The following is a 288,358-nucleotide window of genomic DNA, read 5'->3' as shown; positions in this document are numbered from 1 at the left end:
ATTGGGACTTAGTTAAATCAGCAAGTCACCACGCAAGCCTACACAGCTGTATGGCCTTCCTGTGTCTTCAAATATTTTAATCTTGGGTGGAGTGTGGGATCCCAGGTGCCCCAATAACTGAGTCTTGGGAAAAACTGAACATTAATAAAACATATAAATAAAATAAAAGTTCATTACACTCCCAAAGTGGAAATAAACATCTCTATTCACATGACTAGGAAAAAAAAGAGAAACCTAAACTCTTCACCCATCAGCAATCAAAATACAAACAATAAAACATAAACATGGGGGTTTGAGTGTTATTGGGAGGTTTGAAATGTTTCTGGGAAAGGAAAATAAAATTCCTTTTTTAATGCGAGTATCGAGAACGCTAAATTCAACTTGGAGAATATTTCAGCTTGCCCTTTGATGTTGAAAGTAATGCAGAGATTTTTAAAGCAAATAGACTGTACATAAGCTTTCATTTTTCACTAACTAGGTCACTTCTGAAAAAGCTCAATGTTAGAGTGGAAGAGATCAAATAAAGATAAGGAAGAGCTGTGTGATGTGCAAACAGTTCAAATAAACCTCAAGTTTTCACAAACAACCTTCTGAGCAAATAAAAAGCAATATTAAATAATCCTTCCTTGGCGCATTTTTATTTATTTTTTAATTGCTCATCATTTCATGTAATTCTCATACTTCCACACTGATGAGCAATCAAAAATGTACCTAAGTGAGTATAGGGATTTATAATACCCCTTTATAAAAGTCACAGCCTTTAAACATGGCACACCATGTATATATGGCATCACCCCTGACTCTGGAAGACAAGTTTAACATTTGTATCACAATGACCATAATGAGCCAGTGGACTGAAGCAGCTCTGCAAGCCTTGGAGTCAGTTGGCTCTATTCCAGTGGTTTGATCCCGCTCCTGCTGAAATCAATGGCAAAAAAAATCCATTGACTTCTATAGGACCTAAGTGTCTACAATTCATCCCCATTGAATTTTCAGTGGCTTGCTCAGAGCTCAGGTTCCAAGTCCTGCCTTGCATGAGGCTGTTAGAAGAAATAGGGAGGAGCCCATGAATTGTCTCTGCATGGGACTCACTCATTCTTGTTGAATGTACTTGATATTGGCTGATTTGCTCGCTATTGTACAGGCAGGAAATGCTTTCTTCCTTGCCTGCAGTCTATTTCAGAATAAAGTGTTAATTTTATTGAGGAATGTTTTGTAACAGCAGATCAGCATCCGACAGTGATGGAGCCATTCTTATTGAATGGCTTTGCTGTTAAGCAGCCAACACACATTTAATGACTTCTCTCTCAGCTAACAGAAAGCCAGACCACTGGACAAAATGACTGTCTAGAGGCAATCAGCCAGGTCAAAGCAGAGAGGATTTTTATATCCTTGTTCTGAAAAGCATCCAGTCCCCTAGCCATTCCTGCCATTGTGAGCCTCCAAGATTCCTTGCCCCAAAGACACACAGGACAAAATTAGCAGCAAGCTTAATGCCAAATTAATTGCCTTAAAACTAATGCCAAAGAGTTAGTGAATGGGAAATGAAGGCTAAAAAAAGACTTGGAAGCCTACTACCAGTTAAATGTTGAAATATATAAAGTGGTTAGAGAATCCACTCAAAAAGTGGTCAACCCAGCTTTGATGATCATACCCTGGGGGAGAGGGTTCAAATCCTTACCCAACACCAAAATGCTCCAACCACCAGATTATAAATTACAGGCACTCCTGAACCCTCCTGTGGAAGCTGTATCCAGCTGAGTGTTATAGCTACAAAAGGCTACAAAATCAGTATCTCTCTCATGAGCTGTATTTCTGACCTCATGATTCTTGCACTGCATCCTGCATAATAGTGCCTCATCTGCTCCAGCCCATAACCTAGTGGTTAGTGCTTAATGTAGTACATGACCAGCAGTCTTGACGGCAAGTTAGATGCATTTCCCGTTTTTCTCATGCTATAGAAAAAATAGGCAACAGGGAGGTAGAAACTGCAGGCCTGCTAGGCCCTTCTGCAGCCACAAAGCCTGCAAACTGTCAAGGAGATATGTGCAGGGGGAGTCTTGGTTCTGGGCCCCTGTACCTCTGGCTGCTAACAAGCAAAACTCGTGCCAAGGGTACTTGTGTGACTATGTCTGTCTTGGGGCACAGGGGGGTGAAAAAAACTACTGCAGGCCCTGCAGTGGCCACAAAGCCTGCCAGCTGTCAAGCATCTAGGCGCAGGGGGGTTCTGGGGCCCTGCACCTCTGGCTGCAGCTAGGCAAAACTTGTGACATGGGTGCTTATGCAGTTGTGTCTGTCTTGGGGCACAGGGGGGTGATAACAACTGCAGGCCTGGCTACCAGGCCCTACTGCCACCACAGAGCCTGCCAGCTGTCAAGAAGATGGGTGCAGGGGGAGTCTTGGTTCTGGGGCCCTGCACCTCTGGCCACAGGCAGGCAAAACTCATGACATGGGTGGGTGACACTGTGTGTGTGTTCAGGTGCACTCTTCCTGGCACTAGGATTTCTGCACAACACGGCAGTGTGCCCCACTGAGGTCTCCTCCTCCCCTACAGCCTTAGTCCATTCCACAACTTTAAACAGCAGCAGTGTTAGAAATGGAGTATTGTTAGAAATGCACAGCTTGCATCTTGCACCCGATAAGAAAGAAACACTGCCAAGGACTTTTTTCCTTGCCCAGCCTTGCCACAGCTTTTCTTATACTAAATCGCAGACTCTCCCCTAGCTTCTCCCTAGCCTTTCTCATGCAGATTACAGAAGCTGGAATTCAACTGACTGTGTGCTTGAAAGTGGGGGGGTGTTAAACTCTTGGTGACCTATAGTAGTCTCTGAGCATGCTTAATTAGCTGATGCATATTTACCTCTCCGCCCTGCATACTTAAGTAGTTAATTATAATATACATGCGATGTACGTAGTGATGTAACCACATGTATGCTTGTATGAAACGGAAGTGAGCTGTAAGAGTTCCTGTTTCTGCACACGTGCCCAGGAGGAAAAAGATAAATACAGCCTGCAAAATTCCTTGGTGGGTTCAGAGTAATCTGAGTTTTTGACTCTGCTCTGACCCTATTTGCAAATACACCTTTTGTGCCATCTAATGAGTGTGTGTCTGTGATTTTGGTGGCCTCCAGAGAAATGAACCGCTTTTAAGCATCAGCAGGTAAAATAACTTGGGTGACTCAGCACCAGTAGCACCAGCAGCAGCTTCTTGGGTAGCCAGACTGAACTGTCAGGCCCTTCTTTCCTCTCAAGTAGGAGCACCTAGTTAGGAGCACCTACTGCATGTTTGTTAGGTGCGCCCTCACTGTGTGTGTGCGTGTGTGTGTGTGTAATCAGGTGCACACTTCCTGGAGCTGGGCCCTCTGCACAACATGGCAGTGTGCACCAGTCCTTCTCCCCTACAGCCTCAGCCCAGTCCAACACTTTAAACGGCGGCAGATAAGACAATCTAGTGTCTTTTTAGTAGGGCAACTGTATAAGTAGATAAATGTATTTTAAGAAGCTTTTGGGTTGAAAAACCCTTTATCAGCCTGAGGAAGCACCTGTAGTTGGTGTGTCTGCTGGTCCTGGATGAAAGGAACAGTAAAGAAGCCAGAGGAACACAATGAAGGCAAGAAAGCCAGTCAGTGAAAATAGAAATGGAGGCGTCAGGAGATGAGGGACAAGCTGGGTTGTGGAGGGAGAGGGATGTAGCTGCGCAGGTAAAAGTGCAGAGGTACCTGGGGAATCAGATGTCCAGCAGGTTGCAATGTGTCAGAATTCCACGGTGTATAATGAGTTAATGAGTTTCTGTACCTACTACCTAGGAGGCTGATGAAGTGCAGTTCATAGACCTAGCTTTTAAAAGTGGTTTGTAAATTCAAACAGGCACCTAACCTTACCACCAGAACTGAAGCCAACTTCATACAACTCAAAACCCAAAATCTGTTAACTATCTCCAGTACCCCCACAAACTGCACGCTAGACTCTATCAAAGACAACAGTACCCAACAACCTGTGGGGGCACATTCCTCAACAAAAGAACATTCTGCCTCCAGTCTCTTAGGCCTGATCCTGAGAGAGAACAATTTAGAAACCACTTTTCACAGCCGGGCCTATGAACTTTACTTCATCAGCCTCCTATGTACAAAAAATCATGGACTCAATATAGATTAGACAGTGGAATTCTGGCACATGGTGACCTGCCAGACATCTGACTCCCCAGGTACCTCTGCACTTTTACCTGCCCTACTACATCCCCATCCCCCACACCACCCCAGCCCATCCCTTACCCCTGATTCCTCCATTTCCATTTTCACTGACTGGCTTTCTTACCTGCATTGTGTGCCAGGCCAGCCTCTGGCTTCTTTACTATTCCTTCCATCCAAGACCAGGAGACACACCAACTGCAGGTACTTCCTCAACCTGACAAAGCATTTTCAACACAAAAGCTGGCATCCCAGGTAGCCTCTCAACTCTACTGCAACCAGCAAGCCTCAGGCCTCTCAAAGACGTGACAGGTCTGGGCTTTCCCCAGCCAGAACTCTGTGTGTATGTGTGCATTAGCTGGAGATTATGGTGCCTCCTACCTGCCTTTCACCAGGAGATTGTTCATCCTGGCATTTACAAGACTGCTGTGCCACCAGCAGTCCCACCAGGTCTCCCTACCCTGGCAAGGTGCAGTTTTAGTGGTCATGCCCAGGACCTGGGGCCTCCTCCTTCCCCATAGCCCCAGCCCATACCTCCAAGTTCATCCTGGCTGGTGATGCAGTGAGTGCCCCCTCCAGCTGAGAGTGGGGCATTAACTGTTTTTTTAAAAAAATGAAGAAAGGAAATGGGTGCAGATGGAGTGAGGAAGGTGGCACTCAGTGTGTCTGCAGATGGAGCTTGGGGAAGCTTAGCAGTGGGAGGTTCACTTTTAGGAACACCAGCCGCTCCACCAAAGCAGGATCCAAGCAGGTGCAGTGGGGTGTCGCAACATATGCAGCCATGCTGAACACCATCTTGCTTGGAACACTGGTTGCTGGACAGGACAAGTGTTGCCAGGCAACCGTGGCCAGATCCTGCCACATCTGGCTGTGGCTGGCCCAGTAGGCAAAGGGGTCACAGTCCAGTGGCTACGTATCTTCTGTGAGAGAGGTAGCCACAAAAGCCTCAGCGCTACCTGCCCAAGGCTGGGGTCTGGATGCTGGCTTATCCCCCTCCTCAGCAGGCTGAGGCACAACAGCAGGAGGAGCTGCCTCAGCTGAGCCACTTGCCTGAGCCTCCACAACCTCAAACTCCTCCAAGGTGCTGCTTCCTGGAGAAGGAGACCTAGGTCTGGGGGAACTTTGAGGGGCATGGAGCACAAACTCTGATTCCTCCCTGGTCCCCAGAATCGCTTGAGCCAGGATGCTCAGATCCCCTGGTTCCAGCTCCTCCTCTGGCAGTGGAAGGCTCACGCTGGGAGATAACATTGGGGTGGAGGAGACAGTGATTCTGCTGCTGGTGCCTATTTCTGGAGTTGGGGGGGTTGTGCAGGTTTAGGAACCTCAGGTATTTCTCCCACCTCCTTGCTTCCACTGGCAGCAGAAGCCTTATGGCTTCTTGGGAAGAGAATTGTTGTGTTGTGGGGGGCGGGGGGGGAACTTGCACCTCTAGCTCTCCCCCTACCACCTCTAGCCCCTCTCCCCACTGCTAGAAAACCTGGTACCTGCCTTTCCAGCACACCTTATATTAATGTTTCCTGTGCTAGAAAAGGTGTGTGTGTTGTGTTCTTCTTTGATCTGGTCTTGGTCTGAATCCAAATGTGTGGTGGGCTGTCAGTGACTAGTTCTTTGGTTGTGTGATTTGTTTCCTCTGTAAGACTGTGGTCTGATTGATTATTGATTATTAATATATGGTGTGTTGTGTTCTTCTTTGATCTGGTCTGAATTACACACACACATACATTTGGTGACAGTTTATGATGGTAGATTTGTGATTTGAATACAAAATTATTTTCTGTGAACGTTAAAAATATTTTTGAACACCCATGAAGGGAGATGATCTCTAATCTGAACCTAGGCTAGAGTTGAACAAGATTTGAACATGCTGGATTTGGCCAAAGGATCTATGTTTTAACAACACAAACATCATACAATATCACTGTCCTTCAAAACTGACTGTAATCTATCCTCTTCCATATTCACCAGAGAAGTGCATTCCAAAAATAATTTCTTCCTGTATTGACAGCATAATTAAATGACATCAAAACTGTTTTTGAGTGCCTCTTTATTATAAGAATGTGGAATTGGTGAATAGCAGCTGATCTTTATTACCAAGAGGAGATGGATAAACATTTCAGTTAACCTACAAGCTATCCATTCACAGTAGCCCTTAGTGGCATTATGAATTTACAGAAATATCATTTGGTCTGGACTACTCAAAATGCAAATGAGGCTTTAAGATCAAACTGTAAACAAAAGCAGATCAACTCTCCTCAGGACTGAAGTTAATTTTTCCATTAGCATTAGAATTTTAAGAAAAAGGAAAAAGAATGAATAAGCAGCTATCTCATAATTTAAACCTGGTAGGCAGGGGACATGGCACACCCCAGTAGCAGGACACACGTGGCTTTAGCCACTCCTGGGGCAGCAGGGCTCAAAGCACAGCATGGAGCAGCAGCAACCACCTCCACCCCACACAGATCAGTGGGGCACATGGCCCAAGGCCTCCACTTGTCCTACAGCCCAGTCCGGCTGGGGCCCCACTCACCCCAGCACCTGCTCCTGCCTGTGCCCTACTCCCTCCCTCACTGCTGGGGCCTCAATCTGTCCCCCCCAGCAGTGAGGGAGGGAGTGGGGCAGGGGCAGGGGCAGGTACAGGCACTGCACAGCCCAGGTGGGGTATGGGACAGAGCCGCAAACAGCTCATCCAGGAGGTGGGGGGGGTGGCAGCTTCCACTGCTGCATACACCCCAGGAGGACATGGGGCAGGGTGTGCCTCCAATCTGCACATGGGGCGAGGGTGAGCTCGCACTGTGGGCTGGGGCTAGGGCTGTGCCAGGCTCTTCCTGGAAGTGGGGGGTGGGTTGGGCTGTACTGTGCTCAGGGTGGGTGGTGGTGGTGCTGAGAGGGGAAGTGGGAGGGCTATGGAAAATTTTGGGCTGGTTGAAAGCCCCTCTCCCAGCACCACCACCGCCCACCCTGGGCACAGCCCAGCCGAGCCCCTCCCTGGAAAGAGCCTGACACAGCCCTGGCCCCAGCCCACAGCAGCAGCTCCCCCTCACTCCATGCACAGATCCAGGGGCACATGCCCCCCATGCCCTCCTGAGGTGCATGTAAAAGCAGGGACTGCCTCTCACCCATGGCCCACTCGCAGCTCTGTCCTACACCCTGCCCCGGCTCCCTCCCTCCCTCACAGTTCCAGGAACATCCCTCCCCACCCCCGCTACAGACTTCAGGGTAGTCTGCATTCAGTGACCATCCACAAAAAAATTGGATCCAGTGTCTTACATAATACTGCAGAGGATCCAACTGCAAATTTAACAGGCTAAACAGTAGTGCCTTCAAACACTCCTCTAAACGATTGCCTCATGAACCATTGGGCTTGCAGCCTCCACACAGAACTGCAGGTTAGCTAATTAGTGCTACTGAGGGACTGCCATTAGCCTGCCTCCCCATAGTAATTATACTAGCCACCAGGCTATGCAGATGTGGCCCCATGCTTCCAGTTTAGAAAATCAATGCAGAACGGTGCAGCATGTTTGAGGGTGCTGCTGGCAGGCATGGCAGGTTCACAATCCTGGTGTTAGGCATTCTAATAAATGGCTTTATAGATAGCTATGCATGCCACAGAATAGAATCCTTATCCCAAGGCAGGTTCCCTGTGCAGTGCATTTAGAGTTAAATACAGAAATAGAATCTGATGTCACAATGCTCCAATCCCTGAATTAAGTGCACAGGGAGAGTTAAACATCTCAGAATGAGTTCTACAATAGAGTTGTGGGCAAGAGTAATAAGGAAACCTCAAGAATGGTGGTTTGCATCTAATTTAATCCTACTCATGGACCAAAGGGTCTTACTTGGGTGGTAAATATACATTTTCCATTGCATGGGATTGATGATCTAGCACCCATTCCTGAAGGTAGATGTTAGCCATAGCGTAACTAGGGATGGGCACCAGCCCCAGGCACCAATTTAGAGCAGGCACCAAAATGGCAACCCCTTAAAAGCCCATACATGGGGAAGTAATTGAATGGTACCCATGCCTTTCCACATGTTCTTCTGCCCCCACTCTCAGGCATCTCTGTCAAAGGTGCCAGCATTCCTAATTAATACTTCTAGGTTTCAGAGACCCTTTTTCCAAAAAAAACCCAAAAAAAAACAAGCAAAGATCACTTTGGTAAAACAGCCCTGTTCCTAGAGAACTGCAGTAAGATGTGGGAACCCTAGGTGCTTCTGTACAGGTCAAACTTTAAGGCTTCTCAGGGTCAGAACTGCAGCTCCTCAGGAATTTAAGCACCTCCAGGGTGGAACAGCAGCTAAACAGAGTCTTCAGGGTCACAGCATAGGACTTTGGTGCCCAAACTCTGCCTACACCTGTTTCAAAGTTACGCTTAATTGCTAGCTGCTCTCCCAGTTAAGTTACAGACCTCTGTACACACCTTCCAATACATGGACCCATTTGTCCTTGCACTAGGAGTTCATGTAAGGAACTATAGAGGTAATATGGCCATTGCATTTTTTATGATGCTGCATGTGAATCATTTTTGTATGTCCTTAAAAATGGTTGTTGTTAATTTCAGTCAATTATTTTACTTTGTTTCCCAAATGTTTAGATAGGAGTGATTTTTCTTCTTTGCTGGAAAGCAAAATAGAAATATCACTGCAATGTTTCAAAAGCATATGTCATTCTGTTTCAAATAATTTTTCTCATAACCTAAGTTTAGTCTGAGTTTTGTAACAATAATGGTGTATTAAGGCATGCATCAAATGTGAATGCCTGAAATGTGAAGATAAACTCTGCTTTGTTATACCAGCAGGCATCTGCTTAATAATGTTTCCTCTACATCGGTGTTCATAGTCTACTTTTTTAACTATCAGAAGCACAGCAGGTTTGTCTAATTAAAGTGATAATGTTTGCAGAATGAGCACCTGCTGCAAAATACAGGAAACAGAGATGAGGCATTAATGTTACCGGTGGTAAAGTTTTTCTAGTGACAGCATTTTATGCCATTCATTCTGCTACTATTGTAGTAAATGAGTTGTATTTCTAAAATCAACAAATTACAAAGCTTCCATGTGCAAACTGTACATTTAATGAAATGCTTAATACTGGTGAAATAGAAGGCCAGATTAGTCAGGATGAATAGTACCTTCATCTCTAATTGGTGAAAAGGAGTAAATATGAGTGAGGATCAAATTCTACAAACAATTATGCATATGTGCAATTTTGCTATCACTGTTTTCAGTAGTACTGGGATTGTGAAGTTGAGCATTTGCTGGCAGGATTGGATATTTAATGTACTGCTCAAGGTGAGTAAAGATGCTAACACTCTGATCCTAAACTATCAGATTTCTGGATCTAGTGCTGGGCCTGGCTTTAATTCAGAAAGTTACAGTGGAAAACTGACACTTTCCTGTTTATGAATTATGTTAACCTTATAAAGTATGAAACATCACTAAGTTTTGTAAATTTGCTATCTGTCACCACGCAAGGTGGCAAGGGGGCTTAGTGCCCCATGCAAAGGTTGGACCCCACCACAAATGGCCTCAGCCCATAGGAGAAGTTAGCCTGGGAAGGGCTGGTGATGGGTGCAACTTCCTGGCAGGCACCGGATCTGTGGCAGCTGAAAAGTATGTCTGTGTGATAAAAGTCCTTGCTGAAGGCTCTATGAAGATTAGACCAAGTGTTTTTTTGTATTTGTTTAGATATTAAGCTATAAGTTGTTGCTAAAAGCCTAATTATAGTTTAAGATGTAGTCAGGCCTTGTATAAAGTAAGGCCTAGTAAATTTAGCAAAGCCTAGAAGTAGTAAGGCCCTGTGGCACAGTTAAAATTACCTTATCAAAGGAATACAAGGCTTGTACTGCTATTGGTCAGTCTAAGGACAGTTGAAGAAAAAGGAATCTAAGTGGTTGTACGTTATCAGTGTCTTTCAGAAGCTATAAATTAGCTGAAATATTTGGAAACCATCCAGAAGGAAGATGTAGCTCTGTGAAAAGGAATAGTTAGCTGTTGCCTGGATCAGTGGGCCTGTGGACTTCGAGGAGCCCAAGAACTGCATTCCAGGGTCCTTCCCGGCACCCCTCAGACAGCACTGCTCGGGGACACCTGACCTCGCTGAACTTTGTGGAAAGAGAAGCTTGCTGTGTATCAGGCATCAGAGGGACTGCTGGTAAGTTGCTGACACAAATTGCTTTTGTCTATCATTGTTTGTCTTCTTACTACATGTAGTTGTGTTTTTTTTAAGTCAATAAATCTTTCTTACCTTTCTACCCCTGACCACACTCTCAATCTAAACCCTCAGCAAGTGGCTGGGACAGACTCCAGCCCTGCTCTCAGATCCAGTTGGGAGGAATAAAGCCCTGGTTCAGGCTCCTCCCCTTTCCCCCCTCCCCTGGGGGACTGGGCTGCTGTCAGCTAGTGGTCCAGTGCTGTGCTGGAGGGGTGGGTTTCATAGTTTCATAGTTTCTAGGGTCGGAAGGGACCTGAGTAGATCATCTAGTCCGAGCCCCTGCCATGGCAGGAAAGATTACTGGGGTCAAACGACCCCAGCAAGTTGTTCATCTGACCTCCTCTTAAAAACCCCCACTTCGCTTGGAAGTTGGTTCCAGATCCTAGCCACCCTGACCATGAAGTAGCGCCTCCTGATATCTAGCCTAAATCTACCTTCTGCCAGCTTGTGGCCGTTATTCCTGGTCACTCCTGGCAGTGCTCGGGGGAACAGGGACTTCCCCAGTGCCTGTTGATCCCCTGTGACTAGTTTGTAACAGGCAACTAGATCCCCCCTCAGCCTTCTCTTGTGGAGGCTGAACAGGTTCAGGTCCCGTAGCCTCTCCTCGTAGGACCTGCCCTGCTGCCCCCCGATCATGTGACTGGCCCTCCTCTGGACCCTCTCCATGTTGTCCGCATCAGTCTGGAAGTGCAGCACCCAGAACTGGACGCAGTACTCCAGCTGCAGCCTGACCAGTGCTGCATAGAGGGGAAGGATCGCCTCCTTGGATCTGCTTGAGATGCCTTCCTGACTGCTTCCCCACACTGCCGGCCCATGTTCATCTTGGAGTCAATGATGACTCCAAGATCCTTTTCCGCCTCTGTACTGACAAGAAGGGAGTTCCCCAACCTGTAGGTATGGTGCCGGTTGTTCTTCCCCAGGTGCATCACTTTGCACTTGTCGGTGTTGAAACCCATCCTATTCTCATCCGCCCACCCTTGTAACCTGTCTAGGTCCAATTGTAGCCTATTCCTTCCTTCTAGCGTGCCCACATCCCCTCACATCTTAGTGTCATCAGCAAATTTGAACAGGGTGCTTTTTACCCCCTTGTTCTAGTCACTGATGAAGATGTTGAATAGTGTGGGCCTGAGGACCGAGCCCGGCGGAACCCCACTGCCCACATCCGTCCAGGTCGAAAATGACCCATCCACCACCACTCTCTGGGTGCGGCCCTCCAGCCAGTTGGCGACCCAATTGACTGTGTGGGTGTCGACACCACAGTCCCCCAGTTTTTTAATGAGAACAGGGTGAGAGAGTATCAAAGACCTTCCAAAAGTCCAGGAAGACTATGTCCACTGCTACCCCTGCATCTAATGATTTGGTGATCTAATCATAGAAGGCCACCAGGTTGGTCTGACAGGACCTGCCACTAATGAACCCATGTTGGTTGCCCCTAAGCATGAAATCCCCTGCTGGCCCCTCGTGGATGTGTGCCAGAATAATTTTCTCGAACAGCTTGCCTAGTATCGAGGTAAGACTAACTGGCCTATAGTTTCCCAGGTCCTCCTGCTTACCCTTTTTAATGATGGGAACTACGTTGGCCCTCTTCTGGTCCTCTGGCACCACACCAGAGCACCATGAGTGCTCGTAAAGCCGTGCCAGGGGTCCTGCAATGACCTCAGCCAATTCCTTTAGTATTCTAGGGTGGAGATCATCTGGACCAGCTGACTTGAATATGTCCAGTCCCTCCAGAAACTCCCTAACTAGTTCCTCACTAACCCTTGGCCTAGGTGTGCCTCCCCTGGGGCCTGAGGGGGGCCCAGTGGAGGGGGGTGGCTGTTCCAGTCCCTGCTTAGGAAGATGGAGGCAAAGAAATTGTTAAACATGTTGGCTTTGTAGTCTGGTGTGACGACCAAATTTCATAACGTGTCCTGCAGAGACCCCACATTACCCGGAACCTTCTTTTTACCCCCTATGTATTTAAAGAAGGACTTATTATTGTCCTTAATCCAGAAAGCTAGTCCCAGTTCCATCTCTGCCTTGGCCTTCCTGACTGCCGCCCTACATCCCCGAGCAACTGCAGTATAGTCATCCCTGGTGATGTCCACTCCTTTCCATTGGGTATACATCTCTCTTTTAGCTAGGAGACATTCCCGGATGCTTTTGGTGAGCCATGGGGGCTTATGTGCCCTCCTGTTCCCTTTGATCTGTTTTGGGATTACCTCCTTTTGAGCTTGGAGGATCGTCTCCTTAAGGAGCGACCACTCTCCTTGGACACCTGGCTCCCCTCCCCTCTGGGACCTCAGTGCTTCCCTGACTATTCGCCTTAGCTCATTGAAGTTTGCCCTCCTGAAATCTAGGGCTGCTGCCTTGCTGCAGGCCTTTGCCACCTTGCGCTGGACGGTGAATTCCACCTTCCTCAGTCAGCCCGGATGCTGAGGATGGAGTGTGGCTGTGGGAATTGTCCAGCTCTCAGCTCTCTATGGTGGCCAGCAGACTGGGAAGCATGCTGCAGCGCCCCTCACTTATCGGTCACTGCAGGGGTCTGGCTGCTCTTCTTGTTTGAAAAGCGAACATCAGTTCATTTACTTATTGGCTCAATCTACACAGTTTAGAGAAATCTGCCAAGATTGAATTGACTCAGCCTCAGGTTTTTTGACTGTCTGTAGTTAGCCCTCAAGACCCATCAATGAGCTGTAGTAGAGGTCAACCTCAAATGGAGGGATTGCCACCACCAATCACCAAATTGGCAACTGGTTTAAGCCACCAGATAAGGACTGGAGAAATACGTTTTGTTCCTGACTCTGTCACAAACTTTGTAGGGCATCTTGAGCAAGTCTCAAACTAAGTGCCTCAAATTCCTTATCTGCAAAGAAAGGATACCTACCTTCCCTTCTTCCACTCTTCATTTGTTGTGTGTCTTGAGTTTGTAAACACTACAAAAGTAGTCTGTAAACTGTCAAAGGACTGAGAGTTACTATATGTAAATGCAGAACCTAGCACAAAAAGGCCCTGATCTCTGCTGGGGACTAAAAGCACGATTTTAATACAAATAATTGAGCAATTGTGTACAGTCACAAGCAGGATTAATACTGATCTTTTATATAAAGAAGTCTGAGAGATACTGCTATCAAATTTCCTGCAGTTTATACTTTTCTCTTCACTTCATTTTTTCTTAGAAAGCCTAGAAAATGGTACTTTATTGCGTTAATGTTTAGTTAATGAAATAAAATATGCTGTTGCCCACACAGTTCATGCTATCACAGGAAACAAAAGTATGTTGTGAAGGGCGCAGTGCAAACACTTGAACTTGAAGGCTTTTTTATTGTTCGGTTAGAGTTGATATTGTATGTTCCATAAAAGTCAAAAGCTATAAATAAAAGATGTATTAAAAAAAGGCAAAATCCCTCCTAAGCTCTGAACTGCCAGCTGTAGCTTTTGTTCGTTTTCTTTCCCTTATGTGGGCTTGGAAGGCAGAGTTAAGATGTTTTCAGTTTTATCCTTCTGGAGGGAAATCAAGGAATGCTGATGGAAGTGGGAGGAATACACAGATAAAACAGAAAGTATAGGGAAATATTACTTCTCCGTTTTCTCCAAAATTAGCTATTCCTTTTCCACGAAGGCCTAGATAAATCCTTCTTCACAAAAAATATATGAAATAGAAGTAGAAGGAACACTGAAAGGGATAGAGAAGGGTGGTGTTATGGTTACAGTATAAGCCTGAGATTTAAGAAGCCTGAATTCAAATCCTTGCTCTGTCATACACTTTCTGTGTGGTTTTGGGTAAGTCACTTGGTCTCTTGATGTTTCTTTTGTAAAAAGAACCTCTTCTGTAAAAGAAGAATGTCTATTGTGAAGATAAATATATTAAAAGGTGTCCAGATGTTACAGTAACAAAAGTCATTTCAGTACATGAGGCATATGGGGAAATTCCCCTTAATTTCCCTTTAATCACAGTAGGATGGAGAAGTATTTCCCTTGGCATCTCTCTCTGCTACCATATAAAACATGATGACCCTGTGCAGCAGACAACACTATTGTCTTTTTGCATGTCCCCATTTAGTCACCATCACATGAGGTGCGATGGCAAAGGATTCAGAGCCTCCATGTTGTCCTTTCCACCAGGCATGACATTCAATCCTGCTCTATGGAAAGCTCTCCCCAGGGTGACGGCAGGGCATCTCACAGATGGAAAAAACCTGAAGATCTGTTCTCTAGTGGCTAATTAACCTGCTGATTTTTCATTTGCTACAGTTTAAACTCACACTTGTATCTCTGTCAACCACTTCTGGATTACAAAAAGAGGAGCAGGTAAAACCACAAAGATTGGCTTTTAAGTTGCTTTCATTGTACCGTTAAATAGTGCCTTCATTTTTGGGTGGTAATTACTTGTTCTTACACTTGTGTCTGGAAATTCCATTGTGCTAGCTACTTTGAAAATACTGACAAAAGACCCTGCCTGCCCCAGAGAGTCTGCAATCTTGATCCATGACAAGAAGAACCACATGACTTCATAGAAAAGCAGATGGTGAAAGGACAATGGGAGAACAATAGAAGAGCATGTCAAGTACATAGCAACAAAAGACTTGTCTCTCTACCTGCCTGGAATTCTATTTATCTCTTTGTAATGTAATAGACTTGATTTATTTAAATGCTGTGGATAATGCTTTGCAAAATGCAAGTTATCCTATTGTACATTTTTGCAAATGTGAAATGTCAGAAAATGATAGCGTGTCCAGCCGGGGCAGTGTGAAGAGCAGCATACTCATTGAGACTGCCTGATGCAGGCCAACTGCCTAACGCTCACTTCCTGTTGGGTATATGGAGGGTTTCCTTTGAGGGAGATCCCTCTTTACTTTCCTGCCATGACTTGATTGTGAAACGAAAACACTAGGGAAGGAGGCTCCAACAAGTGGTACCTCTCCCTCAGGGAGGCTCTCCTTAAGCATATTTCTTAGGGATCTTCCTTCCCTTCACCTGTTCTACGCGCCAACCAGATTTTACCAAAATGATGCATAATAACACCAACTGGTGCAACCACTGTCCGCGTACCAGTGACCCATACAATTAGGACTGTGCGAAGCTTTGGAGGGTTGGGATTTTAATCTGTGACCTCCACCAGGGTGTGGAGTTATACACAGGCAGTGTCAGGGTCTCTTGCGGGGGAATGGCCAGAGATAGTAGTGAGCACCCCATTTTTTCACAAGTCACATTTATCCTTCCTTCTCAGGGAGCCTATAGCCATGCTTCACCTCCCAGAGAGCGAAAGAGCTCCCACTGTCGCTCATCGGGACGATGCTGTATTGGGTTAATGAAAAGGCATTGTCCTGGCAGAATCATAGCACTGATTTGCTTTAGGAATCCCACTGGTATGAAAGGATGAGGATAAGCGGTAGAGACTTGCAGATACAGCCTCCTTCTGGTTGTATTAAAGTGGGTACCATTCCACCATGCCTCTTTGTAAGTAGGATTCACAAACCATGTAATAACTTTGTTCCAACCTATAATGCGCTCTCCAACCTGGTGGGCCTCACACCACCGCTGGAGAGTGCAATCAGCCATAGGAATGGGAGGGGGCAGATTCTCCCATAAACGCAGTGACTCGAGAGGCTGAACAGATGCAGAACACACTATTGGGATCACAAACTCAGGGGTGTTGAGCTCAACAGGGTTCCCTTCAGGAAGTTTGTAACAACAAATTCCCAATAAGCAGAGCTACAACAATCACCTCCCTTCCCACAGTCAGCCATTCCAGCCTTCAGATAGGGAATGAACCCAAGATAATAACTGGTGCCACAGGTGAACTGACAGTTGCCACCTTGCCAGTCAATTATCCTGTTTCTTGTACTCAGAGACCAGGACTTCACTTGCTCCAGGGTGGCGGGTTTCTTCCAGTATGGATACTGCAGCTGGACCACATGAAGGCCATCTAAGCGCGTTTCTGGGGGATGCTCTTCAGGGTCAGGCCACTCCTTGAAGTCTTCAGGAACAAGGTCATTAATATCTGGGTAATAAGTAGGATGGTAGACATGACCTACCCAGGAAACACAATAAGGCGTTAATAAAAAGATTACATTCATAACAGTCCACAACTTCATAATGCCAGTCGATTCAGACTGCTGACAGAACAGGACTCATCTTCAGTGGTAGGCTCAATTAGGAATGGTTATGGCTGTACTTGTGGACAGATCCAATCTGTAGGAACAAGACAACAAGGAGCTTGGCTCCCGTTAGGTGAATTTGACTTAAATACCCACCATGTATTATGCATACTTCTGGCTAATAATGTCCCCTCCCATTTATCTTCCTGAAGATGTTTCACTACTACCCGACCTCCTGCCTGGAGCTTTCCCGGGTCACCACCCCTAGGTCGCTCTACTGCCGGCTCGCAGGGACCACCTAATCCAAAGGCTTGCTGCATGGGGCTACCTCCCAGACGGGGTCAGTTACTGGCCCAATTGATAGCTCGATCCAGGTGCAAGTCCCAATCTTTAAGAGCCGGGCCAGTGGCCGACCGCAAATTGCATTTGAGAATGCCATTGGTTCGCTTTACCAAACCGTTAGACTGTGAATGGTATGGGATGTGATAGGTCCATAACATGCTATGTTTGGCAGTCCAGTCATACACGAGATGGTTGCAGAAGTGAGGGCCATTATTACTCTGTATTTCTATACGTGGTGGATACACAGCAAGAAAAGTTTCCAGTGTTGCACAAGTGTACTGGGCTGTAGCTCTCGCTGGGGCGCAGGCAAACGTCATTCCTGTGACAACTTCTACAGCTACAAACATGTACTGTCGCTTTCAGGAAGTTTGAGGGACAGGGCCTATGGAATCACATTGCCATACCTGCCATGCTACTTTTCCTTCGCGTAATGACAACGGGACAGTCAGGCAGGGTTCTAGTTGCATTTTTATCTCACAGCAAGGGATGCATGCGTTGACTATTTTTTGTGCCTCTTCCTTAGTTAGATGAATGCCCCAAAATGTGGCCAGGTGGACAGTTCCATCACGCCCAGGGTGCCCGTGTTGTTGATGTAGCCATTCTGCGGCTCATTCCCCAGGTGTACAGTGGGAGGAGGAATTGGGTAACAATGCACCAGCCGCTTTATTTTTTTCTTCAACATACAAGGTTTCAGTGCTCTCCTCTCTTGTTAGCTGATCAACTTGCCTATTCTACTTTGCCTCCGGGCCTTCCCTGCTTTATTTCCATGTGCTGCACTCACATGTCGGATGTGCAGAGGATGCTTATCTTGGGCTAACTCCCATAAGGCTTTCCACTCTTAGTGGCTCCAAATGTCTTGTCCTCACCTTTTAAAATTCTCTTTATGCCACAGGGGTAGCCATTTAGTACATCCTTCTATTACCATCCAGGAGTCACTATAAATACAGATGGGTCTTTTAGGACGTGGACCTTCTGTTAATTCACACACACTCATGCTGAGCACTGCTTGGAGCTCAGCATACTGCACGCTTTTTCCAAGGCCTTGTGATACTACTTGCTTGCCATCTCAAATCCTCAAGGCAGCTGCTCTCCAGGCACGACCTTGAGTGGACCCATCTGTGAACCAGACTTCAACATCAGCTGAGGTCTCCATTTCAGGAGAGAAAGGAGGTGCTTCTTTGATGGGTGAAGGTTCACTGCAGCTAGTTTGATCAGGATAAATATTAATTGTACTTTCTGTGACTCTTTCGACTAATGCAGAATGCAGGGTGTCCCTTTGGGGTTACTCGTTGGACTTGGCTCAGAACGTAATAAATCCACTTTTGGACCATGGTGTCTTGGGCTCTCCCCCCAGATGGTAGCTGGAGGTCTGACAGAGCCATTCTGAGAATAGGTATCAGAGTAGTGATAACTGTGGGCAATTCTCCTCTCAGTGTTTCTGTGGCTTCCAGGGTTGCTGCTGCTGCACACAACATCTGTTCTAAGAGAGTGTACCTGGCTTCTGCCCCTCTCCAGCCTCAGCTCCAGAATCCAAGGGGTTTTCCTTCTGCTTCCGAGGACTTCTTCTGCCACAGGCTCCAGTGTGGTCCTCCTTCCGAGACGCCTACATGGAGCCAAAGCTCTCCTTCTGGATGTTGTGCTGCCAGGCAGGCATGAACAGTTATTGCTTCTCTAAAGGCTTTTAAAGCATATTTATGCTCAGGACCCCATTCCCATTTAGTTCTCTTCTTACATAGAAGAGCTAATACACTAAACTCAGGAACATGCACACGCCAAAAATTGAGTGGTTCCAATTGGGCTTGCAGATCTTTCACATTAGTGGGAGTTGGGGTCTCCACTGTATTTCTCAGCTCCTCAGTTGGTATTGTGGGCCCCCCATTTTGCCAATCTATTCTTAGAAATTCACACTGCAGCCCTACCTTTTGAATTTTTTGTTCAGACAGTGTGAATCCAAAGGTAAGCACTTTTTCTTGTAATGATTCAAAGGCTGTGGTGGCAGCCTCTCTGTCTTGACTGCCTACCATGACGTCATGTATATATTGCCACATGCGTACCTCAGGGTACTTTTCTTAAACTTCATGAACTATTGTAGCTAAAATCCCATGAGCCAGGGTGGGACTATGTATCCATTCCTGGGGCAATACAGTGTAGGTATATTGCTGCCCCATCCACGTGAAAGCAAATACTGGCCAATGGCTCTCCTGGATGGGAATAGCAGAAAACATGTCTTTGATATCAACAGATCCCATCCACACAGGTCCATAACACCGGATGCTCTCTGTCAAGGCTGGTAGTGATGGGACAGCAGCTGTTAAGGGGTCAGTATTAGCATTCAAAGCTTGAAAGTCAATAGTCAGCCGCCACCCTCCATTTGGCTTGCGCACTGGCCACACTGGATTGTTATATGGAGAGTGGGTTCAGATAATAGTCCCATCTTCCAACTGCTGGCTTATGATACAATGGATAGGTTGGGTGGCCTTGGGGGAAGTTCAAGACTGCAATCTGTGTACTCCTTTCATGGGAGGCAGGGTTAGTGGTATCATGCTACATCGAGTTACAGCTGTTATAGCTGTTTCTTGGTAAGGCACTGCGCACCCAAACTAGTTCTCTTGTTCAAGGGCAAACCGCTGCCCTCTTAGTACATTAAGTCCCAGTAAGCTTGGTCCCCCTTTAAGTATTACTGCTGCCGCTGCTACCTTAGAGCCATTAGGTAACATGAAGTTTGCTCGGACCAGATGCCCTGATCGTTTGGTGCCTCTGGCTCCAATTACTTGATAAGGGGTTCCTTTCTCCCCCTTCCAATCTGTGTAATCTAAAATGCAAATCTGGGCACCGGTGTCTAATAGCATATCAACTGACTTTTTACTTTTACCTAACTGAATCTGTACAGGTATCCAAATTAAGGGGCCAATATTAACTTTAGATACCAGTCCCTGGCTGGCTACTGCCCCCATTGTGGCCCCTCTCTTTGGGGGTTGGGCCGGCCAGACTCCCTAGGCCATGTGATTAGGCAGGGTAGAGGCTGGTGGCCCCACAGGTGCCTGGGACAATGTTGACAGTTCTGCCCTCAGGGCAGAAAATCCCTTCAGTGACCCTGCTGGTGGCGCTGATGGCTCTGCTTTTGGGCTTGCTTTTTCACTGCAGTGTTTAGACCATAGCCCTCGCAAAAAATTGGTGGGCATTCCATCAATTTGCACTTTATTAAAACTGGCAGCTAACAAGTCCTTCCACAATTTTGCTCGCAGGGTCTTGGGCCAGACTTCTCCAGCTTTTTCCAACAATTTGGAATCAAGGGGTTTGTCAGCTATAACAGCTGTAACTTGATGTAGCATTATACCACTAACCCTTCCTCCCATGAAAGGAGCACACAGATCCCAGTCTTGAACTCCCCCCCGAGGCCGCCCAACCTATCCAGTGTATCATAAGCCAGCAGTTGGAAGAGGGTTTAGTTTGAGAGTGTGGTCAGGGGTAGAAAAGTAGGAAAGATTTATTGACTTAAAAAAAACACACCTACGCATAGTAACAAGACAGATGATAACAAACAAAAGCAATTCGCGTCGGCAACTTATCTGCAGCCCCTCTGATGTCTGACATATAGCAAGCTTCTCTCTCCACAAAGTTCAGTGAGGTCAGATGTCCCCAAGCAATGCTGTCTGAAGGGTGCCAGAAAAGACCCTAAAATGCAATTCTTGAACTCCTTGAGGTCCACAGGCCCACTGACCCAGGCAACAGCTAACTAATTCTTTTCACAGAGTTGCATCTTCCTTCTGAATAATTTCCAAATATTTCAGCTATTTTATAGCTTCTAAAAGACACTAATAACGTACAACCACTTAGATTCCTTTTTCTTCAACTGTCCTTAGACTGACCAAAAGCAGTACAAGCTTTGCATTTCTTTGATAAGGTAATTTTAACTGTGCCACAGTGCCTTACTACCTCTAGGCTTTGCTAAATTTACTAGGCCTTACTTTATACAAGGCCTGACTACATCTTAAACTATAATTAGGCTTTTAGCAACAACTTATAGCTTAATATCTAAACAAATACAAAAAAACACTTGGTCTAATCTTCATAGAGCCTTCAGCAAGGACTTTTATCACACAGACATACTTTTCAGCTGCCACAGGAGTCCTCCAGCTACACTCCCTCCTCTCCAGACTGACCAAGAGGGCATGGTTGGAAGACTCCAGTCCTGCTCCTGGCTCCCAGCTCCAGCCACAGTATGGGTTTCTTCCCACTCAGCCTCCTCATCTGGTTGAGGATGGGGTATGGCTGAGGGACTCCAGGCCCGCTCCTGGATCCTGCCTCCTGGGGTAGAGCCAAGCCCTTACTTCCTCTCCTCTCCCCCTGAGCCAGGCTGCACCTGGCTGGGGATCTGGTGCTGGGCCAGAGGGTTGTGTTTTCTCCTCCCACTCCCTCCTCAGCCAGCCAAAGGAGTGAAAAGGCTCTGGCTCTAGAGGTGTGGGGCAGACCTTGCTCTGTTGAAGCAGACAGCACAGCCCAGGGCTGCAAAGCATCCTGGGATGCTGGGGGATTGTGAGTTAATTTGAACTGGGCAGGGATCTGGGACAGAAGCTGCATAAACCAGTTTGACCTAATCAGTTAAGTCTGATATTACATCCAACCATGTTTATCCTAAATCAGGTTGAGCCGTTTTGAAAGTGGTTTAAGTGCAACAAATTTCCATTCTGTTACAAGTTTAAACCTGTTTCTAATCACTTAAAATGGTTAATGTGTAACTTCTGTCCCTAGCCAAAGTGACTTAAGCGTCCAGCTCTTGAGCCACAAATCCATCCACAGAAGCTGCAGGTCTTTCCACAGGGTCAGGCTGAGATTTCTATCTTTTTCTTTCATCTGCTCAAGATTTGCAATGAATACCATTGTTTTTTATGATCTGCATGAAGTGTTGTAAGTCATCAGCTAATGGGTAACCATAGACAAGGATGACAAATAAAGCACCTTGAAGAGATGGGCTGTCTTAAAAGCTGAATCCTCAGTCATGGAACCACAGCCCTAGAGGCAGCTCTAAGGTAAGTCACAACCACACACACAGCTGGCAAGGCACTATGGCTGCATCCAGATGAGTGAGTAAAGCAGTTTGAGATGCCACAAGAGGCATGCTAGAAACACAAAAAATGTTCCCTACACTGCATGTTTGCAGTGCAGACTCTAAATTTGATACCAAAAAATCCCAGTATATTAAAAAAAAAAAAAAGCTAGAAAAAAGCAGTGCAGGGCATGCTCCAGGAGATCCCTGAGGCAACCATAGGCTGGTTTCTCTAAGAGATGCTTTGGCACCTGGGCATATTGTCTCTATGGCTGCCCCATGCCCCTGCTGATCTAGTGTACTGCCTAAGCATGCTGGGGCAAATCGGAGCAGACCAAGGCTCAGTCCTGGATAGGCACTAAGACATACTGCCATTTAGCCTGCCTCCCCATATTAATTATACTAGCCACAGGGCTATGCAGGGTGGGGAAGATTGTGGAAGTGGAGGGGGCTTTGGGGAGACTGCATGGGGGGGTGGGTCCCCCCTTTGCCCCTGTACAGTGCACAGCCCCCTCCTACAGCAGCAGCTGTTGGGGCACTCATGGCCCCCTATTGGCAGAGACCCCTAGCAGCTGCATATGGAACTGGCCTGACAGCTGATGTGCACCCTCATACAAGACCAAGCCATTCTTACTGTCACCCAGGATCCCAGCATGACATGCAAGACCTGTGAACCCTTCAGCTGAGCTTGCTCCTGCCTCCATGTGCCCTGTGCACCACTGGGCCAGGCCAGCTCCATGGAGGCAGGACCCAGCCCAGCCTGAGGGCTCATGGCTTCTGCATGCAGTGCCAGGAACCACGGGTGACAGCAAGAGCAGCCTGGTCTTTTTTGAGGGCATGAGTCAGTAGCATGACCAGTGCCATGTGCAGCTGCCAGGTCTGAGCTGGCCAACAATGGGCCATGAGCAGGCCTGGTGGCCATTGCTTCTACTGTGGGGAGGCTGTGCGCTATGTGAGGGCAGACAGGGATCCCACCCTTCCCAAGCAGTCCCCCCACCCCCACAGTCCTTCCACACCCACAAAACTCCCCACAATCCACTCACAAACCCCCCTACAATCCACCCACACACCCCCATACCTCCACACAAGCCCCACACCCACACAAACCCTACATCCACCCACAAACTCTCCCACACCCTTTCCCCCTCAAACCACACCCCCCCCCACAAATCTCAAACCCTGTGTGTCCAGCTGCCAGATGGGATGGGACTTGCTGATGGGAGCTACAGCTGCAGGGGAAACTGCCACATTGCAGCCCTGCCCCATGTTTACACCAGTGCCAGGACATGCAACCCCAGTCTGGTGAGGCTCCTGATCCCAGGAACCACTTGGGGGGTGCAATGGGCTGGGGGAGGGGTGGAGATGGCAGTGGGGGAGGTGAGAAAGGGGAGTGCTCCAGGTGAAAGAGGCACCAAAGCCAAGTTTAGAGCCCTCCCCGCCCCCCTAGAACAGCCTGTGCAGGGGGGACCCAGGGGTCCATCCCAGAAGGGAAGGAGCTTGCCTAGCCCAGTCACTGAGCCCCAGTCGAGGGCTTCCCAGGAATGGCATGGGGATTGCTGGGGCCAGGGCCAGGGCCAGGACTCAGGCACAGGGAGCAGAACAGCAAGGGCTGGCACTGCTAAGCATCACAAAGCAGCTGGTGGGACAGCTGCAGCTGGACTCACGTCCTGGTGTTGAGACAGAGCTGCATCCAGAAGGGAGCTGGTGGGGGCACACAGGGGCTGCAGGTCAGAAGTGAAGGGCACTGGTGGGGCTGTGGGTTGGAAGTGAAGGACAAAAGCAGGGGTAGGGCACCAGCATATAAGAGCTGCTCAGCATCCCTCATCCCAGTGAGTGAAGGGGATAGGGGCAGCTCTCATTTTTCTATGATAAAAAAACCAAAAGCAAACGCCAAGAGTATAGATATTTAGCATTCATTTTATTATGATGATAGAGGCACTAGTAGGCTTCCAAATTGCTTTATAATTGTAAATATATCAATAAAACATTGCCCAGCTGATCTCTCTATATATAGTGGCATTTCATTTTAATCACAGAAGAACATGGATTTTGGGTATTTTAATGAGATAATTTGGGTTTTTTAATCAAAGAATTTGCAGTTTGTAAACAGGAACACCAGGATCCCTGCTAATGAGGCAAGTGGCAGGGACTGGGCAGAGGTGCCTGCCCAGGACCAGCACCGGAGACCCAGCTAAAGGGTAAGTGGCTGGCCTGGCCATTTGGGGCCAAGAGGACAGCCTTTGACCGTTCAAAGTGGGCCGCTTCATTGAGCACATCTTGTGGGCGATAGCTGCCCAGATGGCAACATGGGGGCATCAGGGGATATGACAGCAGCCCCAAAGGCCAAGTGTGCAGCCATGGCACACTGGCAGCTGGCCCAAAGGTGCAGGTGGCTCTACTGCACTGCCCATACCACAGCACAGGTAGCCATGAAATCCACACCTGAGTCTGGCAGGTGTGCAGATATGGCATCGCAGGTCCAAGGGAGCAGATCCTGTCGTCAAGCAGTTTCCCCACTGCCAGACTGCTGCAGTAGGTAGAGGGTGCAGAGGCCACTCTAGCTTAGGGCTGCTTCAGCAGTCCATCTGGCAAGAGGAAAACAACAATCAACACAGAGAATCTTGCTGTAACAAAAATACTGTTCTGTAGTTTTGCTTGGAATCTCTGCAGGAATCAAATCAGTGTTTGAGAATCAAGTAGTGCCCCATCAAAATGATTGTGCTAAACGAGACAAACATAGTGGATTTAATGAAATAACACCTGTCAGGTAGTCTGGAAGCATTTGCCCCTCAGCTAGAGGTGTATTACATTTACAAGAGGAATTTACCTTTTAACCCACTTGTATATGACCTCCACCCATTTCTTCAACTCCATTCTCCCTCTCCCTTTAGAGGAAGGCACCATTTCCCTGTAAGTGAAGATCCCCTTGTATGTGAGAGCCCCATGGTTTGAAGCTCTTGGAGTTAGACAGCTTGCCCTAAACATCTTGGTGAAAAAGAGGGGAAATGGCTAAGAGCTGAATCATAAGAAATCCAGAAATCTAGATAGAAAGCAGCTTTGTAGTGGAAGGAGTTCTCTGACACCTTGCTAATGAACAGTGGAAAGTATGGCTATATCCAATCCATTTGCATATTCTTCCTATTCAAAATTCCCTTAAGTGCCACTACGGAAACTCACCAGAAATTGTATAAATGCCTAATTGCAAGAATGAGACATGGGAATACAGGAGGGGTTTGGGGAACACAGGTTTGCATTCCTAGTGACAATGACTAATATCTCAGGGACTGTTGAGCCCATTGAGTCCCCTGCACTGGAGAATTTACATAAAAAACAGATTTGTGGTGATGAATTGTTCTTTGTTGAATTGGAAAATGGTAGTTACCAAGCTGAGCAAATTCTAGGAGCGCAGTAGCCACAACAGATGCTGTATTTTTCATGGGAGAAAGCCTTTTGACCCAGGGTCCTACAAACATTCAAACCCATTGTCTTGCTCCAAGTACTTGTGCAGTATACTGGTAAAACCTCCTTACAGAGGTCCCCCTGGGATACCCAAGTATAAGTTAATCAGAGTACATTCTAGGAACAAGTTGTGCACTCTTCCTGGCCACCTACTAGCTGAGGAACAGCAATACATCTTGGAAGACCCATGTCCCTCCTGCTTTAATCAGAGACAAAACCCAGAACAATTAGTACCACCTCAAATGAGACATGTTTATAGCTTGTGTGACAAAGCTATATTGTGGAGCTTCCATGTGAGCCCAGTCAGCACTTCTCCTAGAGGCTGAAGGCACATCTACCCAAGTGCCTGGACTCTAGGACAGTGCTGACTATGACACCAAGCTATTGCTGAAGCTAGCAGACAGGTAAAGTGACAAGTGCCATGCTGAGGAGGATAGTCACTTACTAAATGTCTGCCCCATCAGATGAGAACTGGGTTAGTGGATCATTATTAAAGGTACTGTGGGATGAGTATTTATTTTTTATTCATTTAGGGACAGAGCCAAAGGAGGAATTAGGCAGACTTCAGACTCCAAGTTCAAAACTGCAATCCAGAAGCTGCTGTTTAACCATTATACCATCTTATACTAACAAAACCATTAGTATAAGAGTTAAGTTTCTCCTACCATTGTGGAAACTAATCAACACACTGCTAAGAATCCTAGTGAACTCTGGCTGCTATTAATTGATTTGCCTAATTGGTTATGGTCTCACATTTAAGAATAGCTCTCAAAGTTACCCAGTGGAGTTTCATCTGTGAAGCAGCATGATCTTTCACACTTCTAACTGGTTCCTATCTTCTTGGGTGGGTCCTGACCTCTTTCTATTACCTTTGGCTGATAGCCAATGGTGTTGTCCTGCTTTTGGACTGCCCATACCCTGGTCCTAACACTTCCCATGTTCAGATCTCATCCTTTGCCACTAGGCTGGAATGCTGACAAATAAGACTTGGATACCTTTCTTCACTGTTGCCCCACTTCAACCAAGTTTATAGCCTTTTCACCAAGGGAAAAAGTCCACCGGTGGAAGAGACTATTTTGAAAAATAGCTGTGTGTTTGGTGATGTTGTACATATTTTGCACTCAAGCTTAATTTTTTTTTTAATAATATTTGGCTGATAAAAAAGTCAGAGACATTACTTTCTGTCTGACCCTCAAAAATGGAAACTCAAGCTATATGAGCCCAGGCCTTGGTGCTACCAAAGACATCTCTCAAAAGGCTTATATGTGATATTGAAGAACGAATTATGTGTAGAAAACCTTGCAAATTACATATTATGAGTAAAGATCTACTTAATTTGTGGTTATCACATAAAACCACAAAAAACAGTGTTGTTCACAGTCTCCAGGATATACCACATTGGCTGCAAAAGGCAACCCAAAAAAAACCCAGCTTATTATTCATATAATACAGTTTTAGAAAGTCTCAGTGCTTACTGGAATACAAAGACAATGTGACAATCACTGGAGCCATAGATCACATTATTGAGAATTACTGGGCACATCTACCAGTATACCTTAATGCACAGTGGACAGTTCTACTACAGGTTAGCACATCACAGCAAAAAACTGTGCAAATGCACTAATGTGCAGTAGAATTCATCTACCATGATTAAGCATCACAAAAAAGTTTGCCTTTTCTACTGCACATTAGCACAGCTACTGCACCTTTATCTAGTACCTCATATTAGAGGTACTAAACTTAAGGTGCAGTAGCAAAGGCGCGTTAATGAACATGTAGACATGCACTCTATCTGCAAGTGACATAGACTAAGTTAAGGCACCAGTCAGTGAAGTGAAAATGCTTCAGTGCCATATTTTAAGAAACTGGATGCAATACTACTGTCTGAAGATGAGTAAAAAGAAATTTATTTTCTGTGGAATTTGCTATTAAATAATATGGTACATGCCTTTCCCCCAGTCAGCAGCAAGAGGCAGGGCCTCCAGAAATACTGGCAAAATCAGTTCTTCATGTCATGACCAAGCTGCAAAAATTGCTTTGTCTCACTACAAATTTAGACCCCCTAATTATGGATTCAAGATATGCCTAAGCTTGGAAATAATGCTATGCCACTTCTAGTTTGTTAACACAACTACATTTAATGTTTTGCAAAGCAAAGCTGACACTTATATGGCCTTTACCACTTAGCACCCAAGCACTTCAAATATTAATGAGGCTGGCCTCACACCAGTCTAGTGGGGATAAGATTATTCCAATTTGTGTCTGGGAAACTCAAGCATATAAGTTTTGTCTATTTGCCTTTGGTTGTACCAGAAGCCCATTATGCTCAGGTTTCCAAAAGTCTAGGGCAAAGTTTTCAAGAGTGCTTGGGGGCACATTTTTTAACTTGTAGTGAGTTACTTGCAAAATAGGATTTAAGGACCAGATTTTAGGTACCTAAAGATGGATGCAGATAGGTGCCAGGTTTGTAAAAGTATACAGGCACCCCAAAAGTAATACTTCAGACACTTTTTGAAGCTATAATCCTTAATCCACTTCCATAACTAATCTTTCCCCTAGACCAGCAGTCCCCAAGAGATAGTTTACCATTTCCTATAGCACCAAACCACAGTATCTGAAGAAGTTAAAAATAAACCTGACAGGGAAAGCAAAGTATGTGGTCATCTACAGTATACAACCTGCTTGACATTGTTGCTCATGGGTCATAGAGTATTACAAAAAGGGAAAAATCAGAGGTAACTGTGGCAGCCACTTTAAGGGGCCAAAATGCAGCAGCCGGCAGGTGCCTGAAGAGGGCAGCCATTTTAGATTCAGGGCTGCCCATTTAAACAGGGCAGTTCTGATGCTGGGGGCCAGGCAACAACATCGCCTGGCCAGAAGGGCTGCTGATATCACCTGGAGGTAAAGGGAGGAGCTATAAGGGAAGGATAGGAGGCTACTGGTCCTGGGTATGACCTAAAATTGCACCCAGATGGGAGTGTGTGGCCTGGTGGGACAGGAGCCCCCAGGAAATGCCAGGCCAGTTACCACCCAGGGCTCGGTCCTTGGGCCCACGCTGTTCAATTTCTTTATCAGCGATTTGGACGACGGGGTGAAAAGCAACCTGTTTAAATTCACTGATGATACCAAAATTTGGGGTGAGATGAGCACACTAGTAGGGAGGGAAAGACTGAAGCAAGACCTGGATAGGTTGCAGGGGTGGGCTAACAAAAACAAGATGCATTTCAATACTGACAAGTGCAGGGTGCTGCACTGGGCAGTAGTAACCAGCAGCACACTTATAAGATGGGAAACTCCCTTCTTGAGAGCACGGAGGCAGAAAGGGATCTTGGAGTAATTATTGACTCCAAGATGAACATGGGCCGACAATGTGAGGTCCCGGTTGGCAGGGCTAACCAGACCTTGTCGTGCATCCACAGGTTCATCTCAAGCAGGGCCAAGAAGGTGATCCTTCCCCTCTACGCAACACTGGTCAGGCCACAGCTGGAGTACTGCATCCAGTTCTGTGTGCCCCACTTCAGGAGGGATGTGGACAACATTGAGAGGGTCCAGAGGAGGTCCACCCACATGATCCGAGGACAGCAGGGCACAACCTACAATGAGAGACTGCAGGACCTGAACCTGTTCAGCCTTCACAAGAGAAGGCTGAGGGGGGACCTGGTGATTGTCTATAAACTCACTAGGGGGGACCAGAAGGGTTTGGGAGAGACCTTGTTTCCCCTAGCGCCCCCTGGCATAATGAGGAATAACGGCCATAAGTTGTTGGAGAGTAGGCTTAGATTAGACATCCGTAAGAACTACTTCACAGTCAGGGCGGGTAGGATCTGGAACCAACTTCCAAGGGAAGTGGTGCTAGCTCCTACCCTGGGGGTCTTTAAGAGGAGGCTTGATGCCTACCTGGCTGGAATCATTTCAGCCCAGTTTTTTTCTCCTGCCCAGGAAGGGGGTCAGACTTGAAGATCTACAAGGTCCCTTCTGACCCTGCTTCTATGATTCTATGAACCCCTTGCCCCCACAACTGAGTGGGTTACCCCTTTGTTAGAGGGTCAGGAAGGTGGACTCCATGAAGAAGAGTAAGGACCATTGACTCAGGGCCTGTCTGGACTTCCCCTGACTGGCCCATGCTGGGGCCAGGACCGGAATGGTCGAAGGGCCGGGGTTCACCGCAAGGAATGCCCAAGAGCTGCACGCTTGGGGTTCTGACTCGCCTGGAGGTGGGCCAGGGCTAGTAGCTGAAGGTCCCAGTGGGGGATCACACCCGAAGGGGAAGCAGCTCAGGGGGCTATCTTGCCCGGTATGATGGCAGAAGAGTCTGCCTGAGGGGAGGAATGGAGCCGCAGATAGCGTCCCCTGGCATCAGTGCATGAAATGGGCAGCCTCCCGCTTTTTAACATCTATTACATAATTAACAATAAGGCATGGCAGGCAAGAATGCGGGTGGTTGGCCAGGAACAGGTGGGCAGGCCGCTGGGAAAGCGGCCCCGAGCAGGCCCCCTGTTACAGTAACCCAACTAGAATTTATAGCTGAAGTTTGTCAAGTGTTTTATAAAGCATTAAAGTTTTCCAGCCCATTAAACTGTATCTTCATTATCACTATTTAAAAATAGCAGTAAGTCAAGTACTACTGACTAAGTTCTCACTCAAAGTTCTAAGAACCGTTTTCTCACTCCACTTGTATAATGTTTAAAGTTGGTTCGTATAAAGATAAATATGCGCTGTCAAACCTAAACACTTTTAATCTCTTTCAAGGAAAATAGGCATTCCTGAAATTAGTGTGATACTTCACTGTATCAAGCATATAGCAGCTGGGCCCACCAAAGAATCTATAAGCTACAGTACATGAACAGATGTCATTCTGCTAAGTGTGTCAGCAGCAGTGAGGCAAGTGTGTGTTGAAAATGTGAGAATATTTTTGGTAGGTAGAACAGGGAGACAGATGGTACTCCTGGATGTGTGAATAAAGATTATATAGATTATTATTATTATATAGCATAAAGGTCTTGACAGACAAATAAGAAAAGATCCCTGCAATGAGAAGGTTGCAGTCTAAATGAATCACTCTAAAAAGTCTACTAAAATGAGCAATAAGCATAATGCATACATGACTGTTGATCAGCAAATATTCCTGTCCCATCTCCAGGAAACAGCAGGGACGAACGGAAATTACTTCAAATGGCTTGGCTCCTTCTTAGATGGAAACATGAGGGTCCCTATGGGTAACTATTCCGTTCCCCTCCTAAGCCCTCTCATGCAGAATCCCAGGGTCTCAGCCAAAATAATGCTATTAAGAAGAAACAAAGCATGGGAAATCTCAGCCAAAAAAGATTCAATTTCAGAAAGGAGGGTGTGAGAAAGTGGAAGTTATAATGGAAGCCTCTTTGGAACGTTTCCTTTGTTCTTGCAAGTGAGGAAAAATTATGCAAACAGCAGGGTAAAATAATTTGATACTCCGCAAAAAAGCGTCTTCTCAAACATATGCAAACATTCAGATCTGTGTCATCAAGAGGTAAAGAGCTTGATTTCTCTTTGGCAATAAAACCTCCCATCATTACAGCATTTCTGTTGGACCCCTAAACCCTACCCAACTGTGATGCTCTCCTTATTCCTCTGCATAGAACAGACAGTTAAGAGCATATTTCTCAAATGTGCTGTTTCCCTTTTTGCTGTAATTACTGTAAGAACCATGACTACATCAATGCAAATACTCAATGGCCCTTGCCAAAAAGGGGATTGAAATGGGCAGGCTGCAGGTGTGTAACATAGAGCAAGCATTGAACCTATCAGCTCAGCAGTTCAGACACAGCCCCTCCCACAGTCTTTTAGCATCATGGGAATTCCTGTTTGTGTAGACAGCTTTTCAACCAGGCAAGGCAAAATTGTAACAGCATCCTCCTCTAGAGAAGCCCCCTGCTGAAAGGAGTATGCCATATGGGATGAAGCTTGTGGCCATTCAGCAGCCCAGGGCATTCTGCCCTCCTTCTTTTCCTCGTACCTATGCCTCTGTATGTCTCTAACAATGGGTCCTTTCCCATCTCTCTTTACCACTTGTGGCAGAGGCTAAACATGTGCTCTGTAATATTGTGAGGTAAGAGCAATCTCTGTACACCCCCATGCAGGAATCATGACTGTTACACCTTCAGACCAAGGGCCAGCCATGAAAGGTAGAGTTTTTGTCTGTTGTCTCCAGACAATGAACAAGACTCTCAACTGTTATAAGTCAGTACAGCTCTGCTCACTTCAGTGAAGCTATGCTAATTCGTGCCAGTTGTTTTTTGGGTCTCTCTGTGCCCACTTAAAATGTCTTTTATGCACCAGCTGTCAGATCCTTTTAGCTTCCTGAAATGTGCTCTTTCACTGGCTTCTTCTGATGTCAGGTGTTCCTGTAACAGAGAGAAGCAGCCAAATACCAACACTGCAAGAAAAAAAATGGGTCTAAATTCCAAGATCTGACATGTTACCTTTTGAAATGCCTAAACAGTAAGTTAGGAAAATGCTTCACTGATCTTGATATGTGGGAAATTCAGGTCTTGAAAGAGCCATTGTCCTTCTAAATATGTGAAGTTACTTCCAAGTACACATTAGATCCATGCCATTTTTATGTGCTGGCTGTTTGTTCTTCCCCCTATCCGTCTGTCCCACAGGAATTAAGCAGCAGTGCTGGGAAAAGGAAATGAACTCATTTAGGTGGAGGGAGAGGAAGATAATTCCAGAGCCCTGCATACTGTACATGTAATATACAGTGTATGAAAACAGCTGTCAACCATTAAAACTGGTGGGTTGTGTACTGGCATGGCTTCTGGAACGGATTAACAGAGGGTGGAGATTCAGAAAGTGCCATACTGCATGGAGCCAGTAACAGTCGTTTTACAAAATCTCCCATAAAAAATATTAGTGGTGTCAGCTACAGTTGGCTTTAGCTTTAAACTCTGAGCAGAAAACAACTCAGTTTGGATCTTCTTTTCAGTTTATGCCTTTGCAAGTGTTGCATAATGTGCATGTTTCCTGAAAGTGTTTGGATAGTTAGAGAGAGAGAGAGAGAAAATTAGTTCGCCATATCAGTCTGAAGTGAGGCAGACGGCAGGGTAGATTTTTACCTTATAGATGAACTAAACCCTCTGCTTTTGTAAGCAGTGGCTTGCTTCAAGAAATGCTATGAAGACAGTCCCTGCTTTCCAGTAAAAATAAGGGCATGCAATAAATCCACACATCTAAACTATGGGACTAACCCCACAAAATTTCCACTGACTTTCTGAAAAACAGGAGAAGAATTACTATCTGTTTTGTTGCCCCTACAATCTCCTTAAACATATTTAAATATCCTATGAGATTTAATAAACAAACCTATCTGAAGAGACCATAAGAATAGAACAATAGTGAGTCTTATTCATAGCAAGGTAGTGTAGGCTAGGGAACAGATATGGACCTTCACCACAAGGTGGGCACTTGGAGCTGGAAGATATCAGACACAGAATGATTCAGTATCCCATTTACAGGTACTCCTGAGCTGAATATGGCCATGTGATTGTAGTAGGCTACGAAAATTTGAGGAAGGGTTTTGAAACCACTCATGTCTTACTAAGTGACAGTAGCAGTTTCGCAGTTTACTTTGCAGTGTTCAATGTGGGCTAAGGACAGACATTCAAAAAGTCTAACCTGCCTAGATTGAACCAATTTGCAAGTGAATAGACATTCAGGAAAGGAAGGCAGATACCTGCAGTGGCTGAGGCCAGGAGCCCGGGTGGCACTAGAGCATGCCCTTAGCTGCAGAGAAGCTGTGCTGTGGGGCCCACGGCCAGCTCCTGCCCCAGCTGTAGCCTCAAGCGAACTGGCCAGGGCAGGGGTTTAATTCCCCCTTCCTGTCCCACTGGCATGGACCTGAGCCAGGGTCCACCTGAAGTTCCCCCCTCGCTGCTGCAGCATGTTGGCCAGATGTTGGCCAGCATGGCCCCCTGAGGCAGAGGGGGTAGGGAGGGAGTTTATTCCCCACTCTACTCTCTCTGCCCCCGGGGGCCTGCAGCCGGGGTCTGCCAGCCCCAACCACTGCTGCCACTGATTGCTCCCTGCATGGGGTTAGTGACGAGATAAGCCCCCTCCCTGCCTCCTTCACCAGAGGCCAGAGGGAGGTGGGAAATAACCCCCCTCCATACCCACTTGCCTAAGGGGGCTATGCTGGCTGGCCTCTGGCTGCACCCCTGCCCCTGCCACTGGAGTAGCAAATGTGAGGGGGGCAGCAGCCCCTGTCATAGTGATCTGGGAGCAGAAGCCTCTTCTTAGCAGGGAGCTGCACTGCAGGTGGGGAGGTGACACAAACAGAGCTGCCACAGACTGCACAGGTGGAAGCTTTAGCTCCATGGTTTCTGCCCAGCACTGGCTTCAGCTCTGGCTGCTTTCCACCTGCCCCACTTCCGTCCCTTCCCTCCCATCTCCCGCCCCCCTCTCGCTGCCCTGCAGGGGATGCTCATCACGCTGGGCAGGCATAAAGCAGCCAGAGCTTGACACAGGGGCTTCCACCCACCCACCCAGAGCTACACAGTGGGACAGGAGCATGAGCCGCAGCTGGAAACGAGAGGAGCAAAACAGCCCTATGGAGGCCAACCAGCATGCACCTCCCTCGCCTCCAACAGCTACTCCCCTTCCTGTCCCTGATGTCGCCATATCAGTCTGAAGTGAGGCAGAAGGCAGGGTAGATTTTTACCTTATAAATGAAGTAAAGCCTCAGCTTTTGTAAGCAGTGGCTTGCTTCAAGAAATGCTATGAAGACAGTCCCTGCTTTCCAATAAAAAAAAAAAGTCATGCAATAAATCCACAGAGCTAAACCATGGGCCTAATCCCACAAAATTTCCACTCACTTTCTTAAAAGCAGGAGAAGAACTGCTATCTGTTTTGTTGCCCTAAAATCTCCTTAAACCTGTTTAAATATCCTATGATATTTAATAAACAAACCTGTCTGGGGGAACCATAAGAACAGAACAGTGTGAGTACTAGACATAGCAAGATAGGCCAGGGAACAGATATGGACCAGCATATCTGGCATGGTCCATATCTACTAGCAGCAAAGAGTGGGGATGGGTTGCTTCAGCCTTCAGCATAGCGCTCGGCTCCAGCTCTGGCTGCCTTCCTCCACTCACTGAGCATGATGAGCAGCCCCTGCAGGTAGAGCAGGTGGAAAGCAGCTGGAGCTGGAGCCAGATCTCCATGCTCTGAGCAGAAGCCCCATGGGCTATAGCTACCCCCACCCCTCACCGCCCAGAGCAGTGCATCAGGAGCAGGAGGGGAGTAGCTGCTGGAGGCGAGGGGCAGCTGGTGACTGGGCTCAGCAGAGCTGTTCCACTTCTCTCACCTCCAGCTGAGGTTCCTGCTCCTGCCCATCCTGCAGTGTCACTCCACTTGGGTGGAAGCTTTAGCCTGGTGGCTTCTGCCCAGTGCCTGGGGCTCTGGCTCAAGCTCTGGCTACTTTCTGCCCACTCCGCCCACCCAGTGCAATAAGCAGCCCCTATGGGGGCGGTAGATGGAAAGCAGCCAGAATTGGAGCCAGAGCTCCATGTGCTAAGCAGAAGCCACAGAGCTAAACCTTCCACACATTCACCCAGAGCCACGCGGTGGGAGCAGCAGCAGCTGGAGATGAGGGAGGCAGAAGAGCCCAGATGGCCCTGGCCACTGCACAGCTTGTGGTGTGGCTGCAGCCAGTGGGTGCTGCACAAGGCAGGGGTGCAACAGGGGCTGTGATCCCTTGCTTTGGGCTGCTGCCAGGCTCCGGGCCCACTGGCACCTCCAAGCCAGCCAAGGCAGCTTGCTGCTTGGCCAGCCACTGCCCATGTCCTCCAGCCCAAGCCCAGGGCCCAGCCCCCATGACACAGCCTGGGCTGGCCCTTGTGCATCCACCCTCAGCAGTGCTGGTAGACTGACTCAACTCATCCCCACAGCCCCGGCCCTGCAGCTGCAGGCTTGGCAGGTGGATGGTGGTGCCATGGCAGCTGGTACTGGCCATGCCCCTGCCCCTGCCCCTGCCCATGCCCCTGCCCCTGGAGAGGGGTGGGGAGTGAATGCCTGATGAGCTGCTACACCCTGGCCAGGCAGACCTCAGCTGTGGTCCTCTGGTGGAAGAGGGGAGGGGGGAAATAAACTCCTTCCCTGCTCTCTTCTCCTCAGGGGGCCATGTCAGCTGACATCTGGCCATGACCCCACCTAGAGAACAGAGCGGTGGAGCCAGCCCTGCTATGCTGCTATGCTATAACTTAAACCAGGAAGGGGTCTGGGACAGAATTTGCATAATCTGGTTTGATCCAAATCAGTTCAATCTGATACTATGTTCAACCAGGTTTATCTTAAATCAATTTTGGCCCTTTTGAAACTGGTTTATGTGTGCTGAACTTATGTTCTGTAACAGGTTTAAACCAGTTTCTGATTACTTAAACTGGTTTATGTATAACTTCTGTCCCTAGCCTACAGGACAGTTTAAGAGATTTCTATCTATAAGGTTCAGCTTGGTCCCCACCTCCCCTTCCCCCCCACAAGGGCATAGAATATTTTTTGTTTCTATTTTAAATACAAGTGGCACATGACTGAATTCTATACACAGCATCACGGTTTGAAACTACTGTAGGAACAGTGAGTGAAAGCAGTGATTTATGTTCAAGAAGAACTTCTTTATGTGAAATACCTGCATGAAATGGGTAAAGGACAACACTCTCCCAGATTTTACATGGGATCCATAGTTCCCTCTCAACTGCTTTTATATTATATTTTATTTCAGGGCTTGCTGTAGAATACTCAGTAGCTAAAAAGTAGAATTATAAAACAATATGCAAATGAACCAGTTTGCATATATTCTCTCTGTGTCCACTTCAATACTTCAGCCTTCTTGGTTAAAATACAATTAACTAGTCTTTCCAGGATCACACTGAATCATGGTGAAAAGGCAGTCAAAGCTTATACTACTGTTGTCAATACTCTTACTTGCAGTTTTAGGGCAAAGATATTTCAAGTTCAAAGGCTCAGCCTCTTTCTTGAGCACTAAATGTTATCATTTCTCATGTAAATTAAATGCCATGAAAACTAATTAGTGTTTCGAGCCATATTTCAATATGTTCACATTTCACTGCCATGCCACATTTGTTATATGTAGCCCTCTGAAATAGTGTATCGGAAATAGCCTTTTTCCAGCAGTAGGGTAATTCCCAGGTCCATTGAATCCAGTCTTTTTTCATTTGGATTTTGTTCCTAAGTAGTCATGAGTAAATGTACCGGCTTGGTCAGTATCAGAACTAAGAGGGTAGTACTGAGGAACTCGCCTAAATTCAGAATTCCTACTTATGCTGGCAGTGATTGTCTTAAGATTTCAAACAAGAATCTTGATATTGATTTTTTAGCGTGGTCAGTTCCTCCTCCTTTACTACAGCCAAGATGCACAGTGCATTATAATTTGTAGTTAGCAATATACTAAACTTTCATCTGCAAGAGTTAATTGAGATGGGCCAGAATGTTAAAACCGTACTCCTATATAACATGTAGATTGTCATAGCAACTAAGAGCTTACAAACAGATTACATATCTCTTAGTACAATGAAACCCAAACATAGTTTAATGATCTAAAGAAACATTATGTTTGTTTGATTTATTGTGGGATGCTAATGGACTAACTTTGAGGGGAATAATGTACTGCTATTATGCTCACGACTTGGGCAACACTGACAGTGTCAGCAGGGAAAAAACAGTCAGATAAGGTAGATCTTAGAAAGGGGAAGCTTCTAGATTTAGATGGAGCATAGATGTGCGGGGCTAAGGAGAGAGCCAAGTGAAAGAAGCAACCAAGATTACAGGCGTAAGAGAAAGGAAGAAGGGTTGTGTTGTTCACCATGGTAGGTTGAGGGGGACATAAGGAAGGATCTAGGGCTAGTTTTTGGCCACGTTAATTTTCAGATAATGACTGATATCCATAAGACTCTGAAAGACAGAGAAAGATTTTAGTTTGGACAGGAGGAGGTGGGTCAGAAGAAAGGTGTATTTGCAAGTAATCACCATTCAGAAGCTAGGCAAGGACACACTAGCAGAGATCACCCAAGGATAGGATGTAGAAGGAAGAGAAGGAAGTCAGGAATGGAGCCCCCACTAATAAGAGATAAAAGATGGGAGGAAAACTCAGGTACCTAAATCAGCTTGTAAGTGACAAATTAAAAGCATACCTGGTAGAGGGTGGTGTCACAAGAATCATGAGCCAAGATATGACAGAATATCAAGAAGAACAGTCAGTGTTTGATATGCACTGGGTCCAGGAAGAGGAGGCTGGACTATCAGCTTTGAAATTTGGCCAGAAATTATTAGAGAGCTTGACTACAGTCAATTAGAGTGGATCACCGGTGTCAAAAAAGGTTGCTCTCATCCAATAAGAGCCAAGGATATAAAATACCAGGCCCACAGGAATTGTTTCTGTTTTCCTGCAACCCCAACAGGGAAAGAGAAAATTTGACTTGTTCACCTGATGGGCTTCATGAACAATCAATTTTTTTTCATTCAAATCAAGTCTTAATAAGAAAATTCTGTAGTCAGGTATAATGTTGGGTACTCTAGTTACTACAGATTTGCAGCCACCATGGATGCAGCAGTCTCAAAGGGAAAAAAATGTAAAAATTTACTGTTTCATCCAATATGAGCATTCCACTTATCCTAACAAGCTCTGGAGCTGTAGAAACAACATAGCAAAAGATTACTGCAGTGGGAAATGATATAAATCTTCCCCCAGGTTTTTTGTGCTTGTCAACGAGGTAACAAGAAATGTAGAAAAAATAGGAGCTTGAAGAATGCATTTGCAGCTCTAGGTAAGAATAAGCCTTAATGATGGGGTGTGAAAAATTTTCTGGCAGCTAGCAGTAATTTACTGAGTTTGGAAACTAGTTGTAGTCACTGAATAGGGTGACTTATTTTCATAGAAACCACAGTGGGAATTGAGTCACAGTTTTAAGAGGGCTTATTCTTGTTGCAGCAAAGCAGGTTTAGACAGGACAGTATTTTAAGCCATTAATGTACTAGCTACTCTGGTTCATAAAGGTTTGGCTTGAGTTTTTTTTAAAAAATAAAGCTACCTTGTGTAAAATCCATTTGGAGCCCTCACTTACCCCAGAAAAGGCAATGGTATGAAACCCCAGTATAGTACGGAAAAAAAGAAAAAGCAAGCACCTAGATACCAGAGTGGAGTCTTAACTTTTTCCCCAGCAGGAAGGGTGGGGGCAAGGTTGCTTTGGGGGTTTTTTTGCTTTTTTTTTTTGGAGAAGAGAAGGAGTGGGGTTCGTAAACATGCCAGTCCAAAATCTGTAGTGAGCTGGCCAGGTATAGACTTCATACATAAACCAGTATAAATGATCAGAAACTGGTCCAAACCTGTAACCTGGCACCTGTGTCCAGTGCACACAGACTGGTTTAAAAAGGTCAGAACCTGGTCTAAGATAGACCTGGATGGATGTACTATCAGAATCAGGTTAGGTTAGACTGGTCTATCAAATGTCTGTACCACATCCTCTCCTGACTTAACCTAGGTTGCTGTCCTCTGGCAACCCAAGCTGCTTTGTGGCCCCACTGGTAGTGCCCCCCACCTCCTTGCAGAAGGCACACTGGAACTCAGTTTGGGCTCGGCTATTATAGCCTAGCACCCAGCAGGCCCCACCGCCAAGCTCTCTAGCCATCAGCCATGAGCAGGACAGAGGTGGGCCACGATGGGGCTTATGAGCAAGTGTGGGGAGATGGTGCCAGCAGCGCACTCTGCATTCCTGGCCTGGGTCGGCGAGCACAGACTGTCCCTCCCCTGTCCCGGTTCCATCCAAGCCCCAGAACCATGCACTGGAGTGGCTCCATGAAGGGCTCAGAGGATTGCCCTGCCCTGCCTCCACTGGAGCCAGCACTGAGTTCCCAGCTGAAGTCCCTACCCCTGCAGCCACGGGGTCTTGTGGCTGCAGCACTGGGCAGGGGGAAATTCTAGCACTGAGATGTGGGGGAGCATGTCCCTGTTGAATGCTGCACCCAGCTAAGCTGGCATCCAACCCACACCCATCCCCACCCCTAGAAAATAGACCTGCCTGAGCTGAGCCAGCCCAGGTGGCAGCAGCCAGTGCTCGAGTACCAGGTGGAGCACTGACTGGGTGGGGGTCTGCCCAACTCCCCAGGCTGCAGCCCCTGTTCCTGCACTGGAATCACCCCCTGCTGGCCTGGGGTGTGGAAATCTTCCCACATAGTGTCCCTCTTGTCCCAGATGCATGAGCCCCAGGATTGTGCACTGGAGCATCTGCAGGAAGGGCTTCGAGGTGCCCCCCTGCCACCCCAAGCCAGCACCAGGTTCCCAGCTGAAGCCCCTTCCACTACAGCCATGGGACTACAGTCCTTCGGGGGGTAGGCAGCCATGCCCTTGTGGTTGCAAGGGAAGGAGCCTCAGCTGGGAACTTGATGCTGACTCCAAAGGGGGAAAATCCTTCCAGCCCTTCCCAGAGCTGTTCCAGTGCACAGCCCCGGGGATCAGACAGAACTGACACAGAAAATGGACACTTTGTGTCCCACTGACCTGGGCTGGGCATGCAGTGTGCACCACTGGCAATGCCTCCCCTAGCAGCTCGTGAGCCCCACTCCAACTCCCCCCGCCTTGATCCTTCCTGGGGCAGACCCCCATGCCCCCACCCTAGACAAAGCCCAGGGACTCCCATGCCACCTCCCTCCGATGACTGGCTGCCTGCAGATGACAGCTGTCTGATGGGCAGTAGGGAAGTGGAGGGAGGCATGTGCCCAGCAGCCAATTAGATGTGGCCCACTGCTCAGCTGCATTTGGCTCCCTCAGCTGTCTCCAACATGCTGGAAGGCATGCAGGAGTGCCCCTAAGATGCTGGATTCAGTGGGTGCAGGCAGCCTTTGTGCTCCTCCCTGAAAGGGTGAACTTGTGTTCTGTTTCCTCCTGAACTAACATAGGCTGCTTAGAGAAACCATGCAAGTTACTCTGAACCCGCCCCAAGCTTTTTGAATGTCTGTACCTAGTCCTACCGTAATTGTTTATATGATTAAACTGCTGGTTTTACTGTTCATGGTTTTTTGTTTGTTTTGTCTTTTCTCTTTTTCTCCATCGTCCATTAAGGAATTGTCCTGTCCATGTGCATTTCAGCTTATCATAGCATCTCTGTTCTTTCCAGGGATGAGAAAGTCAGCTTTGGGGGAACACTGAATGGTGGTGAGCAGGATGGGATCCACCCATTCTAGCCATAGTCAGACAACCAGTGATGTCAATAGTACAGAACCACAGTACAAGCTCAGTAAACACTTTCTGATTAAAGCTCAGTTTTTGAAACATCACTTAGTTTCTCCTAAAAAGGTCAGTTTGGCTTCGACATTTCCCATGCTTAGTCACAGTATCAACACACTGACGGTGGGTGGCCCAATCACTTCAGGACTGGGGGAAGGAAGCCAGAAAATCTAGGAGGTCTTACAAGAAGGAGTGATGAACTGCTTGTTAGTTTGCTAAACACTCAAACAGACTCAAAGTCTATTAGACCTGTAAGTTCTCAAAAGCCTCCTTAGATCCCCATCCTATACCTGCTCTCTTTTCCTTTGCTGTTTTTTCTTCCACCTCTATTTAACCTCACAGCATCCCAGTCTCCATAAGTATTACTGTTGCTTCTATCTCCCCCAGAATAAGCTCGGTCTGGTTTATGTAGGCCCCTCCTACTGCCAGCACCGTCTAAAATGATTCATATTTAATGGAAGACAGCTGATGAGGCTTTCTCCTATATATCCATTTGTGATTTAATCTATTTAGAAAAGTTAACCTACTCTATTCACTTTCCCAATATGGTCTTTATTAATATATTCATAACAAAGGCATCTCACTTAATCTATTAAATCCTGGATTGCAAAATGTATCCTTTAAAAATTCCCATGTCAGACCTTCCCGTGTAGTGACAGAGATCCACCACCTTCCAACAATTTCTCAAAGATATATGCTTGGGCAGGAGTGGATCCAAGAGGGTGCAGTAGGCCCCCCTTTTACTTCCTGCTTACCCAGACTTTAAAACCAACCACAGCAGCATTTCTAGTCTGGTAGCACTAGGGGTGGCAACTGATTTTATGGCTCACTATATTTTACCTGGTTCCTGCTGATATCTCTTTATTCCATAGGTGTTAATGACTCTCTCTCCTTTTTAATGGTCTGAATGTCCCACTATTTATTTGGCAAGTTTTCTATCTGTTAGCCATTTCAGGTAATGTCACTCTTTTGTTTCACAGCCATGAAGTTTGTTTTTAGCTCTAGCTACAAACCTTAACTCTGGTGTACAAATGACTAATAGTGAAGTATTGGAGGTATTGCCAAGATGCTCTGGGAGACTAAATGTTGTTTTCTGAATTTAAATAAGAAATGTACATTTAACTATAATGACTACAGGAGTATTGAAACAAAATAACTTCCTACTATTTTGACTATTATTTGCCTAGTCTTATGTGGTTTATAAAATTGATATGTAATCCAGAAAATCAGTGACCATTCCAATAAAGTTATATTTATTTTTGCTTTGCTCTTAAACTTTATAATATAGCACTAGGCCTATAGCAAACTAGTAAAGTTTCTAGTTTCTCTTCAGCTGGAGAAAAATGTGTCATATTACACCACATCATCTCACCCACTATCCCCTTCTGCGTCCCCACCCCCAACTTACAAAATCCTAGATCTACTCACGTGTTCAAGTTAGCCAAACCAGAATTTCAGGTTCTCAAATGTAGCGTGATTGCCTTAGTCAGGGCATTCCTACATCAGGCCATATGTGCCTACCCTTCAATGACTTCAATATAGCTTGTAGAAATCAATGGAAATATCCCCTTAGATACCTAAAAGAACCCTTAAGCTCTCCATTCATTGGCTACATTTCAATGAGACTTTCTAGGATGCCTGAATCTGAAACTGAACGTGGAGAGGTGGAGGCAGGCTGATGCCAAAAGATCAGCTTGTTGACCCTTAAATCATGCATTTGTGTCTCAGAAAGGTAGACACATTAGTCAGGAGATTCTCAGATATGTTTAATTATGTGTGCTATCATTCCATTTGAACCCTGCCCTTCACTATTGCTTAGAAAATTAGCTCCCGAGTCTAGCTAGTTAAGTTTATGAATCTCAAGAAAGACATAATATGCCTCTATTCCAGATAAAATTTGCTTCAGTAGGTAATGGCTACCTGTGGTTAGTTCATATACATTTTGTAGTTGCCTTGCAAAGATACATTTTTCTATTCAATTTTATATACATTTACAGTCCAGATGGTATTGAAGGCATTGAAGGTCCCTAATACATTAACAACATAAAAGGACAGAGCAGCATGGATGCTAGCACAGCTCTGAAAGGGCATTTCAAACAATCGAAGACTGGTTTAACCTGGAACTGTCTCACTGTGTTGCTAACAGCTTGCCAATTAGAGAGCTCCAGAGGTTCATTTGTGCATGCGGTTCAGCATCTAAATCAGCCAGTTGATACACACACACACACACACACACACACACACACACACACACACACACACACACACACACACACACACACACACACACACACACACACACACACACACACACACACTTAGCTAGCCTCTCCATCATTTCTGTCTATTCACCCTGCTAAGACTGTCTACTACACTTGTAATGTAGCCCATGGCAGCTCCTTTATGTGGATGATGCTGACTCTTGATCTCATGTTAACTGCATTTTAACAAAAGAATTGGTTACCCTGCACAGTGTAATGTGTGCGCCACTCCATTAGAGGAGGAGTCACTGCTGATCTACTCAGGGGGCATTTGTAATAAAAAAGAAAAAAAATCCTGTGGTGCAAGGTTTCTATCCATTGCTGGAGTCCCCAAGGTGTTATTCTTTTTTCTTCAATTCTGAGCAGATCCGGGTAGCACTTATGCAGGTCATTAGGCAGCAAGGCATACCAAGGAGCAGGTTAGCAGTTGAATTTTGTAGCTGTTGTTAGTATTTCCTGTCAGTGGGATGCAGACCAGCTGCTCAGGCAGCCCTCCTGCTAACAGACAAGCCAGTCGTCACTCAGTTTTGTGCCTTCTGTCAAATGTGTTTACTCCATTTCTTTTGCATGTGTTTACCTGGGGGGAATTCACAAAATTACAAAATTAAAAATTAAAAAAAATTGCAGCCACTATTCATGACAGCAACTTACTTTCTTTGCTACTAAAACATGGAATACACATTTGCCCGGTCTGTGTGGGACTGAGACTTTGTTTTATGGAATTACTGCACTGAGCACTGAGTTTCAGCTGCAGCTCCTTATGCAAAATGAAAGCTACCTCATTAAGGTGAAATCTAGAGTACAGTTACATTCATTTGTAGTTGGAATTTAAATGTCAAATCAAAAAGGAAAAACAAACATAACCTAATAAAAAACCTAATTAACTGTCCTGGTTCACTGCCTTTCTCATTTAGAAAACTTCCATTATTCTCATGTTGTTGATTAAGCCCTTTAGAAAATGCCCAGAGAACTCCAGCTGTCCATCACAATCTATGAGCTCAACTAATTTCACTGTACTAGCCTGTGACCTTCATCAGGTAGACAAGGCTGCATGAACATTCATTTGGTGCCTACAGACTTGACATTAACAAATTAAGCTGTCAGAAATAGAAGTGCTATAGTGCAATCAAAATATACTCCTCTGCATTGCTATCTGGGCTTCTTGGGGAGGGGGGCAGGAGCAATTTTAGCTTCTAAGACCAATAAGCTAAAACTTAAAGAATCCAATTCTCCCTGCCTACCCAACTACAAGCCAGCACTGAGAAGAATATACAGGGATCAACTGTTCTCAAAGCATAAGGAAATTCTATTAACTACCATTCCGATTTTAGATTAGTGATTCTCAACCAGACTGCAGGAGCATGCTGGTGTGCCAGGAGATCCTTTTAAAGGTGCTATTGGGTGCTCTGCAATATTAGCACTGTTAATTATCCAAACACCTAAATGTGATTCTCAAGATAATAGGAATCCACAGTACCAAAACCATTCTGACCTATTGTGATCTACCTGAGTTCTTTGCAACAGAACAATTGTTATTTCTATAGTCTATAGTCAAAAAATGAGTGACAAAGATAAGAGATGGCATTTTCTGAGGAGTGCCTTGAGTCTAACAAGGGGTGCCTTAACTCCAAAATAAAAAGTTGAGAGCCACTGCTTTAGATAAACAGAAATGTGAAATCAGTATTGGATTTTGCACCATGTTGCTAGCATACCATGTTAAGGTTTTATGGTCCAAAGTAAAACTGCCACTTCAAAAGAACATTTCTCCCTTCCACTGAAGCACAGAAGCTTTAGCAGCTAACATACTTTGGGCTAAATTTGCTAACCAACTAAGGGCTGTTTTCTGTCACTGTTGGCATAAAGCAGTCTTAAATCTGACCCAGTTCTTAAAAAGGGAATGATTAAAGTACTAAGAGTTGGCGAGCAGAGAAAATACTTAACTAGGAGAATTCTTTTGTTGCACAGGGCTGCAGCACTGATTTTTGTATCTTGAGATTTCTCACAGGCTCGGAATATGGAGGCACATGGTGAAATTGACTTAAGGCATCCCTACATCTACATTTCTATGACTTCATGTCCATGTCCATGTTCATTTTAAATTTGCTACCTCTTATACCTATATCAATCTAACCATTGCAGAATAGAGGTCCATATAGGCTTCTACAATGCTCCTCTCTTCTATCTCCCTACCTTGCCTGACATGCAGAGTAAATTAACCTGCGCTGAGTTTCATTCTAATGCATCTAGACTGTTCCACATCTACCAGAAAGCATAAATATGAGGCTTAAGACTGTTGTTTTATACTGAGGACCTAAAATGCAGGATAAATGTGCAGTGATTCCTTGAAAACACTTCTGCATGAACACATATCCCAAGGGATTTTGAACACTGCTTTTTTTAGGAGACTGATGTTATTCTTACCTGGGGCCCCAGGGCGAGATCCAGACTGTGAGGCTCCTTGCAGGTCAGATCTAGCCTGGGGCATGAGTGCTGCTGCAGTTGTCATCGTGGCAGTGGCAAAGGGTTTGGTGGATCCAGTGGCAAGAGGTCTAGTGGCAGCAGTGAATCCAGGGGAGTGAGTCTAGGCTGATGTCCATGCCCAGCGGGCCCAAAAGGGCCCTGGATTCTGCAGCAGACTACACCCCCCACCCCAACTTCTGGTGGCCCACTAGTAGCCCAGCAGGCCAGATACAAAGGCTTCACAGCCCAGATCTGGCCCACAGGCCATATGTGTGACACTCCTTTTTCAGGTCATGCTCCTTAGCTGTTTTATCACTATTGAAACTTTGATAGAGTTGATGTTTGGTGTACATATTTAGTGTTTTGTTCAGAGCCATTTCTTTTTCAAGATTACTGTATTTCCTCACATACCACATACCCTCAAATAAAATATACACCTTGGTTTTTTTGGAAGGCAGATTGTAGGGGAAAAAAAAGATTTTTCCAACTGTGTGACATAAAGTAAGTCCTCCTGGAAAGAGAGAGTGTCCAGGAAGCAGGGCATCCTAGGAGGTAATCTGATTAAGGCAGAAGGAACTTCCTAGCATGGCAGGATGGTGACAAGACTAAACCCTTGTGAAGGCAGCAGCAAGACTTACTTCTTTACTGTAATAGTTATTTACATATTAAAGTGTTATTTCCACGCCACAAGCCACAAGCCTCAGCAAGATACTGCAGACTGCATGCAGCAGCTCACTCACCTTCAACCAGCTCAGTGGCTCTTCTGCTACTACCAGGGAGTGTCAGAAGATGAACACAGGGCACCACCCCTATTCTTTTCAGCCACAAGGAAAAACAGCATCTATCTTGATGACCAGGAATTACAGTATGTGCTTGCTCTGTTCTACCCTGCTTCTGTTCCAGTGAAGAAAAATCAGCTTCCATGTTTAAGATATGCACCCCAATTTTGGAGGGATGATTTTGGAAAGAAAGTTGTGTGTAGTATGCAAGTAAATCTGGTATACTGTGATCAAATACTTAAAGTAGAGTGGTGTGGGGGCTTTCACTGGGTGAAGACTGAGACATGTAATATGACCTACACAAATAGGCAAAGAAAGAGGAAAAATTACATAAAAGCTAAGGTGAATAGGAAGATGCTCACCAATGAACAACAGCATAGATCAATGAGAAACACATGCACGTTGTAGGGATGGTATGCCTAAAATCCAATTCAACAGAATGAAATAACATCAAATAGGAACTAGGTTGAGGAGAACTTGGATTGGGAGGATTTTTCTTTAATTCTGTCTCATTATAGGAAGCTTTCCTTGAAAGTTGAGCTAGAAGATACACTGCCCCAGAAAGACTGGTATTTCAGTGAAAGAGCCAGGCTAAAGTTATAGAATCATAGAAGAATTAGGGTTGGAAGGGACCTCAGGAGGTCATCTAGTTCAACCCCCTGCTCAAAGTAGATCCAACGAGATCATCCCACCCAAAGGTGAGTCTTAGAAACCTCCAAGGATAGAGATTCCACAACCTCTCTGAGTAACCTGTCCAAGTGCTTTACTGCCTTCCTGGTGAGAAAGTTTTTCCTAATATCTAACCTAAACTTCCCTTGCTGCAACTCGAAACCATTGCTTCTTGTTCTGTCATCTGCCACCACTGAGAACAGTCTAACTCCATCCTCTTTGGAGCCATCCTTCAGGTAGTTGGAGGCTGCTGTTAAATTAGTCTTGTCTTCTCCAGTCTAAATAAGCCAAGATCCCTCAGCGTCTCCTCAGAAGTCATGTGCCACACCCTCCTAACCATTTTTGCTTCCCTCTGCTGGATATTCTCCAATTTGTCCATGTCCTTTCTATACTAGAGGCCCAAAACTGTACACAGTACTCCAGATGTAGTCTTACCAGTGCAGAATAAAGGGGAATAATTACAGTAAACTCTCTGGTAACCAGCACCTTCCAAGCCGGCATGCTCTGTTAACTGGCATGCCGGCTTGTAAGGAAAAGTAAAACCAGAAGTGCCCACCATGGCTCTTCCAGTTTCTCCGAGCCCCCATGGCCCAGGGCAAAGTAGCCTGTGCTGTTGAGCCCCCATGGCCCGGGGGCATAACAGGCTGTGTGGAGCTGTGTGGGGCCTGCCTCCCTGTCCCACAGGGCCCAGAGGAGGGGCAGCGATGTGGCGGGAGGGACAGCAATGCCGCAGCAGGGGTGGAGGTACACCCCAGATGCGGCGGGTGAAGCAGCAGCCAGGGCCACTCAATTATCTGGCATATTTTGTTATCCGGCATTTCCCATTCCCAGGGGATGCTGGATAACAGAGCTTTTACTGTACTTCCCCTCATCTGCTGGCAATGCTTCTACTAATGAAGCCGAGTATGCTGTTAGCCATCTTGGCAACAAGAGCACACTGTTGACTCATATCCAGCTTATTATCCACTTAACTCCCAGGTCATTTTCTGCAGAGCTACTGCTTATCCAGTTGGTCCTAACCCTGTAGTGGTGCATGAGATTCCTCCGTCCTAAGTGCAAGACTTTGGACTTGTCCTTGTTGAACCTTGTGATATTTCTTTTGACCCAATCCTCCAATTTGTCTAGGTCACTCTGAATCCTACCCCTACTACACTACCCCAGCTTTGTGTCATCTGTGAACTTACTTAGGGTGCAATTTATCCCATCTTCCAGATTGTTGATGAAGATATTGAGCAAAAACAGCCTCAGGACTGACCCCTGGGGCACTCTACTTGATTCCTGCTGCCAGCTAGACTGCAACCCATTGATCATTACCCATTGAGCCAGAAGATCCAGCCAGCTTTCTTTTTACCTTAAAATCCATTCTTCCAACCCAAACTTCCTCAGCTTGCTTGCAAGAATGCTGTGGGAGACCATATTAAAAGCCTTGCTAAAGTCACAGTATAGCATATCCACTGCTCTTCCAACATCCACAAAGCCAATCATTTTGTCATAGAATGCAATCAGGTTGGTCAAGCATGACTTGCCCTTGGAGGCATGACTTGCCTTTGGAGTCATGCAGATACACTGCTCAACCAACTGGGCACCAGCCTAGCTGAACTGCCAGTGCAAGGCAATTGTCTGATAATAGAGGCAATGGAGTCTGAGAAACTTCACAAAATAAGGAGGGTTACGGAAATAGAGATAAGGAGACACCACTTGGAGTCTGGAACAAAAACAATGATCCTTTCAAGAGGAGATGAAAGGAAAGGGGAGAAGACAGAATCTTAAGATTTGGACAAGCATGCACATTTATGAGAGGTGGAGGAAATGTGGTTTATCGGACTTGGCCCTTTAGTCCCCCATCATTTATTTAAACATGTCTAGCCTCATAGGTAATCATTTTTAGAACTAAATGCAATTATCTTCTTGGAGGGACATACAGCTACATCTCCTTTGCATGCAGCCTAGATCACCTACACTTCACAGGTGCAACCTCATTAGTTATGATGACATTCCAGTAGAGCTGTGGGCCTGTAAATGAGCACAGAACTTACTCCAAGTCTGTGAAGATTAATGAGGCCTGTAAATGTAGGAGTATAAGAAGAGCTGAGAACCTGTGTTGATCTCAAGAGAATTTATTGGTGCTCAAGCTTGGAAAAGCTGGGCCAACCAACTCTCTTCTGTGTGATATACTGCTATTATCCCCTCTGACATATCAGTAACCACAATAAATATATATTCTCATTTTACTACTCCATATCTTTCTCCACGAACCTTAGCTGACACTACAAGGTTTGTATAATGCTAGGGTAAAATGTCATTCTATGTACTAGAGCACTATAAATGTACAGAATACACCTGCTAAAATGTGGGACGTTACCACTGCAACAATGAATACTCTTCAGTGTATAGAGAATCATAGAATCATAAAGAAGTTAGGCTGGAAGAGATCATTTAATCCAGGGATGGGTAATTATTTTGGCTGCAGGGCCACCCCTGTTGTGCAGGGGTGCAATGGTTGTGCAGACCCAGCCTGGTGCTGCGGCAGAGACAATGGATCTTATCTGGCCCCAGGCCCATCCACCCTGCACCCACCACAAGGGACAATGGACAGAGTGGGCAGGGTCTCCACTGGCCCAGAACCCCCGTAAGCAGGGTGAACTCAGCGGGACAAGCAAGGAGTGGCATCTGGGAGGGCAGACAGAGCCAGGATCATGGGGCAGTGACAGCATGGGCAGAGCTGTGATCCACTCCACATGGTGCCAGGCACCATTTCCACAGCCAGGTATGTGCAGACAGTGGATTGCACTGTCTGCCCCGGGCCCTGGTCCTCTGCTATCACCACTCCACAATCCCAACCCCAGCCCTAGCCCTGGCCTCACCCAGCTGTCCTGCTCCTGGACACTGCTCCCCACCCACCCATGGCCCCATCCCATCCACCTGGCTGAGTGAGCCCTGCCTGCTCCAACCAGTATCCCCAGAGGTGGGTGTGAGGCAGATGGGCTGGGCAGTGGAGCCAGGACTGGTGGCAGTGATGAGGACACTGGCAACAGCAGCCGGGCAGAGTGAGCACCACCAGGGGAGCTGCTGGGAAGCCAAGTTTGGCCTCTGCCCCTGGCCCCACCCCAGCCCAAGTGCAGGGTGACTATTTCACCACAGGGGGAATAAAATCCAAAACTGGGTGTAAAAGCTAAAAGCTGCAAGTTATGTTGCTACGTATGCAGCTATTAGACACATGAAGGGTAAATAGAATACGGCCCCAAGTGACTTTCAGATATTTCACATGAATAACCCACCAGTAAACAACTATACAGCTAATTTCCAGTTGTCTTAGCCATCCTTTCCCCTGGGACCACATCAGTGATGCATTATTCCTGCTTTTTCCTACCCCATTGCATGCTGGAAGCAAAGACCTTGAGAAACCTAACCCAAGGAAAAAGTTTATCTGCTGTTTTTCATAAGAAGAAAGCAGGACATATTCACCAGGCTCATGAGACCAGGATACTTTTAATTGAACTGAAAGAGTTTTACAGAGTGAACAAATTAGGGCAACAAGATGGAACAAGAAAGAAAAAAGAAAAGCCATTATGAGATTAGTTGAAAGCCTGGGATAAAGCCAAATGGGCCTAATGCCAGTAATTAACAACACAGAGGATGAGAGTTGTCAGGACTAAAGCTCTATCAGGTAAGAAATTCAGTCACACAACACCTTCCAACACGAAAGCAGGGAAATGGGGCCTGTGTTCACACTTTCACAGACCAGATCTACACTTAAGAGCGTTTTCTAGTCTAAGATGCCCATATTGCCTCCAAGGGCAAGGCCTTTCAAATGCAAACACCACTCATACAGTAAAGCTGAGATAATTTAGTCCAAACTAAGTGAAATAAGATATATTTATTTATGAGTCTATGATATATTACAAAAAACTGCAGTTTGGGGGTGTGCCCCCACGTGCAGAGGCATGCCCTTATAGCAACAAAAATATTAACAGCACAAATTTTTGTCACCACTTTTTGCCATAGTGCCTATCCCTGCATGTGCACTTTGGTGTGGGGCAAATTGAACCACTTCAGGAAAATTGTCCTTTCCCCGCTCCTCCTGGTGTGCTGAAGGAGCTGAGAGACAACTAAAGGCATGGAGATGCTTGGTCCATCAGCCAGAGCATCTCCCATGAGGACCAAGCTTCGTGTCTGCCAGCACATGTTCCTGTCCGGTGGCATGCACCACACCACTTTTTTTTGGTTTTTTGGTTTTTTGTTTGCTACTGGGATTTTCCTGTAGTAAAATTGGTCCCCGTAATACAAATTTGCAGCACAGGGCACATTTTAACATTCTGGGCATGCAGTTTGTGGCACTGTAAAGAGTTTTGCAGTGCCACAAACCGCACATGCCTGCACATCTGGATGAGCCTTGGTGGTCTAAACGGGTCAATGCCAAGGTCTCTTATTGAGAACAGCTACAGTAAATTATTAATCTGTCAGCGTTAAATGCAAAAAACTGGTCACTAGTAGATAATTCACCATCATCAGAAATTGATCACTGTAGGGGAGAAGCAAGCTGTCAAGGAAATAGAAAAATGAATTAACTAGAGTTTACTCTACGTCAGTCAAACCATTTCTCATCACACTCCCGACAGCCATACCTATGGCAGAAAAAGTTTGCAGTATACACCTGCCCTTGGTTTTAGACTGGTTGGGAATTGCTTGTGTCTTCAGAATGTTATTTAAAGCATTTAATATATCAAATTACTACTTGACATTAGTCCCAGACTTTATACACCCAGTCCAAATCAAAAGCTTGAAGGGGAGAAATCAAATGGGAAAATAGGAAACAAAATAATGGGAAAAATAAGAAGTAAAAAATATTGTGTCCTACTTCCATCTTGGCCTATTGCGTAGATGCTATCCCAAGTTTAAATGGATCAATGCCCATCATGCCCATATGGGTCCAATTATAAGTCAACCCTGTCTCTAAGTTGACCCCACATTTTTAGGTTCTGCTTAGGAAAAAACGTTTCCTACATATTTTTTCCCCAAATAGATGTAAATAACTAAAGTCCTTGAACTGCTATTCATCTTGCAAAGATCTACCAGAGAATCAAATAACCAAGGAAAGGACCCAAGAAGTTAACTGCACTAAAAATTAAAAGAAAAAAAACAGCATTGTTTACACACAAAAAATATTTTGTGCAAGGCTGAGCACATTGCCTAAAATTCAATGTCAATAACCCTGTGAAAAGGCCAAATCTGAATAAGCAGTTCTGGATTCAAACATAGGAAAGTAGGGCTATAAGGAACCTTGGGAGGTCATTTGGCCCAACCCCCTGCTCAACAGCACTAGTTTTAAGGTTTCAAAATCCCTCAAAAATTACTAAAACGGCCATGTAGCGAACGAGTAAATGGGTGGTTATACAGGAATTTTATGACTTCCTTTATTTTGTTTTGTTGAAAAATGATCGTTTATGGAATCCAAAATGTCTCATTGGTTTTGACCAACTTCCAGAGAAACATGGGCAAGGTTCCAGCACAATTCTGTGTGGTTCCCTGACAGTTCACCCTGTGGGCTGTTTCCTGCCTTTGTGATTTCAGTGGTGACCTGCCACTTGGTGTTCCCCAGACGTGGGGACCCAGTGCTTCCCAGCTCTTTGCTGTCTTCAGAAGAGGCCAGATTTGGAAGCTTCAACTTGACAGCAAGTTCATAGGGTTTCAGTGCTCCTAGCTCGACGAGGGAGAATTAATGCCTGCCTTCTATTTCAGTGGAGCAGACAATGGTGATCCTTAGGAACTGAGTGGTATTGGTGATTTGGGTCACACAGCCATCACAATCCTTCCCCCTGTGAACAGTCTGCCATCTCACTGCCAACATTAAGGGCAGCACACACCATACTAGCTGGCCATTAAGAGTGATGGACAGTATTCTATTCTGTACCATAATATGGTATTACTCCTATTACATATAGATAGATGCCATGTATAAACTGATGGTGATTTTTATGGTTCTTTTTTAAGAGGAAAAAGATTGACTTATAATCAGGACAATAAAGTAATATACTTAGTAGTCTTATCAAGAAAAAGTAAATGAAGATTTTATCATAATGCAACTTTCATTCAGAACTATGGATCAATGTGAAAGATTTGTGTATATTATTTTCTGTAGAATATTTATATATTTTCCTGTTACATTAAACATATAATTGATTCATAGAGTTTTTTGCTTAAGTACTTCTAATTACAGTTTCTATTATGTGTCTGTAAAGGGTATATGTAATTAGTTGAGCAGGGAAAGAGTATTAACTCCTTGCAAAATTACATATTGATGAGCTGCCAAAGCAAGGCTCTGCATGGTCACATTAATGACACATATATAATTTGTACTTTAATTTTTCAAAGGGGTTTTGTGTAGAATTTATTCTATTGTAGGAACAATATTTATTTGGGGCCAGAGTTAAAAGCAATAATTTTGCACTGAGACAAGAATTACTTAGGCCCCTTCTGCATGTGCAGGTAAAGGTGCAATAGGAGTCACACAATTACTTAGGCTAGTGGAAGTATCAGATTCAGGCACAAGTAGATAATGTGCATTAACATACATGTAGATATAACTGGGCACTAATTTTAGTGCCAGGTCTGCCCTGCTTGGCAGGGCTGCAGGGACTTGGGACTAACTTTAGTGCCAAGTCCAGGGACTTAGGACTAACTTTAGTCTCAAGTCCTTGAATACGTAGATGACTGCCAAAAATCACTTAATGCGCGCTATTTTAATGCACATTAAATTTAGTCATGCTTAAATACATGTGTAGACACACCCAAGAGGTAACACCATTGCTTTCACTTAGCAGTCTTTGCTACTTTTGAAAATGGAGTTTTCTGAATTTTGGAACTGTCACAAGTTTTATACATCAATTAGCATTTTTATAATGTGCTAGTTACAACATGCCTTAATCAAAGATCAAGGCTCAGTTTTGATAGGCAATGTGTACATACTGGGCACATGCACATGAGATCCTTAACTTTACATTAGCATATTTTACTGTAAAGTAAGCATATGCATCTACACATGCACATGCTTACTTCACTTAAACCTCCCTAATCCCAAATAAATTTGCTACCTGAAAATGCAAGTAGCAAATTTACTTGGGATTAGAGAGGTTTACTGTGAAGTTAACTGCCCCACCAACAGTTCAGGGCAGGGGGCTGGGACCTGAGCATCCCCTGCAGCTCTTTCCAAGTCCTGTGCCCCTGATCAGGGAGCCAGGTCCAGGAACTCCTTGCAGCCAGTGCACAGGGACATTGTCCCCACCCCAGTAGCAGGCTGCCTCCCATGGCCATGAGATAGCTGTCTTCTGACCTTCTGCTCCTTGCCAGCCCCTGAGCTAACACCCAGGGGGTGTGTCTACACATGATTTTAAGTGATCATAAATTTAATGCTCATTAAACTAATGTGGATTAAGTGGGTTTTGGCAGGTGTCTACACATAGTGGGACTTGGGATGAACTTTAGTCCCAAGTCACATCAGCCTACCATGTGTCGTGGCCACTGAAGGGAGCTCCAGCCTCTGGACTCATGGCTGCCAACACTTGTCAGCAATGCTGAAGCCAGAACCAGCTGCCAGCATTTGGCAGCTATCTTAGAAACACTCCCCAGCCCTCTGATTTGTGGCCAGCCCCATCCCTGCTCAGGACACACATGCCCAGCACAGGAACAGCATGTGGCAGCTCCCTCCTTGCCCACCCTGCCTCCCTGTGCCAGGGCTGCCCCTTCCCCTGTCCTTGCCCCTGCCAGTGACACCCACCACCCTGCACTCCTGCTGGCCATGGTTCTGGCCTTGTTCTCCCCCAGAAGACATGCCCCTATCCAGGCCCAGGAGAACTGTGCACCCACCAGTGGGGGCTAGGGCACCAGTTGCAGGAGGCCCTGACTGACCCCCTTCTCCTGAACTCCCCACTCCAGCCCCCCGCCCCATCACCCACATATACCTCTCCTGCCCCCAGCACAACTCTCAGGACATGCACATGGTTGAAACAAAAAAACATTATTACCCTCACAACACCCACCCCCATCCCTCTCCCCTCAACAAACAGTGCCCCTCCATTACCTTCCCTAACCACAAACAGTAAAAAACCTGCTTACAAGTAATAGAGAGCAGCTGTCTCTGGCTGGCCCCCTAGTGGTTGGACAGGTCCAGGACTAAATTCCCTATGTTAATGCAGAGTAACGTGTCTGCCTGTGTCAATCTGCATTAACTGATTCCACTTAAATTTGATACTTGGTTTGGGCTGGTATCAAATTTAGGCTCACAGCCTAAAATCACCATTTCTAAGCTGCATTAAGGGTATGCAAGTGCAGACACATTCTGCTAATGTGGCTTAAATTGAGCTAATCTGCATTAAATGATCATATGTAGACATGCCCTTGGGGAGGGGGAGGCTGGAGCTCCCTTTGTTGGTAGCAGGGGCCCTAATCACCACATGTGTAGACACCTATCCAACAAACTTACTCCGGTTTAGCTGACACAAGTAAATGTGGGCTGGAATAAATGCGTGTTTACACATGACCAGTATACCAAAAGAGTGTCCTTACTGAAAGGGTTTATAAGCATCTACTGTGTTTTTTCTTGTGTTGGTAAGTGAAAATACCATTATGGACCTCCCATAAGGTAGAAGTGTCACCACTGCTGGTGAATTCAGAACAGCAGTAGTACTTCATACTATTGTCACTCTCCCCTCCTGTTCCTGGAAGTTATTGCACTGGGGAATACAATGCCTTGTATGCTAATACCATATTGTTCCTCCACCAAATAAATTTGTATTATGGCCACTCAAGCTTCTTCCCAGTCCTTATCTGCAAACAGAACAGTAGTCAGAGGCCAGAAGTTGGTCTTGTGTGACTGTAAAAGATTTGAAATCCAAAAAGCACCTGACATTACACAAATCTGTATTAACCATTCTCTTAACTGATAATATTTTAAGTCATTAGATGGGAGCAAGAAAGAGGCCATCAGCTTCAAGGTCAATTTCTGCCTCAAATGAATTACTACAACTGTGTTATAAACCACTGAAAAAAACAGGTGGCAATGTATGTGGCACTGATCCTTTAACTGAGGTGGTGCACATTCATATAATAATATCCTGACTTCATCCCAAAACCTTGGAAAGGTTACTTACTCTAATGTCGTCTTCATGAGATTACAGTCAGAACCTAAGGTCAGCTGTGAGCAGTATATTCAGCATGCTTTCACACACACTGCAAGCCTTGTTACCACAGCCTCACAAAGCATGTCTTGAAAAGGAATACAAGATGTTCTTTGTAAATAAAAGTTCGTGCATTTCAGTAATGAAGTAATTTTCCAAAATTGCAGTGAATGATATTCTTTTTCACAAAGTGACATGAAGCTGTGGTGGAGCTGAGAAGGATTTGAATAAAGAATACTAGACTGTACTGTTTCAGTCCCTTTTTATATCTTGTTTTCTCTCACAAATGTAAAATCTTGATGAAGAGAAGCCCATCAAACCCCGTTAGCACTTGAGATATTTTGAATCTTTTCCTTCTCCAGCCCAACAGCCACCCTACCCCCACTTCTGTTCCCCTCTTCTCTCCCCCCAAGGAGAGGAATCCAACAGGTTTTATATATATTTTATGTACATATGTGTGTATATATATATACACCCACATATATATACATATCTATATATAGATATAGATATATGTATGTGTGTGTGTATAATGTATGTATGTATGTATTTATATATATATGTATGTATTTTATGTATATGTATATATGTGTATGTATATATATGTATGTACACGTATATATGTACAGTATATATATATATATATATAAAAATTTGGCACCTCCCTGTCTTTGACTAAATACACTGGAGGTGCTAAAAAAAAGGGAAAACAATCATGAGAACTGATTCTCAGTCTGGAGCATTCAGATCATGTCCAAACTAACCGGGGTTGTGGGGGAGGAGAAAAAGTCTGCCCTCAATTTTTGAATGGCAAAGTTGGAGTGGGAGGGTCTGGAATCTAAAGGTAAAAAGGGAATGATGTGAGCATATGAAGGAAGCCAGAGCCCTGAATACAGAGTCAGTCTGTATCCTGACAGAGTGGAGATAAGGTAGCTGGGGAGCTAGTGGTGCTTTCCTGGAATACAATCTGTGTTTGACACTCTCTGTTTAAGCACTGCCCATCTGTATGTTATTCAGCTGGAGCCTCTAGGGAAAAAGAGAAGCCACAGGCACAGAGACCGAGCGAGCGAGGAAGCAAAAGCGCTTTTCTTTTTTTCTTTTTAAGCAGAATCTGGTTAGACTGCCTTGTTGTGCCACATCTGGAAACTGAAAGCTGAGAGAAAGTTAAAATAACTGAGGCACCACTAAACCAAGGGGGGCTGATTGCAGAAGAGGGTAAACAATTACTAAAACGCTAGAAGACCACTGCTGGATGTAAGGGGAGGAAATGGCTTTGATCCCAGCCTGGCCCCTCATTTTTCCTATATTATTTTCCTTGAGATGCTTTTCTTCCAGTCCTGCCTCAAGTGAGAGCAGAGTTTTTCATGTTGACATTGAAGGTAGCTCAGCGGTCAGCAATCAAGAATCCACTGTTATCAGAGGGCAGCAGCAGGCAGTGGCTCCTGGAAGTTTGGTGCCTTTTACTGAGGTACAGTAACTTCATTCTGTCTCTAGAGTCTGAGATTTCTCTTTTCATGTGTTTGTGTTTAAGTTCGCATCTGGATAAAGTTAGTTTAATAATTTGAATCTTGCCATAATACTGTGGAGATATTTTCTGTGGGGGGTGAATGGGGGACACTGCGTTAGAGATGGAAAGATACAGTTCAGACTTCAAAACATATGTGTGCCCTGCCTGCTGTGAATAGACAGCTGCTGCACTATAAAGTGGTACTAGCTTAGCACGTCTCCGACTTTCCTGCCAGCTTAACTAAATAGGCCTGTCCAAACAAAGTTCTTTTACAAGGGTTAATTGTCACAACACTTTATTTGCTTTGTATCATCACTGGAATTTTAATTCATTTGAATATCCAGAAGGAATTTTTATTATTGTTGTTAGCAAAACTTGGGTTAGAGAAATTTGTGCTTTTGCTCCTTACAGAATATCCACCTCTAGAAAGTGAGGTTCCTTTTGTGGTTTAAATTTGGGATAATAAATCAAGCAAAGCTTAGGAAACTGCCTGCAGAGAAAACACCTGCAAAGAATTTCAGCCTTGCAGAGTATTATATTGAGATTAGTAGTGGCAAACAAAACTGAGAAGATCCTAAAGTTACATTGTTGTGGTAAGTCTTCTTGTAATTTTTGTTGTGTTTTAGGGTTAATTTTCATTTCTGTCTCCAATAAAGTTGCATCTGAGCTAGCTTCTTTCAAAAAAATAAATGCACTGCCTAAGATTGTTATAAATTACTCCAGGGTAATCTGCAAGGGAGAAATCCTGCAATGAGAAATCCTGTCTCATGTGTGGGAGCTGCAAAATAGGAGGCAAATTAAGTTATGTAAGGTCATGGGAAGGGAAAGAGTTATTGTCCTAGCCTAACATCTGAAAATTAGATGAGATTACCATAATGGCTGTATCACTTTTATGACATCATGACACCATGTCTTCTGTCATGAAGCCACATGCTTTTGCCCTGAGCTGATTATTGATAATAGCCATAAAAACAATATAAGGCATTCTGGAGAAAATCCTCTGAGACAACAGGCTCAGTATAAAGCTGCTTTTTTAAAGACCTAAAACTCTCCCACGTGTTAGTGTTTCCAAACAGCTGAGGAATCTTAGGAGAGGCCTGACCAGTCTACCAGTTACATGGTGTGTAACATGACCTATGTGAGAAAGCGTTGAACCTAAACTTTTTTCAGCTTAATATCTAGGCACTGGGGAGCTAGTATGGGCTTGGATACAATCCATGAAGTGGGAAGTGCGTCTCCTGTCCACTGGCTTAGAATTAGCCACTGGGAAGCAGTATCTCCACCTGTTGCTTACAAAATGGAAAGTCCCTGAAAGAAATCCATGATTTAAGAGATGAATGGATTTTGTAACTGAATTTCACAGGATAGTGGAATTAAGCTTATAACAGCTAAAATACCTAGCCTTTTTGGATATAAATAGTGAATGATTCCACAAAGTTCGGTTGCATGTGGTACCTTTGATGTATTGGATATATTTACCCGAGGAAGTTGCAGAGTGATATTTTGGACTGCTCAGGACAGACATCCCACCCTCCATTCATTGGTGAAGACATTCCTTCATTCCTGCAAAGTCTTCATTTGTTTTGTTTAATTTAATCCTTAAAAAGTTAATGTTTGCACTAATACCTGATCCAGCATTCATAGAAAGCAATGGCACTCACCTGAGTGCACATTTACTCAGACCCTAAACACTGAATCCTACTACCTGCTACAATACTGTAGGTGCTGTCTGCAGAACTACTGAGGTTTCACGGTAAAGAAGTGACATCTATATTTCAGACTCCTGCACCATGGAGGGAGATTCTGTGTGGGCTTTAGAGCCTACGTTTGTGGTAGCTGCCAGTGCAGCCAGGAACAAAAAGTCCTTAGAGGGCGTGCACGTGAATCTGCCATGCATCCGCAACCAATCACTATTGTGGTAGTATTGGTTGGTAGCAGAGGAGAGGCTATTCCAGGGGCAGGCAATTACGTGGGATGGAGGGCCACTTACTGAGTTTTGGCAAGCCATCGAGGGCCGCATGACAGGCAGCCAGGGGCAGATAAATATTAATTTTCTAAATTTTTTAGGGACCCCACAGGCTGGATAGAATGGCCTGGTTGGCCACATCCGGCCTACAGGCTGCATTTTACCCACCCCTGGGCTATTCCAGTCCTGAGACTCATCCCAACTGCTCAGGCTAACCCAGAAACAGGATTGGTTCCTACAGCAGCATTTGAAAACCAGCCATTTTTTGAGTTCGAGTTCTTTATCCACAGATTTGGAGTGAATCACAGTAAAAATGCCCTTACACAGCACTGTTTGATTCTACTCTTTAGTATAAACATTGGCTCAGGCCTACTGCTCTCTCCAGCAGACAGAGACTGTTAGTCATACTGAATAGTGCCAAATTACATGGAGGTTGGGTTTATGAGGGAGAGTTATAGAGCCACAAAATCTTTGCACGTAATGGTTCGTGGTGGACCTTGGTGCCAGGTAACCACAAAGTTAACACACCATTATATAGCTTGAATGTAGATCAAAAACACAAAGTATTCAGGACATTTCACCATGTGGTGTTAAAGCTATGCAGAACTTGCCACACACAAATCATTCTCATTTAGATAGTGCCTTGGGAAGTAGACAACATTTGAAATATAGTTGATTGGAGCTTGTAAAAAAACTGCTGGGCTTCACACTGCCATTATCTGCTTAAATTCTGCTGAGACTATAATACTGTGAACCTATGGAAGAACAGAAAGAAAGCTGAATGATAGAGGAGATGCAGAGGAGCATGCCTATGAGTGCTCCTCAGCTTCTCACCTCTTCCTTTGCTAGCTAACCTTAAGGTGAATGGGAAAATCAGTTTAGAGAAATTCAGAACAAGCCTGAGTTTTAGACTTGCTGCATATTTGGTTTGACGTCAACTCTCTTTATGGTTGTGGAAAACAAATATCAAACGTCCTTGTAATGTCATGTTAATCTATTGTATCCCAGTAACTAGACAAATTAGCATAGCACACATTAAAAACTGGCAACTGATAGGACCCAAAATGAGGTATAATCACTAAACAATGTGTTTTTAGTGGGATCAGGGTCTGGCCCTATGCTCTTCACCACTTTTTCAAGAACATGGACAAAACCATAGAATTGTTACTAATACGTGTTTGCAGATGACTGTTTGCGGGAGCAGCAGTAGTGAGGAGGTTCTCACTCATTTGGAAACCTAGGCGTGGGTGAATAATACGTGTTTTCATATAACTAAATGTAAGGTTGTATATCTTGAAGCAAAGATTGTAGACCACGCTTATGGAATGGGGCCTTCCACCCTAGCAAACAAAGACTGAGAAAGACTTGGTAGTCATGGTAGGTCATCAGCTGAATGTGAACATCCAGGATTATGCTCTAGTCTAGGAGTAGGTAACTGCGGGCATGGGTGCCAGAATGTGGCACTCAAAGGGATTTTGCTTGGCACATGTGCCTCCGGGTGAATGGCAGGGAACGGGTCAGGGCTACATGGCAACAGCAAGGTTTGGGTCCCTCGTGGCTCCTCCATCATCTACCCCTGGCACACCAACATCTTACAAGTTGAAGTTGTGGGTGTTTTCGGCACTCTGCCCAAAAATGTTGCTGACCCTTGCTCTAGTCAAAAGGGCTGGTGTGATTTTGGATGTCTAAACAGAAAACCTCAAGTAAGAATTTGGAAGTTCTAGGTGCATGCAGGCATTCACCACATCCGGTCTACATTCATGCTGCTTACTTTAAGTCACGTGAATGTAGATCGGGACTGGCATGTACAACTGTTCACAGGTCCCAGGAGCTATTAGGGAAAACAATAATATGTAACTCAGAGTACAGTAGGATCGCGGGGGCCTAGAATGTCCCCAGAGAGGCTGGGGGGGTCCAGTGCGGGATGGCAATATCATGGAGGCTGGCAGGTCTGTGGGGTACTTTGGTGGGTCAGTGAGGAACTGTTGTCCTGAGAGCGGAAGAGGGTTGGGGAGAGACCAAAAATAGCCTGGTGAGGGGTCAGAGGAGGTGGGTAGTAAAAGCCCAGCCCCAGGACTAGGGTGAAGAGCTAGGCTTTCCTATCTCTGGGGCTGCACTCTAGACAATTACAATTGTCAATTAGATTAATCCATTCTTAATCTAAATGAGTTTCCCTAAGGAGGCATAGCTATCTATCCACTCAATCTAAAAAATGATGTACCTGATCTAAGTTAATTCATCTGAGGAGGTGAACTAACTTAGATTGGGTACACTATTTTTTGCCCAATTTTACCTCCCTGGATGCTTGTAGGAACCCAGAAATCCAAACCCTGCTCCATGTGGGCCCTACTAAAAACACACTGTTTCTTCATTTTGGGATCTGTCAGTTAGCCAGTTTTAATGTGCTATGCTAATTTAGTACCAATCTAATTTCTTAATCAAGATGTTGTGCAGGGTTAAGTTAAATGTCTCAAAAATATCTAGTTACCAGGGTACAACAGACCCTAGTTAGGTCAATCTAAATGTAACAACTGTACATACCTTCTGTCACCTTTGTATTTGGCACTATAGCAATTTGCTACTGCCATATTTGGTCAAACTCTGGAGTCTACTCTCCAAGACAGATGTGAATACATTGAAGAAAAGAAGAAGAGTCAAGGAAATGGTTAAAGACAGAGAAATATTGTTCTATAGTAAGAGCTTCTAGAAGCCCTACCATCTCAGCATTCACAAGCCGCGCCTGGTACTCAAGGTACAAGAAAAAACATACAAAGCTGTGTCTATAGCCGAATCGTCAAATCTCTGCGAATCTCTCCAAACCAAATCAGAGACTTTGTATGTTGCTGATTCTCCAAATTGGAATTGAATCTTCAGATTCAGCTAAATTGAATCAGGACAGTGATCCAAATCAGCACATTGAATCAATATCCCCTGAATCAAGCCAAATCTGAATCCAAATCAAATACTGCCTGCTTCGCACACTCCTAATGCACTGTAATTACAGTTCATCAGAGCGGACTTGATCAATCAAGTCTCCTGGAGTGTGGTAATTACCGTGCTCCAGCAGCCTCCTGTGTCTCATGTATCAGCATCCCCATGCTTAAAAATGGCAGTGGGAGCACTTGAACTAAAGCTCATTGAATGAACTTTAGTTCAAGCACTCCCACTGCCATTTTTAACCATGGGGGACACTGATACATGAGACACTGCATCGCTTTAATTAGAGCAGCTCTTGGAGCCGCTCTAATTAAAGCGCTGTCCCCCCCGCACGGAGCACATGTAAAAGTGCTCTTAGAGTTTAGGCACCATATCCATCTCAGAGCTGGATACCAGCAGCTTAGTTAGGAATCGGGCCTGTGGTGGATCAGGTTGGGCTGGTTCCATATATGAATGGTTAAAGAAGCTAGGGGCTTTGCAGGCACTTTGCAGTCCAAAAACAGATGCTAACTGAATTTTTACACCAAGTGAGCTTCCTGGGGATTGTTTTTTCCCTCTGTTTAAATTACATATAGGCCTGAGGCCCTTGGATTCCTTGGCTCAAGGATGAGGTAGAAGGGAAAAACATCCAGGTGTGTGTGATGTGGGGAAAGTGAGCAAGATGTACTGGGCCAAATTCCTTCCTTCTGTGACTCTACTAAATGAATTAAATTAGGACCAGGGGCAATATTTTTGAGCCAAGCCTAAAAGATAGAAACTATTTTACTGGGAAAGCTCCACTTAGAGATGGAAGCAAGCTGCAATCTTTGGCAGCTGAATTTCAAACCTCAGTGCTTGAGAGTGATTATGGTTTGGACACTTACAAAAACCCAAAATCAGTTGCAAAACTCCAACCTTGGTCAAAGGGCAGATTTCATATGTTATTCTGAGGGAGTTCCACTTTTGGTGGGGGAGGGGTTGGGCACTAATCTCTACTTTTGGAACTAAAGGTGCCATAATGGGAACTCAGGACCAGATTTTGTGAAAAGGAAATTAGTTACAAACGTGTAACAAAAGCCTACAGGGATCATATGGCAGCATTTGGAAATGTAGACTGCCAAGCAGATTGCTTTTTGGGTCTGTGGTTGTAATTTTCCGTAACAGGCAGTTTTCACTGATATTTTTTGCTCTACATTTCACTCAAATGCCTAAAAATATTAGTATAATTAATAAGCTAAAATAGATAAAAACAGAACCTGGATGATATTTTACATGCCGAAGATCATGAATAATGATCCACCGTTTCAATGAAAACTATGTAGTCATTTATACCAAGGCAAAACAAGTGAAAACTGCTACCAATCCAGAATCAGTATGGACTATACAAGGTGCAAGACAATGTTGAACAGAACCCAATACTGTTGCGGAAATCAGTGAAGGAAGGATTAATAGAAGTGATCTCTAAGAAAGGATTGGAAGGCTTGGTGTTTGGCTACTTGGCAGGGAAGGAAAGGGAGCAGTGCCAATCACAGGAGTTAGCAGGAAAAAAGGTCTCAAGCTAATAGTGGGAAAGAGAAAGGAATGAACCAGTAAAAGAAACTGGGAGAAGCAAAGGGAAAGGGTCAGAAAATGACAGCAGAGGTTGGGCAAGAGTGAGATTATGTGGGCCTTTGAGATACAACAAGGAGACTGAAATTTCAGTAGTACAGCAGGAAGCCAGCTAAGGGGCTGAGAGAGAATGTGATACTATTGAAAGTATAGGAAAGAAGATTTACTCATTGGTAGCACTGAAAGGGATAGGCATACAATGCGAGTGGGGTCTTGTCAGGAAGAGTTGTCAAGGAAAAAGGAGTTGATTTTGATCATAAAACACAAAAAGCAAAAGCCATTTCTTTGGCAAAAGCTGTCGTTACTACTACAGCCTGTGCCTTAAACCACTGATAAAATGAGGTATTTGACAGTAACACAGTCTCACATCTGACTTACAACAGTAACCTTCAGTCTTTGGTTTTCAGGAGTGATTAGTGATATTTTGGCTGCTTTCATTTGGAGGACCACAAGGAGACATTTTAAAAGTTCTAATGTTTCTAAAGCACAGAGCAAAAATAGTCAAAAGTCAATGAAAACAGGCCCTAAGGCACCTCAAGTTTAGCATCCAAAAATAAAGGCACTCAAACTTATTTGTCATTTGAAAATGGGGGCCTCAAAGTAACCAAAAGTGCCATTTCTCCCAATAAGAACAGGCATGGAAAATCCTACACAAATGGTTTTGGCATAAATACAGTTTGATTCTTCCATTTTGTAACATTCAAGTTGAAAGAGACCAGTATTAGAAATGACCTTAAAAACACACACACACAAAAGGCAGAAGACCACCCCTTCCAGCCTAAGCCAAAAAGGGTTTTATCTTGGCAAAGATCTTTATATTTTAAAATAATGGAAGCAACTTCTTCTGCAAAAAGCACATCTTTTAATAAACTTATTACAGACCCTTAAGGTTACATTAGGTTAACAACCAACATGGTCAATTTGAACTTTTTGCTGCTGTTTATTCCTAGTGAGACAGGGTTATGTTCTGAGAAATGTCTATTAGCAATCAGGAAGTTTAACTGCAGATGTTTGTGATCGGGCTTAAGCTTCTCATCAAAGTCTTAATAAAAATCAGCTGCCAGGAGTTATGCGGTCAGCCCCAAACTCCTCAAACCATGAGAAGCTGAAGTGAATGGAAATAAAGGACCAAGCAAATAGTGAGAAAAGTTGTATGCTTTTGAGTTCAGACACAGAAAGGAGAGTCTGTGATTAAAATATAACCATCAAGACAATATCAATTAAAGTCTACTGCAGTTTTTTTCCAGGAAAGAACTAAGAAAGCATTCCAATTTTTTCAAAAATGCGAGAGTCACTAAAAGCAATTTAACATCTACTCTTATTCAGAGGCCTGGGAAAAGCAATAAAAGGAATTAAAGGTCCAGTTTTATTAATGGGCATGGGAAGCAATAACAGGTTCAGCATCTAAAGGAGCAGGCTATGCCCTGATTTTAAATAGTGCCAAGCATCCACAGCTGCCATCAAGCTCTCATTTGGTGCTCTGCAGCAGTGAGTAACTTTTATCTGAGGCTAGTAAATCTTATCTTGGGGATAGGATGGTGGAGGTGGGTTCAAATTTGGTTCTGGATCTCGATTCAAACAGCCTCACATGTTAGGAACATGCCAGGTGTGAATTTCAAGTGGATTCAGATCCCAGTTTCTGTATAAACACTATTCAAATATAGAGATGTTTGCTTAGATCCAGTATCCTATGACTAGTAATAACCTTACTGATCTAGCAGCCTTACACTGCTGTGGTTATTGATTCCTCATTTTTGCTGATAAATGACAACCAAAAAAAATCCTTGAAATCAGGATGCCTCTATTTAGCAGTGTGAATTGTTTTCTCAGGAAAGAATGCAGTAACCTTGATCTAGTTTTGATGTTCATATTTATTTAGAAACACGCAGTGCTTCAGGTATGTCTTTTCTCAAAACAAACACTGGTGGTCTGTTTTTTCTTAAAAACAATGCCAGCAGCTGAACATTTGTGAGCTACTCAGATCCCACATTTGAGTTTTACAAGAACAAAGGCTGCAGGGAAGAATGTTTGGGTGTAGAAGTAGATTTAATTCCACATTTACAAAGTGTTAGACATGGTGAGAAATCATTGTAAAAGGCCAACCCTATGGAAATCCAAGTTACCAAGCTTTGTTGTTGTGTGATTGGGGGGGGGGGTGTTGTTTGATTTTTTTAAAGAATAAAATGTTAGTTCCAGTTTCTTTCAATAATTTAGTGAGCAAAATAAATCTAGGTAAGATTTATAGGTTGTGAAATATTGCAGTCATTTGCGAAACTCCAAAAATGAACTTTCCTGGTATTTCTCATTGGTGTCAGATGGGAAATGAGTCAAATAGAAACAGCAGCTGGCCTGACCTGCTGTCCCAGGACATCTGCTGCTTGCCTGGAGCCTAGATCCAAGATGCCATGGAAGGATTACCGAGACTCATGTGGCCCTCTGACTACTACCACGTGCTGCTCATCCACATGATGGGCACCCATGATACTGCCAGAGATGACCCTGAACAGTCCAAGTAACTACAGGGATCTGGGAGCAAGAGTGAAGGGGACAAGGGCTCAGGTCATGTTCTCCTCAATCCTTCTGATCAAGGGGAAGGGCCCAGGCAGAAGCGGATGCATCTTGCAGATCAATGCATGGGTATGCAGGTGCTGTCAGCAGCAGGGATTCAGCTCCTTCAGCCATGGGAAGAAGGATTGCTAGGCAGAGATGGATCCACCTGATGAAACGAGGGAAGAGCATCTTCACAGACAGGCTTACTAACCTAGTGGGGAGGGCTTTAAAATAGGTTTTCTGGGGGATGGAGACCAAAGCCCTGAGACAACAGGGAACCAGGAGACCTGAAGGAAGCACAAGGAGGAGGTGGCAACATGGGAGGCCTCTTCATTCTTTCAGAGAAAGTAGGGCAATCAACTAGTGACCTCAGGTGTCTGTACATGACTGCACGGAGCCTGGGAAACAAACAGGAAGAATTGAAAGTCCTCACACATATAAGGAATGGTGACATGACTGAAACAACAGGCTGGCGGGATAGCTTGCATGACTGGAGCACTGTCATGGACGGATACAAACTGTTCAGGAAGGGCAGGCAGAGGAGAAGGAGTTGCACTGTATGTAAAAGAGCCATATGATTGCTCAGAGCTCCAGTAGGAAACTGGAGATAGTCCTGTTAAAGTTTCTGGGTTAAGGTTAGAGGGGATAGCAACAAGGGTGAGGTCATGATGGGGGTCTGCTGTGAATCACTGCACCAGGAGGTTGAGGTAAATGAGACTTTCTTCAGGCAACTAGCGGAAGTTTGCAGATTACAGGCCCTGGTCCTCATGGGAGACCACAATCACCCTGATATCTGCTGGGAGGGCAATACAGCAGTGAGCAGGCAATCCAGGCAGTTTTTGGAGAGCACTAGAGACAACTTCCAGGTGCATGTGTTGGAGAGCAACTAGGGGCCATGCTCTTCTTTACCTGCTGCTCACAAACAGGGAAGAATTGGTGGGGGATATAGAAGTGGATGGCAACTAGGGCAGTAGTGACCACAAGATAATTGAGTTCAGGTTCCTGACAAAAGAAAGAAAGGAGAGCAGCAGAGTATGGACACTGGACTTCAGAAAGGCAGACTTTGATTCCCTCAGGGAAATGATGGGCAGGACCCCCTAGGAGGCCAGTCTGAGGAGGAAAGGAATACAAGAGAGAAAGCTGTATTTTAAAGAAACCTTACTGAGGATGCAAGAACAAACCATCCTGATATGCAAGATGAATAGCAAATATGGCAGGTGACCAGCTTGGCTTAGCAGAGCACTCTTTGGTGGGGTTAAACACAAAAAGGAGGCTTACAAGGTGTGGAAGTTTGGACAGATGACTAGGGAGGAGTATGAGAATATTGCTCGGGCATGCAGGGATGAAGTCAGGAAGGCCAAAGTCTAACTGGAGTTGCAGCTAGCAAGAGACGTGAAAGGTAACAAGAAGGGTTTCTACAAGTATATTAGCAACAAGAGGAAGGTCAGGAAAAGTGTGAGTCGCTTACTGAATGGAAGAGGCAACCTAGTGACAAATGATGAGGAAAAGTCTAAGTGCTCACTGCCTTTTTTTAGCTCGGTCTTCAGAGGCAAAGTCAGCTCCCAGGCTCTTCAGCAGACAGTTTGGGGAGAAGGCGAGCAGCCCTCACTGGTGAAAGAACAGGTAAGGGGCTATGTAGGAAAGCTGAACCATGGGGCTGGATGCAATGCATCTGAGGGAGCTGAGGGAGTTGGCTGATGTAATTGCAAAGCAGCTGGCCAAGATTCACAGACACTAGGGCTGGAAGGGACCTCATAAGATCATCAGGTCCAAGCCCCTGCCCAAAGCTAAAGTCAAAGGATCCCAGCAAAATAAGCACCCAAATGTTTCTTTAAAGTGTCCAGAGTAGGTGCTTGCACCACCTCTGGGGGGAGTCTATTCCAGGCCTTGGGGTCTCGGACAGTAAAAATGTTTTTCCTTATGTCCAGCCTAAAACAGTCTTGCAGGAGTTTGTGACTGTTGGACTTTGTCATCCCTTGGGGTGCTCTGGTGAACAGGCATTCCCCCCGATCCTGAATCACACCCCTTAAGTACTTATAGACTGTAACAAAGTCACCCTTGAGCCTGCACTTCTCCAGGCTGAAGATTCCCATGACTCGCAGCCTCTCTTCATAAGACCTATTCTCTTGTCCTCTGATCATGTGCGTGGCCCTCCTCTGGACTCTTTCAAGTTTCTCCACATCCTTATTGAATTCTGGAGCCCAGAACTGGATGCAGTACTCCAGATGTGGCCTCACCAAGGCCAAGTACAGCAGGAGGATGACATCCAGGGTTGTGCTTGAGATGCACTGGTAGATACAAGCCAGAGTTTTGTTCACTTCGCTGGCTGCAGTATCGAATTGGTCACTGTCAACTCATCAACTCATGGTCAATGTCACGCAGCTTCTGTTCGATTCTTCGATCACTAATTAGACCATCCTCTTTGGCCAGTACTAGGTCCAGCAGTGCTTTACCTCTTGTTAGCCCATAAACTTCTTGCGACAGGCAGAGCTCATCCACACATATGAGGAAGTTTTGGGACCAATCAAAACCCCAAATCCATGATTAAAATGGAAGGCCACTATAAAGGTATCAGATGAATACAATGTTTTCTTGATATATTTACAATTTTAAAGCAATTTGGAAACCTACCAGTGTCTCAGTCACTATAGTAAAATAAATTCTAAGTACCTATAAATTTTGGTGTTTGATTTTGAGTTTTTTATCATGGAAAATCAGAGCTCCCCCTGTCCCCTTCACTCACAGAATGCAGGCCCCCACTCCCAAACTACAGCCCCCTGGCCTTGCCAATGCCACTCACTGCCCACTACAGCCCCACCCAGCCCTGCTGGTGCACCTCACTCCCCCCACCACAGCCCCCTGGCCCTGCTAGTGCCCTTCACTTCTCCCACCCCTCACAGCTCCCTCAGCCCTACTGGTGACCCTCACTTCCCCCCAGCCCCCACAGCCTTGCTGGTGCCCCTCACGCCCCCCACTCCACCCCCTGTCCCCCCAGCCCTGCTGGAGGGCTATGGGATCAGGAACCTAGGTTTGCAGCCCCCCTGCCCCTGCAACAGTATCCAAGCTCTAGCTGTCACCCACAGGAGGTGGTGGCTGCTGCAGTAGAGTGGTGCACAGAGCCCAGCTCCCCACCCCTGCCTGCTTGCTGTGGGCTCAGGTGGGATTGGGGTAGTTCCCTGCCTCTGCACACACTCTCAAGGAGGACAGGGGGACCTGTGCCCCCTAGATCTTTGCACGGGACAGGGGAAAAGCCACACACAGAAGCTCCTTGCCACTGCAAGCTTCATGCTGCCCCGGCAAGGCATCCCTTGCCTGCATGGCAGCAGCAAGGGGCACAGCCCCATGCTGATGCCTCCACAGGGAAGCACAGATCTTGGAGCTGCAAGAAACTTCCCCACACAGCCCCACTCTGTCCCGCAGTGCTGGGTTGCACATGCTGGGCTGTAGAGGCCCTGGAGAAGGGCAGGAAGGTGAGGAGCCTGAGCCTGCAGCAGGCAGCTTGCATCCACCCCCACCCAACACACAGATGTTGGGGGTATGGGTCTCCCCTGCCCCCCCTAGGAGTGCAAGCAGTGGTGAGGAGCTGACCCCACCCACCACCCCCTGGACAAGAAGCCCAGGACCCTGTCCTGCTCCCTGCTGAGGTCCTACAGCCACGCATTCCAGCCCTAGACCGCAAGCACCCCCCAGCTAGGAAACAATCCCAGCCTCAGCCCCAGTCTTGCCCAACTCCTTCCCTCCCTATGCAGCCTCATTCCAGCCCCCATTTACCTGCAGGATCTGCTCTCCAGGCTGCCTGGCAGCCATGTGCATGTACATACACATGGCACTCCCTGCCTAACTGGCTTCCTTGTGCTCCTCCCCTCCTCCCCCCCCCCAGCTCCTTGCAGGCTGGAACTCTACCAGCCTGCAGAGAGCTCTTTGGAAAAGTACAAAATCTAGGGGTTTCATCCATGCTTTTCTCCATTTTTCCATGGGAAACAGAAAACCCAGATCTCTCATCAGCAGGTTCAATGGGTAGTAATCAATGGCTTGAGGCTTAGTAGGCAGCCAATATCAAATGGAGTGCCCCATGGTTTGGTCTTGGGGCTGATTTTGTTCAATACCTTCATTAATGATCTGGAAGATGGGATGGATTGCACCCTCAGCAAGTTTGCAAATGATACTGTAGGACATACGCTGGAGGACAGTGCTATGATTCAGAGTGACCTAAATAAATTGGAAGATTGGGCCAAAAGAAATCTCATGAGGTTCAGTAAAGATAAGTACAAAGTCCTGCACTTATAACAGAATAATCCCATGCACTGCTACAGGGTTGGGACAAAGTGTTTAAGCGGTAGCTCTGCAGAAAAGGACCTGGGGGTTACAGTGGACAGTAAGCCGGATATGAAATCAACAGCATGCCTTTGTTGCCAGGAAGGCTAACAGCATAATGGACTGCATTAGTAGGCATGTTGCCAGCAGATCAAGGGAAGTAATTATTCCCCTCTATTGGACATTGATAAGGCCAAATCTGGAGTACTGCATCCAGTTTTGGGCCCCCACCATAGAAAGCATGTAAACAAGTTGGAGAGAGTCCAGCAGAGAGCAACAAAATAGTTAGGAGGCTGGGGCACATAACTTCTGAGGAGAGGCTGAGGAAACTGGGTTTATTTAGTCTGCAAAAGAGAAGACTGAGAGGGGATTTGATAACAGCCTTTAACTACCTGAAACAGTTCCAGAGAAGATGGAGCTAAATTGTTCTCAGTGATGGGAGATAATAGAACAAGGAGCAGCAAGGGAAATTTAGGTCGGATATTAGGAAAAGCTTTCTCACTAGGAAGGTGTCCAACACCGGAATGGGTTACCTAGATAGGTGGTGGAACCTCCATCCGTGGACGTTTCTAAGTCCCAGTTCAACAAAACCCTGGGTGGAACGATGTAGTTGGGGCTGGCTTTGAGCAGGAGGTTGGATTAGATGACCTCCTGAGGTCCCTTCCAACCCTAATTTTTTATGATTCCATGACTCTCTCAGCACTGTCTGAATAGATGTGCCACTGCTCCTCCCAGGCAATTAGTTTTAATGTTTGGGTGAAGCAGGAATCAAAGGGAGGTGTAACTGCACCATTACATGTATCCTGGATCCACCCCTGGAAATGAGCTCTGCCTAAGGAGTTCTCTCTCAGTGTGCAGAGAACTCTACGGGTGTTAACAACCTTCCCTCCTTTTGGTCTTGATGTTCTGCTACTCAAATGATCCTTTCTTCTGCAATTTTGCTGTCTGATAGCCATTCCTGGTAATGTCTCTTCTATTTCACAGTCCTGAAGACTGTTTTTAGCTCTAGCAAAAAACTTTAACTCAGGTGGGATTATATTAACTCAGGTATAGAAATGACTGACAGTGAAGTACCGCAGGTCCTGTCAAGACTCTTAAGAAAGATAAACGTTACGTAATGAACAAGAGACATATATTTAACTATAAAAACTACAGGGCTAATTATGGGATCTTTTGACTATTTTGACTATTCTTTGCCTCGCTTGTTGTGGTTGGTTTTTTAACTTTAGAGGTAATCTAGCAAATTAGTACACATTCCAATAGCTATATTTGTTTCTGCTTTCATCTTAGACTGAATAATATGGTATTATTATCCCTCTCAGTAAAGCAATCAGTTTCTCTTTAACTGGAAAAAAAAATGTGTTGTGTTTTATAATTGATGATGTGTCAGACCATTTGCACCCCCTTTCAAAAATCCTAGATCCGCCCATGCTCATCTCAGACAGAAAAGGATCTCTGTTTCCCTCAGCTTCCCCAGACAGTCTGTAGAATCTATAGTCTGTACTGGGAAAAATTATCCTGGCTGTGGGAAGGAGGAGTAGGCTGGCCTATTTGTTGTGCAGAGAATGGTGGGCATAGGCCCATCAAGAGAATGATAATCCTCCATCAGAGAGCCAAAAGGCAAATGCGTGTTTTATTTACTGCCGATCTGAACTATGTCATTTACAGAAAACTGCATAACATAAATAAATTCCACCTTAGGCTTTTTGTACGTCTGTACCTAGCCTCCGAGAAGCAAAGTTCTGGAATGACCTTCTGCACAAGGGAGTGCTAGACAAGGAATCTAAATTGTTTCAAGATGGAGTTTAATTGAATTCATGGAAGCAGCAGTATGATAGGACAGGGTTGATCCTGAAGCATGTAAGTGCAGTTTGTGAAATGAAGCTTTGAGGGTTGAGTTCATTGGCCTCCCTAACAGGGAGTTGACAGGAAGCTTTGATCACTGTCTCAGCTGCTTGCATGTGAGGAAGGTACCTGGTGTCACAGGGCTTTTGCCGAAGAGGAGGGAAGAATTTGGTGGCAGTGGATGAAGCTAGAGAAAGCGATTCAACTCAAGGCGAATCCACCTTCCTGCAGGGAGATGGACGTTGAGCACAGGGGCAGGGATGGAACTGCAGTATCTCAGGTTTCTTGAGGAGACTTTGTGCTCTTGAGGATATCCCAACTGCATGGTTGGGATAGACTTACACAAGCTTTCAAATCCAGAGCATTCTTCATCAGGATAATTCAGCATATGTGCTTCAGTTTAGATTATGGGGAGTTCTACCATTTGTATGTACAAGGAAAGAAGCACAGGCCAGGTCATTGTCACAGGCCTTTCCAGATTAGATTTCCTTCCTGTTTCAGCCTCCTTCCTCTTGAGCTTTTATTATGTTTGCAATACTTGTTGTACCATGTTACATTATATTAATCCCAGCCTCAGGGCTTCTGCTGTTGCTGGGAGGGAGTAAAAAGGGGTATTTTTTCTTTCCCCTTAAATGTGTTACCTTTTTTTTCGCCTTCTTCTTAAGCTTCGGTTATTGGGCACTTGTGCTAGTGAGAAACCTCTCAGCTGTTTGGTCTTGCTCACATGCTCAGAGTTAAACTAATAACCAGTTTGGTGGTGAGGAAGGAATTTTCACTTGGTTCAAACTGACCGGCACCATTGTTTTCTGTTTGCCTGCTTAGTATTGTTTTGGTGAGAGGAGGGATAAAATGAGGGGTCTTTTTGGTTGAGTTTTTTTGAGGCGGGGGGGAGGGGATTTGCTTTCCTCTGTAAGCTAACACATGGTTCACTTGGTGGGATCATCTAGGCCTATTTTTCTTTACAAAGTCCCTGAATTTCCCTGAAATTCTAAAAGGATGGGTTACAGAAATATATATTTAGTCCCTGACAATGATGGTCATCCTCAAGCATTACCTTTTCTGTGTGTAATTCTTTTCCATGGGCACAATAATACCTGCTGTAGATGTTATTTGGGTTTTTGAGCCTTTTAGTAATTTTATTTTCCAATGGGGAATTCACACGTGGATTGTAATGTTATACGGTTTGTAATGTTATATAAACTGTAAGGTTATATAGTTTTACGTCCTGTTTGTTCCGTGGAAAATGTGACTGAAGCATACGTTTCATTTAATAGTTTTAAAAGAAAATCAAAGGAGAATGATGCAAAATTTCTTACATATTTCTTATAGTGTATCCAAGGGGAACACATCTAACATGTTTTTTTAAAAGGTAAATGGACTGGTTTTGCTGCCAAACAGCAGTGTTTCTATTTTAACATGATATGTCTATTTCAATGAATTAGGGATTTATTAACTATAGAATTACATTAGTTCAAGGCTGGTATTAAATTAAAATCATTAGCTAGCTTGCAGCATGATAAAATATTTTATCCCATTGACATTGTGGGAAAGAATGCCTTTTAAGCAAAGGCTTCGTCTTTCCCACTGTATATGGAAAAAATGACTGTGCACTTCTATGGAGAACGCCTAGCCAAGAAATGTTTATATTGGATCCAACCCCATCTCTAAATCAGGGTCCAAGCTCAGTGGTATTTTGTTTCCCATTTGAACTGGGGAAAGGGCAACAGCTTGGAAATATTTGTGACACGAGAGATTTTTCAAACTTAAATACAATTATTTGATCAGAGTAATTTGTTCTATGTCAACCCATTACAAGGGTTGTTTTTTAGTTTCACTTCTTAATAAAACTTAGAACTATTCTGGCACGACAAAGATCTATGTAGCAGAAACTTGCTCAAGGCATAGAAGTCATAGATGTTTAGAGATTTTTGTCTCTACTGTTCTACCCTTCCTCCAGCCTCCAGTCTGTTTGTTTTACTGAGTCCTACCCATGTGTGAACAGCTCTATCTGTGCTGTTACATGTAGCTCTTTTAAGCAACAGGGGGAGATTGAGATCATTCTTGTCTGTTACCCACTTGCCCATAGGATTCTGAATAGTAGCAGTAAAGCTGCCCATGACCTTCTTAGTTTTATTTTTAATAAATATGCAGATGCAGTGCATTTTATGTCAAGACTCAGGAAGACCAAGTTTTTTTAAATATGCAGAATCAAAATGTGCTTTTTAATGCTGAATAAAAGAATCGGCTCTATAAACATGGCCTCTTGAATGACAAAGGGCGCATCTACATAAGACACTTACTGTACAGCAGCCCAATAACACTGTCCAGTAGTGTGCCGGTCAAAAAATGTGCCAATAAACTACTGTGCGGTGTTATGCTACTGCGCAGTTACCGTCACAAAAAAAACCATGCATTGGCAGTGGCATATCGATGGGGGGATAATGGGGGGGCCATGGCTCCGAGCGCCAGCCTGGTGTCCCCCGGTGATACTTCTGGTTTCGGCAGTGCCAGTGTTTCTGGACTTGGTGATTGACTGCCAGGGGACCTCCTCCCCAGCCCACTCAGCGATCAGCCGTGGATGTGGGGGAGGGGGCGAAAAGGTAAGTATTGCCCCCAGGCACTGGAGACCCAGGGTACATCACTGTGCACTGGTGCTACTTCACAGTAAATATAGTTACTATACATTCAGTTAGTACTTCATTAAGGAAGTATTAAACTAAATGTGCAGTAACTACAGCACATTAATGAATGTGTAGACCAGGGCAGGCAATTATTTTGGGTGGAGGGCCACTTACCCAATTTTGGCAGGCTGTCAAGGGCCACATGTGTAGCCCCACCCCTTGACAAGTGCTCTGCCCCCTGTTCACCATCTTGGGACCAATGTCCCAATGTCTTGGGACCAACCTCCCAGGGCCAGCAATGGTAGGCCCAAAGCTAGGTGCAGGCTGGCAGGGGTCTGTGGAGCCAGGTTGGTCTGCACCAGCAGGGAGAGAAGGGAGCTGGCCCAGATCCATAGAGCCCCTGCTGGCTGGGACCTGCCACCCTGCTCTGGACCCTGCTGGCACTGGCCCCAGGACACTGGTGCGGGCCCTGTGCTCCTGCTGGCTCCTGAACCCACTTACACCCAGTGCTCCCCAGCCCCACGGTATGGGTGAGTGGCAGCACACAGCCCCATCCCCCTGCTTGCTGGCAGGGAAGAAGCTGGTGCTGAGCACGGGGAAAAGCAACTCCTTGTCTGCCCCATGGCCAGTGCTCCTTGCTGCAGGTGCTCGCAGCCCATGTGGGGCTGTCTGGAGCAGGCACAGGCAGCCCCGTGTGGGCTGCAAGCAGCTGCAGTGCAGGGCACTGGCCATGGGGTGGGCAAAGGGCCTCTTTTCCCCCCCATGCTCAGCTTTTCTCCGGGCTCCTTCCCTGCCCAGGGTCCTCCCCCCTACCTTTCCCCCTTGCTTGAGGCTCTGTCCAGGCAGCCACGTGGTCCCAGCCCAGAAGCTCTGCCTGGGGCTTCCATCTGGGGGGGTGTGGGGCCGGGCAGGCCCTGCTGTTGTGGGAGCCCACCGGGCTTCCCCTGGGTCCTACTGACTTTGGTTCCTGTCATTTTTTTACAGGAAACAAGGGCAGATAAATATTAATTTTCTAAATGTTTTAGGGGCCCCACAGGCCAGACGAAATGGCCTCACGGGCCATATTTTGCCCACCCCTGCTGTAGACACACCCACAGAGAACTATCCATTAGCAAAGAGTAAGTAGTCAAGTGAAACTTGCAAACAGTCTTGTTATGGTTGCAAATCGGCCCCTATTCTGTTTTAATGTAAGTCAACAAGAGAATTCGTATAGTCTCCGAGAGGAACTGGGGTCTGAGAAGTTTTATACTATCTCCAATTAAGACTCCTATCCTAATGTTATCAATAAAAGTGCATCTTCTGAATTTTCAAATGGCTGAACTAAGCAAATTTATTTCCTGCAATTTATTTATAATGAATATAAATCCTTAACAGTTTTCTTCAGAGAAAAAACAGTCTCATCTTTCCACTAGAAAAATCAAACCAATGGACTTGTGTTTTAGCCTCTCAAATAAGCACTTGCTATTGCATAGGTAGGGAAGATAAACCAAAGGCACAAGACAAGGTGTACACTTTACAGATTGACTGAATGAGAGATGCATATGCTTTTATGAGCCACAGTTCACTTCATGTGATGGGCAGGATCCTCCTACAGATATCTTAGAATTTATCAGGTTTAGGTTTGTGTCCTTTTACACCTAGGAAATACCCATCCTCTAGCAGGACAAGATGGGACCTTCCAAAGACAAATGCACAAATGCAGCATGGGAGATAATTCTTTAGGCATTAACATTGCTAAGAAGGATCTGGGGTGTGTAGTAGATTACAGACGCAGCATGAGTTAGCAATGCAATGCAGCAATGTGATGCAGTTGCAAAAAAGATAAATGTAAATTGGAGCTGCATTAACAGTAGTAGTAGAAATAGATGATAATGCCACTCTACTCAGCATAGTTTAGACCTCAGCTGAGCTACAGTGTGAAGTTCTGGGCTTTGCCTTTTCAGAAGGAGGTGGAGAAAGCAGTGGGGATCCAGAGGGGAGCAACAAAGGGGCAGGAATGCAAGCCGTATGAGGAAAGATTGAAAGAACTAGACGTGTTTAGTTTGGAGAAAGGGGGACATGGTAGAAGTTTTCAAATATTTGAAAGGCTGCCATAGAGAAGAGAGAACAACTATTCTTCCTTGCCACAGACGGCAAGACATGTAACAGTGAGTTTAAACTTATGCAAAGCAAATTTAGATTAAATCTCGGTACAGTACTTCATAACTGTAAGAAAAGTAGTACAATGGAAGCAGCTGCCCGAGAAAACTGCGGAATCTTCTTCATTAGAGGTTTTTAGAAAGAAGCTGGATAAACATAAGATAGCTTCAGAATAATACAGCCTCTATTTGTGCAGGGTGTTGAACTAGATCATTGGTACTCAACCCATGGCTCACAGAGCCATATCATCTGGCCTACAGAGCTCCCCACGGGGTCCAGAAATTTGGCAGTGGGGGAGCAGTGGCAGTGTTGATTGGCAGTGTTAAATAACTATGGCATCACTCCCCCACTGCCAAATTTCTGGACTCATGAAAAGCCCTGCAGGCAGGATGATATGGCCACAAGCACTGGCTCGTGCTGGAACTTGGGGTTGCACTGCAGCCAGATCTGACATACAAGTTTAGGCCAGTGCCTGGCATCACTCCATGGCTGCATCCAGCAGGAACAGGAACAAGCTGGTGCATCAGATCACACCCATGGACTGACCCCTCCCAAAACCATGTCCCTGAACTGACCCCACACACAGACCCTGGCACATGGACAGGTCCCATGCCATTCATCCAGCCCACAGGGCAGGATAGGTTGAGCCCTACTGAACTAGATGGCCCATGAGGTCCCTTCCAACTGTATGATTCTGTAGCCACACACAGACCCTTATTTCTGCAAGTAAGAATTTTGCTAAATTTTTTGCTAGTAGAAAAATAAGCCAGGAGCTACAGCATACATGATTTCCAGCCGCCTGATGGGAGGGCTACACAAGCAAGCTCTCCAGGCAGTGGGCACTAAAAATCTACACTTGGGTCATCCTTGCCCTTAATTGGGAGCCCATTAGTTGACAGTCTGCCCTCTCCCTTGCCTGGGAAAGGGGCAGGCTGTCAGGTAACAGACAGCTTGGAGAAGGTTACACCCCTGGGAGAACAAACCCCCATCCTGCGAGACAGCTGATTGATGTGTGTGAGGGGCCATTCTTGCATGGTAGAAACACTCCTGGTTCCACTCACAGGTGAATAACCCTCCCCGCTGTTCCTTGCTCTCCTCCAGGCCAACCCAGAGCAATGCAGGGGAAAGTGGGGGGGGGCAGCATTCTACAGAAAGGCAAGGCTTCCTGAGTTCAGGGAGCCTTGGAGCCACATAATAGCTGTGATCCACCAATCCTCACCACCTCCTGGTAGAACCAGAGGACTGTACTGAACGGGTAGGGGCTCCCAGGAGAGTTCCCACCACAGAAGAATGGCCCCTGCAGCCAGGGGCCATGTGTAGCAAGTGCACACTGGTGCACGTGCACCCCGTGAGCATGGTGGTGCACTCCCTATAAAAAGGCACCACCGACATTGTCAGCACACTGAGAGTGGTCACCGCTTGCCATCCCGCCACCAACACTGCCACTGACACCACCGGTGGCATCTCCAGGCAGTCAGCCATCCTCTCTGGCCACCGCCGATTCTGCTGGCGGCATCTGTGGGTGGTTGCCCCTCCACCACTGACAGTGCTGGCAGTGTGTGGGAGCTCACCGCCGCTGCACTCCCGCCGCTGCCGCTACACTCCCACCACCACCATGGCCCCCCCAGCCACTGGGGGCACAGGTCATTCATGCCTGCTACCTCACTAATCAGCTGACTGGTGGGAAGAGGAGCCACGGCTATCCCTCCCTCCCTCTCCCTTGGAGAGAAGAGGTAGAACAGAGGACTGTGGGATACTGGGTATCCTCAATACCCAAGGGAAGCATATAGCCATACAGATTAGTATGACAGGGGAGAAATTTGTCTGGTTCAAAGAGGTAGAACTTCCTTGCAGAAGAGCCATATTTCTTCCACAAGAAAGCCCCTGAACAGCAGTATGCTCCCTTTATGCCAGGAAAAAGGCTTTTCCCCCAGAACAAATGCAACGCTTCAATCCTGAGAAGCCCTGTCATTAGGCATGTGCACTATGATCTACACCAAATACATTAGTAGCTTCCATTTGCTTTTATGTATCACAGATTGGAGGTTAATTTTAAAAGGAAAATTGTGCAGCAATATTTTTTAAGAGGAATGTTTAAGTATCAAAGAATACAAGTTTACCCTTTCAAATTACACAGCTTGCAATAGAAAACTTGCAATCTATGTAATTCATGTACTTACTTTTGTTTATAATCTCATTCAATGTAATTAGAATTGAGATATCTGTCAAGATAAGTGGATAAGAAACATTACCAATCTTCCAGACAAAAAACCACTAGTAAATTTTTGTCCACTACTAACTTTCAGCATCAGTGGAGCAGTGAAGGCAAAAAATAGTGTATACCTAAGAACATTAAAAATTTAGGAAGACTATTCAGTAAATTATTATGGCTCTGTGTGTGTGTGTGTGTGTGTGTGTGTGTGTGTGTGTGATGCTTTAGAAACTAAAATCTGGGAAATGTTGCCACAAATGTCCCATTTTTAAAAATACACTTCTAATTCCTAAATGTTTGATCTACATATCATTTCTTTCTACCAGAATCTAACAAAATAATAGGTATGGTAAAATGGATTTTATCATGCAGGCAGAAGGCAAGGTAGAGATGCATTTCATAGATTAATTAATTAAGATCTATACAGACCATACCTTTTTGTGAACTCGAGCTCACTCCATCACATGCTGAGATGAAAAGAGCTCACAGAAATGTGTGCTTTCTAAAGATCTTATTTAGTTAGTGTATAAGGTGCATCTCTACCCCGACTTCTGTCTGACTTCAGACTAATATGGTTAGCTACCTCTCTTATCACGCAGACCACCCTCCAGACTTGTACTGCCTTATTATCTAAGTGAATTCATTGCCTAGCTATGTAGTCACTACAGAATTAATTTGTTCAGTAAGAATGTGACCTTTCTAATTCAAAAGAATGTGATACTGTAGAACTGAGGTAAAGAAAGCTTATAAAAATTATAAATAGAGCATGGAGGCTTTAAGGGGCAAACTGGTGAACAAGTTTGTTTGCTTTTAATTCTCTAGGCTTGGAAGCTCAAATACATTTAGCTGAAGTCAGTGAAGAAGAAATAAAAACACAGAAAAAAATGCCTCCTTTTCCTTACACTGGCACAAGAAGAAACTCTACAAAATAAACTCTGGCATTCCTTAATTTCAGTTATGTTGATTATAAGCCGATTAACAGACTGATATGATGGTAGCTTTCTTACGGTCTCCTTTTGTAGAGAGGTAAAATTATCATTCCAAAGTTCCCTTTTTAAGAGGATGAAGTCCAGAGGCAGACTGCAGTTATGACTACTACTAAAGTGCTGAGAATTTGAGTGTGTTCATTTATTCTTCACCTGGTGTTCTATTTAAATGAAATGCAGTATGAGACTTATTCAAAATGCCTGTGACCATGTAAATGAGGTAAATTTTAATAAGGCAAATATTAATGAGGTAGAAAGTAAATGTCAAAAAGCATTCACCAAAAAAAGTCCTTGTCATAAACATCAGAGCTGGGTGGGGAAGGTTGAAAAGTGAGTTAAGGAATGCAGGTAAGTGAAAAGGCTACCAGAAAAATAAAATACATGATTGTTCTGGATGCAACTCCCAGTCCTCATTTATTTAAACCAGGAAAAAAAATTGCAATGTTATTGTAACAGGGAGCCTGAGGTTCCCTATTCCTTTAAAAAAAAAGAAGCAGCCCAGTGGGGGAGCATGGCAATCTAGGCAGGGTACAGCAGCTGCCAGTTGCTGGGGCAACAGGGCAAATGAGGCAATTAGCAGGCAGCCTGCTGACCCAGCAGGGCCCTGGGAAAATATAAGCCTAGAGCCTGAGCTGGCAAGCTAGTCTAGCCCTGCCAGCTGCAGAGTTAGGAGCTCCTGCCCGGGAATGCTACACAGGGATGCTTTGCTGCCTGTAGGGACACTAAGGCTCGGGGAGCAAACAAGGAGTTGAGGCTGGGTCATGTGCCAGCACAAGGGGTCAGGGAAGCTTTTCCCTCTTAAAGAGGTAGAGGCCTGCTTCCCCTTTATATTGATGTTACCTGTGGGACTTAGTCTTCATGTTGCAGTTTATACCAGTGGTTTGGGTTGTGGCTGTAGGGGCAGTATACAGAGGTCCCGTCAGCACCCGAGGGGCACATGATTGCCTTGTGCCCTGTCAACGGCAGGCTCAATGCTCAAGTGATGGTTGAGCCCAGAGTGGGCAGAGATCAAGGCCACAGAGCCAGCCAGGGGCCTGGCACCTGAGAGGGACCCAGCCAGACAGGGGCCCAACAGACAGGGGGCCAGGGGCTTCAAAGGGCTAGAGCAGAGCTAGTGCCTCAAAGTCAGGTCTGATACAGTGGGCCTGGGCTAGAAGACCTAGCTGAGAATAAAGAGCCGAGGCCGAGGGAGCTGACACCTACAAGGCTTAGGGCATGGTGTAGGGGAGGATTGGAGCCACACAATTAGCTCCTAAGGCTTTAAGCTCCCAGCAGGGCATGGTCTACTAGAGAGGCCCAGCAATGGGCCTGGGTCTAGAGAGGCCCAGCCAGGGCTCTAGGAACCCCAGTTGAGGTCCAGTTAGACTGGGGCCATGTGAAAGGCCAGGGCAGCCTTCCTATTATTAGTTTTCCATCAAGGGATGGTGGGTGAGAAGGGAAGGCACTCTAGGGGCAAAGTGGTCCATGGTTGTGGAGCCACCATAGGGCATCACAGCCACCCCTGAGACCCTGATGTTGTACAACACAGAAACAAAAACTTAATGGAACTTATCTTAAACAATATTGATAGCTGCTTCCTCTCTCAATTAATTTCTGTATACAATTTCTTTCTCCCATTCTCAACATCCTCCTCCCAATACGAAGAAAGCTGAATTTGGTCAAAACCATTCAATCATTACAACTGCATTTTATACTTCCAAGTGAATTTTTAAACAATGAAATCTGAGGGGATTCAGTCTTTCTCTCTTGTTCTCACCACATTCTTACTTTGACAAGCCTTAGTACCAGAAAGGTCAGAAGTTGCTCTTTGGGTAATGCTCACATGGAGCCAGTCCTGATTGATCCAAGTCAACACCCTGGAGAGGCACAGCCCTTTATGTATGCAGCTTGTCCCTGGAAGGAATAGCAATTAACTTTAATTAGCTTCACTTGTCCCAGGGAAAAGTGTTATCTCAGATACTTTTCAGGTGTTTAGGGTGAAATTATACATTAGAGCTAGTATTCAAAGGAATGTTAGTCTGTTTTAAGGTTATTGAGTGCTAGAGCTCAGTCACGTACTTAGGGTTAATATCCCCTCCAGAGTGCACTGCTCAGACCTACTACTAGAGAGCTGGCAAGCAGGGGCATGGCTAGGGGTTACAAATCTGTTCCATTCTTGCCCCACCCTCTGACTTTCTAGTCTCAGTATAGGCCAGGAAGGAGTAAAGGAAAAACCCCGCCCTGTGCAGCTTGGATATCCCCTTCTGCCTCCCAAATTTCTCCACTGCCCCCATTAGCCTCCAGATCCTCCTCCATCCCCAGATTATGCCCTAAGCCCCCAGTGGGCCCCTGCACCCCTGGATTGCTGCCAAGCCATCCCAATTAGCCTGACAGCAGTGGTGGTGGCAGAAGTAGGGAAGGGGAATCTTCCTTCCCTGCCTGCTCCCAGGCTTCTTGCAGCCCATGCTGCCCCTTTGCACCTGGATCAGCCCCCCTCCCCCCCTCCCCGGCCCTGCAGCTGCCTGGCAGCTCCTTGCCACACTCCTCTTCCCTGCCTTCCCTTCACTTGTAGGGCTGGATATGGATGTGCGGGGTGGCATGGTCTACAGAGACCCCAGGAGCAGGTAGGGAAGGGGAACACCCAGAACAGCACCTCTGCCACAGTCAGGGTGATCAGGGCAGCAGGAGGGTGATCCAGGGGTGGAGAGGCTGATGTAGGGCAGAGGGGGCCATTGGGATGGCAGGAGAGCAATATGGGTATGGAGAGGGTGATTTTGGGGTTAAGAGGCAATTTGGAGGGTAGCAGTCCAGCAGCTCCCCACCCACTGACTCCCCCCTTTCCCCTCCCCACTCCAATCCTACCCCAACTCCTTTCCCATGCCCCTCTCCCCAGGCTCTCCTACCCTCCCTTTACCCCCTAACCCTCTTTTACCTCCATCCTCCCCCTCCCCACTTACCTGTTTCCCCAAAGTTCCCAGTTATCAGGCCAGGGCCATAGAATCCTAGATGATACCTTGTTCACCTGGGAGCATAGCCTCCTGGGATACTGCAGGACTGCATTTGGTGGGTTTATCTCAGGTGCATACCCAGAAGATAACTCAAACAAGGTAGCCCAGCTCAGAGAGAATCCTCACCCAAAGTGGAGTAACTTTAAAACACCTAAAGGACTCTTAACACTTGTTAATGAGCCTTAATGTGTGATCATTCAAGTTCTAAGTGTTCTTAACCTGATTTAATTGTAATGTGTAATCTCACCCTTAGAGATAGGGTTTAATCTGGGAAAAGGATCCCAGATTAAAAGACTTTGTTCTGAGATAAATCCAGCATCTGTTTTTACCCTTTAAGGATTTACTGGTTCACCAGTGTGGCTTATTCTTTAGAAAGCAGGGAGAAAAGAGAAAAAAAAAAGGAAGATGCCAACCTGTGCTTTGTAAATAAGCAGAAGAATCTTAAAGTTGATGTAGTGTTTTAACTGGGAGCCAGTGGGCACATCTACACAAGATGCTGCATCACCATAGCAATGTGCTTCCAATGGTGACTTCCACAAGGAAGTACTAAAATGATGACACAGTAACAATGGCACCATAGTGGGTTGGAGGTCCTAGATCTAGTGAACGCTTTAGCTGCCAAATTCTATACTAGCTGCAGATATTTAAGAGCACTAGTCAGAACTGCCATGAGCAATGAATTAAAAACAGTCCCAAATGGAAAGACATGAAGTTGTGGACTAGTATCAGTATTGTGTCTGCATGTTGGTTAGATATTGTACTGGTTACACTGGAAAATAGACCTGATCTTGTGAGTGCTAAAACCAAGGGAAGTTATGCTAGAAGAGCACTTGCAAGATCAAGTCCATTGAATCTGCCAGACTGGATCAGAAGAAGATTTATGAACCTCTGAATAATATATCTGCTACATGATGCAGAATAACTGCACCCAGTACATGAAATGACTCCACCAAATGATACATAATTGGAGGGGCAAGATATTACAGAAATAGCAAAGAACTATTGGCACAAAGTAATAATAATAATGATTAGCATCTAGTTCTCAGGTAGCACTTTTCATTAGTGTATTTCAAGGTGCTTTAGGAAGGAAGCTACTATTATTATTCCCGTTTTACAAGTATGAAAACTGAGTCACCATACAGCACAGGTCCTTGCCCAATATCACCCAAGAGACCAATGATAGAGTCAGGTCTCTCAAGTCCCAGTCTGCAGCTCTAACATGCTGTGTTTCCTTCACAAAACTACTGTTTAGTTCCTGCATTGTTCCAATGAGAAGTTTAACCCACAATTTCAGGCTCAATTTTCAGAAAAATGGCTTTTTCCCCCAAATATAATTCAGTGTTTCTACAACTGCCAGCCAATTATTGTCCCTTTACAGCATGATTATATAGCCCAAATTTCAGGTTCTTGCCTATAAGACAACCTTGTGTATAGGACAAGTATGTTTTTAATGGGTTCTTTATAAGGGGGAAAAGGTCGAACTTATAATCAGAACAACAGAGTCATACAAAAAACAAGGAATGTGTTAGAAGTAAAGATGCAATCAGGGTTAGAAATATAGGGGGGTTCTCCCATAAGGGATGAGAGCCCCAGGCCTACCCCAGGCCTTTCTAAGCAGCTCAGGTGGTGGTGGCAGCTCTTTCTGGCTTCTGGCTGCCATCACCTCAGACCCCCCTCTCCTCCCAAGAGTTGGAGTGTGATTTGAACCCTGAATGCAACCAAAAGGCCAATTCCTAGATCCTCAAAATTGGCTTGATTAAGGGTGAAAGAATTTGGCCTGTTTTTATGTACTGAAATATTTAGCACTCTCAGAACATAGGGCATGTTACATACATTTTCTTCAGCCACAGTTTAAGGCCTCAAACAAATATTAATCCAATCTTCAGCAGTCCCACTGTATTCAGAGGTATCACCTGCATGGATGAGGGTACTCACTGCACCTACTTAAATGTGTTCTTAATTGGGCCCTGCATAAGGAGACTCAAAAAGAGAAGACAAATGACAAGGGATTGGGTAGAAGGTCCACGGGACAAGGAATACAGATAGAAGTTAATGAGTTTATGCAGGTGTGAGGGGCATGTCTTGAAAATATTTGTTGTGTTAACTTAAAAATTAATTTATCGTTCTTGTAGTGAATTCATAGAGGCATGGCAAAGGGAACATCATGAAGGGGATGAACTGGTTAAACCAGATGCAGGGAACAAGGAAAGGTGAAAAGGGAACTGAGACACCTGAGTGCAAAAGATGAAGCTAGGAAAAGGGTTAAAGAGGAAAGATCCTGGGGGATAAGAAAATGGATGGAGAATGAGGAGGTAGAGAGAAGAGAGAAGATGTATTACATTAACTACGTCCAGTTCTGGGGGCCACACTTCAAGAGAGATGTCAACAACATGGAGAGGGTCCAGAGGAGGCCACTCGTATGATCAGGGGACAGCAGGGCAGGCCCTACGAGGAGAGGCTACAGGACCTGAACCTGTGCAGCCTCCACAAGAGAAGGCTGAGGCGGGATCTTGTGGCCTGTTATAAACTAGTCAGGGGGGACCAGCAGACACTGGGGGGTCACTGTTCCCCCGAGCACCGCCAGGAGTGACCAGGAATAACGGCCACAAGCTGGCAGAGGGTAGGTTTAGGCTAGATATCAGGAGGCGCTACTTCACGGTCAGGGCGGCTAGGATCTGGAACCAACTTCCAAGAGAAGTGATGCAGGCTCCTACCCTGGGGGTGTTTAAGAGGAGGTTAGATGAACATCTTGCTGGGGTCGTTTGACCCCAGTACTCTTTCCTGCCATGGCAGGGAGTCAGACTAGATGATCTGCTCAGGTCCCTTCCGACCCTAGAAACTATGAAACCAATCAACGTACTGTCCAGACTGAGTGACGTGCAGCACCCATTAACAGAAATAGCCCAAGAGAAGTATAGAGGCCTCCCCCAAGATAGGCCAATCAGCATTTATTTCATTTTGTCGGCATTCAGTATAAGAAAGTTGATGACATTCAAGCCCGGTCATCAATGAGAGACATGTAATACAGATAGGACTGAAAGGTAACCTATAAATATAACCTAAGCGCATGCCACAAATAGAAACCTGAGGTACCACACACCAGTTCATGCCGCACTGTATGTAAATGGCCCTATCATAACAGGTTGCCTATAGCAGATATCAACCCACATCACTGCCATTGTTCACTCCTACAGGTACCAAGCTTTTAGGAAAACATAAAGAAGACTTGGATATGTCACTTTTTTTTCTCTCTCTCTCTCTCTCCCACATTTCCAGTCGTTCACATGTTTGCAACAATAAAAATGGGACACACACACACTAAATTGTATCTACCACAACTAGCATGGATTAGGAAATAAGACATTAGCAGAAATTATAAAAAAAATAGTTGCCACATGTTTAAATATTTGAAGATCAAGGACTTTTTCTAGACAGGGTCTGTGTCCAAAAGAACAAAGCAGAATCAGGCTGATTAGATAACGCTGACCCAAAGTCAGACACAACACACAAATTTGATATCCCATGTCACAGGATCCTTTAAACTTCCCTGAAGCAAACTTAATTAGACCAAATGTAGGCATGGAAACGGCCCTCTTTTGGTCGTCTGGAAAGGGAAACTTAAGAGGGAAAAACAAAAATGTTTTAACTGGAGTTATTTGTGAACTCAGCAAGTCCAGCTTTTCAGCAAGTTATGTATTGCCTCAAGCCTGTTTACTCCTAACGGATAGCAGTTATACACTTCTAGTGTCTCCAGGTATGACTACATCCTTTGACTGAGCTAATATTTAGCTGTTCAATGAAAAGTCCAGTACTCATATATATCACTCTGAAAGTATGAGTGAGCAGAACGCTTTTAATTCAGGGATATGCTAACAAAGGTATCATCATTTCTATGTTCTTGGTAATGACTGTTTTGTCCAGTGGTACTCTAAATAACGGCAATAATGATGCAGTCAGAAATACTTGTTGCTAGGTTCATCAGTTAATCCTTAGTTATGCTCCTTGACAGTGTTTGCAAGACAGTCTTATCATGGTACCAAAGGTTTACCTAGCCCACATAGCAAAATAATACCACCTGCTGATGTGCATAGCTCTTGTAGCCTATAAAGACTCCTGTTAAAATGTCTGCGAATCTCCTTGGCTGCCCTCCGGAGATAACAGGACATTACATTCTCATATTCTTCGCAAATCAAGTTCCTTCCAAACAAGTCTTTTTTTTTAATTTATGAATAAATGTTCCTCAGCTAGGGTGGGCTTTTGATGTAGAAAGTTTCCAGGATTATGTGCATAATTCTAAATGTATACAGAACTCTTTGTGCTCTGCTCAGTACAGTGCAACATTCAGGACTGTCACATGCATGATTCATATAGATTACTTGGAGTGAACCCTAGCATTCATTACAAATGTAATAAATCCCCATTTTGTACTTTGGGGAACTAAGTCATGGAAAATTAAGTTGTAGTTTGGTAAGTATAGATACTTTGGGAAAGCAAAAAAGGTGCTCGGGACCATTCTGTCTATTTAGCCTACCTACCTTGGATAATATCCAGGCAAACTGCTGCTAGGATTCTTGAGAGCAATGGAAAACTAAGTTGTATGTCCAATGGCATTCCTTGGACCAAGTAAGACCAACTAGCTACCTGGAGTCATAGCCATGGCCCTTATACCTGGTATCATGCAAGGTATGCATGGCCTCCTCCTTTCCACTCTCACATACCATTCCCCGTGTATACATGCAGTCTTGAGGGAATGCCATTCCTCAGACACTATGAGCATGTCCAAATAAGCACAGCCATGTGATATGTGGCACTGCAAACACATTTGCAGCACCGCATACCTCAGAGTCCAGTGTTCTCGGAGCTGCAATGGCACGCTGCCTGATCATGCACTGCGCCGGGGGGCTTTTTCCACTTTTTTTTGGTTTTTGACCCCTGGATATCCAGAGGTCAAAAAAGCCCACAGAAAAAAAAAAACAGAGCAACACATGCTTGGCCAGTGCGCACTGCTGAAAAGTGGAGCCAGGTCACAACGAGCTACACTCTGCTGCCAGCCAGGCTCTGCGAGGCAGAAGCACCACAGCTATAGCCCGGGAAGGCTGCCAGGACCCCAGGTAAGGGCCAGTGCTGGCCCCAGCCTTCCCTACCCCACCTGGGGCAACCTGCCAAGCACCAAAGCACACATGACACAGGCGTTCCAGGTGCACCGCCACTACTTGTCCCCAGGGAACCAAATATCCATGCATGACTGGATATACTCTATAGCTCCAAAACCTAACAAACCATGCACATAATGCAAAAGTTATAACTAAGCCTAAAATAGTTAAATGCTTTGCCATAGGTTACATAGTGGGTGTTGTAGCTGCACTGGGATTAAAAAGCTGGCTTTCTGCTATTCTTGTAGCACATCCACTGTACTAATAGCATGCATCTGAGCTGGTTACATTCAGTGTATACTGTACATCTGTCTGACTCTGTTTTTTGGCAAGTACTGGGGGTATCTCACTGAGGTCACAGAACGCAGGAAGGTCGGAACAGTGGGGCGCAGTGTTATTACAGCTCTTACTGTTTGCAGAATGTTTCCCAGCAGTCTTGAGAAGAACTAAATCTTTGTGCTTGTGAAAAATGGCTTTGAACTAGGTAAACTGCTGAGGAATTTGAAATGTCTGTTACTTCACTTGCACGGAGCAGGAAAAATTGGCCTGTTACCAGAAGCCTAAATAGTGAAATCCATTTTTTTAATATTGCAGGGTTCCGTTATGCCAACAAACGGGAGTGTAGGTCAGTGATTCTCAACGAGGGTGTCATGGCACCATGAGGTGCTTTGAAAGCCTTTCAAGGGTGCCGTGGGGTGGCACAGCATGTTAGCACTGCTTGCTATACAGATATTGATTCACAAAATAAACTCAGAGACTGCATCCACATGAGCAGGGGCATGTGTTTGCAGCAGCACAAACAGTAATTTGTGCCACTACTTTGTGCTGCAGTGCACACCCCTACCTAACCATCCGCTTTGCAGCAGGATATATTGTCCCACTACTCCATGTGAAGCTGGGAGGGCTGCCTGGGGCACAGGATGCCTCAGCACAGGGCTAACCAGCAGCCAGGGCCCACACTGAGGTATCCTGTGCTTTATTACTTTTCTTTAGTCAAAATCAAGTGACAACTAAAAGCTGGCATTTTCAGAATGGTACTTTGAACCCAATAAGGGGTCTCTTGCATCTCTCTAGGGGTGTCCTGAAGCTAAGAATGTTGAGAACCACTGACCTAGATGTATGAAACCTGGAAAATGTGCCCTGGGGTCTCTCTTAAATAAATAAATAGACTGAAAGTCTCATATCTTATGTTAAAAGAATTTTTGTTAGCTAATGTTTTCCAGTATAATAAATTGGGTCTTTTGTGTCCACCATTTTAGCTGAAATGCCCATGTAAAAATGAAGACAAACTGATACTTCATTTATTCACTGCAATAAGAAAGGAGTCCAAACTGGTGATCCCAGTTTGGCCAAACATACATTTTTTAGGACAGGAGTGGTGCATAGGAATGGTGGTCTTCCATTTAATTTAAAGGTCTGAGAGTCAGGAAGGATTTTTTTGTTGTTGTTCTTTGATTGGTTTTTGTTTGTCTGTTTGTTTGGAGCTGGACTTTTGTTTCCCTATCCACAGCTATATATTTACCATACCACTATCTGGTTAAAACCAGTCTGTAGGGCTGCGAAATAGAAGACAGATATTACCAGGAAAGGCTGACAGACAGTAAGATTGCTAAGGAAAGGATCAGCTGAATAGCGGAACATCAAGACCATTAAAAAGCCCATTCACACCTGTGGAATAGAGAGTAACAGGACTCATAGAGATGGCAATAAGCCATGAAGTCAATTGATTCAGCACTGCCTGAATAGAAATGTAGCTGCCCCTCCCAGGAAGTCAGTTTTAAAGTTTGGGTGGGAGCAAGAATCAAAGGGGGATGCAGTTGCACCACTGCACCCCCACTCCCACCCCGATCCACCCTTGCTACTACACGCACCACTACTGCTGTAGATTGAGCAAGCTATTCAAAGACTCTAAGCACAATTCCTCAGGCATAATCAGTAGTGTACCAAGGGAAGAGGATCAGGGCAGCACCATCTTTGTGGAGAGAGCATAAAAATAACTGCCAGCACGGCAGCAGCTGAACATACCCCTGTGATTGTAACAGCAACAGCCTGCACTGGCCTTCATGTCCTGACTGTCCAAGGCACAAAACTGCCACTGGTCATAGTCAGTGGGTGCAGTTACATGCATGCAGTTAGCACATAGCAATAAACTCTTGCACAGTTCATGCTGGAGTTTATTGCTCCCAGGTGCAGCGTTTACAAGTGCACCCAGGACCACAGCACATTAAGCTGAGGCAGAGCAGCCATGCCTGGCAGGGGGCTTGGGGGGTCAGCTTGCCAACCTAGGGCTGCTCTGCCCTGGCTCAAAGTACTGCAGAGGGGCTGACTGGGGCAAAAGGGTACTTCAGTCTGGGGCTAGCTGGCAGATAGCCCCTCCTTTGTAGCACCCTAATGCCCCAGCCAGTCCCAGTCAACATCTACACATGAGGTTTGGCACACATAATGACTCTACTGTAGGATAGTACTTGTCCTGGACAGTACTGTCCTACAGTGGAGTTAATTAATTTACAGCTTCCCAATAGGGGCACATGTATAGACAGTGACACTTTACTGTAGGGCTAATTACTGTAGTCAGCTCCAATGCATCCAATGGGAGTTACTCATCTGCAGTGAAAGAAATTAGGATCTCCATATTTCATTTCCTTCAACTGTAAAACTGTGATAATATTCCCTGCCTTACAAGTATACTTTGGGGTTTGATACATTAAAGTTTGCCAAGAGCTGTAAGACATCAGCAGCACTGCAAAATGTTAATACTATTTGTTTATTTTTTATTTTGTAAATTCAGAAGTCAGACATCTGCATGTAAATGGTCCATTACATTTGATCTGACTTGGTTATAACAATGAGAAAGTACAAGTATAAAGATATTTTAAACTCTTCCTCCAATGTTTAGCATTAGGCACAATTATTGGCAAAGAAAACATAATCCCTATCCCTGAGCTGACTGACTTCCAGAGTCAAAAATGTCCAAGAACTCTTCAGGAAAGGCAGTTTATGCCATGTACAGTACAGCTCTTTTGAAAATCCATCTGTATGAGTCACATTGAGAGCTTCTGGTTTCTTAAAGTATCTGAAAACCTGGATTCTATTAGGTGCCTTAGGGGGAGTTGCATGGGGTCTGAGTATTGGAAATCTAGCTATGGGCATTTCTGAAAAGAGCATACATACTTTAAAGAAATGTGCTTATATGGAAACAAGCATCACTTGAGTTTCAGGGAATTTCTAGAGAACGTTGACAATGAAAGAAACAGATGTTAGATGACACGTCTCATTTCAGGTTTGGATGGATGTACTTGATGGACTGGCACAGCCTAGTCAAAAAATCATTTTCATTAAAAAGAGAGAGAAAAAAGCCTTAAAAGAAAAAACTCTGCTTTTAGGAGACACTAGTGCATATAGTTTGAAAGAACCAAAGCCAATTATATTTAAAAGGTCCTTGGGTGTTTCAGCTACTAACGCTAATTAAGATACACAACAAAATCTTAAAAGAACTGTTGTTTCCACAGCAGCAGCCTCCACTTCCAGCAGGCTGGTATTTTTACCAAGTCAGAGATTTTAAAGAAAGAGAGATGTTAGAGTACTGAGTCTGAAATTTTGCATAATACAAGCCATCCAGTAGCTCCTCTACTAAGCTCAAACATTTGTGTTTGACTAAAGCATTCCTGTCCAGAAAACCATCCAGTCTTGACTTGAGGAGGTGATGGGTACATATACACCATGACCCTGGCCATCTCTTTTGAGCATGACCCATCCACCCACTCTCCTTTGCATGTGCCAAATCTAGAATTGTGGTGGGGAAGACACTATGGGGTACCCCTAATGGCCATTCCTTGAGATCAGCATCTAGAGAGTCATGCCCAAAGCAGCCTCAATGCTGCTTTTCTGGGTTTGGCTTCAAGGGGCCGCACGTACACAAGACGCTGACTATGCAGTAGCCTGATACTACTGCGCAATAGTGTCACATGACAACATGAATGACTGGTACCTCCCAAGACTGGTGGAGCACCAGGCCGGCAAGCAGCAAGTGGGCACCGCCCATAGACCAGTGGCAATGGTAAGCAGGGACCACCTGCAGACACTGGCGACAGTGTTGGCGGTGAAAGGGAGGTGGGTGGTGAGCAGCAACCACCCACAGACACCAGCGGTGGCCAATCTCAGGGTGAGCGTGTGCCCCCCCCACGTGTCACCCACACATGGCAACAACCATGACATGATGCTACTGAGCAGTAGTATTAGACTACTACAAAGTCACTGTCACAAAAAAGATGTTTGTTGGTGCTACTGTGCTATAACTCGGGCTACTGTGCAGTCATTTAGTACTTGTATACAGTCAGAGTCTCATGCAGACATGGCCAGGGTGAAGTTACACATTACACTTAGACCATACTAAGGGCACTTAAAACATGAGCACTAAAGCTCATTTACTCCTACTAAGTGCCCTCTGAGCATCTCAAAGTTATACCACTTCAGGCAAGAGTTAGCTCTGGGCCATGCTACCTAGCTCATGTTTGGGTACCTTCAGTCCACTCCAGAAAAATAAAATGACCAATTTGAAGTCCTCCAGCATCCCAGGATGCACTGCTCCCAGCATCTAAAGCAGGAATAGAAACCAGGGTGTCCTAGCTATGTCCCTGCTCACCAGCCATCTAGTTGCACATCAAAGTAGTACAAACAAGAAATGAACCCTTAACATATGACTGTTCACTGTATCTTCTAACCTTAACATCACTTAACATTCCACAGAATTAGTATGGTCTAAGTGTAACATGTACTTCACCCTAACTTTCGATCATTGGCTCCTGTTGTGTTTTACCTTCCTTCCCCCTCTCCCTCTACCAGGCTGTTTATCTATTGGGTGAGGTTGCCCTGGCTTCTCTTCTGAGCTTATGAAGAAACTACTTTAGATTCTTGTTTCCCAGTTTTCTGGCAGAGTTTGCTATTGTTTTTTCCCTAGAGAGTTTAGGAATGAGGAAGGGGCTTAGGAGAACCTGTCCATTTGGTGTATCACATATCACAGGTTGCCAGAGAACCAATGTTAGGATACAAGGGGCATGTCTACATGAGACAAGTTGAGCGCAGTAGACTAATTCTACTGCCCATTAGTGAAGCAGGCAAAACCCATGCTAATGTGCAGTAGAATTAGTCTACCGCACAGTAGCATCACCTAAATGTGCATGCCTGTTATTACAGTTAGCAACTGTTGTAAATGTACAGTAACCACTAAGCATTAATACATGTGTCCAAGTAATCACAATAGGTAAGATTGTATTTGTTATTTAAGGATATTATCTCAACTCATGCAAATCTTCCATTGTCATAATAGGACTTACGTAGGCCTGATATTTCCCCTGAATATGTGTGCAGTGCACCAAGGGCTAAAAGGTAGACATTTTTCAGCCCTATTGCCAAATCCTACTGCAAACTGCAAAACAACCGTAGAATTGCTGGGGAGTTGCTTCTTAGCCTCAGAACTACATAAAACTTAACAATGGCTCGGCACCTGGCATGCTGTGACCTCTCCTCACACCATCCACAATGGTTTCATTGTTACCTTATGCTTCCTGCATCTGTTTCTTGCAGCCATCTGTTGCTTTAATCTTATACTTAGAACGTAAACTCTGGGTTAGGAACTCTCTCGGTTCTGTGTCTGTACACAGCATAGCACAATCTGGCCCTAATCCATGACTGATGTCATATAGCATTTCCATAACACCAGACTAACATAGCTAACTACCTCTCTCTACCAATACTTAATGACAATAAAAGCTGAACCTGCATAATGGTGGATCAATCTTGCCACGGCATCCATGCGTCCACCAATGTATAAGGAGCCCCTGAAGTACTAAATCCTGTGGCATCAAATATTGACTGAGCTATGAGAGAGCCTTCTGTGGCTGAGAAGGAGACCAGTTTTTGCCTAGATGTGATGTGTTAATTGGGATATGTACTTCAGAGAGACATGCTCCAAATCCAACCAAGGAAATGATGCCTCCTGCCCTAGGATCCCAGGCACAAACAGAATACACTCTGCATCTTATCAGCATCTCCTCCTGCCTCAAAAAAGACAAATCAGGAGGACAAGTTTACAACAAAACTATTTGATGCTTGACATGGTGATTTCAAAACCTTAGGAAATTGAAGAACAGAAATCATCCACAGACTAGACTGTGTTATGTATGGTTTAAACAGACACTGTATGGATTCTTATCCTATTACCTGAGTTGGTTTTGGTGACTTCTTTGTTCCTATGAGTTTAATGTTTGCTTGTCTCTCCCAGTACTGCTCTCCTCCTCAATCTCAAAATCACGCATCCTGCCATGCACACGTGGCATGGCAGGCGATATGATTGTTGTGATTGAGGATCCACTGCCATGCTGCCTTTAAATTAAAGTCTGTCAGCAGCCTCAGTTACAAAAATATAGATTAGGTGCAACTGCAATGGAATGAGTGGAGTTATGAGGATAAATGAAATCAGAATTATACCCTGCGTCTCTTCATTCTTCTCCCTCAGTCCCATCCTGTTCCCACAAAGATGCATGACAGGCAATTTTTTTTTTAAATGGGAGAAAGGAAATGAACATTCTATAGTAATTTATCTGAAGACCAGCTTCAGCCCTAATATCACAGTACTGCAGCTGGTTTAAATATTTAGGAAATGTAATAACCAAACCCAGGTGCAAAACACAATATAAAATATACTACAGGGGTTTAAGATTTTAAAGGGCTTAGTAAGAGTTACAGTCAATTGCACTTTTCAACTTGAACTGGAAAACAGTGCTGCCCTTTGGGCTAAAGAAGCGGTTGCCAGTAGCCAATCAAGACCTAATGCTGAAGCTAAAATTGTTAATGCAAACACATCGCTTTAGCCCACCAACAGTTTTTAGTAATGGGTGGAAATGTGGCTCCCTAAATTCCCTATGTAACATTTTCCAGGGAGGCCAAACTAGTTCTGTTCCAAACCTATTTGTGCTCTGAATGCAATTATGTTATGCACCAAGAACATTAGGCCATTTGTATCACTCAATTAGCTCAACATTCTGACACGTCTTTTTATAAACATGATGTTGGCTCATCTCCGGGAACATCTAGTGGGTCATTCCATCTCTGCTCAGGGAGAGAACAATAGAAACACAGAATAATAAAAATTGGAGACGGCTTGGTAAAGCGCTTGCAACGATCCAGATCTCAGTTTTCCTCTCACACTTGTACACCTCCATTATTTCTGATAATATATTCCAATTTAAACCAACGTAGGAGGAGTCGTAGGCCCACTTAAATAAAGTATCAATTCCTAAAAAGCTACTGTAATGTACTAGCTAGTCTTCAAGGGTTACATATTCAATAGCAAGTGATTTGGGAGCTTAAATCCTAGCATTTTGGGCCAAATCTACAATGCTATTCAGACACCCAAGTGCACAGACAAGTGCCTGCAGGGGTTAACAAAAGTTCCTAAACAGGCCTCAAATTCCTATTGAAGTTAATGAAGCAGCTCAGACTTCAATGGTCAGCACAACCCTGTTCAGACCTCTCTGTAGGTATTCAGGCAACTAGCCAGCACCAAGCTGCATATTGCTACAGTCACTTTACTACTGGTACCAGAGGGCATTTATACATGTGCTCTGGGAGGGACAGGGAAGGGCCAGTTTAGTTAGAGTGGCTCCGAGAGCCATTCTGATTAAAGTGCCCAGAGCATCTCATGTATCAGCACCCCTACACTTAAGAATTGTGGCAGGGGCACTTTATCTAAAGCTCATTGAACAAGCTTTAGTTAAAGTGCCTCCACTGCCATTTTTAAGCACGGGGATGCTGTTACACAAGATGCTGGAGTCTGCTGGAGTGCGGTAATTACCACACTCCAGCAGACTCAATTAATTGAGTCTACTCCGACGCTCTGTAATTCCAACACATCAGAACAGTCTCCCTGCTCGTGTATAGTTGCCCAGAGTTAGCAAGATAAAAGTTAGTATGGGCTGGATTGGCTGCAATTGTGCTTCAATACAGACATACCCTCAGTTTAAAAAAAAAGGTGATTTATCTTGGAGATTCATAAATAGCCAGCAGAGACACCATTTCTCTTTTATTCACATACCTGCAGTTTAACACTGTACATTGTCACCATTATAACTTGCCTGTCATAAGACCAAGAAAGCTATTGGATAGGTATGAATGTATAGTTAAGACCACCAATCAACTGAAAAGGACTAGAAAACAGAAAGTGGCTTAGGTCTGTTTGGGAGGAGAGAATCATTGCCAACAAAGACATAGCAAAAGGAATCTGGTTTCATTTTGTAAGTAATTGTTTGCCTTCCACAGTGTGTGATATAGTTATTCAGCTGAAAATCTTAGTGTTGCATGAGCCAATTCTGTAATTCTGTCAGTTTTCAGTAACTGAAGGACAAGACAACATAAATGTCTAGCACTTCTGTTGCCCCAATGTGGCATTGGTATGAAGGTTTTTTCTCCCCAGTAGCTATTATGAATCAAAAATGTTTCCAAAGCAAACTAAACAAAATAACATGTATGAAAACAGTGGAGGCAGCTGAGTTTTCCATTTTTAATCTCTGCCAAAGAATTGGCTCTCAGAGTACTCTGGAGGGTAGGGCTTACTAACAATTCAGCTCTAATTCTTTTGGCTCTCTGTTGCTAGCATCATATTACATACTTTAATATAAAAGAAGCTGTTGTTTTAATTAAACAAGATTCCATCATGTCTTCTTAAAAAGGGAGAGGAAACAAATGCAATTCTCAGGATGCCAAATCTCACAACCTCATCTCATCTCAGCGCAACCCATAAAAATGAAAGACAGAGTACAAAATGCAAAAGAAATCAGGGCTGAAGTCAAATGAGTGCTCTTCACAAAACAAAACAAAAATTGTTTTTTTTTTCCCCATTGCATCAAACCTTTTATAATCATTTATACCAGTGCAGGCTGGGAGTGAAATCCTATCATTCTAATTTCTAGCACTTTACAGACACTTTATGCAAGTGTAAATGACCCAAACAACTATGTATAGTGGGCATATCTACAAAAGACGCTTAATGCGCAGTAGTATGCCAGCAAAAACCATGCTAATACTAAAGGGACTAAAAAAAGTCACTAAAAAAAGTGTACTGGTGCTACAGTAACTATAGTTACTGAACATCTAGTTAGTACTTCTTTAAGCAAGTACTAAACTAAATGCGCAGCAACTTACTGCACATTAATGAGCATGTAGATGTACCCAGTGAAAAGCAACAAAAAGTAAAACTCATGGTATGTTCCATGAAAACCTAGCACCCTTCTGATGAAAATTACCTTGGCTTCTAAATACAAGTTAAAAAAGAAGAAGAGCAATAAAATATACTCTAGAGTTTTATTTAACTGTCTGTCTTTTTACCTCTTCACACTCAGCAGCATATTTGGTGTGTATATCCTGTCCTTGGTGAGTTATTAACTATTTTTTATGCCTCTTTTTTCTGTTTCAGTCTGTCTTAATGAGGGGTGTATATACCACTTCCATAGTCCTCATAAGAGCACAACCAGAAAGCACACCCTACCCCTCTTTTCCTGCCAAACCTGGAAAAGACGTAACAAAGCTGCCCTGACGATGCTTTTCATCACCACTCTTGAGATCTCTGTCTCCAGTATACTTTTGAATGGTGGCAGGAGGCTACTCTCCTGTGGCTGCATTGCCTTGTTTCGAGGTTTGGCACATACATGAATGTGGCATGTTTTTTCAGATGCTTTCTTAGGAATGCCACAGAAGCAGCATAGATGTACCCTAAAGGATACTTAAAAGACTATTCAGCCACAATCAAATGAAGAGGTTTAGCATCACAAATGAGCTATTCCGCTATTTATGTATTTATGGTCTTTGTACAGTAAAATGAAAGATTTCTGTGTTTTGGGGTTATGAACTTTTATACCTAACTGTGCTTTCCGTAACTATCAGCATATGTATTTATATATTTAGCCTTGCAGCCCCTAGACAAAGGAATTCCTCCAGCCACTAGACAAAAGCAAGAAAGATCTTCCCATCAGTCCCACACAGAGCATTGTTCAAGGCAAGCCCCATGCAATGCACAGAGTGCACAGATTCTAGGAGGAGGCAATATCACACACATGCAGGTGATGCAAAGGTACAGTTTCCCAAAGAAAATGAGTAGAAGCCCCTTCTTACCAAGCTGTAATCTTCTTACCACAAATTCTGTACATATCACCAGACTTTTTGCAAGTGAAGTAAATGCTACCCGTAGTAAGAAATCATAAGCTACACTTCACAGACTGATCACACTAAGCCAAGCTTCCATCCCCAAGCCATCTGAGGTGTGTGGGACCAGTCCAAGGCACAGATCTGTGCATGGGGTCATTTCACAGATGAGATCCAGCGCAGGGTCAGTCTGTGGGGACACCCTAGCATGCCAACCCAGCCCCATGTGCCTCTTCCAGCCAAAAACCAGTCCTGGAACCTGTGGCAATTAATGCTGCCTTTCCCCAATTGCTAAATTTCCAGGTCCACGAGGAGGTCCATGAACCAGCTGTGGGCCATATTCGGTCCACGGGCTGGAAATTAAGCACCACTGTACTGGGTGGTCCTTCTTTACTTCACTGACCTCTTTTTATTTTCTATCATTTCTCCAATTTCATGTGTTTCATGATTAGCATTATTATTTATTATTTGTTTTATGTTATTGTTTATTTTAAGGGTGATCTTATTTTACAGCTACCATCACAATTTAAATGAAGATCTATAGTATATGGAATATTTCTTGTACAAAATTACATTTAGAGATTTGTTAATTTAAATAAACATATTTATCAAATATATAATATTGATAATTATATAATATTGATAAATATATAGCTTGGCCCCAATGATAGTTGCACATTTAAGAATTCACAGGAAAATAAACATGCTAGCATCACCCAAGCAAAGCTAATGTCTTTCAATCACTTTTGACTTCACTGTAAACTCCCCAACCCTTAATGAGACATGAAGAATAATTGCACAACTATGGTGTCTTTTTAGGAATGAATGGTTTCTACTGTGGTGATACAGGTTAGATGGGATGAATGGAATGGGAAGGATGGGGTGCTGTCATCGTCTCAGATATTGCTAATGGTGTTAATAGTTGAATACTGCAACAGTCATACTCCACAGATGTCAGGTAGCTCTTCTTCAGAAGATCATTAAACTTGTAGATATGTCTCCATCTTCCTTTAGGATTTATTGAAAGCCCATTGACAGGAACAGAAAGATTTTCATGTACTTGGATCAAGCCCATTGTGTGTGAAACTATTCCCCTCCTTCACCTTCAAATCCTTCCTTAGGCTCATTTTTTCTGTTTCCACCTCAAATTTCCATCAAGAATCTAACAGGTTCTCAGTTTTCCACAAGAGACCATTTGCATGGAAGGATGGTGCTCAATGGGGGAACAGTTAAAAATGCTGGTATTTGAAATGGGGAGAGAAAAAGGGTACGAAACTAAAGGAGAAGGGGTTAAGAACAGATGGGGTTCAGAAGTATGTATGAAGTCTGTTCTGATGATTTCATGATGTCTTCTGAAGAAACCTGACCAGTGCAATTTGTCTTTCTCTGCATAATAGCCAAACTTGACCTGTTTTGATTTTGTTTTCCATTGCAGAAATGCCGAGAAGGATTTTACCACACTACTTCAGGAGAATGCTCCCCTTGTAACTGTAATGGCAACACAAACAAGTGCCTTGATGGATCTGGAATCTGTGTGGTAAGTTGAGTCCAGAGACCCCACATTCCAAACTAGTCCCCTACTTTCATCTATAAATATGTTTTATTTCACCTGTAAACACAGATTATATTTTGAGTGACACAATAGACCTTTAGCTTCATTTCCTTCACATTCAAATGAAACAGTACAGGGGTTGTCAACCGGCTGGATGCAAGGGGTGGGAGGGCAAGGAAGGGAAGCTCACATGCAGTGGCTGCTGCCATTTAGTGTCCAGCCACTTGCCGCCCCACCTCCAGCTCAGTGTCCAGCCATGCTCCACCCCACCACTCAGCATCCGGCCGCATGCCCCACTAGGCTCAGTGTCCACCCACGCTCCACGACCGCCCTTGGCATCCGGCCGTATGCCACCCCCCACCCCTACTCGGCAGCTGGGGGTACACTACTCTGCATCCAGCTGCTGGAGGGCACAATGATGCAAAAATGTTGAAAATCCATGAAATAGTACATGCATGGATGAAATACCCTCAAGGAAAACCAAGGTTACTGTAGGTCACAATGTCGACTCTCCCATCACCATGTCCATGTCCAGATGAGCATGGACATACGGTATGTGGCACCACAGACCTCTCTGTAGTACCACACACTGCACATACAGGCATTCCCCATGCTGCTGCCTTGCAGCTGGGGGGGTAGGGAGGGGGTTGGTCCTGGGAGATCCCAAGGTCAAAAAAACACACCAAAAAATTGGGTGGTGCACATGGTGACAGCATGCACCACCCAAGACCAGAGCCTGGCTGGCCAGAGCCACATCTCAGCTGCCATCCAGGCTCCCAGCTGCAGGAGCACTACAGCTGCAGCTCCCCAAGGTCCCCAGGGCCCCAGCCTCACCTACCACACCCGTGGTAACCTGCCACATGCCAGAGCACATATGGCGTAGGCATTCCCCAGGGACAAGTAGCAATGTACAAGGTGTGCCCCAGGAAACAAACATCCACACTTGTCTGGATGCAGACCATAAGTACTGGATCCCAGTACACCACCATAGCAGTAGGTATAATGTGTTTCCAGGGAGACTTCCTTCTGAATAACATTTAAAGCCAAGGTCATGATGAAGTGCATTCATTAAAGATCCCAGTGTGACAGGGTTGTTCTGTTAACCATAATTTCCCAACCAAATTTGCATGCAGGTAATTCTATACTGTCTACCAAAATTATCTTGGTAGTCTCAAAAAACACCAAATATCCTTCACTACCTACCCTGCAGTGTTCTGTGTTTGTGTGAGTCATTAAACAGTCCTCACATTTCACCTGAAAGGTGAAGCAGATCCTAGAGGGAGAGTTTATGTTAAGTCTGCAAATAGAGAAAGAGCTTTGAGATTCATCATGAAAAGGGCATATAAAAGTGAACTCATTTCATTCTCCTTTTTACTGTACACTGCTGTATATCATACAAACAGCCTGTGACTGTAAGTGACCTCTGAGTGTGTACATACATGTGTTATCTATAGGAGTTCTGCCTCACAATTCACAGCAGCCAGCTTCCTGCTGCAGACTAACGATGATAGAAGGTTGAAATAATATACTGAGGAAAGAATGTGTTTGAATTCCAGGGTAACATTATAGCCTGCCATATGTGCTGTCTCACTCATTATCAGCTAATATGGAATACTGTGGGTTCACATTAGTATGCTATCACTTGAATCTGGGGAATAGAAGTCAGAGCAGTGAAAGCACCATCATACTAACAGACAATCAAAGGAATAAAATTCCCATAGTGCTAACAAAGGTGGTGAAGGGGGCTTTATGCTGTACAATATTAAAAGGTAAAGCTATACAAACAATTTACTGCAGGATAAAAGGGAGCAGGATTTTACTGCATGTTCCATGGTAACTGTCTATGTGTTTGTTTGTACCCAGTGGTAAATATAAGCTAAAACATGACAGTGTACCTCATTTTTACTGAGGGCTAGGTCACCAGCGTATAGTTATGATAGGGACCATTCACAGAACTATTTTCTGTGAAGCAACTTTACACAGTAAAGCCATGTCCCCTTTTCCCTACTAGATAGTATACACAGTACTATCTAGAGCTCCTATGAGTCAGGAAAAAAACTCTCTCCTACTGATTTACTCCGTCCCGTCTGACAGGTGAAGTAACCCCTCTGTGCCTCAGTTGATCTAGCTGCAAAATGGGATAATAAAACTTACCTAGTGTGCAGGGTTGTTGTAGGTCTCAGTTTACACTTGGAAAGTACTATCAGATCACCTAATAAAGGATGCTGCTACGTACCAGTACATTTACAACATTGTAGTTTGTGTCAGATACGTTGTCTATTATTAAACTGCTAACAAAAGCAACATGTGCTCAGTAATGGAAACCATCTATGAAGTTGGCTAAGTGTAGCCAACACTAAGCATGACTATGGAGCACTGGTCCAGAGGCATTGTAATACCAGGCTGGCATGTGGAAAGCCTGGAGCAAGCTTCAACAACCACCTCCAGAACCCAAAATTTTTTTTTTCCTGTTTTTCTTTTTGCACCGGTCCTGGAAGCACTGTGTGAGGGAGCGGGGCCTAGGAGCAGCCGTGAACTCCCTAGCGCCCCCTACCATCACATTAGGGTGGACTCAGCACCCTCAGAATCTCGCCCACCACGACTTTGATGACAAATAAGTTGTATGGGAGGCTGCCTCTGTTCCCCTAGTTGACGGTACCGATGTTCCTGCCCCTACTCCAAAATGGGGTATCTCTATGCACCCCGCCTTAAGGGCTATGCGTGCCTCCAAACCTCCCCCTCAGCATGCCCCAAGCCTCGCAGCTGTTCCAAGGGACGTTGTACGGTCCCTCGCCCCTCTGGTGCCCTCTCTCTCTCTCTCTCTCGAGCACCTGGGCTCCTCGCCCACCTGGCGCCCCCTTGGGCCGGGCTTCTATCTTCCAGCCCGCTCCCTGCGCCCTGGGCCTGTCTCGCCGGCGTCCGACTATCGCTGGCACCCCCTGGGTCTGGCTCGCTACCGCCGCCCTACTACCGGCGCCCTTGGGCCTGGCTCGCTACTGCCACCCTAATACTGGCACCCTTGGGCCTGGCTCGCTACTGCCACCCTAATACCGGCGCCCTTGCCGGCATTCCTCGCCTGCTCGCCCTCTCTCTTTCTCTGCCCCACTCTGGGGCCTTGCCCTCTCTGGGGCCGACACTGTGCGCCTCGCGCTCTTTCTCTGCCCTGCTCTGGGGCCTTGCCCTCTCAGGGGCTGCTACTGCGCTCCGCACGCTAGGGGCACAGGCGACCGCCGCTGTGCCTGTCCCCTTGACCCTTCTCTGGGTCCGGTTACCCCACTGGGCAAAACACTGCCCTTATGGGCTGGGGTCTGCAACCCCGCACACTGCGCCTCCCCGGTGAAATACGGTGCCTCTCTGGCACAGACAATAGTGCCCCACTGGCACTGTGCCCCCTACTGGGCACCTGGAACCCCCAAGCTGTTGGGAAGCCCCGCTGAGGCCTCCTCCGGAGCAAACTGTAACCCGGCTGTAACATAAACCACACAGAATCTCCGTGCTCCAAACATAAACCCAAACCCCCACCAAGGCTCTCAAGCCTACCTTCCTTTAGGGCGATCTTGTCCCCCGCATCATCGTGGCCGGTTAGCGTGGTAAGGCTGCGACTACTAACTCGGGCCACTCCACTCAGCTCAGCTGCAGAGCTCCTGCTCCTGCGGCAGCCAGGAGGGAACTGCTAGGCAGGCTCCGGCCTAAGCTGTTTACAAAGGCCCGGCCCTGCCCCCTTCTGGCCATGTGACCCACCTGGTCACCCTGGTAACCGGCACCTGAGCTGCCTGGGTGATTGGCAGCTCTGCCAATCACCCTCGCAGTCACGGGGCACTTATGTGACTCCGTGACACACTGCAATACCAGGTCAATGTATGGAGTGGATGGAGCAAGCTCCGGTTCCACCACAGAACCAAAAATCGTGATTTGAACCCACTACAATGACAGACTAGTGTATCCCATCAGAATAAGCTATATAATAGTGCCCATTGCCCAACTTTTTTTTAAAGTCATGGTGAGCCACTACATTAAATACATTTTTTACTTCCTCTTCACTCCCACAGTTGAGCTGTGCTTTTTTTCCCATTTCCAATTAGTCCTATTTTTTCATCAGCCTTAAATATGTGGCAAACATCACCAAATAGGGCATCGAGAATCCCTGTAACCCTTGCTGTTGGCCTGTCATATATGATTAATGTGGCCTCACCCTCCGTGAGGTGGAGCCGGACCACGTTGCCCTGTACTTCATCTGCATATACACTTTTGAAGAATCCCAGGACTCATGACACTAAAGCCCAGTTTCAGTCATGAGTGGGGAGCTAATTAGCATATGGATCCTTTTGGGGAGGGGAGGGTATGTGAAGTACACACACCTACTGAGCAGTGCTGAGCTATAGGGTCACCATGGCTTGAAATACTATTGCCTCTGCTGGGACCGAGCCCTATGAACTATACGGTAAATAATGAGTTATTTGGTTTTGAACTTATATCATGCACAGTTTGTACTACATATAAGTAGGTATAAACGTTCTGCTTAAAAGTGTGTGTATGGAGTACCTGTGCTAAAACTTGCAGCAGTTTCAGAAAAGCAAAAATGCATAAATTCTGGATTCACTAAGTCTATGAGTACCCAAATGGCTTTATGCAAATTAATATAGCTGTGTTTATTTCAAAGTCAGTGTTTTCAGATTTGCCCCTCAGTCCCATGTACTCAAGGAGAGCAGGGTCTGACAGTAAGTGGGGGTAAGGGGTTTCAGGAAGAAGAAGTTGAGGGAAGAGAGGGCAAGGGACCCACCTGACCCCCCCTCCCCAGATTTATTTTCCCTGACGTAGCAATGGTAGGGGGACAAATTCAAGGCAAGCCTCCAATAATAGGATTCTATATATGGGAAAATATAACAAATTTATATATTTTCCATATATAGAATCTACTTATGGGGGCCATCCTATATTTGGCATCATCTTATGCTTGAGTAAATACAGTAAGTGGTTTTAGTAGTTGCTGTTTTCTGCAAAAAAGTATGGCAGTCATTGAGGGTGGAAAAGAAATGAATAAGGTTGATTGCTGCTGAAAGTAATCCGGAAACATAGGGTCCAAATTTACTGTGACCTATAGTATTTTTAAAGATAATTAGATTCAACTGGAATGAGCAATTTTACTCAGAGTTAAATCCCAATGTATTCTATCAGTCTGTATCAGTCCTTAGCTCAGCAAAGTAAGCAGATCCTGGAGGAAAGAGGGGAGGACAAAATTAAGTAAATTGGAGAGAAAGGATTTGATGAAAAGAGAGGGCAGATTGGAAGGATTTGGAAGAGGCAAGGAAGAGGAGAACATAAGGCTAGGACAGGAGTCATATGGACTGCAGGGAGTAAGAATGGTTCAGAAAGAAAGAATGATTTAAGTTACAGGCAAGGATTTCTTAGGATGATAAATGGGTCCAATTAAATATATTGCCCTAGGAAATCCTTGAATAATTCCTGGACCATCACAGGTATAATATCACTCTACCACTAACAGGATTTAAGTTAGCAAAAGGTGAAAGAATGAAAGGAATTACTTAGACATTGGTCAGGCCACAGTTGGAGTACTGTGTCCAGTTCTGAGCGCGCTTCAGGAGGGATGTGGACAGCATCAAGAGGGTCCAGAGGAGGGCCACTCGCATGATCAGGGGGCAGCAGGGCAGGCCCTATGAAGAGAGGCTACAGGACCTGAACCTGTTCAGCCTCCACAAAAGAAGGCTGAGGGGATCTGGTGGCCACCTATAAACTTGCCAAGGGGGACCAGCAGGCAATGAGAGAGTCCCTGTTGCCCCGTGCACTACCGGGGGTAACAAGGAACAATGGCTATAAGTTGACTGAGAGTAGATTCAGGCTAGATATCAGGAGGCACTACATCACAGTCAGGGTGGCTAGGAGCTGGAACCAACTTCCAAGGGAAGTGGGTGCTTGCCCCTACCCTGGGGGTCTTCAAAAGAAGGCTAGACAGCAACATAGCTGGGATCATTTGACCCCAGCATCCTTTCCTGCCCATGGCAAGGGGTTGAACTAGATGATCTGCTTAGGTCCCTTCTGACCCTACCAACTTGAAACTATGAACTATGAAACTTAGAGAAGATTTAGAAATGTGGGGCTAAATCCAATTTCACTATTCATGCTTAAATGGTGTATATGTAGCCAGAGGTGCCAAGTACTTAGTGGCCCAAGGGCCCTGGTCCCACCCCAGCACCTATGTATGTACCATGAAAGAGCAATTTTTTATACACTTAAGCACAGTCTACAATTCAGCATTACCTGCCATAGCATATTAAACATGCTTAGTAGGGCTATACTCTGTCCAGACAGCTGCAGGTACACGTGTAAGGCTGAGCAAGTCCTGAAATTTTAGTTAGGCAAAAACAGCAGAAAAAGAAGAAGGATCTAAACCTACTGGTTAGGGTTCTTGCCAAGGGAACAGGATACCCATGCTCTAGGTCCCCTCACCAGGAGAGTATTTGAACTTGCATTTCAGGGAAGACCTCTCTAATCACCAGACTATGGATGAAGCATTACCCAAAGTCCTCTGCAGTTAGCCCTTGCTCCATGTACAGGCATACCTCGGAGATATTGCGGGTTCAGTTCCAGACCACCGCAATAAAGCGAGTCACACAAATTTTTTGGTTTCCCAGTGCATATAAGTTATGTTTACACTATACTGTAGTCTATTAAGTGTGCAATAGCATTATGTCTAAAAAAACAATGTACATACCTTAATTAAAAAATACTTTATTGCTAAAAAATGCTAACCGCCATCTGAACCTTCAGCGAGTCGTAATGTTTTTGCTGGTGGAGGGTCTTGCCTCGATGTTGATGGCTGCTGACTGATCAGGGTGGTGGTTGCTGAAGGTTGGGGTGGCTGTGGCAATTTCTTAAAATAAGACAACAATGAAGTTTGCCACATTGATTGACTCTTCCTTTCACGAAAGATTTCTCTGTAGCATGCGATGCTGTTTGATAGCATTTTACCCACAGTAGAACTTCTTTCAATAGTAACATCAAAGATCACTGATCACAGATCACCATAACAAATATAATAATAATGAAAAAGTTTGAAATATTGCAAGAATTACCAAAATGTGACACAGAGACACGAAGTGAGCAAATGCTGTTGGAAAAATGGCGCTGATAGACTTGCTCGATGCAGGGTTGCCACAACCCTTCAATTTGTAAAAAACACAATACCTGCGAAGCGCAATAAAACGAGGTATGCCTGTATTCACTGCGTAAAGAGCTCTGGGAAAATCCCTACCTCACTGGGAGAAGGGGCCCCATCTGTAAGCTAGGGTCTACTCCCCTCTGAGGCAGCACAATCTCACTGAGCCACCCAGCCCCTGCCTTATCCTCTTCCAGCTGATTCCACATCTGATCCAATACCATTGAAAATAGTGGACAGGGCCCTAGAAGAACCTGATAATGACAGCAGCTGGAAAGCTTAGAACAGCACAGGAGGGAGCAAGGCCACACAGAAGAAAGGGAATTCACATCACAGGGAGGCTCCTGGGAACAGGACCCCATGATACTGGGTCTGCAATACCCCCAGATTTGTAGGCAAGTTGTTCCTCTGTTACACTGGTAACTATCAAGCCAGATAGTAAGGTTGCAGGATACATGGATAGGATCAGCCCTCTACATCCAAATAACTTAGGTAAAAGTTGTTTGAAAAGGGCAAGAGAAGAATAGATTTGTATACATATCACTATGGTTTTATTATCATTAATGTATTACTACAGCTAGGTAAAGGAGCTTCTGCTCCTACTAGCTTCCTGCTTTAAATAAGCGATGGGAGGTTTATCAAAGAAGTGATGATCTTTAATTGCAGTCACAGACTATGTTAACTCTAAATCATAGATGTCCCTAGATTTTTCTAAATATATCTAAAATCCATAAAAGTAAGAAGAAATGTCTTTACATTTCTCCAGTCAATTTCTAAAAGGAATTTTAAAAAAAATGATGACATATAAAAAAGTCAAACATTTTAGTTCGTGCAAGAAATGGTTAAAAAAACAACATAGGCATAATTCTGTTCTATTTGTTTTCTACTTTAGATGATAACTAAGACACAAACTGAACAAGTGCATGGGTCTTGGGTACAATGAAAATGAGAAGCACCAGCTGCTCCAGCAGAGATGAATTATAAGATCAGATGTGATAAACATGCTTCTAGGCTTCTCTGCATGCAAATCCCCAAAATCAGCCTAGTGGCTGTGGCTCCCACAGCAGAGAAACTATATGAAATTTTCATTGGCTCCTGCTCTGACTTTGAAATCTACTGAAAATTGAAAGCTTATTCATGTTGCCCCAAGGTATAGTATTTATTCTTTAATTTCTACAAACATCACTATTTATCTTAGGGTTCTATTTTTAAATCTCCTTTCAAACTTATTTATAGAGTATAAATCTATCCCATGGAGTTTCTTAAAGCTTATTGAGTATACACAATCAGTAAATCAGCACACTCATTAGGTATCCAAACACAAAGAATAATTGCTTATAGAGCATTCCTTTTATACACTCTAGTGTAAAATTAGTGCAGAGATCAATCATTTGATCCTTTAATTAAAACTGGACAGTTGTGCAATCTATCTATTTTCTAATATAGGAAAGGACCACTTTCAATTAAAAGAAGAGACATCAATTGGTAGAGGCTAAACTGCATTTATGGTAGAATACTGTATAGACATCAAAAATGTCTCAAAGCCATTAGTCAGCCCTGTTGCATGCATTGATGATTCATCCACGCCTTACTAGAATAGGAGATCCACTCTCTATGCTGAATTGAGTATTTTGCTCTCTGTAAGGTCTTCTTGTGCTCTCTTCAGTTATGCAGTCAGAGAGAAGAAGCCAGCCAGCTCCATTGCCTTGTAATTTTCAATATGGGCTGTAAGTCCATATCACTTGCTTCATGTATGAAATTACAGCAGCTGAAGATGGCAGAATGCAGACAAGAGGAAATGTGTTTCACCAACTTAAAGCATAAGCAATCAGGCTTCATCGTAAAAGAAATGAGCAGGATATGGAGGAGTGTTTTATACCTCCCTCAGCCTCTCCCCAACAAGCTGGAGCTGAGCTAGTCAGAAGGAAGCTCTCCATTTTAAATTCCCAGTGAAATTTGCAGGATGGGGGAAGGAGGAGAGAAGCAGATAGTAAAATGAAGAATCCTACTGTGCTTCAAATTACTTTACAATTTACCATAAATTTGTAATGTTTACAGACCATCATCTGCTCTAAAATGTTCTGAATAGCATATATAGCTGAAACAGCAAGCCTACAAATTTTCTGAGACAGTGCAGCCATAGGAAACAAGTGCTGAAAGTGGTGGGGGGAGGAGGGGGACATAACTCTGTGCCACTCTCTCAGTGGGAGCACACAACTCCGTGCCACTGCCAGGCATTGGGTCCAGGCAGGCTGCAGGTCTATGCTCTGCCATTGGTGCAGAAGTTATGCCACCACCACCACCCCCATTGCTGTTGGGCCCTGGCTCCAGTCAGGCTGCAGCCCTCTGTCCCATGCGCTGGTGTCAGTACAGAAATCTGGGGAGCATGTGCCCCCCCCCATGCCCCCCCCGGGTCACATCACCAATGAGTGCAGCCCAGGTTAATATGTGGAGTGGACTTAAGAAGGAGACATGTGACTCTTACTCAACAGCCCAGACTGAAAGATAGTGGTATATGCCTTTGAGAGTGGAGACCAGTTGGGTCTACTTGTAAAGGGCTGTGACAATGACTTCAACATGCAGTGGAAGGGTGAAAGGATTAAATGGCAAGTGGCAAGGACAGCTGTCTGGAGCATAGGTATTTTTGGACAGAGGTGACATTTTTTAGGTTGATGTAGTTTTTGAGGTTGTTATTAATAATGGAGGGAAAACAGTATACCAGTGTTTGATCAGTGAATGTATATTTGGCGACACAAAACAGAATCCGAAGATAAAGAATCAGAAAAGGATTCTGTTGACTTATTCCTAGAAATCTTTTGGTGCTTTATTTTCTGCAAGGTGCTGCATATAAGATCCGTGTACATTTGAGGTATCTGGTGATTATGGTAGAGTCCCTTCTGGGGAACTGCAAAGATAAAAGGGTCATGATGGTAATAGAGGACAGATTTACTGGAATCCATTCAAGCCTCTTACGGAATTTTTAACAATAGAGGACGTTGTCGTTAGAATGATTTGTATGTCTAAGTGTTTGGGCTTACAGCTGAATGGAAGGGTTGGAATCGATTTGGCAGTTCTGCCCTTGAGGGTAATATGTTCCACATGATTGCTAAGGCAGGTTTGGAGAGGAGCCAGCAGATCTACATCCATCCATCAAGTACTAAGGGAAAACAGCAGGGAGTTGGCACAATTCTGCAGCATATTAGGTACCTTTCACTCTAAGAGTAACCTGGCAGCTTGCAACTGGTTTCTTTCCTTCCGCACAGATGGACTTCATCTGTCCAACATTGAGAAGGACAAAGGTAATATATACCTATGAGACCTACAAGGCCTCTGACACTTTGTTTGGTAAGGAGAAACCAGTCAGGGCTCAGAGATGAGGGGTCATCACAAGCACTGAACTTCAAGTGGGGCACTTTCTTTCCTTTACACCAGTGTTTCCTAAACTTTTGGTACCCTAGGCACATTTTTTTTCTTGATTAAAATTGGCAGAACACCAAAATGGCATGTGTATATATATATTTTTTCAAAACACCTAATGTATTGCATGCCCCTGCAGGAGGAAATCATGCCAGTGCTGAGATGTAGTGTCAAAAAATAGCACAAAATACATCTTCCTTTAAGCAAAGGACTAGTCTCTATGCCAGTGGTTCTCAACCCTTTTAACCTCAAGGAACCCCTCCATAATTTTTCTGAATTTTGTGGCAGCTCAGTTAGAATCCACTGAGATAGATCTAAATTTAAAAAAAAAGAGAGAGGCCTTGTGACTAAAAAAGATGATAACCACTGATCTAGCTGGTGCCACTTAAGGGAGGCAAGGGCTGGACCTCATCCTGCTGTGCCCTGCTCTATCTACTGTCTACCTTGCCCTGACCCCTGGTCTGCACCTCAGGGGGCAAGGGCAGCACCTGCTTCTAAGGTTGCTCCTGCAGAGTCTCATATACTGGCGACCACCCCCGTGACCTCTCTCGCTGCACAAAATAGCTCCATCAGTGCATTCACCTGCCTGCCCACTTGCAGCAGAGCACACTGCTAGGAGCATGGTCTGGGGATGCCTGGAGAAGGACAGCAGCAGTGGCCATCTTCAGAGGAGCACCCTCAGGTGCCACTGTAGTAGGTGGGATAGATACAGGTTGCCAGATGTGGGAGAAGAGCATTGATCTCCTCACACAATGGGATCTTGTGGCATACTTCCATTGCTCTTGTGGCACATTCATAGGCTGCAGCACATCCTTTGGGAGTCACTGCCATACACAGGGGCAAAGCAAAGTAGCTTCTTTCTCAGATGTGTGGGGCATAAGTAGTCAGCACTGCTGAGACAGGGCTGATTGCAGCAATATTACTTGTTCATACATGGCAAGCTAGGGAAGGTCACAGATGGAGAAAATGCAGTTTTTAAAATTTAATCAGCATGCTTGAATAAAACATATTTAATTTATGAAATAGACATGACATAAGCTCAAGGGTCAGTAGATTCAAATTAGATCTGAATCCAGATTTTGTGGCTGAGTCCTCTTTAAGGCTGCCAACTCCCATGATTTTACTGCAAGGCACACAATACTTGGTGTTTTTCTCCTTAAAGCTTCAGCAATTTGGAGTCATGCTGTTATGTAAGAGACTCAGCTTTCCTTCAAAACACTAAAAGTAAATTTCTATCACTTGAGGGAGAAGCTCAAAATCTGAACCTTAAGAGGCTTAAAAAGCAAAAGTCAAATTATGTATTTTTAAATCTCATGAATTTGATGGTTTTGAGACCAGAGTCTCGATTTTGGAAGTAGACAATGTTGCCCATCTCTGTAACAGAAGGAATACATATTGCAAAAGCTTGACCAGAAAGCTTGCATCTGGAGCTGTACATTGTGGCTCAAGCCCATCTCTGTAGTTTAAAAAGTAAATCCAAAGAGTATACACATGTACATAGTGTTTGCATCATTGCCACCATATGATTTACTTGTTTATATTCCATTCACCTGGAATAATAATCACGACCAAACTATTTCTCTTCATGAAAAGTTATCCATGTTGCATTGCATTAAAAATAGTCCCTTTTCAACAGAGAAAGCATTTTCTGAATTGATGATGGTGGCTTGATTCAGCCTCCAACTTTCACAGATAACCTACTCCTTTTCATGTTGAAATCATGAGAGTTTTGCCATCAACTGCATTAAATAAAAAAGTAGGTACCATACATGCACCTAATTCAACGGTATTACATTTGTTCAAACAAGAAAAGTATATTTGTCTTTCTACTTGCAAATGCTGATATTTACCCTTTCCCCCATCCCTTCCCCAATGGATAGGAGAGTGGAATTTAGTTTGACATATTGGAAGCATTGTTTTATTTCACAAAAGTCTCTCTTTGTGAGGTTTTTTGCTTTTTTGAGGCAGTTGTTTGTTTAATCTTCATTTATTTTCATTTCTGTAAAAACATTTCTTTTTTGCTGGGCAACTTGCTCCAGTGCCATTACAGGGAGACAATTCAATTTTCTACAACACTATAATAATAATATAATATTTTCACAGATCAGAAGCTCATTGCACTGGGCATGGTACAAAGACAAAACAAAAAGACTTACTGCCTAATCAAACGTACGCACGCTATTAGGGCTACACCCACAACATATTTAGGTGCCTAATTTCTATTAAGATGCCTAACCTCCCCATGATTCAATATAAGTTTAGATGACTAAATAGGCATTAGACACCAACATACCCTTCTAGAACACTTAGTTCGTATGACTTCTGTCAGACAATGTCATATAGCAGAAACAATAAAAGAAGAAAAAAGTGCTTTTTCCTGGAAGGACTTCACTTTGCATGGTGCAAAGGAATCTGGGATACATCTTAATACCACTTTTGTGAGATAAGATGCCAAGTGTAGTTGGCTGGATGACATAATGTAGGTGGAGGAGGAAGGATGGCTTATGTAGCTCAAGTTGAGAATAATATTAACACAGAATAATCTTTTCTGCAGAAAATACATGAAGTGTGGCTGTCTATAATAAAAACTATGTAGACTCATTCACCTTGATTTATAATAATCTGTAAGACTGTAGCAATTCAAACAACTTGACATTGTCTAACATAGGAAAATGCATTCAGAATACTCTATCATCTGACAGGCTGTTGACGATATAATGGTATATGAATGATTACATACTGTGGAGTGTATCTTCATTTAAAAGCACTTACAAGCCAGCTAAGCTTTAAAGGACATCACTGACTTGACTTTGGTTTTGTAATAATACCACTTGTATTAATATGGCTATCTGCAAAGGATTTGGGTTAAAATTTTAACTTAGACTAACAAATCTATGCAGCTGCTATGTCCTTAATTTCACTGAAATGCACCTTAATTTTTCTGCTAAAATGTGACCAATATTATGTTCAGTTGAACATGTGCACTCCTACCTGAGGAGACAGAGAGTGTGCATTGTCTCTTAAGGACTCTACCATAATCTTTCATGTTTTCCTTTTGTTATTTATTCCCTCCATGTTTATAAAATAAAAAACAACAATAAGAATAGAAAAAGTTTTAATTAATTTTTAGATCTTCTTTCAGAAGAGGATTTGGGATTATAAAGGTTGTAAGCATAGTAAAATTTGTGACTCAAAACAGTGGTGCAAAATACATGGTAATATGCAGGCAAAAATGCATGTAGGTACCCCTGTCTAGGAGTGCTCCTCTCCTGGTACTCTCTGAAAGGTAACTCAGTGAATCTGCCTTGTGGAGTTCCATCTTTCTTGTTTCTCGAATTATTTCTCTGAAAAAATGTGCTCAGTTAAAAAAGGAAAATGTGTTTTTCTGTAATTGTAAATCCCAGTCTCTTAGGGTCCTCAGAAACACTTCTGAAATCCAGTGTCATTTTTCCCTTCCTCAGTTTCACATAGATATATTCTGTTGAAAATGCACAGAATATATGTTGGCTCTGGAATGCTAATGGAAGTATACAGCATAAAGACACGTTTTCCTCCAAAGACAAATGTATGACCCCGAGTACACCAGGGAATCAGATTTGTTGAATAAGATGATAACATTTCCATATAGTCACTTTCCTGAATAGAATCACACTTGAAAGTGCCTGAGGCACTCAGCTAATAAGGTCTTTAGGGATGAAGTTCTGTTAACAATCTCCATTACAGTGGAAGAAAAACACCACAGATATGAGAAGTACCACCAAGTGCCCTGCTTCCCTACTGCATTTATCACCATAGTATTTGAGCAGTTGGAAAACATCAATGAATTTATCTTAGCAATACCCATTGTGATGCATAGAGACCTGAGGATCGGATAGGTAAGCTGAATTGCCCAAAGCAAAATCAGAAAGTCTGTGGCAAAGCCAGACTGAATTTAAAGTTCCTAAGACACCTAGTTCAATGCCTTAATCAAAAAGCCATCCTTTCTCTTTCAACTTTGACCATTTGCATGATGCAATATTCCCTATAGAAGACTTGGGAAATGATAGTAAATAATCATGTATGAATATTGCATGATTATTCCACCTCTTGAAACTGTACTAGCCTTCCAGATTCTTTCATGCCACATCTCCTCTTGCACCATGTCTGATTTATTTTTTCTGTCTAACCTTCTCTCCTCCCCATCCTGCTTTGGACTCCTTCCGTTCCTAACCCCATTTGATGTTTAATCTAATCTATAGTTCCAAGCTTTCTCCTACTTTGTTCCAAATATCACTCTGATATCAATCAATTGCATGTCATTTTTTAAAATCTAAGTGTAGCACAGCTGTTAGCATCTATATATAAAAAAATCCTCAGGTAAAGAACAGTTGTAAATTGTGCTTTTCATATTTTATCTGTTGTAAGGACCCATCATGGATATATAGCTTTGTGTAAATAAACAATTATCATAATTTTTGTACATTAGTATAGTTATTCATCATACCTGTAAAGACTGAATTTGAGATTATTCTCAACCTGGGCTACATAAACCATCCTTCCTCCATCTACATTATGTCATCTAGCCAACTACACTTCGCATCTTATTTCACAAAAGTCATATTAAGATGCATCCCAGATTCCTTTGCACCATGCAAAGTGAAGTCCTTCCAGGGAACAGCACTTTTTCTCCTTCCATTGTTTCTGCTTATGGGCAGTGGAGAGGGGATGTGGGGTATAAATGTGGTATAGGAAGGGAACAGGAAATTATGGGATTGCTGGTGGTGGACTTCCACTGCAAAAAGGAATGGGTCACCCTTATAACTAGAAGTTCAGCAAAGCTTCCAGGTTCAATCTCAGGGGTTTATCAGTGCATTGTTTTTCAATACAGATGATCAGTGCATATGGCTTTGATGATGAGTGTACAGCTATGCCTAACTATCAGTTTTGACATAACCTGGATGAGGCTAAAACACATGTAGTGACCAGCTCAGGTCATCCCACAGGATTCATCCAGAATCTAAAATGGTCTAGGCTCTTCTGATCAGAACCTGCCTCAATCTAAAGAGAAGGGAATAATATAAAATTCAAAGAAAATAAGACTGGCTCAAGCTGTGTATTTATAGCTTTTGTACGAGGGGGTGCAGGCTATGCAGGATATAAACTGACTGGTGACCTCTAGCCATGAGTAAGTGAAAGTTCTCAATTTATACCAACAAGTAAAGGTGATCTTAGTGTATCTAATTCAAAGCAGGATCTATGATGCCAGATTCAGGGTTTATGATTCAGAGGAATCACTACTGTTTTTTTCATTACATTTTCCTCTTTTAATTCTTTTTCCATGCTCCCCTTGTCACAGAGTACAGCACAGTGCAGTACAGCTGTAGTTCAAGGGGAATTTTCAAATATACAGTTTTTAGGTGGCTCACAATAAACTCATTCCCCTGTAATTTGGTCCTCCTGGAAATGTAGTGTTGATTGCTGTAAGTCAACTGTATTGTTGGCAGGCACTGTACAATCTTCATCTTGCAGCTCTGCTAATGCACCTGAAACCTGACCTTCAGCTTCCCTGTTATTCCAGAGAGTGCCAATTGCTAACCATGCTGTGATTTTTTTGATGTGATTAAATTTCTACTAGAGAAGATGCTAAGGCACCAAGGTCATTTTCTTTATATCACCTATACCAGCTTCAAATGTAGAATTCTAGACAATGATATCTGACAAACTAACCCAAGACAAAATATTTCCCACCAGCTGTCAAAAATCTGTGCTAAGTGATGTACAGGAAGAATTTTAACTGGGATTATCACAATCGCTATTACACAAGGTATAACGCAGAAGAAAATCATACCAACCCAGTCTCTTTAAAGACAACTCACTAGTAGAGAGGGGATTTTTTCTTTTATTTTTGGTTGGGTTTGATTTTTTTGTTCCCAAAGAAACATTTTCTGGACGCCCTGCTGAAGTAGAAATGACTGAGATAGATTCCTGAATTCTGTTTTTGGCTCTATAATATTCACTCTCTTGCTGAGTGGTAATGGACAATTCACTTAACTCATCTGTGCCTCAATTTGCTATCTGTAAAATAGGCAATTTATCAATGCTTACTTAATCTCATCGCTTTAAATGACTTAATTAATAATAGCTTTCAAAATGGCTTGAGGTTTTTATGGGACGTGGTAGTCAGGTGCATAGCTTTATAATCATCACCATAAAATACCATGGTGTCAATCCTCATCCAGCATAAATTGTCCTGGCTCTGCTGATTACAACATTGCTATGACAACTCATACCAGCTGGGGATCTGCCCCTTTCTGTGTAAGCTGATAAATTGCTCATTTTATGGATTGGTTTTACCAAATATTGACCAAAGGAGATTAAAACCCTTCTCAAGCAGGTGGGCTATTGCCTGATTATTTTGTATGTCAGAGAAAAATAGGAAAACTAATATTGAAGCTCCTGCACTATATTTTTCAGAAGACAGTATACGGCAGTCCCCTAAGTTGCCTCCTTTGTGCTAGCTTCTTTAAGACCAGGAGAAACACATAGTAATAAATCCAAGTATGTAAAATTCACGTAACAAAAAAAGCAAAGACACCAGCCTATTAGTCATTGTTAATCTACACTTTTCCTTGATGTTCACTTTAGTCATCGAGTTCATGGAATAACCCCCTTTCTCCCTGAATAAGCATGCATCTGTACTGAAATCTGTGATGCTTATATACACCAGTGGGCAATTTTCACTTTGGCTTGGTGCCAGGCAGTTAATCATTCCTTCCAGTGCATCCAGCTCCTAAACAGACCTGACCACTAAATCTGAATTCTAATGACATTTCTAGGTAATATACAGGGCACACTTTGTGTTCAGAGAGCCTTTCCATGCACATGCCCTCACTGATAGCTTCATCCTGTGTGCCACTTCGTCCACCCTCTCTGGCAGTCCAATTGTTCAGAACATCTTCATTTGTCATGCATTGCCAGTTACAAACAGGTTCATTTTAATCTGTTAGTAGTTTGAAGGGTTCAGATCTGGCACCAGTCCTTGTTCTGCTTGGCAAAGAACTTGCCTAAATCATTTCTGCTCGGCCTGAATTAAGCATCACCTTCCTCTAACATTTGTCACTCTTTTTGCTTTTGAAGGATTGCCAGAGAAACACAACTGGAGAGCACTGTGAAAGATGCCTGGATGGTTTCATTGCTGATGTTCTCAGAGGAGTGCCCACATCCTGCCAGCCTTGCCCTTGCCCTTTGCCATCATTTGCCAAGTACGTAAAACAGTCTTTTCTTTTCTTTTCTTTTTTCTTTTCTTTTCTTTGTGCCCTTTCTGTTCTGAGTTCAGAGCCAGAAGCAACAATCCTCATTGGATATGGGAGGAGAAACAGATTGCTGCACTTCCAAAAACAAAAAGAACATTTTCCCACATTTTCATTTGTTTAAATTTATAACTGAGTGAAAAGGAAAATAACATTTGATTTAAAGCCATATTTTTTCAGTCATTCCCATTGATTCCTACAAGCAAAGAGGAGGAAAATATCTGAACAGCTTTGAGCTCTTTTTCTAAGTAGGAAAGCTTCCTCAATGGTACAGTGTCTTTTAATAGCCTCCCAAATGCCAATACCATCCCTTTCGCGCGGGTAGGCACTGGTATAAGATACCAATGAAACGTGCGGAAATTGATCAGAGAAAGCCCATAACATGACAGACACCCAAATAAGTGGTATCTTGGCACAATTCATGAAATCCCAGTGTCTTCCATTTTATGCATCCAACTTCAGTAGAGACATACAAAATGCTGGAGGACGCATTAGAGTGTAATTTCAACTGACTTATAGCCTGGTTTCAATATGAGACTTTGAAGATTGTCAGACAACAAAGGTCTAGGCTGAAAGAAGAACACTGACAGCAGTCATTATTTCTGTGCTTTCAGAACTATCAAATAAACCACCATAGGGGACTTTGTATTAGTAACCTGTCATGGCATAACAAAGATAACTGAAGAAATTTTCATTCTCTTGTTTGAAACCTATATCCCATTTGAAGAAATATCTATGTAAATACCATTAGATTGAGAGGGAGGAGAGGTTGCTATCACTGAGGTTGTAAGACACTCTTTTTAGTGAGCCAGCTATTTCCTCCTTATATTTTCCGTTTAATTTTCCATCAGCCTTTCCTTGACTGAATTTCTTCCCTTGCTTTCAAGATGTTTGTTATGGCTACCAGAGGATTACTCTAGCACAACCTTGAATTGTGAAGACTTGTTTTTTGTTCAGCTGCTCAGAGGCACAGGATCATTAGTAACAATTGGACCAAACCTAATGGTCCTAAGTCCTACAAAGTATTTCCCAACAGCTACTTGCACAAGGAGACTGTGGGGTGGGAAATAGCATTTATAAAACATTAAAACATGACAGCCTTGACTAGATCAGAGAGATCTCATGAGGGTAGGGGCTGGAGGAGCAGAATGGAGAGAGGGAGAGGGAGGGAGAAACACAGAAAGATGCCCAGTTTTCTTCACAAAGATCTTTTACTATGTTTAAAAAGACGAACCAAATGAATGAGTTCACAAGTGGAGTGCATTATTTCCTCTTGTTTCAGGAGCTGGGTCAATAACATGACCACAGTAGAAACAGAACAGTTGCATGGCATTTTGTTTAGCAAATGCCATTTAATTTTTTTCAGGTGGCTGATTACCATACGACAACCATTTTAGTCTGCAGTCACAGTTCCCTTATACATGATATCCAGGCATTTGAGGGCCACAACATAGCTGCAACTTTATTGTTTTGCATTTTTTTTCAATCATACCATACATTTTGACCTATATTGAAGTGGTCAAATAAAATATAGGTTTTCTGAAAGTACAGGCCTGACAGTCAGATGAGGTAAATAAAAATAACCCCATTGACTTCAGTTAATCTAGACTGATTTAGTTTTGTGGAGCATCTGATGCATTCTCTCCCAATGTTCCTCATTATAAGTGATTTCCTTAGTTAAACTTACATTTACCTCTGTTCCACAGAAAGTTGGACTTCATTCTCATTGTAACAAAATGTGTCAAAAATAGAAAAATGTAAAATTGGGATTATAAAAATATTTATGATAAAGCCCTTCACATTTTAGCTTTTTGCATAATTGTATTGTGTCTTTTATTTGGGTATTTTGAGTGTAATTCTGCCTTTCCTAAAATCAGTAACAGAATTCTAATTCAGCTTTGGGCTCTATCCACTTCAAGTCAGTTCCCCCTTTTCCTGTAAATATCTTTCTATACTGATGCTCTCTGAGCACTTAAAAAATATTCACCTGAGCTCTACAGCAATATTAATGGCTGTAAGACCTACCTCTCTGAATGAATTTGGTTGAAGATGTAGCATTGACTTCAGTAGGACAAGTATCAGGCAAGGATAGTATAATTCCCTATAATCATTCATGCTGTGCTTTTGCTTGCAAACATATTTCCACATCATAAAAGTTAGGGGACTTATCAGTGACTTATATTCAATTAAATCACAACTTTTTCAGTGTTAATATAATTTTTTAAATGTAAGTTAAACCCAATTTATAGACCCAGAACCTAATATCACTTAATGTAGTTGATTACAATGTTAAAAGACCAATTAAAGATAAAGAATTTCTGGAATATGCTTTGAAACTTTACTTTCAAAACTGTTTATGCATACCCCATAGATGATTATTAGTGATTCTGTATTCCTACTCAAGCAATGGTAATATAATTAGAAATCAGACTGCTGAGAGTCTTACTGAAACATGTCTGGTTTAATGCTATCATAATGTGCAGAAATGTGCATCTGTCATTGGTCCTGTTGCTGTTTTTGTATCAGTGCTAAATTGTCCCTTTCTTTCCCTTTAAACTGGAACATTACTTCATCTAAATGGCTGCTCTCCCTTCTGCCTCAAATGCAGCTTATTTTTCAGTGAACCATCTGCTCTTTTAAAGGGTCACATCTGAGTTATCTCAAGAAGTGAAAATAAGAATGCCAAGCTAGAAGACACTACCTAAAATTGTTGTGTTGTGAAGTGATGTGAACCTTATTGCTTGTGTCCTAGCAATAGCTTTCCTCTTTCCCTGTTTTATATCACTAGCACAAAGAAACCCAGACCTCAAAGTGGTGTTCTTGTAGCAAACTGCGTAGACCTTAGGTAGCAGAGCATGGTTTACAGGAGTGAGGCATCTGAAGGATGTACCAGGAAATTATCTTGTGACACCTGCTTGGAATGCTAGCTGTATCTGGCCAATTTATCTTTTAAAATGTATCTTAATAAAGATCCCTTTTAATTGTACAGGCATGGAATCTTCTGACTTTACCCAGAAAAAAGTACATAAAACAAGCATCATAGTTCATTTTGAAACATATCTATTGGTGTTTAACTTTAAACACCTCTCATGGATAGAAAAGGTCTTTATAGCATCTCTACAGCATGCAGCACAGTAGGGGCCTGAAATCAGTTGGAGCCTGCAGGCAGTACTGGATTACAAAAAATAAATAATAATAATTGTATCTGTAATGTGATCTTCAGGGCCGAACAACTGATTCAAAAGAATACATCCTTTTTTCTTTCCTTTTTAATTATTTCTTCCTATTTCTTGCCCCATCTGTTGGTAAACATTAGTTTTACCTCTCCCATAAAGCTAAAATATGGAATATATTAGAAGCCTTCAAAAGAAAATATTTGGAAGATACTTCTTGCTCGTCCATTTTGCAACAGAAATGCTATCCCTAAAAATAACAAAACCAATGGATTTTTAACACTCAAATGGACTGGCCAGCAATGCATCCAAATCACTAAGCTGCCAGACACAGTTGTTCTTAGGATTTTTTTTTTTTTTTGTCTGTCCCAAGTGTTTCATGTTTATTATCCTGGGAAGTTTTATAACAGTCCCCTAAAGTGTAATATCATCAGGTGGGGGGCGGAGGGGAAGGAAGGGAAAGGAGACTGGTCCAATTTTTAACAGATGTTACTGAATTTTAAATTAGAGGGAACTTTATGAGTTGTGTGAGGTTTTCCTTGCTTGCTTGTTTTTTGTTTTTTAAAACAAATGTCTAAAATATAAGGACTAGGATGGCCTTGGTCTTTCTTCATAACTTTAAACTGCCGTGTGATTTCTTCATCTATAGTGAGGAACTCTCTTATATAAAGGAAGAGGACAACTGCCAAAGGGTGGTACTTTGCTTGGAAAGTTCCCACTAAAATATTACAGAAGATAACATGTGAATCTGATGAGGGAAGACTCAGTTTAACTTCTGTCCAGTTATATCAATGTCTCCGAACAAGACATAGTTATTCTACTCTGGAAATCATCCCTTAGACATACAGTAGGAACAGTGAAGCAACTATTGACACACTTTTTATTTTGCTTGTTCCTGAGACAAACAGTACATAAGTCAGGCTCTGTCCCCCTATTCTCACCCCTCTATGCCTTTTAGTACACAAAGGGTGCTTCTACACATTGCTGTATGGCAACATTGCTACGGCAGCATGATTTAGTACGTCCTTTTTGAAGTACTGAAGCATGGAGCAGTATGAGTGGTTACTGCACTGTGTATGCTGCTCATGGTTAGATTTTGCTGCCACAGCAGTGCGCTATAACAGAGGAGCGCACCACTACAATGATGTATCTGGCAATCATGTGTAGACCGACATAATCACTACATCGCCATAGCACAGCATATGGCCATGTAGCATATCGCTATGTCATTGTGGGGTGACGTGTAGGTGCGCCCAGAAAGGATGGAATCTGGTTACTCCTGCACAACGGAAAATTACAGTAGGTTACAGGAGCTCTCAGATGGCATAAAGTTGCTGGAGCCTGATATTATGTCAGCAACTCCATACCCTAGGACAGAGAAGAAGCTCTGCTCTGCCAATTCTCAGTTGGTGCATAGTCCTTTAAAAACTATAGCCAACTGATCAAAATTAGAAGATGGTTACCACTAGGACCAAGGAGTCTCCAATATAAGACACGTGCACATCGTACCTGACTGTACACTGGTGCCCAGTGATGATAAGTGAGTTTCAGCTCAGAAGAGAACCTAGTCACATATTTTCTAAACTGACTACAAATGCTTTTTTCATAATTGTTCTTAAGTGTAATTGCAGCTAAGATGTGTTGCCCTCATCCACTTGTGTAGGGATTGGCACTTCCTGCCTTCACTAATCACGCTATGGGCATTCTTTGGAATCAAACCCCATGTAAAAGCCTCTGGGTCTCACATTTTGTGATGCCATTATTTTTTTTCAAAAAATTCAAACTCAGGCCTGAAGCATAAAAAAGTAAAGGAAACCAGGGCGTTAGAATACCATACCAATAAAGCCACTCCAACAGTTAGCACTTATCAGTACTCTTTCTGGCAGGTTGAGCAGAGGCTAAGGACTGAAAGGATGTATAGGCTAACTGACAGAACAAGGAACAATGGTCTCAAGTTGCAGCAAGAGAAGTTTAGGTTGGATATTAGGAAAAACTTTCTCAGTAGGAGGGTGGTGAAGCACTGGAACAGGTAGCCTGGAGAGGTGGTGGAATCTCCATCCTTAGAGGTTTTGAATTCCTTGCTCAACAAAGCCATGTCTGGAACGATCTACTTAGGGATGGTCCTGCTTTGAGCAGGGCATTGGACCAGATGACCTACTGAAGTCCCTTGCAACTCAATTTTCTATGATTCACCTGTTCACTCCTAGAGATGGTAGAGGACCCTCAGGTGGTTTGAGTATAGATTCATGAACATCAGTGCTGCTGTGCCAGCTGACAGCACCTGGTAGTTGCAGGTCAGGTCTGAGGGATGGCCCTGTTGGGACTGTATTAAGACAAAATTGCTGTCGCTGCTAGTCCTGTATCCTATTTGTAGTAAAAAATACAGATTTCAGCTCCCATAATGCTCCATCCATTACCTATTGAAAACAATACATCAGCTTCAACATTTTAAAATAAAAAGAGGGGGAGGGGAGCACAGTTAAATTCATAGGAAATATACAATTGCCTTGAACACAAGCTCTTTATTCAAAATATACAGCATGTGTAAGAGTATGAAAGTACATCTGAACTAGGCTACACGAAGGAAGTCAGTATATTTTATTATATGTATCATGCTACAGCCATGCATGATGCCTTCCAGATTAAATGAAAAGGCAAGGCATTGAATGTCTCTTGTATCGTGTACAGTGTCCTTTGGGTGCTATTGATATCAAGAGAAGATGATGGTGCTTACCCCAGGTTACCTTAAGCTTTAGGTCACATAAATAATGTATGTTTATGCTGCAAAAAATGTTGACATGGGTTAGTCATAAGTGTTGCTGATCTTGATTGATTTATTTAAATATTTTTTAGTTTTGCAGTTGCCTGTTACAGAAAAAGTGGAGTAGTGCGCTGTGTCTGTAAAGAAAACTATGCAGGATCCAACTGCGAAAGGTAAGCAGCGCAGCAGTCTGACTCAATGCTCAAGCTTGCCAAAGTTTCAGGGGCCTTCAGGGAGTTTTCCCATACTGGGGAATATTCTTTGCTTGACACTCCCTGGGCTGGATTATGTTTGTGTGTCTACAGGACTTGAGCCTGTGCCCATTAAAACCAATACAAATTTGCTATTGATTTCAACAGGGGAAGGATAACAATCCACATTTTGTACATTTTATCCACTTTTTGCATTTTACTTCATAAAACCAGCCTTTTCAGAGGAAAATAATTTTGGAATGCTGAAAACAACTGATAGCTAAAGTGAAAAATTAGCTCCTGTATTGTATGCCTCTAACATTCCCTTCGCCCTCCTCAAAATGACAGCTTTCTGTTAATTACACTTGAACTGAGTACTTGCTCACACCATTAGCAAAATTATGTTGTTTAAATTCTGAATGATGTTTCGATAAAAATTGTTGAGCCAGCAATCCTTTTCAAGTTTTCCAGATGTCCACTAATAGTTTCTACTACTACTTATTAAGAGTTATAATGTCTGCAAATACAGCTTTATGGCATAATACACTTTACTGTTTTATCTTGCAAAGGACCAGTTTCTGACACCCTCACTAATGCTGTATGAAATTTCATTGAAATCAATGGGCCTGGTTCTAAGTTAAACCCCGTTACACTCCCACTGGCAAAAAATTAATGAGGGTGGTGGTATAAGTTAGATCTGCTATAACTGCTACCAAGCTGAGGTGTCAGGGCAGGATATGGATGCCTCAGCTGATTCCCCAATGTCCTGCCAGGCCTTTGTACCAGACAAAATCTCTGATGCATTAAAATCTCTGATGTATTATCTAAAATAAGAGATTTTGTGTAGAACTGAAGTGAGACTTGGCTGAGAGAGAGAAAAAAGGGATATGACAGATTCAGATTACAGTTGGTATTAAAAAAAGCCAAGAAAAAAAGAGCACAGGACTTCATCCCTTACCAAGTAAGAGTTACCATAGCTTCTAACTAAAATAATTTGCTTATAAATATAGGGCACTCAAAATGTCAGTGTGCTACCTTTGGACCTTTGAAATGGCCACAGTGACAATTTTACAAGTAAAGCTTCTACAGATGTAGAAAATGAAGATGAAGAAACTTGTTTCCAGTCATCAGGCTATATCCTGCTATTCTCTTGAAATGTCAGATATGCAAACATAGCAAAATATAGACAATTAAAAGGTCAGTGAGGTTTCTCATTAGTACTGAAATGTCACACTAGACTACCAGCAAATGAAGGACTGTGAAATAAAAAGCAGACGTATTTCTGTTTGTAGTGACAGAAATGAATAATGTCAGCTTGTTTGATCTGTTTTCTAATAGCTACTGACCAGCTTTTAATGGTTTATTTGTATCAGAAGAAATGATAGGGTTAGGCAGGGGTGCAAAAGGACAGCAGGAAGCAATCAGCTTACGTCACCAAGAACCTAAGATGACAAGTTGGTTAAGTGGTTAGTAATGTCAGGGAGCTTGTTTTTGTTTTTTCTTCTAGGTTACAAATTCCAGTCCAACTTGTATCAGAAGTGAGAAAAAGTTGTAACATCTGATAGCTATTTAGTGCCTACGTAAAATGAGGTTGTGTTCATTGCCTGTTTCCTAGAAGACAAGTGTCAGCATTACAGACATTCCCTTTGGGTACTTCCTAGCATTCCTCATCCATAGTCTTAGTTATCACTAGTTGACTGTGATTCAGTTGCATAAATACTGAATCTCTTTCTCTCCTAGGGGATCATTTATGTTAGTGAGAGGATACATTGCCTGGACAGAATTGATCTGTCTACTCTCCACCACTTGTGCTGACACAGAAGACTGATAAGGGGCAGGTCTGCTAAGCTGGCCTTTTCCCCTGAACATTAGATCAACCACACAAAACCATTTTTGAGCCTACATTCTCATGAGATCACAAGCAACCGTCGATTTAAATCTATGCCATGCTTGGGCCATACATGATTTCCAGTGGGAAACTCCACAAAACAGTTTCCCTACTTCTCCTATATGGCTCAAAGAAGAGGCAGGCAGTTATAAAACCTGGAGTGTGAAATGCACAATTACTGCTCTCTACCTATTTCCCTGCTCCCAGGAGGCTGCCCAACAAGAAGGCTGAGGTGGAGATATGATGTATTCTGCCGTTTCCCATCTGTACAACTTCATAGGAATATGACTGGCACATCAGGACAGTAAGCTATAGGATACAGGACACTGTAGGTGTTTCAGCATGTGTAATCTTCCACATACTCTCTTCATCTGCCATCTGCACAGGATGTTTTCTTACTCTGTGTGAAGGGCTGGTTCAGAACTACCTGAATTAGTATATAGTGGGTGTGTCTACAAATGCATTTGTTCCAGGAGCAGTAAATTCTCCTGGACAGGTGTCTACACATACAAAGACTTTAAGCAGATTTGCTGCTCATGTCAGCAATCTGCTCCCACTGCTGCCAGCCCAGCACAAACCCCCTTCAGCAGCCAGGTGGAGCTCTAGGCTCCCTCTGGGTGCTCCCCCTGGATGCTAGCTGGCAGGGAGCATGGGACAAGGATACAGCTGTCTCCTGGCAGGGACTGCGACATTGCTCCCTGCCCCCAGGACAGCTGCCTGCTGCCAGGGAAGGCTCCACCACTGAAGCCCAGGCAGGGACAATGCTCCCTTGCCCCAGCATCAGGGAACTCCTGGCCCTGGCTCCCCAGTTGGAAGCAGGGGACTAGGAAAAAGCTGTAGGGAAAGAGTAGGTCCCAGGCCCCTGTCCCAATCCGCTAGTGGGGCAACTAGCAGTGAACACCCAGTAGCCAGCATTGTAGTGCTGTGAAATCATGGAGGCTTTTCCTAGAAGCTGTGTACACAGCATTCTGATTCCCAAGTTGTAGTGCAGAGACATCCTTTTGTTCACTGTTTTCCGAAATAGGATTTTAAGACAGTAATAGGCAAAATCCAGTTTTTGTAATGTTCTAAGTGTTAAAAAAATACATCTTGGATTCCGAAGTGGACAGAGAGAAAAGATTCTATTTGCAATGCCAGCAAAGGGGAAGTCTACTTCTTACCATTGGTAATTACAGGAAATTAAAATGCCTGCAGGAAGAAACAAAGCTAATACAGTAATTTTACTATTTCCACAAAGAGACATGTTGAAAATTGCATGGAAAATAAAACATTCTTCAGCAACAAAGAGTCATTTACTGAGATGTAGCAGGAGTGGAGAAAGTATTTACAGCAAGACTCTATTTGTTGGCACATAAAGTAAGGAGATGGAGCAGTATGTTTCTGTTCAGATTCCCTTGCTCTTCCCATTCAGTGCCAACAAGTCAAAAGTGTCATGTCACATGCAAACCAAGCCTATCTGGTATACTAAAAGGTAAGGGAATATGATGAAGGAAAGTGTATGTGGCATATTTATTTTCAGCTCTAAATTCATGACAGTTATTCCAAATTATGAGATATGGCTAATAGAAGGAAGGAAGGCAACAACTATCTCCATGCCCACAAACACATCTGCTGGAATGAGAGTGCACTACCTTCCATGTTTCTGCCACATGGAAAGCTGCACTTGAATTGAATGGTATATTTCAGATGAGAAAAATCTAAGCACTTCTTCATTAAAAGGAATGCCATGTGATGCATAATGCTCAAGGGACTGGAGCAAGTATACAGTTTTGTATGCTGAAGCAAATAATTCAAATCTGTACCAAATTTAGCAGTGATTAGTAAATGCTGTTACTATCTGAATGCTGCTTGGCAGCCTACATGAAATGATCTAATTATCACAGGACACTTCTTACCAGATGGATGTTCATGTGAACGTTCCCAACTACAGATGATCAAAAAAATTAATAAAGAGGAGGGAGAATCATGACATTCCAAAAGGTTTCAACCAGTTGTACAGATGGTAAAAGAAATGGAGGAACTTTTTCAAATTTAAAACTTCAGGGGTTTTTTAATATTGACCTATAAAAAAAATTGGCAAACTTTGCTAGTTGGCATTGGCAGAGGATCTAACAAGCCTTTCAACATGACCACATACAGGCATTTCTATCAGTACATGTAAAATGTCTGCACCCTGGTTGAAACTGTGACACACCTTGGTTGTAACTGGGCACACTTAATTAAAAGAAAGTAATTCTGGTGCAGTTCACACCAGAGTTTAATGCACCCAGCCTCCACATTTACATATGCACCCAGGACCACAGTACGTTGAGCTGGGTCAGAACCGGGGGCTCATCCTGCCAGCCCAGGGCTGCTCTGACCTGGTTCAATGTGCTGCAGAGGGGTTCGCTATAGAGGGCATGTCTACACATGCATTAAGGCACTTTTTCTAATGCACATTAAATTTAGTACCACTAATGTAAGGTACTAAAGAAATGCACATTAGGTTGCCTTAATGTGCAGTAATGAAGTCTCATGGTTTTTAAATGATGTTTAATGCTCAGTAGCCTATTTTACTGTGTATTAGCATGATCGTGCTTTTTTTATGTGATGCTTTAATGCACAGTAAAATAGGCTACTGCACATTAAAGTGCACATGTAGACATGCCCAGAAGGAACATGAGTGACAAGTTGCCTTTAATCATGAAGCTTAATATGTTCTTTTTTCCAATCTAAACTCCTGCCTGTGTGCATAGAAGACTGCTCTCATCCCAGTGGAAATTGAGTAACCCCACTGAAGACAATGACACTATGCCAGGTTAAAAAATAGGAGATCTGCATATGCTTGCAGTTGATTTCAGATCTCTCCTTCAGAAGCATATAACTATGGATGTCAACTTTAATATTTATCTCAAGGTCACCAATGTTGTAGGCTATTTTTCTTACTGTCAGGAGACTCTGGCAGTGTGTGCACCTGGTCAGGTACACATGCACTTCCACAGCAAAGGCAATTAATTCAAGCAGCTAAGTACATGATTTCATTGTAGGAGCTAAAGAACTAAGCACCAATAAAGTAGTGATGAAGAATCTCAAGGAAATCAGAATTACTTTCTTCTTTCATGGAGAGCCATCAACAGAGAGATCAATAGCAAGGATTTTTAACCAAACCTCGCCACATTTCAGCATTTAGATATAACAGAACCTGGTTGTCTCATCACAGAAGTAGTCTAGGTCAAACCATTTTATATTGACTTTTTTTGTAAGAATTAAAGTGAAAATGACATCTAGACTTCCTCTACTTTTAATTTCACAACATGAAATCTGGGCTTCTTCCCCCTTCCCTATAAAACACATGATGTATCATGTCCAAAGTTGATAGTAACTAAAATAAACATTATTATTGCTAAGTGAAGGACCCTGTGCCAAGGTCATTCTGTAAAACACTTAAATACAACATCTAAGAAACAAACAGCTAAAGATACTGACACAAAAAAAGACTGAAATGATCCAGAACTAAAAGTGCTCAAGACGGAGAACGTATGTGTCAAAGCTACAAAGAATACAACTATAAATACCTAGCTAGATTGAAGTTAGATTACAAAACAACATCTGGTGCATTAAGGTTTTAATTTGATTTTTTTCACTAGCAGTTGCAGACTGTCACCAATTCCTGGTGGCTCAACAAGTTCAGAAAAATGGCACTGCTGAAGGGGATGTCATTATTAATCATTGTTGGACTTGGTTTTCTTTTTAGGTGTGCCCCAGGTTACTATGGCAATCCCTTGCTGATTGGAAGCACTTGTAGAAAATGTGACTGCAGTGGAAACTCAGATCCTAACCTGATCTTTGAGGATTGTGATGAGGTGACAGGCCAATGCCGCAACTGCCTGCGTAATACTACAGGGTTCAAGTGTGAACTATGTGCTCCGCGTTATTATGGAGATGCCAGAGTAGCTAAAAACTGTACAGGTATTGTGCCATGTTTAGTACCATGTGTATGTGGGCATGTGTGCACATGCATGTGTTTATGCATACATTTGTACTGATAAACAGTATAACTAATACACTATATATAATAGTATATATAACATATATATATGTTATATATATATATATAGCTAAAACATAGTACAGCAAAATTGTAATGCTTTACTTCTGTCCCCTTCTCCATTTCATCTTATAAAATGATGAACTCATTGATTCTGAAAAAATACTGGTACTATCCTTCAGTGCCATGTTATCATTAGGCTTCAGAATTAAACTACCAATGAGATGAATGAAGAATTTACCTGTCAGATCTTTGGTTCATGTTCTCTGTACATGTAGGAATGCAATTCTACATTTTCTCTACCCTGATCATATTCAAAGGTTTTTCTTTACAACGGTAAGATTGATGAATAATTGATCGATTGACCTATTACAGGATTTCTTTTAATAATTGGTTAGATTCTGCAAAATCTGTCAATGCTATATAGATCACATAGACACAGCAAATGACTGGTAATGTCATGGACTGGTATTTGAAATCTTTGTTATAACAGACACACACAAGAACAAATGCACATACAGATCTTTCTACAGAACCCAGGGATACTGTGAAAATATAAAACATCACATATCAGTAAATGACAGCTGATGTCTCACTAATCATTGGCATAGTACAGGGGTTGTCAATCAGGGGTACGCATACCCCCAGGGGTACTTGAGAAGGCCCTAGACACGTGGGTGGGCAGGGACAGAGCCCTACCACAGATGATCCCGCACTTGGCAGTCAGCTGCATGCCACTCCCCACACTGCCCCCACTCCGTGGCTGGGGGTACACTGCTCCATGTCCAGCCACTGAGACTACAATGAACCAAAAAGGTTGAAAATCCCTGGCATAGTAGAACTCTTCTTAAGTATAAAATGATGAAAGCCCTTGGTTCTAAATGCAGTTTGCCTATATTAGTCAAATTTACATACTACTTGAATTCAATACTGATTGAGACTGAGGTGAAGGTGAGCTCCTTAGAGCCTGTAGGAAAGTAGCCAACCACACTGAGCATCTATATATGCGATCCGGGGGGCACTTTAAGTAGAGAGGCTCTGAGAGCATGACATTCAAGGAGCTTTAGTTAAAGTGCCCTCACTGTCATTTTGAAGCGTGGGGACGCTGAATACACGATTCTGAGGCTGCAGGAGTCTGTTAATTATCATGATACATCAGATCTGCAGCAGATTTGATTAACTGAGTCTGCTCCAACGCATGCTAATTAGCATGTGTCGGAGCAGAGGTCCTTCACGTATATAGGTGCCCAATGATCCTAAACAATGTCTGCAATACCAGCCACCAAGATGGCAGTTGGGAAAAGGCTAGATCAGGGATTCTTTTTTAAAAATAAAAGAGTGACTCTTTTGCTGTAAAAAAATTAAAAAAGACCACAGTAAGTCAGAATGTTTTTATTACTATGGATTACTATTTGAAATCTTGTAAATCATACTTGCGCACCTAACAATACTAACATTGCATGGTACCCCATGGCACACTTGAAAGAATATCAAGGCACTCCAAGATATTGCAGCATCCGAGTTGAGAATCACTGCAGTAGATCATGCATTTATGAAGAAAGCTGGCATATGTAAATACACATGTTCTATTACAGGGGTAGGCAACCCCCAGCATGGGTACCAGAGCATGGCATGCAAAAGCATTTTGCTTAGCATGCACACCTTGGGGCAGATGGCAGGGAAGGGGCTAGGGCTGCACTGCCACAACAAGGATGGGCCCCTTGCAGCTCCCCCGCCATCCGCCTCTGGCATGCCAACATTTTACAAGTTGAGGTTGCAGGTCTCTTTAGCACTCAGCCCAAAACCATTGCCACCCCTGTTCTATTACTTTTATCCCTTCCTTTCTTCTCCCATGCCTTCCTCCTGTTTTTTATGCTCACTTGCTGTGCCTTATTTTACTTTAGATCATAACTCTTTCAGTCAGGGACTATGCTTTTGTATGTACTTGTACTGCACCATGGGCAGTGGGACCGCATCAAGTAGATGCCATTTATAATGGTAATGTCACCTTCTTTCACTATTGTGTAATCTTGTTAGTTCAAGAGTGGTTGTTATATTTCTATGCCTCATTTGTTTTACTTTCTAAGTTTCAGTTCTTCCTAAAACTAGGAAGAGGTTGGGCACTCAAATATTTTAAGAAAGGTACATCTTTCTTCCTCTAAACCTCAAGAAAATTGCAGATTCCATCTGAAAAATGTTGTACCAGTTTTTATCTAAATCTTTTAATTTATCCTCTAGGACCAAACTATCTTCTACAGTTTACTCAACCAACTCCCAGTTTGGGAATATTCATTTTGGAAGGTATTATGGAGTGGAATTGCTGCCCCTAGTGAAAAAGTAGTTAGGGATAAGCTTTGGGTCAGTCCAGCACTGCCCCCCTGTACCTGAAAATAGGGGTGCAGAAGCTAGGACAGTTTTCTCAGTAACTTGGCAGCCTGCTGGAGGGATCTGAATGCCATCCGTTGCAACTCATGAGAAGGGAAGGTATTCCTGGTAGGAACTATATCCAAGAAAGAAACTATTTGGAGAACTGCCTTGGGAAGGGGGTGAAGGTAGGCACACAATTGGACTGTAAGACAGCCCACCTAGGTGCTGCCCAATCAGGCTTTTAAAGAGATTTACAGGTCTAATTTTACCTTTACCTCTGCTAAAAATTATAATGTAGCTTCTTTCATTAATAGCAGCTGACGTTGCCTGAACAGAAACACTGTACAAACATTTAGACAAGTAATCCATAAAGGGTTTCTATGCCTCATAATGTCTACTAACATTAATCTGAAAATGACTGCTCCAAATCAAAACATCTATGTTAGATGCCTTGTACTTAGCAAGGTTAGCATAGTTTTTTATTTGTAACTTCATTAATGCTTTGGAGAGAAATATTCAACCTGAGGAATGCCTTATTGAAATGTAAAAATATGACTATGCATATCTGACTTGCAAAAAGCAGCACAAGGGGTACATAAAACAAAAATTTATAGAGAAGAAAAATATGAAAGAACTAGAATAATAAAAACTACAGCTAAAACAGAGGTCATCTAGTCCATGCCACAGCATGAGACAGGGTCATAAAAGAAGCAGAAAGGAAATTTGAATCTTGGTCTCTCATATCCAGATGAAAGCTTAGGCATTCATCTAGGATAGAGAATATGATAACAGAGCAGGGGTGTGAACCTGGATCTTTCACATCCCAGGCCAGTGCCCTAACCAGAGAATCACAGACACCCAGCAGATAAGAGCAAGAATGAAATGAAAGGAAATAACAATGTGCTCTTTCTGTGCAAGATACTGCCTAATGAAAAATGTCTTGTATTCCAAAGCTTGTCGAATTTTATTCAAACTATCTAGTTAGTCCAATAAAAGATATTCCCCATGCCTCCGTGCAACATAGTCATTTTCCGATACAATTTTTTAAAAACGAAAACATTTATACTCATTTATAAAAGTTTTGTGTGCTTTTCAACATACCCATTAGCATGTGTCCTTTGTTTTATAAGGCTTTACTCACACTTCCCCCATAAATTAATTCAGAAGCTTTCTGGAAGTACTGTTACTTACTGAGTGCATTATTGCACCTTTTCTAATGCACATTAAATTTAGCACCTCTGGGTGCCTATACATGACTGTGGAGGCTGCTCCAACACACTGGAATTCTAGAGCATTGGAGTGGACTTGATTGAGTCTGCTGGAGCATGGCAATTGCCATGCTCCAGCAGCCTCCTGCATCTTGTGTATCAGCATTCAACGAGCTTTAGTTCAAGTGCCCCCACTGCCATTTTTAAAAGTGGGGATGCTGATACATGAGACATAGTGGTGCTCTCAGATCCACTCTAATTAAAGAGCCACCCTTTCCCATCCTCAGATAATGAACAGTAGAGCATTTGCACACTTTTTTTTAGTGATGCTTAGTGCTCAGGAGACTATTTTACTGTGTATTAATGTAAACCCATGGGTTTTTACATGATGTTTTAATGTACAGAAAAATAGACTACAGAGCATTAAAGCACATGTGTAGATGCACCCATTAACACTGTAAAATGTAATGCTACTTTTAAAATGCAGCATTTATTAAACAACTGGATGAAACATAACCTGTCAGCCTTGCTTTTGAAATTAATTTGTTACAAGCATTTGCCACACATGTAAATTAGCAAGTTAAAAAGAAGACGTAATTTTGTTTCTACATATTGCTGTTGTATTACCTGGTAGCCCTGTTTTTTCTAAAATAATCTGGATCCTATCCCCATCGTTTATGGCTGAGACTAAAATAGGTCACATTCTAAACCCAATCTAGTATAAAACCAGAACAATTTCACTGCCATTAATTAATTTCTCTGGTACCAGTGAAACCAAAATGTAGTTCATTATGGCTGCTTGCAAACATTAAAAAAAAAACAACTCATGCTTTACTGGAAGAAGCAGCGTGTTACTTTGACTTGGCTCTGCAGCATCTCTATAGATCAGGCGCTTCAGCAGGGCTTTTTGGCACTTTTATCTAATAGCTGATTCTATCAGCTGATTCAATCAGACAACAGGCGAGCCTGCTCCAGCTAATGCACTGCCTCTTCCGGGCACTGGGCTCCATGTGGGAATGCACCAAGTTTAAAGTAAAGAGCCATTTTTTGTTGTTTTGGTTTGGTTTGGTTTGGTTGGGGCTGGGGTCATGTCTGCAAGCAGCCCAAGTTTACAATTAAGCATACATCACAAAAATTTCCCCTCAAAATTTTCTGGCTGCTTGTCATTTGATCTGTGGATAGACAAACACAAAATATAATTAAACAATGTTATTATTGGAACCTGATGATACTGTGAATCACAAAAGCCAAAATAATTCTGGGAAAATCACTTTTGTTCCTTTGGGTTTTGTTGTTGTTTGTTTGTTTGTTTGTTTGTTTTACCTGTTTATGTTTTAAGACTATATTTAAGTATCAAAATATTGTTTTAAATAACAGAAACATAAAGAAATACAGTTGTGTTTTCTAAAAAATCACTTATGCCTTTAGTAAAACCTTAGCTTCCTAAAGCTGCAATGATTTTTAAAACCTCATTTACTTTCACCGTAAGTGGGTTATGAACAGCCTGACATGCTAGACTGAATATTTTTTTTCCTCATCTGATCTTGGAACCTAAGCAGTCTTAGACCTGACTAGTACTTGGATAGGAGACTGACTTGGAAACCCAGGGTTCACACATATATACTAACTTTCTGACAGTTAAGCCAACTTAAGTTTTTTAGGTCGACTTAACTGTCAGAGCATACACATGTATGTGGAGCAGAGTCGATTTAAATGCAGCACAAGATACTACACCTCCGAGGTGTATCATCTTGAGTCCCATTAGTTAAGTTGACTTAGCTCATAAGATAGCTGCCACCATGTCAAGGAGCTGTATGTGTATATACTCTGAGGTGGCTTAACTTAAGTCACCTTAGTTAAAAATCACCTTTTAAGTTGACTTAGTACTTGTGCATGCACCCCGAAGTACCGTAGATACAAACTAAAGAGTTTTGGCCAAATACTTAGCAAATGCTAAGCTGTAAAAATTGAATGAGTGGGAAGACTTCTTTCAGCTCCATCATCACAACTGATCTGATGGATGGGAATGCAAGGGTGGGTGTTTGTTTTTTGATTTGCTAAGCTTGGCAACAGCACTACAGTCAGCTATTAATTCTTCTAAGGTTGGAAGGACAAATGAGGAGTCAGTCTGAAGCTGCAGAGTTGCCATCTGCCTGCATTTCTTGGGAAACCAGTTCTACTCAAAATAGGCATCTGTGGATATAGTACAGATCAATATATTCAATAGCCTTCATGGAGATAGCTGACAAATACTTAAAACTTTAAGTATGCTTCTTTCCATGGTCTGCCTCCCAAAATTCATTCTATACAATTATCTGTACGCGACTCAAATGAACATCCTGATAATATTAGTCTCTCTCAGATCTCTCCTTTACTCATCAATGAGAATCATCACATATTTGCATCTCAGTTTGGATTAAACCTGATAAATCTCAACAAACAAATGGAAAGTAGAAAGCAAAGAGATGAAATCCATGCTTGCTCTGTCCATTGGCAGGAGAGATTGTGTAGTCTAATATGTAAGGCATTTGACTGTGAGGAGACTGTGACTCTAATCCTGCCTTTGTGTCTGACCAGCTGGGTGACCTTGGACAAGTCATTTCACCTCTGTGGTTCTGTTTCCCCTCCTGCCCTTCTTCTTATTTAACTAGACTGTAAGCTTCTCAGAGCATGTACTACTTTTTACTATATAGGGCCTAGCACAATGGGGTCCAAATCTTAACTGATAGATTAACTGATACATATGATACTTTAAAGCAGTTAATGATCATTCTAAAATATCCTTCTTTTCCCACCAGAGTGCCATTGTGGAGGAGGACCATGTGACAGCCACACTGGAGAATGTCTAGCAGAAAGCCCTGAATCTCCTACAGGAATGGACTGCCCAACTATCGGTAAGCAAAACTGCTTATCACCCAAACTAAACCATTACCTAACCTTAACTTATATTTGCAGTGTACTATATGTTAAGAGTTTGATTCTACAAGGAGCAGAGCATCCTGACCCTGATGCAGCAAAGCACTTAAATTTTTTTTAAGTGCTACCCTGAAACGGTCCAGGAAAAACAATTATTCAGAGCCGTGCACAGAGATACCTGAGCTACTGCTGGGGTCAGGAGAGCTCTGTAAGTCACTCTATGGATTCAAAGCTGGCACAGATGCCTCTACATACCATTGCTTTGGGGCATGAAGTGAATGCAACTTGTTGAATTGTCTTCTCTGGGACTGCTTGTGTACTTGAACATGTGCTTGTTTGACTGAATAGCTGGAAGAAGCCTGGTTCTGTGTTCCAATGTGATAAACACTGCCCTGGAATGGTTGGAACCTGGGTTTCAGCCCTTTTCTTCCCATCAAAGGTATTCCTCCATGTTGTGTCTAATCCTCATTAATTAAAGCAGATAGACTAGGAGTAGGCAAAGTCCAGCCCACAGGCCAGACTGGACCCATGGCAGACTCCATTTCCCAGCAGCCCCCATGGCAGCAGCTCCTTCTGGCTCCTGCCAATGGACCAAGCCCCACTGCCTGGGCATCCCACCCCATCCGCGCTGCATGCACCGCCAGGGGTGGGACCCATGTGAGCAGGGCACACAGCTGGGCAACTGGAATGAGGCTGCTGCTGGGAGCAAGTTGGCTCAGTGGGGTCAGGAAGACCATGGGATCTTGAGACGGTCAGGGCCAAGGCAGAGCCATGATCTGGTGTGTGCACACCCCTGCAACAAGTGCAGGTTTCACGACCAGGGGCATGCAGGCAGCAGATCACAACTCTGTCCCAGCCCTGGCCCTGCACTGTCACCACCATAAGATCCTGGTCCCAGCCCCAGAGCAGCTCCCCAAGTAGCCATGCGACCTACCCATGCTGCTCCCAGATGGTCTCTATAGAGACCCTGGGAGTGTGGGGACATGACAGCACAGGGCTGGGGCTGGGGCTGGGGCTGGGGCTGGGGCTGGGGCTGGGGCTGGGGCTGGAGCTGGAGCTGGGGCAGAGCCCCAGCTCTGCATCCCTGTGCTGTCACAGCCCTGTGCTGTCACAGCCCTTTGCTGTCATGGCCCCATCACTCACGGGGTCCCCATGAAGACCATTTGGGAGCCATGCAGGTAAGGGCTGTTGGGAAATGGAATCTGGCTGCTGGCCAGATCTGCCATTTTGCCCACCCTGAGATAGACTGCAAAGAGGTAGGGGAGCATGAGCTATAGTCCTTCACCTCAAGCCACAGAGCCTCTGCTCCCGGCTCTGCATATCTTCCCCTCTTGGCTACCCAGTCAATCTGCTACACCAGGAGGGATGGAGGATGTTCTTGGCACTGACAAACCCATGGCCTGGTAATTAAAGCCCTTTGCTGGGAAGTGTGAATTATGGGCTCAGTCCTTCCCAGGGGTCTGGCTCTTGTATTTCCCACTCCCTGGTAAACATCCTGGCCACTAAACTCCTGAGCTAGTAGAATGTTTTTCTGAGCAGCTAGTCATCCCTAGCTTTTCTCCAGTCACCTTTCTGGGGATTAACGCACAGTTACGTACCTACCCAAATAGAGTAGCATCACCACAAAGCATGGCTATAGCAAATCCATGCTGAGCATACTCAGAAGAGCGAGTCCTAGCTGAGCAGTTATTAACAGGATCTAAAAAACATGCAAGGGACAAAAATGTACCTCACAGCTATATTTTGAGGTATAAATTACACTTAGTTCCCTTTTGGAGAAATAGGATTTGATTCTCCAGTACCACTATGTTGTAACTGTTGGTAAATGATGAAGTAGGCTGTTGGCTACATAAGCTTTTGCATCTCTGAATGAGTTAATCTTTTAAGATGTCACTTTACCCTGCCTCCTACATACTGTACAACACAGAAGACAGGCAGTGCAACCAAAAGAAAGTTGGCATTTTAACCTGTACTTTTTCTCAGAGTTCTTTCTATTTCTCAGAGTTATATGCTCATGTATTGTTCGGGTAAGACTCTTTGCACATATTAATGATTTCATAATTAGAAATGACATAGTATTTTTTAGAGCAAGAGGCATGGCTATATTAGAGATCTAGGTAATCATAATACAGATATATTTATACTGTGCTTTCAAGAACTGACCTTCTAACTGAATTGTCAATCCAGAGTACAGCTGCTGTAAATGACTGCTAGTCAGTGAGTAGGGAGTACATCCTAATTCTGCTATAGCAATAAATATTAAATAAGTGTTTCTATGCTGTAACAGGATAGAGTGTGTGAACTGACCCCAGTTTCTCATTCTCTGGGTCACAAGCATGTTGAGCCTTTAGGGAAAAGCCAGGAAATGCCTCATATGACCCCTCCCACTATTCATGGAGCAGCCTTGACAGTTTTCTCAAACCAGGCCCATCTGGTCCTCCTCAGCTGGAAGCTTGGTGCCTAAACTGTGGGACTTTGAAAGTGGGTGGATTAAAATGAAGAAAAATGGGTGTCCTTGGGGCTCCATTAATAAGAAAGAGGAGGGTCTCTTGGGGTAAGAAATGCATGAACTGAATTTTTAAAAAGAAGGAAAATTCTTCCTATTTAACTGACACTGATCTTAAAAGAAAAATGACCCTATCTTCTCTTATTGTCAGACTGTGATAAATGCATTTGGGATTTGACTGATGACATCCGATTATCAGATCTGGCTATAGATCAAAGCAAATCAACTTTGCTGAGCATTTCCACTGGTGTTGCTGCTCACAGACGCTTAAATGAACTGAACTCAACTGTTTCCCTCTTTGAGGTACCAATTTTTGTTGGGTTTACTTTAATATTAACCCACCATTGCTTCTGCATTCGTATGTGCTTCAATCCCCCTTCACTTCTTCTGAAGCCCTTTGCTGCTTGTACTATGGCACAGAAAACTTGATCTCTGGATGCATTGAGCTAACACTCTTTTTAAATAAAAATCTCTTTTCATGCAGATGAAACTCTCAGAAAAAGAAAACCATTCTGAACTTAGGAAGATCCAGATGAATAATGCTGAGACTGAAATGAACAATCTCCTTGAAGACATAGAGACACTTGATGTACAGGTGTGTTTGCAGTTCACTTTGTGGCTTTACAGTAGAATATGAGAAACAGGTTTGTCCTATTCACTATAAGGCCCTAATGGAATGGAGAAAGGACCTGGAAGATATTTGGTAGATGTTTTGAAATTAAAATGTACTAATCTGGGAATTAAAATGGCCATATCCAGTCTGTTGCCCTGAAAACGCAGGAGGTAGAGCTTCATTCAAAATCCCATAAAGTTAATAGGACATTTTCCACTCCTAAGATCATAGTTTTACATACAGTTCCCTATAATTCTCCACAGAGGCCACAGTTACTAAACTGATACTACATTTGATCTGAGGTTGACATCTTGCATTTTCATTTCAAATTCTAATTTATAATTAAGTAAAGTAATGAAGATTAAAGTAATTTGGATGTATTTTTTGGATGTTTGGAGTGTATGTATTTTACATGGATGATCTCATAAAATTTAAATAAGCCTGATTAAATACTTCAAAGCGTGTTTCAAAACCCCTGGTTAAAAATGGTTTATTGGCTACCTACTGAGATGAGTGTCTGATCAGCACTCAAGATATGTTCTGACACAGTTTTAATCATAAACACTTTATCTATGTTCAGCTGCAAGACCATAAAATTGGGGTTGCATTCTTGCAGCTCCTACAGCACATTCACTGCAACCTAACACAGCATTAACATAGCAATGGGTTTCAACTGCAGTCAAGAAAATTTAAATGAAATCCCAGGAGCAGGAGCCTCTCACATCTTAGTCCAAAGCCAGGTACAGACATTACACCTTTACCAGTATAAGTAATTGGAAACTGGTCTACATCCAGAACAGAACAGAAGTTCAACACAAATAGGCTGGTTTAAGAATGGCAAAACTGGGTCTAAGATTTGCCCTCCCCCACTTCCCCAAAGAGCGAATGTCTGTTCTGTTTGCTACCAATCTAAACTATGCTGCTTACAGAAAACTGTGCAACTTAAATCAATTGTACCTTGGGCTTTTAAAATGTCTGTACCTAGCCAAAAAAGCCTAATGGTCAGCTTGCTTGACCAGGAGACAGGAAAACTGGCTCCTTGACTGCCCTAAATCCAGAGGTGTTTAGCAATATTTTGATTTCCCAGCACAGTACTTTAACCACTACAACCACAGGTCAGGTATTATCCAGACCCCTCTCCTGCCCTCTTGAGGCTGAGCCAATTATCTTGCATTTATATTTGTTGGAGAAATTGAATGGAGGGCAGTTTCTGTCTTAATGGGAACAAAGGCTCATCCAGAGTATCCAGAACAGAAGCCATTTCACTGAACCATACACACCCACTAACCCAGTGATTCTCAACCAGGGTGCCACAGCAGCCTAGGGTGTCTTGAGACTCTTGCAAGGGTGCTGCAGGGTTAGCACTGTTAGCCCTGAAAACATGATTTACAAGATGAACCAGGAGGTTTCAACAGGAATCCATAGATTACACAAATATTGTGCCCAGTTGTGTTCTTTCTGAGTTCTTTACAGCAAAATAATTGCTCTATTATTTTTCTGTAGTAAAAAAATCTAGTGGAAACTAAGAGCTGGCCTTTTCCAAAGGGTGCCTTGAGTCTAACAAGGGGTGCCTTAAGTCTAAAAAGGTTAAGACCTGCTCTAACCTAATTTCTTCTTCCCGTTGCCACGTATCTCCCTCTCTTAGCTGCCTAGGGGAGAAACTTCAACAGAAGGTCTGAATATACTTCTGGATAATACTTGACTTGTGGCTTAGTGATTAGAGTACTGTAGCAGGAAGTCGGGCAGCAGGCAGGGCAGGGTGGCAACTTAGAGGCTGTTTCAGAGAGACACGAGATTTTAAAAGCAGCAACCTACTTCATCAGATGCTAGGAAAGGACTGGCCAGCATCCTTTCCTAGCACCTGATAAAGTATGTCACTGACTATGAAAGCTCATACATCTCTGAAACAGTGAATCTCTAAGATGCTACCCTGTCCTACAGTTGGTCTGACTTTAGACTGACACAATGGGAAATCTGAAAGATGTCAGTTCAAACTCCCTCTGTGTCCGACAGGGTCATAAAACCTGTCTCTCCTGCTTCCTGGGAGACTGAACCCATGAATTCAGCATCAGCATGGTCCTTCTTCTGTGTACTCTCACTTGTGAAGAGTCTCACAAGAGAACTTGTGATTCCTAGGAAAAGGGGAAACATTCTTGGATTCCTTCAGTAGAGGGAAAAGCACAGGTTAACCCTGAAAACATCCCCTTTGTGCTCTTTTCAAGGTAGTAACAATGAAATCAGTTTTGAAGCTCATGTTCTGGTTTAATACAAAACAGAATTACAAACTGAATGCAATGCTTGATTATGATAAATGTCATTCCCGATGACCCAAGCCTGAAGGTAAGGCAATTATGGTAAAATATGGTAGTACTCCGTTCTGAATATCGAGCTGGGATTTCAGGGAGTCCGCCTGTGGACGTCTTTGAAATTCCAGCCTGGCTCTGCATGAAGATCCTGGGATTTGGGTGTTCAGCAATGGCTTTCTTAATTTGCACTGTTATCCTTTTTCTCTCTCAGCAAAAATGCTGCTTCCCACCCAAAAGATATCACCAGTAATGTCATTCTAATAGCAGTCTTCAATCCTTGGGTTACGCTCACCAAATGCAAATAAAAACACCAGTGCTGGGAAAAAAGAATGAAAAGGGTAGTTAGAAAGGAAAAATATTTAAATGAAAAGGCTATTATGTAAAAATTAAACTCTATGGCTTTGAAATAATAAAATCCATAATAAATTCACCACCAGAAACCCTGAAGGTAATACAAGAGTGCTTTCTTTTCAAAGGCAAAATAAAGAATCCGTATTAAAAAAAAATCCTTATTTTTAATTTTTTACTCAGTGAAAATTTATTTTTAAATTTTTACTTAATGAAAGAAACATATTTCTTTCATTAAGTGACAAACATTCATCTTCAATTTCCCAGGACTGGTCCTTACTCTGCTTCCACAGAAACAAGTTTAATACAGTGCAGTATCTGACTAAAATGATACCAACTTTCTGTCTGGTTTAAAGCGCCACCTGGTGCTTCCACAAGTGCAAACATTTATTTACAAAATATTTTACTATGCAGATATGAGTACAAGTCACAGCTGTTGAAACAGAACAGCTAGCATCACAAGACATGCCAATGGCAAAGCTATTAATAGCCCTAGGACAGATAAATGAAACTTAATTTCTCAGTCAAATGTAGAATTAAATAGGAACAACAGACTTTCCACACAGCTAACTGCAAGAGTAGACTTCAAAAATATTGACTTGTCAACTGAATGTTCAAATCTGAACCTGGATCCTAATTTTCAAGTGAAAATTAGCTCTTTCATGAGCCAAATCAAAATTCTGAATCCATGTATTTTGATACTATCAGGCATCAGGTGTTGACTTACATACAAGACAGGAGCAGTAAATAACATAGCAGTAAGCTCTTTTCTTCTTTTCTTTTCCTTCAGAGAATACCTTAGGGAAATTAAAGGAAATCTAATTGAGATCAATACATTCATATGAAACATGCCTGTTCTGTAATGGTTACCCTTCATTTCTTCTCAGTCCTTAGCCAAAGCTTTACTATATGACCAGCATTGGGAACCCAATAAGCTCATGGTCACATGAAAAACAAAATTTGCAAGGCAATCCCAACTGTAACATAAGACTGTTTTTCTGTCTGTCTAGGTATATAGGCTAGCCAGTAGTTGTCTGAGATTTAATAAGATGAAGAAGAGAGACACTGAGGATGGGGATCCTGAGTTAAACTGCACAATAGGGCAAATTAAACTGGCTCTGATCCTCAATTTTTATTTCTGCCCACAATTTGTATCACTGAGGAAATGTGTCTAGCAAGATCAGGCATTGGTAGTTGTCTAGGCAATCTGACATTCAGAAGTAAGTCTGATGAGAGGTTTAAAATGGTACATAATTTATGATAAGTTGATTGCAGCAAATGATGGGGAAATGTGGGGCCAATTCTAATCTTCTGTTCTGCTGTTCACAAAATACTGACAAGGCAGCTTTGGCACATCAAACACTTCTGTAAATATCATTTTGTGTGATGAATGGATCTTCACGTGGTCATTGGGAAAAAGTGAAATGTATTTTTGTACTGCCCATCACTATGCATGCATGCGGATTTAAAAAAAAAAAATCTAATCTTGAACTCACATGGTTTATTCATAGAGAAATCAAGCATCAAGCAAAGACCTTCAGATACAGAAGGAAACCATGGCGACCATTCACCGTGCTACACAGCTTGTGCAGCAACTCAGCAATATGAGGGATAACATCCAAGGTAAATAGATTTTTTTGGTTCAACTTAATGTCAAGCATACATTAGTGAAACATCCAGCAGAGATGTGTCATAGTACCATGAGCACTCTTTTAAAACCACCAGATGTAACAGAATGTGATTCTACAATGAACAATTCCCTTTTAACATACTACTGAAGCCAGTGTATCAGATACCTTCTATTACCCATACTCTTCTTTTCTCTTTCTCCTGAGATTTCCCTTAGAAAGCGAAATCTAAACTCAATAGCATATTGACATCAATTCCATTTTTTTTGCAAAGCATATGAGGATAATCATATTTGCAATCTTTTTGTTTGTTTGCATGGATATTAGAGGCTTTTCTTTATCCTGCTATCCTTTATCTTGCCAAGTACTGATTAGGTACTTGGATAGTACTACAATAGAAGCCATATAAAGAGCTGAACAGCCAGATATAAGCATAACGTTTTCCCTTACTGACTCATCACACAAAACTGTAGGTTTGCTATCAAAGCAAGGGTTGAGTGGAACCTGTCTAACCTCTAGAATCAATTTTGATAATTTTCTAAATAACAGGGTACATCTACATGGAAAGGCTGCTGTGATCTTTATAAAGTCTTTTGTTAATAAACAAAAGACAAAAACCCCATCATCAGGGAGTTTTCTTCTTGATTTCACTGGGGCAGAATTCCACTCCATATTGTTATAAATAAAATGTTTCCTTTCCTGATTGATATTGTTGTCTTAATTTTTGTGGAACCAGTATGATCTAGTACTGTGGGGGACAACCATTTTTGCAGGTGTGCCACAAGTGAGTATCATGCCCTCCCTAAGTATCACTCCAAACACCTACCTACCTCTGATCTTTTGCTCTGCTTTCTGCCCCATCTGCTGCTGTATTGCCTGTCCCCTCCCCGATCTGCTGCATGGCATACACACAGCCTGCCCGTGCCACTTGTGGGTATGCATGCTTCATGTTGGCCACCCCTAATTTAGGGGGCCAGATATGCCATCCTAAACACTGTCTTAGAGAGTGCCTTTATGTTTAACTTTTTTTGTATGAAACTTGTTCTGGTAAAGATTGCTCATCTGGGCGATTCCAGGTAGATATCTCCAAAGAAAACAGAACATGGCAGCCTCTAAGCAGGAGTGCTGGCTGGAAAGCAGAGTCCAGAACATCCCCCATCAGTCCTTCCAAGTCAGTTGTAGTCATTAGGCTGTGGAGTTTTCAGTGAATTTGGGTTTAGATACTACATTTTTTCTTAGCTATGTTTTCCATCTCTCAGAAATACTGAAGTTGAGAGGGAGATGCACATTTTATAACACTTCTTCCAAAGAAAACATTGCGTTTAGTGAATAGAAATACGGCATTGTAAACTATCTGACTCATACAAAGTATCAGAAACCACCACTGTGATGCTGTTTCATAATGGATAAAAACACGTAGCATATTTCATGTCTCCCAAAACTAGCACTGTGGTGAAGAGCTTCTTCATATTTAAATATCGTGACAACCACTGTCTCAAAGCTTCACTCATCTGTGCTCTAACTGACTGTTAAGGGATACAAATAGCACTTATAAAGTCAACCTCTGTGTAATACTGAAGCAATAAAAGCATTGCCATAACTAACAAAAATATCAAAATACAGGCATATTTACAACTAGAAAATAAACTATCTTATCCATTCAAGAAATATTTTTTTGATTTAGAGACTATGAGACTATTTGCATTTGCAAGAGTTTTTATTATCTTATATATCAAGAAACAAATAATAACAGCAAGCATTTTGCCAAGCACAATTGCAATGAAGAAAGACCCTCTAGTCAGAGATTATTATCCCAATTCCAGCATATCAGTGGTATATTCTTATCCTATGAATGCACTAACCTGAGATTAGACCCTGAAATATACTGCAGCCTCTCCTTTTGTATCTACAAGAAAAAAAAACAAATTACATGCACTCAAAAGTCTCCCTACTCCTTCTGCACCTTCATCATAAATGCCCCAGGTCTATCACAGAACATGTTTATATAACATTAGCAATGACAGCCAACAGGAAAAAAAAGTATATTTGATGACTGAGAACATAAAGGTTAGACTGATTTGACCTGGCCTTTGTGCTGAGTAGTCAGTAATTAGCTAAGACACCTTCTTGCCAAAGCTATGTGCTATGGAAATAATTTTATCTGATACCGTAACACAGGATGTCAAAGATATGGCCCATGAGCCAGATCACGCTTAGGAGCCACATCATCCAATCCCCAGTGCTGGCCCTGAGTCACAAGTTGACCCATTCATGACACATGTCGGGGAGTGCCTGACCAGCTCCACACACAGGGCCTTAGGCATGTGGTATGAACTCCAGGACCCACATGGGGCCAGTGCTGGATCCCCCCGGCATGCTGGACCCAGCACTCAGGATGCCTACTTCAGCCAGTCTGGGAAGTGGGCTGCAGCTTCCAGCCTGGACCAGAGAGAACAGGTGTGTTATTTCTCCAGTCCCTCTGGTATATGGGGGGTGGGGAGAAGCATGGTTATGGATCCCCCCAGATGTTAGATCCAGCACCCACATTGACTGGTCCAGGACTGTGTCACGTACAGTCCCACTCCAGCGAGTCCAGGACCCACAATGCACATGGTAGACTGGTTGGAGCAGGCAGTGTGGGCACAGTATCTGGCAAGCAAGGAGGAGGGAGAGGAAGAGTGTGGGGGGGGGGGGTAGTCCAAGGGTTCAGTCTAGCCCATGGACCCAGTTCCTCACTGTTCATCCAGCCCATGGACCAATCCTGTAGGGCCAGATGGGTTTGACACCCCTGCTGTAAGAGATATTCTTCCTTTTACATCAGCATTGAATGAGTGGCCATGCTTTTAAGAGATATTGTGAGATTGATAATGCCGCTTTTGTCAAGAGTTGGGGCACCAAGCAGGCTAAGTTGCCTCCATTTGCCCCTGATTACCTGAGTGAGTCTGGCTGCCACCTGACTACTTACATCTGTACTCGATTACCTGCATGGGCATAGCTAATACCTTATTAGCAGCAGCTCTTTCAGTACCCAGCAGACTACTCAAAAGGACAGAGGCTTCTGTGTCTAGTCTTGGGCTTCATTATTACTTCCTGCCTGCTGAAGTTTTTGCTCTGGACTTGCCAGGTCATCATGTCCCTCTGCCCCATTACTCCTGACTCCAATTCAGACAACCTGATAACAGCTAGCTCCTGGCTCATGGCTTCAACCTGGTGATCACCTATGTCTTGGTCCCTTACAGCTACAACTGCCTGCTCCAGACCCTTTTCACATGAGACCTAAGGCTCAGATCCTGACCTGCTTTGCTCATCAGAAGTCCCATTAGCAACTTTTATGAAAGAAGCAGGGATAGGTATAAACTGCATCATCCCAGTTAAGCACTGTTTCCTTAGGTATATTAACTATTCTTTCAATTACTTTAGGTAATTACAATTTGCCTAGCATAACCTCCTCTCTATCCTGTAACTTTAATTGGATACTCCATGCTTTTTCATTTCTTGCTTGATTGTGGTAGTATGTCTTTACACTGTTGAACAATTGCTGCCTTATACTCTGGAGGACTCAAGGCCTAAAGGCTAGGGACAGACATTCAAAAAGCCTGAGCATGAATTGATTCAATCTTTGCAGATTAGTCTAACCTGGCTAGGCTAAACCAGTTTTGTAACCGGCCAGACATCCCAGAAATGCAGGCACATGCTTGCAGTGGCTTAGGCTAGAAGCCGGGTGGAGCTAGAGCAGCCCTCCCTTCCTTCCATAGCATGCAGCTGAGCGGGGCATGGCCAGGCTCTGGCAGGAGCTCTGATTAGCCCAGCAGAGAATTGATAACAATGTTTATCACCCAATTAGGAAGACAACAGAGAGACATTACCAGCTACTTGTTGATTCTGCCTGTTGATTCAGCATGGACTGTAGCCAGCATGTGGTCTACTAGCTAATACATAGATACCTCTCCACAAGGCAGAGGGGAGGGGGGAATTTCTGCTTAGTAGGGGGTGGTAAGGGGAGAGGGGAAGCAGCCCAGTCTGTGGAGCTGCAGCCAGGGAGCAGAGAGCTGCAGAGCAGAGAGCCCTGTCCAGGTCAGAGAACATGCTGGGATGCTGGAGGTGTCTGGTTTATCTTAAAACAGCAAGGGGTCTGGGACAGACATTGCATAAACCAACTTGAGCCAAATCACTTAAGTCTGATACTACATTCAATCAAGTTTATCTCAAACCAGTTTCAGCCAGCCATTCTCAAACTTGTTTATGTGCACTAAACATCTGTTCTGTTACAAGTTTAAACCAGTTTCTGATCACTTAAACTAGTTTATGTGTAATGTCTGTCCCTAACTAAAAGGGCCTCAGAGAAGTGCCATATCTCTAATTGCAACTTCCAGCATCCCATCCCATCCCATTCCAACCCTACTATGACTTTTGCTTTCTCTCCTCTATGACATTATTTTCTCTCCTTTGGTCTCTTTTCATATGACTTGTCACAGACCCATCCCCCGGATGCCCCCAAGTTTCTCCCCACTCTCCTGCTATCTGTCTCAAAGACTAGACCAAAGTTTGCACTGGAATAACTCCTTATCCCCACAAGCCTTGGCACCACTGCCCTTTACCAGACTTCATCTCTGCAGCAGGGGAATCTCTGATAGCTTCAGGTGGCTTCCAATCAGGTTGTGAACAACTTTTAGGTCCCCATTTCTGTAGAATGGATTAATCTGGAATATTGCTTGCCCAGGGATCACCACAGAAAATCAATAAGGAGACAAAACTATGAAATGATTTATTATGTAGGAGGAAAAAAAATACAAGCAGAACACACTGTATGTTTGAAGACAGAACAAAAAGATAAGATTAGTTTCTTACCCTCTCATTTGGTCACAACCTAGCACTCCTGAGAGCCCTGCCAGTGTTTCCAGTCCTGCTGATCTCACCAGCCCTGTCTTCTGGGGACCTGTACTCTCTTCCAGCCTGAGAAAATCCAAAGACTGCTGTCTCCAAGACAACTCCCTAAATACCTCCAAGCCAGCACTCCCTCCCCGCTCTCCACATCAGCATTGTCTCAATCTTTAATGAGTCTCATGATTCTCTAGAAATTTCTTTCCTGCCAGGGGCAGCTAAAATTCCTCTAGCTAATAGCCCATTACTCTGAGATACTTTAGCTATTGTAGAGTTGTTTTCCCATTAGACGAAGATAATACCTTGGGTGCCCATCTCAGTAGTAGTCCCTTCTGCCTGTGATTGAAAGTGGCAATTGTTCTTGCTCTAATAATAAAATAGTGAGAGCTAATTGGCTCTTTTGCCTACCCCCTTTTGCTTAAGTATGCATTCCTCATTTCCTTTGGATAAACAATCATAAAGATATATACAGCCAGGGATAAGTGTCAGAAATTAACATAGCATAATGTTGGTTTTTCAATAAGACCATACACAATATCAGTGAAACAAACATAAGAAAAATCCTATGACACCACACAAGCCCCTTGAATTTTACTGGGTTTTGTGACATGACTCTCATTTGCTTTATACCCTCATTGCCTATTTTTATTGCTTACCCTTTCTGATGGAGATAAAAAAAACTCTAGTGCTGTGTGTTATATGTATGTATGTCAAGGGTTTAGCCAGGGCTAAACTTACTAAATGTCCTGGTCAATTGATCAAAAGTATTTGTATTGTGCACACACAAATAGCAGTAGCATATAGGTTTATGATAGAACTTTCTGACTTGCTGAACATAGATGAGTGTACAAGGAAGGGTAAAAGGTGTACTTATATTTAAACACTGGGAAACATTTGTGATGATCTGACAAACAGCAATTTCAGTGCCCTGTCAGAGATGCTGTCGAACACAAGAGCATAGGGATGTGAAGCACTGCAGAATGGTGCCCCATATACCTGTTCTCTAGTTATGCTACTGCTGACAAATATATATATATATATAGATATATATATATAGGTAAAAAGAATAAACCATATAAGACTGACATTTCTAAAGTAGGTGCACCAAAGTATTAATGTCATTTTTACTTTGTGTCATCTACATTGAAATTTCCCTGGTCGAGGTGTGTATTGTACTTGTACTACATTTTTTAATTTCATTGAGGACCAAAGAAAGAGGTTAATTGTTTATTTTTAACTGCAAGTTGGGCTATAATATGAAACACAACAGAAATTACATCTTTTGGAAATCATCACCATAAGAGACATTGTCACTTAGGTGACTATTTACAAAACCAAATCATTCCATCCTACTTAAAACCCAGGATGCAATTATTCCCTGTTACTGTCCTTTGTGGAAAGAGAAAGATTCTATAGTAAAGAGAGAGTGGTCGGCACACAAGCGTATGCTTGTGTAACTGGAAGAAAAGGAAAAAAAGCAATGGAGTGCTTGGTGCTACTCAGTGGGCACATCTACACAAGATCCTAAATGCACAGTAGACTAATTCTACTGTGCATTAGTGCAACGCAGCAAAAGCAGTGCTAATGCACTAATACACAGTAGATTTAGTTTACTGAAAATTAGCATCACTAAAAAGAGCATGCTCTAGTGCCTGTTATTACAGGTACTAAACTTAATGTGCAGGAACTATGGCACATTAATGCATGTGTAGACATGTCCAGTATGAGTAAGGCTGCTTTTAGGAACTCAGTCTCTAGGTGGAGATTGCTACTGCAGATGGGCTTGAATCAAAGCCTCTGGATTCAGATAACTGAAACTATGTTTGAAATCCAGATCTGCAGTTTGAAACAATCCCTGTGTCTGCACTAAAAAATCTTAGCATGGGCAGCAACCTGCCACCTTCTTCATCATATTGTCTCTTTGTTGCACAAGGGGCCGTTCGAGCTCCTGGAGGCTAAGTTCCAATTTGGTCCCCAGAAGTGAGTCACACCACGAGCCACAGAGATAAGGCCTTTATTGCTTGCAAGCAGGTTGGCCTGGAGTCATGAGACTCAGATCAAAGCCGACCCCTAGTGCTGGTTCTTCATTACTTATATATCCTGTTACAGAGTACTGGAATCTTTCTTTAGCACGTACGTACTTTAGGCCAACATAGTTACGAGACTTGGGACTTTCTAACTATGAGTTAGCAGGGTGGGAGAGAAACAAGTAGCGGATGCCTCTTAAGATATGGCGAGGTAAGAGAAACAAGTTAGTGGATGCCTCTTAAGATATGGCAGAGTAAGAGAAACAAGTTGCCGATGCTTCTCCAGATATGCTCTTGTGGAATGACTAAGCGTAAAAGCAAACAGTTTTCGCCCCTGCTTTTTCTACATCTTCAGTGGGCAGGTCTACATGAGATATTTATGTGATATAATATGCACCCAAGTTTATTGTTCCTGGGCATGTGTGCCCGGGGGAAGGGGTCAGTCTGCCAGCCCAGAGTTGCTCTGCCCTGGTTCAGCATGCTGCAGAAGGGTTGACTGATGCACAAGGGTGCTACAGTGCAGGGCTAGCTAACAGAATAAATAACTCCACCATAGAATAGTACTTGTGTTGGGCAGTATTATCCTACAGCAGAGTTAATTCATTTCCTTCAGCATGACAGGGGCACACATGTAGACAATGAATGAATTGAATAATTAGTTAATTATTCAATTAAGCATCTCATGTAGATTCACGTGGTGTACCTCAAACTCTTCAAGCAGGTATATTGCCAGAGTAAAGAGAGTTTCCATGTTGCTGCTGTTATTCTTTAATAAACAATACTGTTTTGCAAAAGTACATAGGAGTCAATCTTAGATTATGTGCCATGTGCTCCACAAATACAGCAAGATGATGTTCCCTCCCTAACGAGTTTGCAACCTAAGTAATACATCTAGTCCAGGCCCATTCACCTCTTGACCCATCTGATGAATATTTGTGCATGCCCAAAGGTGCTATTTGGAAATTAAATTGTGGAATTGGATCGATGGCACCAGTAGAGATCCCTAGAGTGACAGCAAGTGGTAACAATGTTCATTTGCTATCGACCTGGATACAGTACCTGGGGCTGAACATATTCCAGAATTGTCACTGTATTGTTGGAGTGACCATCTGTTTCTTTGTCCTCAGAAATCAGCAGTAAGATGATATACTATAGAAGTCAACATGAGCTGAACCCTGAAGACATCATTCAAAAGCTGAACATGGCAGAGGAGATGCTGAGGGAAATCAGAAGTCGCAAGCCTTTCACTAATCAGAAGAAACTCGCTGATGATGAGGCTGATGCAACACAAAAGTGTAAGCTTTTTTTCTGTTTCTCTACCTAATTAAAAGATCCAGCATGACGAACAACTCCCCGGTAGTGATCAGGTCATAGTAACAGGCGATTCTGAACCTATATTGAGCATCCTTTCAGAACATGTTGACTTCAGCAGTTACTGGGATATTGGAGCATTCATAGCTTGAGAATATGTGCTATCATGACAAGCATAGGAAATCTGTGAACCTATAAACATTCTTCCTTTATGGCTTACTGTAAATTATTAATTTTTGCTTGGACATGAGAAAACTATGTGATTTAGCCATGACTGCTTATTTAAAAAAGACAAATAAAAAAAGCAACATGAAGGGTGGCAGTAAACTAGTATCCTACACAATAAGAACAACATCAATTTTAGATACACCTTAGATTCAGTATTACGGGGGTCTACAAACTTATACTAGTGGAATTACTGATTTCAGTGAGGCTCCCCAGCTGATAATTGGAACTACGTGGTAGGAAATCAGTGTTACAGTTATCTTACACCATTTCCAACCTAAGCTAGGTATTTTTTGGAATAAAGCAGTATGCAGTGTAAAACTCTTCCATCCAGAGAATCAAGGCATGAGTAAATGAAAGTTACACTGCATTAAAAAAAAACTGGCTATGGTGCATCTAAATCTGGTGTAGCTGTTTCATCTGTCCATTCTCAACCCATAATGAGTAACGCTAAACCATACTAATTTACTTCCAGTTTCATTCACGGGCAAATTACTGTGGATTAGGTTCATTTATCTCATGATATAAGCAGACAGACTGAACAGTTACAATGGATCATTTAACATGAATGTCCCCCTTTAAATAGTGGAACTGTCCAAGCCTTGAGAGTTAGCTGAAGCAACACATTCTAGAGAAAATAACCCAGAAAAAATACCTGAATGTCCTGTCTCTATATTTCAGATGAAATTAAAATGAAACAAGTTTTTCCTATTCAAAACAGCAGGACTAATTTTAAAAACTAGGTGCATATTCAAATGCCCCACTAGCAAATGTGATTTTATTGGCAACCTAGCTAAGGACAGCAAAGTCAGGTCATGATGTTTTCCTCATGCTGGTATATGTAAACTTCATCTGAAAGCGTGTATCTTCATCTTCATCTCCTTGGACTATCATGGAGGTAGGCTAGAAGCTTCTGCAAAGGGAGACAACAGTGGAATTCAGAAAGATTAATCAATAACCTCTGTCTCTTCCTGTAGTGCTAAGGCAAGTTGAAGAGTGGCAGGTGTTATATAATGCCACCAGATCTATGTTCCCTACTGTACTGGACCAGATCAATGACCATGACATGAAGATCTCAGACTTACAGGAGGCACTGGACCAGGCTCTTGACTATGCCATGCAAACTGAGGATATAAATGAAGAAAACACAGCCAAGTTCCAAGACTATAAGGTATGTACAGTCTGTATGTTGTTGTGTGTCTGGGCAATCTGTTTTCACTGATAAGATCATTTTAATTTTTAGATTCTAAAAATGTGTTGTTTTGCCAATGACAGTACTAAGCTTTTCCTCTGCCTGAGACTCGTTGTTTGGTAAATTGAAGCTGTTATTCTCAGAGGCAGTGTAAATACTGGTTAACAGAACAAAATAAAATTCCATTTCCAGCTCGATATTTGGTTAAGCATGTCATCTCTATGTATGTTCCTTTATCTCTTTGTGCTTCTCAGAGAAGAACCTTACTTTATAGTTATGATTAAAGGACAATAGTTAAAGATGTAATTTGGCAGACAACAGAAAGACTTTGACTTTCTCAGTCTAGATGTGGGCTATATACCATGTACTTTTTTTTTTTTTATTTGTGAAGTTACAGTAAAAGGCAAATACCTTAAAGATGACAATGACATACTACATAACATATTGGCATTATTGCTCACATATATTTCAGACATCATGCAACAAAGCTAGGGGGGCTCCTTTACAGCACAGCAGAGCTATTCTAAATGCAATAATGACAGTGGGGGGGCTGCTTCATATACAACATGCTGAGTAAAAACATGAAAGGAGCCTATGTTTGTATAAGTAAATTGGCTTTGTATTAAGAGAAACCATGCAGTTAGCATTCTAGCCATGCTCATGGAGACTGACTTCCTGTACCTCCTCTGAAGCCTTCTTGTGTCACTTTAAGTAAAATACTTACAGGTTCATTAAGCCAAAGATAGTGACTCTCTTATGACACGGGCAATCTAAATTGTAATTAATTCTTTGCCTGATTCAATGGGATTTGAATTTAGTTCTCCCACTTCCCAGATGAGAACCCTGACCAACAAATTAAAATTATTCTTACACACTGTCTGGTTTTATTAATATTTGTAATGTTTTTATACAAAGTAGAACAACAACACAGGGAAAGACTGGTCTCCTTATAGCCTAATGATTAAGATCCTCCATAAGAAGGGGGCTGTTACTGGTTCAGTTTTACTTGAAGAAATTAAATCTAGGACTCAAACATTGTGGATTATTGGATAGGGGGTGCATGGGGGTGCACGTACACCCCCTGAGAGCACTGGTGCACCCCCTGACAGGCTGTGCTCATGGGCAAGGGAGTAGGGAGGAGCACCGGTGCCCCCCCCAAGCGCTGGCTGGGGAGTGAAAGTACCATGGCCACTTCTGGGAGCACCACTGCCATTTCCCGCTTGCTGAGATTGGCCACGGGGGGACCCCCCCTCCCCAGTCGCTGACTGGTCACTGGGGGGGGGCACCACTCACCCATGCCTCCACTAGCCCTTTGTTGCCTTTGCTTTTGCAAAGGTACCTGGTAACATGACCATTTCATGCAAAATGATGGCTTAAATCTTTTGGTTTCAGTGAAAAAATATATATAAATAATTTGGGGCCAAATGGAATGGATGAGTGACATGAAAAACCAATTATTTGCAAAGTCCTACCCAGGAATTTGCATGGGATTTCTGTAGTGTCCTTACATGGCCAATAGGACAGCTGTGCCGTGAGCAGCCTTATGGCTTACAACACTGGTGTGCCCTTAAGCATTGTTTTGTCTCAAAACAAGCACCGAGATAGCTGCCTTCCTTTGAGCTTACCAGCAATAGCTGCCTCAGTTTCTCACCCTCTCTCTCACACATACCACGATAGCTCCTCAAAATTAAAGCTCTCAGAAAGCGCCCTTCTGTGCAGGCTGGAGATAAGGGCCAGCTAAGAGGTTTCAGGAGGATTCAAGAGGCTGCTGGGAAACAGAAAAGACCCCGAGCTGGGGGAGCAGGTGAACACTTGAAGTTAGAGAGCAGGCAAAAGGAGGAGCAGGTGCCAGTATATTTGTGTACACAGTGTATATATTTTTATCTTTGAATTTTCATTTTGTAACTGTCATATGCACTTCAGTGGGATGCAGGAGGGAGTGAGAAATCAGCTGACTGACAAAACCATGATTTATTCTTTCTTTTCCTTGTTTAATTGGCATGATTTTTAGACTCATCTTGTGACTTCTAGGTAGACCAGCTGTGAGAATTTAGGTCAATCTCATAATTTTCAAGGGGGATGATCTAGTATGAAACTGTTGGGGTTGGCAATTGTAAACACGTACAGTAATGTGGAAGGTGAGAACTAGTGCATAATAGTTACATATAAAATTTAAGCAGCCTGGTTTTGTAAACTGTTCTACCAGAATCTTAGGATCCTCATGTACAAAGTCTCTTTTATTCTTTTCTTCCTTTGTTTTATAATTACAGTGCAGCAGCCGAGCTGCAGCTCATCTCATATTTATGAAGGGAAGCCTGAAGTGTGCTGGATGTGGTCATAATTGTTCTCTGTTTTTAACCATTGTTTGATGTTCATGACTCTCCATAATCAAGGCAGATGCTCCACCAAAGAGACCATTCACATTGGCTTTATTGTTGTCGTGGAAAATGTATCTATCATTCCAGATAGAAATCAAAATCTTCCCCAGCTCCAACTATTCTACATGCTACTTGAAAAAGTATTCCTTTAATTTGCCTCTGAACTGCCAGTGCACTTTTCTGATAGTTCATACCCTTAACTGCTCAAATTGTATTTCCAAATTGTGTTTATTTTTCTAAATAAATAAAGGGCCTCTTACTCCCTGAGAACAGGAAATCTAAAAAATCAGAATATTAATACTGCACTTTAATAGTGCACAAAACATTTCTGAACACAGAATATTTTTTTCTCTTCAGGAGCAAGCGGAAAGAGTCAAGGAACAAACCGATGAAGTCAATAGTATTTTGCAAAGTGCCATAGATGCTTTGGATGAGTCACGACGGATCAGTTCAGAATTACGTGATATGCAAAAAGTATGTTCCTGTACATATTGCTTTAAATGCTGTACTTTGGTGTTGGGTGAGGGGGCGTATTTTGTTTTGTTTGTTTTCTGCAGATCATAGCCGCATCCAGATGAGTGCAGACATGCAGTATGTGGCGCCTCAGATCTGTCTGTGGAGCCACACACTGCACCTGCAGTTCCCCATGCTGTTAGCAGCACATGGTGGGGGGTTTGACCCTGGGAGATTCACAGTTGCTGGCTGCAGTTTCCCCTACCCCACCCTGGGTAATCTGCCATGTGCCAGAGCATGTCTGGCATGGGCATTCCCCAGGGACAAATAGCAGTGGCACGAGATGTTTGTTTTGGCTTTTAATGAAAATAGAAACAAAAAGTAGGATTTTTGATGAAAAGAATAGAAACTTTTACTGAATAGATTTGGTTTCCATTTTTCCTGTTAAAATTAGAATGTTTTATTACCAATATGAAAAGAATCCACAAAAATTCATTTGAGATGGGGAAAAAAAAATTGAAACCAAAATTTTGCTTTTCATTTAGATGTTATTTGAATTGGAAAATTGATGCAACAGAAAATTAACCATCTCTAAGCATACACTTCTCTGTGGTGGATAATGTAATATGGATGTGTAATCCTAACTGTGCACACAAGAGATGCTGCCAGTTTGCTTTTCTCCTTTAATTGTTAAAAGAAATACAACCAACACATTCTGGGAAAGGCATCCAGTTTCGTATCAATAGAAGACAAAGGACAACCGAGCTGTCCCCTATGATGGCCACCCTACCTCCCACCCATGCTCAGCAGCATCAGCAGCCAGGCAGAAGCTGTTGCTCAGTCCCACTCACCACTGCCAGGTCCTTCTTGGTGCAGCCACCTTGAGCCCACACCCGAGCTGCCCTCCAGTTCCTTTCCACCCCCATCATCACCGCCTCCAGACCCCTCACACACAACCTGGCTAGGAGAGCTACGATTGTCTCAGCCCCACCCCTTCCCCAACCCAGTGCCTTTGAGATGAGGGCAAACACATGGCCCAGCACTGGGGTCTGCCTGGCATGGGGAAAGACCACACCAGGGTTTTTTTGCTTCACTGTAGCCCAGCTCACCAGGCTGGGATCTGCTCAGCAACACCCCCACCCCAGCCCCCACCTGTGAGAGGTAGGGGTAGGGGGTGGTGAACGCACTGGCCCAGCTGGGCACAGTACAGGGGGGAAGCCCCCACTGCGGAATTTTCACCCCCTCATACCATGGCCCTACCCCCTCCCCAGGCTTTGCCTGTGAGAGGTGGGGGTGGGAGGAAAACACACCACTCCAGCCAAGCACTGCCCCCCCAGCCAGGATCTGCCCAGTGCAGGGGGAAGACCCCCCCACCAAGAGCTTTTCATAAACCCACAGCCCTGTGAGCCAGGCTGGGATGGCTCAGCCCTGTCCCCTCCCTTGGAGGGGGCTGAACTGGTCCCTGCTTGGCTCACCAGGCTGCAGATTTTCATCACCCTATGCTGAACAGACCCCATCTGGGGTTGGCAGTGCTGGACTGGGCCAGTGTGTTACCCTCCCCACCTCTCACAGGCAGGGAGCTGGGGAAGGGGTGGGGCTGAACCCATGCCAGCCCAGCAAGCCAGGCTGCAAGGGAGTAAAAAACTCCCAGTGTGGGCTTCCTCCCACCCCACACCCGGCAGACCCCAGCTGGAGGTATCCAGTGCCTATATGAGCCAGTTCATTCACCCCACATATCCCTCTGCATCTCACCTCCTGCCTCTCGCAGGTGGAGGTTGGGGAGGGGGCAAGGTGGGGCTGAGCTGATTCCAGCCTGGTGACATGGGCTGCGGGGGAGTGAACAACCCACAGTGGGGGTTTTAGTCCTGCACTCAGTAGACCCTGGCTGGGAGTGTGGGGGCAGGACTGGGGCTGGACCACTGCATCCCCTCATTCTGCCCCTTCCCCTCACAGGCTGGGGATGAGGCTGAACCTAAGCTAACCCCATTCACCTGGCTGCTGTGGGGGCAAAAAAGCCTCCACTTCTTGGGCTTTCCTTCTTGTCCTGAACAGACAGGAGCTGGGGGGGAGGGATTCCCTTTCCTCACCCCCCCTTCATCCTGCTAGGCTGACAGGTGCTGGCAGGGAGCAGAAGCTTTAGTGCCTTAGCTCTCTGATAGCTGAGGGAGGGGCCAGCCCTGCTCTGCTGAAGCAGACAGCACAGCCCAAGGCTGCAAAGCATTTCCGGCATAGGTGACACGTAGGGAGGACACAGGGGAGGGCACGTGCCCTCCTGGAGAGCACTGCTGCCCCCCCTTGCAGCAAGTGCTCTGGCTGGTAGGGGGCCAAGGACAGCACTAGTGCCGCCCTTGAAATTGGCTCCACTGGCAGCACATCAGCAGCAGAAGTGCCAGTGGCAGAAGTGCTGGCACTTCTGCTGCCACCATGCCGCATTTGGTAGTGCTGGCACATCTGGGCACCGCCATGGCACTGGTGCCCTCAGCAACTGGCTGTTAGGGGACTCGCTCACCGGGCCACTGGCTGGCCGCTGGGGGACCCCCAGACTCAGAAGGCACCAGTCGCCCATGATTCTGGGATACTGGGGGACTGTGAGTTAACTTGAATCGGGAAGCGATCTGGGACTGAAGTTCTATAAACCAGTTTAACCTAAATCACTTAAGTCAGATACTACATCCAGTGAGGTTTATCTAAAATCAGTTTAGGCAACTTTGAAAGCATTTTATATGCACTGAACTTTTGTGCTGTTACAGGTTTAAACCACTTTCAGATCACTTAAACTGGTTTATGTGTAATTTCTGTCCCTACCCTAGGGATATAAGCAGGCAGCTAGGAATCACATTGTAAAAAATATGAATGCAGGCTGATCTGGTGATCTGCATAGTATTTGTGTGGCCTTATGGAAGAGCAAGCTCTCCCATCAGGGGGGCACTAGAGGGCTGCTCCTTGGGCCACCTTCTTAGGGAAGCCCATTAATTGACAGGCTGTCTTCTCCCCTGCCTGGGAAGAGGGCAGGCTGTTAAGTGGAGCTGGAAGTTACGAAAAGTAGCAGCTACCACAGACAAACAAGGAGGATTCCAGCCCTGGAAGAATGCCCTTCCCACATTAGCTGATTAGCTGGAGGAGGCACTCCCCCATGGTGGAACGCTTCTGGTTCCTGCCACAGGAGAACAGCTATACCCCTTGCATTCCTCTGGGCTGACCCAGAAGAGTGTAAGGAGAGGCAGGGAGCATTCAGCTGCTGCGACAAGTCTTCCAGAGCCCTGCTGCTGGGGCAGAGCAGCCTGCTTCAGCCCACACTCCGGGCTGACCAGAGCAAAGGCTTTTCTCCCAGAACAAGTGGAATGTCTGCATACGGCCTAAGACTTAAGACTGAACTCAATAAATGTATAGATAAACATAGAGAATAGTATTTTCCATTGGACAGTACGATTAGACAAGGAGTTCTTGGATCAACAGTCACTAGGTGTAATACAGGAGTTTGAGTATTTGCAATCAGTATGTGGCAACATGGAGGTAATTCTTCCAGTGAGGTAGATAACTGGCAATCCCATGTTTCCAGTCTTCTGCTGGTTGCCTCTGAAGGCCAGGAAAGAAAATTTCCCCTTAGGAATGCTACTGGTTTTTGTATTTTGTGTTTTTCATCTTCCACTGAAGCACTGGGACTGTCCACAGCTAAGACTGGGGGTTTTGACTAGGATATGCTTTTGTTGGTATCTAGAAAACTCACAGGTAGCCACCTAGAGTGTCTTGCTTTTCTGCTTAGGGCCATACCAGTCACCAGATTTAAGATTGGGAAGGATTTTTTACTATAGATCTGATTGACACATGGTGGAAATTTTTGCATTCTTCTGCAGCATGGAGCATGGTTGTTTTCCATCAGGATTCTGTCAGCATGTAATAACCAATTGTTTCTCTGTCATAGCAGGGGTGGGGCATTAGGAGTGCCGTGGTCTCCCCTTCTATGTTGAACTTTTTTCACAATCATTGTATTATATAGGATGTTCATAGTGTTTCACATAAGCCAGTTGTATGCAAGCATTTAAAGTAGCAATGCAGGGGAATCCTTGGGCAGGTAATTGCCTGAAAACGCAATTTACTGGACTGTATGGCTAAGAAAACTCCTTCCTATATCAGATGATTTTATGTTATTTCCTTTACACTAGCATTGTCCTTGAGTAAATGTCTCTCCCGTGTACCTTTCTCAAATATATCTCCCTATATATATCTTCACTTTCCTTCTGTGGTATTTCTGATATTTTGACTTATATTGACTCTTTCCCCACTCTTCTCATTCAGTTCCACCACTTCGTTACAATCTGTATTTCACCCACTTTCATCTCTTGCCTCTTTTTTTAATTAACATAAAATGTAATACTTAAACTATATACTAATTAACATATGAAAACCACACTGTTAAGAATTGAAGGATATTTTTGTTGCTGCTTTCAGTTCTTCTTTTTCTTCTTTATTGTGTTTAGAATGCATCTGGATTCTATGCAGAAATAGATGGTGCTAAAAAGGAATTACAAGAAAAATTAGCCAATCTGTCTCAATTTGATGATAATTTGGTACAACGGGCTATGGATTATGCACAGGAGCTTCAGGAACTTGCTAATGAGTTGGACTGGTAATATTTAACTACATCAGACTGTATTGTAATGATTCAAGAGCTACCAGTGACACAGATAGGTGGAAAACATAAGCAAAAATATAGTGCCTTTATATGTACTTTCTGTTAATAAACATTATACTAATCCCTATGAAGTATTATAGGGACATCCTATAATACTAATTATACTAATCCCTATGAAGTATAATAGGATCATATTATCTCATGAATTACCAAGTGCCTTAGGAGCTAGTCACATTTTTTTAATTTTAGAGAAAAAGAAAAAATTCAAAAAACATTTTTTTTACAATTTTCCCTTCTTTCTTGATTCATTTCTTAGTTTTTTCTTCATAGTCTCAAAATAACATGGACATTTTGACAAAAAAGTAGATTGCTGTGAAATAACATGGTACTGGAAAATATAAGTGGGGCTTGCAAAAACAGCTTTTATGAATAAGATGCTTCATATTAAAAATATTCAATAGACTACAATGAAAAGTGGGTCTGTTGCAGTTTTTAGTCAATGTACTACATGTGGAATAATTCAAATACGTAGCTGTATATGTGAATGTGAAATTGGTCCATTTGAATACATAAAAGATGTTCTAGGTCTTTCTCTTCTAAGGAAAGATAAAATTTAAACTTTTCTGACTTTGCTAGGAAATCATCTTTAGATGGACTTGAATTATGGCCTTATTTACAGTCATGACTTCATCAAAGAAGTATTACTATGAGACAATCCTTACAAAAAGCACTTCACCAAACTCTACCTTTAGTAATTAAATAAAATGATTTATATGCATAAATGTTTGCAAGATCAAACCTTAACTGTCATCAAATATCTAAATAAATGTTAATGGTCATTCTTGATTATATTTAAGCCCTGATTAGGAGTTGAAACTATAGAAAAAGTTATACAAAAAACTTTCATTTTCTTTACTATACAATAATACAAAGAAGACACTCAAAACTATATATTCTATGATTTTATATAATCTATAGCAAATGACTGCCAAAAAAATTAGCATGTTATGTTTGAGATCAGCTAATTCATGCTAGTGAATTTATTTAAAGGGAAGTGCCTCACGACAAGTCAACATTTATAGATAGCCTTCAAGAGACTGCATCCCTTGAGAAAATGATTTCTCAAGCTCAAGACATTAGGAATTTAATAGAAAACAAATAGAAATATTTATAGATTGTGCAGATAGAAATCTGAGGTACTTTTTTATTGAAAAGATTATCCTGCAGTGAAAATGTAATCCTTTAAAACATTTATTCTGCCTTCAAATCATTTTGGTTTTGTGGGCTTGCTTTTCTCGGCACTATTTTATTTGGTATAGTTTTGAAGTAGGTTTAGCGAGATGTTTCATAAATTTCATGACAGCACTCAATCTGAAGATGTAATAAGGCCTGATCTTGCAAATGCTTACATGGGTACTTGATTTTATTACCAAAAACAAAACATTGGACAAGACATTTTAGTGGAGTCGAACATATGTATAAGTATTTACTGGGTTGGGTAACCCTGAAAAGTCAGGATAAGGTGCTTTAAAGTTCCTTTCTGAACCAAACAAGAGCTCTGAGAGAAATCACTTCTTGCATGAACAAGGCTTGGCCATCCCTGTCTGTCCTGCTGTTTTCTGGAGTGGCTGCCTTCTTGAATTTTGATACCTTCTGTATGCAGACAGGTTTAGACCCACTGCCCAGTCCCATCCTGGAGGCCTGGTGGATTGCTTTCAATCTGCTCCCCCTCCTTTGATGGGTCTGACTTGGTAATATTGGAGTTGTATGTCCCACAGACATAGCTTTCAGTTATTGGAAAATACGAATCTTCCTACTATATCGCAATATATTCTCAGGAGAAGGACAGAGGATGATAACTTGCTCAATTATTAACTGCCACTTGAAACAGTCATTAAAAAATAGGATTTTTAAAAAGGAGTCAGTATTTGCATGCCTCTGCTGTCAGATAAGCCATTGGTAAAATTCCTATTGATACCATGGAAGCAGAGTCAGACCACAGCTGAGTGCTTTTAAAAATCCCATCCAAATCCAGTCCTGTCCCTAAATCCTGGTTTCACTGAAATCTGATTGAAGTAAGGAGGCAGACGTAGAGGTCAGAATACTGTTTGGGCCAAAGTGTTACCTATGTTTACAATTCTGTATTGTGATTTCAAAAGTAGGTAAGAGTTTGCAATTGTTTTGTGTTTTCCATTTGCTATCTTTCTCACAGGAATTTACACAACATTGATACAAATGGGTTGGTACAAAGGGCATTAAATGCTTCGAATGCCTATGAAAATATTGCTAGTTATATCATTGAAGCTGATGAAATTGCATTACTGGCATTAAACACTACACACCGGGTCAGTGATGTAAGTCATTTTCAGAATATTAACTTGTACTTTGCAGTGAGTTGGGATCTCAACATGGTATTACAGGACTTTGGAAGCAAAACCCAGTTGTTGATTATGTTTTAGTCTTAAAGCATCTTTCACACTTGTTTGAAAGAATGTGGTATTAATCCCCGTTCCCTGAATAAATTATAAACTGGTTAGTTACTAAATCCCACCCCACATACCATTTCCCCTTCCCCCCCCATAATTTCAAAAGGATACAGTGTTATTCTTTACTTCTCCTCAACTGCTGGGTAATATTTACAGGCTACCGAATTCATGGTAGAAGTGGGCTGCATGGAAGTTCCTTTAATCTTGCAGGTCCCTCTGTTGCTGATTGGCTGAGGGATCCTAGTAGCCGTGTGGCTTGCTGCTGACTGGCCAGGAGGCAAAAACAGTGCCATATCTAAAACCACAGTTTTCGCCTCCCTGCCTATCAGGAGTGAGTGGCAAGGTCCCTCTGCCAATCAGCAGTGGGGGTGGGGGGAAAGACACATGCGGGAAGCTGCAAGAGTAAAGAAGCTGCCGTACAACCCACTTCAGCCGTGAATTCAGTAGGTCTGTAGTCATATTAATAGAGGCTGTTGAATAGATGACATTTTTTACCACCAAAATGTCTATATAACATATATTTGAAGAAATAGAAAGGAATTCAGAAGCAATGAATATGGTGATATCTGTTCATCTCTAGTGTCTCAATTTAGTTAAGCTGTTTAGCAAATGATAATAATGTAAAGAAGCCAGAGGCTGGGCAGAACTTGTCTCGCATGCATACCAGGCCAGCCTCTCGCTTCTTTACTATTCATTCCATCCAGGAAGAGCACACACCAACTCCAGACCCTTCCTAAGCCTGACAAAGGGTTTTTAAATCTGAAAGCTTGCTAAGAATTTTTTTTTCCAAATATTTAAGTTGGTCTAATAAAAGGTATTAGAAAGAACCTCATCTTCTAGTATGGAGGCTTGCTCTTCTGTACTGTTTCTTTGGAGACCATTCATGCTAAATAGTCCAGCTTCAGGATGCTGCTGCTGGGCACAGTAAGGATGCTGTTACAGGTACCTTTAAACCATTCTAAATCTGTGGCATGTTAGGTGGTGTTTTAGTTAGAACAGTTTCAGAGCAGTTGCACATTAAGGCTTGATATCATCTCTGAGCTGCACAACTGTGGCTAACCACTAGAAGGCATGATGAGCAGAGGCATGGTCAGGAGCTAGGAGGCAGGAAGCCTGCCTCCCCAGACTCTGTGCTCAGACCACACTTGGCACTAAGCAGTCCTTTCCCACTTCCCCATCAAGAACACAAGAGGCAGAAGAAGGAAGCATGCCCTCCCCCAACTCTCCTGGATAGGGGAGAGCTGCCTGGATACAGGGCAAAGGCCTAGCCTATGAGAGGAGAGCTGTTTGTCTGGCCTCTTGCCCAAATGTCTGTGTGACAGGACCTGTGTCCAGGGGTGCTGTGGTGCCCCCTGGGTGAGAACATAATTCCTTCTCACTGTGACCCCTCCGGATGCCATTCCTTATTGTTCGACTGCCATGCTTTGATGTTGTTCCCAAAAAAGGTTGGGAGGCTGCTCCAGGGAGTCCAGAGAGAGTCTAGTCCTAGTTCAATTTGCCTTCAACCAATCCACTGTGGCCCTCCCAGCCCTACTGATGCCCTAAGAAACCAAGTGCCTTAAGGACTGTGTTTATGGCCTCTGTCTGCCCCCATAGCCATACCCTTGCCTCGCAAATATTACAGGTAATCACATAGGCAACACAGAGGAGGGCGTGGGGAGGCATATCCCCCCCACCCAGAGTGGCTGCTGACGCCGCTGCCAGCTTCTGTGGGCAGTTCCAATTGCCACTGCTGATGCTACTGTCAGCTTTTGCACCCACTCACCACTCCCCTGTGCTTCTGGCCCCGGTGGCCCTCCTTGGGCTCTGGCCTTGGCCATCAACCTCAACCTGTCTCTATTGCCTTTCCTGGTTCAGGCTTTGGCCCTCTCAGCTCCTGCCTACCTGTGTCTTGTGCCCCAGACCCCTGGCAGGGCCCCAAATCCCAAATGCCCCTTGGACATCCCTGTGCCTCCTCTTTGCTCTTTACAACCACAACTGGTCCAAGGCAAGTGATAACTTTAAAATAAAACTTCCCCCATCCACTTGGGGTAAAACAAATATTTGATCAGCCATCCCTCCACAGGCTCTCTCCTCTGTGTCTTCAACACATTTTGCACCTGCTAGGCTCTCTCAAGCCACCCTCCCTCCTGAGAGCTCCATCCCTTGTAAGGAACTGGCCCTTCTCCCCTGCCTTTTTCCAGGTGCTGACTTTTAAGTGCCTTGGAGTGCTTCCTTTTAGATCACGTGACTGTCTAACCCTGGCACAGATGTTCCTCTTTAGGTCTGATCAGCAGATTTCTCCTCCTGATTGCAGCTTAGCATTGTTCCAGCTGCCTGTTGATCTCTATAGCCCAGCTAACCAGCTGTGGTTTTCCCTGTCTAGTGACAGAAGCCTTTGATTTCCTGTTAAAGACTGGTTCAGGTCTCCTGGGGTTTTTAGAGACAGTAGCATGGTGCAATGTGGGATGAGCTCATACCCACTGGGGGAGAAGGAGGGTGTTGGCTTGATGCCAGTGTCCCCCCACTTGGATAGTAGAGCTTGGGAGGATGGAAAATTTGTTAGGGTAAAGGGGCTTGGAGCTGCACATCCTGGGATGCTAGATGACTACAAATTGATCACTTTATCTCCATGGACCATCTTACACTAGGTAGAATGGTTCAAAGATAACCCTTATGCAAAGTGGCTTAACTTTAAGACACTTAGGCTACATCCAGACAAGCATGGCCATGCAGTATACGGCATCACAGACACTTCTGTGGTGCCACATACCACATGTTCAGCTGTTCTCTGCCCTGCAAGGGAGCAGTGCAGGGGTTTTGAGCCCTAGATAGCCAAGCAGTGTGTGCTACTCAAAACCAGAGCCTGGCCAGCTGGTCACACTCTGGCTGCCAGCCAGGTTCTGCATGACAGGATCACTGCTGCTGCAGCCTCAGGAGGCCTCCAGGACCCCAAGTAAGGCTGATGGGGTCAACACAGTGCTGGCCTCAGCCTCCCCTACTTCACCCAAGGCAACCTAACACATACCAGAAGGCATGTGGCACAGGCATTCCCCAAGGACAAACAAGGTGCAGGGCTGCTAGTTGTCCCTTGGGAACCAAGGTGTGGATGTGGCCTTAGAGGGTGCTTAGCACAGTTTATCACACTTCAATGTGTGGGGACTTCTGTTTTAAGAGCCTTTAGAATGGTTTAAAGGTAATTTGTAACACCACTCTAAGTTTACCATATTGACATGTCCCTAGGCACCTTCTATTTAACCTATAGTTTGCTCCTTTCTGAGTCTGCTGGTGGGGAGCTGAGGATGGCAGCCTCTTTTTTTTTGAAGGATAGGCTCTGAATAGCACACCTGCTTGTTAAGGTTATATTTGAATAGCCTAATATAGATGACATTTGTACTATTCTTCAAGCTAATTGTTCAGTTGACCTGTCTGGAGCAAACATGGTTTTTTAAATCTCAATTAAAATCTACAGAAAATTTGCTTTTCAGTGCAGAGAACATTTTTTTCATTTAGTTACCAACATTTTACTTTAGCAGAGAAAATGAAGTTACAATGATTCTATAGTTTGTGCCTACACGAAATACAATGTCATCCAGAAATGCAACCATAGAAAGAGAGACATTTCATCTAGCCTGACTCTAACTTTTTTTTTAAATGAATCTGCAGGCTGTAGTTGGAATTGACACTCAGATCATCTACCATAAAGATGAAAGCGAAAGGCTTCTCAGTCAAGTCAAGAAACTACAAGAAACAGCCAATGCTAGTAAATATACATTATTTTCCTATTAGTTTTGCTGCTTTTCAGTACTATAATAGTTCTGCATATAAAAATGGATTTCAGAAGCACATCATTAAGGAGGAAATGCTGTTTTGACAGAACAGTGTATTGATCAAATAGAGAATCCAATGTGTCAGAAGAGGCAAATACATAGTTTAAGTAGCTAACAGGGTGCCAAGCTGCCAAAAAATTTCTTTTATTTACAATGAGAACATTATAGTACTACTGAAAAATCAGTCACCTGATTCTGCAATTATTTATTCATCTGGAAAACTTTACTCATGTGAATAGATTCTCTGAGTTCAGCATATAAATTTATTAATGCTTGCAGGATTTGACCCTACAAATCTTGTAGGAATAAAATAAGATTTAAAGGATCAATGGGAATTACTGCTTATATATTTCAAGATGTCATGCTATCCATAAAAGCTTGCCTTGAAGGTAATCCTGCAATACATTAGTAGCTGTTAAAGGCAGCTTTTGATCACAGAACTCTTTTTAAGAGGTGACCTTTGATGTGGACTGAAGAACATCTTACAGTTTCTTCTGAAAGAGCTCTGCCCAGTGAACAGTGGACATCAGCTGCAAGATTGCTTGACAATTTAGATTACCTGAAGGCAACATTGCTAGAAGGTATTATATTAAAACAGGCCATGAAAAGCACTGTAGTATCTAGTATAGACCATACAATGTAACTTTTCAGTATAGAAAAACTTTTAACTATTTTTAAGCACTCTTTAAAACCATAGAGGCCAACTCTTTCTTCTGTTTTTTCCTTGCAGATAATGATTTAACTGTTGCAGACACAGCCTGGCGTGTTAATGAAACTCTAGCTAGGAAGAATGACCTGAAAAGCCGCCTGATGAAAGCCATTAAGCAAATCCAATCAACAGAGCAAGGTTAAAGAAATACACCAAACATTATCTTTTCCGACTATTGAATTTAGACTAGAAACCCACACTGCAGTTTGGAGGCAGCTGACAAACTTTAAAATAAGGCTTTTTGAAACAAATCTGACTTTAATCCATTCAAAATATGGAAAATTTCTTGGAATGTTTGTGAAAACAGAAAATCAACTTAAATTGTTCTGAAAAGCACTCTCCCTCTGAAGCGTATGTTCTTGACATATTTGGGCACATAATACACATTAACAATTGCTCCCAAAATTTCTCATTCATCAAAATTCAACCAAAATTTTTCCACCTCAGTGATTTAATCAAAACCAGAAAAATGCTCACAAGACAAAGCTGAGCAGTTTTTACCTCTTCAACCTGCAAATAAGATGATATACCAATATAAAAGAGGATATGGTGAGAAATGTATTTACCATATTTACTCAAATGAAAGACAATGTTTTTGACCATTTAACATGGGGAGGAAAGCCCCACACCTTAGAATCGAGTATGAGGTGGCAGGGAGAAGTAGGGGCACGCAGCTGCTGTGGATCCAGCTCCAACCCAACCCCAGGTCAGGACCATAGACACAGCTGCTGCCTTACTCCTTCTACCTTTGCACCCCCTTGCCTCCCTTGCAGCCTTGGGCTCCTGCCACACCCAGTCTCTCCCATGCACTGCTTCTCCCTACCTCCTGCCCTGCTTATTGGGCTAGGCTGGAGCCATGCTCTGTGCCCCAGGCTGCAATGGGGATGGAGCCTGCTGAGGACCTAGGGTTCAGAGCAGGAGAAGCAGCATGGAGAGGGAAGGAGGGAAGAGGATGGAAAGGGTGGTGGGGAACTTAGGCTATGAGGGTTAGGCATAAGGGGGCTAAGTGGGCATCAGAAAACAAACTGCATGCTTCCCTCACTGCCTCCACACTATTTGCCCCCTACCACCTGTCCCTTACTGCTCCCACTGCTTCTTCCATTACCTACCCCCTTGCTGCTTCTCCCACCATCCCACCACCTGCCCCATTTTTACCCCTCACCTGCCCCCACTGTCTGTCCCCCAGCTACCTGCCCCATTACTGCCCCCTTCATCAATTTTCCCCACCACCACCTGCAGTAGTGAGGAGACACATTTAAGACAGTCCCCCAATAATTAGATTTTATACATGGAAAATTATACTAAATGTATACATTTTCCATATATAGAATCTAATTATTGAGGATTGTCTTAAATTCAAGTTCATCTTAGATTTGGGGAAGTACAGTAATTCCTAGGAAGTCATTCTGTTTAAAATAAATAAGAATATGAAAACGCCCTTTAATACTGAAAGTGGAGAAACTCATTACACTGCACTTTCCACTGAATGATGAGATAATTTATTTTGCCATCTGAAGACACCTCAATTTCCTTTGCCCCTCAGGTTATTAAAAACTGCTCTCTGCCACATTATTCTTGACATTAATGCATACTGAATAATCCATGCATTTGCAGACCCCCTGCACTGTTGGCTAAAACCTAATTTAAGTATATATAATGCTTGACAGGTAGAATATTTTGGGAGTTAGCCATTAGTTTGTGATTGACTAGGTATCACCTTAGTTCTTCAAATATAGAGAGGCCACAGAGGATCTATCAAGTATTCAACAAGTCCTGAAAGTCAAGTGAAGAAGGTTAAAATTGCTTTAATTGAAACTTCATTTTTAAGGGAAAAAAGGGGGAACTTTTTCTGATCAGGACATTCTCATGTTGACATTGTTGAAATGTTGGGCATTTTCATAAAATAATGAAGAAAACTTTTAAAAGATGAGTTGTCAAAAATAACACACTTTTCCATCTTGTTTTTCCCCTATAAAAAGTTTACAGTTTTTCTTCCAGAAACTGTATGGATTACAAAATACATGTTTATCATCTCTGGTCCAAGGTACCTGGACACACGATCCATTCCCAAAACAGTGAAAAGATTTGATTATAACACTCAAGAATTATAAGCTAAGAAGTAGTCATCATTAAAATAGCAACAGACAATGGGAGGTCTTGATCATTCCCTGTGGTATCTGAAAAAAAAAAACAATGGTTTTCTTTTGTCCTCAGTCTCTACACAAGATGCTTAACTGCACAGTTGTGTAGTTTACTGCAAAGTAAGCATCTGCAGCTACGTGTTGACATGCTTACTATGCATAAACCTCGCTAATCACAAGTAAAATTGCTACCTGCAGACGCAAGTAGCAAATTTACTTTTGATTAGTAACTGTGCAGTAGTGCTTGTGTAGACTCCTGACTGGGAGCAAATCTACTCCTGTCAGCTGTCCACCAGGGGGTGGGAAATTGCTTCCTGCCCCTAGAAGCTGCCTGCTGCTGGGGCAGGCTCTGCCACCAGAACCCCACACAAGGACTATGTCTCCCTGCCCCGGCAGCAGGGAGCTCCAATTCCCTGCTCCAAGATGGCAATCAGGGAGGGGAGGCTGGGAGAAACTTGTGACTTTGCAACCACGGAACTGGCACTGAGAGATAAGGATCTCCCAGAACAAGTCCTGAGGTCATAGAGCTGGCGCTGGGAACTAAGGATCTCCCAGCTCTGGCCCCAGAGTGTGGAGCTGGGACTGGGAGCTCTCTGCTGGGAGGGGCTGGGGAGCATGTTCCTCACTCAACTCCACAGGTGGGGAACAGGCTGAGGAGCTCATTCCCTAACTTGTTCCCCATCCAGCTCTGAATTCACAGAGCTGACCAGGGAACAAGCTCCCCAGCCTGTTCCCTGCACAGCTCTGTGCTCATGGATCTGAGCAGGGATCAAGCTCCGCAGCTTGTTCCCCAGCCTGTTCCCCACCAGCTCCCTACTCACTGAGCTGAGCAGAGCACAAGCTCCCCTGTCTCCACCCTGCACACAGGGCAGCGACTAGGAACTGTCCTGGTTGGGGCAGGTCCCAACCCCATGCCCCGAATGGGTGATCGAGGCCCACGGCTTGGAAAGAGCTGCAGGAGTGGGGTAGGTCCCCTGCCCCAATCTGCCTGTAGGGCAGCTAGCAGCAAGCTAGCTAGCTAGCTGCCCCATAGACAGATCGAGGCAGGGGACTCAGGCTTGCCCCTTCCCTGCAGCTCTTTCCAAGTCCCCTGCCCCTGTTTGGGAAGCGAGGACCAGGAGATCCTTGCTGCCAGGACAGGGGGATATTGTCCCTGCCCTGGCAGCAGACAGCCCCTGGGAGCAGGGTGTAAAGTCCAGCCCCGGCCAGGAGACAGCTGTCTCCTGGTCTGGTGCTCCCTGTCAGCCCCTAAGCTAGCACACAGGGCAGCTCTCCCTGGTGGCAGAAAGGACCCATTGCAGGGTCCCAGGAAGTGGGAGCAGTTTGCTGCCATTAGGGAATAGCCCCCACCCCTCCCCAGGAGTGTTTGCTTGCAAGTAGTTTGTTTGCAAGTAAACTAATCCTGGATCAAATGCATGTGTATGCATGCCCAGTGTGAAACAGCTCCAGCACTATTTAAGCGTAACTCTTACTAATCTTGTTTTCCCTTTCTGAGGCATTAATTATAGGTACTATACTTCTCTAATTGGGTTTATTATTACTTTTTCTCTCTTACGTAGGGGATGCTAGACAGCACTTGGACCAAGCTAAACTTATGGCTGATGAAGCATCACATACTGCCACAGCAGTAACCGAAGCTACAAACCCAATGGCTAATAATTTGAAGAAATGGTCTCAGGATCTTCAAAACTTTGAACATGATGCAGCTGCATATGACAGTGCTGTGAACTCAGCTGGGGATGCAGGTAACATTCTGTATTATGGTACATCAGTAAGTTTTAGTGTTACTTGATGCTAGTACTGCAAGTGTTCATCATGTGGTGTAGGTAGATCAATGATTGTATCCACTGCATATAGCAGAAGTCTTCTCTATCATTTTAGAACATAATTTTAATTACCAGTTAATCATAGAATCATAGACAATTAGGATTGGAAGGGACTGCAGGAAGTCATCTAATCTAGCTCCTCAGCTCAAAGTAGGACCATCCCCAACTAACTCGTGCTTACTTGAAAAAGAGACTTGATAATTCCTTGACAGTGTTGAGTGGATGGGCATTTTCAAGAGTAACTTTGGGCATGTCCACATTGCCTGTATGAAGAGCCAAGTGCCACCATTGAGAAGCATGCCCCACACACCACTTTAAGTACTGTACTTGTTTAGTGTGATCCTCAGTGCACTCTTATAACATGTTCATGACTGAGGGCCTGAGTGTAGCTCTGGTCACATCCTCAGGGCTACACTAAACCAGTCACATGGCCTGATTTTCAGGCCTTCTTTCACACTGAGTGGGAGTGATTAGGTGGGGTTTACTTCTCAGCAGCATTCTCAGGCTTGCAAGAGAGGCAATGCAGACATGCCTTTAAGCGTTTACAATATGCCTAAACTGCATCCCTGGGATTCATAGAGAGGACCACATTTGATCCATGTCACTGTCCTTGTATATGCCAAACTCTGAAATGCAGTGGTAAGGCTGTCCTGGGGACACCCTCCATGCACAGTCAAGCACACCAAGGGGAAGATTCAGGACAGGGTGCAGTTGCACCCCTGTTTGATTCTTGCTCCATCCAAACTTTAAAACAAACTACCTGGCAGTGGCAGCAGCATTTCTATCCAGGCATCAGTGAGGTAGTCAGTTGAGTTCATGACTCATTGTAATCTATCTGAACTCTGCTAATCTCTCTTTATGGCAGGCCCTCTCTCCTTTTTAAAGGTCTTGAAGTTTCACTATTCAAACTATTCTTTCTTCTGAAATTTTGCAGTTTGGTAGCCATTCCGGGTAATGTCTGTCTTCTATTTCACACCTATGTAGACTGTTTTTAGCTCTAGATGAAAAAATTAACCTAGGTGTGTTAATACTAACTCAGGTGTATGCATGACTGACAGCGAAGTACTGAAGGCATGAAGATACTCAAGAAGGCTAAATTTAATTTTACAAATAAAAGATGTTCATTTAACTATAATGACTACAGGAACACTGTTTTTTAGTATTTTTGCCTTATTTCGTTGTGTTTTTTAAACTTAATATATAGTCTGTCAAATTAGCGCAAATTCCTATAAAGTTATATTGGTTTTTGCTTTGATCTTTAACTAATATAGTGCTAGGTCCCTGTCATATTAGTAAAATTTCTAATTTCTGTTTAACTGGAGAAACATGCATTGTTGTTGTTGTTGTGTGTCTGTGTATCTCTCTATATATCTACTTTGGTTAGTCTATAAGGTGAAAATTGACCTGCTTCTGTATATGATGATGTGCCATACCATCTCTACTCCACTTTTTAAAATACTTGATCTGCTCACAAACATAGAGCTTAGTAAGAAAGAAGAGTCCAATAGATCTCAAGAGCAGGGGGTGCATGTGGAGTGGTTTTACTATTTCATTTCCATTTTTGGCACATGAGAGTAGAAATGGAAAGACAGAGCATGTTTGAGGGCTATCTTCCATGGGCATGCCAGGGGTATGCAGTGCAGATACACCCTTGGGAGCTTCAGTCTTATTGAAAGTCAAGGGACCATAGGCTTGTAAGTGCTTAAGTCATTTTTGAAAATAGGATGAAGGCCTTTTGAACATTTTATACTTCTTCCTAAATACATCTTGCTATTTTGTTACCTTGTTATCTGTAACATCTATAGGCCAACAGAAAACATGGCCCCATTGTGCTGCATATTAGAAGAGGAACATCCCACAGCCTGAAGAGCTTAGAGTCTAAGTAAGCAAAAGAACAAAGACAAGGGAAAAGACTTATATAAGACAATAATCAATGGATTGGCCTGCAAATATCACATTAGTTTCATAATTTGGATGAAAAGGGGGAGAGACGTTTTTGTAGGAGAGGATCAGTTCAACAGAAAGACAAAGGAAAAAGCAGAGATAGGCCCTGGAATGGAGAGTTCAAGGTGATAGAGAAAGGGAAGCATGTAAGTGAGGCTAAAACAGAGAGGCTGGGAGAAGAAGAGGGAGAGGAAGAGTAAAAGAAATAACCAGTCAGTATCAAGGAGAAAATATCTGGAATAAAAACTATAGAATGCAGCCTCATGACTTCAGTGGTGTCTTGCAGCTGTTTCTCCTTTAGTGGTGTGGAAGAAATCAAACTTTGCATTGTGGTTGAATCAGAACCGACAGAGCCAGCTTTTCTTTGTTTAGGACTATGCTGTGATCACAGGGACAATTTCATACAGCAAGGGGAATCACTCACTCATCTGTTTCAAAGGAATCCTTCCCCACTCTAAGTTTCCAAGCATTTTTATACTTAAGACAGATAAAGAGAAAAAAAAAATATGACCTTGAAGAAACTAAAACAAGTTTACTTAATTGGACCTCTGTGCACAGAGTAATAAGACATGCAGGATTTTTTTTTTTTAAATCTCAAAACATATAACTGAAATAAGCAGTATCAGCACTTCTGGTCTCTGTCTGTTTTTCTAGTCAGGGAGGCCAGAAGCCTGACTAAATTCACTCCTACATTCCCTATTTTTTTTTTCAACAAGTTAGATATTTATAGCCATTAGCCTTTCAACTTCTAGTTTTTCTTTCTCTTTACTTTCTGCTATTTCAACATACAAATATATACTTCGTTTCTGGTTGATAGGCTAGTCCTCATTTGCCTGGCAGCAGAGTTTAAGCAACATTGAATTATCATAAACACTAAGCATACTCCAATAAAAACAACAAACAATATCAACAAACTATGAATGACAGCAGAGCCTAAGGAACTGAAAATAGAGCTAAACCAAGAATTCAAATTCCAACTATTTGACTCATGCAATTTAGCTGCTTCTTTTCAAATATGTTTACTTAAATCCTGGATTTCTTCTGAATTATCGGGAATATAAGTACAACAGTCTTTACCTATTAAAGCACAGAGTCCTCCTTTGCTGGCTAGTATATAATCTAACGCAAGTCGGTTTTGCAATGTCAGTTGCCTTATTTCTTTCATTTCTGTATTTATTTTATCTAAACTATCAGCAGCAGCATTAGCCGTCTTTTCTAGAGATGCTGCAACTTTCTTTATCTCAGACATAGCTAAGCCTGCGCCATAGCTGGGGAACATTATACCCCAAAACCTTTGATTTTCTGTAATTTCATGAACATTGCGAATTCTTCCCTTAGGTAAGAAAGATTTAATAGTAAAGGCAGGATATGCTGCGGAGACGTAGCACGTTCCTCTCCAACTGGAGGGAAGATTTTTTTATAGGCCTTATCTCCACACACAAAATAGTGACCAGCTAGTGCAGTACATCCACCTGTATTACAGCACGGGGACATCATCCATTGTGAACAATAGCCTGAAAATTGACCTGCAGGGGAATAGTTAGATATCCAGGAACCATTAGAAAACCAAGCACCATTTATCTTAAATTCTACCTTGCACTTACTGACTCCTACTACAACACGAGATCCATTATGAGGTCCAACAGAACTTTCCAGGGGTGGCATAAGCTAATTGTACATAGTCAGACCAATTGCAACTTACATTCTGCCAAGTTTCGTTTCCATGAAAATCTGAATAGTAAGAGGCTAACATCTGAGTTGCATTCAAGGGTACTGGTATCATGGGTATTCCTCCAGTAGAATAGATAGGAACATGACTACATATCCAACAATGAGAGACATTTAAATCTATCCCAATTTGATTAACTAAAGATAAGAACTAAAGACAAGAACAAATTTTCATGAAATGATCTTCTTTGTCAGTGCGGAAGTGTAGTTTGGTTTACAGAGTTTATTATAACTGACGAGTCAAGTTCATATAAGATGGCCCAAAAGGAAATACTGAGAATTACCCAAATCATGACTAACCAACTCCACCTCGGGAACCAGGAACTAGGTAGAGGCCTTTTTCCTGTCCCAAAGGGCATATTGGTGTTGTTGGGGCACATCCTCTTTGCTCTGTAGTGGCAAATCCTCTTCGCCAGTAAGTGCTTGGCTCACTACTGGTATTGAACTCTCCTGCTAGCAGGTGCTAGGCTCACTACCAGTCTGTGGAGGCTGATTACAAGATTGATATGGAGGAGACTCTGGGTCTAACGGGGCTGATGTTTTCTTACTGTGTGAAGCATGGATCCATGTCTGGAGTCCTTCACACTTTACTGAAGTTTTGGATGGTCAGGAGTACCTGGAATGGGCCTTTCCAGCGAGGTTCCAGTGATGACTTTCATTGATGGACTTTTACATGGACCCAATCTCTAGGCAGGATAGAATGGCATGGCTCATCTGGTTCTTTGGGGAGAGCTGCTTGTACCTGTGAATGAAAAGCTTTAACACACTTCATTAGTGCCTTACAATAGTCTAGAATAGTATCATCAAGTGAATGTATATCGCAAAAGTGGGAGGCAACAGGTGGCGAGGCGGGGAGCCTCATGGGACTTCCCATTAGAATTTCATGTGGGCTAAGCCCAGTTTTTCGGTTGGCAGTAGATCTCATACTCATAAGGGCTATGGGAAGTGCATCTGGACATTTTAGGTGAGTTTCGGCATAAATTTTGACCAGTTTATTTTTCAGAATGCTATTTTGGCGTTCTACTTGGCCCGAGGCCTGTGGATGGTATGGGCAATGAAAGTTCTGTTGGATCTGCAGGACTTTACAGATTTCTTTCATTATATGTCCAGTAAAATGAGTTCCTCTATCTGAGTTTAGGGATAAAGGAATACCAAACCTTGGAATAAAGTCTCTGAGCAACTTTTTGCTTACAGTGATGGTGTCAGCTTTTGCACATGGGTAGGCTTCTAGCCATCCAGAAAACATACATACAATAACAAGAACATATTCATAAGAAAAATATTTCTGCATTGGAATAAAATCTAATTGTAAATTTACAAACGGTCCCCAAGGTGGGGGATGTGCTGCCTTCCTTGTTTTTACAGGATTTCCCACATCACGGGCTTGGCAAATAGGACAGGTGTGGCAGTACTGTTGAGGCACAGATGGAAAAGTTGGAGCAAACCAATCAAGCTTAACAGCTTCTATCATCCCCGCTTTGCTCACGTGTGCCATGCCATGGTGTATGTGAGCAAGATGAGGAAGAAGGACCATTTGGGCCACCAGGCAGCCGTCCGGGGAGCGCCACAAATGGTCAGGGTGTAACAAACACCCAGCCAGTCTCTATGTATGTTTCTCTGGTTCTGGAGCCTGATCTTGGAGGAGGGCAACGTCGTGAAGACTTGCCAATGAAGACTGGTCAGTTGGAATAGACAAAAACACAGGCATAGCCTGAGGAGTGGAAATAGCTGCAGCTTTGGCACTGGAATCTGCCAGAGCATTCCCACATGTAACATCATCATAAGGTTTCCAGTGAGCTTGGCATTTAATAATAGCAACAGCAGAAGGTAATTGTAAAGCATTCAACAAGGCATTTATGTATGGACAATTACTAATCTTGGTACCTCTTGAAGTGAGGAAACCTCTTTGTTTCTAAAGTTGACCATAATCGTGTACAATACCAAAAGCATAGTGAGAATCAGTATAAATATTAACAGAGGCACCAGAGGCGAGGGTGCAAGCCCTAGTGAGGACCACAAGCTCAGCAACTCGAGCTGAATACACATTAGGTAAGTGATGGCTTTCTATAACATCATATTGGGAACATACTGCATATCTTGCAACAAGGGAACCTTTTGAGTTTCTTTGACACAATCTAACAACATTGAATACTGATCTGTCCTTTAGATCAGTGTGGGGCATTGATAGGTGAGCAGTAACAAAAATGCAATCATGGGATTCACCATCTGAAGGGGTAGATAACAGGGAAGCAGGGTTTAAAATGGGGCACCTAGTTAGGGTGACATTTCCAGCAGAGAGAAGCAAAATTTCATACTTAGTTAATTTAGCATTTGAAAGGTGTTGGGTTTTTGTTTTTAGTAAAAGGGCTGCTACAGCATGTGGGACAGCAACAGTAAAGGGAGAACCTAATACAAGGGTGGAGGAAAGTTCAACAGTGACGGCGGCTGCAGCTACAGCACGGAGACATGGGGGAAATCCGGCTGCAACTGGGTCAAGAGCAGAGCTATAATAAGCAATGGGATGGTGCTTGTCTCCATGTGTCTGAGTAAGTACTGCAAGTGCAAATCCGTCCTTTTCATGACAAAAAAGAATAAAAGGTTTAGTATAATCGGGAAGGCCTAAGGCAGGAGCTTGTGACAGAGCTTGTTTAATAGAGGCAAAAGCGGCTTCAATCTCTGAAGTCCAGGGTAAAGGCTCAGGGCTATTAACAAGAGTCAGATTTTGCAACGGCTTGACTATGGAGGCATAGCCAAGTATCCACTGATGGCAGTAGCCAGCCATGCCAAGGAAGGTATGCATTTGGGACACAGTAGTTGGTCTAGGGATTTTAAGAATAGCTTCTATTCTGGAAGAGGAAAGCAGTTGTTCTCCAGCAGAAATATCATGACCTAAATAGTGGACACGAGGAAGACAAAGCTGTAGCTTTTCTTTAGATGCTTGTCACGGAGCAGGCCCTAGGAGCGCCCGTGATCTCCCTAGCGCCCCCTACCATGCCAAGTTAACTGTTTGGCACCCTCAGTCTCGCCCGCCACGTTTTGGTGTTATATATCTTTTAAGGGAGGCTGCCTTACTGTTCCCTATGACACGGTGCTCTGTATGTCCTGGCCCCTATCCTATGAGGGGTGACCCGGTGCGCCCCAGCCTTATGGGCTACGTATGCCTCCAACCTCCCCTTTAGCACGCCCCAAGCCTCGCAGATGTACCAGACGTTGACTGGTCAGTTTACTCGCTGCGCCCTGACTGGCGCTCTTGGGCTTGCCACGCAACTGGCGTCTCCCGCAGGCGCTCTGGCCTTGTCACTCAACCGGCGTCCTGGCTAACGCCCCTGGGCTTCTCACGCAACCAGTGCCCTTACTGGCGCTCGCGAGCTTGTCACGCAACTCGCGCCCTCTTACCGGTTCCCTTGTATTCGCTAGCCCACCCAGGCCGGCTCACTATGCTTGCTCCTTTAAGTTCCTCGCTAAGCTCGCCCCTCTGAGCTTGCCTATACACTCGCCCTGCTGGGGCTTCTCAATGAGTTTGCCCCTGCTGGGGCTTCTCAATGAGTTTGCCCCTGCTGGGGCTTCTCCCAGATAGGTAGTTCCCCACTAGGGTCTGTCTTACCACGGTCACCGTTCCCCACCCCCCTTGGGTTTGTCTCCCTGCTCCCCGCATTTTTGCCCCGACTGGGCTTCTCCACGGTCAGCGCGCTTCCCCATGGGATGCTACCCTGCTGGGCTTTCGTCACCCACCTCCCACTGTAAGTTCCCCCGCCTTGTGGTCTCGTGCCCCCTCTGGGGCCTGTCCCGCACTTCTCGCGCTACTCGCCCTCTCTGGGGCCTTGTAAAATACCGGCCCGCAGGGCCGGGGTCACCAGGAACCCCCACACTCTTGGGTAGCTCCCCTGAAATTATCCCGCTAGCCACCCCCACTGGGCTTGGGGTCAGGACACCCCAAAACACAGCGCTCTCTACCATGCTAATTATCCCAATAGCCACCCCCACTGGGGTTGGGGTCAGGCCACCCCGAAACACAGCACTCTTTACCGCGCTGGGAGCACCCCCACCTTACTGGGGAGCTCCTAATGAGGCCTCCTCCTTCCCCTACAACCTCACCCAGTCCTCCAGTGTAATGATAACAAACTAGCAACATAAAGCCCTGAGCCAACCGGCTAACCCAAAAGAAGCCGCCCGGCTATAACTTAAACTGTGCACCACCTAGGCGCTCCCTCACCTCTCTGCCAGGGTTCTCTTCACCCCCTCTCATCATTATATGGACACTGGAGCGCTCTGGCTGCTCTGCTTAACTCTGGTCAGCTCGGGTCTGCTCTGCGACAGCAGAGCTCCTGCTTCATGGGCTGCCAGAGGGGAACTACCTCAGGCCTCAGCCTTGTGTGTATATATAGGCTAGGCCCTGCCCCCTGGTGGTCAGCTGACCCATTCAGTTGCTTAGGCAACCCCCGGCTGTGCTGCCCTATTGATTGGCAGCTAAGCCCGCATCGCCATCACTAGTAGCGAGCACCCTAGTGCTCCGCTACACTCCTTCCCCCTTAAGTTCTTAACCTTTATTAGGAGCAGGGCACACAAGTGCCCAGCGACAATGCTTTGTGGCCTTTTAGGGCAAGAGAGGTGAGGAGAGTTAAAGAATCAGTTTTACAGGCTTCAAGGGAGGTAGATGCCAAGAGCAAATCATCAAAATATTGCACAAGCACTGAATTTTCTTTAAATATTATGTCATCTAAATCTTTCTTAAGAATTTGAGAAAAAAGAGAAGGGGATTCAGTATAGCCCTGGGGAAATCGCGTCCAGGTATACTGAAGTCCTTGATCAGTAAATGCAAAGAGAAACTGGCTATCAGGGTGTATAGAAATAGAGAAAAATGCAGAACACAAGTCAACAACAGTAAAATAACAATCATTAGGAGGTATACAGGCCAAGATAGTAGCTGGATTTGGTACAACAGGAAAAGTAGGTAACACTGCAGAATTTACCACACGAAGGTCTTGTACAAAGCGATAGATAGTCTTTCCAGTTTTTTTTTTTTTACAGGAAGAATAGGCGTATTACATGGGCTCTTAGGACAATACCTTGCTTTAAAAGGGCAGTTATAACAGGGCGTATCCCTTCTTCAGCTTCTGGACATAAAGGATATTGAGCAACTTTGGGTAAAGGTTTAGCTGGGTTTAATCTAATTTTTACAGGCTGGTCAGTATGGATTTGTTCTACTTCATTAGCATGCTGGGACCAGAGAAATAGAGGGACAGCTTTTATGATTTCTTCTTGCAACACAGAAAGACCAGGGAACTCAGGCTCAAGAGGTGAACTAGCTAAAATGGCAAGTACTGCTATCTCATTATCACAGAGGACATCTAAATAAACACCATTAGAAGAGCGACAGATAGTACAGCCAAGTTTACAAAGCAAATCTCTTCCTAATAAATTAACAGGAGAACAAGGACTAAGGAGAAAGGCATGTTGATCAGAAACAGGACCAAGAGAATTTCATAGATTTCATAGACATTAGGGCTGGAAGGGACCTCGGGAGATCATCGAGTCCAGCCCCCTGCCCAAAGGGCAGGAAGTCAGCTGGGGTCATAGGATCCCAGCAAGATAAGCATCCAATTTACTCTTGAAGGTGTTCAATGTAGGTGCTTGAACCACCTCCGCTGGCAGACTGTTCCAGACCTTGGGGGCTCGGACAGTAAAGAAATTCTTCCTTATGTCCAGCCTGAAACGGTCTTGCAGGAGTTTGTGACCGTTCGACCTCGTCATCCCTTGGGGGGCTCTGGTGAACAGACGTTCCCCCAGATCCTGGTGGTCACCCCTGATAAACTTATAGGTGGCCATCAGATCACCCCTGAGCCTACACTTTTCCAGGCTAAAGAGTCCCATGGCTCTCAGCCTGCCATCGTAAGATCTGTTTTCCTGACCTCTGATCATGCGCGTGGCTCTCCTCTGGACTCTCTCAAGCTTCTCCACATCCTTTTTGAATTGTGGAGACCAAAACTGGACGCAGTACTCCAGCTGCGGCCTCACCAAGGCCGAGTACAAGGGGAGAATGACGTCCCGGGATTTGCTCGAGAAGCATCTATGGATGCACGCCAGCATTTTGGTCGCTTTACTAGCCGCAGCATCGCATTGCAGGCTCATGTTCATCTTGTGGTCAATGATGACCCCCAAGTCTTTTTCTTCTGTAGTGCTAACCAACGTAGCACTGCCAAGCCTATAAGGGTGCTGCAGGTTTTTCCTCCCAAGGTGGAGAACCTTGCATTTTTCGGTGTTAAACACCATGAGGTTCTCGTCTGCCCATTTGCTGAGCTTGTCCAGGTCAGCCTGGATCACCCGCCTATCTTCTGGCATGGATGCTTTGCCCCAAAGTTTGGTGTCATCGGCGAACTTGGCCAGTCCACTCCTGACTCCAATGTCCACATCGTTAATGAAGATGTTGAACAGTATGGGTCCTAGGACAGAGCCTTGAGGGACCCCACTGGTCACAGGGCACCATGATGCCATCAACAATCACAACCCTCTGGGTCCGACCACGAAGCCAATTTCCCAGCCACCGGATCGTGGTGGAGCCAAGGCCACAACTGGCCAGTTTGGCCAAGAGGTGATCATGGGATACCAGATCAAAAGCTTTTTTAAAGTCAAGATATATGACATCAATCTCTTCTCCCTTGTCCAGGTGATAGGTCACCTGGTCATAGAAGGAAATGAGATTGGTCAAACAAGACCTACCCGCAACAAACCCGTGCTGGCTGTCCCTTAGAATGTTAGCCTGGGCCAGTCCCTCAAGGATGGCCTCCTTAATAAACTTTTCTAAGATCTTCCCCAGGATAGAAGTCAGGCTAATGGGCCTGTAGTTAGCCGGATCCACTCTCCTCCCTTTCTTGAAGATTGGCACCACATTGGCCTTCTTCCAGTCTTCTGGCACTACATCAGAGTGCCAGGAGTTTTCAAAGATCCGTGCCAGGGGCTGGGCTATGACGCTCGCCAGCTCCTTGAGTACCCTGGGGTGCAGGTTGTCAGGGCCAGCTGACTTGAAGGTATCCAGCTTCTCAAGGTGTTCCTTCACGAGGTCAGCATTGATGGAGGGTAGGGGATTCCCCTCACCCAGATTTCCCTGTCCCATAGCAGGCATGGGCATCCCGTGTGACTGATGAAAGACTGACGCAAAGTACCTATTTAATAGGTTGGCTTTTTCCTGGGCGTCAGTTGTCAGTTGCCCCATCTGGTTTAGCAGGGGTCCAACATTGCCCTTGCTTTTCCTCTGGCTCCCCACATATCTGAAAAAGGACTTTTTGTTGTCCTTGATGCCTGAAGCTAGTTGGAGTTCAGTTGCCGCCTTGGCTTTCCTGGTTTGGTCCCTGCAGGACCGGACCAGCGTGGAGTAATCCTCCTTGGAGGTGAATCCCATCCTCCATCCTTTGTAGGCTTTCCTTTTTAGCCACAGTAGGTCCACTAGGTCTCTGGAGAGCCAGGGGGGCTGCTGTGCCTTCTTGCTGCCTTTCCTCTGTGTTGGAATAGATTTAGCTTGTGCACTGAGGATCGCTTCCTTGAGAAGCAACCACTCTTCTTGAACTCCCATCTCCCTGGGGTCATGGTCCCTGAGGGCCTGACCGACTAGCCTCTTGAGCTTGTCAAAGTCAGCTTTTCTGAAGTCAAGGACTTCTGTGTTGCTGACTGACTTGCCAGCTTTACAGCGGATGGTGAAGGTGATCAGCTCGTGGTCGCTGTCACCCAACTTCCCATCAATCACTAGGTCACCGATGAGTGAGAGGAGGTGGTGGCGGGTTAAACGTCACCCCGGCTGGCCGGGCCGGTGAGGACATTGAGCCTTCCAGTGTCCTGGTTGGCCACAATAATGACTGAAATCCTCCTCGTCCCATCCCACGACCATGTCCCCTGCCTCTGAACTGTCCTTGATGGAAACCTCGGCTTCTGCCCCTGCGTAAAGTCTATAATTGTAATGACATTAGCTTAGTTTCTGTGGATTCCTTTTTCTTTTCCTGGCAGGTTGTACAATGATTTGCAATGGTGACTAGTTCTGCAAGTGGCTTAGTCTGCAACCTACAGCAATTGTGCACAACTGTTCCTGGACTTTGAAAGAAGTCTGTGGACAAAAGCAGAAGCAACTGCTTCTGGGACAGTTTCAGCTGCATTTTCAATACCAGAATGTCTTTCAAATACTAGTTTCAAGCGCTTCATGTAGTCTGCTGGGGATTCTCCTTTATTTTGTTTACAGTTATGTGTTTTGGCCCAGTCAGTTTTCCCGGGGCAAATTTTAAGCACAGCCTCAAGGAGGCATCTTCAGGCATCTGCTAAGTGATCTTCTATTCCGGAGTCTTGAGTAGGCCAAGTAGCCTGTGCGATGAGGCGGTTGCGAACCTCAGAGGGAAGAACACTTCTCATTAATTGGTTCAAATCCGCCCATGTTGGATTATAACAATGGATTACAGTGTCTAATTCATCTCTAAATTTTTGGGGTTCCTCTCTGATTTTGGGAAAAGGTTTAGGAGATCTCCTGGGGTCCAGGGGACAGAGACTGTGATTGTAGTTTCCCTATTTGGACTTTGCCCTGGAAGTTGGCCTAAAGGCATGAACTGAGACTTTTTATATTTTAAAGAAGAGGCTGGACCATACTGGGTACCAGACCTTAAACAAGAGGAGGGGGTTGAGATTTCAGGAGACAGATGCCATGCCTCCGGTGGATGTGGGCATGCCCTGGGGGCAGGTGATAGTTGTTGAGTGACAGTTTCCTGGTGAGGTGAGTTAATCCTGCTGGAAGAGCCTATTTTTTACTTTGGACTTCTTCAGGTTCAGATTGTGCCTGGAACTGATATGGGGGTGGCACATTAAGAAAATCAATTAAATCTTCTGCAGATCATTCTCAGTTATTTGTGGATAAAGTTGTTTTGGTGCTGATGGTACTCTTGATGTGGGGGGTGGCCCTTTTGATGCACTTTTCTGTTTTAATTCCTTTATCTGAGATTTCAGTTTCTCTTGGGAATCCTTAAGACTCTGAACTTGAGATTCTTGACATCTTTTGAAAGCTTCTTCATACCAATCAAAAAATGTGTCCCACTGAGTCTGTGGTATATTACTACCTCTTAACTCAAGGTCTCTGCAGAGATGAACAATTTTACTTAAATCAAATGTTCCCTCCAGGGGAAACTGCCAGCTAAAATCATCTCTGGTATACCAATTCCATTTGTCTAGAAACTTACAACTTTTATGGCCATAGTGTGTGTACATGTACAATGCTGGAGTCCCTTTTGGCAGACCGGTATGTCTTTAGACTCTCTGCTCCCCATATCTTTAAACTCAATTCACACAGGTGTTTCATACAGGAATGGCTTATTCACGGTGTCCGGTCAGGTTGTGAGATTTGCTAGTGGCACAGAGATGCTGTGGCTAATGTCCACAGCAATAATGGCACACAATGCAGTTACTCACGGTTAGACACAGTTCATTTATGAGGGTGGGGAAAGGGTAAACCTGTCCACCGGGTCACGAGGTTCCAGTTGGGCGCCCCTGCATTCAAAACTGCCCTTCCAGACAGCCTGGGGTGGCTGAACCCAACCTTAGTCTCAGACCTGGTCAGTGGCTCATATTTCTCAATTCATACTCTCAATTCATACAGGGGAATGTCTGCGTTGAGGCACGAGGTTCAAGAGCATTTCTTTAGTCTCAGCCTTGGTCAACGCTTATCGTGGAAAACACTCACACTCTAAGAGTTTCCACTTTGCACCCTTGCTTTTGAAGAGCACACAGAACAAATCTGTTGTCTTTGGGGCAGCTGCACAAGTTTTCCACTCCTGGCCTCAGAGAGACCTCATAGTTCTTTACAGAACTTAACTCAATTCACATGGGGAAATACTTTCATTGACAAGAGCAACAGACTCTTTAACCTTAACTCTTTCTACTCACAGTTACTACTTACACAGTGGGTCTGACAGTTTTGGCAGAGAAAAATTCGGATAGGGGGAGCCTCAAGCAGTGAATCAGGAAGATACAGAGACAGCCTCTCACTGAAAAGCCCCAGTAGGGATTTCAAAAGGTCTCTTACCTTGGTTTGGCACCAGGGCTTCAGTGAAGAGATGTCTGTGTCCCAACTGATCATTCCGGGTGTCTCTATCCGAGTCACGGCACCAAATTGTGGAAGAAATCAAACTTTGCGTTGTGGTTGAATCAAAACTGACAGAGCCAGCTTTTCTTTATTTAGGGCTATACTGTGATCACAGGGAGGATTTCATACAGCACGGGGAATCACCCATTTCTTTGTTTCAAAGGAATCCTTCCCCTCTCTAACTTTTCAAGCATTTTTATACTTAAGACAGATAAAGAGAAAAAAAGTACGACCTTGAAGAAACTAAAACAAGTTTACTTAATTGGACCTCTGTGCACAGAGTAATAAGACATGCAGGATTTTTTTTTTTATCTCAAAACATATAACTGAAATAAGCAGTATCAGCACTTCTAGTCTTTGTCTGTTTTTCTAGTCAGGGAGGCCAGAAGCCCGACTAAATTCACTCCTACAGTGGCCAGCTGAACCTCTAGCAGGCCCTGTTCAGGCATTTCTCTCTTCCTCAGTCTTACATAGTTTCATGACTTGGGGGATAAGAGAGATAAGGGACTTTTAGGAAGGGATCAGCTGAATAGAAAGACAAAGGAAAGGGCAGAGGGGAGCCCTCAATGGAAGGAATTAAAGGAGATAGGAGACATCTGTTCCCCATCTTATAGTTTCATATGAAACTATGAAACTATAAGATGGAGAACAGATATCCTGTGAAAGGGAAGCCCTCCCTGCAAGAAAATAATGAAGCAATTCTCACTTTTGTACATCTATAACTGGGAGCACTGTCATAGCTAAAAATATGGTGCTAATTCCCTGTACTGTCATAGAATTTCTTTGGTTTGATATATGATCCAATGGTCATAGGAATAGGACCATGCCTTATGCTACAGGGGGAGGCGAAAATCTCCATAATCCTTTCCAATCTCATGATGGAAAAAAAATCCTTCCTAACCCCAAACCTGTTGTCAATTTGACCCTAAGTACATGAGCAAGTTTCACTGGCTGAGTATCTGGGCAGTTTCTGAATGCTGACAGGAACACTAGCACACCCCAACCAAACCTCCGCCTATATGAAGCAGTTCAGGAGTTCTGCCTCCATTCCTTTTCATGGAAGACCATTCCAAAATGTCATTCCTCCATTAGAAACCTTATTCTAATTTCCCTGTTTATATCTATACATGACCAACTTTTATATATTTGATTTTGTTCTTTAATTTAAATAGTTTTTCTCCCTCCTTGATATACACCCCATGAGCATATTTACAAAAAGTAGTAATATCTCTTCTCAAGTTTCATCGCAACCTCCAACACTGCCCCACAAGAATCTCCCCTAGTAGACTGGGGCAAGCCAAAGCAGATATTATTGACAGAGCTTAGTAGGCAAGAAGAGTCCAATAGAGTAGGAGTCCACTCCTACCCTTAGGGACAGGAAGCCTATTAATACCATTCTCCCAAGAAGTAGGACACAAAAAATATTCTATCACCAGAGAGGTAATAATATTAAATATCCAGATTTCTTTCTTTTCCTCTCTCAGACCTTCTTGGAGTCAGGGGTTACTCAAGGTTTTTTTCCACGTGCTACACTAAGCCATTCTTTCCTGTGGATAGATAACCTCATTTACAGCCAATACACGCTGCCTTCCAGAGTATACAGTGCCCAAAAGGAAGATATTATTGCTGGCTGATCTTCTGATGGAAAGCTAAACTGAGTCCTCATGTTTCAGGACTCCAGACTGAATTCAAGGATGACATAAAAAATTGTCATTCCTGGTGTGATCGGTAAGCTATTGTTATCAACATATTATGGACATCTACGGGGCTTCTTGTTAGAGACCTGCCCCTTCTGGCCCCTGCTGTGATTTACTGTATTGGCTTAGCAGAGTATATAGTACCCACTCTAAATTTGACCTTCCATTTCCAATTTGTCACCAGACACTTATGGCGTGACTGATGTGTTCAAACTCACTCATATTGAAAGACTTTTTTTTAACAAAGTCTTTGTAAAAGTAAGCAGACATAAACTAATTCTACCAGGTCTGTTTTAGGTTACAAAAGGGCACGTACAATTTATATAAAAACATGTAAATAACAGCCCAGCTCTTATGTTAGCTTAGATCATATTGCATGCTGAAGATCTGCAATCCAGGATGCTGGTTTTGTAGTATTTGCCTTATGTTGCTGAAACACTCAGGTTTTACCTACATTGCATATGTTTTAAGGAATAGATAGGCTTCAAAACAAAAAGGATGAGAATAGTTTTAAGAGAGAGAGGTGCATCAATATTGCTGTTATCGCTTTTAATCACTGATAGATTTATGTTTTTTATTACTAGATAAACAAGCTCAAATGACATCATTAAGAGGAATCTTTTAATCTTTTTTTCCTAGTTCCCTCAACCTCTCAAGGACTAAAACTCAATATTTTTGTAGGATAAAAGGAAGAGACTTATGGGAAGTTTATCATAATACTACCAATAGTAGCACTATGAGAAAAGTCAATTTGGTGTTTTCATTATATATCCATTTTTCAGATTTAATATTTCAAATCTCAATGGGTTATGTCTTATTTTTCAAGATATCAGCTCAGGTCCAGTTCCACCTCATCTTGTTGAAATAAGGAGCTGAACTTTGGTAGTAATGTTTGGGTTCCTGATCTAAAAATGAAGAATATAGATCCCTTTGCCATGAGACTGTTCTCAATTGCAGATGCATGATATTCAAGTTGCAGGAAGTTCTAAAGCATTTTTAAGCTAATTGTTATATTGTAATTTGTAAAACAACAACAGGTGAGGATTTATCTGCCCTCAGGGGAATCTTGGATGGTGTAAAACTCAAGAATGCTGGTATAGAGAATGTGCCAAAAATGGGCAGACCCCTTTAGGGGCCACAGCTTGGGCATAGGCATAGCACTCCAACCTAACTTCAGCCAGCAGCACAGGTTGTATGGGACCATAATAGGTATTGCAGTTTTCAGAGTTGCTCTGAGTTAGGCTGGCAGTGGTTTTAACCCCTAGCCAACAAAGCACTTGGCAAATAGAAAGATAGCTTTGCTTCCCTTCCTTGTGAACTCAGAACCCTGTGAGTCTGTCTTCTGACAAATTAGTACTGTTAATAATACAGAAATAAGGAAAGAAGCCAAACTGAAGAAAAAAGCAGATGGGTGCCATACACAATCCACAAAGTAAAATTACAGAGGCCACAAATTCCTTCTTATCAGTTATATTGAACTATTGTTTTTAAAGAATGCAACATCAATATTAATTGTGCTGTCTTACTTGCATGCAACTTGTGGTTAAGAGCCCATTTAATTGTATCTAACCCATTGAATATCCATTTAATTAAAGATGAGAAATGCTGTGCTATGTTTCTGTCACATTGGAATCCAATGTAATTAAACTGGATTATAATTAGTTTTTCTTATTTGTTCTTTCTCCATAATGTTTCTGTCTGCCTATCTGCTAGCATAAGGCTTTCCATCTCTTGGAATGCAAATGTCCCAATGAGGGAACCCTCTTAAGAGCTACTCTTTTCTCACCTGCTCCAAAAGGTGAGCACAAAACTCCTGCCTAGGTGCTTAGGTACCTAAGAGGCAGTGCTGTAGGTGCCTTTAGCTAAAAATGACTTTGTTCAGCTGCTGTACTAACTCAGAATTGCTGTCATCTTGGCTCAGTGTTTAGGTGTCTAAATGCCACCTAAAGCTACTTCAGGTTCATAAATGAGGTGGTAATGCATCTACCTTTCCTCACAGTCCTGAACCGGCAAGTATGCTTAGATTACATCTAATACACACTAAGTTCAGCACCCATGATCAATTTAATTAAAAAACTGTGGTGATGGTGACAGACTTCTGCAAAATGGCTCACTAGTTAGACAGCCCTCTAAAGTGAGAAACCTGGATTTAGTTCCTCCAAACCTACATCTCTCACCCTGACCCTAGACAAGATGCAAGACTGGGGACCCCTTGTGTTGATGCCATACCACTATGCATTCACAAGCGTAAGAGTTACAGGGGCAGGACAGAAACAAGCAAAAGGGAACATGACACTGTAGCCTAGTGCTTAAGGGAGTCCCCTCAAAGAGACTGGATTCTTGTCCTCACAATTAGGCAGAATTTTTGTGAATTGCTTACGTGGACTTAGGTGGACTCTAGGAATCTTGTAGGCACTAGCTGCCAGTTTCTATTCCACCTATTGGATATCTAAGTAGATTTAAGAACCTAACAGTGATTCTGTTCTACACTATGTCAAGTCCCTGAAAAACCATGAACACATCTATTTTTGTAACACACCATTGTCTCACCCTTAAAATTGAATCACAGAAGATCAGGTTGGTAGATGACCCACCCACCGGTTGCATTAACAGTTTTCCAGGAACTTGAGTTTCTCTATGTGTACAATGGGGGATAGCTACCCCATGGGTGTACTGTGAGGTTACATTCATTAACATTTTAAAGTCCTTGGAGACCCAGAAGAAAGATGTTACAGAAGTGAAAGGTTATTTTTGCTCTTGTTGTTCATACCTCACTAACACCTAGAGACACCACCAGAGATCAGAGCTCTGTTGTGCAAAAGCAGTCCCTTCTGAAAAAATTGTGCAATAGTAGGCACTGATCTTGCACATCAGTGGGGGCAAAAGCCCTAGAAGACCACCAGATGGGGGAACTGCACAGTAGCCTGTCAGTTGTGCCCCCACTAATAGCCTGCTAGCCACTGCCACCCAGGGCACAGAGATGCCCTGTGACACCTCAGCAGCAAGCTGCTCAGTGCGGTGGGTCCCTGCACATACAAGCAGTCTCTTTGAAGTCAGTAGAGTTCTGAACGGATGCAGAAGACCACCCATATGAAGCAGTTTGCAGGATCATGCCCTTTAAAGGCAAGAAGCAACTGGCAGATGAAGCAAAGAAATACTACTGAGCAGGAGGGAGGGAGAACAGAGTTCCGGTGGTCAGCTCCAGTATTACATGGTGTTTCCTTTCTGTTTGTAGTGAAGAATCTGATAGAAGTCTTCCCTCAGCTCCTGGATAAAGTGCGGAGGGTAGAGCAAAAGTCACCAGCAAATAATATTTCTTCCAGCATTCAGCGGATCAGAGAACTAATTGCTCAAACTAGGAGCGTAGCAAGCAAGGTAAAACTCTTTGATTGAGTATTTACTTAGATCATTGGTTTTCATATTGTGGTCTAAGGCAGCATTTTTCAAGCTGTGGGTCACAACCCAGAAGTGGGTCACAAGAATGTGTGAAAGGGTTGCAAACAAACTTTAAAAATAGATCAACTTGAAAAATAGATTCTCCTTTGAAGGAGAAAAACATGAAAAACCTTGGCTTTTCCCTTGCAGGCTGGAAGAGTTCCAGCCTGCCCAGAGCTGCTTGGGGCCCCCATGCCCTACACACCCCTGCCCCACACACTGGGGTGCTCAGGCCTGGGGGTGGGGGCAATGGGTTGGGAGCGAGGGCACTAGGTCAAGACTGGCTATTGTTGTTTACAAATGGGTTCTGGTACAACAAAGGTTGAAAACCACTGGTCTAAGAGGTCTAAGGTGTTTGCAAATGATGACTATGATGAATCAAAAGTATATGAATACTCATCCTTACAATTCAAAGGGATCCACACCTCCATTCAAAATTTTTAGGGGCCCACAAATGAAAAAAAGTTGAAAATCACTTATATGGTTAACTGCATCTTACTAAGGCTTCCATTTCCTTAGGCCACATTGCAGCCCTGAACATTTCTGATATGTTATCTTTTCCTAGTAACTTAGGGACATAAAAACAAAAACCAGTGCTTTACAGGCATACCTCGGAGATATTGTGGGTTCGGTTCCAGACCACTGCAATAAAGCGAATATTGCAATAAAGCGAGTCACATGAATTTTTTGGCTTCCCAGTGCATATAAAAGTTATGTTTACGCTATACTGTAGTCTATTAAGTGTGCAATAGCATTATGTCTAAAAAAACAATGTACATACCTTAATTAAAAAATACTTTATTGCTAAAAAATGCAAAGTGAGCAAATGCTGTTGGAAAAATGGTGCCGATAGACTTGCTCGACACAGGGTTGCCACAAACCTTCAATTTGTAAAAAACGCAATATCTGCAAAGCACAATAAAGTGAAGTGCAATAAAACGAGGTATGCCTGTACTTTAAACTCAGTGCATTCTCATGCCAAGCCCCACACATACCCAAAAGAGGCAGCACGTTATTTCAACCTGGTTCACCTGATGTCTGTAAAGATAAGGCTCTCATGCTGATTCTTCCTGTAAAGCATGAGGAGGTAAGGGGATTTAATATCTGCAAGCAGCCTGAATGAGCACTGGACAGCAGTAAACATTACAATCTTAACAGTGACTATTTGCAAGAAATTAGCATTACCATTGCATTCATAGTAGAATGCCACAAATAAGGTGGTAATGTCAATTAGGCAATTGTCACCATGTTAATGGCGGTCAGGGTAGCAGAATCATTTAAAGCTGAAACTAATGGTATCTACTGCTTTTCATTACTCGGCTGCCAATACTAATTACAAGCAACAGCAATCATGACATTTTTAAGCCAAACATTGCAAGTTTGCAGTAGATTTTTTTTTTACATGAGAAAGACTTCATCTTACATACATTTAATATGGGGAAATCTCATTCCTATGGTGATATCAATCACTAGTAACAGTAAAATTGTAAACATTTTTGCTAGTAAATACCATTGAACAATTTTGATTTTGAGAAGTAAAATGATATGTCTAGCTGCATTTGGAGGATTTCTAAGAATCCAGTATAGAAACAGATATATAGGTGTTATTGTATTTTGTCTATACCCATTAGTTCAAAAATGCAAAACTCAGTCAGCACCTATACAATATTTAACTGCTCTATAAAATTTATTTTAGCTTTCAAGTGCATAGTGCTTAAAATCTAAAAGCACTGCTTAGAATATGTTTAAAGGAATCCTGAATTATAGGCATCTAGGTATGATTACCCATAGAAAATTGCACTCATACTAGTCTTATTGTGGTATAGAGTGTAGTGGAGTGCACAGACTGCAATAGATTTTCTCCTGATTTACATCCAAGAATGTGAGGGGAGAAAGGAATGCTATTTTCAAAACAAAGTATTAGGAAGGAGTTTTAAAGATACGCAGGCTGTTTATTATGCACTAGTACTGATTCAACTGAGCAAGTCCTATAAAAGCTAAGCTAAAGTTAAGCATGTACTTAAATGCAACTGAAATGCAAATGAAAGGGGTAAAAAAAAGTGTCTTTCAGTATTTTCTCTTAATTTTTCCATGTGGTACACTGATTTGGGTTGATTTAGACATTCCACTTTTGTCACTATTAGTAAGGGAAGCTGCTGACAAATTCACTGTTGGCAAATTTCTCTTGAACAGAGGAACGGGTTTTAGGTAGTGGGGTGGTGATCCAGTCACACCTGCTTTCTACTGTGTAGCTCACTGAGGTATCCAGGAGACATGGTGGATGTGCTGGTAGCTTCAGATGTGTGGAGCCCTGAACTTCTGGCTGTCCAACAACCTGGGAAGGAACTCAGTTTGGACCACAGAGGAGACTGAGGGGTGAGGCATGGCTGGCAGCCCCAGACTGTTCGAGGACATTGGGTAGTGCAGGCAGGGAGCAAGAGCAGGAGGTAGGGACCAACTCACCACTGCTGCTGTCCCCAGTTGACCCAAGGTGAGCAGAGCCTCCAGGCTGCTCCTGCCCTGCTTCAGCCAGGATCTGCAGGGAGTGGCTGCATAGGGTGTGGTTGGGGAGGGAAGAGCAGCGGTGGCAGACTTTCTGCACCCCAACACAAAGGGAGATGTGAGAGCTGCAGGTATGAGTTGCTGGAAAAGGGGTCCACTAGCTGCCACATGCCCCAAGCTGCTGCTGTAATTCTGTGGCTGCCCTACAGGGAGTAAGGAAGAGGCTTACCCTCCACTGAGCCCCAGACTGAGCCCCTTTCCCCAGGTCAATGGTGGAAACTGAGGGGGAGGAGTGGCAGACAGAGAGCAGTAGCAGGAAGGAGGGATCCACTGCTATCACAGTGCTTGACTGACTCAGGGCCAGGGCAAGACCTAGGGCTACTCCAGCCAGGGACTGTAGGGAGCTGCTGTTCAGTGCTGGACTTGGCTGGGGATAGCAGCAGTGGTGGGTGAATGTCCCTTCCTGTACCTGCTCACTCTCCAGACTCCGCTCTCTGAAGGGGGAGGTCTATGTCTGGAGCATGAGACTGTGTACAAGGCCTAGGCCCAGGCTGAGGCCAAGCCAGAACAATCCTGTGGCTCCACTGCTCTCTACCTAGCAGTCCCTGTCTGAGCCCAATGGGCAGATGCACAAGGGAGAGTGGAGAGAGGGCAGCACACTTTGCATTTGATGCTCTCCCCCACCCTGCCTTTTGCTGACCCTCCCCATCCCACTTGAACCATGGCCAGGCTGGGAAGCAGCTGTGTGGCTGAGATGATAGCTGGCCTGTCAGGAGGGGAAGAGAAGGCAGCTGGGGCAGGAGGGAGTTGGAGGTCTCAGGCCAGTAAGGGATGTAGGGACTTTCAATTCCAGCCTGAGCACCATTCAGCTCTGGACAGAGTAGCTCCAGCTGGCAGTAGCCATGGGTCAAGTCAAGATGGGGCAGGGGACAAGGGAGGGACCCAGGGGGGTTGTCACAGCCTCTGGAGTGCCAGCTGCCTCTGCCACACTCCTCTTTTCAAAATCCTAGATTCACCTATGATTGAGCAATATCCCCAAACAGAAACAATACACCTAACACAAAACATTTACAACTGTAGGTACAAGTGTCTATGAAGTTTGAAGGCCAGTCAGCTGTGGAAGTCAATCCAAAGACCAACATAGAAGAACTCAAGGCTTTTACGTCCATGAGCTTGTACATGAAACTTCAGCAAAACCACCCACAACTGGCAGTGAATCCAGACAGATTTGTCCTGTATCTTGGAAACAAAAATGTAAGATAATAATCTAATTAATTATTTTCTGAAAAAAGATAGCAGTGGAAATATGTGAGTTGTTTTCTTAGCAACATGTCTCCAACTTCTACCATAAAGGATTTCCATGATGATGCTTTACCCATGATGGTAAAGTCGTAGTAGTGGCATGCAAGTGCTAATGATTCCAAGGCACTTGTCTTTATAATTTGTCACTCCCTTTAATCTTCTGCAAATAGCAAATTATGCTGCCTGCAGAGAGTAATATGGAGAAACATAGCTGTAAACTATCCTTGCCATCCACATTCAGCTGGTATTGAGCTGCTCTGAAGCAATTATTGTGCTCTGTCAAGCTCTTTTGGGTCCATTTTAATCAGCATTGACTTCTGACAGTGTGGATTTCAAGTCTCAGGTTTCACAGGTCATAGAGATAAGAATGTTTCTTTGCCTGTGGCACCTGCTGCTGCTAAGTACTCTCTGAATTCTCTGCTCTGGAATACCTAGAGGGCTTATGTTCTCATTATCAGAAAGCAGTGTGAGAATTGTGTTTTAAGTTCTGTCAAGTAGGAACAAAATGAGCACATCTCTCCCAAAGCCTATGCAATCCTGGGCATGCTGCTAGTTAGGATGGCTTTGATTTTTAATCTCTTCTTAAGATAATTTCCATGTGCCCCATATATATAAATTAAGAACAATTTGGTAAAGAGAAGGTTTAATTATGCTGCATCATACTTTTGCCCTGGAACAAGCATGCATTCCCTTTCGTGACATTGACTAGTAAACAGTAGAAGACCACCTTCTCCCTGAAATCCACATTCTTTTTTTGGCAGAAAGTGTCCTAGAAAAGTTTAATTTCATAGATTTCATGGACATTAGGGCTGGAGGGGACCTTATAAGATCATCGGGTCCAACCCCCTGTCCAAGGGGCAGGAAATCAGCTAGGGTCAAAGGATCCCAGTAAGATAAACATTCAAATGTTTCTTGAAAGTGTCCAGAGTAGGTGCTTGCACCACCTCTGGGTGAAGTTTGTTCCAGACTTTGGGGGCTTGGACAGTAAAGAAGTTGTTCCTTATGTCCAGCCTGAAATGGTCTTGCAGAAGTTTGTGACCACTGGACTTTGTCATCCCTTGGGGTGCTCTGGTGAACAGGTGTTCCCCCAGATCCTGATGCATACCCCTTATGTACTTGTAGGCTGCCACCAAGTCACCCCTGATCCTGCAGTTCTCCAGGTTAAAGAGTCCCATAGCTTGAAGCCTCTCTTCATAAGGCCTATTCTCTTGCCCTCTGATCATGTGTGTGGCTCTCCTCCGGACTCTCCACATCCTTCCTAAATTGTGGAGCCCAGAATTGGATGAAGTACTCCAGCTGTGGCCTCACCAAGGCTGAGTACAGTGGGAGGATAACATCCTGTGTCTTGCTCAAGATGCATCAGTAAATGCAAGCCAGAGTTTTGTTCACTTTGCCACCTGTGGTATTGCATTGGTGGTTCACATTCATCTTGTGGTCAATAATGACCCCCAAGTCTCTTTCGGTTGTGGTGCTAGCAAGTGTAGCATTGCTGAGTCTATAAGAATTTTTCCCCCCGAGGTGGAGCACCTTGCATTTCTCCATATTGAATGCCATCAGGTTTTCAATATGGAAAACCTTGCAAGCCTATTGAGGTTAGCCTGGATCACCAGCCTATCCTTGAATGTAGAGACTCTTCCCCAAAGTTTAGTATTGTCAGTGAACTTGGCCAGTCCATTTTTGACACCACTGTCCAGATCATTTATGAAGACACTAAAGAGTACAAGTCCAAGAACGGAGCTTTGGTGGACACCACTGGTCACTGAGTGCCATGCTGATTCCGTTCCATTAACTATCACTCTCTGCCAAATATATGACAGCAACCTCTTCCCTATTGTCCAGGTGATAGGTCACCTGGTCATAGAAGGAAATGAGATTGGTCAGGCAAGACATACCCGCAACAAACCCATGCTGGCTATCCCTCAGAATGTTGCCTTCTGCTTGCCTGTCAAGAATGGTTTCATTGATAATTTTTTCCAAAATCTTCCCAGGGATTGAGGTCAAACTGATTGCCCTGTAGTTTCCCGGGTCTTCTTTCCTGTCTTTCTTGAAGATCAGCACCACATTGGCCCTCTTCCAATCTTCAGGTACTTCGCCCAAGCGCCACAAGTTCTTGAATACCCTCACCAGTGGCTGCACTATGATGTCTGCCAGTTCTTTTAGCACTCTTGGGTGTAACCTATCCGAACCAGTGGATTTATGGGTGTCCAGCTTCTCAAGATGCTACCTCACAAGATCCACACCAATGGTGGGCATATATTCATCTTCAACCCAGTCATCCAGCATCATGTGAGGTAGGGTGGTCCCTTTGAGCTGGTGAAAAACCAATGCAAAGTGATCATTAAGCAGATGGGTTTTTTCCTGGGTGTTGGTAGTCAGCTGCCCCAGTTGGTTTAACAGGGATCCAACATTGCCCTTGTTTTTCTTTCAACTCCCCACATATCTGAAGAAGGACGTTTTATTGTCCTTGATTCATGTAGCCACATGAAGTTCAGTTGCAGCCTTGGCTTTTCTAGTTTGCTCCCTGCAGGTGTGGACCAGTGCAGTATACTCCTCCTTAGAGGTGTTTCCTGTCCTTCATCCATTATACGCCTCTCTTTTTAGACGTAAAAGGTCCATGAGTTCTCTGTTGAGCCAAGAAGGCTGATGAGCCCTTTTATCACCAGGTGGGGATGGACTCCCCTTGTGCTTCTAGGATCACTTCCTTAAGGAGCAACCACTCATCGTGAACTCCCCTCCCTGTGAAATCAGGATCTCAAGAACAATCCTCCAGAGCTTATGAAAATCAGCTTTCCTAAAGTCAAGGACTACTGCATTGCTGGCTGACCTGCCTGGTTTGCGATAGATAGTGAAAGTGATCAACTTGTGGTCACTGTCACCCAACTTCCCTTAGAGCTCATCCACGCATGTAATGAAGCTTTGTGACTGATCAGAGATGCCCAAATAGTTGAAGTCTTCCATGACAACCATGCACCAAAAGCATGCAGCCTTGGCCAGTTCCCTGGCAAATTCTTGGTCAAGCACTTGTTCCCAGTTTGGAGGTCTGTAGTAGACTCCTACCATTGTATTCCCTTCACTACATTCCCCTTGTATTCTAACCCAAAGGGTCTCCAGTCATCCTTCTTGGGAGCCAATCTCAGCTTGTAGGGACATGTAGCTCTCCTTCACATAGAGAGCTACACCTCCACCCCTTTTTTCAGCATGATCTCTCCAATACAGGGTAGTCCAGTCATAGGAGGAGTCCCACCAGGTCTCCATGATCCCTATGAGATCATAGTCATTTCTGTTTAGCAGAAGGATCAGTTTATCCTGTTTGTTCACCAAACTCCTAGCATTAGTGTACAGGCTGTAAGTGTGCCATTGGAAGCCCTAGGCTTCTTTGTACTCATGGAGAAGCTCTGTTCATGGGCTGGGACAGGAGTGGGTTCCCTTGAGCATCCTAATGTGCTAGTTTTGCAGTTGATGCTTGGTGAGCTTGCTCTGGTGGCTGTCCACCCATCCCTGGCAAGCTTAGTTTAAAGCCCGGTTGAAGAAGTCAACCATTCTGGCTGAGAAGAGCTTCTTCCCCAGTGGAGTGAGGTGGAAGCCATCTCTTCCCAACAGACCCCTGCCTCTCTCTCTGAAGAGCAGACTGTGGTTGTAGAAGCTGAAGCCTTCTCAGTGGCACCAGCACCTTACTCTTCTGTTTACTGCCTTGATTTGTCTCTCCCTCCTCTGCCCGTGACCTGTAACTGGAAGGATCGAGGAAAAAAACACCTGCGCTCCCAACCCCCTGAGCCCTGCTCCCAGAGACTTATAGCCACTCAGGACCTGGTTGGGATTGCTCTGAGCCACATCATTTCTGTCCACATGGATAAGGAGCATAGGGTAGTGGTTGGAAGTCTGGATGAGTTTTGGGATCCTCTCAGCTACATCCCAGATATGGGCTCCCAGGAGACAGCAGACCCCCTAGGCTAAGAGGTCAAGGCGACAGATCACTCCCTCTGCTCCCCTCAGAAGGGAATCACCCACAATGACCACTCTGTGTTTCAACTTAGGGATGATACATGGTCATGTTTCTTTATCACTTGCAGTAGCTGGCAGCTCTTCAGGTTCTACTGGTGCTGCAAGAATCCAGGGAGGTGGTGACCCTGGTACAGTGAGCCTTAGGGCTGGAGACAACTTTTGTCCAGCCCCGTGGCTGGAGAGTATGGGAGTGCCTCTTGGCCTTCCTGGTCCTGGCAGGGGACCTAGGTCACTCTTCTGTCCTGGGGTGAAGGGCCTGGCAGTAGGAGTCAATCTTCTGTTTGCCACCCCTGATGGAACGCAGCCTCTGCACCACAGTCTGAAGCTCCACTATCTGGATGCAGTGGATGCTGTTCTGCATGGGAAGGGGGCTGTGCAGCATGGGGAGGCTCCTCCACTTTCCTAGCATCTCCTCCTTCCCTTAGAGTGGATTTGCAGGCCAGACAATACAGCCCTGCAGCCTTGCTGCCTGCACAGGATTCAGGCACCCTTAGAAGACCATGCTGGCACTCCCACCTGGCACAGCAGGCAGGCTGGGACTGCATCTGCCCCCAGCACCCAGCATGGCTTTCACTGCTCCACCCATCTCCATTCTGGGCAAGTGCCTGGCCTCTGTGCTAGACACTGTGGGTGGGAGAGGTGACATCAGCTCCTGGGGGCTCTGCATGGTTCAGCCCCGGCAAGCTCCATGCAACGCAAGTGGAGGCTCGGCTTTGGATCAGGTGGGCAAAGGAGAGAGCTGAGCCCCTGCCTGCATTGCACCCAGCCTGCCCAGGCTGAGCCATACAAACCCCCAGGAGTTGACACCGCCTCTCTCACCCGCAGTGTCTGGCCCAGAGGCCAGACACATGCCCAGGATGGAGGTAGATGGAGCAGGGAAAGCCATGCTGGGCACTGGGACAGATACAGTCCCATCCCACCTGCTGTCCTGGACAGGAGCCCAAGCGCGGGCTTCTAAAGAAACCTGAATCCCAGGCGGGCAGCAAGGCATCCTGCCCCTACAGGGCTGCCTTGCCTGGACAGCAAACCTGCCCCAAGGGAAGAGTCACAGAGAAGTCACTAGCAAAAGCAGTGCCCGCACTGCACTGCCCGCTTCCCCTGCAGAATAGCACCCACCGCATCTTCTTCTTGGCAGTGCCCAGCGGCAGCACAGGGACCCACAGGCTCAGCTCCTGCCCACTCAGTCACATAGCATTAATGCACCTTATGGCTACACATGGGTTAAGGTGCCCTAACTAATCACACCATTTGATACTTGCTTTATGCAGGTATTAAATTTAGGCGTGATTAGCTTAAGAGTATTAAGAGTGTACACGTGTAGATCCATGCCTTAAATATGGCTAATGCACCTTTAATCACCACATGTAAATGTGTCCAGTACCTTCTACAGAAAGAGCATAAGTAGTGGAATAGCTTTATTAATTGTACATAACTATTTCATTGTGTATTTAAACGTCTATCATCTAATAGCTTTTTACATTAACTTTCATTCAATGATTTGTCCTGACTTCCTGATTTATTGGTGTTCTAGGCAAAAAATTACATGGGACTTGCAATTAAGAATGACAACCTAGTATATATTTATAATCTGGGAGATAGAGATGTGGAAATACCACTGGATTCCAAGCCAGTCAGCACTTGGCCTTCTTACTTCAGCATCATCAAAATTGAGAGGTAAAATGTTTATTGAAAGGTGGCATGCTTCTTATGAGATCAGTCTGGTTTGAATATTCTACAAGATAAACTCAATAGTAACTGTTATGCATTTGCCATTAAATTGTAGGATTGTGGGGATTATAGTTAGTGGAGTTGTTTTAGCACAGCTGTGAAGCAACCAGCTCCATCAATCATGTCCTTAATTCAATCAAAACAGTTCATCATCAGTAGGAGTGGACATCTCTTGAAAAACAGTAATGCCTTGAATTCAGTGTGTTTCTATTATTTTCATTCCCATATAGGCACCTCTGTTGGAAAAATGATAAAACTCCCTTATACTTGATACCCTAAACACAGTGAAGGCAGAATAGAGTTTTTTAATCAAGTGAAGGAAACAAAGAAAGTTACTTCAGGAAATATATGACTTTGGAAAGTATTTTGAAAAAAGGGGAACTGGAAATTAATATTTGATGAGCTGGAAAGGAAAAGACTAAAAATTAGGTGTCTCTTCCACAGTGAAAAAACTAACAACTGCTTTCCATCTCTCCATCCCCTTATATCTGATCCAATTCAAGTATTTAACCCAAGAAGTCAAGAAAGATTGAACCAAATTCTTCCAGTGCTGGAACTTCTCCCGATTTACTATTAATGTATGGGTGACGGGTCTAATCCTGCTCCCTCTGTAGTAAGGGGAAATTCTCATTAACTCTGGAAGGGCAGGACCTCATCCTCCTACATGAGATGAGAATCTGAGCTAAAGTCTCATTTCCTCTTCTTTTGGTCCCTATCATGATGGGGGAGACTTTTCTGGTGGAGAAAATAATGCAGTTAAAAAACCTTTTAAAAGTCATCTTTTCCTGTTTCCTTCTTGTAACCATCATATAAAACTTTATTTTTGTTCAAAACTCTTCAACAGGATTGGGAAACATGGCAAAATGTTTCTAACAGTGCCTAGCCCAAGCAGCACAGCTGAAGAAAAATTCATCAAAAAGGGAGAGGCTCTTGGTGCAAATTCTCTCCTGAATTTGCAGCCTGAAAATACTGTGTTCTATGTTGGTGGGGTGCCTCCAGATTTTAAGGTAGGTTTATATGTAACCTATATATTCAGACTTAAAGCTAGCCTGTATTGATGGACTTCTTAAAGATCTGTTTATTAGCAGAAATGTTTGGCTACTAAAACATCCTTCATGAATCATATGATTCCACCTTTTGATTCCAGTTTCTTGTGATTCTGCATTAAGGTCCCCAGGCATTAGTTCCCAAGCAAGAGCAATGTGTTTCTCTAATACAGTATTTCTTTTAATAAGTAGTTGAACAAATTCACATGGGCCATGATATAAGTTTCTGACTTATAATTAGAAAAAAAATAACAGTTATTGTTATAGATGGACAGTTAGGAAACCCAGCTGAATGCTGTGTGGTTTCTGCCTGACTCTTTCAATGATGAGTCCCTGATGTTTAAAAAATGTTTTTTCCCACTAACTTTCACAGAGGTGAGATATAATTTACTACTAATATTGTGAGTGCATGGACCTCTGGACCAAGAGATCTATAGGGCTGCAAGTTTGGGAATTGGAAAACTGGTCTGCTAATATATTTGTTTTTGTTCATTTATAAATGGAAGTAGGATATTGGCTTAGTTGGTTTAGACAGACCAAAAATTAGAAATGCACAGCTGCAGAGAAAAAGGAGGAAAGAAAGAAAATAATCCAGTGAATGAGCCATCCAGATCAAAACTTATGTTCTCTTTAGAAATGATCCGTAACTATGACTTTATAAGCATCCAGGTTTCTTCTCCCTTAGAAATGTACAACCTCACATTTTCATTTATTTAGTTTACTGTCTTATTCCTGAGACTAAGTGGCTTTGTTCCCCTTTTAAACATTTTGTAATTAATTCAATAACTTTCAGACTGAAAACTGTTTACCAGAATACTAGTAATAAAAGGGAAACAAACAAATAAGAATCAGTTTCAAAAAAAGCAAAACAGAAGGATGCTATGCTGCAGTTAATAATTCTGATTCCCTTTTACAACTACTTGTTTTCAACACCTTCTTATTTGTTTCTGGGGGAGGTGGTTAATTAGACTATTAAAGCAAACTGAAAGCAATGAAAGGGAAAAGTTATTGGCAATGACTGCTGTTGAAAATACACAATGCGCTGATGAAACATTTGCTAATGTCATGCCTAATCTACAGTGACAAGATTTTTAATACTGGGAAGTGCTGCATTATCTCTGTCAACTTTGCTCTTTCATTTTGTTTTTAGATACCTTCATATTTTCCTTTCACTAACAAAGCAATTTAGATTCAATTTGCAGTGACCCTTGTTGAAAGAAAGCAGCAGCTTCATCCTGTTAGTTGTTTGAAATAATCTCTGCTGAATACTAGCTACTGGCACAGGCAGGTTTCACAAGTACCAAAGTATCTACTAGATTTAAAACGCTTGATTTTTAAAAAAATTTCTTCTAGTATACAATGGCCTTTAAAACTCAAGGAGATGTCAATACCACATGTACAAAATATGGAAAATATTTCTAGTCAGATATTGTCCTTTGGCTAAGTCCCATACACTGACCAAGAGAGATGTGCTGCTAGTTATAAAAAGCCAGATTCAGGTGCCTAAATTGGGCTTAGGTGGAATTTAGATGCCTAAGCCATGAAAAGCCATATCAACCCTAGTCCAGCAGCCACAAATCCTCCTTAGCACTTGAAAAGATCCTAGGTTTCCAGATTCAGGCTTCTTAGTCTTGTGTTCATGCTCAGGAGCACCTGAGTCAGAGCAGATAGATACCTAATACCCTTCTAAATTCTGTTGCAATCTAGAATGGAGCTGGGGAAATGGCTAAATGTTGCACAGATCCATTAAGTATGAGCAGGGCATGCCTAATTCCCTGCAACAACACTGAGTTCAGCACAAACCACAGTCCTTGTTACTTGAGGAGGAAGAGGGGCAGTAGTGTAACATGAGGTAGATGAGCCAGACATGTGCCCCAGGTATCACTTGATGGGTAGGGGACCAGAAGAATGGGGCTGGGGGAGAGGCACCTCATCCCAGGGCTATTGCTCATCTCCCTGCTGCCTGCCTCACTACCTGCATCTATGACACACATCACCTGTGCAGGCAATGTCACGTGTCATCGAGCACAAGGCATCTTGGGAATCATAGTGTTGTAGAGAAGCAGTTTGCTGCTCCCCCATTTTTTGCTGCCAAATTCAGGATTTTTTTTCTGAGCATGGGCTTTGGTGGCAAAATAATGGGATGAAAGGGCCCCCTTAGCAGCAATCAACTCCACTGCTAGCCTAGAGAACTATAATTCCTATCTTGCACTCCATGATACACACCACCCAGCTCTCTGTGCTCCCTGATTCCCATAGCTGCAATTGAGGTGGTAGGAGGAGTGGAGGGGAAGGGTGAGAGATGGTACCCCAGGCACATTTTTTTCCATGCTATGCCTCTGAGGAGGGAACCCACACTTTTTGCATAAAAGTCAACTTGGCAAGAGGAAGACCTACCTCAATGCCTACCTCAAATCAACATCTCATTCCCAAAAGAATGGCCTAACCACCTTGGATTGTATATATGCATTTTTCATTTAGACAGTCCTTGGATTAAAAACAGCAGAGACTGGAACCAAGGCCCTCACCTCCATCCCCAGACTAGGAGATTATCCACCTCAGTGGGATATGGAGTCAAACTCCCTCTTGTTTTAAGCCCATAACTGACTCTTATTTCTGGGCAGTGACCCAGCTTCAGCCAGGGATGCTGAGAGTGCTTTTCCCTCCTCCAGAATGCTCTAGTCCCTCTGCTTTGGCATTCTCCTTAGAGATGTGAGTCAGAATCCCTTCTGAATGGGGCAGACCTAGACACCCAGGCACCTACTTTCTCAATGAGTGCTGGAACCACTAGATTACTAGGGAAAAAATGGGCACTTCCCATAATTAGGCATCTACCTAGGGGTAGACAAAGTACTCTGGATCCCAGTGGTAGATGGAGGCAAGATATACAATGTTGAGTCTGGCACCTATGCTCCGAGAGGCAGGGGTTCAGGCATATCCTTATGCCAACTACTAACTCACCCTAGGCACCTCTTTGTTCAGTGCTTAGAAGCTATGGATCATCATTTGAGCCCGGTTTTCTCTCTTGCCCAGGGCAGAGGGTCAGATTTGATGATCTGCAAGGTTCCTTCCGACCCTAATTCTATGAATCTATGAATATATGAATCCTTCAGAAGCACTTCATTCTGCCCATTTATTGCATAGGGCTTTTAGGTGCCTACCTATTTGCATAATACCCATGGGGTAGGGCACCTTTTTTTCTAGGCATGCTCAAGCATAAACTGGAAGTACCTATGGATCTGGCTCTAAATCATTACAGCATGAAATACCCTGATATCCTGGTGAACTTAAGATCTAATTGTCATCCTCTTGCCCCTTTATGCATTGTCTATAAAAGTATTATAAAAATTCTCCTTTATAGTAGTCCTATCTAGATGTGTCCTTTCCCATTAATTCACTTCTCCAGTGTACATCACAAAACAACTGCCTGTATAGGACTCCAACACTATCCCGTTGTTAAGATGCACCATCTGTCAAATCCAGTTCATAACATAAAAAGCATAAAGACAAAATTGGCCTAAAGAATTTAGCAGTCATAGATGAATTAGATACGCTGACTTTTGTCCTTGTACCTTTTGTTTCTTCAAATGCACAGCTCCCTCCCAGTTTAAACCTGCCTGGCTTCATCGGCTGCTTGGAACTTGTCACCCTGAATGATGATCTCCTCAGTTTATACAATTTCAAGCACATCTACAACATGAACACCGCCACATCGCCACCTTGTGCCAGGTAGAGGAAAGTTCAGTTGTCACACTGACTGCTTGTGCTTTGAGAGAGCCTGCAGTGTTTGCAGGCCAGAATGCCCCAAAAGCATATATATTCTTAATGCATCAGTCTTTTCCTTTAAATATAAAAATATCAGGATAATATTAACTTGGTCCACGCTGAAGAACATTTGCCACATTAAACTATTATACATACTAACTGGTTTGATCTAAGATTTGTATTGTTATTTTCCATCTCAATAAAATATACCAAATTATTTATTAATTTGTCTGAAACAGAAATACTAGAAATGCTAGAAATAAATGTGTGAGTTAAGGAGACTGAATAGAGCAACCAGAATGTAGGTTTTTTCCCCCCGGATGTTTCTTACATATAGTGGGTCTTGTGAATGACAACCCAAGTTCATTTCAGTGCTAGAATAGTGTATGAAATCCCAGTCCAACTTGATTAAAAACAACAGATTTTAGTCGACTTCCATGGGAGCTGGATGCGTTCTTAAAAAGCATATCTTTCCCTATCATGAGAAAGGCCTGTGGCCCTACAGGTTTGTGAGAATGAGCCAAAGAACTCTCCTTTCCCAACATGTAACTTAACCTCAGCACAAATCCTTGATCTCATGATAAGAGAGATAAATATACTAGCAAAGCCATACATAATTTTTCAGGGAATATTCTTAGATTGCAGTAATTAAAAAGATATAAAATCAGAGGTCTGAAGTCTCATTCCTCCCAGGGATAAATGAAAAAAAAAGTTTAATACAAGACAGCATTTTAAACTTTGATACCCTGTTTTTCTTGTGTGACTATAACGATGAAAACACACTGATATCATCTCTGATATGTTTTTTCGCTTCTTCTCTTTTTCATATTAGAAATAAGCTGGCCTTCACCCAAAGCCGGGCGGTGAGCTATTTCTTTGATGGCTCTGGCTATGCTTTGGTGAAAAATATTGAGAGAAGAGGAAGATTCAGTCAGGTGACTCGTTTTGACATAGAAGTTCGAACACCAATAGACAATGGGCTTATTCTCCTGATGGTTAATCGGGTGAGTACAAACCCTACTCTCATCCTGTGCCTGCGCTCACCCCTTGCCTTCTTGTGCCTATTCTGCGTGATTATTGTAGAATATTCCATATATTAAGAAATGTATGTTTCACTTTGAAAAAGAAATGTATTTGTCTGCTGCATATGTTATTGTGAGACACCTGAAGAGCTGGACACAAAAGCCCCCAAATCCTCTGATTTGCTCTTATTTGATCTGATTCTGCTCTCACACTGGTGCAATCAGGATTTGAATGAAGTCACACCACTACTTTAAATAAGACAGGAATCAAGCACAATGATTGCATGTTTTTATTGAAACATAAGTGAATTGTAAGAGCCAGTGGGGACGTCTGCACAAGACACTAATGAGCAGTAGTTACTGTGCATTACTTGTATAAGCAAGTACTAAATAAATGCACAGTAACTGGAATTACTGTGCAGTAGAGCCAGCAAACACTTTTTAAGTAATGCTACTATGCAGTAGCTTAACAGTACTGTGCAGTAGCATCTCAGCATGGGTTTTTGCCAGATGATGCTGCTGCATGGTAGTGTCAGGCTACTGTAGATAGATGCAATGTGTAGTGGCTGACATGAAGTTTTATGCATTTGTCTTCTGGTAGGTATATCTGACACAATTGTATAATTGTACAAAATTGTACAGTTACTATCGTAGCCTGAAATTAGATATTAGCCCAAACCAAAATCTGCATCCAAACAACCTTACATTTTCAAAAATTTGAGAGTGAGTCCTACCTGTGCAACGGTCTGACACAATCTTCCCCATACAAACATCCTGAAGCCACAAGAAGCTTTGAATACGAACTCAGACAAGTGTCTGCCTCTACCTCAAACTTTCAAGCCCTGTGCGAAGTATAATGAATGAATAAAACAACAGAAAGGGATTTGCTGTGTAGACACAGTATGTGCACACAAATCACTGCAGTGGGCAGTTACTGTGGAATTACTTCTATGCTCATTAAAAGGTTTACTCACACTCTTGCCTTTGGGGATCCTTCTAGGAAGGATTACTGCAGTGCAAATTGTTCTGTAGCACTGCAGGCCACCAATAACCTTAGCTTTCAGAAGGTTCCTGAGAAGCAGGAATTGTTGCACACAGACTTCTCTGTACTGGATCCAGAATTGATTTCTTCTGAGCAGAAATTTCCCAGTTTTTTCTGAATTATATGTATGTATTTTTTTCTTTTAATATTAACGATGAAAATTATATTCAGATAGGACATTAGCTCTGGAAAACCAGTTCTGCTGAACTGAACAAACCAGCTGCCATTATTCTGTTCCATTTGAACAGCTGCTAAATATGTAAAATGAATGTATTTTTTATTTTGTTTACAAGTTTGGGGAGGTCCATAACAAATACAAACTGCAGTGTCATTTAAAAATACTGAACTAAATTCTTCCCTCAGTTATATTAGTTCAGCTCTATTGATTGCGGTGAGGGGGGAAAAACAGTATAACTGGCAGCAAGTTTAGCTGACCAGCTTCTGTTGATTTTCAGTGACTGTTTTTTTCTTCTTTGAGGATTACTGTTCTCATGCCCCTGCTGAAGACTAGTATTAACAACTGAAAATTATAAAAATACCAATAGCAAAAAACAAATACAAAAAAATCAGGGCAGGTCTCCATTTGCTGTAAACTGCCCTCTGGGACTCTGAAGTTTATATTTAGTTTATAAATCTAATTTTATGCTAAAGATTTTGATTCTTAAGGATAACTCCATTTCATAGTCCACTTGTTTCTGGCTGTTTTTCTCCCCCATGTTTCCTATACTTTCTTCTGAGAGATTCAGTTCCCTGGTGGTAGAATACTGTTCCTGTTTATAAGCTAGATCTAGCCACAAAAGCCAAATTTATGTGATATAGGTAATCCAACACACCCCCTGAAAATTAGAATTAAAAAGCCTATACCTGCACTACAGGCTTCTGCCTGCACAGGTCTGTTGGTCAGGGTTATAAAGTTCAACGCTTTACTGATTTAGCTATGTTAACAGAAGCTAGTATAAATTGGAGCAGCCAAATTATGTTTCTGCAAGGACACCTTGTTTCTTTTGAGGTCAGTGATTTTACTGTAGTGAGACTAAAAAACATAGCTTTACAGTTTAGCGTTGCTGCATCCATACCAGCAGCACTTTGTTGAAATAGTATACTCATACCCATATGTTAATAAAGCACTGGTTGTATAGACAAACAGTTGACCAAAATCCCATGTCAGTACTCTTTACCAAATGGTTATGAACAAAACCAGAAATCCAAGAATTTTTTTTGTTTGTTTCTACAGTGAATAAGTTTTTTTTTCTGCAGTGAATAGTGCAGCCAGCCAATTGTGCTATACATGAATTTCTAAACTGCTTTCATAAAGAATTGTATACGTGGGGTTTTTTTAATGCCATTTGTTTTGTATAGAGTATGTTCTTCAGTCTGGAGATGCAGAATGGATTCCTGTCTCTGCAATATAACTTTGGCTTCAGCAATGGCTCTGTGCTTCTTGAAGATTCAATGAAGAAGGCTCAAATTAACGATGCAAAATTCCATGAGGTATAAACTGGTGTAGAATTTCTTTGATTTATCAAGCCTGCCAATCGCCATGAGGCAGAGTGTAGTTTATCCACGATCTAATGAGAGAATGAAATGATGATAGACCAGATATTCTACAGCACCAAATGTGAACAGGAATCAGGGACCATGTTACCAGACCCACAGGGGGAACCTAAAGTCTGAGTCCAAAACACAGGCTGAGTCAAGGTTCAGGAATTAGGTACCAGATTACTAGATTCTAGGGCAGCAGTTTCCAAACTGGGGGTCGTGACCCCAAATGGGGTCACAGCATCAGCAGATAGGATTGCAGGGGTGGGGGGCTATGAGTTGGGAGTAAGGGGCCATGCTGAGGAAATGGACCCATAAATGGGGTTGAGCTGTGCAAAAGTACTGTTCTGGGAGAAATCCAGGAACAGAGCCTGAGTCACAGGCTAAGTCAAGGTTCAGGAGTCAGGAGCTGGTGCCAAGGTCAGGATGTGCAGGAAGTCCAAGCCAAAGTCAGGGTCTGCCAGAAAACAGATCTGGACTCAAGGTACACCAAGGATCAGAACTGGAGTCAGGGTTGGCCAGGATTCAGGGTCAAAAGTCAGGTACCACATTACCAGACCCCAGGGGAGTTTCCAAAAAGCCAGAGTTCAGGAACAGAGGCAAGCAGGGTCAGAAATCAGAGAGATTTGCTGCCACAGAAGGAACTAAATAGGGAGGCTGCTCTCCCCAACAGCCATCAGGAGGCCCAAACACTGGCCAGCTGGTCCATTACCTGGGGTTCGGTTGCCAGTCAGAGCCCCCAAGCAGATGTGGCCAACCAGGCAATAAGCACAGGTTCCCTGACAGGCAGGTTATTGCTAGGGACCTACCTAAATTGTGGCAGCACTGCGCTGCACAGTGACTGCTTTAATCTTGCTCTTTTTGCCACGTGTCTCCTACCCCACCACTGATTGACGGAGGGGTCTCATTGGCCCCGCTGCTCGCCATTTGCTGCTGATCAGCCAGGAGGCAAAATACAGTTTTAAACATGCTGCCGTTTTTGCTTCCCTGCCAGTCACGAGCAAGCAGCAAGGCAGCTCAGGCCCCTCGACCAATCAGCAGCAGGAAGCCTGTGCATATGTGGCATATTTAAAACCAACTTTTGACCTTCCAGCTGACTAGCAGCAAGTGGCAAACAGTGGGGCCACTCAGTGCTAATCAGTGGTGGAGGAGTTGCGTGGCAAAAAGCATGAGATTAAAGGAGCTGCTACGCAGTACACTTCTGCCACAATTTAGGCATACCATATTTTCTCACATCCACCAGGCACTTTTCCACCCAAAAACTGTTAGAAATTGTAGTAAGCATTATATGCATGCAATATGGTAAGAACTGTTTCTGCCAGTTAGAGAAGGAATGGGCAAAGTTCAGGCCTTGGGCCAGATCAGCCCCAAGGCAGAGCCATGATCCGCTGCCTGCATGCCCCTGTATCAAACATGGGTCTTGCGGGCAGGGGCATGCAGGCAGCAGATCGTGGCTTTGCTCCAGCTCCAGCCCCATGCTGTCACTGCCACAAGATCCTGGCCCTGACCGGAGAGCAGCTCCCTGCTCAGCCTCATGCCCTGCCTATGCCTCTCCAGACCAGTTTCCATAGGGACCCTGGGAGCACAGGGCCATCATGACGCCATGCTATCATGGCCCCACCACTCCCAGGGTCAGCATGAAGACCAGCTGAGAGTGGCACAGCCAGGGGTTGCTAGGAAGTAGAGTCCAGCCGCCAGCCAGATCCACCATTTTGCCCACCCCTGAGTTGGGGCAAAAGTGCAAATAAAATCTGCATGTGATTCACAGGGACCAAAACAAGGAGCAGGCTCTGCTTCCTAGTTGCTGCTAATCAGTTACTTACTGCAAGGAAATAACTTTTTTCCTTCATTCTGCCTTTCAAAACCAATGTATATAGTATTATACTGATGTGTGCTGCATGTGAGATAATATAGTCATTATTGTATTTAGCCATAACCCTATTCCATTAGGAAGTGACTTATGCAGAGGAAAATTCAGTACTGGTTTTTGATCTATAGACACTTGTTTATAAATTTCAGTGACTCAGAAACTAACACTGTACCTGCAGCGGGTATACCAGAGAATTTGTTTCAAAGCAATTTAACTCTGACAATAGCAGTAATAAATCTGAACTATAACTTCATTTCCATGATGTAAATGCAGAAACTGATTGCTGATGTTAGTGGGGTTACAGTACTTTTTAACTTGTATGAGAGCAGAATTTATGTATCACAATAGAAGCAGTTTTAAAGATATATGTCCATATTCTTGTTTGGTAAAAATGGGAAAATATTTGAAGTCATGCAAATGTCTTATTTATACCATCCTGCAACTTAGCCAATGTTGATATTTTCTAGAAAGTAAAAGGTCCTGTTTTTAGCCATTAACTAGGCTAAGTACAGACAGTCAAAACATCCAAGGCTAAATCAATTCAATCCTTGCAGTCTAGACTAAACTGTGTAGATTGAACTAATAAGGAAGTGAACAGACATTCACTTTTGATTCCAGAAATGTAACCACATGGCTGCAGTGGCCCAGGTCAGAAGCTGAGGGGGCCGGAGTGTGGCAGGGAGTCAGGGCATTAGACCACACCTCCCTGCTTGGCTGGAGCAGACAGCTTGGGCCAAGTCTACCTCATCTGCCCTGCAAGGGGGAGAGGTTGTGGGGAGGTACAAGCATCTTGGGATGCTGGGGGGCTGTGAATTAACTTGAATCTGATGGGGATCTGGGACTGAAGTTCAGTAAACTGATTTAACCTAAATCAGTTAAGTTATATCCATGCAGATTTATCTTAAACTGGTTTTGGCCATTTTGAAAGCAGTTTATATACACTGAACAACTGCTGTGTTACAGGTTAGAACTGGTTTCTCATCACTTATGTTGGTTTATGTGTAATTTCTGCCCCTATCCCATAGGAATCATATACTCAAAATAAGCTCCCTTCTAGTCATTGGGCATTTATACACGTACCTCTTCATTCTTGGACGCACCAGAGATCCACTGCTTCTGACACACTGCGCTGTGCCACTTGAAGTTGTATAAGCAGCGAAATGCACGTCAGAGCAGAGAAAATGTAGCGGTGCACTTTTGAACTAAAGCACCTCTATGATGTTTTAGTTCAAAAGCTCACTGCCGCCATTTTCTTTGTGCTGATGCACGTTTCGCCACTTATACAACTGTAAGCGTTGTTCAAAGTACCCAGCACTGCGGTGCTTACATGTGTAAAAATGCCCATTGCTCTCAGTTCTCCACTAACTCACAGTTTTTTTGACAAATCAGAATGGTTAAACTTAGAAATAACAATAGACAATAATTAAAGCCACGACAACTTCTAAAAGGCATTTTTTGAACATTTCTTGTTTATATGTGAATTTTTCTTTCAGATTTCTGTTATTTATCATAACTCTAAGAAAATGATTTTGGTGGTGGACAGACGACACATAAAAAGTGTAGACAATGAAAGGACAGCAATGCCATTCACTGATATCTACATAGGTGGAGCCCCTACTGAGATCTTACAGTCCAGGTTAGTTTACAATCCAGGTTCAATCAGTACTTCTTTTTAACTAAATATTCAGGTTGATGCACAGTTGTTTTCAGTCATGTGTGTTTTAGCTCCTGAACTCCATCTTTTATTTTTGTTTAAGTACAGAGTTCTGCATTTGTGCACAGATTCAAGAGACTGTAGCTGTACAGCTCTGCTGGTGATTGAACTTGCTAAATGCTTAGGACAAAAAGACATTTTTTAAAGTGTGTATGAAAACATAATCCCACCTTTTTCTGTATATAGGAAAAGCTATTCCCCCCCACCCAACCCTTTGTTTTTGAAAAATGATCTTTGCTGCACAAAAGTGTCCTTACGGTATCAGCTCAGGCATTAGATACCATGTTTTCAATTAAAGGGATGATTTTTTTCCCGCTACAATTTTCAATTCTAATAAGTCTCTATTATCTACATGGGCAACTGTTGCCACCTTAGTTCGGGGGGGGGGGGGGGCATCTGCACTTCCTGTGACCAGCCTCACTGACTGGGAAGAGCAATCCTGCCAACCGGGGAGGAGTCCTCCCCAGGCGATCCTGCAATGGCCAGTTGCTGTGGCTGATCACTGCAGCCGCTTCTGGGAGTGGCTGCGGCCGCTTCTGGAAGCAAGCACTGGCCGATCACTGCAGCTGCTCCCAGTAGCGGCTGCAGCAATCACAGCGATCAGCTGGCACTTGCAATGTGTGCACCAGCGCTCTCAGGGAGTCCATGTGCACTCTGTGCCCCCCCTACAAGTCACCACTGATTATCTATGGGCTGAAGCTCAGCTGGATTTGTATAGATGTGAAAATGTAAGAGGGAAGGACACATGAAATTTTTTCTTTCCCCTTAAGCCATTTGATAAAACTCCTCCTTAGTCCCATAAGCATATACAATCCCTGCTTCCTGAAATATGTAGGAACAAGACCATGACCACACCCAGTTCCTCTCTTAGCGTTAGCTGGAAGACCTGATTAGACATATTCAGAGGTGCACACTGCATTGATGTAGTGCATGTATTCCTTAGGTAAAATTAGCTAGTATTTTCATCAGTAGTGCAACTGAGGAGGCATGACCAGGCACCACTTTTGGAGGAAGAGGGGGTACACAGAGCTGCCCCATTATGCCTCTGATTTCCATGAGGGCTCCAGCTGCCAAATAATGTCAGTACTAGCAACACAAATATCCAGTATTTCCTTAAAATGCCAGAGGAATTGATAGTAAATGTGCAGTTTATTAAAACAATGGTAGGGGAGATCTTAGAAATTATAGATTAATCCCTGAAGCCCTCTTTCAAGACCGTCTTAACTGTCTGAATATTTAATTAATAACAGGTAAAATGCTTTGATTAACATTATGTGATAAGGACAGACTGTCTCTAAAAAAAAATTATGCCTTTCAAATCTACTAGAATTCTCTGACTCAGAGGCCATCTCCACATACAGGTAAAGGAACAATGGGATCTAATGCATAATCCACACAATTGTGCCTCCTGTCATGCCACACATGCATGTCAGGAAGCATGATTGTGGGATCACAAATCAAATCCCATCATGCCTTTTTGCCAGTGCAGGGGGAACCTAATTCCAGGCTTCTCCTTTAAAGGACAAAAACATGGGAAATCATGGGTTTCCCTTTGCAGGCTTGCCAAGTTCCAGTCCAGCCTGCAAGGGTCTGAGGGAGGATGGCAATTGGAGGTTGCCAGTGTCATGCACACATGTGCGTGCACGTGCATGTGGCAGCCAAGTAACAGTAGAGAGCAGCTCCCTCCAAGTAACTCTGTGGTAGGAGGGAAGGGCCACAGGCCGTGTGCTGTGTGGTGGAGGGCGTACAGCTTTCCTACATTCATTTTTTATCATCAGCTTTTCTGCTTCCTGCAGAAAAATTAGGATTTTCCCCTATAAAGGAGAATACTGCAGATTTTCCTATGGTGTACATGCTATACCTTAAGTAGAACATGTTGATGCGGGGCATATGGCTTTCCTAAAAGTCTTTCATAAAGTACAAGAGGCAGTTAAAGAAACTGGTGTGAAAACTTCCAGAGGGACCTAGAAATGTAAGTGACTGAGCAGCCAGGAGAAAATAATATAATGAATAGTTGCTAGTTAAATGAGTATTTATATTCTGTACACTAAATTAAATGCATCCCCTGCCTCCAACTGCCATTGCCCCACTCCCCCCAGTCCTAAGCAGCTCCTTGTAGGCTGGAAGACTGCTGGCCTGCAAAAGGAAATCCTCATTTTCCTGCAGGAAACAGAAAACCTGGATCCCTGGTGATAAATAATGAATTCACTGATGTTGACACAAGTACAGTATGGTAAAGAGTAGTATAATAAACAAAAAAAACCTTGCAAAGTATACAAGTGCAGTCAGTACATATGATTGTGACAGAAATCTCAACCTGACATGAACAGAATTACTGAAAGCCATATTCTGGTTACATGTACAGTACTTCAATTCCATTCTGAGATGCCTGAATGTTATCTCTTATGAAGTAAGATGCTGACTATGGAAAAGAGAATGGAAATAGACAATGAGGTAGTTTATTGGAGGACAACTTAAATATAACTTTAATTATATAACTTGTTCAAAACAAATACAAAAATCACACCATGCCCTTTAATTACAGTTATTTTAACATTCTCATGGTTTCTCTGCATGATTTCTTCTCAGTTCTCACAAGCGTTTATCAGAATTGATGCACCTTAGCTTTTCAGGATATAAAATGTAGGTAAAAAGTCACTTTACATAAAAGAGATGGAAACTGAGTACCACTGGGGTAAGGGAATTTTAGCACATTTTTTCTAAATACCTTGTGCCGCAGGAAAAAAAACCCACTGAGTTAAGGGTTTGACTTTGTTTTCCAGCCATGTTAGCTCACATCTGACAGTAAATACTGGTTTTAAAGGCTGCATGAAAGGTTTCCAGTTTCAAAAGAAAGATTTCAACTTGTTAGAGGAGCCTGGAACCCTGGGAATCAGCTACGGCTGCCCAGAAGAATCACTGGTAAGTTCAACATCATGCATAAGACTACAACTAATGTTTTTATTCTGAATTTGACTTAACATGCTTTATAAACTAGGTAGGGTAGGGTTATAATTCAGAGAGACCTCAACAATTGGAGGATTGGACCAAAAGAAATCTCATTAGGTTCAATAAGGAGAAGTCCAAAGTCCTGCACTTAGGATGAAATAATCCCATGCACCAGTACAGGCTGGGGACTGACTGGCTAAGCAGCAGCTCTGCAGAAATGGACTTAGGGGTTACGGTGAACAGTAAGATGAATATGAGTCAGTGTGCCCTTGTTGCAAAGAAGGCAAACAGCATACTGGGCTGCATTAGTAGGAGCATTGCCAGCAGACCAAGGGGAGTGATTGTTCCCCTCCATTTGGCACTGGTGAGGCCACATCTGGAGTACCGTGTCCAGTTTTGGTCCCCCCACTACAGAAAAAAAGGGGACAAAGCAGAGGGAAACAAAAATGTTGAGGGGGCTGGGGCACATGACTTCTGAGGAGAGGCTGAGGGAATTGGTCTATAGAAGAGAAGACTGTATTTAGTCCACAGAAGGGAAGACTGAGTGGGTTTTGAATATCAACCTGCAACTACCTGAAGGAGGGTTACAAAGAAGATGCATCTAAACTGTTCTCAGAGGTGGCAGATGACAGGACAAGAAGCAATGGTCTCAAGCTGCAGCAAAGGAAGTTTAGGTTAGATATTAGGAAAAACATTCTCATTAGGAGGGTAGTAAAACACTGGAACAGGTTACCCAGAGAGGCTGTGGAGTCTCCATCCTTGGAGAACTGACCCAACAGAGTCTAAAGGAAAATATACTATATATCTTTTTATTACTAACTTTATTGTATTGCTAGAAATGGCACATTGTGTGTATTGTACAGTATAATAGGACATTTTATAGTATTGCATTAGTACTGAAAAGTATTTTAAAAACACTATCTACAACCCACTTGTGACTTCATTTACTTGACATGCAGATGTCCCGCAAAGCATATTTCAATGGAGAGAGCTTCATTGCATCCAGCCAAAAAGGATCTCCCTTTGATGATTTTGAAGGAGGATTCAATTTCCGAACCTTGCAGCCTAATGGATTGCTATTCTATTATACTGAAGGAGTGAGTATAGTTTTCCTTGGTGTTTTCTAACTTATCCACATTTGCCATCTAAACTTGGAAACATGGCATGTAAATATGTTGAGTTAACCAAAACAGACAGCCTAAAGTATCAGAAAGTGTCAGTTCTGTAAGGAACCCTACTGTAAAGAAGTGCTGTAAAGTACTATAAAAGAAGAACACAAAATCACAAATGGAATGCAAGCATTGCTGGACTGATGGAGATTGGGCCCTAAATGGGAAATAATGGAGTAACTATTTAATGAGTGGCCTAAATATCAGATGCAAAGAAACCATTTCTCTTCTAACTGGCACACTTTGCCCCTGCAAAAACATCTAGGGGAACAGCAATAATATATATGTGACAAGCAAAAGGAAAAATAAATATTATGGGAAACTTCACAGAACTTTGAAGCTTACTGCAATGTGCTTGTCTTTGAAACATTTTTTTTTTGTGTGTTTCAGTCAGATGTATTTTCCATCTCTATGGATAAAGGTGCTGTAGTTTTAAATACAAAGGGAATCAAAGTTCAGTCAAAAGATAGCAATTACAATGATGGTAAAACTCATTTTATCATTACTTCTGCCTCACCAGAAAGGTAAGGCTACTCAGCATGTTTTAATTCACCACCACCACCACTACTGATATATAATGTTTATACAGTGCAAGTTGTCTATTAATGTTTTTGTAAAGCAGATTTCAAAGCCACTATTTTAGAATGTTTTTCCATACTACTTCTTGCAAGGGATAAACAATTAAAAAATACAAACCTCAAATCTATATGGTTGTAGTCTACTCTGCTTGACCGCAATATGCAATTATTTTAATAAAACTTTGTCAGGGGAGAGGAGGGGTACTATTTTAAGCTTGTGAAGATTATTTTTTTTTCTCATGGAAAAACACTGATAACTAAAAGCTGCAAATTGGCAAATGATTAATTCTTCAGAAGAATTGACTGCTTGCTTTGTTAAAACACCCCAAAAATCTTAAATTAACTGAGTCATCTTTGCTTAGAAATGTAATTCTGGATATACATGGTAAAAATACCATGTCCATAATACCTTTATTGTTGCCTGGCTGCAAAAATTTTAGATTCAAGATGGCAGGGAACAAACCCCCACTTGTAAAACCTGAAATATTTGTTTCATTTAAACCTGTTCACTTCATCACCATGCTCAATTTAAAAAAAAACCCTTATAATTCAAGACCAGGTTTTCAAAGTCTTCCTTACAGTCACTTGCCTATGCAGAGAAAACCTATTCTTGCTCATTTTTCAGACTCACATGGAGGTTTGCATGTGTGACCTGTCATTTACAATAATGTTAAAGACATATTTTTCAAAATGTTGCACATATATAGGGGTGGACAAAATATGGCTTGTGAGCTGGATCTGGCTCGCCGACTGTTTGTATCCAGCCTGCAGGTGGGCAGCTTCAAAATCATGGGATCAAGGCTGTGAGGACCCAGTGGCTTTAGCTGTTGGGTCGTGCCAGGCACATCCCAGACCCTTCCATAACTTACACGAGCTCCTGCCCTGTGCACCAGAAGCACACACCAACACATTAGCTGCAGTCCCAAACAGCCACCCCAATCCGCACTGGGAACTTGCCAGCAATGTCCACAGCTGCCAGCATCCACAGCTGATGCCAGTGCCCCTCTGGTACTCCTTTCAGCATGCAGGGCAGGAGCTGGTATAAACAGTGCAAGGGGCAAGGACATTGTGGTGATGTAGCTGTGGGGATGGTTAGGGCAGGAAGGGCGGGGGAGAGAGAGAGAGAGAGATGTCAGGGTGTGTTGTACCTGTGGATATAGTCTGGGCTAGGACCCAGGGCACAACGATGATCCATTCCCCACATGCACTACCCTGACACAGGAGCGTAGGGGCAACGGATCATGGCTCTGCTTCATGCTTGGCCGGGACGGGGCCAGGGCTGGTATCTGGGGGAGGGACATCCGGAACAGGTGGGGTTGGGGCTGGAATCATGGGGCCCCGGCCCCGTGCTGTCACTGCCCTATGATTCCAGCCCCAGCCCTGCCTGCCCATCCTGCTCCCAGATGCCATTTCCTCAGATCCCATCCCTGGCCCCATCCCAGCTGAGAGTGTAGTCATGATCTGCTGCCCACACACCCCTGTGATGGGTACTGGTTCTGAGGGTAGAGGCATGCAGGGACCAGATTACAGCTCTGCCCCAGGCCCTGGCTCCATGCCATCACAGGTCCATAAACCCAGGGTCTCCATGGTGACTGGCTGGGACCCACCCAGGCAGGGCACAGAGCCAGGCAGACAGGATGGGGCTGCTTAGGGAGTTTTGGTGAGCTGCTGCACAAGGGTGTGGACAGTGTTGACTCAGTCTGCAACAGCTCACTAAAATTCCCTATGTGTCCTGTGGCCCAAATAATTGCCCATCCCTGATACATACAGGGGCACATTTTGATGCATTAGTCCTGAAATAATAATGATGATTATTGGGAGGCTTTGTTTTTGATTTTAGGTTTTATCACAAAGGATCAGAATCTAGAAACACCTAATCTAATATTTTGTTGTAATTGACCAATATTTACTGTTTTCAGATGTAGGCAATATGACATTAGTAGGGTGGGACCCTTTCTGCCTTGTGTTGCAATCTTCATGTGTTAAATTGCACTTTCCTTGTAGTCTCAGTTATCATAAAATTTCATAAACATCTCTAGTGCTGTGGGCCATTGAACCTGAGCTACCATCATAGCCAATTGTTTGCTGCACAGCTGGAAACAAAAGGGATCCTTTGTGATAATACTGCTATTCACTGAATCATCTCCTGATCTCTGAATTATGCAACATATATGCAAACTGGAACACTATCTGAATAGACTGCTCCAAAAAAATCAGTTGTTAAAAGGATATTTACTCTTTGCAGATACGAGCTGATTGTAGATAACAAAAATTACAGCAAAAAGAATCCAACTAAAGACAAATCAGGGCCAAAGCCTGAAAGTGCTAAGAAATTCTATTTTGGTGGCTCTCCCCTCAGTACTCAATATGCCAATTTCACCGGATGCATAAGCAATGCCTACTTCACTAGGTATGTAACATCCTCACAAGTATACTTCCAAAAATCTATGTCTGATGGCACAGAGTATAATACTAAAGAGAACTAATTATTTTCAGAGTAAAAATATTTTTTCTTATTTTCCCAGTATGTGCAAACTTCTGTTTCTCTTATTTACCATCAAATCTGCCAGAACTGCCCTGCTAGGTCAAGAAACTGTTAAACTGGAAATAACTGCTGATGTAAATCAGCTTTTAGTATTGCACCTGCTATTTCCTCTGGTGCAAGATGTCATTTGTATAGCTGTTAATTTACATTTTTATTATGTAATTTCCCGGATTGCCTCTGAAATAAAAGGATGATGCATTGCAGGGTCCTCTTGAGTTGTAAGCTCAATCTTAGAAAAACCATCAGGTTTTGCTCTATTTTGCAAACTGTTTCTATATAGTTTTTTCCAAAGGAATGTAGGGCAGAAAACTGAAGCCAGTTTTGTGTGTACAGAACAGTACAATGCAGACAGAAACTGTGCAAGATATACAGTGTCTCACCAGTATTTTATCCTAGAAGGACCATCTGTAAGGGTGAACAGATATTTCATATTTTGTTGCTTGCTGAGAAAAGTACCGCCAGATGGGAAATTGCTTTATTATGTAGGCACCTGCCCCCTAATAACTATAATTAATATGTACTCAGATTTATTTTTCCAAAATAAATTTATCCAAAAAGTTTTATCCAAACCAGTAGTAGTATAGCACATTGGGGTCCCAGGGATGGCCATGACATCTCCTTGGTGTCTCCACAACTGGTACCCGCTCCACCCCTAGGGTGTCTTCCTATGTCACCCAGCATGGCTTCATGGTATAACAGTTATAATGGGGAGGCTGCCCATGGGCCTTTGCGTGGCCCCGGTTCAGCTGAACCCTTGCTAGGGTTCCCTGGCACCCTACTGGTCCATACTATTCCCCAGGCCCCTCGCTGGACCTCTCTGGTCCCAGGCACCTTGCTGAGCTGCTCAGGCCCTGTAGGGCACCCAAAGCCTTAGAGGCTAATTTCTTGGCTCCAGATCCTGCCCTACACCATGCCCCAAGCCTCACGGGTGTTATTATACCATTGTTCTCTTGTTGACACTTCAACCTCCTAGGCCTCCACCCCTTCACTCTCGCTAGGCCTTCTAGCCTGGGCCCACTATGTTGGACCTGGCCTTGACAAACTAGCTCCGATTTGTCCCTTCCGGTCACCAGACCCCTGGCCCTTGTCTGCCAGGCCTCATGCCCCTGTGTGGCTGCACCCCTCCTCAGGCACCAAGCTCCTGGGCCCTGCCTGGCCCTGTAAGCCTTACACTATACCCACTCTGGGTCAGTAGTCACTTGGGCTTTGAGCATGCCCTTGGCAGGGTTCAAGGCGATTGCATGCCTCTCAGGCAATAGTAGGACCTCCATAAATCACCCTTATAGTCCCAACCCAAACCACCAGTCTAAATATAACATAACATAAGCCTCGGGGTTATAACATAACCAGCAACAATGGAAGCAGCCCTCTACCCCTTTAAGAGGGCAAGCCTCCTTCACCCCTCATGCTCACCTACTTCCCAACCTGGGTTCCTTGTGAGCTTCCCAAGCCACACTGTTCCTGCAGGCTAGTGTTGCTAGGTGTACAATAATTATGGTATTTGTACAATAATTTCAACCATTGCACAATATACAATCAATAATAGTAAAAGTGTTCAAAACGTACAATAATTTTTGAGGCAACTAACTGATGTAGTCTATACAAAACCTAAGTCACTCTCAAGGTGTCTTAACCAACTTTTGCGTCTGCTGTCAGCACTTTCTTACGACTGCTTGCCTTGAAACAAAGCAATGCTTTAACTTTGATAACCCAGTTCTCACTCACTCACTGGCGAGTTACAGTGAGCAATATGAAGTAAATAAGAAGAGGACTTATTTGCATATTTTTTTCAGGTACAGTATTTTTTCAGCAAATACAATAATTTTGAGCTTCCATTATGATCATTTTGTATTCAAGACCTGGCAATGCTGCTGCCAGCAGAAAAGCAGTCAGTCCAGTGTCCCTGGGTAGCTCTCTGAGGCAGGAGCTCCTAACCCTGCAGCTGGCAGGGCTAGACTGGCTTGCCAGCCTAAGCCCCAGGTTTATATCCTCCCAGGGCCCTGCCCCATTCCAGTCAGCAGGCTACCTGCAGGTGCCGACTAATTGCCTCATTTACCCCATTGCCCTGGCAACTGGCAGCTGCTGTACCCTGCCTAGCCTGCAGTGCTCCCTGGCTGGGTTGCTTTGACCTTAAAGAAACAAGGAGCCCCAGACTCTCTATTACAGATGGCTATTGGAAAACTGGAACCATGTAACAATTATAAGGCTCCTTGGGCACATCTGCACATTCATTTAATGCACCACAGTTACTGCGCATTAAGTTTAGCGCTTGTATAATCAAGTACTAAATCAATGCATAGTGCCGGAGCATGCCTCTTTAGTGACGTTACTGCGCAGTAGCCTAATAAAACTGAGCACTAGCATATTAGCACTGTTTGTGCTGTGATGTGCTACTGCACAGTATTATAAGGGTACTGTGCAGTTAGCATCTCATGTAGACACACCTCTTGAATAATAATAGCAAGCCAAATTTTGTCTTGCCCAGCACTACCCGTACCACAGGTTGTAGCAAGAGCAGGTTCCACACAATACGTGAACTGGTGGGCAGGGAGTGGGTAGGACATTTCACAGTCTCAGTGAGGAAGTGTTAGGAGCAGAATAGATATAGGCTATGGTAGATTGGTTTCCCAATAAAGATAGATAAATATGCTTCTGAGGCAGCACTGTTATATGCTCGCCCTTACTCAAGGAAAAAAAATAAGGTATTTGCAACCTCACACAGATTTGTTTTCAAGGAATTTAAGTCACAAAGTCTTTTAAAATATCAGTTTAAATATAATTGAAAGATCTGTATTTTTCACAATGATACTAAATGAAAAAACAGCTATATATTTGGCATTAACTTACTATGGATGTTTTAATCATGTTTTAGTTCTACTATGTAAAAAAAGTTATGCTCACAACATTTCTGATAACTATTCATAACACCTTCTCCTCTTTGAAACACAGGCTGGATCAAGAAGTTGAAGTCGAAGATTTCCAGCGGTACCCAGAGAAAGTCCAGGCTTCCTTTTATGGATGCCCTGTTGAATCCCCTCCTGTTGCTCTTCTCCATAAGAAAGGAAAGAATTCATCGAAAGCCAAAGGAAGTCGTAATAAAAAGGTTAGTTAGCACCAAATTACTTGTGACTACTCTGATACCAGCTTCCATTTGGCCAAAGTCCACAGTGTATCATGATCCTAAATTTGCCAGATGGTTGTGGTTCCAAAAGAGGTCATTTGAAAAGCAACAGAGGATGGGACTTGATCCCTCTGAATATGCCTTAACTCCAAACAGATGCTCTGCCTTTGCCCAGTGATTTGTCTGGAGAAAAGGAGATATAAAAGCTGTACTAAAAGTCAGGGAGTATTGTAGCAGTTGCAGAAAAAGAATGTAGTAGTTCATTGAATCCCAGTACCAGGAAGGACATGATATAATTTCCCCAACATAAAATTTTCAGATACAAAATTATTTTACACTTGATATCTTAGCAAAAATATCTACTGTAAGTCTTCTACTGGTAGAGAGCTACAGACCAACATTAACCTAATCCCATCTTCAGCTGCATTAACCTCAGCTTTCCTGCTTTCATTCGAGGGGTTGGACCAAATGAACTCTGAGGTCTTTTCCAACTCAGTGATTCTGTGATTCAAAGAACACCCACACCTTTCTGTTGTGCCTTAATTTTTGAGGTGTCCTAGCAAGTGTGAGGGAATGGGCGTTCTCATGTTTTCTCTGAAGTTTGAAGATGCTGCTTATTTCTGCTTTCAGCTTCTTCTATGCAGTTTCATTAAGTACAGTCAGCTTTATACTATATTATGTATATCATCATTATTATTATGAATATGCATGTCTGCACAGCACATATATTATTATGTATACTAATTAGTAATATTGCTGTTATTTACTGTAAGAGTAAATAACAGTAAAATGTCGTCCCACTATATTAACACTGAACTGAACCATAATAAAGCTTACATCATTTAAAGGAAAGAAAAACTCAAAGCCTGGGCTTACATAGGCAGTTACATAAGAATTGTCATGGGATGTTATTATTTGCCTCTATCTGTCCTTCTTCTGTGTCAATGCTACATATGAAAGAAGACGCTCATTATGACAGAACTATTTTATTTAGGGACATATATCACTTAGATTTGGAACGACTCCAGGTATTTTTATAAACATTTCATTAAAATATTCCCCACTGGCTAGATAAACAATATTGTTACTGCTAATCATATCCACATCCACTTGGAAACTCACTAATCAAGAGTTTTTCTGTATAAAGGTGGGAGGAGATAAAGACAGAATCTCACAGGTTTTAACTGACTTCAAAAAATCAGACCAAGAAATCGGTGCACAAAGAGACCCTCACTGCCACTTGTCCAAGAATCCCAAGGCAATTGACCATGCCTATCAATTTGGAGGAATAGCAAATAGCCGGCAGGAGTTTGACTACCTACCAAAGGACTTCAGTGAAAGGTAAGATAATAGACAGCAACCCTAGAAATGAAAAACAGCTCACAGTCCAGGAAAAACAGCAATGGAAACAAAAACCTGGAACTAATAAAATGTATTTCTGTCATTACTTGGATTATATTCTGTAGCCCTTTCATGAGTCCTTCATCTGTTTTGTCTCTTGATATATCTTGTTTCCCTGTCTATTCATTTGGCGTCTAAGCCATTCTGGTTGCTCGTACAATATAAAACAGTACATTCTAAAACTTTGTAGCAAGCAATCTTCATCCCTTTTATATCACAAGGCTGTAAGATTTGGGCTAAATTCTGCAGTTTCATTTAATCCTAACTATTATGCCTGTTCACGTCAATAGGTGCTTAGACTCAGTAAAAAATGTGGGACCTGATCCAATATTAATATTACAATATCATATTGTGACATAAAGGTCTTCATTCAAAAGTATGTTATGCAGGCTATATCATACCACCAGTCTCCACCCACAAACAGTAATGATTTCAGAGAAAGAGGCATGGCCTTAAGTGAACATATGTGTATAGGAATCACTATACCATCTACTGAAGTTTAGTCTAGTCACATCTCATGTAGGTTATAGCAGGTTTTATAAAGCTATGCAGTGAATTAAAACATCAAGCTATAGACACTGTGTCCAATTCAAAAAGCAAGGGAAAAGTAAGTGAAAAGGCCTGGGTAGCAAAGGTTTTTAGACTTTACACATTCACAAAAAGTTCCATATGGTATTTTATGACTATAAATGGTCAGGATCTTGGCTTAATTTTTATACATAAGACAGAAAATTCAACACAATGCTATGTAGCAGCAATAGTAGGGTAGTGTCTCAGAGGCAGATTGCCATATATTGACTTGCAAACAATAGGACTATTACATTTGATTTAATTCAATTCATTGTTTTCCAAATATCTATTTCAAGTCTGATGTTGAAATTAAATGTAATGCATATGAAAAAGAGGGATCATAAACCCAAAGTGTAGCAGAAACATTCATCCCTAATAGCTGCTTTTTGTTTTAATGGCCATGAATGCTATTGTGTCATAATGTTATTGTTTATTTTAAAATAGCTATGACTTCTGACATTTTTAAGTCTTTCTGGGTTATTAGGTGTATTTTTTGTAAAAGCAGGTCAGCAAAAGTAACTGAGAACCTTAAGAGTTGTCAAGCTAAACCTTGGATTAGATGAGAAGCTATTAGAAAGCAGGAACTCAGCAATGACATTCTGCAACACTAACAATCAGGCCAGTAAACTCTCATACCTCCACTACACTAAAAGGAGAGTTTAACATTGCCCCAACATTTTTCATATCTCCACTACTATTAGCAATATTGGGAGGCCAAGGGCACGTAACATTGTAATCACCATCCCAATTAGATCTTCGGCTTTGATGTGCTTTTGTGTGCAAGAAATGAATATATATTAACTCTGATCGATCTGTATGGAATGATCTATATCAGTGGTGCCCAACCTATTCAGCCCAAGACCAGATGAGAAGCATAGGGCCAGTCCGCAGGCCAGATTCTACATGCAGTTTGGTCTTTGGCCCGAATCCAGTGTGGGATCAGTCTAGGATGTGATCCAGCACACCAGCCCAGTCACGTTCACCAGATCCAGCTCTAGAGTGACCCCACATGTCCAATCTGGCTATGGAGCAACCCTGAGTGCCAGCATGGTCTGGGCTTTGTTCATCTCCTACTTGTACCATCCAGCCAACAGGACTCGCCACAGTTCTGGAAACTTGGTGATCGGGAAGCAGCAGAAGTGTTAATTAATGCTTCCACTGTTACCCTGCCACTAAACTTCCAGGTCTGTGAGGAGCCCCTTCTGACAGATAACACAGCCTCACAGATTTTGATTTGGTTTTCAAAAGAATTTAATCTGGTTAGTACCTGCTCTGGCTTCTAGTCAAAACCAGATGGAACAAACATCAAAAATATAATTTCTATAAGTAAGGAAAATATCCCCTAGCACAAAAAGATAAATCTTGATTTTCCCTCTCTGCACAGTGACAATATCCATTACGAATTGACAAATATCTATCCTGATAGTAACATGACATTTTTATTTGACAGATCTCAGTTCTCCATTAGTCTGAAAACTCACTCATCCCATGGAATGATCTTTTATGTCTCTGATCAAGAAGAAAAGAACTTCATGACCCTTTTTGTTGCCCATGGACGGCTCATTTTTATGTTTAATGTTGGTCACCAGAAGATAAGGATGAAAAGTCAAGAAAAGTACAATGATGGGCTTTGGCACAATGTAAGTCAAAGAAATGGTTGTTAGTATGACATATGCTTTAGAAACTATAGTTATAAAAGTGATGATCTAACAATTCATTTTCAGCAAAAGATTAATCTATATACATACCTATGTGCTGAGAAATTTCTGCTAACATTTTAAAATCTACTATAAATCTTTTTTTCTCTCTCTCTGCTCTCTCTCTCTGAAAACACTGCTAAGTCATTAACTGGGAATAAGGTGGTTAGCTGCCAAATCACTTATAGTCATCCAGATATTTACCACAACAACAGCTGCATGGAAGAAGTAGAGATGAGCAGATTTGAAAAGTCAAGTATTGACCAAACCAAGCAAAAAACAAGCGAAGTTTGGTTAGGCTTAGAGCTGGAGGGGAGGGCTGTGGAGAACTAGAGCAAGTAAAAGGAAGAAAAGAGTTGGAAGACAGGTAAGAAAGAAAATTAACAGTACGTAAAACAACTAGTTCGCAACTTCTTGCAAAGTAAGAATTAGATAACCTTCTTTTCTAACATTGTGCCAGTATCTCAGGTTGTAGAGTTTTCTACAACTATTATCTTCTTCTGCTGTATAAATGGTGTTTCCTCAACAGTTTGATTATCCTTTGGTTAAACAATTAACATGATTTTAATAGGAATTTTTCTCCTGCTTAGGTGATATTTATTCGGGGAAAAAATATTGGTCGTTTGATAATTGATGGCCTTCGAGTATTGGAAGAAAATGTTTCTACTGATAAAACTTGGCAAGTCAGTGAGCCACTCTACATAGGGGGTGTGGCTCCAGGAAAAGCTGTGAAAAATATCCAGGTAAAGTAGACATGCACTATTTAAGAAGATATATGTAATTAAAATGTTGACTATACAGATAAACAGAGGCAAAAGCATATTGTGGCATTGATCCTCAGGCATTGTTGAGGAGCACACAGGGTACATTAGGAGTTGGTTGTGAAAACTGGGTGTAAGACACATTTGTTCTGTGATGCTGGTGAGTGGGGCTTGACATCCTAGCAATGCTGAGGACACCAAGGTGTCATTATGACAGCAAAAAGTATCTGAGGAGGAGAGACATGCCCCCTGGTCAGACTGAGGGGAAAGGATGTTAAAGAGGCTATCCCATTAGCTATGCATCACTGGAAGATCCTCCTTCAAGGGAATGATTCTTACTTGAATAATTAGATTGGCATTAGTGCTGATTTGGAATTAAGAGTGCCTCACAAGGGTTCTGTTGGTGTTCTATATTCATCCTAATCTAAGGATTAGGGGAATTTTCCCCATCTAAAAATCACATCACATACTAGTATTAATAGTAGAATTACATTTAAGATGTAATTCTATCATTAATCGTATTTAATGATAGAATTACAATATATTTCAACAACTACTATTTTAACAAGGGGCTCCTACAAAACTATTCCTATTTACCAGCAATAAAATTGGGTACAGTAGCAGAGAAGTTATGGTGTTTGTCTACAACTCCAGTCTTGTAAATTTGAGCCCCAGTCCAGAACTGTGCCCAAGGTTGCCTCTTCTCGATCCACCTGTAAATGTATATCTGATTATACAGGCAGAATAGTCAAAGGCACCCAGACTAGACACTAGCCACATTGTTGCCTTGTGTACTACTGTCTACTGAAATTGATATATTTTAATCAGGATAGTCCTATGAGCTGCTACTTCTGGGCAGATCTTTGACCTTTATTGTGATAAAATCCAGAAACAATGTAAAGATTATAAGTTTTTCCAGAGAAGATGGATGAAAGACTTGAGAAGCTATTTATCTGTTTTGCTGTCAATTCAAATGTGCTACTTCATACAAATAAAAAGGAAGAAAAAATGCAAAGGGGCAAAAACTACACAAAATTTACTTCTGGCTTGAATAACATGATCCTGAAGAACATGCTGAGTACATAGCACTACAGTTCAGTACCAACTTATACAATTTGAAATAGAAATGGAAATAAACTACCCTTTTAAAATATCTTTCTTTGAGAAATTTTGGGAAATAAAGAATCCCAGGAATAAGTAATCTTTGGCTAGAACACTCTCATAGTTTGGAAAAACTATTTAAATTCCACCAGAAACATGGACCTTACGTCATCCTATACAGCAATGAAACAACATGGGATTTTTTAACACCCTTAAAACTTCTCTCAAGAGGGGAGACTTTATCATCTATTTTGTCTCTTCTAATGCGATCTCTAGGGAAAGTGTTACCGTAGTATCTGAGAATCTCCTGAATACTCCAAAAACAGATATAACAATAACAGTGGACCCTCTACTTTCTCCTTTCTCTGGTTGAACTGCAATAGCTTGCTTCTGAGAAAGGTTTTAGAGATGGGGGATGGATTATATATGCATACACTGTGTGCATCAACATGTGCTATTAAGATGACTCAATAAACTCTGGTGGTTATGCTGGAGTCAGCTGCTCCTAGGCACAGCATCTTCATGTGTCCCTGGGACTGCAGCAATTTGAGCTGGGGCAGAGCAGCCCCAGGCCAGCAGGGGGCACAGGAGGCCAGCCCTGGGCTCCAGGTGGCAGTGCTGGGTGGCAGAGGGTCTGGCCAGAGCCAGGAATCTGGTCCGCAGCTGACTAGGCTAGCCAGGCCCAATTTGCGCCCAGTGGTTACCATCTACATGTTCATTTGATTGCACGTAATGACTCTGCTGTAATATAGTACTGTCCCCAACTTTACTGTCCTACAGTGTTGTTAATTAGTTTACTGCCCCCTGATAGCAGCACATGTGCAGATGGTAATGATGTACTGCATAATTAATTAGTCAACCCCACAGTAAAGCCCATGTATAGATGCACCCACTGATTCAAACATTAATAAGAGAAAACCAAAACACGGAAATGAATATTATTGACTCTCTTGGCGTCATGCTGATAAGATATAAATTCCGAAATGTGCGCATCAATTGTGCAGGTTTTAAGCAGATGCTGGTTTTCATTAGTGTTGTCTCAGGTTCTTGAGAGGTTTGAATTAGACCAAGATTTTGCCTTGCAAATGAAAGTTACGTTATTATTCGGCCTGTGCGAAGCGGCTAATATCTGCTTCGGCTTCGGACTCAGCCAATTTGGAGAACTGTGATTCGATTTGGTGATTCAAATCACTTTCCCGAATCGATTCAGCTGAATCTCTGAATAACCCAGGCTGGGCTCATCTCCGGCCTGCTCTCCCAGCCCCAGCAATGGCTGCCCCGCCCACCCCAGCTCCCGGCACTTGGGGAAAAAAAGCCCCGACTCAGCAGGTACTGCCAGGCGGGGGGCAATTCCTGCTGCCATCCCCACTGCCCCATATAGATTTGGAGAGCTTTGAATCAATAAAAACCTTTTTAATTGGTCCCCTGGTTCGATTTGGATTCAGAGATTCAGCCACCAAATCAGGCTGAATCTCCTTCAAATTGAATCACCACCCAAAGCTTCGCACAGCCCTAATTATTTTGTATGTTGAAGTGGGGTGACATAGCAAAAACTGAAGCAACGAGGATTCCCTTTAGGGAGTCTTTGGTTATATGAGACAAAGTGGAAGCTCCACAACCCACGGTAAGTGGGAGTGTTTCTGGTGTGTCTGGAGAACTGCTTCTGTGCTCTGGCTTTTTTTTGCTTCCTCTTGAATCTAGCCAAAGATGTGGGGCATGAGAAATGAGGTCACAGTTGCCCAAGAGTTTACCTGAGATTTTTTTGAACTAGAGGGTGAACAGGGCCCAGAAAAAGAGAAGCAAAAAAGGTAAACCCCCTTGCCCATGGTGTCCTGATTCTTTTCCTATGGGGAGATAAGGGGAGGAAAAAACACTTGCATGCCTTCCATAGGCATTTTACTTAATAATCTCACTCTTTCTTTTCTCAGATTAACTCCGTCTACAGCTTTAGTGGTTGTCTCAGCAATTTACAGCTCAACGGCAAATCAGTCACTTCTCCTTCGCAGACGTTCAGTGTAACACCTTGCTTTGAAGGCCCATCAGAAACAGGAACATACTTTTCATCAGAAGGAGGATATGTAGTTCTCGGTAACATGCCATTTAATGAATATATCCCATAATAAGACTTGCATATTTATTCTAAGGCATGGTAGACTTGCATATTTATTCTAAGGCCCTCCATTGGGCTGGAAATGCCCAACCCCCTTATGTAATATAATTTTTTTGTTTCCTGCTTTTCAATTTACTGTCACAAACATATTTTCAAAACTAATATATTTTTAAAAACAAAGTAAAAACAAGAGGTCACTTTTAGAAGCATATAGTCTGCAAAGGTCCATACCCATCATTAACGTAGGGATGGAAATAACATACCCCACAGATGAATAAGATATTTTTCTTCCCACAGATGAATCCTTCAGTTTAGGCCTGAAATTTGAAGTTGTTTTTGAAGCACGTCCTAGAAGCAGCTCAGGAATCCTGATGCATGGACACAGTGTGAATGGCGAGTACTTAAACATGCACATGGAAAATGGACAGGTAAAAAAAAAAAATGGTCACTTTCCCTTCTTTGGTATGACTAGGTCCATCTGCAGCCTGCTTGGATTCTGTACTAAATAAACTTTTCCTCTGATACAGTCACTATTACTTGAACCTTATTTTTCTCCTCTATATGTTAACCCACTAAACAAGTAGCTAAGCATAACCCAGATACTTCTTTTAACATACATATCAACTGCTGCAATCAAGTCACTTTCATTGGTTTCAACAATAAATATTTAATATACAAATGAAAGGAAAGAAGAACATTGACACATTGGTGTTGTTCTTTCATCTATACATTAAAAATGCGTAAGTTACAGGGTAAGGGGACCTGATTTCATTTTCCTGTTAGCAAACAATTTTTTTATTTACTTCATGTTCAAAGAAATATACGAGCTTGTGCTGTTGTTTTGGCAGGTATCTAAAGGGGTTCCACGTGCTTGTTGGGCTGATAATCAAAGCTCTCTGTCTTTTGTAAGACTAAAATACAGCAACGAAGTTAATTGTTTGAACAGTTCTTGCCATAATTTGTGTTACAGTAGCACTTAAGTCAGTGATTCGCAAACTTTTTTGGCTCAAGGCACTCCTTCATAGTTTTTTGAATTTTGCAGTACCCTGGTTGAGAACCACTGCTGTACTCTTTTAGCTTGCCTCAGCGGTTCTCAACCAGGGCGCTGTCGCCAACATGGCTCGGTAAAACTGCCCTACATGCCTTGTGGAGTTAGACCACCAAGTGGCTGTGGCAGAAATAAGCATTAGGGTTATGTGGTAACATAATGCATGAAGAACTACCTGCTCCTGCTGCAACCCTTCTGGGCTGACTCCATATGCAAGCCCAGAAACAGAGGCACATGGTGGAATTCCACTGCCACCAAGTAGAAGTGTCCTGAACACATCTGTTTCCAGAAGAAGCATGAAGAACTGGACCAAGTAGTGCTGTAGCAAAAGCAGGCACTCCTGCCTGTATTAGGTTTATCAGATAATCCTAATGCAGGCAGGAATGCTCACTCCTGCTGCAGCTGCTTCTGGATCTGCCTCCACACAAATGGGTACGGGGCAGTTTCACCTGGCTGCAGAGAGCATGGAAACGGCACTTGTGCTGCAGCACCCCCAAAAGGGTCTCACAACACCTCAGAGTGCCACAGCATCTTGACTGAGAAACACTCACCTAAAGACACCAATCAAAACACAGCTCCCATTGTGGGAGGTCCTGGACGTACACATACGAGAAAATAGCCCCACCTCAAAAAGTTTGCAATCTAAGTAGACAGAGCAGGCAAAGACTTGGAGAAAGGCAGAATCATTTCCCCCACTTTGTAGATGGAACTAGGCACAGACAGAGATGCTTAGAACTGTAACAAGTTTTCCTCTTTTGAATTAACAGGGGAAAGCTTATGGCAGCTGCTTGCAATGCAATTCTTTGTGCTAACTAGTGATTCCCATAAACTGTTTAAGTGTGGGCAGGAAGAGGATGGGAACTATCTCAAATTTATTTTTTGGTGGTCTAGAGAGAAAAATAAACACTCTTCCTAACCATCATTGATGTTACAACAGAAATCCTGTAGAACAAAATTTGAGTAGCTGCCTTGCATCGTTTTCAGGGGACAATCTATGAACATTCATAGAATTATAGAAAAATAGGACTGGAAGGGACTTCAGGAAGTCATCTAGTCCAATCCCCTGCTCAAGATAGGATCATCCCTGCTTAAATCAGGTTTGTCTGACCTAATCTTAACGATTTCCAAGGATAAATATACTGCAACCTCTTTAGATAACCTGTTGCACTGCTTACAGAGGTCAGTTCTTGGACCTTTGCACAGCCAACTTAAATGGGCAGTCCTCACAAGGAATCTTGCACTCCACAATAAGACACAACTGTTCCGAGACTATTGTTGAAGCCTCAGAGAGGGAGGATGCTGTTGTGAATAAAGGATTTAAGAGAACTGTTTGCAGTTCCTGAGTCTGCCACAGGTTTCCCATGTGATCTTGGGCAACTAACTTAATCTCTGTGCCTTGATTCTACATCTGTATACTAATTCCCTACCCAGTCAACCATTGTTTGCCTCATCTGTTTATACTGCAATGTCTTCAAGACAGAGACTGTCTCTTATGAAGTGTCTACCAAGACAGGACTTGAATGTCATTTGAGGCCTCTAAGCACTAATGTAATACAGAAATCAAGAGGACAGCAATTCTAAAGTATTTGGAAGCAATTAATTGAGCTGTGGCCACATCTACACAAGATGCTGACTGCATAGCAGCTCATTACTACTGTACAGTACTTCTTACTACTGCACAGTAACACCACGTGGCACAAAGCATGACACAATACTACTGCACAGTAGTGACAACCTAGTGTGCACTAGTAATGAGCTACTGCATAATCATCATGACCAAAAGCCATTCAGGGCTGCTACTGCACAGTAACTCCAGTTACTGCACAGTCAATTAGTACATGTGTATGCAACTAACAACTGCTCAGTCAATGTAGACAGGACCTGTGTTTACTTTTAACCAAGGATAAAAAAAACCATGTTCCTATGTTCAAATCAGAAACATCCCAAAAGCTACTGAAATGAGAAACTTAAAACTTGGTTTAGTTTGAAGAATTCATTGAACATGATTACTAAGAAAAGTGGCTAAAGTTCTAAAAGTTTAAAGTAGGAACCTTGCATTAGTGGAAAAAAAGGAACAGAAAAGCAAAAGTTGGTTGGAAAAGATTTAGCAGTGTAATTGCATTGTTTTCTCACAGGTAATAGTGAAACTGAATAATGGAGTCAGGGACTTTTCAACTTCAGTTACACCAAAACAGAGTCTCTGTGATGGCAAATGGCACAGAATGGCAGGTGAGTAAAATCTGATTTTACCCATAATGATAGTGGAGCTTCGTTCTCCCTTTATCCCATCTCTCCACTTGGGCAAAGGTAGTGGAAGCAAGGGCATGCCATATCTATCACTTCTCACTGTTTTTCTCACTATTATTCTCACTTCTCACTGTTGTTTAAACAGTCCCTGAATCAAACCTATTTGAAAGAAGCAAATCTTGGTTCTCCCCCAAGCACTGTAGTGCTTCTGAGGCTTTCACACTGCAAGCAAAAGTAGGACACGTCTTACGAGAAGGTCAGAGACAATCTAGTAGCCCATGCTATACAGCAGACTTGTTCCCTACCCTCTGCTGGCCTATGGACAACAGTTCAAACAAGTAACATGCTGTGAGCAACCTCCCACTTTGCTCTTTCTGTCAACACGAACTGTAGTGATAATGGCCTCGGTTTTGACTTTCAATTTCCTGCAGTCACAAGCAACATGGAGATTCTTGGCTATATGTTGCTGTGATCCAGAGATTGGGAACCAGTGAAATAGACATTTGTGCACATTGTTTGTTCTCAATTTGATTTATTTGGGGGGGGGGCTTTGTACCCCTTTTAAAGTTTGTTATGCAGCTGTGTATCCCTGTTATTCTGTTACATATATGAAAGGAACAGTTGATGTTACTGTAACCACAATGTGAGTTTGATAACCTAAAGCAGGGTTATCAAACTCATCCTGCTCTGTGGGCTGGACAAATTGCAGGCCACATTAGGCCCACAAAGTACCCCAATGTGCTGAATCCAGTGTGGTACCACATGTGGTACATGCCCTGGCGTAGCCATGCACGCTACCTGCAGTGCTTGCCCCAGACCAGCTCCATACACAGGGCTGGTCTACATCACCAATCCAGACCAAACCAGGATCCAGCAGGCAGGGTCAGTCTGGCACAAGCACCATATACAGCATGTACCCCAGAGTGGCAGCATGCACTGACTGCAGCATGCATTGGTTTTGGACCCACAGGGCACACAGCACATGGTGCTGATCCAGGTCGCGTGCTGCATGTGGCACCTGCATTAGACCAGGCCTGTGTGCTGAATCTGGCATGAGCAGCCATTCTGTAGGCCTGATCCAGACTGGCTCCAGATACAGCAGGAAGGACCAGTCCAATACAGGCACCACATGCAGTGCCCTAGACTGGACCCGTGCTGTGTTCAGCAGGTAGGGCCTGAGCCAGCACATGCTGCATGCCGTGCACCAATTGGAAACCCACAGGCACCACTGCAGGCTGGATGATAGGGCTCCATGGGCTGGATCTAGCCCTTGGGATGCATCTGTGACACCCCTGACCTAAAGGATATTGAAAAGGGGATTTTTTTCATTTTTTCTTTGTCCTTCATTTATATTTTCCTTTTCCCTTCTTCTATTTTCCTATTTCTTCCTCTGGCATACCTTCTAGAACTTTGCTGCATACTCCCGGGAGCACATGTGACCCAAGTTGAGACATACTGTTGTATATTGTACAAAGCATAAATGATACCGTTTATAATTAAAGTTCTTCATCCACTTGCCCTTTGCATTCCAGTGATTAGAGACTCTAACGTAGTGCAGTTAGATGTGGACTCTGAAGTAAACCATGTCGTGGGGCCACTAAATCCCAGAGCAATTGACCACAGGGAACCTGTGTTTATTGGAGGTGTGCCAGGTAAGATGTCAGCTTTCTTAAATCTTTGTTCCCAAGTTCATAGATTCATAGATTGTTAGGGGCTGGAAGGGACCCGTTCCAAGTGTTTTTAAAAAGAAACTTAGAAGTTTACTTTTCTTTGAAAGAGAGTGGGGAAAACGTACCATTCCTCTGTAACCTCTGTCTTCCTGATGTAGTCTGAAGTTTTGAAGGTCAAGTCAAGCTGCTAGAAATTTTTTGACTGAACAGAATTCCCTCAGAGAGGCTGTTTCAATGCAGTTGAAGCATTCTTGGCAGTGTGAGAGCCACCAATGCAGCCAGTTTGCTACCCCATGGACTTTTCACTTTAATTAAGAACTGAACTGTAAAGTTTTCCATGGGATTGAAAGCCCTACTGAGATATAGCTCTAGTCTTAAAATATAGTTGCTGCTAACCTGTTCCCCCACCTTCTCCAAGCCTGACTCAAGTACTAATTATGAATAATTATTAAAACATTTAAAAATCTGGCTCTATCAGTTTCTCATGTGCAAGTGTTGGTTAACATGACCTTGTGAGTCACAAAGCATCTATGTGATGGGGCTCAAAATTACTAAATTTACTCTTCCTATTCAACAGGCTGCTTCTCCACTGAAAGTTTCATATGCCAGCTATAACCAATAGGCCTGTGCAAAAGGGGAAGTGTTTGATGCGGATTCGGCCGATTCAGAGGACAGTGATCTGATTTGGAAATTCAGATCACTGTCCTGAATCAATTCGGCCAAATCAGCTTTGGAAGATTTGGCGCTGATTCAGAGAGATTCGGTGATCTGGCCATAGACTATAATGGGAAATTACTGAGATACCTATAACGTCATTTTCTGGCAGACTTGGATGAAAACAGCAGGGATGGTAGCCCCTTCTGAGGGCATGAAGCCTGCCAAGTTTCAAGGAGACAGATGCAGGAGTTTCTGGGAAACTGCACCTTAAACTCCTGAAAGCAAACTAATGTCACTTGTGCGTGTTACGGCAAATTTGGATGAAAACAGCAGGGATGATAGCCTGTAATAGGGGGCCTTCCCGGTGCTGGTTAGATTTCCACCTGCCCACCTGTTTCTAGGCCATGCGCCTGCCCCTCTTTTGCTCAGGCAGAAACAGCTTACAAAAGGCACAAAAAGGCTGAAGACACAGACTAATGTGCTGTTTCTACGTCCCTCCCCAAGAGCAGTGATTGGAATGGCACTCAGGGAAATATCAGAGTCACTAGCCAGCTACTGATGTCAGTCTTTCCCCCCCTACTCCCCCTCCCTCTTCTCAGTTTCTGTTCCCCTAAAACAGTGGTCTCCAAAGTGGAGTGCGCAAGACGATCCATTGGGGTGCAGAAAGAAAATATTAGAACTTCTATTTATATTTATATAAATATACATCTATTGGGGGGTGCGTGCTCAAAAATTTTTTACTGACAGGGATGCTTGATCAAAAAAGTTTGGAGACCACTGCCCTAAAAGGTTGCTTTCTGAATCTCCAAATCTTTTTCTGAATCTTTTCCAAATTGATTCGGAGGGTTTTTTTGTCTCCTGATTCAAGTCAGATTCGGTGATTCAGCTTCCAAATTGGTCTGAATCTTCTCCGAATTGAATCAGTGACCAAAGCTTCACACACCCCTAATAACCAACAGTATATGATTTGACTTTTAAATCACTTCCTATACAATCTTCATTTCTCATTGTTTTGGAGTGTTATTGCTATGTACCTTCAAACAATCAAAAATAACACTAACAATCCAATTCATAATATTGCTTATCTTGGATGAATAGCTCAAGAATGTGATGTTCTGTTCCATCCCATGCTACAAAGGGAAAAAAAATAGTCTTAAAGGGAACGATAGCATCTCTGTGCATAAGGCTGATCTTCCTCTGTTTCTAAATCAGGACGTTGTTAGAACTTCTGTATAATTACTGCAAAACCCTGTCCAAAGAGGGAATATAATGTGGTAACTGTGAATGTTGTTCTGTCCCATAATAACAGAACTTTATAATTCCACATTATTTACAGAATACTAGAGACATCACACATTGGCAACATATTGGAACTGGCATTATATTACGCACATTATATATTTATCTGGTATGCATGTAAGTGGAGTATATTGTATTCCTGGGACTTCAAACTCATCTGGTCCCGTGGGCTGAATGAGTGGCATGGTGCTGATCCATTGGCCAGATTGGGCCCATGGACCCTGTCCTGCTTCATGTCAGATCCAGTACCTGTGGCACATGCTCCAGGTGACTCAGGAACCACACTGCATGCAACACCCACCTTAAAAGAACCAAAGTGGGTACTATATGCAGCACCGTCCACATGCAGTGCAGTCCTGGAGCAGGCACCACATGCAACATGGGTCTTTGGCTGGCTGCAGAAAGCACCAAATTAAAGCTGCATCTGATGTCTGGCATATGGGGCCAGTCCACCACATGTCGCATGTGGTGTGTGGATCAGTTATGAGACCCAGGGACAGTCCCGAGGGCCAGATGACAGGGCTCTATGGGCTAGATCCAACGTGAAGCCCATATCTTTGACACCTGTGTTGCTATAATGAGACAACAAGCAAGACATGATGCTAACTTAAGTCATATAAATACAACATACAAGTAACTAAATATAACCTAGGAACATGGATATAGGCCACATCTACACAAGTGGCAGACTGCGCAGTTGTTACTCCACAATCATTTGGTACTTGCATAAGCTTATGATAGTACTAAATGACTGTGCAGTAACCAGTGTTACTGTGTAGTACCATCTCTGTAGTTTTCCCCCAAAACTACTGTGCAGTAGCAACAAGCAACAGAAATATCACCACATGGTTAGTGCCCAGCAATGCTACTGTGCAGTAACAACAAGCTGTGCAGTAGCAATGAGCTACAGTGCAGTAGCGTCTCATTTAGACGTGCCCATATACAAGTAAACATGCCGTATGTCAGAAGACATTACAAATGCACAGCCTGATATTCTTTTCACATGCTTTTGCGTATGCAAAAATACAAGAGAGCCTTCCCATTGGTTATAAGGTATCAAGAAGTTGAGTATAAGTGCAAATGATACGATACCATTTCTCATACCTACTCTAAATAACCTTTTTGGAAATTGGAAGTGCTTCACCCATTTTGAAAAACTTCAGAAGATAGGTCAGAGCTGAAATTGGTAGCAAATTATAAATAAAGGTTATTGTCTTCTAGAAAGAACAGAAAACAGATTCCAGATTTATATTCAGGGTAACAAAAGCAACTTGCTCTTACTTTGGAATTTCAAAAAGGGCAGTGCTCCAATGAATTACAAAGTCATCATGATATATTAGCTTTAGTCCTATTTCTTGGTTGTTCTACCTGCACCCAAATTGTAGGGTGCACACATTGACAAGTACTAAACTAGAAACCTTGGTTAAGTTGCTGGCACTGCCACTGGTCTGATGGGTGACACTGGGAGAGTCAGTTCACCTCTATTAGTTTCCCCAGCTATAAAACTGGGATAATGATACTGATCTCTTCTATGAAGTTACCCACTGTGATGAAAAACGCTGTATAAGAGCAAGGCATTTATTAATAATACTGCTTTACCGATTTTGTGTCGCCTCATCATCGGTTAGCTGCACAACAACTGAATTTGCTTTGGATGTAATTAAGAACAAAAGTTGGTCTCTTCAATTTTGCTAGAATAAGAGCTGGTCTTATTGAAAACCGTGGGTAGATATTGGAAATCTTTTGTTCCTCCATGTGGTCTCCCCATCAAAAAACTCACTTAAACAACTTCCTTGTTCTGCCTACTTCCCTTTCCTAAATATAGAAATCAAAATATGTCTATGTTGAAAACTATGGTTTTGGTAAAAAGAATATTTAAAAAGACACCAGAAAACCACGATTTCAGAAAAAATAGCTTGAAAAATATCTTTAAAATAGAACATGGATCTATTTCAAAGACTGTAAAAGTGAATAACTCATTTTTTCCTCTCCAAAATTGTTATGCAAGTTTTCAACCTGCTTTATTTTAAATACTTATACAGTTTACTTCAGTCGTCATTGGTTCCAATTACCCTTTTTATTCTTTGTTTCTTTCAGAATCACTTCTAACATCCACCCTGACCACACGAAATTCCTTTACTGGCTGCATTCGTAACCTGGTGATTGATGAAAAACCAGTGAGTTTTAGTAAAGCAGCTTTGGTCAGTGGTGCAGTGAGCATCAACACATGTCCAGCAGCCTGATACTGCATGTCAGCAGAACTGCAAAGGTCTTTACAGCACTGAAGGATAAACAAGGCAAAAGGGTCTGTGTTCTAGTCCTCTGCAATGCTGAGAAATAATTAAACTATATCATTCAAAATCTGTATATTTAGGGTCACTCACTTCAAACACATTTATGTGTACAAACAAAAAACCACTGAAGAATAAAGAGATTTTTTTTCTGCAGTGCTTTTGCTATATATAACACAAGAGTTTACAGTTACTACGGTTTCTGTGTTGCAAACCCCACTGCCCTTTTACATACCAATGCTGATGGATTACAGAATAAAGGAAAGTGATTTTAATATGTTACTTTCCAAAGACCCTATATTTTCATTCCATGCCATACAAATGCCCTAAGCAACTTCTTGTTTATTTTGAAAAAATGCTAATATACATGAAAGAATAAAGGTAGATAATAGACTTTGCAAATAATCGTGTTTAAAGATTATTTTACCTCACATTCAGTTTATTTATGCTGCATAGTAAATAGATCATTTATTTAAACTAGCTAGCGATTAGAACACCAACTGCTAATACAGAGAGCTCTGAGTATATATGTGTGTGTGAGAGACAAAATTTCAACATTTTGTAAAACATTTTCCTTTAAAACTGTATACATACAAAGTACATGTATAAATAACCCCAAATGTCAAAGATGCAGGACATGATTTCTGATCTAGTTTGTACTGGCAGAACATAAGTAATTTCACTGACTTTGGTATGGTTTCCCATGATTTATGCTAGCATAAACAAGAGGAGATTAACACCTACAGTACCTGGAGAAACTATATCACAGAATACAATTATCATTCCTTCCTTCACCCCTGCCCCTGCTTAGCAATTGCTACAGTACAATGGTCCAGCACCTTTTACTCAGTCACAAACCAAGTGCACAAAACTCAGAAGCAAGCATGAAAAGCACTTTAGCCAGCTACAAGGCCTAGTGATATCTAACACCTTATGGATCTCAATATGCAGTCTGTCAAGTGCCTTCAGACTCAGAATTCTGCTCAGATCCCCTGGAAAAACTTACCCTCGCCAGATGTGCTACAAACTGTCTCAAAATATTCCCAATCCATCTGATTTCTAGCCTTCCATGCAGGAGGTAAAAGAATGGTAGACTCACTGCTTAGTCAGCTCACCATAGGGGTTCCTGAAATTCCTTCCCAAGTTGTTGGTACACTATACATAGAAAAGGAAAAATGCAGTCCTACTGGTACCTAAAATGCATCTCTGAATCAAAAGGCATGCTTAAATAAGAACTCATAAATATTTTAATTCTCAATTGACCCCATTTTAGTTTGGTCTAGTTTAGGTCTCAATAGACCCCATCGAAAGGTAATTCATTGGAGTGGGGTTTGACTCTCCTCCCCCCCTTGAGAAGAAATTTTCCATAAGGTTCCCTCCTCAGACTTGCATCCTGCCGAAGGTACACACTTACCTCCCCAGTGTTTTGAGGGAGGCTAGTGCCACTAGAAATTTTCCTGTACCCTAATACTGACTCTTATCTTAAGAAGGACCCTTGGTCATAGCCATTCACAGTCAGGGGATTCCAAGGAAAAATACCATAGCCCAGAGCTTTATTAACTGTGTCTGCATCCTACAAGCTCCTGGTGCTTGTCTCTGACAATCCCTGAATCTTAAGCACCAAGTTCTGAAGTACACAGAGGGTTACATATGCAGAGGAGCCCTTACTAAGCCCATGTCTTCAACTGCCTGTGATATGGAAGACAATACGCCCATTGTCTTTAAGACAGAACGCTTTTCCTGTACCATCTTCACTATTTCACAGGCTACTCCAAAATAGACATTACGCTTTTATCATTCATTCCTCGAGATCCTTGCATACTCCTGGATCAACCCTCTGTTCAACATGGCTAACTTGGCCAGATTCTCTAGAAACGGTGAGAATATTAAAGGAATGCTTGGACATGTTTTTCCTGGACACTTCAAATATATGCAAATAGATAAAACATCCTTGCACAGCATACTAGAAGGATCATGGGCCAGGTAAATGTGCTCATCTGTGTTGGGCGTTTTATAGCCATACAAACACCATTTGAAGCCAGGAAGCAGCTCCCTTCCTTCTCACACATGGAGCAGGTGGACAACATTCCAAAGACGACAAAGACGGCTGAAGAGTTCAGGGTGTAATAGTAATTCTTCGGAAAATAATAATGTTGTAAGGTGAACTAAGCCCTTAAAGCAAAGCAAAACACAGCTTTAGTATGAATCCCAGGATATGGTTCCCACAGCAGTGTGAGGTGTAAGTAGGTAAGTGGCTGTTGCCACTCTTTAGTTACAAACTATACCTTACTGTTGTGACCTAATATATTAGTAGGATTTAAAAGACTAAGATATGATGGTTTGTGCCAATATATTACTCCATCAATTACTGAATAACTCACTCCTGGAATCCATTTTAGTTCAGAATCTGGATACATAGGAGCTAAGGAGAACAGCTGGGGAAGCACTGAGGTCCCGGAGGGGAGGGGTGCCAGATGTCCAAGGAGAGTGGTCACTCCTTAAGCAGACGATCCTCCAAGCCCAAAGGGAGGTAATCCCAACACGGATCAAAGGGAAGAGGAGGGCACATAAGCCCCCATGGCTCACCAAAAGCATCCAGGAATGTCTCCTAGCAAAAAGGAAGGCGTACACCCAATAGAAAAGAGGGGACATCACCAGGGATGACTATACTGCGGTTGCTCGGGGATGCAGGGGGCAGTCAGGAAGGCCAAGGCAGAGATGGAACTGGGACTAGCTTCCCCGATTAAGGACAAGAAGTCCTTTTTTAAATACATAGGGGGCAAAAAGCAGGTTCCGGGTAAAGTGGGGCCCCTGCAGAACACGTTAGGAAATTTGGTCATCACACCAGATGACAAAGCCAACATATTTAACGATTTCTTTGCCTCCATTTTCCTAAGCAGGGACCGGAACAGTCACCCCCTGCACTGGGCCCCCCTTAGATCCCAGGAGAGGTGCCCCTAGGCCAAGGGTTAGTAAGGAACTACTTAGGGAACTTCTGGAAGGACTGGACGTATTCAAGTCAGCCGGTCCGGACGATCTCCACCCTAGAGTACTAAGACAATTGGCTGAGATCATTGCAGGACCCCTGGCACGGCTTTAACGGCACTCGTGGTGCTCTGGTGTGGTGCCAGAGGACTGGAAGTGAGCCAATGTGGTTCCCATCTTCAAAAAGGGGAGGAAGGAGGACCCGGGAAACTGTAGGCCAGTTAGTCTTACCTCAATCCTGGGCAAGCTTTTTGAGAAAATTATTCTGGCACATGTCCACAAGGGGCCAGCAGCGGACATCATTCTTAGGGGCAACCAACACGGGTTCATTAGAGGCAGGTCCTGTCAGACCAACCTGGTGGCCTTCTATGATCAGATCACCAAATCCTTAGATGCAGGGGTAGCAGTGGACATAGTCTTCCTGGCCTTTCGGAAGGCCTTCAACACTGTCTCTCACCCTGTTCTCATTAAGAAACTGGGGGACTGTGGTGTCAACACCCACACGGTCAATTGGGTTGTCAACTGGCTGGAGGACCGCACCCAGAGAGTGATTGATGGTGGATGGGTCATTTTCGACCTGGAGGGCTGTGGGCAGTGGGGTCCCCCAGGGCTCGGTCCTTGGGCCCGCACTGTTCAACATCATCAGTGACTTGGACAAGGGGGTAAAAAGCACCCCGTTCAAATTTGCTGATGACACTAAGATGTGGGGGGATGTGGGCACACTAGAAGGGAGAAATAGGCTGCAATCAGACCTAGACAGCTTACCAGGGGTGGGTGGATGAGACTAGGATGGGATTCAACACCGACAAGTGCAAAGTGATGCACCTGGGGAGGAAGAACCAGCACCATACCTACAGGTTGGGAAACTCCATTCTTGTCAGTACAGAAGCGGAAAAGGATCTTGGGAGTCATCATTGACTCCAAAATGAACATGGGCCAGCAGTGTGGGGAGGCAGTCAGGAAGGCCAACCGTACCTTGTCATGCATCCACAGATGCATCTCAAGCAGGTCCAAGGAGGTGATGCTCCCCCTCTATGCGGCACTGGTCAGGCCACAGCTGGAGTACTGTGTCCAGTTCTGAGCGCCGCACTTCAAGAGCGATGTGGACAACATGGAGACGGTCAGAGGAAGGCCACTCGCATGATCAGGGGGCAGCAGGGCAGGCCCTATGAGGAGAGGCTACGGGACCTGAACCTGTTCAGCCTCCACAAGAGAAGGCTGAGGGGGGATCTAGTGGCCTGTTACAAACTAGTCAGGGGGGACCAGCAGGCATTGGGGAAGTCCCTGTTCCTCTGAGGACTACCAGGAGTGACCAGGAATAATGGTCACAAGCTGGCAGAGGGTAGATTTAGGCTAGATATCAGGAGACGCTACTTCACGGTCAGGGCGGCTAGGATCTGGAACCAACTTCCAAGAGAAGCGGTGCTGGCTCTTACCCTGGGGGTCTTTAAGAGGAGGCTGGATGTACACCTTGCTGGGGTCGTTTGACCCCAGTACTCTTTCCTGCCATGGCAGGGGGTCGAACTAGATGATCTACTCAGGTCCTTCTGACCATAGAAACTATGAAACTATACACTATTATACAATATTATTACCAATTGAAAAGTCACTGAGAAAATAATTAGGAGTGAAACATAAGCTAGAGTTAGACTGCTGATTATATAATTAATTGCCAAGAGTCACTGAAGTGTAATAAAGACATTTATATAATTCTGGTATAAGTAGATTTTACATTTATATAATTACATATTCACAGACATGTTAAAGGCATCTTTTTTTCTTTGAATTTGTAACAAAACAATGAAAAGTCAGTGCTTGTTCTGGATTAAGTCTTTTACCCAACTAAGCTTTCTATCTACTTCACTGTACATGTGCACAGGGGAGAGCGAAGTTTATATATCAGTCCCCTGCCCTAAGGCCGCTTGCTAAAAACTTGACAGCAATGTATAGCATACAAAGGGTCTATTACATTTCTGACTTAGAATGCTTCGAACTTCAGGGCAAAACGTGGCTTTAAATCATTTGTTTTTTGTCCAAACTGAATAGAAAAATAAGATATACAGAGTTAAAATGGACTTTTTATTGAGTTAATTCTGCACCAGATGAGTTTGATACCCCTGGCACACAATATAATCCACTTGCTAGAGTGAACCTACATATATAAATAAAATTGTATCTTTTTAACTTAGTTTTTTTTTTAAATCGGGCCTTTCTTATTGTATAGGCTTTTGTATATGTTCACTCCTATTGTTTCTGAGATGCAGTTTCACCCTTCTGCCCAGTTTTTAAAAACCTGGGTAGACAAAGCCAACTGAGATGACAGGTTGGCAATGGTCTTGCTTTGGACACGGGGGCCTGGGCAACTTCCTGAGGTCCACTCCAACCCTAATTTTCTGTAATTCTATATCCTTTGCCACAGGACACTAGTTTGCAGGAGGTAGCAAAATGATGTCAGGAGGCAGCGTTGTCATAATGTGAAGCAATATCATCCAACTTGTGATGTCATTATGTTGTGATGCAACAGCATGTCCACATTCCTAAAATGCCTCTCAATTTACTCCCCATTCTACACACAGGTACTATCCCCTGGCTTCTACTACCTGCAATTATTTGCCTGAGAAACAAAGGCATTAAACTGTGGCTATAGGGGGCAGAAATAATTTATACTTTAGAAATAAAGCTTACACCAACCACTTCCATTTTCCTGCATAATTTTTTTTTTTTTTGCATATCTCATTTTGGGTCATTGCCATAGTTAGGGGCCCTCGCAGTGTTACTCTCACGTCAATCTAGTTGAGGATGGTCCTGCTTTGAGCAGGGGGGTGGACCAGATGACTTCCTGAGGTCTCTTCCAACCCTCATTTTCTATAATGATTCTATGATGGCACACCTGGTATCAGCTCCAATTCAAGAAATTTTGAATGAGAATTTCAGTGAGTCTGTAGAACAGCAGCGCTCACACTGTTGGCCCAAGAGGAATGCCATGATTGAACAAAGATTAGGAGCCACCTCCCACCGGTCCCACTCACCAGTTTGGGCCCAGGATTGCGTCTCAGCCCCATGAGGATGGCCTGGCACAGCTCCCATGTGCCATGACCAGGTCCTGGTAGCCTGCATCACTTTCACCCAGCTCCACACACCAGGATGGGGGCTCTCCAAAGATTTGGCAGCAGGAGCCTGATGCTACTTCTCTGCTACCCATGAGGAAACTACAGACACTGGGGGTCATGCTCCCCTCCCTGCTGTGGGACAATGGCTGGTGTGGAGATGGGGAGGGAGTTGGCAGGGATCACTGAGTTGAGAAGCAGCATTGTTAGGTCTTAAATATGAAATTATCATATTGGAAGCTCAAAATTATCGTATTTGCTGGAAAAGTATTGTACAGTAGAAAATATGCAAATAGGTCTTATTTACTTCATACCGCGCATCGTAAGGTGGCAGCAAGCGAGTGAAAACTGGGTCATCAAAGTTGAAGCATTTCTCTATTTTGAGGCAAGCAGCCATAAGAAAGTGCTGGCAGCAAACCATACAAATACAACAATTACCGGATACCCAGCAACACTGCAGAGAAGCAGAGCTGGGTGGGACCTCCAGAGGTCACCTACTCCGAGCCCCTGCAACCATCATCTCCTGCGCGTCACGGACGTGATGTGCAGAAGTCCAGGTCAACCCTAAAATCCAGCGCAGGGACCGCAGAAGCGCCAGCAGCAACGCCCCGCCCAGCGCCTCCAGCGCACCCCAGAAGCGCAGGGCAGCGCGGAGTCACGTGACCACCCCCGCCTGCGTTCCACAGCACTTGGAATGTTCCATCTGCTGGGGTGACGTGGGGAGGTGAGGAAGGACTGCTGTGCGCGCATGCGCTCTGCGTGCAAACGTGCAGCGTCCTTCAGACACCGCGCGGTTGGGAGGCTCCGCCCTCTTTCAGGTGAGGGCGGGGGAGATGACCCGGTGACTGAGCGCAGCGACCATGACGCAGTCGGTGATGGTGCAGGGTGAGTGGGGGAGGGGGAAATGGGGTCTTCCCTCCTCTCCCCGCGCCCCCTTTCACCAGCGTGTCTTCCCCGCTTTGCAGTGGGCCAGTGCGGGAACCAGATCGGCTGCCGCTTCTGGGACCTGGCTCTGCGGGAACATGCCGCCGTTAACCAGGTAACGGCCGCCCAACCGCCGCCGAACCTTTCTAGGAGCGCTGCGCTGGCGGGCTGGAGCGCTAAGCCCCGCCCCCTCACGACTCGAGCGGAGCGGTAGGGGCGGGGCCTCGCGCGAAGCTGAGGGGGTGGCTCCAGGGCCTTGAAGTAGGGCCGGTGCTTTGACTGCTCTTGGGGTGAGTCAGTAGGACTAGGGGCCGACTTGTCCCGTCCACTTCTTGCCTGCCTGCTGCGAGCCAGCAGGTTCCAACCCAAGGCTTGTCCTGGGTTAGATGTGCCTGTGGCTGCCTGTGTGAGCCAGGAGCAGCTGCATAGGAAACCAGTCAATCCAGAGTCTCCTAGATGTCTGACCCTGGAGGGTGCACAGCGGGGCTCAGAAAAAATTAACCTGGGTGCATCTCTTGTGTGCCATTAGGGGGCAGCATATTGCTCTGCAGTATATTGCCCATTTACACGTACGCCCTGGTTGGGGGCACATTGAGGCGGGTTGCAGTAGCCCTAGCTGGGAACGAGTCCAGGGGGTCAGCCTGCCAGCCCGGGGCTGCGGAGGGGCTGGCTGGGGCCTAATGGTGCTTCAGTATCAGGGCAGCATGAATTGTAGCTCTCCTGCTGCCAAATTTCTGTGGGGGGCCCGGTGGGTCAGATGATGGTGCTAGATCACACAGGCCTGTGACTGGATCCGGATGCAGGGTTGCTGCTGCTGGGTGTCATTCAGCTCACCACATCACACCTGTGGATTGGCCCCACCTGCTGAATCCAGTTCACAGGAGCAGAAGGTTTAAGTAAATGTGCCAATTCAAGGTGGTTTCATTAAACTGCCACTAAGTTCCCATGTGGACCCCTTAGTACACAGTGAAAGTGGCATTCATTTTCTTTGGTATCGTCTGCTTTGGAAGCAAAGCAAGTTAAATCAAATGAAGGCCCGTTTAACTCAGAACAAGTGTGTTCGCACAGGCGTTTAATAGATCTATTTTAAAAATAAATTCAGATTACCTCTTCTGAGCATCCTCATAGAGACAAGCTGTGACTATCTTAGTAAAAGGAATATTGTGACTCAAGTAGAAGTTGCTGTATTTTGATGCCAGGTGTACTTTTTGGATAATGTACACTACAGTGCAATATCATCCAGCCCACAGGGCCCCTGGATAGACCAGGAATTCAGGAGCAAGGTTGAGACCTGCCATCAAATTCTAGAGTACAGAGCTGCTGGTGAGGGATGCATGTTAGCAATGAAAGGGTGATTCTTAGATTCCTAGATGCTAGGGTCAGAAGGGCCCTCAACAGACCATCGAGTCTGACCCCCTGCCTAGGCAGGAAAGAGTGCTAGAGTCCAATTACCCCAGCCAGATGCCTATCGAGCCTTCCTTAAAGACCCCCAAGGTAGGGGAGAGCACCACCTGCCTTGGAAGCCCATTCCAAATTTTGGCCACCCTTACTGTGAAGAAGTTTTTTCCTGATATCTAGCCTAAATCTGCTCTCTGTCAGTTTGTGACCATTGTTCCTTGTTACCCCAAGAGGCCCCCTGGTGAACAGAGCATCTCAGATCCCTTTCTGTGTCCTCCTAATGAATTTGGAGGCGGCCACAAGATCACCTCTTAGCCTTCCTTCTCTTGAGGCGGCTGAAGAGGTCCAGGTCTCTCAGTTTCTTCCATAGGGCTTGTCTTGTAAGCCCCTAACCATATGAGTGGCCATCCTCTGGACCCTCTCGAGTCTATCAACATTCTTCTTGAAGTACAGTGCCCAAAACTGGATGCAGTACTCCAACTGTGGTCTGCCCAGTGCCGCATAGAGAGGAAGTATCACCTCCTTGGTTCTATTTGGATCACCTTGAGAGGCTAGACACCTTCAAGTCAGCTGGTCCTGACAGATTACACCCTAGAGTACTCAAGGAGCTGGCAGGTGTCATAGCCCAGCCATTGGCAAAATATTCAGAAACCTGTGGCGCTCAGATGAATTACCTGAAGACTGGAAGAAAGCCAGTGTGGTACCCATTTTCAAGAAAGGGCGGAAAGTAGATCCTGGGAATTACAAACCAATCAGCTGGACCTCAATCCCCGGTAAGATTCTCGAGAAAATTATCAGAGGTCCTTCTTGATAAGCTGGATGAGGGCAACATCCTGAGGGACAGCCATCTCCAGTTTGTTGCAGGTCAGTCTTGCCTGACCAATCTCACCTCCTTCTATGACCAGGTGACATATCACCTGGACAAGGGAGAAGAGATTGACATCATATATCTGGACTTTAAAAAAGCGTTTGATCTAGTGTTCCATGACCTCCTCATGGAAAAATTGGCCAACTGTGGCCTTAGCTACACCACAGTCCGATGGCTAAGAAATTGACTCTGAGGTTGGACCCAGAGAGGTAGTGATAGGTGGTAGTGAATCATTATGGTGCTCTGTGACCAGTGGTGTCCCCCAAGGCTCTGTCCTTGGACTGGTTCTCTTTAACATCTTTATCAACAATGTGGACATTGGTGTCAGAAGCATACTGGCTAAGTTTGCCAATAACACTAAACTTTGGGGCATAGCGTCTGTACCTGAGGACAGGCTAGTGATCCAGGCTGATTGGATAAACTTAGTAAGTGGGCGGATACAAACCTGATAACATTCAATACCAGTAAATGTAAGGTACTCTACCTTGGGAGAAAAACCCACAGTACATTTATAGGGTCAGCACCACGCTTGCTAGCACCACTGCTGAAAGAGACTTGGGGGTCATGACTGACCACAAGGTCAACATGAGCCACCAGTGCAGTGTCAAAGCTGGTAAAGTAAACACTCTGGCTTGTATCCATAGATGCTTCTCAAGTAAATCTCAGGATGTCATCCTCCTGTTGTACTCGGCCTTGGCGAGGCAGCAGCTGGAGTACTGCATCCAGTTCTGGGCTCCACAATTCCAAGAATGATGTCAAGAAGCTTGAGAGAGTCCAGAGGAGAGCCACACGCATGATCACAGGGCAAAAGAATAGGCCTTACGAAGAGAGGCTGAGAGACATGGGACTCTACAGCCTGAAAAAGCTCAGGCTCAGGGGGGACCTGGTGGCTGCTTATAAGTACATAATGGGTGTGTATCAGGATCTGGGAGAACGTCTGTTCACCAGAGTGCCCCAATGAAAAACAAGAACCAACAGTCATAAACTCCTCCAAGACCATTTTAGGCTGGACATAAGGAAAAATTCCTTTACTTTCCGAGCCCCCAAGACCTGGAATAGACTCCCTCCAGAAGTGGTACAGGCACCTACTCAGGACTTATTCAAGAAGTGTTCAGATGCTTATCTTGCTGGGATCATTTGACCCTAGCTGACTTCCTGCCCCTGGGGCAGGGGACTGGACTTGATCTTCAAGGGCTCTTCCAGCCCTAACGTCTATGAAATTTATTTGTCATGCATCTGCTGATGCATGATAAAGTGTGGTTAGCTTTGCTGATGATTTCATCACACTCGGGGACCAAGGGAGTGTGATGCCTGTAGTTTAAGCCAGTTATAGTGGGCTTCTCAGGCAAATGGCTGTTTGTCATCTTTGAATGGTAGAGAATTAAGCCTTGCAGCACATGCCAGCCACTGTCCATGTGCAGCAGTTTCTGCTTTGTCTGCAGCAGAGATATCTAGAAGGAAAAAAGCTCTGAAACTTAGCGATGCTAATCAGTTTCAAGGCTGCTAATAGCCCCTCTGAAATTGATGATCTCTGAGAGCTCTCAGTCTCATTGTCATCTGAATCGGGTGCCCCGTGGCCTGCAATGTCATGTCATCCAGCCTGTGGGGCTTCCTACGGGTCCAGAAATTTGGCAGCACAGGAAGCGTGCTCCCCTCAAGCCCTGTGCACTAGATCCAGCACCTAATCCAAGTGCTCAGGCCTGGGGAGGGGTGATTCCAGGGCCCAATAGCAGCCTGGGAGGGGGCAGTACTGGGTCTCGGGGCCCAATCCTGGTACAGGGAGGACAGGAGGAACAGTACCAGCACCCCAGAATCCAGTCCCAGTGTGTGGGGGTGGGGGGGTAGCGTTGACCCCACCCAGGAACCCAGCTTGGCATGAGGTGAACCAATCGTGGCGCACAGAGCAGGGGGTGGTCCCAGGTTCCCAAGGCCTGATCTGGTCTGCAGATGCATCCCACTCCACTCATCTGGCTTGTGGGGCCAAATGATTGAGCACCATTGTTGTAAATGATAAGGTAACACTCTGAGGAGGCACATAGTAGTGTAGACAACTTTGCATATTCTGCACAAATTAACCTACTGCATCTTAAGTGGTACCTTTAATGTTGAGGTCAATAGAAGATGGCAGACAGCTTAGACTATTTGCATAATAGCTGTCCACCTTAATGATAGACACCTTAAGCAGTTTTGTCTGCGTATGGTTATAAATGCCCTCTTAATCCCTGAAATTTTACCTGTGACAAATGACTGTCAGTTCACAAAAAAATGCCATTACAGATTAGGGATGTAAATATTGATTAAATAAGTATCTGTTTAAACCCCACTGATGTTATGGGTTAAGTGGTTATCTGCCAGGAACTGGCTGAAGTAGGTCTTGCTGCTGCTGCCTTCAGCCAGCCCCTGCCCCTGGGCAGGTGCATGCTGACAGCAGCAGTGGGCTGGGAGCCCCCTTGCCCACTGCAATGCATAGCTGTCTGGGGCTGGGGCTGCAAGCAGCTGCACCATGGTATGCAGGGCCCTGCCCAGGCTTGTTGCCAGCAGCAGGTGCATACTCCTCGGGGAGGACAGCAGAGAAGGAGCCAGGGCTGTTACAAGGAAGATCAACAGCCCTTCTCAGCTCGTTTGCTGCTTTCTTGTCATACTAGATACTAGTCCTCCCCCTCCTCATTCCTCCCTCACTCTATCCTGTCTGCCCTTTTGCCTTCCGGGGCACTGCCAGAATGCTTCCCATCCCGCACTAAACAACCAGTAAGGTATTACCGGTTATCAGTATCAAAGTTTAACCATTCACATCCCTATCACAGATGCCTTTTTATCCTAAGGCATTAAAGTTGTTCCCTATAAAGCAGGGATGTCAAAGATGCTGTACCCACAAAGACTAGTATCCAAGCCACAGTGGTGCCTGTGGGTCTCTGACCAGCCCCACATGCCACATGCAGCACATGCATGAGACTGGCTCCATATGCTGCGTGCAGTGCCCACACCAGCTCCAGCCTCACCTACTGCTTGCAGCATGTGGGACCAGCCTGTGGGCCCAGTACAGCCTGACCTCATGCCCCTCATCCAGCCTACTAGGCCAGATAAAATTGATACCCCTGCCATAAAGAGAATTTCAGGACAGGACTGATGGATTACATGTTGCCCAGCTATAGCTTTCTACCTTTTGTATAATGATGCCTACAGTTAGAGATAGACCTCTATGATCTTTTTCATAGGCAACTATTTCTTTTTTCGATCTTGTACTTTCACACTCATTAAAAGTCATTTTAGGCTTTGTGGGCTGCTGGAACATGGTACAGCTACAGATAGAAGCACTTTCAAAGATGTGCCTGCGTTGGCAGTACTGATCTAATGCTGACTTGTAGTGCTGCTGCCTTTTTTTCCCACTGTTGCTGTAGTCTGAATGGATATTAGCATTGCACTGGAAAGCATCCTCATTTAGAAAACATGAAGACCTTGAATGAAAAAGTTTTAATTCTTTGACTTTTGGATATGCCACATGAATGCAGTAATTTGATAGAAAGACTCAGACTTATGTGCCATTGAAGAATGTCTTCAGGCCCAGTTCTCCCTTGCCTCACTTCCATGTAAAGTAGCCCCTACAACCTGAAGTACAGTAGCTATGGATCAAGGGAATCATTCCTCAGGCCACGGGGTTGCCAGTTGGATATAGAATCTATGGAACCTGTCTACCCCGTTCCTTTTCAATTTCTGGGCCAGTGTGAATGCCTGGAGAAGAAATTGCTATTCTTTTCTTCTTGTGAGTCAAGTAGAATGCAAGTGATTTAGTATGGTAATTCCTGTATTTCTACTACCGTATAAAGCAAAGATGTCAAATTAGCTGGCAGACCATATTCCCTGCAAGCACCCATTGGGTTGATGCCACTGCTGCTGCTCATCCCCATTGCTGATGTTTGCTAATTTTCATAGCCAGCATTGATCAAAAATAATAAATCTGATGATAGGAAAAGGAGGGCTGGGCAGTAAAGTGTACCAATCTCTGCCAGTGGTTATGTTATGCTTTGGATTAGAGGCTGCTCACACCAAAATGGCAACTCTGCCAGCCACAATGAGTAAGTCCCATGAGCTGGATGACCTGCCTCCACAAGCCATGGATTTGACACCCCTAGTACACATCAACACATCTTCATTTTCACTTTACTCTTTAGTGAACAGCTGTACAATATGTATGGACCAGGTGTAATAACATAGATACAACATGGAGAGCAGTAAGCTAAGTTACTGCCCTGATTGATAATGTTACTGTGTGTTCCATTATAAAAAAGAAAAGCTGAATGATGATATTCATGAAGTCTTTAGTTGACTAAAACTATCTTTTGTTATCAAAAGAATCGTTTGGTTTCTTAACTTCAGATTCTGTCTGTGTTTTTGGGTAAATATGATTATGCACCATTGACTAGAAATGGCACTGAAAATCTCTGAAGTTGCACACAACTTCTCACACAATGTTTTCATTTTTAGAAAGGAATTTATGATGAAGCATTAAGCAGTTTCTTTAGAAATGTGGATACCAGGTAAGCTTTATTGTTTCTGGAGAGCTTTTTGAAGTTTAACTCGGTAATGTTTATTTTAATTGATTTCAGTATTTGCTCTTGCCCTGAACAGGAAGTGCAGTTTTATCTTTGTTTCAGGTCAAATTGCTGTTTTGTGGTAGAAAGTGTTCCTACTGTGTTTTACTTTCTACTTTCTGTTTGATACATTGTGTTTCTCCTCCTCTGCTTATTACTCTACTTCCCTTGCTATTCTAATATGTTGAAAACCTTTTTTCCTTCTCCCTCCTTCCCAGAAGAAAGGCAGTCAAGACTTGATGACTCTGCAGGCCTTATAAATCTTCATTTAAAAAAATTATTCTGCTACCATCTGTCAGGTCTAAATAGAAATAATGGCCTCCAGCATTTATTGAAGAATTTTATAAAAGGAATTCACTTAAGAATCACTTTCTGTGATGCAGAAGTTGAGAGAATTTGCCTGACCTTTTCTGTCTTGAGCACAAAGGTAGTTAAGGTAGAAAAGTGCTTTTCCCATCATGTTGCCACCCTACTATCTTCTTTCTGTCCATTCTTACAAGCCCTGTATGCTGCAGTGTCCTAAAAGGACTAAAGTAGTTATGCACTTATTGCTGTAGTAGGACATTGTCAACTCAATTTTAGCAGTCATTATATCATAGGTAAGTTTGTATTACAGAGTACAATTGCAACATGAGCTATAAAACTTTGAGGGGTTGGCATTGAAATGACAAACCAAAACCTAGAACATAGTAGGTGCATCTATACATATGCTTTACTATGCAGTTGACCAATTAGCTCCATAGTAAAGCATCATCATCTACATGTCTGCCCATATTAGGGTGCAGTAAATTAACTCCACTGTAGGATAATACTGTCCGGGACAAGTACTGTCCTATGGCAGAGTACTTTACGCCACCAAAAAACATGTGTAGACAGTGACTGGGGCTGGCTGAGGCACAAGGGTAATACAGTGTGAAGGCTGTAGCCAGCCCAGACGCCACCACTGAGAGCCTGGGGCTGACCCCGGGGCCTCTGTGAAAACTCAACCCAAAAGCAGCTGCCTGTGCCTGCTCTGGAGTTTATTGCATCAGGATAATTGCACATATAGAAGCACCTAGTGAGTGGTTGTTTTGAGTACTTGCTTGGATTTTAGATCATTTAAGTTTTTACCTCTTCCTAAAACAGCTTAAAAGCTTTTGGACCCATCCTTTGGTTACACTACTGCTGCTTGTGTGTTGAATATCATTTATATTATTAGTGTTTGTCTACAAATTGTAGTTTAGCCTTATGTTTGTAATAGGAAATGTAGGCCATGATTAGGCTGATATATTTTAATTTGACACTTCTACCACAGTACAAGCATCATTTCTCAGTTATGTAGGGAAGTATATGAAAAGAGTTCAAATCTTGTAGTTTCAGTTCAATACCCTACCTGGCAATAGTTTTGGAACCAATTTAGAAAATAATTTAGGGAAAAACTGCTAAATGCTCCCTTGCCCATTTAAAAAAATGTTGACACGGAGCTTATGCAAAGTTATTGTAGACACAGAACCCAAGTCTTAACACGGGGAAACTCCAGTCCTCTGCATTGCACTTCACAGTCTTTCACAGTCATTGCACTAATCTGGGTTATCCTGTCTTTGATCACTGTAAACCACACTGCTCTCCCAGAACCAGGGATAGAATCCAGAAATCTGATCAGTATTGTACTAATGAGTTCTGATTCTGTTACACATTAGTAAACTGTTCTTCTTCTGTCTGGTCTGGAAAGGAGCTGGCAAGTATTTACTTGTTCAGCTTTTAATGGTATTAATCCAGGGATCTGAAGTATTGGCAATTTTAATCCAAGTCAGAGGTTATCAACTGTTCGTATGTGTACCCCCAGGTGTACTTGGGAAGACCGTAGGGGCTACGCGCAGGCAGGCAGGGATGGAGTGCTGCCACCCACCACCCCATGCCGCCACCTCCCAAGAACAGGGCAGGGGGAGTGGTGGGGGGAGGGTAGTAGCGCTCCTCTGCGGGCTGCACAGGTGCCACCTGGCTAGTTGGCACAGCAAGGGGGTGGAACTCACACGTAGCCCTGCCCATCACCCCTCCCACTCCGTGTCCATCCGCACCCCTCCTCAGCCCCCACTCCACGTCCAGCCACATGCTCCTCACCTTCCCCCCTCCCCCCCCCCAATGTCCGGCCACCAGGGCTACACTTATTAAAGAAGTTTGAAAACCCCTGTTCTAGGTGGAAAGATGGTGTGATTGCATGTAATTTAGACAGTGAAAAGACCACTTTTAAAACAGGTTTTTCACTTGCTATAAAATATAATAATCTGTAAATAACAATCTTAATTTTTATTCACATTTAACATTCCAGTTGCTTCTCACACATTTTGCTTATGTCAGTGAATGTATTATGTATTCTCTTTCATTCCTTCTCTATCAGAGAATATGAGAATGTGTACACTACAAAGCCACTGTTGCTATAGCTATTTCAACAGAGCCACTTAGTGAAGTGGCATCATATGCCAACAGATATTTTATGCCAACATAGCTATAGCACTTCCCCTAACAACATGAGTTAAGCCAAAAAAAAACCCTTTTCCTTGGATACAGTAGTGTCTTATACGGGGGGGGATTTTGTTAGCTTATCTGTCAGCCAAGAGGAGTGACCTTTTCATACTTGTCTTCTAGAGCATAACGGTAGTGGCAAAACACTGTTGTGTTAACCAGGACTGGGAATGACTATGCATGAAATTAATTTAACTGACTAAATTCTGGCGTAGTTCATAACAGGGCTTATTGCTCCCAGGTGTCATGTTTACACGTGTGCCCAGGATTGCAGCACATTGAGCTGTATCGGAACAGCCCTAGCTGACAGTGGGCCTGCGGGATCTGCCTGCCACCCAGGGCTGCTCTAACCCAGCTCAGTATACTGTAGAGAGGTTGTCTGGGGCACAAAGGTGGGTGGCAGCAGTGCTGGGAAGAAGCTATGGGAGAGGCTGCAGCCACTCCAGAATTCACCGTAGCACCCCCCAGCTCCTCCTCCCAGCACAGACCAGACCAACACCTCTACTGGGATCAGCCTGGCATAGGCCCAGCCCGCAGTAGCAGTCCAGACCACCCTGCATGCAGATCCGGGGGCACACGCTACCCCATGCCCTCCTGGGGTGCACACAGCAGTGGGAGCTGCTCCTGCCCTGCACCCCCTGGACAAGCCACTCATGCCTCCATTCTCCACTCCACCCCAGCTGGGCAGTACCTACCCCAGCCCCACTCCCTCCCTTACCATGGGGTCCTATGGGAGCAGTGCTAGGGGCAGGGCTACAGCCACTCCAGAATTCACTGTAGCCCCGTCAACCCCCAGCCCAGCACCACACAAAGAAGAGCCCAGTGCTGCCCCGGCTGCAGCCCGCAGTACTATCCTGCCCTGCCCTGCGCACAGATCTGGGGGCACAAGCCTCCCATGCCTTCCTGGGGTGCGCATAGCAGCAGGAGCTGCCCCCCCCAGCTCGGTTCTGTGCCCAGCCCTGGCTGGGCAGCCCCTGCCCCACTCCCTCCCCCATGCCCCTTCCCCCACAACAGACTTACCAGCTGGACCCGGCTGTGCTCCTGGCCACCCACGTGCTGTGCTGCAGCTGCACACACACACACGGCAAATACGGCCACATCAGTTCTGCGTACTCCCTATGACCCTTTTAAGTACCCCTGGTTGACAACCACAGCTTTCAAGTATACTTGTTATTTCTACCAGATTTTAGAGCTATACTGGTTTCTGATTTGTCTGGTCCAGAGACAGATTTAGAGGTGGTTTAGAACCATCTCTGAGCTCCTGCATTGAGAATAGTTCAGTCAAGACCTGCAGTTCTGGTCCCACAGATATCAGATATGAATTGGAATTCAACACATTGCTAATCAGTGCTTGTATTTAATAGAATATAGAGGTGATTCTGAAGTACACTTTTAATAATGATCTCAGCTTCTGGGTGACATTACCCTTAAAATATATATCATTGGAATAATATTCTGTTGTTGCTGTTTATAGGGGAAATGTAAGATTTTAGCTAGCAGCATGCTGTATTTGTGAGCTGGTTTTGTTGGTTTACATTGAAACAAACCTCCTTTAAAAAGTAGAAGTCAATGCAGAAATGATGTTATGGCATTTGTTGTCTTGTTTCCTATATAATGGTTTTGATTGTGAAAAACACATTTTCTTTTCCAGAACTGATGGTGATGGTATTGATATTTACAAAGGAAAAATCTGCTCTCTAAAAGCACGAGTAAGACAAATTTGAAAGGTCATTTCTTATGTATTGCATTTTCTGTCTGATAGGAAAGGAGTCTTGCTTTGAGCCTTCTGCCTTTCTCCTTTCTCTTATAAATGTGTACAAGTCTTTCAATTATGCCTAAAGCTGCAATTTCCCACATTGTTGTATCTGTATTAGAGTGCAGCTTTCAGTAGTGATTTCTAACATAGTTTTGTAAAATGATTGTGCAGATTATAAGTGAGATTCTTGCTTGGGGTTTAACATTTTTTTAAGTAAAGTTTTTCTTTTTTATGTGAGACTTGTTAACCAATGTTTAAGCAGCAGCATATGGTTAGTTTTCTTAATGAGTGCTTTTCATTATTACTTTTGGTCTTTAAGACTTTAAACAATAAAAAGAAAAGTTATAATAATTGAAATTGTGTTTCACTACATTTTTGTTTTCTAACAAAGGCAAGCAGAATGAATTTTTTTGGAGTTGGCTCCTCAATCAATAATGTATCTTTTAAGAAAAAAAAATCTGTCTGTGCCTGAAAATTTGAAAAAAAACAAGAGAAACGGGTTTTTATCTTGATAATGCATTCATTTTCCTTGTACATTTCTTTAAAAGAGTGGCATTTTGACTGAATGGAAATTCTTTTCCTTTCCCAGGCACTCTTGATTGACATGGAGGAGGGTGTAGTAAATGAAATTCTACAAGGGCCATTGAGAGACGTGTTTGACAGCAAGCAGCTTATCACAGATGTTTCTGGATCAGGGAACAACTGGTGAGAATAAATTCTGCAAACTCTTTTTTTCATAAGGCATTTTTAACTACTAATTAGATGGCAGCTGAAAAGGGAACGATAGCAATAGCTGCCTAGTAAATTCTATTGCACCTGGGGGAGCGGCAGCATATTATCGGTGAACTTTACAGTTGCTGTTGCCTTGAAGAGAGCTTTGAAAAGCTTTTTATATAAAGATCATTTTGCTGATGTATCATTTGGCTGTTTCTCCTTCCCCTCTTGAAACAAAGCACACTGGGATCATGAAAGTACCTCTGTTTCTTAGGCATCCATTTGCTCCATATGCTCATTCCTCATTGAAAGTTATAACGTGGTTTGGGACACTGTAAAACAACTGTAGAAACTGAGTGCGGAACAAGTGACAGGAACAGATGGACTTCTGAATTCTAAGTAACGTAGCTCTTCCCTTTGTCCATACACACTAAATCACAAAAAAGGAAAAGTTCAGAATAAAATAGATCAGCAGAAAATATTTTAATTTTTTTTTCTTGGATGATAGCAAATAGTTAATAATACTCCAGGGCATTTATACATTCGGCTCTGCATGTGAGCTGAGGCAAACTACACTGCGCCGCATGCAGTTGTGTAAGTAGCAAAATGTGCATCAGCACGCAGAAAATGGCTGCAGTGCGCTTTTGAACTAAGGCAGACAGGGTTCTTTGGGTGAATCTGATATCTTTTATTAGACCAACTTACATTTAAAACACACCTCCAAGGTGTTTTAGTTCAAAAGCACACCATCGCCACTTTCTCAGCGCTGACACATTTCACCATTTATGCAACTGTGTGCGTTACAGTGCCGGGCACTTTTCAAAGCATCCAGCACTGTGATGCATACATGTGTAAAAATGCTCCCATACACTAATGAATGAGTGTGTATCACCAAATGTAAAAACCACAGGGGTAGTGAATCCAATAATATTCACAAAATGAACGTGTTAGCTGTAGTAGAAGTGACCATGCTTTTACCAGAAGTAATGTTTGTTAACTACAAATTCTCTTATTTTGCGGCTCTTCTATTAAAGATGAATGAAGATAATTAAACGTATTAAATAGTCCTTTCTTATAGTTGTTGATAGGAATAGGTTGAAGAGAAAAGCTGTTTCTTCTTCCTGATTTGTGAATAAAAACTAATAAACTAGACCAACAGGTATCCATATCAGATCCAATTTCATCATTTTTCACACAGTCCAGTCTTCTAACATTGCAATTTGTTTTTCCTTGAGAGTGAAATACTGAGAGCAGATCCTGAACAAATCTGCAGCAATGCACACAGTTTAGAACAGGAGAAACCAGAGTAAAAAAAAACTAGGTTAACTTTTTCTTAAGCACTTTTTATATTTCCAGGGCTGTAGGTCACAAACTGTATGGCTGTCAGTACCAGGAGAATATTGTGGAAAAGCTGAGAAGGACTGCAGAACACTGTGATTGTTTGCAGTGTTTTTTTGTAATTCATTCCATGGGAGGAGGTAAGCATTTTCCATGGTCAAAATGACTACCAATGTTAGAAGTAAAAAGGAAACCATATCTTGAAAACGTTTCACTTTAATAAGCTAAGATTCTGATAAGGATTTTTTTAAGTAATATCCCTGTAAGACTATTCTAATATAATTTATCTTAACATCTTGCCTCCAGAGCTTGAGCCATAGACCAGAATTGCATCATTAGCACAGATTAAAATGTTTTTACAATTTAAGTGTGGTACATCCCCATTATAACAAACCCCACACACACTTGTGAGAAGTTTATTTAAAGGAGTTTACTATAACACAATTAATTTACTGCCTCATAATAATGAAAAAAATGGTTCCCACTGTTGTTCAGTAGTGTCTGTTGGAAGACAGGGGTTGTTCTAAAAAGGTTTTGTTATAGACTATGTAACTTCTTTATAAGATAAGAGCGAACAAATAGATTAAAAAATACATGGGAGTACAAGGAAAGAATGAAGCAATATACCATACAAGTTTGGTGTGTGTGTGTATATATACATATTGTACAAATTATACATGATATTTGTTCAAAGCTAAAAGGCTTGTGACTTAGCATATAGTTCATTGGGCTGGACTCCAGCAGAGAGATTTCAAGCTGTGGTGATCCCATAGCTCAGCATTGCTTAGTATGTGAGCACTCCAGATGATACTCCCATCAAAAGAGCCATGTGTTAATTAGCCCCTCACTCATGCCTGGAACTAGGTGTTCCTCATGCTGATTGTGGGGGAATCTCATCTTATATTTGAGTAAATATGGCAGTGGTCAATGTGATAAGCAATGGTTTCTGGACAGCCTTACAACTGTCAAGGAATTTTTTGCATGAAAGGAATGTTTTAAGGAAAGTTTTGAAGAATAATGAGGTAGATGAATTTTGTCCCTTCTCCTTCCACAACAGGTTTTCTTACAACCTTTTTGTATTTTTTTAAATCATTAATATGAATGAATTTGTTCTCTTAATACTTTTTCTTTATGAGCGAATCCCATGTAAACTTCATTTTAACAGCAAAATTGTGACTGTATAATAGTACCAAGCCAAAGAAATCTTGAACGCTTTCAGTGCTTTTATAGTGAGTAAGCATTTTGAAAGGTTATGGTTTGAAAACTGACTGAAATTGCAAGCCGTATTGTATGTTTGTGCACTGTGTCTTCAGTGCCATCTGCTTAATTTGAGAGAATGTATATTATTGCTGTCAGCACTGGAAAAAAGCAGCTATATTCTTTTCATCCTTCAGCCTAATAATTGAACTTGCCAGCTGTTGAGATTTCAGAATATTAGCTGTCCAAGGCAGAAAATTCACTGTTTAATTTTTAGATCTCTGATATGAACCTAGTGCTGTCAGAAAAAAGAATAAAAATAAGTTCTGACTTGAAAATTGAACAAACTTAATAAGTAAGCCACTGAAAGGAAACCTAATTTGGAACACCAAACAGTAGCATTTCCAGTCATCTTGCTGTTGTGCATACAAACTGAATTGTGTGGAAATTCTCGAACTAATAATGGTGCTACACTGATTTACTTCCCCTTCCCCCCCATCCATAAAAATGATGTATCTACACTTAAAAGTTGCAATGCTCTTTGAACTGCCCTACTGTACTACTTGCATTTGTGTTTTAGGCTTGAGGAAACCATGTTGAACTGCTCAGTTCTTATAAAAATTACAAAACCAAATCTTTTTATAACTATTCATGCTTACATTTTGGACACTAAAGTTAGCTAGACAGCAGAAATGTATCAAGGGAAGCTGTGGTCCCACAAGAAATGTTCCATAAAACATTACAGGGTACCTTCAAAAGAGCTTGCTACTGAGGCTGAACAGAAAGCTTTTAGTGTAATGTTTGTGTTAAAGTGCCAGTTCTGGGTTTGCAAAACTTCTATTTGGAAACAATAAACCTTAACATATTTCCAATTTCAAAATTGTCAAAAAGACATGTTTCAACATAGTAAAAATGAACTCTGTGGAGCGCAGCAGTGCTGTGGGGGCTTGGAGGGCTCTGGCCCGCTCCAGACCTCAGTGCTGCCATGCACAGCCCACCGCAGCTCTGCCTGCTCTGCAGCACAGCGCCCTTGCTGGGCTCCCCCACATTGTGACAGGGCAAACAAGGACCATGCCCCCTCCCACTGCAGCAGCAGGACAGGGGCACAGCCAGACGGGGCCCCATGGCGAGTGGGGAGAGGAGCAGGGACAGGGGTTATGCAGACCCAGCTGCCAGTTGGGGTATAGGGGAGACTAACTCTCCTCCCTGCTCCCCTTTGCTTCAGAGCTCAGGGTGCCCTGGTGCTGCAGCAGCGAGTGGGGAACGCCTGGCAGACCTGACTGGGGTTTCTGCCGGTGGAATAGAGAGGTGGGAATTAAACCCCTCTCTGGCCAGATCCCCCGCCCCTGCCTGTCCCTGCTTGGGCTGGGGAGCAGAGGGGCGGTGACCAAGGGTTGGGGGGTCCCCCCACAGCCAATCCTGACAACCCTCAACTGGCAGTGGCACGCCGCTGGCACTTCCAAGTCAGTGGGATCGGCCACCTAGGTACTGCTTCTCCTGGTGCACTCCCTGGCCAGTGCTCTCAGGCTGGGCACCAGCACTCTCACTTAAACCAGGAAGGGGTCTGGAACAGACATTGCATAAACCAGTTTGAGCCAAACCAGTTAAGTCTGATACTTACTACATTCAGCCAGATTTATCTCAAACTGGTTTCAGCTATTCTCAAACTGGTTTATGTGCACTGAATGTCTGTTTCATAGTTTCTAGGGTCAGAAGGGACCTGAGGAGATCATCAAGTCCAACCCCCTGCCATGGCAGGAAAGAGTATTGGGGTCAAACGACCCCAGCAAGGTGTACATCTACCCTCCTCTTAAAGACCCCCAGGGTAGGAGCCGGCACCACTTCTCTTGGAAGTTGGTTCCAGATCCTAGCCACCCTGACCGTGAAGTAGCACCTCCTGATATCTAGCCTAAATCTACCCTCTGCCAGCTTGTGACCATTATTCTTGGTCACTCCTGGTAGTGTTCAGAGGAACAGGGACTTCCCCAATGCCTGCTGGTCCCCCCTGACTAGTTTGTAACAGGCCACTAGATCCCCCCCTCAGCCTTCTCTTGTGGAGGCTGAACAGGTTCAGGTCCCGTAGCCTCTCCTCATAGGGCCTGCCCTGCTGCCCCCATATCATGCGAGTGGCCCTCCTCTGGACCTTCTCCATGTTGTCCACATCCCTCTTGAAGTGCAGCGCCCAGAACTGGACACAGTACTCCAGCTGCGGCCTGACCAGTGCCGCATAGAGGGGGAGGATCACCTCTTTGGACCTGCCTGAAATGCCTTCCTGACTGCATCCCCACACTGCCGGCCCATGTTCATCTTGGAGTCAGTATGACTCCAAGAACCTTTTCTGCCTCTGTACTGATAAGAAGGGAGTTCCCCAACCTGTAGGTATGGTGCCAGTTGTTCCTCCCCAGGTGCATCACTTTGCACTTGTCGGTATTGAATCCTATCCTATTTTCATCTGCCCACCCCTGTAACCTGTCTAGGTCCGATTGCAGCCTATTCCTCCCTTCTAGCGTGCCCACATCCCCCCACATCTTAGTGTCATCAGCAAATTTGAACAAGGTGCTTTTTACCCCCTCGTCCAAGTCACTGATGAAGATATTGAACATTGTGGGCCCATGGACCGAGCCCTGGGGGACCCCACTGCCCGCATCCTTCCAGGTCAAAAATGACCTGTTCATCATCACTCTCTGGGTGAGGCCCTCCAGCCAGTTGGTGACCCAATTGACTGTGACTGTTGTGTTACAGGTTTAAACCTGTTTCTGATCACTTAAACTAATTTATGTGTAGTAGTGTCTATTTCTAGCCCAAAAGTTAAGCATGTAGATTGATTTGAACTATTTTTTTCTAATGTCTGATTTGTAAGCATTTTTTTAAGATTTTTTTTTTTTTTAATTTCCATTCCAATTTGAATAAAAAAATATTTTGCAGTATCAGATTTTCACTGGACAGGAAAAGTATTTCTTCCCTAGCTGTACCTAACACCTGTAGCTCAGATCACTGCCTGCTGAACACTTCTGAAATCTGGGTTGGAAATTAATACAAAAGCCATGTCTTACATATATGGTGACTTACCTAATCCAGGATGTTGTTTTAAGTATTGTGATGATTTTCTTACTTATCTTTAGGGACAGGCTCTGGTCTCGGTACTTTTGTACTAAATGTTCTTGAAGATGAGTTCCCAGAAGTATACAGATTTGTTACTTCAGTTTACCCTTCTGGTGAAGATGATGTTGTTACTTCTCCATATAACAGCGTTCTAGCTATGAAGGAACTTAATGAACATGCAGACTGTGTGTTGCCAATTGAAAATGAAGTAAGAAACGGTATTAATGTGCTTCTCTTGCTGTAATCAACGTGATGTCAGAAGTGTTTCTCCCTTGCCTGTGCTGATAAACAAGAAAACAAGTGTTAGGATAAAATGCACCAGTGTCAGTGTTGAAAATGCCACTTGGATCCTTGACTCCATGTGGGTATTTTTGAAAATTTTACTCATGGTGGGGAGAAATAAGTAACCAGTACTTCAGAAATGGACTATAGCAGGAAATTCCCTATGTCTGCTTGTTAGATAAGTGGTAAAAAAAAATTATAGCAGATTTTAAGGTCCTTTTCAGTAGGCGCATCTACACGTGTCCCTACGGTACCGTTATTACTGCACCATCATTTAGTACTTCCTTTTGCCCTGAGTCCTAGTGCAGAAGTCTTGAATCTTCTCTGCTAGGTTGTAAACTACCGCTGTAGTCAACTGGAAATAGAAAGCACATCAGAATTAAAACACATCAAAGGCATCAGCTTTGAACTTGTGCTAACATATTTAAATTTAATCTTGTATGTTCTAAACTTATCTGAAATAATAGGCACTAAATTTGAAAGTTGTGAGCATGTAACCTTCTTGTAAGCTTTCTATTGTTATTATTTCTTTTCCTCTCCAAGTCTTTATTTAATATAGTTAGCAAAATTCATCAGATGACCAATTCTGGAAAGCTGGGATCAACTGTGAAGCAAAACAGCTTGATAACTTCAAGTGCAGGTGGTATAAGAACTGACCAGGCAAAGCCATTTGATGCCATGAATAATATTGTTGCTAACTTGCTGCTGAACCTGACAAGGTAAACAAATTGAGTTTCCTGCCATGAAACTAATGTTTTTGACATGGTATGCACAATAATACCTATGGCCCCTGCATTTCAGAAAATATTGATCATTCTCAGTTTTGATATTTGTCTATAGTATAAGATACCAAGTAGTTGTTCAAGGTGCTATTGAAGAACAGCTGACTACAGAATTCATTTTGCTGAGCAATCTGGCAAAACAGCTTACAAAGAAACTATAAAGAAAGACAATGAATGGGTGAAATTCTGCTTTCCACTAAGTCAATGGGAGTTTAGTCACTAACTATTTAGTACAAATGAGAAGAATAATATTCTTCTGAGTTGCTGGCTTAACTTCTCTATGATGAAAACTTGAAAATGTATTCTTGGCACAATCAACTAGTTTATTCAAGCTAATACCCTAATAATGTGGCTTTATTTATTTATTGACCACTTAATCACTGGGGAAACTGATTACTTACTAGAGGTATGTAGAACTTTGCTGAGCTCTTCAGATATTGAATGCTAGTGATCTGTGGACATACACAGATGACACACCCATGTAAACTACATGACGCTGGTGGGGAATAGGGGATAACAGACAGATAATGCACCCTTCTAAACTGAGAATGTCGCCGAGTCTGGTGTAGTAAGAAGTTCTAGTGATGTAGGTTATGCTGATTAAGGTGTTGTCTATCTGTCCATTCATGGAGTTGATGTTTGCTGAAAGCAAACAAGCTATTGCCTTTCCCCTGTCACCTTATGGTGAAGCACGGTAATAACTGCCTACTGGCTGCAGCTACCTTGGGTTAGCTCAGGGGTGGGCAAAATGCGGCCCTCAGGCCAGATGCAACCTGCCAGGCCATTCTATCTGGCCTGCAGGTCCCCTAACAATTTAGAAAATTAATATTTATCTGACCCTGGCCTTGTCAAAACTCAGTAAGCAGCCCTCCACCTGAAATAATGTCCTGCCCCTGGGTTAGCTGAATGCTAGTCAGGTCCTGAGATCATGGAAATTACAATGGTCATTTCATATCCAAAACGAATTGCTTCGAGAGGCTCCTGTTGAAATGCTTTTTTAAAAGTATGAATACACTTTTGATTGCACAAGTCCCCACACATTTTTTATCAAGCTAAGTCAGAATAAAAATTAGTTTTTACTTTCTCCTAGCCTGTGAATAGTTTGTGACACCAGCTGTCCTTGATGGCTGCTCCCTCAGTATCACTTTCCTGACCTTTTCTCCCTTTATACCTGCAATATGATGAGTGCAGCTCACTAAATGGGATGAGGACATCACTCCTCAGCTCATCTCTCTCCATTTGTGTTGTCATCTGTTGATTTGTACAGTTCAATCCTTTTGGGTAAAACAAATCAGTAGGAACAGTCCAGCATGCGTGTGTGTATGCATGCTTACCCTTCCTGTGGATTAATATCTGCACTCACTGACACATTTGGCATTTAGACCTTGCTAAATCAAGAGGTCAGAAGGCTTTTTGTATGCATTTATGCCAGCTAATTCCCTTTGTTCAATACCATGACTGATTCTAACCTCTTAATCCCCTGTTATGCTTAATATTGTGGCAGCCTCTGTTGTCTAATCCTGATTTGCCAGTTATGGAAAATGGTCTGAAATGATGATTACTTTAGTAAAAAAAATTCTAAGTTCTAACATGCAAATTAGTTTAATTTTTAAGCTTATCTTCAGTCAGATGACACCTTGCTGAAGAGTGTATGTTAATCAGTAAATAGCAAGGCTCATTAGTAGTCAGTGCATTTGTTATGGAAAACCAAGGATAGTTTGCTACTCTTTGAAAAATCAGTAGCTGTCATGTTAGTGACTGAATTACAGTTCTACAATTGGTAAAATGTCATTTTTGATCTCCATGATGCTCTGTAGTTTGATTGCATAGAACAATTGTCAAGAATCTCCAAAGGATATAGGAGTAATGAATCTGACTTCCGTATATCTTTTAATGATTTTATTTTTATAATGGCATTATTAAATTCACAGCTCTGCCAGGTTTGAAGGTTCCCTTAACATGGATCTTAATGAAATCAGCATGAATTTGGTTCCCTTTCCTCAACTTCATTACTTGGTTTCCAGTTTGACTCCTCTGTATACATTGGCTGATGTTAACATACCTTCTAGAAGGTAGGTAAAACAAACTATCATGGAGTAATGGTACCTGCTCCACTATTTTGCATGCCTCAACACTGCCACTAATATAAATTTTGCATTTTATAAAAGTTTGGGAAATTTAGGGAAAAAAATGAATAATAGAACCTATAGGGCTTTCTAAAATTATGATGTTGACTTTGAAAAAATGTTTAATCTTCCTTTTTATTGAATATTACGTGTCAGTAGGTCTCACCATAGAAAATTAAAGTATGTTTTTGTTAGCCTTGCTTGGGGCTGTCTTACAGTATTTTATAGATGAATTGCATAGATCAGTAACATAAAAAGTTTGCGACAGCATGTTCCGCAACCTCAAACTTCAGGTCACACTAAATAAAAAAGCTACAATTAACGATTTATTGGGATGTAACTTACTGTCACTTATTAACCATTTCTGAATTTGACTTACTGGGTGCATCTACATGTACATCAATGCATTTTTCCTAATGCACACGCATCAGATTTGGTACCTCTAATAAGAGGCAATAAATAATGCATATTAGGGTGTGGTAATGCACAGTAGTGCAAGCACACACTTTTTAGGTGACATTTAATGTGCAGTAGCGTTTTCTACTGCGCAGTAGTGTATTAGCGTGTTTTTTTTACTCACCGCACCAATGCACAGTAAAATAGGCTAATGCACATTAAAATGAACATGTAGATGTGACCACTGAGTCTAAGCTTATGTAAATCAGAAGGCTTAGGGCTGAAAAAGAGGTAACGGGGAAAACAGTAGGTTGTTTTAATATTATGTGCTTTAACTTGGATGAATCTGTTTGTTAAACTGCAAGGTATCCGATCAGTGAAGAATGTGAGCTTATTATCTTGTTTTAATGTAAGTAGATGACTCTCTTCTTTTGTTTTAGGTTGGATCAGATGTTTTCAGATGCTTTTAGTAAAGATCACCAACTAATTCAAGCAGACCCAAAGCATAGTTTGTATCTTGCCTGTGCACTCCTGGTTCGAGGAAATGTTCAAGTTTCAGACCTCCGTAGAAACATTGAAAGGTTTGATCTATTTAATGGCTTATTTATACTTACTATTAGCTTATACAAGCTACTGACAATTCAGAGCCTTTTCATACACTGCACTTCAATGACAAATTCAAGGGAGATTGGCATTTTATAGAGGGGATGAATTAATATATGACAAATGGAAAGTCAGGAGCTAGGATTCTGCCTGCTTTCTAGTAGCACTTTTTTAGTAAGCATTGTATATAATGAAACTTTGTAATTGTCAGGTGAGTCTTTCCAAGCCAAATCAATTTGCTTAATGATCATATGGTTACAAAATACTTACGTGCATGCAGTCAAAATAAAACCTTATCATATGTATGCCATAAAAACATTTAGTAAAAATATGGGCCAGTTAAACACTTTCCTCTTTCCCTTTTAATAAGGATGTGATGAAGAATTGTTAATGACAACATGGTTTTCATTGCATTGTGATTACATCATGGTAACAATAAGGGCTGGATTTTAGAATAAAGTGAATTGACTTAAATGGGTATGTAATATTTTACAAAATGTTTATCTAGAAATTTGCTAAAGAAGGTGCCTGAAATTTAGAACCAAGTTGTACTCTCACTGTATTTCCCATAGAATGTGCCCCTATTTATGGGTGTGAACACTCATTTATATAGAAGTAAAATCTCTCATTCAAAACTTGACCCTTGCATGAAGTGTCAGTGCTTTTAGCAGCAGACACTTCAGATGTTACTACTTATTAGCGATGTGTTACTACTTCCCTAAGCAGGCTCAAAAGGTTAGAGAGCTCTGCCTAGTATTACTCCCCCAGAGCACTCTAGCTAAGCTTTAAGGCATCAGTAGGAACAGTATTGACTTTTGAGTCCTTTGGTAAGTCCTTTCTCTATGAGTGCCCTGGTAAGCTGAGATTCCAACCCGAGGATCTGTATTATGCCAGCCAAAAGGTCAGATACCCGTATTACAGCACTCTGACCTTGGAGGGATAGGAAGGAGTACTACTTACAGCAATGAGCTAACATGTAGGTTACCCTCTCTATCTGCCAACTTGACACAAGAAATTAGCTGCAGTCTGATCATTTTGCTGAAACAAGTCAAAGGTTCTGACTTACAAAGAGCTCCTCTAGCACTGACAACTGCTGGGAGCAGGCACTAGTATAACCTGGTAAACCAACAGATCACTTCCTCTTGGTGCATGTTAATTCCATTCTAGTCACTTTCTCAGTGCTGTGTTTCAGTACCCTGGGCACATACAGAACTAGGTAACTTCACCCAGGACTCCAGTGACAGCCCATCCCGGCCCAAGCTGGGCAGCACCTGCCCCAGCCCCCTCCCATACTGCAGGGACCTCTGTCTGCCTGCCCATGCCCCTTCCTTCCCCTGTACCCCTTCCCCACCAAACAGACTTACCAGCTAGACATTGTTCTCCAAGCTGCCGAGCTGCATGTCAGCAGTTGGATTGGTATCGGCCGATATGGGTCATTAATAATTGGCCATCAGTATTGGCCCAAAAGATCTTTATCAGTGTGGCCCAAAAGATCTTTATAAGTGTACCCCTAATTATTAGTATTCTCATGGTATCCTTAAATTTAAATTAGATAATTGACAGATTTCATAACATAAAGCCTGAAATGGTCCCTGAACAATATTAATGGCTTTCTTATTCCTGAAAATCTTCTATCCAGGTACCCCTGAGATTGCTGTGGAGTCAGACCTTTAGACCATGTTCTGTAACTTTCTATTGCTTGCTTTTATTTTATCTGTTAAATTATTTATTGCAGGTTGAAGCCTTCCCTTCAATTTGTGTCCTGGAATCAAGAAGGCTGGAAAACAGGCCTGTGTTCAGTACCTCCTGTGGGTCATTCTCACTCACTCCTGGCATTAGCAAACAACACTTGTGTGAAACCCACCTTTATGGAGCTCAAAGACAGATTTATGAAGCTCTATAAGAAAAAGGTATGTGAAAAAAGGTGGCAACTCAAGGTATTCTTAAAAGAGCACTTGTTTTGAGTAGTGGATGGGAATGCAAATGTTGCTATGAAAAAATGGTCAAAATTCCAACTTTGTATCGATTCTGTTGCAATTACAGGAAGTACAAACTCTTATCAGCAAAGTTGGGTGCTTGCTACAGAATATTCTGTCTTCAATTGGTTTCTCTTTACCACCAGAATAAATATCTGCATAATGTTTTTATACTTCAGCTGTCTCTTACTTGTTGCTGGATACTTGGTACAAAAGTATGATGATTATCAAATTTAAATTATTAAAACTCATTATTTAATTAATTTAATTATAATTAATGACATGTAATAAACATGAATAAAAATGCTTTAATGAAAGCTGGTTGTTTGTAATGGCAACACAACAAGAAAAGCTGGGACTTCATGAAGGCAAAAATATGAGTGAATTTTAAATTATGGCTCACAACTTTTACTTTTTTGGCATTAGAAATCCTGGAATTTTGGTCAACTATTTTAAAAATAACTATTTATTTAAAAACAGTAGCAATACAGTCAAACTGAAACTATCTTGTTCATAAAGTAATATTCTGAGACTTGCTTTCTGTCATGAAAGTCCTGGCTGTGATATATAAGAAGCAAGACTTCTTAGTTGAAGAAGGGCTCTTTGGGTGCTGACAGACATGGAGGGGGGAGAAAACCTGCATTCTACCGGAAGCAGCAGCACATTACTTTGACCCAGCTCCACACCATCTGTAGAAATTGGGCATTTCAATGAGGCTTTATGCCACTTTTAGCTGAAGCTGATTCAATCGGCTATTAGAGTAAAGCACCAAAAAAGCCCCACTAACGTTCCTGATCTCTACAGACATTGGGCGAGCCAGGTGCAACTAACACACTGCCTCTTCTGGTCACGTGCTGGGCTTGGTACGGGAGAGCACTAAGTTTAAAGTAAAGCACTTTTTTTTTTTCTCCATGTCTGTGAGCAGCCTTCTTGCCTGAATGCTTGTCTAACACCTCTTCCAGCTATACAGCTGGTTTAATATAAGATATCCACAAAAAGCTTGGCTTCTTGTATAAATTCTGGACCATCATGGCTATAACAGCATTCCAACTCCACTACTGGCTGTGATAAATACTCAACTTAGTTTAACTAAAAGGTCATTTTGTTAACTGTTGAAACCAAGAGGGACAGATGATACAAAAATATGAAGGAAAGATTAGAAGGAAATGGAATCAATATCAGGATAAAAAGTAGTTCTGTAGTACCTTTTAGAAGACTTTTTAAAAGGAGCCTAAACCGTAAGAAGATAAGTAAGAACAAAAACAGTTTTGAGCAAAATTGAAGATAGCCAGTAAGACACTGCAAAGCTTTTGTCCCTGATTGTGATTCGGTAGAGATTCAGCTTGATTCAGTGGCCGAATATCTGAATCTGAATTGAATCAGAGGACCCTTTAATCTGTCTGAATTGATTCAGAACTCTCAGAGATTTGGTGGTTCAGACATAGATATAGGTTTAAATGTTTTTTCTAAATACCTCTAGGAGGCAGGGGCTCTGAACGCTGTGGTGCTGGGGCAGATGCAGCATCCCACAGAAGGGCTCCTCAGCAGCAGACCCAGAAGTGGACCAAAAGCACTTCCGGTCCGCTTCCTGGTCCACCAGGGAGCACGTGGAGGAGCCACCCTGGCTCAGCAACTGGTGCCTCCTGGGTCTGGGGGGGGCACCTGGGGTCCCCCTGTGGCCGATTGCCAAGGTGGAGGGGCATGGGGGGGCCCCCCAGCATGCTCCCCGGTGGACCAGGAAGTGGACCAGAAGTACTTCCAGTCCACTTCTGGGTTCACTGCCAAGCATGCTGGAGAGCACTTCATACTCCTGTGGGACATTCAATGTGCCCTAGCACTGCAGCAATCAGGAGCCACACCTGCTACCTCAAAGTATGTAGAAAAAAACTTTTAAATCTGTGCCTGTATCCAAATCAGCACTGATTCACCAAATCAGCATAGAATCTTCCAATTCGGATTTGGCCGAATTGAATCCAGGACAGTGATCCGAATCAGTGGATTGAATCGCTGTCCCCGATTCGGGTCGAATCCGAGTCCAAATTGAATAGGGCCCGTTTTGCACAGCCCTAATAGCCAGCCTTACCACACAGTAATAATGACCTGTCAGCCTGATGTGCCAACTGAATGCAACCTCTAAAAGAAGGGTGGCCTATAAAAAGGATAGAGATTTAAAACTGCTTTAACCCATCTTTGTGCCTTCTAAATATTAGGCTGCTCCAGAGGCCAGAATGGCCGCTAGTTTAATTTGGACAAGCCCTCAGATTTGCCAAGGTCCGACAGCAGTGTAGTCAGGTTGCACTATAAACTGTAGCATGGTCCAGAGTTTCTGTAGCATACAGCACTGCTGCTCAGATGCCAGGACCTCTTCCCTGCAAGATTTTTGAAAATGTATGTTATAAGCAAACTTCCACTTCAAATGCAGCCAACAGTCATTCAAAACTAAAGAGTAAATATATGCTGCATGCTGAACAAGTGGCAATTAATAGAGAAGCCCTACAAACTGGTAATTACAGTAATAAAACATTGTGGACTCAATGGTATTTATAAGTTAGCCATTATTACCTTACTGCTTTACATCCTTGAACCAGATGAGAAAAGGTCTGTTCCAGAAGTGATACAAGAATTTTAACTAATGCATTGGTGAATGTCTTTGCTACAGCACAAAAGAAGCAAACCTCCTTAATTTCTTTATGTGGTAAAATATTATCTTGGGGGATGAGGTGTACCTGGCAGAAATGTGTGACCGTTTGTTCAAGTATCCACCAAAAGAGGCAGAATATGTAATGTCCACTGCATGTGAAAAAAGAGATATCAGCTGTGGTCCCTTAGAGAATTGCCACACAAAGTTGCTAAGTAGCATTTTAGCAAAGAATACAAGTGAAGGTGGCCCATGTATCTGTTTTCTAGTGCTTCCTGTTTCCCCTTTAGGACAGCCTTCATAATTCAAATTGAGCTAAGTGAATTAACTTGTGCGTACAGAAAAGAATATGGTTTAGTTTATTTTTATTCTTACAGGCTCACCTTCACCACTACCTGCATGTTGATGGGATGGAACAGAGCTGTTTCTCAGAAGCTGTATCATCTCTGACTGACCTAATAGAGGAGTATAACCAGCTAGATGTTAGCAAAGGTGGGCCTAGAACAGATCCCCCAAGACTGAAGATAGCGATATAAGGAAGGTGTATTTTGGAACACCAAATCACCTAGGTTCACTGGATGGCTTAGAACCAATGAAGGGCTCCAGAATGACCCTGGCTTTGACCTGACTGGCATTGTCACATGTTACGATTGGTTCAACCTGTGGGAAAGAATCACAGACACATTGCACTCTAGCATGCAGTTATGGAATATTAAATTGGAGAGCTCATATCCCTCTAGCTGTGGAGTGAATAAAGACCATGATAGAGAGACTGAGGAGGATTATAGCAGCCCAAAGTGTAGCTGAACTTCTTAGACCTTAAGTTCAACTAATCAAGTACAAGCTCTAATTCCCTACATTAGACAACTGTGGGATATTTTTCCTAATATTTTTCCAAGTTACCTGAGAAGACGCAAAAACATATATGCCCCTCCCAAACATAAAAGCAAGCATCTAGAGAGTCTTGTCAATTTAAACTTTGCATGATACTGGGAGTTATTCCAAAATATTAATCTAAATTGTGTCACTTAAGAGGGAAACAGAGAAAGCAGAGCACTATGGGATTCTGGAGGACATATGGGATGCTTCCAAAATAGTACCTCGTTTAAAGAGGTATTTTGGAGTGGTTTAGCCAGTTTTGGAGAGTTGCAAAGCTCATGGATCTTTGCATAGCTGGCCCTTTGAAACCTTTCAGAGGCATTTGAAACATTTCAATTGTTACTCCTGTCCACACTCTAGGTTACACTGGTGCTAATGAATGCACTTCATCAGGGTAATGTAGAATATCACTTTTTGCTGTAACTGATAGTAGCACTGACAGCTTTTTTTGAAGAATGAAGATTACTTCTTGAGAAACTTTTATTGTGTTCTTATGTATATAATTATTGGATTGAAGAGACTTGTGTATTTGTAAACACTTGCCTTTATTTTTATAAAATAAAATATATAACTATTTTGAGTTTATCCACAAAGCTTGACTCTGTCTTAAAGCTGCTGTAAACTGCCACAGTTCAGACTGGAGTAACGGCATTTTAAATGTGAGTGTCAGTATAATTAGACACAATAGCATAAGCTCTAATTTTCAATGTCTGAGGCCAGAAATATCCAAGAAAATTAGATGAAGTCAATTTTTGACACAGTTCTTGGAGAGAGAGAAGAAGCGTTCTGAAATGAGTTGTTCCAGTGAAATAACTTACCAGGTCTATTATTTATAGATACTTTTGGTGCGAAGTGCACAGGTATGTCTGGCCTTACTGAAATCTGTAGGAGTTTGCTGTTGACTTCAGTGGAGCAAGAACTTGACCACAGTTCCAATCCCCAAGAATTTACAATACAGGATAAATAAGACATACAACAAAAGGAACAGATGAAAGGCATTATATAAAGACATGAGATTACTTTTCATTTTCTGTATTTTAGTAGGAGTTTTAAGTTCGTTTTAGTAAAAGCCTAGACAAATTGTTCTTTGAGGAGATGAATTAGGTGATCCTTGTCTTGACAAATATATTTTTATTTGTGCCTTTGTAAATGTGTCATTTATACACAACAGTGGGGAGAGGAGAACTCTTGGACAGAGCAATTCAATTAAAATTCATTTTTGCATTTGAAACAGTACTAGGAGATATATATATAACATTGCTAGCAAAAAACACTGTAAAGATATCTGTCTTGTGAATCCAGAATGATAAAGAATTGTTGCAACAAGTTAAAATTCCTTTTTCTAGTAGGTTGCTTGGCTGTTTCTTTAACTTAAACTTACACATTCTTTTAGCCATGGAGCAAGATACCTAATTATATGAGCTTTTGCTGTTTTCTGTATTAAACAGCTCAATGTAGCACTCCTTTCTGCATAAAAAAATAACAAAAAGATACCACTCTATAATGGTTTCAGTGTTGGATACATTTAAGTCTTTTTAATGCCTGACTTTATGTATATGTTTCCAACTAACACTTAGCAAAAGAATGACGAACAGTTCAAAAGTTAGTTTTAGTGGAAAGGTTGCCCCTTTAGCTAACGCTCCAAGCTGTGACTGTGCTTCCAACTTTGCAATACGGTGCTGTGGTATAACTTACTGTAAAAGCTTGAGTTCAGAAAATATATCTCCTGGATCACTGCACATCCTCTGACAAACACAGGATGTGATCCACATCATCTTCCACATAAAGGAACCTTCATTAGGGCAATCAAACTGTACAGTGATCATCTTGGATTTGTTAGGTGTGCAACATCTCTTGTCCAGGCACACACCACAGAAAGTAAGTCTGTAGCTTTGTGTGCTTGAGCATCCAGAAAAGGCTAGCTTCTCTGCTTTGGAAAGCTGGAATGTTGGTTGACAGGTTTCTCCTCTTGGAATCTTAAAATGTAAAACCAAAATTTAAATTTCCATGTGCAAAAAAAATCAAAAGATGCTAGAACAAAGGCTGCTAGTGTGGGGTGATCATACAGTCCTGGTACAGCTAGCTGTTTAAATACAAGTAGTTTCTTTGAATACTACCTATCCCCTAGAAGCATATCTATCCCCTTATTTTTCTTTGTAAGTCAGAAAACTGAACATTATGCATATGCATGTGTGTTGCCAATATAATTTAGCAGGACACCACTAATGATCCTCGGTGTAACTTATTATTTTACTTAAATTACACTTCTGCAGCTCACTGCTATAGGCTAAAGACAAGTTTGATCTTGTATTTCAGGAAGGCTTATACAGGAGAGAAGAAGGATGGTGTTTTGCATTAGAAATTACCTTTACAGTTTTCAGTATATTGGTCTGACAAGGTTGAATGAAACACAGCCTGTCTTCTTTTCTCATTTCACATTTACTGTTTTCATTGGTCACTCTATTGGAGATGCCTATACCACAGGTTTTAGAACAAGGGGTCCAAGGAGTTGCCTGTATTAAGCACGTCTTCTTTAAGACAAGTGGTAGACTCCTGTAAGCTGAAAGAGCAATATATTATGCATGTGATGATACAAGATACATGCAGAATTCTAGCTTTAAAAAGCATCAATTAAAAACAATAATTAGCACTTGTTTTCTACTTGGGTAGTGATTTGTTCATTTGTTTGTTTGATTGTTTGTTTTGATAGGTAAATCTAAATGGTGAAGCTGAAAGGTGCAAGGCTTCCAAAAAGATATTTGGACCCTAAATTTTTATTTAACAAATAAGCAGAAATAAAGCATCTAAATCATCTAGTTTTAGACATTTCAGCCGACACTTGATATATGATAGGACCTTCCAGGTTAAGGTTATAAGAACTGACAATCCTTTATATATATATCTTATATATATAAAATGTATAAAATTTATATATATATAAAATGTCCACAAGAGTGGCAAACACATTTACAAAATACAAGCCAGCTAAAGCTGTGAAAATTGAATTTAAATCTGCCTTGGTTAATTTGGCATAGTTTGGGGAGGTGGATTGGTCCTACCAGCTCCCTCCATAAAAAACATCACTTCCAGTTATCCGCTGCTAATAAATGTCATTCTTTACTTAATATGAGGACTAATAGAGAAAGCCTTAAAATTAAAATTTAGTGTGCCAAATGTAGACATAGTCTCCAGGATGAGTGGCTGACAGGATTTGAAACCTGACATATAAGTAACAGGCAATGGCAGAATTATGAGGATACCTGGAAGGTAAACAGCAGTTTAAAGCTCTCATTGCAGGAAGCAGGTTAAAAGCCTGGCACAGATCTGCAATAAATAAAGGGAGGTTACATAGTTGCTCATATTTAGTACATTTTTAAATATGATTGAGATGCTGTCTTATTGTGGGAATTAGCTAAACAGAATTTTAAAAGAAAAGGAAATCTGAAAGTGGTTAAAATAAAGCTTAGCATTTGTTATCAGCACTAACAGAAAGGAAAAAAATATTAAAACAGTGTACAGACAGGCAGTCAAGTTAAAGCAAGTTAACAGGAGATAGAGACTTACCACAGAACAACTGCTGCACAGTAACTGTTTATGTGCCAACAGTTACCTGGAAGGTAAGGCAGGCTGAAGCAGAGATAAGATGCCTAGTTTTAGTTTTCATTAATTGTGAGCACATAAACAGTTACTACCTGTCACCTGTTCCATGGGACGTTTCTGCCCAATGTTAACTCATTTTTACTCGATCCTTTGTCTGTATGCTAGATTTAACAAGCTGTGGCATGACTGCATGCAAGCCACATATACACTGTACTTCATTTGTAGTCTACTTTACAATAAGTTAAGGGGAGTACAGCATTTTGAAACCATCTTTCAAGGTTTTTCTGAGAAAAGGGAAATAGGTTCTACAAACAATTTCTGCTGCTGCTGTTTTCGCCTATTCCCTGATACTCATTCTCCATGTTGTCTCAATTTTATTTGTGGATTTCTTCAATCTCAGTCTGTGCTTTTAAGCGCCATGTATTCTTCGAGTTCTATAGAAGTAATAAGACATGCACATCATATAGCCCTTAACCATTAAGAAGTACTTGCTCTGAAATTCTCACTCCCATGCTGAAGTGTGGCTGGAGGAATTTGTTCAGTTTGAAGTAGCTGAAGATTTTTGCCTTGGGGCCAAGGCATTATATTTGTGTCATTTTCTATTTATTCCAGCCCAGAAAGCAAAGCTATAGGAACAATAACCAAGTCTTAAAATGGTGGTGAATATTGAGCAAGTTTGATTATTAAACTTCCATTTTGAGCCCACCAGTCAACAGATATTAGCGATTATCAGGTATCCTGGTTTTCTCTCTTTAAAAATCACAAATCCGCTGATTAAAAACTGCAAATTCTATGATTAAAAAATCCAAGATCCATGTTTTTCCACAATTAAAATGAAACACCACTCTATATATAGGCATCAGTTAACCCTAATGTTTTATTGATATATTTACAACTTTAAAGCAATTTGGAAACCTACCAGTGCCTCAATCATTATAATAAAATACATTCTAAACATCTATAAATCTTGGCATTTGATTTTTGGTTTTTTATCATGGAAAATCAGAACTACCCCTTCACTCAACAGGATGTGGGTCCAGCTGCAGCTCTGTAGCTCTGAACAGCCTTGATATGCCAGTGCTCTGCCCATGCCATTGCCCCTCACTCCCAAGGCACAGCCCCCTCCCTGGCCCTGCCAGTGTCCCTCATTCCTGGCCCACAGTCCTGCTGGTGCCCCTCAGTCCTGACCCACTGCCCCCCACTCCTCTGTGCGTGAGGAAGGGAGTGGGTGTGTGGAAAAGATGGGGGCACATGTCCCCCAAGATTTCTGCACTCACGGCGGGGCATGAGGCTGCAGCTGGGCCAGACCAGTTCTGGACAGGAGCCACTTCCGTGGCCCAGCTCCCTCCATGGATTCAGTGCTGAAGGGAGCACTGCACTGCCATGGTAAGGCACAGCAGTGGCACTGGCAGTAGTGTGGACATGTGCCCCTGCTACTGCCAGTCAGGCAGGGGGTGCCATGCCATGGTAGCAATGGCAGCACGGTGCTCCCTTCTGTGCTGGGTTCCCCCACTGAGCTGCAGTAACTGCTCCTGGCCAGAGCTCATCTAGCCCCGCTACAGCCCCATGTCCCACTGGGTACAGAAATCTCGGGGGCATATGCCCCCCCAGTGCATGGCCTGTAACCTTCTCCCCTCCCCCATGCGCAATGCATGGCCTGTGTCCCTCCCTCCTGCCCCCATAGACTTACTTGGAGGAAGCTGCACTGCTGCCTGGCTACTATGTACACCTACACATGCATGTGCATGCACACACATGCACACGGTGTCCCCTGCTTGATCACCTTCCTTCCACAGCCCTTTGCAAGCTGGAACTCTGTCAGCCTGCAAGGGGAAACCTGCTGTTTCCCACATTTTTCTCCTTTAAAAGACGAAATCTGTGTTTTACCATAGCAAATGGAAGACCCAGATCCCTGGTGATTATCTTGAGTCACTTCTACTTTGATGTAAAATCAAAGTTTGAAATCTAAGAGGAACAGAAATGTTACTGTAAAATTCTTTTTACATTCAAGTAAATACTTATCTGGATTTAATTGGATTTAGATATCCCCTTGGGGTTCATATTGTGCTAATACATGAAGGCCAGATAGTCTAACTAATTAGAAGCATAAATGACCCCACCCAGGCTGTGTACTTTCCATCAGGATCACATGTAAGAAAGTTCTCCACAAAAGCTAGCTTATGAAATTAGAATCTGTAGTTTGCTGGGCTCTGCAAGACAAGAAGCTCCATTTTATTAAAATACAGAAGTGTTTTGACATACAGGAAAAAGTCTGTTACTCTTCCTACCTCATGCAGACCTCCTATGGATTTACAGACTTGCCTAAAGTTCTTTGCAGAAAATGCACCTAGTCTGGGGAAAATGCTGTTTGTTTCCCTGACATCAGGGGCAAAGACAGCAATCAGAGGTGCTCTGTGACCGGAAGAATGACCTGGTTCCTCAGTATGCATCGGTCAATTATCTTTTTCTCCTCCTCTTAATAAAGCAGGGGAGGGCTCAGCCTTCTAAAACAAGGGCCAATTTGAAAACAGATGCTTTGTGAATGAAGATAAGCTTTTTTTTGTGTTCCACGTCTTATACAAATATTTGGTATTTCTGCTTTCTCAGTAACGATTGTTAAAAACTTGGTTTCAGCTTTCAGTTATATTAAGATGACAAAAATAAGTAGTTTCACGTCATTGTACTCCTTTATTGATACATTTTAACTAGATGAAATGACTGTTTCGGACATTTAAGAGGTATTATGTCTTTTCTTGATTAATTTAAGAACAATCTCTAGAGTGTGCAATGCATTCATTTGAACTCAGATGCTTTTCTGAGTGGCTTTCTTACCAAGTGTGGTTTTGTATACAACTTTAAATACATTCTGTGAAAAGGATTTGCTCTCCTTTGCTGCTGGTCCAAGTACTAAATTATGATTTGGATGTAAAGCGAGCTTCCATTTCTTTAGGATGGTTTGCTGAAAGCTTGTCCAAACTGAGCTCCAAGTGCAGAGTGGGGAGGAGACTGGCTTCCTGCCAAGCAGCTGCTTATGCAGGGGAGGGTCCAAAGAGGTGCAGCAATATGGCTGAACCAGCCTTCTGCTGCCACTACTACTGCTCCAGCTCAGCTGGGCACAGAGGGAGCCCCAGAGCTGCTTCTGCCCTGTTCCAGCCATGGGCTATGGCTTTGCAGGGTGCCAGACTCAGGAGGGATCAGCGGCTCACAGGTTCCTCCTTCCGCTGCCTGCTCCCTGCCTGCTCCTCCCTCTGGTTGGGAGCAGGCACTGGAAGGAGGAACTTGTGCACCACCACTGCTGATGTCCCTGGCGGAGCCCAGCTCCTGTACAGCTGCCCCCTACAGCACAGAGCAGGAGCAGCTCTGGAGCTCCCCCCTGCCAGTAGGTCAGCCAGGAACAGGGGCAGCAGCAGGGTGCAGGTCCCTGCTTTGTGCACCTGCTCCCTGCCCAGCTTCCTGGTGTCCCATACTGGCCAAGGGGTCCCAACCACACTTCACCCCATACCCCTATAGTTCAAGGGGTGGTGTGCTGCACTCCCCTTTAGGAAATCCCGGGTCTTCCCCATATACTTATGCATCCACAGTACATGAGAGTAGTTAGCTGTTGAGTCTTGAGCTTAGTTTTATTTTATTCTTTTAGTGCAGTGTTTCTCAACCAGTGGATCATGACCCAAAAGTGCGTTGCAAGAATATATGGGTGTTTATTGATGTGCTCTGGGAGGCAGGAGGGTGCTTTAATAACCGCCAGGAGTGTCACGTGTATCAGCTTCCCCATGCTGAAAAATGGTGACGGGGCACTTTAAAGCTGGTCAAACAAGCTTGAGTTAAAACACCCCCGCCACCATTTTTCAGCACAGGGAAAATAATACACGTGATGATGGAGCACAGTAATTGCTCAACAGACTCAATTAACTGAGTCTTCTCCAACGTGCTGTAGTTACAGTGCATTGGAGCAGCCTCCCTGCACCTGTATAGGAACCTTATGAAAGGGTCACAAACAAACTTTAAAAATGGATTCTCCTTTAAAGGAGAAAAACTTGGGAAACTGGCTTTTCCCTTGCAGGCTGTCAGAGTTCCAGCCTGCGAGGGGCTGGTTGGGGCCCCCCATGTCCAACACACCCACCCCCTGCCCCACACACTGGGGGGTTGAGGCGTAAGGGCAGGTGGGCAGTGGGTTGGGAGAGAGGGGCACTGGATTGAGACTGGCCATTGATGTTTACAAAGGAGTCTTGGTAGTTGAGAACTACTGTTCTAGTACATAGAAAAATAGGGATGACTTTTAAAAGGGAATGGGGATTTCACATTGATAATACTACAAGTGAGCCACGTGAAAGAAAGACATGTTGGTTAATAGAAGAATATCTATAAACTTGCCCTTTTAAAAAAAATGTATTTTTTAAATTTATCATTTATAAAAAGAAATTACCATACTAGTCATGCACACCTGGCATTAATCTGTAACCTGTTGATTGTAGCTGCTTCTGTTGTCCAGGGCCACAGGTGGAAGGTCCAAACTTTTTTTTCCCTTTGACTGTGGTACATGGACTTACAGCTGATTTTGGAGTGAATACAGGGGTGCATCCAATTGCACCACTGACACACAGACACTTATAAAGAGGGGAAGGTTGGAAAGCTTGCCCATTAGGATAATGCACTCCATTGAGTTCGCATCCTACAGCTATCATATCTGAAAAAGGTTAGACAGGGAAGTTACTTAATCTGCCACAAGCTTTAACATACGGTTAATGTGTACAGAATTGTAATGACTGTCCTTTTCCACCTGTAGTGCTCCTTGCTATTATAAATTCTGCATCCAGAACTTCCACTGATTAAGTTTGCAGATATGAGAGTTGAGTCCAACTCTTCCCTGTCCATATGCACTTTTTATGTATGAAAAAGTATGTGTATTGGCTGTTTTTTCTAATAAACATGCCTATACGGGTGGATATACATAGCGGGCTAGTTTAATTGATGTGTAGGCTGAAGTTGCATATTACATGTAAGACCATGCTAAATCTGGAATGTTAAGTGGTATTAAAGTTAGAACATGCTGAGCAAGTCTATATGAGATGCTTTACTGCACATTAGACCTGGCTAGGATGCAGCGGTCCTGGTTGCCAGGACAGCTCTCCCCGACCCTGTGGAGATTGGGCACAGCCTACATGCCCCCTGCCAGCCCTGGGCTGGCACTTGGGGAAGTCTGGAACTCCCCCTGGCTGCTGCGGGGGGTATAAAACAGGGCAGGAGCAACCCTTGAGTGAACCACTCCCATTGGGAGCAAATTTGTTCCCAATAGGTGCATGTTCACATGAGTGTTGGGGCGCAATTTAATGCCCCTGAATTTTCTGCAAAGAAAAATTCACATGTGTAGATGTGAGCAGTCTCATGTTAACATTAACTCATGTTAATGCTGTTTCTTGCCTGCACAGTTCTGCCTTGCCACTAGAGTGCTGGTGATTAGAGGCATGGCAAGGAGCCAGGACACCTGAGCTCCAACCTCGCTGGGGGTTGGGAGGCAGCTGGAATGCTGGAGAACTGCAAATTACTTCTTTTATTTCCCCTAACACAAGCTAGGTAGCCCAACCCAGAGTTAACTCTTGCCTGAAGTGGTGTAAGTGAGAGACACTCAGAGGGCACTTAAAAGCTTTAATGTGTGGATGCTAACATTTTAAGTGTCCTTACTATGATTTAAGTGTAAAGTGTAACTTCACCCTAAGTAATTTTTAAGGGAGATACTGCCTTAATCTCAGTATAGTGGCTTTACGCACTGGAAAACGGGTGGGGAACTCCAATTTGGTGTGACATAAAAGTATGAATTGTACATCCCAAACAAAACAATCTTAGTTTTTTTGGGCGCGCACAACTGTCCCCACCCTCTCGTGTCAAGTATAGGATACAAAAGAGTAACTTACATGCACATACTCCTGTTTCATACCTAGGTCTGTCTGCAGAGTAGTCACAGTATAACCCTTTGTGAGGATCACAGATATCTGCTTCATTACATATCTCTCCTGACTGCTTGGCACAGATCTGACAGCAGCCACATCCATCCTTTATCAAGCTCACGCCAAGGGTGCAGGTTGGCTTGGGTGGGCATCTGCATGGCCAGTGACAAAACTCTTTACGCTGATGTACCTCACCGGCTTGTTCAGACTTTTCCCCAGCCTTCACTTGCAGTTGACTGTTACCTTGTACCCTACAAAAAAACTTGTACATAGTTGGATTTTTTGAGGGCTGGAATAATTTAAAGATGGCTAATATGCCACAAAATGTAGTGAGGCTGAAAGTAGCCTCTTAAGTCACTGCACAAAGGTTTGTAAGATCAAAAAGGGTTTATATGAGAGACAAAGAACCAAATTCATCACTAACTTCAGCACACTTGCACTGCACCACCAATGAGTCTGGTCACCTATTATTTCACGAAAAGGTCTGCGTCTCAGTAAAACAAAACCTTCTAGTCACAAAAAGGCTTACCAGTTGACAAGGGGGGAGGGGGTGGCTTCTGTTCTTTCTCAAGGACATCATATGATACATACTCAAAAAAAATCAAATCCTCTTCTTATTGTGCAGCCTTATGAGCTTAGCTTGGTATCTGGAAGCCCACCAGTGTTCTCTCTCTCACTTACATAGTCACAAGTATTCTGAAGTTAGATTTTACTTAATGATTTTGTTGCCTCTGCTATACTTGGGAAAATGTATGTTCTAGGTTTTGGTCCTGTTCGTAGCAACACAGGAGCTGTTCCAGTGTGTAGAGAAGATCTGTTCCTGTGCATAAATTTACTCACACAAGTGTTTCCACAAGACAGGGCTTAGTTAAAAAATAAACCTTAATAAAATATCTGCAGCAGCAACTATTAGGACTGAACGATAGTCTGAATGATCTAAAACAAAGATCCTGTATTTCATATGAAAAAGTGGAACCATTATTTTCCTACAGTTACATAAAGCTTGAAAGATTATATCACATGTTTATTGCAATGGAGTATCAGCTCCAGAATCTAGTGACAATTTAAATGATCTGTTATTTCTAGACATTCATCTATTTCACCGTCAGTCCTTTTAACAGAAATACAAACTTTAATGTGCCTATATGCTAGTGCTGAATAGGTTGATACCGAGCTGGAGCCCTGCCATGTGGCTAGTTGCTACATGGGAGTAAGGTTTGAGGACTAGAAGTGCTATCAGCTCCATCAGCACAATTCAAAGTAACTTCTAGTTCTGTCAGTAAAGGAGGACAGAAAAAACAAGATACGGCCATCTCACAGTGACAGACATAAGTTATCAGTGTCACCTAGGTTCCAAAATTGTAACTCATTTTCCAAATTTTCCTGGGTACCTACAGATCATCTGTCTGCTATCAGGTTCTCTGTCTTGTTACAAATTCTGCTATGTAGCTTCATGCTATCAGTATGAAAAAAACCCCAGCTTTTGACACTGGCTATAAAGAAAATTGAATGTAATAACAAAATAACAAAGGTTGCTGTCCTCATGCTTATTAATTACCAATTTATTTCAACTTTCTCCTTTTAAACTGGAAGAAAGTGGAAAATTTGCCTAGTACTTTGCCTGGCACTTCAGTGAATGCTCTTGCACTGTAATTGAATTCTAGCTTGCTACAGAGAATAGAGGACCTGTCTCACAGAGGGTTGGTTTTGGTTTTTGTTTTTTTACCTCTGCCACCATTTTACAGTCATTTTCTAGCCATATCTTTAATTTTTCAAATAATTTTTAACATTTTACAAGGTTCCAAAGTATGGCTTCCAAGCTCACTTTCCTAGAACTAATTTTAAGATACTTACCTATTGATCAACTCCTATGGGACCTGAGCTATCATTTGGCTTTGACTGTGCCTCCATGGCATGAGATCTGTATATCAGCCACAGCTTTACAAATGTGTTGTTTTGCTTTCTTTCATTGTTATAGTATTTATTCCGCATGAGCACAGCAGTAATAAATCTCTAGCACTTAAAACTTTAAAAAAAACAAACACTAGTGTTAGCTTTTCATGTAAACTGCAAAAATAATTTGGTCTGTATTTCATGTGTTGATAATTTAAGCTTCTTAAAGTTTTTTTCTGGAAGAACGATATGAAGGAGGCAGGTTGCTTTATATAATATGCATGGCATGCCCCATATTCAGCCTGACCCATTCAGCCTGTGGACTGGCCCCCTGATAAGTTTGATCCTCCTGTCCTGAAGTAACCATCTAGTCTCTAACATTGAATTGTGTGTGTGTGTGCGTGTGTGTATGTGTGTGTGTGTGTGTAGAAAGAAGGAAAGAAAGAAATGAACTAGATGGACTAGATGAGTGATGTAGGGCCAGGCCACAGGCTGAATCTGGCCCACAGACCAGCCCCAACTGCCACATGCATGTTGGTCCACTCTGAAACCCATGTGCAACATTGCAGTCCAGATGATAGGGCTCCAAGGGACCTATCTTTGACATCTGTGCTTTAAAAAACTCAAAATTAACACTATTCAGCACTTGCTCTAATCTTGTGAGCCAGCATTATTTCTGTAGTGATTTGCCTAGATTTTGGACTATATGACACTTCCTGAGTGGCTAAAATCACTTTTTGCATGTCAAGGTGCATTTGTAACAGGAAATATACTAGGTGGTTCAGCAGATTCACTTAACGTTCATGTAGTTATTTCAGGCTTTTGTGTTATAAAGCAAAATGTGCTTTGAACTTTCAGCATCTACCTAAACTAAAAAAAAATGGAAAAGAGGCTAATCCAGAATGAAATGCTGAAGCTTCACAGCAAGAAAAACAAAATATAAGAAAACATCCACTAGTACCATTAGCTCTGCTACCACTGAATAACTCTGTTTACTTGAAAGATGTTCAAAGATCCATCAAGTTATGATAAAAATTTAAAGCCTGCCTGTAAAGTTTACAGACCAAATATTTTATGATTCTTGCTTCCTTAGCTTTCTGTAATGATGTGTCCACATCACACAAACCCACTGCACATGTTTTCCCTGGTCAGACTCAAAAATGAGTCCATTGTATAGCAGTGCTTGATGGGTTGTTGGTTGGTTTGTTTTAAAATTAAGGAAAGAATGTTTGAGGTAAATAAGTTAATAGCAAAATACATGACAAACATATCTTAAAATTCCAGTTGCTTTTAGGTCTAGCTATAACTATTTAAAAAAGCTTTATTTGAAAATGCTTTGTTTGGACATTTAGCTTGGTATTTAGAAGAGCAAAACAACACGTTGTTTCATACAGTTTTCAAGCTTTGGGTTTTTTAATTAAATTAACATTTGAAACAGGAGTAGATTTTAGAAAAGATTCCATTTCATATTATCCCACAAGTCAAGACCAAACATAAGCAGCACTCAATGCTAATTCATAAAACTAGTCTGTAGAGTCCTAGAGCCAGATAAGTGTATATACCTGGAGTAGAAGCAAGGAAAAATGTTTGCTTTCTTACACTGCCTCAGACAAGATTTTGTACATAAAGAAAAATAAAAGGCAGAGTTGCTAATACTTTACCCCTTCCCCCACATCCCATCCAAATTTTAATGAGTAGCATAAAGAGGAAAATAACAAAATTCTGCCTGCCAAAATTTCACAAACTAATGTTACCCTGTAGTGGGAAATGGCTTTCTATTCTGCATGAGGCAGTTCCTCAAGTACATTTTATTTAAGCTTTAGACCCCAGAGGAGGGGAAAAGTCCTTCAAAAGCTTACCTGTTGTATGTAGGTGATGACAAGGACAGTGAGAATGAAGAGCCACTGCATGTTCCTGCACAGCCAGAAGTGAAACAGAGTGACGGAGAACAGGCTGAGCTGTGTCAGAGTTAGTGCTGTGCACAAAGCTCTCCTGTGTCTCCACTGCAAACCTTACTTTCTTCAGCACATGCACAAACACATACACACATTCATACTTGAAATACTCCACTTCATACATAACCAGCTCCATGCTGGGATTTGCAACAGATTTCTCTCATTTTCTTCAGCCACTTTTTAGTACTACATTAGCTCCCATCCAGCTGATTTAATTGAGGTCAGGTTGGGTAAGCATCTGACTCCTAAAGTTTACTGCTGGAAAATCATGCGGTGATTCTTACCGTGCATTCAAATCCTTGCTACATGGATCTTATAGTTGCCTGAAATCCCAGAAGACAGAGCCCCAGTAATATACATTCTTGAAGCAACACAGTCAAGTGTTCTAAGTTTTAGTGCCTGCACAGGGCCTATTGGGACTAGACCTTAGGATCTGGAAGAATCAAAATCTATATGGTATGTTATACGCTGCAGTGTGCACAGCACAAAAGACAGTACTTGCTGAAGCGCAGGCAGGAATGCGAGCAGTTATAAAGAATCCTAAAGAGCAGAGTGGGTCAGAGGTAGGGCACCAGCTCTGTCAAGAGGTGATTTATAGCCTTCAGGCTCAGTTGCAGAAGAAGCGGGGAATTGTCACAGCTGGTTTAAGGCAGCCTGATAACTGGGATGAAAGCATTTGGTTGGATCCAAATTCCCTGGACCCTAGTGGAGGTAGGGATCTACCTCAACATGCAAAAGCTTCAATTGCTTATGTTCCTTTGAGGCAGGAGTTGCAT

At 43.3% G+C, this 288,358-nt stretch overlaps 3 protein-coding genes across 12 annotated transcripts; 2 read left to right on the top strand and 1 right to left on the bottom strand.

The window, feature by feature from the left end:
* The first annotated feature begins 56,833 nt into the window (after positions 1 to 56,833).
* Positions 56,834 to 240,619, top strand: LAMA4 (laminin subunit alpha 4). Its single transcript, XM_090038231.1, has 38 exons — positions 56,834 to 57,407; positions 100,373 to 100,474; positions 118,197 to 118,321; positions 124,396 to 124,476; positions 130,116 to 130,330; positions 136,783 to 136,878; positions 139,558 to 139,709; positions 139,891 to 140,001; positions 144,185 to 144,296; positions 152,337 to 152,504; positions 153,723 to 153,916; positions 156,673 to 156,789; positions 161,247 to 161,395; positions 163,614 to 163,755; positions 167,533 to 167,629; positions 168,427 to 168,543; positions 172,106 to 172,291; positions 191,085 to 191,224; positions 194,867 to 195,040; positions 200,622 to 200,764; positions 201,663 to 201,825; positions 205,460 to 205,593; positions 206,462 to 206,633; positions 209,053 to 209,184; positions 212,596 to 212,738; positions 215,600 to 215,738; positions 216,725 to 216,862; positions 217,325 to 217,458; positions 219,758 to 219,922; positions 223,007 to 223,160; positions 224,326 to 224,519; positions 226,600 to 226,789; positions 227,437 to 227,589; positions 230,637 to 230,796; positions 231,116 to 231,246; positions 234,002 to 234,095; positions 235,646 to 235,765; positions 239,837 to 240,619. Exons 1-38 carry the CDS (start codon positions 57,207 to 57,209, stop codon positions 239,980 to 239,982), a joined length of 5,484 nt encoding a protein of 1,827 aa, XP_089894357.1. The 5' UTR covers positions 56,834 to 57,206; the 3' UTR covers positions 239,983 to 240,619.
* A 6,107-nt stretch (positions 240,620 to 246,726) lies between these two features.
* TUBE1 (tubulin epsilon 1) lies at positions 246,727 to 274,777 on the top strand. Of its 5 annotated transcripts, none has more exons than XM_090038130.1 (12): positions 246,727 to 246,940; positions 247,088 to 247,161; positions 253,795 to 253,847; positions 258,055 to 258,112; positions 258,749 to 258,864; positions 260,230 to 260,351; positions 264,531 to 264,718; positions 265,336 to 265,511; positions 267,506 to 267,646; positions 268,537 to 268,677; positions 270,435 to 270,609; positions 273,691 to 274,777. In XM_090038130.1, the coding sequence occupies exons 1-12, from the start codon at positions 246,871 to 246,873 to the stop codon at positions 273,847 to 273,849; spliced, it is 1,473 nt and encodes a 490-aa protein (XP_089894256.1). In that variant the 5' UTR covers positions 246,727 to 246,870; the 3' UTR covers positions 273,850 to 274,777. The 5 variants fall into 5 exon arrangements, with proteins under 5 accessions (XP_089894256.1, XP_089894275.1, XP_089894294.1 ...); XM_090038149.1 differs by having other exon boundaries at positions 246,854 to 247,007; XM_090038168.1 differs by lacking the exon at positions 247,088 to 247,161 and having other exon boundaries at positions 246,922 to 247,007; positions 258,055 to 258,130.
* A 153-nt stretch (positions 274,778 to 274,930) lies between these two features.
* On the bottom strand, positions 274,931 to 287,859 carry CCN6 (cellular communication network factor 6). 6 transcript variants are annotated; one of them, XR_016441200.1, is made up of 6 exons: positions 287,487 to 287,859; positions 283,702 to 283,996; positions 282,234 to 282,476; positions 277,453 to 277,516; positions 276,559 to 276,752; positions 276,032 to 276,168 (listed from the first exon to the last, which is right to left on the bottom strand). XR_016441200.1 is itself a non-coding variant. In XM_090038180.1 (5 exons), exons 1-5 carry the CDS (start codon positions 287,535 to 287,537, stop codon positions 275,884 to 275,886), a joined length of 1,068 nt encoding a protein of 355 aa, XP_089894306.1. In that variant the 5' UTR covers positions 287,538 to 287,851; the 3' UTR covers positions 274,931 to 275,883. The 6 variants fall into 6 exon arrangements, 4 of the variants coding, with proteins under 4 accessions (XP_089894306.1, XP_089894317.1, XP_089894325.1 ...); XM_090038180.1 differs by lacking the exon at positions 277,453 to 277,516 and having other exon boundaries at positions 274,931 to 276,168; positions 287,487 to 287,851; XM_090038191.1 differs by lacking the exon at positions 277,453 to 277,516 and having other exon boundaries at positions 274,931 to 276,168; positions 283,725 to 283,985; positions 287,487 to 287,850.
* Between the last annotated feature and the right edge of the window lie 499 nt (positions 287,860 to 288,358).

Source organism: Crocodylus siamensis, chromosome 1, assembly GCF_052110815.1.
Source record: "Crocodylus siamensis isolate JL-2025a chromosome 1, ASM5211081v1, whole genome shotgun sequence".
NCBI classification, from domain to species: Eukaryota; Metazoa; Chordata; order Crocodylia; family Crocodylidae; genus Crocodylus; species Crocodylus siamensis.
This window is presented reverse-complemented; position numbering and strand designations above follow the sequence as displayed.

Excerpts from the sequence above, each read along its gene's own strand:
- LAMA4 (XM_090038231.1), top strand. The coding sequence starts at position 57,207 with ATGGCTTTGATCCCAGCCTGGCCCCTCATTTTTCCTATATTATTTTCC. Across the intron at positions 124,477-130,115 it reads GCAGGATCCAACTGCGAAAG|GTGTGCCCCAGGTTACTATG; the intron begins GTAAGCAGCGCA and ends TTTTCTTTTTAG. Across the intron at positions 144,297-152,336 it reads TATGAGGGATAACATCCAAG|AAATCAGCAGTAAGATGATA; the intron begins GTAAATAGATTT and ends CTTTGTCCTCAG.
- TUBE1 (XM_090038130.1), top strand. The coding sequence starts at position 246,871 with ATGCGCTCTGCGTGCAAACGTGCAGCGTCCTTCAGACACCGCGCGGTT. Across the intron at positions 247,162-253,794 it reads AACATGCCGCCGTTAACCAG|AAAGGAATTTATGATGAAGC; the intron begins GTAACGGCCGCC and ends TTTCATTTTTAG. Across the intron at positions 253,848-258,054 it reads TTTAGAAATGTGGATACCAG|AACTGATGGTGATGGTATTG; the intron begins GTAAGCTTTATT and ends TTTCTTTTCCAG.
- CCN6 (XM_090038180.1), bottom strand. The coding sequence starts at position 287,537 with ATGCAGTGGCTCTTCATTCTCACTGTCCTTGTCATCACCTACATACAA. Across the intron at positions 283,997-287,486 it reads TCATCACCTACATACAACAG|TTTTTTTGTAGGGTACAAGG; the intron begins GTAAGCTTTTGA and ends ACTATGTACAAG. Across the intron at positions 276,169-276,558 it reads ATATACTGAAAACTGTAAAG|ATTCCAAGAGGAGAAACCTG; the intron begins GTAATTTCTAAT and ends TTACATTTTAAG.